Source organism: Watersipora subatra, chromosome 6 (genome assembly GCF_963576615.1).
Source record: "Watersipora subatra chromosome 6, tzWatSuba1.1, whole genome shotgun sequence".
Taxonomy (NCBI): Eukaryota; Metazoa; Bryozoa; class Gymnolaemata; order Cheilostomatida; family Watersiporidae; genus Watersipora; species Watersipora subatra.
Genome location: NC_088713.1, coordinates 64,296,489 through 64,584,846, shown reverse-complemented (window position 1 = coordinate 64,584,846; position 288,358 = coordinate 64,296,489).

Here is a 288,358-nt window from a genome sequence, read left to right as displayed (position 1 = left end):
CAGTTTGTCTAGTTATAGCTATTAAATTGTTGGGAAAAAAATCCATATTGCAAAAGATTGATCGCGAAACCTCCCTTTCACCAGGCAAAATACTAACCAATTCAGCTACGTGAGATGCATTAGATTCATTGGGAAATATAAATGGTTATCTAAGTCAAAATAGCATAGCGACTCTGCATTACATTACGGCGCAACATCACTAAAGCTTGTTTTTGTTAGTGAGTTTAGTAATTCAAAAACTAGCATGCTCAAGTTTGCCATTAACATAGTGCTTGTTTAATTGCAAGTGGTTGACAACTGCATTACTGCCCCTGCTTACAAGCTTTTTTTAATACCGCAGCTACACCGGTAACTCTGTTAGTAGTTTCATTTCGCATCATATCTTGTTTTATTTTATCATACCTCATCATATCACATTGTATCATACCATATTGTATCATATCATATTGTATCATATCATATTGTATCATATCATATTGTATCGTATAATATTGTATCATATCATATTGTATCATATCATGTTGTATCACGTCATATTGCATCATATCATATTGCATCATATCCTATTGTATCATATCATATTGTATCATATCATATTGTATCATATCATATTGTATCGTATCATATTGTATCATATCATATTATATCATATCATATTGTATCATATCATATTGTATCATATCGTATTGTTTCATATCATATTGTATCATATCATATCATATTGTATCATATCATATTGTATCGTATCATATTGTATCATATCATATTGTATCATATCATGTTGTATCACGTCATATTGCATCATATCATATTGCATCATATCCTATTGTATCATATCATATTGTATCGTATCATATTGTATCATATCATATTGTATCATATCATGTTGTATCACGTCATATTGCATCATATCATATTGCATCATAACATATTGTATCATATCATATTGTATCATATCATATTGTATCATATCATATTGTATCGTATCATATTGTATCATATCATATTATATCATATCATATTGTATCATATCATATTGTATCATATCATATTGTTTCATATCATATTGTATCATATCACATTGTATCATATCATATTGTATCATATCATATTGTATCATATCATGTTGCATCATATCATGTTGTATCACGTCATATTGCATCATATCATATTGCATCATATCCTATTGTATCATATTATATGGTATCATATCATATTATATCATATTGTATCATATCATATTGTATCATATCATATTGTATCATATCATTTTGTATCATATCAAAGTGTATCATATCAAAGTGTATCATATCATATTGTATCATATCATATTTTATCCTATCATATTGTATCATATTATATTGTATCATATTATATCGTATCATATTGTATCATACCATATTGTATCATACCATATTGTATCATATTATACTGTATTATATAATATTGTAACATATCATATTGTATCTTATCATATTGTATCATATCATATTGTAGCATATCATATTGAATCATATCATATTGTATCAAATCATATTGTATCATATCATATTGTATCATATCATTTTGTATCATATCATATTGTATCATATCATACTATATCATATCATATTGTATCATATCATATTGCATCATATCATATTGTATCATATCATATTGCATCATATCATATTGTATCATATCATATCGTATCATATCATATTGTATCATATCATATTGAAGCATATCATATTGTATCATATCATATTGTAGCTTATCATATTATAGCATATCATATTGTATCATATCACATACTCATGTTTAGTCATGTCCTACTGAATCATCTCGAATCACAGTCTAACAATAAAAAGGCATTTATACAAACTTCTAAGAAAAATCACTTCTTACATTAAAAAAACTAAACTAAGACTTTTTGCATAGATGTAAATCAAGGCATAAGGAACATCACACATAATAGCATAAACTGAAAATCTCAACAGGAGTATGTTATATAATATCTAGACATTGCATATTTGGTCATCTTGAAAAGGAAATGATAAAATTTATCATTTTGAGAAGTTGGTGACATCAATATAAAGTCAAAATAGATTTAGAAACAACTTTCCATTAAAAACAGCTCACATCTTACCATCTAAAAGTTTCATCAAGAAAGTGATACTGCTGGGTACATAAATTGAATTTGCTTTTAGCAAAGTCTTTCTCCTTTGACAATTCTTCTGACCTAAATCATTCACTGCAGCTTGTCAAAATCTTCAGATGCATTTTACATTTAAACTGAGGTCTAATTTAGAGTTTCTATAAAAAATTAATTAGTTATAACAGAGCAAAAGTTTGCTGAAGCAATAAAAACAACATTAAAAATTTGGTTTTGACCATTTATTAAAAATAATGCACCCGTGTTCCACATGTTCATAAAAAATAGGTTAAAAGCAAGTAGTATAGTAAGCCAGTTTTTGATAAGTTTACTAGGGAATTTGTACAGGTAATTTCGATATGTTTACCAGGATGCTGTACAGGCATTTTCGATATGTTTACCAGGATGCTGTACTTGCATTTTCGATATGTTTACCAAGATGTTGTACAGGCATTTTCGATAAGTTTACCAGGATGTTGTACAGGCATTTTTGATATGTTTACCAGGATGTTGTACAGGCATTTTCGATAAGTTTACCAGGATGTTGTACAGTCATTTTCGATAAGTTTACCAGGATGTTGTACAGGCATTTTCGATATGTTTACCAGGATGCTGTACTTGCATTTTCGATATGTTTACCAAGATGTTGTACAGGCATTTTCGATAAGTTTACCAGGATGTTGTACAGGCATTTTTGATATGTTTACCAGGATGTTGTACAGGCATTTTCGATAAGTTTACCAGGATGTTGTACAGTCATTTTCGATAAGTTTACCAGGATGTTGTACAGGCATTTTCAATAAGTTTACCACGATGTTGTAAAGGCAATTTTGATAAGTTTACCAGGATGCTGTACTGGCATTTTCGATAAGTTCGAGTTGTATTTGTAGAGGAATCCTCTTTAAGTTTAGTCGTATACCGGTAAACAATCTTTATACAATGGATTGTCAAAAATAAGCTTTCAATGCTGGACAACTTAACTCAATATTTTCCATCTGAATAATACCATGCGAACTTATCGAAAATGCCTGTACAACATCATAGTAAACATATCGAAAATGCCCGTACAACATCCTGGTAAACTTATCAAAAATGCCTGAACAGATTCATGGATAACATATCAAAAATGCCTGTACAAATTCCTTAGTAAACTTATCGAAAAGTTGCTTACTATACTACTAAAGCATCCGTATTGGTACGGATTTTGTTAAATTCAGTTCTGTTTCACTAATGGAATACTTCTAAATACACAAACTATATCTAACTATATCTATCTTGACGATATTTAAAACATTTTAAGTGTTCAACTTTCTTCAGCCATGGCTACCAAATGGTCATTTTCCTACGAGAACAAAGACTGCATCTTTTCCATTACTAACTAGTTACTGACAAACTTTCGATAATCCCTTAACCAAGGGTTACAACCTTCTGTTCTAGCTGACTCAATTAGTTAAGACAGTCTTTACTAGATCAAAACTAGTGATGGCTTTGCTACAAACTCTAAATCTGTCCTTGACCTAGCCTGCAATCTTTTGCAGTTTGTATTTTTTCACTAAACTCTCCTTAACTGCACACCTGCTTAGCCTATCCACAGTTTTAACCTATTTACAGTCTTAAGGCGTGGTCACACGAGCACCGAACCGACGTAGGATCAGTTCGGTTCTGGGGCTGGTTCGGTTTGTGGCACATGTCACACGGGATCCGAAGTCACTTCGCTTCCTAAATATCATACAAATAGAGACAGGACATGATTTCATTGGTAGTTTTTATGGATTTGAGTTAAATATTTCTATTGTAAACAAAGACCTTTAAGGAACAATTATAAATTATAATTACACAGCAGATTTATCAGAAGATCGTTCAGCTGCTCAAAATAAATCACTTGATACAAAGATTTTGCCAACCCTTTCTATTAACATAATTATATTTTGTTATTAACATATGAATGTTTTTTTATGCTGAGTACATAACAAACAAAAGCAGTCTTTATCATAGTGCTGTGGTTTTACATAAATAAATCAGTCAATGATATTTCATCAGGATGAATATGACACATTACTTATATTTTACACGAAAGAAAATCACAACCATTTTCTTACATTTATAAAAAACCTAGGTCCAACATCTTACATTTACGCAACACAATCACAAGTCCGGGTGAACATTGTCGTAAATTGCTTCATGTTGTCTATTTAACAAAATAAAAGTATCGTCCCATTTCTTTTTTAACTTTGCTCACACGCACGCAAGGAGAAATGTGACGCATGCTTGCTAGAATTTTAAAATTTTAACCAGCCAATAATAGCAAAGGTTTGGCCACAAAATTTCGAGCAGCACCGAAATGGTTCGTTTCGGCCAGAAATGTCTTTGGTCGAACTTTTTACAGCTGAAAGCGAAATCGTTTTGCGTCATTTACTTCGGTTCGGTGCTCGTGTGACCACGCCTTTAGCCTATTCACTCCAGCTCTTTTATTGCCGGACTTTGCAGGATATAAAATGAATCATTATTCTGGGTGAGCCAGGTATGTGGTGCACACATGAAGTGTTCCTGGGATGTGGCATAGCCATGATGTAACCATGCAGAGTAATTGGTCTATGAAAACTATTACTATGTAAAGCTATGGAGTCTAGACACTAAAGACAGCCAGGTGTGTGACCAGGTCACACTGTATTAATCATTTAGTTCACTTTTAGTAAAAAAATACTTGCCAATCTTTACATCGGTTTCTTGCTGGTCAAACACTGTGAATTTCTCATTTGTTGGCAAAGTTTCTTCAAAGCTGACTAAAATTTGACAGGTGTAGCAGGTTTTAATGGTGCTTGGAGATTAAAATTCTTGTGAATTAACTTTAAACTGCAACAGATTATGTTCCACTTACCTTTGAGATTCTTTTGGAAATCATACTTTATATTTACATATACAGTGAACAGAAATTATAACACTGCATGATACTTCCGCATTCATTACCATCTCGACCTCAACGACCAATAAAACATTTATTTTAATTTTAATCTATTGAACTTTAGCCATTTGTGTCAATGCGTGTCAGTTAACCTTGGCAAATTGTCCAACAATCCAAAGTTTTTAAACTTTTACTAAATATATCTAAATGTGCCCATAATACCATGATATTTGGTAAAAAAACTAATAAAAATGTCTGGCAACCAACAGCAAATGTCATTTAACAGGAAAAAAACAGTACTTAACCATTGTTCGGGCTAAAACTAAAAAGGTTTGAAAAGCTATATGAAAATCGAAATTTTTTTTTTTACGGTAGCATCATATTTATCAAGCGCATGGTAATTATCATTTCTTGACTCAAATCGTACAGCACTAAAAGTTAATGTTGATAAAATAAAATTCTTTATTTGCATAACAATCATTGGGCGACCTACCAACGAATGAGCCGTGTCAATTTTCTTCGCGATTTTGTCCCAATAAACTTTTCTTATTAAAACGAAGGAAGTAAATAGATATGTTTTAAAAGGGTAAAAATAGATCTAACAATTCCTGGTATTTAGTTTAATGCAAAAATTAAACAGATCGGCTTGCTATGTTACTTAGACACATCGATTGAAAAGAGAGTCGTGTCAATGTCGCTAATTCGACCACTAGTGTTTCTGACACACCCTATGTAATGCCGCAAAAGCCGCCGTTAGGTTTCAAACAGTTAAATTAATATTCATTATAGTTTACAGTTTATGATAGAATAATATACCAGAACTAAGAAAATAAAACTTTGCGTAAAATTACATGTTAATGAATATTTTCAGTCAAACTATAATCGGAGTTTCCAAAATCTAAAATTCTCATAATAAAAAACTTTATCCGAAGGCTTAGTATTGCAGTTTATACTTTTCCACTGTATAAACTACAATAATACGCTAGACTTGTCATATTAAGCATTGCGATGAAGGGAAAGTCTTCCAACGGTAAACAATAACAATCTTCTGCTCATCCAAGGTCTCCGATAAACCTCTAAAACTAATACCATACATCCCATGCATACATTAATAACATGAAAAATGTAATCTTTACTACAGTGCATCCTAAGGTAACGATGATGCTGTTACACAACTTTTTCATCACACAATGTACAACATGCCGATTTTCACTCTTCTCCTAAAAAATATTTTTCATCATACAAAATCAAAATTTTTTTTCCAAAATCAAATTTGGCAGTTGGTGTGCTAATTATGATTGTTTGCCAAAGTCCCTCATACAACTAATGAAAGAGATGCAATGCTTGATTTCTCTCAGCTCAGCATCATTCACTCTTAGTTAGTGTCAAAACAAAACCACAAATGGATTGCTGGTAAGGTTTTAGCAATAAAAAGTTGAAGGGTAGTGAAATAGTTCAAAGTACATACTAAAACTTAGTGTTAAGTATGTGTTTAGTAAGCTAAATTCTTTCAGGAAAATTCAATGGTTATGCTATATGCCTGTATCAAAAGTAAAAACTCCCTACGGTGTTTACTGCAGCTATTACATTGTATTGGTACACTTTATTGCAGAAAATGACAATTAAATTAACTCTTTCTATTGTGTGACAAGGGTTCACTGTGTTATCTTTGCAATAATAAACAATTTCTAGTGTGTGACAAGGGTTCACGGTATTATCTTTGCTACAATAAACTCTTTATATCGTATGACGAGGGTTCAGCGTATTATCTTTGCTATAATAAACTCTTTCTATTGTACGATCCATGTCGTACAATAGAAGACAGTGAACCCTTGTCTTTTCTATTGTAAGACAAGGGTTCACTGTATTATCTCTGCTATAATAAACTCTTTCTATTGTTTGACCACAGTTCACTGTATTATCTTTGCTATAATAAACTATTTCTATTGTATGACAAGGGTTCACTGTATTATTTTTGCTATAATAAACTTTTCTATCTGACTGACTGTTGAAAGTCACACTTGAAGGTTAGGAAAAAATTGAGATGCGAACTGCTGCAATTAATCAAGAGATTCCCTATATATATTTTTATATGCCACACAACGTGACTCAAGATCATTGTGTATTAGAAATGATGATACAATATACTGGATGAACTTGAGAAAAATAATACGTTTTAAAGTTGAGTATGAGAGAAATGAGCATAATAATACACTATCTTTATACAGTAGACACTCCTACAATGTAGATAATTCATTCCAGGAACATTTATGTTATATAGGGATGGTACTTTAGATGAATATTAAAACACATGTAAATTGCCTAATTCTATTCCAAAATCTTTCAAAATTCACCACTTTGGCTATAGAAAAATAAAACAATTAGACTTGACTTTTTAATTTTTGGCTGAATCGTAACTATAATATTATTAGTTTGCACCGACAACTTTCTTCTTTTTTTTGGATCATTATCAATAATTTTATAGACTATATTTGCGGTAAATGAGTTGATGAAGAATGCGCGAATTCAATGTTCATTTACAGCAATTTGTTTATGCTTTCTAGACAGCAAAGTTTACTCTGCAAAGTAAAACTAATTACTGATAACTTATAAATCTACAGTAAAACAAAACACAAATATATTTTGCTATAAGAAGTAGTGTTGACCTGTTTGTCATCTATCTGTATTCAGAGGTCTAGGTTAAGATAAAAGATAACTTTCAGCTATACTCCAAACTCGTGACATCCAGATTAGTAGACCGACGCTGTAACGCCTACACCAATCAATCGCTTTCAAGTGTTTCATAATATTTGCACAGATACTTATTTTCTGTTTTTTCGACACATCTGATGATCTAGTTGTATATGTAATAGGTAAATATAGTTATATTATGCAATATATGATGGTTGTAATATATGTAGCTGTACGTATAATAGACCAGCGGATTGCCTGTGTTTCACATGAATCAGAAAACAGACCATAAGCAGTGACAGTTAATGTAGATGCCTGCCACTTGCCATTAGTCTGGCATACTGCTAATGACTAATTTAAGTAAGATGGTATTTTGAGTATTTAACAAGAAGAGCTGCGAGAGCAAACACAAAATCACGCCGCCGCACAAAGCGATATGTGGATTTCACCCAAAGAGCAACATATATTACCTATTAAACACATCAATCTTGCGTAGCTTAATTAGTAGTTTGCTTGGCAAATGGGTTGTGCCGGAATTAACTCTTCTGGTAAACGGATTCGTCATCCAATTTTTTAACAGCTATAGCTGAGCCAACCAAAGAATGCACACAATATTTGAGATTTATATATATATATCTAGATATAAAGTTATATGCACTCATTTTATTCTTACAAGTTCTTCCCATATATTACCATTCAAATCAAATTTAAGAAGTTGCTCCCACTTGACCTTTTTCGTTACAGTGTACCCTCAGGATTTGATGTTGATCCGTTCCATGGTAAAAATTTGTATGTAGGGGTATAGAGACCAGTGTAATTATACAATGCAAACATGCCCTGATAAAATCTGTCAAAATTTTATAAAATTGTGTATGTATTGAAAATTATTAACAAAATAGTGGGTTAACATGACTAACTATAGTTACTTACAATCACTGTATTGTATTTAGTACATTTCAATGGTTATGATCTGCAATAAAATGCAACCTTATAATGTGTGTACCAAGTGCAGTATACACGATAAGGAGTTCTTACCTTAAGCGCGTACATATAATATAAACTTTGAATTCACTTCAAATATGTTTAGCTGACCAAGCATACTTAAAACTAAGTTTTAGTATGTATTTTTAACTATTTTACCGATTTTCAACTTTTTATCCCGCCTTTTTATTAGTTTCCGTCTCCACGTTTTCCATACCATTTAGCGTGTCTGGTTAAAATTTCACCTTTAATCTACAGGAAACGCCGAGCAATGCCATTTTCGTAAACGGCCTCTCGAACACTTGACCATTTATTGGCCATCGAAAAAACATGAATTTTTTTTATTATGCAAGAGTTACATACCTTTGGAGGAACATGCCTTGTGTTGGTACATCTAGCTAGTAGGGCAGAAAAGAAGCAAAGACGTATTAATGCTAATTATGTTAATGTAAACTTGAAAATAAGTTTCATACATAATGAAATGAAATTTCTTTAGCACGCTAACAGAAGTTGTCTAATCCTCTCCAATTTTTTGACTAATTTTGAACTTTTTTACCACATCTGGATCTAGAAAAGCAGAAATGGCGAAGGAGACACATCTTTTCTGCTTGTGCAAAGGGTGCTTTAAGAAAACGAGCAAATTTTGTTCAATGTAGAAGATAGTCTACTTGATCACTTATTGAGCATGATGCTTGCTGGTGCTCTGTAAATGCTGCTGCACTTCAAAAAATTGTTAGCTAGCTAACGCTTGGAAAATGATCCAGAGAAAGTTGTACAGTATTTTGTCTTGTATGAAATGTGCACAAATATCAATGTAACTATACATAAAGAAGTTTTTACGTATTTATACCCTAGAAGGCTTTAGCAAGTTCTAGAAAGTAATGTGGATGTGTGAACTATCTTGAGTAGATGGCTATATATGAGTTACTTACATACAATAATTCTTATTTACATAGTAGAAAACAGGCCCACCTGCAAAAACTTCGTTAAACAAGAAAATAAAACATAAAATCAAAATAAAATAACAAAAACATAAAATAAAAGGAATAAAGCTAGAAAAAAAATGCCACACAAAAAAGATGAATGTTGATATACATTGTACATGCATTGTAAAGTATTGTTTTTATGTACCGCTCAACATCAGTAAATTATACACTTGAAATCTTTTGCCGATGTAGGTTTTTCTAAATGGTTGATCCTCTTGAATGCTGATCCCGTGCATAGCACCCAGCTTTTTAAACTTGTTAGTCGTAAGCTCCTCCTTGTGCTTGCTTTAATGGATTTCTTGTTTTTAATAATAATTGCAATTGTTGATTGGTTGCGACCATATTCCTTGGCAATATTAACAATACGGGCGCCTTTTTCATAATTATTTACAACCTCCACTTTGTTGTCGTGAAATCATTTTTCTTTGTTTTGTAACGTTTGTGTAGGTCTCAGATTTCATAGCTAACAAATTAAATATAGGCATTCATAGTTGTACATGTATTTTGAACAAAGGTTTTCAATGATAGATAGTATAACTCTAAAATGAATATTTGCTCTCTCTTATGTACTTTTGACAAAATTTTAAAACATGGAATGCTGACCTGAGAGAAGTCGGTCATCATGTCTCTCCTAAACATTGTGAAAACGTTTTCGGCAAACTGCGTTTTTAAGTTTTGTTATTTTGATGTACATAATAAGCAGACTGACCGCCAACTTTGTACTCGGGTGAATATCTTCTTGAATTTGTGTGGTGGAGTAAAATTTGTATGATGAGGTACAAATCTCAGCGTGTTCAACTTCATAAGGTAAAAAAATTCTATACAAGGGTAATCTTATCCTGATGATGCACTGTATATGGAATTTTTACGTACATGTAAGTTGAAGCAAAATTGCATAATTTATTTTTGTGATCTGGAAATGAGGTTATAAGAAATACACATTATAGGAGCTTCTACTGTAGGCTTTATTACTTTTAGTCCAACAATTTATCTTTCAGATTACTATCTTTTACATCAGCATATATAAATACATAAAAATATATTATTTATAATTTGGGACAGCATTATGTTATATTTATTATTTGATTAGACAGATCTATATTTATTTTAAATAAATTTGCAGCAGTAGGCAAAGAGAAAATTTCTCTTCACATTTCACGATATAGTATAATTTACTCTGCACTTAGTGTATTGAGTGCTCATTTGTTATTATTCTGTATAAAGTTAATGCATTCTAGGGATAATAAATATTGTATTATTTATATACATAAAATATATAATATACATGCATTGATGTGTATGTAGGTCTGTGTATAGGTGTATGTACATGTTTAATGCAGACACATTCGTATGTATACAATTAGTGGGAGTGTTAAAGCTTGATAACCTGTACATATTAATTTACTACTACTAAATGCATTGCATGGGTATTAAAAATAGCTTACGAACAGTGACAGTTATTTTTGTTGCTAATTTGAAAAAGCTAGTAGATGTATTGACAAATTTACTAATAAGAATTGTGAGAGCAAGCTTTAGTGATGTTGGGAAACGCAGAGCTGCTATGCATATTTTAACACATAATGAAAATCTGGTTAGCAAATTCATTGCATGTCAGGTAGTTTACTTGGTTAGCTTGTCATCTTGTCAAGGAGGATCGGAGATCAAAATCTTCGTGATGCAAACTTTTCATTACTAGATTTTAAAACTGGACATAAAACTGATAAAACTGGACATAGGGTGTATAAAACTAGCGCTGAAGTTTACATATAGATTCTCAGAGTTTAAGGCTCATGATATTTTGTTACACTGATCTCTGGAGATAAAGCTCATAATGAGACTTCTAGGTGTCATAAATTAAAACTGCCTTTTAAATGGTTTATTACAATTTCTAAATGGTCATCACATTTTGACGCTATATTTAGCAACCTAAAATTCAATGAGTTCAGAGAAAATACCGAACTAAAGGGATGTAATTTTCAGATTTTCAGCCATGACCTCCGTGCATTCTAAATACATTTCATACCTGCATACATACATTCTAAATACATTTCATAAATGCATACATACATTCTAATCCTTAATTCTGTTAAGCTATCTGTGTTATTAGATATCTGATGTCTACAATACTCAGTTTGTATCTCTAGTATATTTGGCAATTCATCACATTTCTACTTACCAAGAAAATCTACTACATCTTACATTAAACACCGACACCTTGCCAATTTACATTATAAAACAACATTATGCAAAGAGAGTTTTTTCTTCCCAATACCTACCATTTTATTTTAGTAACTTAATTTTAAAAAATTTTTTATCATCCTCTATTTAGTTTAGACCAACACTGACTGGTAGCAGTACCGGTGATTGACCGGTTCATAAATACCTATATATACCATTAAAGTATTCATACTAATCCACACCAATACATATATCTATCTACAGCGGTTCTCCCCATAGATGTCGGTGGGATCTATGATAGAAGAACTTTAGGTACTCCTTTGTACATCTCAACCCATAAAGACTATCCACAAAAGTACAGTGACAACCTGAACTCAGCACTTACCTTGATTAACATTTCTCAAGACAGCCTCATCAGATTGAGATTCGCTGCTAGAAGTGGTATTGCCTTAGAGAAGAGCTGTCATGATTATTTGAACATCACTGGAGTGAGTGGATATAAAAGAAACACAGTAAAAATCTGCGGTACTGAGGCTTCCCAACCAACGCTCTACCTTCAGCCAATAAGAGAAAATCTAACATTCATACTCGCCACAGACTACAGTGAAGGTTATGCAGGGTTCGTCATGGAATATTCCGGTAAGTTTCTGAGTTCAACTAACTTAGCAATTATTTGTATCAAATCTGAAGTTCAAAATAATAATAAATATTGATATACTATGTACAGTGTATTAATAAAATAGATCTACTATATATTAATAATATTGATTTACTCTATATTAATATTATTGATTTACTATATATTAATAATATTTACTATATACTAATAATAACTACTACATATTAACAATTTTTATTTACCATGTATTAATAATGTTTTTTGTAGTAAATAAGTAATATTGATTTACTATGTATTGATAATATTCATCTACTATATATTAATATTATTGGTTTACTACAAATTAATAACATTGATTTACTAAATATTAATAGCCATGATTCAATATGTATTAACTTGAAACTATTGAATTCTTGCTCATAAGAAAGGTGCTTCAACATGTCATGTGGGTTATTTATGCCATTTTACATTTTCCTTGATTTCAGAAGTTGAAGGGATTCCAAGCGATGCGTACGATCCCACTGCTGAAATTGGTATGTGTTTTTCACCTTTTTAATATAGCCTTATGCCTTTGAATTATACATAAATAAGTTGAACTTTGTAAAGAATGAGGTCTCTACACTAAAGCGGAGAGAACCTAAACGCTGATGTTTAAAGGAATGCTACACTTTTTAGAGTCAGCATCTACTGTAGTTGGTAATTGTCAGAACAGCTAGTTACAAAGTTCGTTATGATGATAGTCCCTAAATTTCAACCTTGTCAGAAGGGATAATTATATTTAGCTATTGTTGTAATGTGGGATGGTACATCTTAATTTTTAGTATGGTGCCATCTTTTTAAATTTTGACAACTAACTACTAGTGCTTTATGTTATCAAAAAGAAAATGACATGTGATCATTGGCAGAAGTAACTTGCAGTTTAAAAGTTCACGTTTTCTTGTTACATTATGGCAAGTCATTTGCTAGTAACAATTCTGGTCACAGGATGACAGCAGGTGCAATAAAAGGGGAACAAAAATTTCTTTGATTTATTTAATATGCTTCGGAGAAACAAAAATTATCTGGCGACAATATTGATGACATTAATTTTGACAACATATATTTTAATTGTATGTGTTAACAATACATATGTTACCAAGATGCATGTAGTAGTCACACATGTTAACAATACATATGTTAACACTATGTATGCTAACAATATATATGTTAACTACATATATGTGAATAATATATGTGTTAACAATACGCATGTTAACTGTAACCCTGAAATGCAGTGTGAAAATAATAAATGAGTTTTGTTATGCAGAGGTGATTCCCATACAACGAGGTGCCAACTGCCAAAGTACAGCTCCATCGAGACACGTCATGCACATTGTTACCCACAAAGGCTACCCAACACTACCTTATAGCAGCAACATCAATTGTTCCCTCACACTGACTGGTGTATCAGGTTACCCTCTTTACAGAATTGACTTGACAGCAAGGTCAGGCATTGAGTTGGGCAGCAACTGCAGCGCCTATTTCGCCGTGCCATTTGTCATCAGTAATGGAAAGTTTGGAATCTGTGGAGTACCTTCGGAAGATTTGACATACTACATAACTCCAAGTACAGACAGTGTGTCTTTCCAGTTTATTACAAACCAAGAACGAACCTATAAAGGAGTTTTGCTTGTTTACTCAGGTATGAAATACTGTCACAGGCACCCATAATAATTACTAATGCACATGTATAGAGTTTTTAGAAAAGGTGTGTGACGCGAAAAAGAAAAAGTCCGCAGTGAAAGTAACACAAAGTGTGTTGTGCACTTCTATATTTATTATTATAAAAGTTTTATTGTTTAGAATATTTGTTTTCTTTTCAAAACATATATATTCTAAACATAATCTAACCAATGAACATTTCTATATTAATAAATCTGACTTTGCCATTGCATCTGTCTGTTAGCCTGTGCAAGTTTGAGTGTGTGCTTGAGTAGTGTGCGTGTACTGTAGTTCACGGATTTGACGTGGGTGTGTGTGTTTCGTGCATATATCATATGCGTGTCTATGTGTGATTTTCATGCACATTTGACGTGTCAAAGTGTGCCTGTGTATGTGTGGTGTCTGCACATGACAAATGTGTATGTGATACGCGCAGTTGATGTGTGTGTGCGCGCGTGTGTGTGTGCGTGCGTGTGTGTTGTGCATGCATATGATTACTGTGCGTGGTGCACAAATCTACTGTGTGTGCGCATGAGTGTGCATGCCTGTATGTGCATGTATGTGCCTGCTATGTGGCATAAATGCAAACCATTAACACATATTTAACCAAGATTCAAGCATATGTGCAGGTGTGTAAATGAATATAGGTGTGTATTCATGACAAATATTTTTCTATCCTAATCAAAAGTAAAAAAAACCTTGTTTAAGACTTTTTTTAACACTTTTTGGGCACAAAGTCAAAATATTTGTAAGACAAGTAAATTGTTTTTTAGTAGTTGTTTAGCTTTTATGACCAACTTTTAAACAATGCCTATTTAAAATTAGAAATGTAATAGTTGAGTTCTATTAGTGCCTAGCAGACAGAATATATAGCAAAAAGTCAAAATGAATTAAAAGAGTATCACAGTGTTAGAAAAGTTCTGTGAATGATAAGGCTTACAAGCATAATTGCATCCTAGGCCCTAAGTACACATATATAAGGTTTTAAAAATCTTTGGTTTTCATCTTTATCATTACATTTGTAATTATTTTATTGTCGAAGCCATCTGAAAATTTTTTTCATTAAAAACGCACCAGCTGTAAGATTACAAATTTAACGAATTAACTCAAATTTTCAGCAGCGTTTTTGAAAAGCAAGAGACTCTAAATTCTCAAAATAATCAAGGGTTCATACTAAAATGCCTGTAAAGGATTTGCTAAAGTGACTGCTCAATATAAACTTTATATCTAAAAAGGATTCAATTCAGATATGTTTATTGCTTGCATGACTTTTTCTTTTAAAGGTTGTTATCAACCTCTTCGGTTGGTTTTATAATAAACCTGAAGTTAATCCACATTCCTCTGACAAATTAAGGTTATTGATATTTTTTATTATTTTGTACATACTATATTAATTCATTACTGCTGAGGTGTTTGATGCCTTTCATGACTTCCGATAACAGTTGTTGAACCACAGACTTGCCGCTTGCTAACCACTGTTCTTTAATCTTAAAATGTTCTTACTTTTCCAGCGGTGCTCCCCATTTATTTGGATAGGGATTTGAACCGTAGAGTCTCATCACAAGGTCTCAGGTACATCGCCACTCACAAAAACTACCCATACCGGTACAATGATGGAATCAACTCCACTTTGATCGTGACAGATATACCACCAAAGTCTCAAATCAGACTAGATTTTACAGCTCAAGCTAACATAGCCTTAGAGCAAATGTGCCTTGACTATGTGAACATCACGGGAGTGAGTGGATATAATAGCAACACAATACAGATCTGTGGTACTGAGGCCCCTCGATCGACGCTCTACCTCAACCCGATATACCAGAGTCTGACCTTCACCTTTATTACCGATTACCATAACAACTACCATGGATTCGTCATGGAATATTCCGGTAAGAGAGATTGAGTGTATAAACATAAAGAGTAACAGAGTGCGTGTTTTTTACTAGTAGGTTTGATGCCTATAGTTAATATAAATCTCTACTTAGTGTTGAGTACTTCCTAAACTTATGACCTGGTTGGAGGTACTAAACTTAGCAAGTAATATATACAGTTAGACTTTGACATATAAGGTTAAGGTTTTCTAAGACTGAGCTTGTTTGTTAATGTTCTTATCTTTAGTATGTTGTAGTATTTAGTATGTTCTTGTTTTAGTACATAGTATCTAGAGTAGCAAATACCTATTTAGTGGTTATGATCTTCAACAAAATATAACATTACAAGGTACAATACTGCACAGAGCTCTTACGTTCGAAGCAGACGTAGTAGATAACGACGGTATGAGACGCTGCGTAACATAACAGTAATGTTTAAGTAAACTTGAATAAATTTAGGTAGACACACAATCGAGACTGTTTTAATTTTTTACCTAACATAATATTAATTCTGTTTTGATTGTAATTGTTATCATGTGTCTCTGGCTTAGGGTTGTTTCTCTTGTTTTCTCTTTAATTTTTAACTGGCCTTTACAAAACTATTTAAAAATAATTTGACACCAGACTGAGCGATGTTTTTTTAAATGAGTTTTCGCACACTCAGCTATTTATTGGCCAGTAAAAATTGGCATGGATGCTTTTAGCTTTAATTTTTCTTGTATGTCAAGACAGAAACTTGCTTTAAATATCACTCATAATCCTATTTTCTTGTTGCATGGATCGCAGCACTCATATATCAAATTCTGACTGCATACATGTATGTATATATGTAAAAATATCTCTCGCATGTATATATATATATATATATATCTATATATATATATATATATATATATAAATATATATTTATATATATATGTATATATATATACATATATATATATATTTATTTATACATATATATATATATATATATGTATCTATAGTAAGTATATATACAAGTATCCCCATAGTTGGATACTTGAATGCCTCAATATGTACAATGTTCACCCTGCTCTTGTGGCATTCATCAATATGTCAATGACCAAATGAAAGACGGAACTGGAGGCTAATGGTAAAAAGCTGGCGAGTGTACAAATTAAGCGAGGCATCTATCAAGGTGACTCCTTATCACCGCTGCTCTTCTGCATATGCCTAAACCCTCTAAGCAATATGCTGGAGGAGAATCAATATGGGTACCAGTTTAAGAGTGGCACCAAGATAAACCACCTCTTCTACATGGATGACATCAAGCTGTACGCTAACAAAGAAAGGGACATTGATTCGCTAATACACCTCACTCAGGTATACAGCAAGGACATTGGAATGACCTCCGGTATTGAGAAATGTGGAAAGCTAATTCTTAAGAAAGGCCATTCTATGCTCACAGATGGCCTAAGAATTCCAAATGGTACCATCAAAGATATATAAGAAGGGTACAAGTACTTGGGGATTATGCAAAGCAACGTCAACCACGAAGCCGAGGTACGTCACAAAGCCATTACCGAATACAAGAAATGCCTTCGGCAGATCTTACGGAGCCAGCTCAATGCCAAGAACCAAATCATGGCAATAAATATCTACGCACTGCCAGTAATAAGATATCTAGCAGGCATTATAAAGTGGACTGAGGAAGCCATCAAAGAAACAGATATAGCAACTCGTAAACTGCTGACCATGCATGGAGCACTCCATCCAAAATCTGATACTACTAGATTGTATCTTGATAGGAAAGATGGCGGTAGGGGACTCAAAAGTGTACAGCAGACAGTTGAAGAGGAGGAGCAAAGCATCAAAGCATATGCAGCCTCCATGGCCATCTCAGATAAGTTGCTAGCTGAATTTCAATCGGCTGCTCTTACAATGGACCTACGCCCTGATGATGAGGAAATTGACTGGCACACGAAACCACTTCATGGTGCTTACCACCAACATATATCTAAGGTTGGTGATCTTCACCAGACATATATGTGGCTGAACAAAGGAAACCTAACGGCCAATACAGAGTCGCTAATCATGGCAGCCCAGGAGCAAGTGCTCCAAACAAGGCAACTCCAAACGAAAATCTATCACACTAGAGACGATCCTAGATGCAGACTGTGCAAAGATGCACCTAAGACCATCCATCACATCATCAGTGGATGCAGGCAGCTAGCAGGGAACGCATACACTGAGCGGCATAATCATGTCGCAGGTATTGTGTATAGAAGTCTATGTGATGAGTATGGCCTTAATAAACCACAACACTGGTGGGAAGCTCCTGGTAAGGTCAATGAAAAGGACCGCGCTGAGATCCTCTGGGACTTCTACATCCAAACTGACAAGCATGTCTTAACAAACCAACCAGATATAGTTGTGGTAGACAAGGAGAACAAAAGGGCTACTATAATAGATATAGCAGTACCCAATGACTACAATATAGCCAGCAAAGAAAAAGAAAAGGTAGAGAAATATCTCCCTCTTGGAGAAGAAATTGAAAAATGCTGGAATGTAAGAACAACTGTAATTCCAGTAGTCATTGGGGCACTGGGCGCAATAACACCGGCGCATAAAATGTGGCTTGCCTAAATACCAACAACAATCGACTCAGGTGAGTTGCAGAAAAGTGCGCTATTGGAAACAGCTAAGATCTTGAGGCGAATGCTCAAACTCCCAGGTCTCTGGTAGGAGACCCGGATTAGAGCAGAGTTTACCACCCATACGGGTTAACCGGGGTGATGAAACAATTTATATATATATATATATATATATACATATATATATATATATATATAAATACATATAAATATATAATAATCTATATGTATCTGTTATATATAATATTTCATATATATACATGTATTTCTCTAAGTTAGACATATGCACGCATATTTGTCCAGCTATAGCTATTAAGATCTTGCAATAAAAACCTGTAAAGGAAAAGATTTAATTTCAGTAGCTCAGTACACTATGCTGTCAGTCCTGATGCAGAGTCACGGCGTAACATCAATAGAAGCAATTGCTCTTATCAGTAAGCCTACTCAACTTTTCTATTGGCACTGTGACAGGCTAATAGGATATAGCAGGCAACTCTCATTACGTCTCATTGTTTGTAAGCTAATTTTTAACACCCGGGCAAAGCCGGGTAGTTAAGCTCAGCTAGTATATAAGCCTACAAAAAGGTAACTAAGACAAAAGTTTAGGTTTAGTTTAAAACAATTTTATTACTAGTTTCATAATGCAAAGCAATAATTATCAGATAAAATTTCTATCACTAAAAGCGTCATGTCTATATAGTTTGAAATAAAAGCGTAGTTGTTGAAATACTTGAAAGCACTGCTGATAAATTGGATTAAAATTAGCAAGTCATGCGATGGTGTACAATGTAATGGGACAAACTTAGCAATTTAGGTGTTAAAAGTCAAGTTTTAAGACTACTCAAAAGTAATCTGCCAGCGTTTCTACATATTGATACAAGCTCAAACTTTCGGTTCAAAGTAGCGGTTTCAGGTCTACGCGATGTATAATTTCTTATATAGACATATTACCATTGAGCATTTTTATGCAAGAGATTGCAAATACTGCCTCTCTTATATATATAATAGTTATGAAAAATAGTTGCACCTAACTTGCAGCTAGTGGCAGTTGCTTGACTTCTTCTGTCGATCTTCAGCAGCCTGAAGTATTATTTGTGTATATATAATATACATATATACATATACGTATATATATGTATATACATATATATATATATATTAATATATATATATATACATCTATATATATACATATACATATATATATGTATATATATATATATATATATATATATACTCATGCTACAGACAGTACTGTTTCGGCTATTGAAGCCTCATCAGTGCAGCTCAGAGCTTAGGCAAGGAACACAAATCCCATTACCAATGAGAGTTGACTTCCTGCCACGAAACAACTAAGTTGCCTTGCAGACTTTAAAAAAGTCAATGAGCTGGCACCACAGTGCTCCAATCACAAAAGTGATGAGCTTTGCACAAATATATATATATATATATATATACATCTATATATATACATATATATACATATACATATACATATATATATATGTATATATATATATATATATATATATATATATATATATATATATATATATATATATATATATATATACTCATGCTACAGACAGTACTGTTTCGGCTATTGAAGCCTCATCAGTGCAGCTCAGAGCTTAGGCAAGGGACACAAATCCCATTACCAATGAGAGTTGACTTCCTGCCACGAAACAACTAAGTTGCCTTGCAGACTTTAAGAAAGTCAATGAGCTGGCACCAGAGTGCTCCAATCACAAAAGTGATGAGCTTTGCACAAATATATATATATATATATATATATATATATATATTTATATATATATATATATATATATTAGAGCTGAACAACGATTATAAAATTTAATCACGATTAATAACTGGTCTGAACCAATTAATTTTTGATTAATCTTGGAATTAATTTAGCAAAAACCTGCATATTCAAAGACAAGTAATACAGGAACATATCAATTAATTATATTTGAGACAATTGTTAGCAGGAGTACATGTTATGTACAACGTACATAGGTTACAATGTAATAATTATAATAAGTATGAAAACAGTCTATGAAAGTCTATAATTAAGTCAGCCAAGAGTTGAGGCAGCACAGTTTATTCTCATGATCCCAATAAAGAGATACCCTCTCCCTACGTACAATATTGCCAGTTTTAGAGAATAGCCACGCGTAGGGGACAGTAGTAGTAAATATTGTCTGCAACGGTTGGTGATGATATATGCGGTAGGATGAGAATTAGTTAAATTATCTTTTAATGATGATGTGATGTGGTGGTAGGCAAATTCTTTCTGGCATTTAGTGCACTTTGCTTTCTTGTTTACACTCCCGACAACGTATGAAAATGCGCTACCTAGGGTGGAAGACATTTTTTCTGCTTTCATGTTCCAATAAAGTGTCAATCTTATATTACTATTATTTTAAAGCTTAAGTATGATTGTCATTTTTTGAAAAATTAAAATACGTGTATAATTTACATTCTTCATGCAGCTATAGCTAAGTTTTAAATTGTTTCTATTAAATACCAAATAAAGTTTGGGATCTTTGGGAAATTCTTCACTAAAGAGCTCTAAAAAAAACTTTCCTATTAATATTGGTGGCAACATTTTTAGAGAGAGGGGGGTTATACCACCCTTTGGAATATTGAACAGATTATTGCAAATAACAACAAAGCACAGCTATCAAACAAAAAGCCAACAGCAACATGCATCTGTCGAGATAAAGGTACATGTTCACTGCCAAATGCATGTTTGTCTAGCTCTGTCATCTATTAGGCTACAGTTATGACCAATGAATCTAATGCTACCAAACAGACATATGTTGGCCTGACAGAGGGCTCATTAAAGAAAAGATATTACAACCATCATAGCAGCTTCAACAATCCATCAAAACAAACTTCAACAGAACTAAGTAATTATATATGGCAGCTTAAAGATCGATCCATCCAGTATGACATCAAGTGGAGAGTATTGAAAAAAGCGAGTAGCTACAATAAGACCAGTAAACGCTGTAATTTGTGTACTTCATTCAATACAAACCTGAGCTTGCAAGCTTAAACTCAAGAAACGAGCTTGTGTCAAAGTGCAGGCATTCAAATAAGCACTTAATTTGCAATGTTGTGACATGAACCAATTAAATAGTTGTACTATATGTAGCTGGCCTTTATCGTTAAGCTACTCGATGTGTTTTTGCGTACAGTCATATGACCTTCAGATCATTTTAATTTTACCTGATGAATGGTAACAACCATGAAACTTTAAGTAGTAAAATGTTTTAAAAGTTTTCAGTTCTTAATATATTCTATATATATATATATGTATATATATATATATATATATATATTTATATATATACATATATATATATTTATATATATACATATATACGTATTTATATATACATATATACGTATTTATATATACATATATACATATACAGTTGCTTTTTTATATATACTTATATAAATTTATATATATATATATACATGTATACATACATGGTATATATATATATTTATTTATATATATATATATTTATATACATATATATTTTTATATATGCATGTATATATATATATCTATTTATGTGTATATATATTTATATGTATATAAATATATATACAAATATATATGTTTATTTATATGTATATACACATGTATATATATATTTATATGTATATAAATATATATCCAAATATATACATATAAATATATATATTTATGTATATCTGTCTATATATATATATATACATATTTCTCAAAGTATGTCCGCATGTGTATTCTAGGTTTGATTCTCCGGCTATAGCAATTATTACAATAGTTGCAGCTGGACCACAATGCAGATGCAAAGTCTTGACATACCGCCAGTAGAAGCCTATTTCATTAAGCAGCTTTCTAGAACCTTCCGTTGGCGATGTGCCTGGCTAACAGCTTGAAAGTTATAGTTGTTTGACTAAGTTTTAAAACCTTTACAGTTGCTTTTATTTTTCTCCTAATTTATTTCAACTATCCAAAACGTTTCTCCCATGATATGTAGTTTGAAGGGTAGAATGGCAAATGTTGTTATATGTTAAATATAAATCAAGGTTTTGTCCAAAGACTTTTTATTACCTGGGCAACGCCGGTAGCGCAGTTAATAGTGTATATACAGAGAAATAGTATGAGCACAATAGAGTGTACAATAGTTCAGATGGAGATTAAAATAGCTCAGAGTGTACAATTATTATAGCTTAAATGGAATATACAATAGATTAGATAGACTGTAAGAAAGCTCAGTGAAAGTGTACAATAACTCTGATGAAGTGTACAATAGCTTAGATGGAAATTACTACAATGGTTCAAATATAGTGTACAATATTTAAGATGGAGTTTACAACAGTGCAGATGGAGCATGTGAGACCTCAGATGAAGTATACAATAGCTCAGATAGAGTGTATAATAGCTCTGATGGAGTATATTATAGCTTAGATGAAATATACAGTAGCTCAGATAGAGTGTACAATAGCTTAGTTGAAGTGTACAAAAGCTCAGATGGAATTAAAATAGTTCAGATGGAGTTTACAATACCTCTGATAGAGTATATAATAGCTCAGATAGAGGGTACCAAAGGTCAGATGGAGTGTACCAATGGTCAGATGAAGTGTAAAATAGTCTAGATAAAGTGTACCGTGGCCCAGAGAGAGTGTTAATTCAACTTACCATGTGTACTAATTTATATGATTTATAGCTAATAATATTTCATTAACTTCTAATAGATATGGTTTTATTGATCAAGCCAGTTTTTTTTGGTAGGCTATATAAATCTAAGCTATACATGTAAGCTATATACATCTCTGTTGTAGTGATTCCACAAGCAGACACTACAGAACCAATGAGCACAACAGTTGTAACTTCGGAGTCATCTCCCCTTGTCTCCATAGATCCAACAGCGTCAGAAACTTCTATAGAGACAACAACGGTTGCTTCAGTTGTAGTAACTTCTGAGTCATTTCATCTTGTCTCTATAGATCCAACAGCGTCAGAAACCTCTATAGAGACAACAACGGTTGCTCTCATTGCAGCTGTCTGCGCTCTTGTAATCGTCATCATTGTTCTGGTTGTCATTCTGGTGAAATACAAAAGAACATCTGCTCTGTAAGTACCTATAGCAACCTGACATACTATACATCAGTAAGTAGCAGTTACTTAGCAACATTATAATCTTTGATGTCTCTATTTAAAGGTCAGCCTCCCAGGCCATGGCTGTTGCGCTACCCGAGATTAACCCACCACCAAAGGTCGAGCCACAGGTCATAGAAAGTGAGCTATTAATTATTACTCTAGTTAACTTTTGACAAACATAGACATATGATATTATTTTTGTCAGCTCTTTGCCTCACTTGTAAGAGTCGCCATATCCTGAAACAAAGATGTTGGGACAAAGTATTATATAATTGTGCTGTGTTTTGGTTTGTTGAATTGGTTGTTTAGTTTCAATCCAGGTGTGAAAAGCTTCAATATATACTTCAATTAATTACATGCAACATGAAAACGAATAGATTGTATTATGACATTGGTAATATAATAAATTATATATTATTATAAATTATTCAAAAATACATCGATCTTTGGAAAATTAAGCTAAGTAATGTGTAGATTTGTAATGGTAGAGTGAGTGGTATAAAATTTAGCGCAACATGCTTTAACCTAATTTAACTTGGAGTAGATAAAGCTAAAATTAAGTATATATTGTTTATTTCTGAACTGGAATGCTTTTGAGAAATTTCAGGCATCATCTGCTGAAGATTACTTTTTATGTCCAAGCAAATACTTGCTCAAATTTTAAGAGGTGTGTTGAAAGACTTGTAAGTAGAAATTTGACTGTACTCATAAGTAGAGGTTTGACTGCACCTATATACAGAGGTTTGACTGTACTCATAAGTAGAGGTTTGACTGTGCTCAGAAGTAGAGGTTTGACTGTACTCATAGAGTAGAGGTTTGACTGTACTCATAGAATAGAGGTTTGACTGTACTCATAAGTAGAGGTTTGACTGTACTCATAAGTAAAGGTTAGATCGTATGACTGATTGCTAGTAATAAGTCATGCATATGGTATAAGACAGTAATAAATCATTTGAAAATAAGTTGACGCAGCCAAAAGGTCTTAATGAGAAGAACTGTCAGAGTGACATTCCAGTGATCAGAACCCACAAGCCTTGTTTGTTTCTTAAAACGCTTGAGACCTTGACCCTTCCATTGTATATTAACTAGAACAGAAACAGAGCAAGTTAGTTCAAGTGGAAAAAATAAACACCAAGGCACAATAAAAACACTTTAATCTATTTTCATGGTTGCCTTTTTACATGTATATGAAGTTTTAGATTAAACTTTTTTAAATTAAGTCTTTTTAGATTAAACTTTTTCAAAAATTCATTTTCTGGCTATAAAAATATTAAAGTACTGCTTAAAATTGTTCAGTTGCCGTAAAACCCAACTATATAGAAACTGCTGCTTATCGGCAGATTATAAATCATAATTTAGATTTTTATAAGTTATATTCTAACTTACAAACTTATTATTGTACTTATATAAAGTATAATATTCATGTAAATTTTATGATTCATAAAATTTTTATAATTAGCTACTGTTATATTTAAAAATTAAATTTGAATTTAAACAGGTTCAAGAAACTCCAGAAGTTGTAGATTACATCTACTCCAAATGATATGACAAATATTTACTCAAATGAATTTCAAAAAAATAGCTTGATAAAGTAAGTTCAAGTGAGCCTATATTTTGGTAAACTTTAAATTTTAGCTTTTTCATCAATAAGTAAGTTAACATACAATACATGTAGTTGCTAAAAACACTAAATGTAATAAAAGGTTTGTGGTAGATTTTGGAAATATTTCAATAAATTATTTTAAAACAACCTGTAACTATGGATTATTTACTGAATTTCAGGTGGTCAAAATTGTACTTTTTACCAAAGACACTGAGCAAACATCTGTATTAAAAAACTTTTATATTCAAACTTTAATCTAGAATAAACTGTAAAATCATTTCAAATTTGGTAGTGGTTGTCCTCTCTCTATTACAGCAGACATGGAACACTCGGAGTTACTCTCCGATACATACAGTGAAAGAGGAGGTGGGTATTTAAAGATAAGAACACTTACATGATATAATTACTGTTAGTTTCTAATAAAATGACAGGCATGAAAGAATGACTATATTATTTGTTTACTAATAATAGGTCATGACAAACTTCATCAGTAAATAGAGCACAATTACAAACAATATCGAGTTTTCAGCCAATTTTTACATGAACATAACTTTTGAGGAACAAAAATTTAGTAAAAATTACAGTTTGACCAAAGATGCTTCAATTTAGTTCAAGTTTCAGAAGAGGAGAAGAAAAGAAATGCGAACAAATATGTGAGACGTCAAGTGCCCAGCGTTGATCTGGAATACACCATTCCTTCTAATGTAGACAGGTATGCAAGTGTTTAACAGCAGACCTAAAAGCAAACTTTTTTTTCAAACCTAACAAAATTTAAAAAAATTTGGCGTTCATTGCTTAACATTTTTTCTGGACGCTTGGTTAATTTTTCTTTTGTTTCACTCTCACGAACAGCCTTTCGTTTTAAGAAGAGCCTTATTTAAGGTTGTTTGCCTTGTCGCCCTTTCAACATGTTGCAAAAAGAATGAACACAGGTGTCATCACGTAGGGCTAATGCGCAACCGCTAGCTAACTTTTTTGACTGTCTGTTCTTTATAGTCCTGATATACAGCACTGACCTTTTGACATAGTATCCTCTCAGTTACGCTGTCACTGGTCAATTGTTTGCCTTTTCCAAAGCATGAGCAGTCTCTCCATCTCGTAGTAAAGATCGTTACGCCGTTTAGAAACTATGGTCAGTCCTAGTGACTATTATGAATAAACTACAGATTAGTCCTTTTGCTGACATAATACCATTCATGTACAAATTCAGCGATTGGCCTACGACCAGCCATTTTCCCGAAAATTGTCAATATATTCATGATATGTATACAATATTTTTCAACTTTAAACTCTATCTCAAAGTTTTTTTATTATATATTGTTTTTTGCCAACATTTTAACTAACACTGCTATGCCAAAAATTCAATGAATCTATACTTTGCGCATTGCTAAAACTATGTGAAGCTACAATCGCTACGAAGCTAAAACGATCCTCTACAATGTTCCTCACTCTTACAAAACTGTTACTTCAACTATCAGAGTCAGTGCAGCTGCTTAATTATCTGTGTAATTACTTAAATCTGATTATGAATATCTGAATATGGCTATAATGTCATCAACATAAGTAATTATATATTTTTCTAACTCGGAAGGTACTTATGAAAGCCATAATAACACTAAATAGTTTGAACATCAGAAAAAGAAAATGCTCATTTTTATGTTTAGAATTCGCAAAAAAAACTATAAAGTATTTTGCTATTTTAGGCTAACTTTGTAGAGAAATTTTTGGAAAACGCTGTCAATACCATAAAAGTCCTAAAGATCGTTAATTATGTTGTCAACTGATAATAAAATTAAGCTACTACCCAATTGCTGGCAAATTCACCAAAATGCGTGATCGGAAGTAAAAGGGTTAACATGATCCTTCTGTTTCATAACTGTGCATATTGTGGATGCATTTCTGTCATATTTGGCAAGCCATCTCAATCAGGAGTACACTTTTCTCATTTTTTTCAAAAATGTAAAGTTTAATATCAATTGTTATCAATCACTTTTTCTTGGCATCATCTTGTATTGTTCTGGTTAGATTTTGGTCCATGCCCAGTACTTTTAATTCCCTTAATTCTGAACTAATAAACGAGCACAAGGAGCTATACTATAAAATACTATAAAATATTGCTTTTTAGGATCATTAACCAGGATGACTCAGATGCCTATGAAGACATCTCCGACTGAAGATTTTTGTCATCAAGCATTTTAGTATTCTAGAGATTCTGTAACAAGACTTTATCAGCCACCAATGATTACTTGAGACTAATTCTACCTTCCTGATCTATAATCTACTGTTTTGACTATTATCTCCTTTTCCAATAAAACTAGAAAGAGGTTGTATTATTTGTAGAGACATTTTTTCGTTGTTGTTTCTTATAATCAGCCAAGGAATGACGACTTGGCGTTTGAATATTTGAATAGAAGTTTTACTATTGTCAGATGGTTATCTGTTAGTTTCTTGCTTAGAAATAAATAGACTAATAAGCATTTAACTGCATCTGCTTGCCATAGGAATTATTGTCAATATATTTGTATGTCTATGCTTTGATTTAATAAAAGATGCTTAAAACTTTCACAGTTTTTGCCCATTTGCAATTAAATAAATTAGGTACATTTTTGGTATACTACAATCATTGACAAAGTCTGAAAAAATCATCAATTTTGGCAGATTTAATAGAGATATTCCTACACATGGTTGGTGGTTTGTTGTGTCGGCTAATCTGTTTTCCCTTAAGATTGTGGAGCATAAAATATTTTGAGTTCTTAATATTTGATTCGCTGGAATTGAGTCAAGCTATGCAAAAGAACCTACTATACAGCCCTGATTACACTTCATAAACCAATCTATCAGACATGTTTTTGGTACAGGTGGCAATGGGGCATGTCTTCAATATGATATGCAAATCTTGTTTTGTATTATCTTCAACATTATTATTTTATTACATATTCTTTACAAGCCAAAAACTTTCATCTCATCAAAAAAAATTCGTTAAAAACGTTCATCCAAGTCGTGACCACTAACATAGTTTCAGCTTGTATAAAAACAAAAAATTAGTGTTCTGCAGTAAGAGCCAGCTTTGTATGTACTGTATCTGATTGTTCCTCTTTATCGTTGGTCTTAGGATATGTGGCTTTCACAATGTTGTATGTGCAGGTTGGTAGTGATCACCACTCTGCTTTTGTAAGTCATTCTGAGTATGTATTAAATGCCAATGAATTGTAAATACACAACTTCCTCTGTTCTTACATACCGTCTAATACATCTCATGTTTCAGCAGCCCTTCAGATGGTTTCAGACACTCCACATCTAGATACTCAAGTGCTGACAAAATATTAAACTTTTATTATCTTTGGATAACTTATTGAATGTCATTTGGAAGTGATAAGTCATCTAATAAAACTAACAACAATAAGAATCCAGTTAGCTACAAAACGTACCATGGTAGTGTCAGTCGTTATACTAGGTCAGACTTAATGAACCTGGTTTAATAGAGTCTGTAATCTGCTGCATTTCTGAAACATGCTTGAAAAATCCAGTTAGCTACAAAAAGTACCATGGTAGTGTCAGTAGTTATACTAGGTCACACTTAATGAACCTAGTTTGATAAGGTCTGCGTTTCTGCAACACACTTGAGGCTAGTTGGATGAACGAAATGCCACATTTCATGGTTTGTGTAGCGCACATCTATGTCTCTCTTTTCCGTGCATGGCAGTTTTTACACTAGCACTACTGCTTTACTGGCGCAACACATAAACATCATGTAATCAATAAAACAAATGTAATAAATATGCGTATGTATTCATAGCTATGTTGTGCTAACATGTATCAACTGTAAGCTTTCAATTTAAAAATTAGATAGATTGAGAGTGTAAAACTACTGAATGAACAAACGTTTAACAAAAGCATGACAATGCCATGTCAATGATTCAAAGTTTTGTTTCTTTGATTTAAATATTAGCATTGAGCAATTCATTTTCCTCACTTTCTAAGAGTGAAAACTGAACACGAATTCTACTTATAAATTTAGGTTACTAGCTAAAATAGCTAAAACTGCCAAAAAACTTGAAACAAATATTATAGGGCTGTAAAACAATAAAAAAGTTATTAAATGATGATTGGTGATAGCAAAAAAGTTATAATTTGATTAATTAGTATATGTATTCATGACTAGCAAAGTTTTCAGTTTAGTAATTATTTAGTTTAGTAATTATTTAATTTAGTATATATATAGGAGACTCAATGTTAAAGATAGATTTATCTATTTTCTCCAACTTTTCTCTGCAATATAATGCCGCTGATGCCTGTCAGCTCTAACTATAAGGTATTTACTTCAATCTGTAACCACCTGATGCTCAAAAAAGTTGGAGATGCTTTCTAAAACGTGACTTTTTGTCAAAATTCTTTTGTTCGTCAATAAAATGTTTTGATTCAGCTTGCGCGGTCCAGTAAATCAGTAAACCAGTAATTCAGTAAAATTCTTAGTGACAATAGTTTTTGAATAACATTTATCGGGTTTGCTAGCAATAACTTTTACTATGACCTATTTAAAGTTTTGTGCTAAAACTGAGGTCATGTTTTTATTGCTAACGGACTCTTTTTATATACCCTGATTATAAGGATAAAATCCCCTACTTGAATCTGAGCATTCCAAAAATGATATCATTCAAGTGCTTATTGTCGAATAGGGCTAGTCTACAAAGACAACAATGACACAAAATTTTTGCTGATGTTTTAGCTTTATTTTGGTCTTAATTTCATTTAAATGACTTCAACGATATGATTAAATCTGTAAAGCAGTCAGTTTCCTTTATTTATATCATAAGAGCTTATAACTTTAGCGTTTAAATAATTGTATTAGTGGATTAAAGAAGTCAGCTGTCATTTTGTAAAATATTGTTTCAATTGATCATATTGAAAAGTACCAGATATAAATGTATTACCATACAGTTGCAATAACAGAAGCGAACAAGTCTTATATTGTTGATTTATTCAGTTTGAATTCAGTTTAACCATATGACTTCAACAAGTTGTTTGTATTTGTCTCTGTTTCCACAAAGTGTATCTACAAAAACAGAGACGGTGCTTGCTGGTCTTCAACAGAAATAATTAAAATTACTTAAAATTCAAACTCATGTCCACTTAGAGTTTAGCAAAAATGATCTCATTCAATTACTTATTTCTAGATAGGTCTGGTCTACAAAAATAAAAATAAAATCAAATTGCAGCAGGTATTTTTGCCTTATTTGGTCTTAATGTCATTTTAATATCTTCAATGGTGCAATGACATCTTTAGGAGAGTCAGTCTCCTTTATTTCCATCATCAAAGCTGATAATGTCAGTGTTTAGATAATCGTATTAGAGGAATAGAGAGTCTCCATTTTGTAAAATATTGTTTCTATTGATCATAAGGAAAACTATCAGAGATAAATGTGTCACCAGACCATTAAAATAGCAGAAGTGAAAAGGTTTGATATTGTTATGTTAGCTGGCTTAAATTCATCTCAACCATATGACTCCAACATGCAATTGATATCCATTTCTGTTTCTATTGATAGAAAGAGAAACGGACATCTTAACACCTAATCTTATTATAGGTTAGCTAACACAATGATTACAATATTGACTAATAACTGGATAGAGAGATAATATAGCAGATGTCTGGAGGCTTAAAAAGCATGCCTTGATTCATCACATCAACATAGTTTGTCTTGCTCAATCATGCTGACAACTGTTGGCAACCGGTATAATTATGCACAAAAATCTGCAACAGCTCATGGTGATTAACTTATACATTCTTCAAGATGTTTGATGCATAACACACTATGTGCCAGACTGTTAGAAACAGTTGTGTTTATAGCATGTGCTTCTATGTTACATGTATATACTAATTATTAAAGTCAAATGACACCATAGTTTGTAGCTTGTGTTCATATGCTATAAACTATTTATTCAAACTAGCTGACACCTGTCAAGCGTAATGCGCAAGGACCGATAGTCAAGTAGAGTTCAATATTTCCTTTCACTGCCATAAATTTATAAAATTTAGCTTTAGCCTACTGCCAGACGTTTCAATTAAAATTGCCGTTTTGGCTGCATTGTTCTCTTTACGTTTTTTTTCAATTTCAAACCTTATCTAGAACATTTGTTATGTAATTTAGTATGCCAGCCTATTAAAAAACAGAGCTATGCAAAAAACTCAATGTATCTATTATACTATGTGCATTGCTAAAGACCTGGGAAGCTACGATCGCTACGAAGCATAAACGATCCTTACAATATTCCTTACTTTTACAAAACTTTTACTTTTACCACTATCAGAGTCAATACTGTCTATTTCATTGTCTGACTATTAATTCTGAATCTGAATCAGCTATAATATCATCAACAAAATCTTTTCTGTTTCTAACACAGAAGGTGCTTGCGGAAGTTACATTACTGCTAAAAATTTCAATCGGCAGAAAAAAAGTAATGGTTTTTGACTTAGAGCTTCTAATCAAAAGTTATAATATGCTTTGTGTATATAAGTTAAATTTTTAAAGAATTATGCAGACAAAATTGGTAACGCCTTAGAAATACTAATGATCATTCTTTATGTAGTCATGAATCATTGATATTCTGTTACAACGTAACCACAGCACATCTTCCAAAAAAACAACATATCAGCGTAGCGATCATAGAATTTGCGGAAACTCCCGTTTGGCAATGAAAGGGTTGCAATTGTTTGTTTACCAATTTGTTATACTTAATAAATTTGTGTTATTCTTTACAGGTTTATCAATTTACAAGCAAACTTGCATTTGTCTCACGTCTGCAAAGCTTAACAAAATGGCTGCAACTCTGCGGTGGAGCTCAACAACTACATGTATTTTAATCAGTGTCTCTAGCTCTCTCTATAGCTTGAAGTAGTCTCTTGCAAACTGCAAGTCCGTCGTCTCTGTATATTCCAATACTGCAAGTCAAGTCTTTTGGTATTTGTGTCAGTACGTAAATCCCTACTAATTCACAAGTTTCTGCTCTGTCATAGCTCACATCAAATAATTTATTTGAGTCCTTCTTTGACCAAGACATGTCATTGTGAAATACAAGCAAATTTTTTGCATGTAGTATGATTGCCTTTTCGTCTTCTGTGATTTCTGTTATGTTGCTTGCAAAGTGTAATGCTTATTTTAATAGTGTTTGTTATTGAATGGTAAATTCACAAACATCAAAAATAGTAATTGCTTGCTTTTGTTTTTGCTCTATTTTTCTAAAGCAAATCAATATATATACATGTATATATATATACATATATAAATATAAATATAAAAATGTATATATATATATACGGGAAAGATAGTGCAGTTGGTAAGGTATTGGAACAGTGATCATTGGGTGCTAGGTTCAGACCTCAACCACTGCATCCTTCTGGCAAGTCCTTAGACAAGACCCTTGCCCGTATATTGTCTACAACCTCTATAAAGAGTGCAATAACAATGCAAGCAATGGCTTGGATGTTGCCTGACCAAACAAGGTCTGCACTGCCTGTAGCTGAACCAGGGCAAGGTAGTATGGGCTACTGGTTCAAATTGGTTGAGTGCTCAAACTCCCAGGTCTCTGGTAGGAGACCCGAGTTAGAGCAAAAATTACCACCCAAATGGATTAACCAGGGTGAGAAAACAATTTTATTTTTTTATATTTGTATATATTTACTAGGTGAACTGCCCGCCACTGCCCGAGTAATAAAAATAGTCTTTGGACTGAAAATTTATTTTTATTTAACATACCGTATATGAGATTTACCATTCTAACTTTTATACTTCATATCTGAGAACATATTTTCAAGCAGTTCAAATGAATTAAGAGGAAAAAGAAAACCACTGTAAAGATTTTCTAGCTTTTTCAAGAAACTACAATTTTTATATTTTGTATCATGAAATAATTTTGTTGTTGAAATAAATTGGTAAGAAAAAAAAAGCTCTAAATGTATTTAACTGAAAATGTAAAATCATTAGCAAGTAATGGCTAAATATAATCTGTTTAGCTAGGATTACAACAAAACATTATTTAATAAATAAGGTAATACAAGTCTGTTTTATTTTTATATAGTTATAATTTAGTAGAATTAAGTATAATCTTTTATTATTTAACATATAACAAAATTTGCCACTCTAACATTCAAACTAATAATGCTGAGAAGAGTGTTTTGTGTAATTGAAATGAATTAGGAGAGAAAATAAAAACAACTGTTAAGGTTTTTAAACTTGTTCAAAACACTGTAACTTTCAAACTTCATATCATGAGAAAAAGGTTTTGTTCAGAAAAAACTAAATGAAAATAAATAAACGACTGTAAAGATTTACAAACCACTGTAAATTAAAAATTTTATAACTTTCAGCAACGTGTAAAAAGGTTGTTCAAAAACCGAGTTGTTCTAAATCTGAAATAAATTTCCCATGAAAATAAACCTATTTAAATTATGTCATGCATTCCAAGACAATAAAACAACTTCGGTAAATACTTTTCAACATTTTACACCATAAGTTACCATACACCATGGCACGTTTACTTCACGTCTTTAAAGGAGAATACTCCTCCAAAACAATTTAGACTAACTCAACTGGAAGGGTTATTTCCTTAGCAAATTTTCTCTGTAGAGAAGACGTCGTCCCATATGGGACGACGTTGTCGTTCCTCTCTTTTTGTAAAGAATTTATGCATCGTAAAACGCTTGTTTTACGATGCATGATGTTTTACGATGTTTTACGCTTGTTTTACGATGCAACAAATGCAAGCAAACGTTTGCATGCATTTCCAAAGCCTTGATAATTGGATTATACATGCTCTGATTTGGTCGAGAGCCGAATTTAAATTTGAGCTCTGAGATGAACAAATCTCAAATACTTTGGTGAAAAACTTGAAGCAAAATTAGTTAGCACACGCATGGATTATGTGGTATATGATAACGCAACTGATCATTAAGTTGTGGTGGCTCAATGGTAGAGCGTACCCATATGAACCTTGTCATTGCATTTGAAGAGAGTTTAAATCTATTAGAAAACAGAATTTTCATATCCAGATTTTAAGATCTATAGCTGGAGGGATAGAATACTTTCACTTTTATATATATATATATATAGATTATCTGTACCACCCGACATGGTCCAGATAATAGAAAAGTCTTTGGACAGAAAATCGGTTTTGTATTTAGCATATAACAATACTTCCCGTTCTTACTTTTAAACTGCATATCATGAGAGAAGGGTTTTGTGTGGTTAAACAAAATTAATAGAAAAATTAAAGCTACTGTGAAGGTTTTGAAACTTTGTCAAACAGCAGTACCTTTCAAGTTATTAGCCTGGCATATTGCCAATGGAAAATGCCTTTAAGGTAGCTAATAAAACTAGACTTCTAATGACGGTACTTCATGACACTACGTCAGCATTGTCCAGCTTCGCTGTTCCAATAATAGTTATAACTGGAATGACAGACATACTTTGAGAAATATATATATATATACATATGTATATGTATGTGTATATATATACATATATTTTTCAAAGGCTTATATAACTTTTCGGCATACATGTATATATATATATATATATATAAATATATATATATATATATATTTATATATGTAACATATAGTTACATAATTAGATACTATGATTACACATACATGTATTATACAATGCTTAAATATTGATACAACATCATGGAGATTCACGCATACAGTTATTCTACTGATAAAACTATAGTGTTATTATCTGTGTATAAACCACTCAGCTGGAAATGATGCCAAGATGACACTGAAGCACAGACAACTAACTAGGAGTAAGTAAAGCATCTTTAGGGAGTTCTGTAGTGACCAGCCTTACATTCTCAACTATAGTTCCTCTAACATGACTTTTAACTTTTGTGTAGCTTAGCTGTTCTGTCATTAGCGGGATTAATTTGTTGACTCTGTAATGCCGTCCATCTTAATTATTTGAATAGACTAGCAATAAATAGTTCAAGGGATTGTGCTAAAAAACAACACACTTAAATATCATGCAATTAGGGTTATAATATAACCACTCAGGTTCTATTATAATCTATTTTACTTGCATATTTTTATTATAAATATAAGCAAATGCCAGGCATTGCATAATGGCAGGTAGTGGCCGACATTGTGCCACTTGCCCTCAGTCTGGCACATTGCCAATGGCTAATTTAAGTGAATTAGTATCCTAATTGTTGAATTTACTAAATGGAGAAGTGTGAAGCGGAATGCTATGCGTCTTTAACCTGGATAACCACTCACATTGCCTACTGAATCCATTGCATCTTGAGTAGCTCAATTGGCTAGCTTATTGCCTGGTGAAATGATGCTCTGAACTCAATTTTCTGCGATTTGGATTCTTCATTCCAAGATTTTAATAGCTATAGCTAGACAGACTGAATCACAGACTAAAATCACAGATAAACAGAAACTGAGATTGATGTATATACATGGAGATACAACATTAAATGATACAATAATGGTAGCATCCTCAGTTTTTGTAGCATTTCCAGCCCTCACAATTTAGGATAGGTTTGGCTTGTAGAAAAAAGTAAAATGTATATTCACAATGGAGTTTGATGAGCATTCATTACTATGTCGTGCTTCCATCAGATGAAATATGAAGGTTATACTGTCATCGCTTGTACCGTTATAGTTTAATTGGTTAGCTTTTTGCCAAGCGAACCAGAGGTTCCGACATCAAATTATCTGTGATACTATTTCTCATTGATAGATATTAATCACTATAGCTGAACAAACCGAACGACACACAAGGATGACAGATTATGACAAAAGACAAACTTTGAGATTTGTATACAGCAGGGGTCTCAAACTCATTTTCACCGAGGGCCACATCAGCGTAATGGCTGTCCTCAAAGGGCCAGATGTAACTTATAATTGTAACGAAATGTAATTGAATAAAGTAAAAAACTTCAACCAATCTTTGATCTTAAACAACTTTGACTTTATTACTTACAGTTGCACAGCAAACCATGCAAAACATTTATTTTTCAAAAAAAAAATTTTAAAAATTACACAATACCTATTAACATGGGCGTAATTTCAGTAAAATTAAAAATTATGAGCTGCTAAGAACATGAGATTATTTGTATAAACACATCAAACCTGCAAACACTAGATAATTGCAACAGCAGCAACACAAAATCAACATGTAAGCAGAAAAAAACCAAAAAATATTTGCTGAAACACAGTTAGACTTGCACCAACAAATTGCAAAATATACAGTGTTTGACTAAAATTACTTATTTATTACATACAATACAAAGTTATGAATATTATTTATACATATAAAGTTTGCCATGAACATGAAGATCACGGAACTATAATTTCGAATTTGTCCTTGTGATCATATCCTTCAAAGCATAGCAAATCTACATCCCAATATAACTCAAATAATCTGTCATAAACATGTTTCAAATAATAAAAATATGTTCAGTAACTCTGTTCTTGACTTTTCAGACTTCAGGGGCAGCTCTAAGAATCAGTATGATCCTATCGAGATTGAATGATAACTTTAGTCTGACTACTGCTGACAGCCTAAAAAGAGCATTTCTATTGGAGCATAACAATTCAAATTGTCAAAATTAAAAGTTATTAAAATCTTTGAAACATTAAAAATAATGTTTCTAACTGATTTATGCAGTCTTTCACTGTCTTACCCCTTCTGAATATGCATATTTACGTCTGGAGTTGAAAAAAATTGATCGTGAACAATAAATTTTGAAGTGCCCGCGATGATTTTCGGTTTAGCTAGATGTCAAAATGAGTGTAGTATTTTAGTAACAAATTTTGCCAGAGAAATTATTGAGGCATATTTGTACGTTTGTTTGATTAGCCAGAAAAGTTTATTTCTGACTAATCAACATTATTCTTATGTTATTTAAAAATAACGATACAAGGAATAGATAACTTTCAGAAGCAAGATAACTCAAATTGGGTGCCTAGCAACGCTATAAATACGGGAGTTAACTCAGTCGCATGCGAATGAGTAATTAAGCTTTCGCGGGCCACATAAAATGACGTGGCGAGCCACAGGTGGCCCGCGGGCCACGTGTTTGACACCCGTGGTATACAGCCTAGCAATTATTAATGCATATCATTGATAAAAAAACTATGAGTTATTTGACCCAATACAAATACCATTATCTGATTCATTATAACAAGGTAAGTATATTAATGTCATGGTTGACTATAGTAAAGTTTGTTATAGCCAGGGTTTACTATATGTTTACAAATACCGTAAAACCTTTATTTGAACTCCACGGCGCTTTATTTTCCCACCCTTCTTCTATAGCAGTTCTTTATTAGAGCTGAGCTATTTTTAATTACCTTGGCATAGTTTAGAGAAGATAAATTAACCCTTTTCATGAGTGAAGCAAAGGTTGCCTATGTTAGCACTCTCCTTTGTGCGGAACAATAGAGCCATTATGTACAATAGGCATGAATGCTTCATCGCAACTATCACCAAGCGCCATATGTATAATAGGCATGAATGGGTCATAGCACCTGTCACCAAGTACCATATGGGGTCCATGATACAGAAAAATTATATATTCATGTGTCAGTCTGAACTGTACAGATTATAATTGTACAAATTATCATTGTACACTTTTTAGTCATTGTACAGAAATATCATATATTAAAGCATCATGGGTTTAGTTTGTATACACCATATTTATTGTGACTGTGACAGAACATGAGTAGCTTGTGTTATTTATAACAGCAATTAGCAAACCAGTAGAAACTTATACTTCAAAGGCAAACATTACCGCTAAAGACAAAAATAAAAAGTTAATAATAAAATGGAAAGACTAACATTTTAACAAATGTACAGTACATATATAAACAAACATGAAAACACATAAATTATGTGTCTACGCAATTAACAGTTTTTGGAATTGAACTGGCACCGCAGCAATAGTTATAAGCTTATAGTAGCCTACCTATATCTTGTTTATCGACAAGAAACTGAGCAAGTCAGGTTTCACCATTTTTATATACACATGCATATAAGTACATTCATCTGACGAAGGTTTGTAGTATAGTGGCTTTATTGTTTACAGTTGACGCAATGAGTTATTGGTATGATATGGCTTATACTATTCAATATGACATAATAGCATGTAATTCTATGTTATAAAATAAATTATTTAGCGAGTTTATTTTGTTCCTTTTGTAGGCACAAAGCACCTTTTTGGGCGAGCCATGGAGAGAGGGTCATGCGTAGAGTTTTTTAGAGGCTGGACTGGACTATGGAGCATTGACAGAGGATGGTATTGAATGAGCTGGAAGAAGGCATAATTATTTGTAGCGAAAAATTGTAGTCATTAACCAGAAATATTTGACTTACTTTGATTTCAGCAAAGAAATATATTTGTAATTTGTTTTGCTGTAAAAACCCACAAGAAATTACAAGTTGCACCAACTGCTTCATGAATTTCGACAGCAATCTGAAGTTCAACCACTTGTTTACACACAACCACATTTAGTTGGTTGGAATTTTACTTGCGCACTTACTGTTACTTTATATATTTCACACATTTTCAACCAGGAAAAGCAAAGAGATGAGATAGCAGGTGCGCTCAAGTTACAAGATTACAACCTCCTCACTTTTAAAAAATTGTAACATGTTGGTATAATAATTCAATGATAGGTTGAGTGGGGAATGATCCATCAGCGTGTTTGACATGTCAGTACCTTTTGTCTTCTTTCTGATTTTGTTTTTCTCATCTACCTCGTCCTCTTCTATCAATTCCTCTACATTTTCAATTTCTTCGCTCACATTATTCTCTGACTCTTTTTCGTGAAAGGTTTCTGCCTCACAAATCACCATTGGCAACTCTATGGATGCTTCAGTTAGTACATCAATGTGGACACTTTCCAGAATGTTCCTGAAAAATAGCTCTTCATGGAGTAAAGCTCTATTTATACTAACAGGTCATGTAGCAAGTAAATTTGTTTTTAAGACTGGTTCGGTTTGCTTGCACTCATTTAAATACAAACGTATTCAATCTATTTGCCTGCTGTGTGAGTTCCCAAGCTTTCACATCCGTTTAATTTGCAGTCAAGGCCAGGATTTTGTTTATTTCATATAGTTTCATGTAATGACTCTACTATGTAAGTCAACAAGTAGTTGCATGTCAGATTTCAAGAATATTAGCTAAATTCAAATAGATAAATTTATTTAGATAAATAAACAATACTAGTATTTACATAAACATATTGTTATTAGGATATCAAAAAATCGATATATTACAGTAATGAGGATCAAGTTTTTGTTAGCATTTTAAAAATCAAGCCATGCTGTGCAAAAATCTTATATTTTGATTATTTAGATGCTTTATTCAGATAATACTTAATTCAGATAATACTTTATCCAGATAATACTTTATCCAGAATATACTTCAACCAGATAGTACTTTATCCAGGTAATACTTTATCCAAAAAATGAACTATCCAGATAATACTTCATTGGGACAGCGTTTTATCCTAATAGCTTTATTCAAAAAATTGCATGTAGGTGTAGTGCTTTGTACATATGTAAGTTGAACAGCTGCATGCTGTGTACATTTTCACATAATTGTCAATTTTGAAGCACATCTAAGGCAAGGTGAGAGGCATTTCAAAACAGATAATAATCAAATCAATAAAAATAGTTTATATCATGAGCATTGTGATAAGAACTTATTTCTATAAATGTCGAGGCTCAAAGATTTTCTCATGTCTGTCGCCTCCGGTGTGCTTTGTCAAATGTGTGCTGATGCAAAGCCTTTCACTTTCTTTTCAGTCTGCTTCAGCTTTTGCAACACAATTTCTTTTCATAATTTTATTTTTTTAATTGTTACAGAATAAAAAAATGATATATTAATTAGTCTTAGTCTTCTTTCTAAAAACAATTTTTATTTTTGTTCCATGGGCTGACGGCTATAATAAGTTGAGAGTCTCTATCCGTGGAGAGATATAAAATGATGAATTAATATTTAGTGAAAGAAGCTACTACTACCTTCAAAAGCAAATAGCTGGTTATATACCTGGATAAAAAAAACGCTATCAAAAAGCTCATTTGGTATTGCTTCACTAACCCATTAGAGACGGTCAAAAATATTGCCTTTTTCATGTCCGATACAGCCATATCCATGCAGCTATCCACAGAGCCATGCACAGCTTTGCTGAAGTTGTTTCTAAGCCCCGTCTCAGTGTTTTCACCCGCAGCATTGTTACTGTCAGCGATAGCGTTCTCCGTCCTTGTCCCATTCTCAAACAGGTCTGGTATATTTTTGTGAGGTTGGATTTTTTCACTTACAGCAGAGCATTAAGAAAATTCAAGTTTAATAAATAAATCATTTTTTCATGGTTGACCTTATTGGATGAGAACTCTATTTTTCAACCGAATGCTTTGCAGCACCTGCAACAATCTTTCACTCCACAGACAGTTGTTAAAGTGTTTTTAGACTTTAAAAGCACAGGTAGTATATATGAGTGTCTGTTGGCACTGGATGAGCACTTGCATGGCAATGCACTAGAAAGAGCCATGACCTAAGGTGTTCACAAATATTTTAATGCTTTGAGGCTGTGACAACTGAACACTTGCTTCATAACAAATGCATTTGATGTACTCTAAAGAGAATTAATAATTTTTTTCCCATGTTTTCAATTAAGTTATGACAGTTTTTGTTACATGTCGTTGAAAAAAGCTGTTGAAAGTTGAAAGTCTTTATCCAATGAGAATGCTGGCTAGCCTCCAACTCAGTTGTGTTGCTAGGTGATGGGAACTCTGTCAATTGTAGATATTACTTGTGTTAGATGTAGTGACCATCATACGTTTTGTAATAGGTTATAGTGAACAAACTAAACAAAGCCCATGTTCGGCTTGTTAATAACCCTCCCATTACATTGGAGGGGTAGGGGTTGGTCGAACATGGAAAAATACTAAACATTAACAAGCACAAGGTGATAATACCCAAGTTAATGAACACAAGGGATTGTGTGAAGGGTGTCTGACCCATAAAAATAGTAAACCCTAGATATGCAAATAATCAAAACAAGTGAGGCCTATAATTAGCATGACGCAACGTCATGGTGATGTGTAAAGTGAATCAGCTGATCTATGAACTCCTATTGACTTAACACGAAAATCTGCTCAATTTTTCAATAGTTTGTGCATGTGAGACTGCATATTTTATTAATAATATATAAAACTGACTTTGGATGAGAAGGGCAAGAATCTTAGACACTTGACAATGGATAATACCAATGATTTAGAAGCTGCTATATCATTGATAATACAAAGTGTGACCAAAGAGAAATTATACTAAAAACACACTAATGAATCAAATGAGATTTGGAAGCAGTTATCTGCAGGTGGCATTCTTCAAAATCTTGATGACTTCTGTCATGACCAAAACCATGATCGGATAGTGTATGAATTTGGCAATGTAAGTTGTGTCCGCAGGTATTCATAAGCCTTGGGCGAATAATGGAACAATGTTATGGCAAACTCTTTTACCTTTTTGCTGTAAGTCTTTTTAGTCTTTCTAGCATTGTTTGTGGTTTCATTTGACAGTAATTCTCCTAGACGTCCATCCATCAATGTAACCTCTATATTGTTAAGTTTATTGTTCTTTTTCAGTATTGTGATCAAATTATTTTGAATCCTATTCCTCTGCTCTAATCGATTCTTCTTTTTGATATTGAGATACGTGTGACAGCAGGCTGTTTAGGTCTACCACCATGTCGGCAGCTCATTGTCGAGGCTGTAGGTGTGTCCCGATTGTCAGAAACTGCAGGTTGCTCATCATCATGGATAGCAATATCACCAGGTGTAGTATTTTCAGGGTCAGGTATTTTGGTGCTGGCTGCTGTCTGAGATGTTTTTCTACATTTCAGAAGGCTTTCTGTTTTTATGATTGGTGTTTGTCTTTTCACAGTTTTTGGCTGAAGGTTGGTTGGATAAGCTGTAAATATTGTAGTTGTTGCATCAGATTTTAGTATTGGTTTTCTTCTAATACCTGGTGGAACCTTGTAGCAGTCTTTCTGAAAATATCCACTGCATAATACAGAGCTTGATGTTGGAGTCCAATCCTGTCTTCGCACTGCCTTAGGCAAGCATTTCAGGTTTCAGCTCGTTTTTTGTTTGGAAAGCGGTGAAACGCCAGAGCTTCGCATTTCTCCGAATTGCTCGAACATTCATAGGCACAGCACCAGCTGCGGCTTGATTTTTTCTTAGCCTAAACATTGACAATATATACATGTAGCAGAATGAATATCATTACATTACTTGTAATGAGACCAAAAAGCATTTGATCAATCATGCCAAGCTAGATTACAACCCTATCAGCTGAGAGACAAATATGCAATATATGTTGTTGTAATCAGTCTAGACACTCTTTTTTTGATAGTCCCAAGCATTCATTCACTTCACTTTCAATTCAGAATAATCATAGAAAGGTATGTTCGTTGTTATGAGACAATGATAAGACAAGTAAGTTCAATTGAGTTGATAGTTTGTTTGTTTCCAGTAGCAACTTACAATGTGAACCAATGATATAGTACATGTGCAACAGTGCAAAGGTTAAGTTTACCAAGTATTTGAAATTTTCATTTTGAGTTCACATATCTGAGGTGTTGTAGCCTCCTTGATGACATTTCACCAATAATTTGGTCTTATTGTAACGTTTATTACTTACAAACTAGTAGGACAAGCATGCTTTCACTAATAAACTCATTGCTCAGCTGAAGACTCTGTTGCCGTTATGCACATCACTGCGACGTAACGTCGTGAGAACAACAGCCAATTATAAGCCTCACTTTTGCTCTATTGCAATGATAGCTATTTGCCAATGTAGGGTTTACTATATTTATGGTCTGACCTGAACAAACTATTAAATTTAAAATGCAAATATGCTATATGATCAGTACGTGTCAGTGTGTGTGATCAGATATGGTATCAGTTAAGAGTAGATGCTATAACATGTCATTATTTTATGTGGTAATTACTGTTCTTTTATTGGAACTATCAGGGCTAATTTGTGTACGATGACAGATGTACCTGTGTGAGTTTTGTACTCCTTACCTGTGCTGAAGTTCTGATAAAGTAAGTCTACTTGCCGAGTGTTATCATTCTGGTCTGGCCAATTTTGGATAATCATGACTGACACTAAAATATTGCTCCAATGCTTCCAAACCCTGTCAAAATCAAACCTCATTTCTTTTTTTTATGATTTTATGTCCTCTTTTAGCTAACAGGGCTGCCTTTAGCTCTAACTGCCGACAACCTTCCAAAAAGTGCAATGCGTGACTTTGCAAACACCAACCTGAAGAAGTGTGTCACTTGACGAATTCCTTTTAACATATGCCGCAAACCCATAAGCTTGGTGACTAGCATCATTCAGCACTACTAGAATTGGCTTGCCAAGTGCACCTTTAAGAGTCAAGCAGATACCAAACTGGATTTTTGGAATGACCTCGAAGATCTCATCAGATTCTATTTTGCAATCACGTTGTTTGTTAGTTTTTGTTAGGGAAAAGTCAAGAGTTGGTCTGTACTGAATTTTATGTGATCTTGGATTCTTTGACAGACGGAGCCAATGAGAAGTTTTGTTTTCTTCAGAGTGATCATTGAAAGCCCATCCATTGATTCCGAACCCTCCTTTTGAAAGTACTCCTATAGTATCAGCTGCAAGAATTTTTGCCTCCATTTCAGTTTCTACTGACTCTACCACATTGTCTAGATACATTGACTTTTGTAAAAAGCTATCAATGCTAGGGTATTCTTCTTTATTCAGCTCTGTTGTTTTGAGAATAGCCTCAGCACTTATTGCGAGTGCGGGTTTGTCTCCAATATTGACCTTGGTAATAACATAGATATCAGGTCATTGTGTGAGGTCCGTATTTTGCCAAAGGAAACAATGGCAGTGTTGTTTTACCTCATACTTGTAGATGTGAATTGAATTGAAAGTTTTTTTGTACATCTCCAATGTGCACAGAAGGATTTTCTTGCCATCCAAATAAAATGCCTAAAAATCATGTCATATAACTGTCAGATCCTTTTGCCAATGAGTCATTGAGAGCCTTGCCATTGAACTTCTGACTGTTGTTGAATACAATTTTCACAGGTGTAGAAGATGAGTTTGGATTCTCAACCGCCATATGACTGATGTAGGAAGTTGAACTTTTCCAGTTCTGGATTTCTTCTGGTAAAAGCTTCCTAGCCACTTTTCTGGGTAACTTGTCATAAATTTGGTCATAATAAATTCTGGTTCAGTCACTTACCCTTTTTGTTAGAGTTTTCTCGGTGTTCTTCAAGTTCGTGATTATTGCCTTACTGTTGTTAGGAAGCAATTTAGGATCCCTCAACCAAGGGTTTGTCGTGGTCCAGATTTCTTTGTCTGGATCATACCTAAGATTGTTCTGAATCATTTCCAACTCTCACAGTTCTTTGAAACAGTATGTGTGTCCTCGTATTGGAAATTTTCTACACTTGCAGCCACAGCATCGTGGCCGAACCTTGATCACCACATCTTTTGATCAAAAAAGGTATCCATACACTGGACGTCAGCCTTTGTCGAACATGTTTCAGTGCGAATTTCACTTTTTTACAAAATGAATTGCTTTGATCATTCTCCTCAATGTATAATGTCCCAATCAGATTGCTTATTGTCCTCTGCTTGAAAGAGGGGTGGAATAATTGTAAGCATCTTTCTAAAGTTCCAGACATTAAGCTCAGGTGAGCTGCTGCTGTATCCACTTCAGTTCTTGGGTAATAATCGTAGTAGAGTCATTGCCGAGTGGGATGTCTACCTTGGCCTCAGTTCGTACTAGGTCTTCCAATCATCTCTTTTTGGGAAGAGTGATTGAAGTGTATCTAGGTTGAGACTTGGAACTTCACTAGTTATCTTTTCCATGCAATAGGCAATTACAGGCACTGTTTGTCCTCCAGTCGTTACCAGCCGAATTCTGTAAATAGTTGTTTGGTGCTCGGTGGCACTGTTCCCAACCCTAGTGATTCGTAACTGCGCCTTTCTTACCTTTTTACCATTCAGTTTCTGACAGAGTTTTTTGCAACATTGGTGGCATTGAATCCTCTATCATAGAACACTACTATTTTATTCGAAGATCCTGCCACGGGGACACTCTGAATTGGGAATACCAAATTGGATGTATCTTTTTTTTTATGGTTGATACTGGCATAACTCTCAGCAGTTGCCTTCAAGTCATCACTGCTTGTTTGCTGCCATTCTGGTCTCTGTCTACATAGCAGGGAATGGTGGTCATCCTTTTGACATGTGGTACATTTGTCTGCAACCTGAGAGCTTTTTCTACTGTGTGTACCAGCACAGCAAAAGCTAGCCTTATGCGTTATTAAAAAACTTACCCGATCATTCATTTTCATATTTTTGAACTGTCGGCACTCCATTATGTTGTGTGTAACTTTTGGATGAGTATGTATTAGGCAGGCAGATGATTTTCTACATGCTTTATTTCCAGCAAACGAGTTGTGTGTCTTAGCTGTGGCACATAATTTCCTATCCTTCTCAGTATCTTCCATTATTTTTGCTGCATCCTCTGCCAACTCTCTGATGCTGAGGTCAAGCTCACATTCTAAAAATCTCATAAAACTTGTAAAGGGTTGGATTTCGTCATTGGTAGAGAGTATTGATCAAACTCTCATCCATTCTCTCCTAATTATCAGGGGCATCTTTAATTTCAGTATATCAACTTGAGTTGGTGTGACAGCTGAAAGCTGTTTAAGTTCACCTAACTGACGGGAGTATAGTTCAACAGTGTTTACGTTACTTTCCAGACCTTTAATGTCACCTTCTGTAAGGTGTTTTTATCTTTCGAGCTCTAGAAATGTAGTTTTAACAGCTACACTGACATCTGAGTAAAATTCTTCAAGGCATTTCTACATTCTCTCATGTGCGTTGGGTTGATTGGTTAAAAGATCTCTCAAATGAGAGAGAACTTCCCTTTGACACTGTTTGAGTGCCCAAGCCCTTTTTTCTTTACAACCTAAGGAGCATATGACAGCCCAACCGCCCTAAATTCAGCCCTTTCGCGCCTATTCCCACTGAAAACAGGAAGTGATGCATTTTTGAAGAGACTGTTGTCTCTCGTCGCCAATGAGGAGTTGCAAGGAACACTTGTACCTATAAACTGGGCACTATCATCATACGCAGCAGTGATGCTCAGATTCAAAATTCTTACCTATGATTCAATATTGAGAAGTGTTATGGCTCGATAACTAAGATTAGTTGACCTGAACCCTGTTGAGCCTGAAAACTCTGGTATTTTGGCTAATCCACTACTCACCAATGGACTTTATGCCTCGATTCGATTTGATACCCCAATTTGCCCTGCATCAACACTGTTTCGTCTTATCTGGGTAATGAGTGGTGCGCCTGCACCAGACTGTATTGGCACACATGTGCCACCTAACACAACTGGCACACCTACATCAACCGCCGCAGTTGGCGGTTGGTGTAGAATGGTGGTTCATGGTGGTTCATGAATACCCTTTCCACACAGTAGAAAGGCCTATTAATGAGCAAAAAAGGCAATTAGTTTGTGGCAATTAAGGGATAAGGGGTGGTAGTTTTTTATTAATGTGAAAGTCAGTAAAAAGGGTGCATTTTATAACATCTCAGACTAGCCCTTGGAGATGAATAGAAAAGAGTGAAGCCTCTGGGACTAAGATTTGATTATTTCTAACCGTACAATGTTCTTACTTTGCTGTTTTCTTCACGCTTTATCATCATGGTGCATTGATAAGGGCTTCCAATTCAAATTTTTGAGTCACTGCACACGATGGAGTCCTTATCTAATGAGAATGCTCGGTAGCCTCCATCTCGATTATGTGGCTAAGTGATGAGAATTTTGTCAATGGTAGGTATTACTCGGGATAGATGTAGTGACGATTGTAGGCTTCAAAATCGGTTACGATGTCGTTTGCGGAATTCTCGCTAATGTGAAAAACAGCCGTTAGAAACCTAAGCATACCTAACAAAAAGTCAAAGACCATACTTGACCTAATTAATAAAACTATCCCAATACACCCATGCTCTGTGAAAGTCACAATAAATATTGTATATTCAAGCAGAGTCAATATAGCTTAAACATATAGCTATACACTGGCTAGAAAGTGGGCAATGGTAACCTGTACAGTTATAATGTGTGAAGTTCATGCTAACACATCAATATTTAAGGATTCTGTCACATGGACCCCACATGGCACTTGGTGACAAGTGATATGACCCATTCATGCCTATTATACATATGACACTTAGTGACAGGTGATATGACCCATTCATGCCTATTATACATATAGAACTTGGTGACAGATGATATGACCTAATCATGCTTATTATACATATGGTATTTGGTGACAGGTGATATGACCCATTGATGCCTATTATACATATAGCATTTGGTGACAGGTATTATATAGGCTTCATTCATGCCTATCTACACTTTTTACACTTGTATATACACGTATATAAATCTCAAAGTTTGTGTGTAATTCAGTTGGTCCAGTTATAGATATTAAAATCTTGGAATAAAATATCTGTATCACAGAAAATTTGATCTAAGAACTTCCCATTTGCCAGGCAAATATCTTACCAATTAAGCTACACAAGATTGATGGGTTCATTTGGCGATATATGTTGCTGTATGGGGGAACACACGCATACCCCTTTCCGTTATGGCGCAACATCAATTTATGGTTGATCTCAAGGCTATTATTAGTAGGTTTACTAGTTTGCTCAAATTAGCCACTATTGGCAATGTGCCAGGCATGTGGCAGGCTACTACATTACCTGCCAGTGTTTATAAGATGTTTGTTAATACTCGTTCTACGCTGGAGATTTTGCTAGTTATAGCTCTTTGTCCGCCTAAAGTGGGCTGGCCAGCTCAATAATGCACTTGTTGATGGCTTCTTAACACTGATTAAATTTTTAATGCAATGAACAAAGGAATGAGTACAGGAGACTAGGTGCTCACATTTCTTAAACGGTTTGCCTTAACCTTTAAATTAAATTGGAAGAATGGCTAATTACTGAGATAGTCCTTGACTAGTGTAGCTATGTTACCCTTCGTCACCTTTAACGGTGTGTTTTAGTGGCAGCCAAGGTACATGTGGGTATGCCATCTTTGATGAACTTCTAAACAAATTAGATATTGTCTGAGCCATTTTCTTGTCATCGCATAACTATAATAATATACAATTCTAGTAGTTAGATGCATCACTGCTGAATTAACCAGGTGTGAGGAAAGGTTCGTTTGTAAATGGTTGAGTGAATTAAGCAAGTCAAATCCTTGCTTTAGCTGCTTTGGTTTGACACCAAACCAGTGTCTGATAATGCCAAATACTTTGTTTAACCCTTGAGCGACCGCACGGTTACGGGTGGAAAAAGCATTAGCATTACGTGCTATAACTGGCGCAATTTGAGCCTTAGACATGACCAAATTGAAACTGCAGTAACTTACATCAAAATTGTGGCAGTTACATATATTAACATGCATAGGAAAGCTGAAAAATCTTTTTACAAGCTGATTGTTCTTTATGTAGATAACTTGCAAATACTTACTAACAAAAGTCTCAATTTGTTGAAACTATAAATTTTTTATTTTTGTATGTCATTTTCAATTGTATTTTGTTAATTGATAAAGGTATTTGACAATGTTGTATGAATAATACTCACACTCTAATGTCGATAACAAATACATTTTAGAAGCAATATATCTGCCAAAACGGGTTTTTGATAGGTATCTGCACGGTTTCATGTGTTTACAAGAGTTTGCAAAAAAATTGGTTGTCTAAGCACTTCAAAAGTTGAGTTAGGTGTTCCTGTGCATTGCGGGGGGGGGGGCAGACCTTCAAAATGCTCATGACGCAATGACGATAAGAAGTACAACTGCTACCTGGCATGGCTCCTCAAACACTGCTATAATTCTTGTGAAAATTGGCCTAAAATGCAAATGATTATGCATCTGAAAGCTGAGATATATTTCTACAGACTGAGATATTCTCCTCCAGACAGCTTGCCAAGACTTTGCAACCTGAAATTTATATATTCACAGTTATGTTTTGTCACTGTCAGATTTATATGTATTTCTTGAAACTATAGATTTATGTAACAATTCATCGTATAAACTCCTTGCACGGATTCATGTGTGCTGCAGCTAAGATCCATGTGTGCTGCAGCAATGATTAACTAGTTGTGCACAAAAAGAATTGAGTGGTGAGCCTGTATTCACACATTTGGTGAAGCAGCAAAAGACAGGAATAACATTTATTAAGTGCAGAAACAGCAAATGATAGAGAAATCACTCAGCTAGATTGCAAACCAATATGAGAACTCAACTCTTTTGATTAGATGGGTGCTCTATAAAGGCAGTGGGCAGCAAATACAACATATCAATACACAACAAACACAATAGATAATGACATTTCAGCGAACGTATGTACAAAAGTTAGCAATACAAAGCAAGGATGCATTTACGGAAACTAAATAAAATACAATTAGTAAATAAATTTAGTTTGCATGGTAAGGATCAAAACATGACTAGCACAAAGATATTCCACCAATGACTTCGTACCTTCAGCTTGCTCATCACTGATGTATACAGACAACTTGTACACATAGCCAGAGACAGCATTGGAAAGCAACTAACTTTATTCCAAATCTAGATCTGTTAGATGGAATATATTGCCTGAAGCTGAGCCGTCCTTTCCATGCCAGCAAGATTTTATCTATAGATGTAAGTTTACCAGGCAGCAAGACAGAATATAACTAGTCACATATAATGACAAAAACATTTTCCAACTTGAACAATTTATTGCCAGCAGGGTGTTCAAAATCGTCAGTAAAAAGTAAATTTGCTTCTATTTTTTCTTTCTATTTTTAATTTTATTAAAATCAACAGAGATAATAAAAGATTGTGGACCAGTAAGACAACAGAGTAAGCTTTTTGAGAATACCTACATGCAAAACTAAACCAATAACTCGCCAAATATATTTATTATCAGCAGGCTCCGAAGCATCGCTATGTTTTCGAAGGCAATATTTATTCGTTCCGTTAAATATTACAATTATAATGGCTGATATTATAAAAAACTTTAAATAATAAAATCACTTACCTGTTTAAGAATTCAGACATATACTCCTGTCAAACTGTCATCAAAATGCAATTCTTTTGGTTTTAAATCAGTTCCTCTTTGATATCCATCAGTATTCCCTGTTTCAACACCTGCCATTTCACTATCACTTTCACAATCCAATTAACTCTGTTGATCTTCTTTTTCACTTTCATCGTCTTCCCCAGATTCTTTTGATCTGAAATCTTCTTCTTCATTTCTAAACCAGTCGATGTCTTCCTCTAATTGATTTTTTTAGCAGAGCACAAATAATCGCGTCCGTCTATGTTGATCAGCTTTCTATAAATAAAGATCAAATCTTGACAACGTGTTATTTTTGCACATGTGCATAAGAGATTATTTATAACCTCAAAACAGTAGTACAAAACCTACAGAAATTGCTCAAATTATTAATTTTAAATCTTAGTGTTGCTTTTAAAACTAATAAAACGTTTTTAAAAAGGTCTAGTGATAACTGAACTTTGTCGGGATTTTTGGTTTTGGTACGCTGAGACATTGCTTGTAAACCAATAAAGTTTGGTTCTGGATCGGAAAGGGTTAAGCCGCCATGTGGCCAGCTAATAGTTAACTTTTTTTTAGCCTTCAAGTAGCATGTGATGGCTATCAAATCAAGGATAAACAGAAATATTATTGACGTTGGCCAGTTCAAACATTCTTAAACAAAGTTTAATTAACCAAGTTATCTTTGAGACAAGGTGGCACACGGCATGCCCTTGATAGAAAAACGATATTATGTATTTATGCTTGTAAACATAATACACATCTTGTTGCATGAAGATATATTTGATGTTAAATCGTCACCTCATAAATAGTTTGCTTGTAGGACGGTTTCAGATTTTCTACCCTGTAGGGGTACGAGTGACATTATGTCAAAAGTAATTATCACGAAACCCTCTCATTTATTTATGGACGTATTCAGGAACTATGTTTTACATGCTGCTTCCAGCAACATGTGACAGACACAGTCATAACTCTATTAAAAATCTGGGAACAAACTCATCAACTCATTTCTAGAGTACAACAAACACATTTGTTATTAGGCAAGTGTTCAGTTGTCACACCCTCAAAGCATTAAAATATTTGTGAAAACCTCAGGTCACGGCTCTTTCTGGCGCATCACCATGCAAGCACCTATCCAGTGCTGACACACACTCATATATACTACCTGTGCTTTTTGAACCTAAATATACTTTAACAACTGTCGGTCGAATGAGAAGCGTTGCAGGCGCAGCAGAGCATTAGCTTGACAAGTGGAGTTCTCATCCAATAGGTTCAACCGTGGGAAGAGGTTTAATTTTGTGAACTTGAATTTTCTCACTGCTTGGCCTAGGTAAAAAGCCAGGCTCATAAAAATATACCAGACATATCTGAGGGGTGATATGGACTGAAAAAAACATTGCTGATAGTAACAATGCTACAAATGAAAACAGTGAGACGCGTCTTGAAATCAACTTCCGCCAAGCTGCGCATTCAGATATGGCATTACCAGATCAGAAAAAGGCAACATTTCTGACCTTTTCTTATGGGTCTGTGAAGCAACCAAATGAACTCAGTAACAGTGAATGCTTTTATTCAGGTATAGAACCAGCTCTTTGTTTTTGAAGGTAGTAAAAGTTAGTGGTCAACCACCTAATCTTATTGTGCTACTCACGTCATCATTGTTTATCTTATTATCACGCAAGAGGATAATCCGTGACCTGTTTTTTGGTGATACAAAGCTCTCTAACTTTGATCATGAAGAGAATGTGTGGACAAGACATGCTCGATGTTCCCCCGATTGTAATTACATAAGATACCGCAAATGGCAGGACTTTATCAATCAAGTGCTTGAAACCCATGGGCCATATGTTGAATCCCGCACTGAGCCTAGAACAACTGTGAGTTTATTACAAATGCAACAAATTCAGTGTTACAAGTAATGCTTATTCCTAGTTCACACTAGGACAAAATTCCGATTAAACCTGGGAAGAGATGAAACATTAGTTTCGCATAAGCAATCCTAACTCACCAAATTTTTACTAGTTTATTTGACTGACAAATGCAGTTAATTATGACACAGACTATATTTTGCCTTTAGCATTGTTACTTTACATTGAGCAATTGAACAATAGTATAGATCTCATAACTACTCAATTATTTTGATTGTCTCACCTAATGATTTTATAAAACCTAACTTTGTTCGGTCACCACTAACCCTCAACAAATATATTGCTTTGGCCTAATTAAGGTTCTTTATTACAAGGTGTTACTCTATGTTCTGTCAAAGAATATATGAACTAACCGTAAGAGCTAAAGCAGGCCAAAGATATATTAAGCTGGTTTGCTCACAACTCAGCATGCATTGAAGCTGCCAGTAATGATATAGCATTGTATACATACATGTTTACAATGCTATTTTTTGGCCGCTGTTTTTTAAACAAATTGGTAATGATATGCATTATCTGAATAAATCATTATCCAGATAAAGCATTGATTCGATAAAGTATTATCTGGATAAAGTACTATCTGAATAAAGTTTTATCTAGTTCAGGTTTTATTTTGATAATGCGTTACACGGATGAAACGTCAACTGAATTATTAAAATGTAAGATTTTTGTTTCACATGTATTGATTTTTGAAATGTCAACTAAAGGTTGAGCATCAGCACAATACCATCTCATTTTAAATTGGTTTATCCGATATCCCAATAAGACAAATGTGTAAACCGTTTTTTGGTTAGCTTATCTAAATAAATAAATCTATTTGAATTTAACTTTTATTTTGTACAGTCATGTCCAGAAAAAATTTGTTTGTTTGCATACAGTGATAAAGTGAGACTGTATGGAATAAATAAACCTGACTAAAAATTATCAAGGTGTGAAGCCTGAAGACTCACAAAGCAGGCGAACAGATTATACACTTTTGGTACTTTATAGAGTAAAAAGCAAATCTGTCTAAAACTGCATTCCCAATAACCAATTTCATGCCAATTGTCTAGATTTTGGCCCACAGGCTGAGAATCCTGTCGTATGAAAAGAGCAAGCGAGTCCGATGTCGATTTTTGTCTCGCGAGAATTTTGGGCTGTGCCCGATCGGTGGACGAGTATACACCGTCCACCGATCTTCGATTAGAATAGCCAATGAAATCACTCTTCGCAGCAAATCACACATTGTCATCTACGGTTATCGCCATATTTGTTTTTACATTTGTGCTTGTTTTTTTCATGACTTGAAATGCCACCAACAGTTTCGTTGATAGCACCCTTGAAGGGCGCTATTAACGAAATTATTGCTTGTGTTATATCATTATAGCAACAGCCTAAAAATTGAAGCATCTCCTTCAATTATTAATTTGCAATAATTGTTGTTATAATCATTGAACCCAATGCTGCTAGCAAAGGATCATTCTACCTACAGCTATCTATTCTTAGCGATCAACTCGGGAGACTGAAATAATTGGTAAACTTACTAAAAATGTCTACGAGAAACTTCAAAGGAAATAGTCACAACCATGACTTACTCAAGTTATATGACCCTGCATATGAAAACTGACAAAATTGCCCACTTTTGGTCCAAACATGTTTTGGTATGAATGGGAAACAATTGATAACTCCCACAAAATCGCGGAAAGATTGGGCCCAAAAAACTTTGTTTGCAACTTTGCTGATGTGAACTCAGCTTTTGTTTTACAAATATGTTTACTGGCTACTTGACCTGCCAAGAGCGAATTAACAGTCTCTTGACTACATTATGTAATTAACCCTTTAGCACCTTTCAAGGCTTGTCACTGTAACAAGCCTTTTGTTACTATGATTATTCCATAGAATATCACTACGCCAATGCTTTGACTACGAATAGATTCAGCTGATGTAACTAAAGCTCTTAGTCTGGGGCTGGACAGAGAAAGTGTAAAGGCAGCTATCGCCAACAGAATACAGGTAAATACCCAGATGCAAGTGATTAACTAAGTGTTCCACTTAATACAATGTAGATGCATCATGGATTTCCCCAAAAAGTTGGAACACCCAGATAGCTTTTTTCCAATCTGCTGGCCAAAAGCAATAGCTTTAACATAACCCGCAGACAACTGGCTGGTGCCTGGCAAAATAATTTTTTCTAAGGTATTATGACAGTCCAGGGCATGCAGAGCCTGCAGACCAACTAAAGATTATTTGATACTGCTTTCTTACTTTCAATTTGTGCTCCCAACGCTGTTCTTTAGCAATATGGCAGAGCTTTTTTGCTGTGCAAAAAGCAGTTTGGTCATGGACTCTGGAAGGTTTTTCCTGATTAGCAGCTACTGCATTCCATATGGAAGGAAAACAGAATTGTTGTAATTGTATCAACAATATATTAGCATGCTATCACACATCACTGAAGGCTACAGTAGCATATTTTAACGCCAGCTATTACTACAAATTTGGTAAAAACAGTTTTTATAGCTTAAACTCACATTTCAGCATGTAGTATTCAGACTGGGTGATATTTGATGAAACTATAAACTTTGCTAAGTGTCGAGTCGTAATAACAGTCTACATATCTTCTATATCTTATTTATTTAGCTAGTTGGCCCTTTTATAGTAAATAATTTGATGAGCAGCTCATAAATGATGACATTACCAGCAAGTGTTGAAACTGTTGCATGCACTTGTAGTAAAGTGAGTGAGATAAAATGTGCTCTATTCTAAATATTCAGCCATACAGCTATGATTTAGGTGATAATTCCTTGTTTATGCATCAAACAAACTCAAAGTTTGTGTGTACTTTGGTTTGTCCAGCTATAGCTATTAAAATATTAGCATGAATAATCCGTCTTAGGTAAAATTTGATCTTAGAGCCTTTCATTTTCTAGCCAAATATCTTACCAAACAAGCTACAAAAGATTGATAAATTCATTGGGCAATATACACCGCTATGTAGGTGAAAATACGCTACCACTTTCCATTACAGTGCTACATTATTTTATGCTTACTATCACGGCTCTTATTAGTACAAGCCATAGACAATTAGCTTACTCAAATTAGCCATTGGCCGTGTGCCAGGCTAATGGCAAGTGGCAGGCAACTACATTACCTGTCACTGTTTATAAGCTGATTTTCAATACCCGTGCAATGCTGGCCTTTTCGCTAGTTGTACATATAGGCTTTGATTTGGTTTCTTACTCACTTATTTGTTAGGGTACACTGTACCCTTGTCAGGGTACAGTGTGCTAATTATTTTGTTGCTGTGGTAGCGTTCTAACATTGCTCTCTTACCAGAAAGGAGAGCAAGACTTCCGTTGGGCAGTGGAGATCTTTTGAGCAGTGACCATAGAAAAAGTTCGAACACAAGTACTAACTGAAATATTCATAGAACTGCCGAGGGTGATTTGTGAGGCAGAAAGTTCTCAGGAGGAAGTGACAGAAGGTACCGGAGTTTCTAAACCTCTACACTAAAAATTTGTCATTTGATCAAAAATACAAACCTCTGAAATTTTTTATAGAAGGGAGTTTTTGATTTTGTAATCTCAAAGTACTATCAATTTCACATTTTTCTCTAGCTTTGGCTAAAAACATATTTTGCAGATCAGAGACAAGTAAAATTTTACCAACTTATCAGCTGTTGTTTGTAATCAAGTGGTTGGACTAAAGATTGCTGTTGAAATTCATGAAATCGATCACTGCAACTTGTAATTTATTGTGGGTTTTTATAGCTAAATCAATTACTCGCTCATAACATCTCAACTCATATTGCCCAACCAAGTTTCGTACGTATGAAACTTGACTAACACTGTTGTCAGGAGGCGGAGCTCCAACTAAAGTTGGTTGAATTCCCATTAATTTAGGCGGAGTTCACTTAATACAAAACTAACTAAGTTCAAATTCTAAAATGTTGCAATAATTCGTACAAAGTTGGAACCTTCCCTTCAAATAATGACTTTGAGATATTTTGCTAATTGGACTCTAAAAGTCAGTTGCAGTGATAGATGGGGTCTGGTGAAACAAATTTCATAGATTTATCAAGTGCACGAGATTTGCAAAAAAATATCTAAAGGTGAATACTTCGTATGTAACAGTAATTACCTCCCAAAAACCTTTGATCTGTTTCCCTTTCTTTACAGTACATGTACTTTTTTAGCTCTCTGCTGTTTCTTCCCCCCCATCTATTATCAGTTCCCAACAAATTCTTTTTTCAACATATTCTCTTTTCTCTTTCTCTTCTCCCATTTCTTTCTTTTAGTTGTTGCTCTTCTCTCCAATATCCTCCTCCCTCACTTTTCCAGCAGTATTTCCTTGGTTCTCTCACATCTACTTTACTTTGCTATTCTCTTCCTACCTTCTCTCATACATCCAACACGTATGATCTATTGAGTTGAGTAACACTTAGAAGACAGACTCAAACAACTAGCTACTTGCTTATCTTGATGTTGGTACACTCTGTCCCTTTCTCGTGTCGTTACTCCTCTATGAATATTTGCCTTCTCTCTCACCATTTCTCTCTCTTATTTTTTCCTCTCTCTCTCTCACCATTTCTCTCTCTTACTCTCTTCATCCTTTGATCGGTGATCTCTCATTCCTTTTCCCGCTTTCCTTTTCTGTTTCTTTTTTTCTCTTTAACTTCTCTCTCAAACTTCCTGTTTTTCACACTAACTATTTTAAGTTTTTGTCCTATAGTTTTCATGCTTTTCTGTCCCTCTACTTGTATTTTATATTGCCTTGCTAAGATTCCTGTTGTTTTAGTTTACTATCACTCTAAATATAAAGTTGACTAATCAGATATATCGGTATATGCTTTTAGTTCGTTCATTTCTTGCTATTTTGTCTTTATGTCAAATTTCCTGGTATTACCTGCTCTAGACTGACACTATAACCCTAGTCAGATAGTCTGAAACTATTCAACAATAACTTGTATCCTTGTTTCCTGTTATCACCTGGCACTAGTCTGGTGATAACAAGAGGTGAGGAGGTTTAGATCTATTCAACGGTAATTGTTGCTTTCTCTTTTAGCAAAGTTTGCTCAGCTAGTAAAACACAAACTTACAAGCAAGATCGGTCTAAGTGATCTTGTCAGCATCATCTTCATTCTTTGTGGACATCTTGGTACGTTTTCACTAGCATTTTGATTATAGTCTGAACATATTGAGCCATATGCAGATCAAATTCGCATGACTTATCAAGGTGAACCATTAAACTATAAGTAACGTAAAAATTGGCTTCTACATTGTGACTTGCATTTTAAATACCTAATACCATTATCAGCTATGTCAGTCAGAATGGCTAAGCTTGTTTCAGCTTGGCAACTATCTTAACTTAATAGTTATTAAGCATTTTGACTATTTCTTGAGCGTTCTCCCGTGTTCCTAACAAATCTGACACAATTTACTGGTTTATCCACAATTTTTATTAAAATTAAAAATAGCAAAAATGCAACAAACTTGCAGAGGTTTGACTGTAGAGGTTTGACTGTAAAGGTTTGACTGTAGAGGCTTGACTGTGAATGCATGACTGTAGAGGTTTTACTGAAGAGCTCTGCACTGTAGATGTTTAACTGTCGAGGTCTGACTAAATACATTCAATCAAAGAGGTTTGACTAAAGAAGTTTGACTGTAGAGGTCCGACCGTAGAGGTTTGACTAAAGGGCTTTTACTGTGAAGATTTCACTGTATAGGTCTGGGTATGTTAGCTGCCTGTTGGAGCCATCTTAATTTACCCTTCCTCTATCTTTTTATCTATGAAGTGACAAAGCTTTGGGAAACTCCAATACCTTGTTATAAAAGCATTGGAAATGAAATAAAACTTAAGCAGCACAAGCTTCTGACCTATTTTTAAGCTGACATTATTGTGAATCAAGTGGTTCTGATCCATCGCTGTAATCTTTTGTTACAGATGATTCTTGCTCTCTCCTGCTCATAACATCAGCCTCTGTCTGTGCTACATAGGTGTGCCCTGCCTTACCTGCCCTGCATTCTCAAAAACTCTGCATCTCACTAACAACAGTATTAAGGCAAACGCTGACAAAAAAAATCAACTACTAACTGCTCCAAAACTTAACTGCAAATTATATACTAAAGTGTAAAACCCGGGGGCCATTTTTGAATGCATTATGCATTAGGCACCATTCCAGAAGTAGTTAATTGAATCTACAAATAGTTTGTAGATTTGTACATTCATCTAATGCACATATATGTATTGCATACATGTGTAAATAAGTTAGCTCATGCATTGCCCACTTGTTGATTTGTTAGAAGTTTTATTATATTCGTTTTTGTTTTGCTTTTTACTTTAACTTCTTTCTTCTGTGTACCATACTATTGTGAGGTATAATAGTTAATATTAATAATACAAACTATCCATATTGGGTGACAACCACAACAAATGTTGCATATACATGTACAATCAGAACCAATGATGTTTTTATATGTATATATATATAAATATATGTATATGTATATGTATATATATATAGTTATATATATATATATATGTATATATACACTGACTAAAAAGTGTAGACTGATAACCTGTACAATTATAATCTGAACAGTTCAGGCTAACAGATGAATGTTTAATGATTCGGTATCATGGATCCTATACAGTACTTGGTGACCGGAGCTATGACCCAATCATGCCTATTATACATATCACATTTGGTGACACTTGTTATGACCCATTCATGTCTACTATACATTATAGCTCTATTGTTCTGACTCAAGTTCACTAGTCAGCTGAATAATTTGCTTGTTGACAACTGATTTAACTTTTAAAGCAATTAGCAGAAGAATGATTATAGGAGATGACTTAATAGAACTAATAATGGCTTCAATAAACTATTGCCATTTGTATGAAGATTCATATTGTTAACTCTATTGTCAATTGTATGGAAAATACCCATAATTGGTGCAGGGCTTGGTTCCATAGGTCGAAACTTGTTATCAAACTGCGGCCACTATAATATCAACTTTATTATAAATAATATTCAAGTAGACTATGATCCAAAGTATGCGCTAGGAGCTCTGGCTAGGAGTTGGCACTCCCATCGACATCGCAAATGAGCTAGCACCTAGCTAGGTTGGTGTGCTTGGGTTGAACCAACGAAAAGCTAAAAATGAAGAGTGGGGAATAATAATAACAAATATTAATAATAATAACAATAATACCAAATAACAATCACAGTTGATTGCTGTTGGCAGCAGTAGTAGATTTATAAAGATAAAATTAATATAAAGTTATGTATTTCCAAAAGCCAATTACAATATAAACCAATACATCCCCTTCAGGATAGTGAAGTGTTACTTACGTACATGTACATGCTTGTGAATAAATGCATATCAAATAAATGCATCTTCCACAGTATCCAAATACAAATAAACAAATGGCTAGAGAAACGCTACTTGATGTCTCCATCCTCTCTGCGATTTTTAGTGCATTACGATCTTTGGCTTCTTAAAGGTTTCAAATTGCGTTAAATTGGACATAGATGCATTGCCCCGTAGCTACAGTATTTTAAGTTAAGTAATCAGATTTATCTCATACTTTCTATCAAATGTTGTCAGAAATTTTTCAAAATTCTGCCAACCGCAACCCTCCGGTGTTCCAGATTTACTACAAGCAGTGCCATTGTCTGTCATTATATTAACGACCTTAGCCTTTCAGGTTTGTTACAAGCATCGCTATAATGACTTAAGCTTATATAATGACTAGCTTTTACCACTGGCCACTAGTTGGTTTGCAAGGCCACCTTAAAGGACTTTTAAAGCGTGCCAGTTTTTCAACCTTTTATCGACACAAACCATAAGGAGCATCTGATTTTACAGATGCGATCTTCACTGGTTAATTGAACCACACCCCACAGCCAGACTTTATCATATCTCACCTACTTGTACTTTAATTGGGGTACAATACAGTCTTACTAGGGTTTGGAGGATAACTCCTAATAATTGTAAGTTTTGATACCACACTGTATGTTTGTTCAATGGATGCATCTGTGTGTTTTCTATTAAACACCCTGTATATTTTGTCAATAATTGTTTACATTTTTTGCTTATATATGGTTGTTCTGGTTTACTGTATACGAAGTTAAACAAATTAAACAAATCAACTGACTAAAACATCTATCTGTTTGTCACATCCGTGTATCCTACCCAGATACTAGCACAGAGAGCAACCTTTTCATTGAACGCTATCTACATGTATCATTTGAATGCCACCTTTTTTTACTGCTACAGCAATCGAAGAAGGGTTAAAAATAGAACACTACCTTTAATTGAATGCCACTTTTATTTGACGGTTGCGTTGACATGATTTGATCTTAACAAACCCATGCTAGAAACTGATCAGTAGAAAAGTGTCTACAAAATCATACCAATAATGACTCAATTACATCAATAGCAATTAATTCTTTCATCGTTTCTGTTTGTATCAGCGTCCGTTTTCCTGCTCCAAAGCCTTACAGTTTTTTTGTTAAAACTTGATTGCATCGCCCTAGAAATAATTCATAATTGTAAAAATCTAATAGTAGTTCCTTGTTTAATGCGATCTTGATACTTTGACGTGTGTGAAAGACGTTTCTGCTATTACAATGGAAATTGCACAACTATTTTCAGACTAAAACTCTTGCATAACGAGGATGCTGCTAAAATTTCCTCTATACTAGCACAACAAGCAATGTGTAAAGGTTTTGCTCTGCTAAAAAAGTGTTTGAATGCTAATATCGACTAGTTAAGCAGTGCAGAAAAAGACTTGAGGCCAGCAAACACTGTGAAAGGTATTGAACAGCTAGAAAATGAAATTGTTTCAAACAAAAGCAACAATCAGAATACAACTGGTTGAGTAAACGATACAAATAGTTGTTTCAAAAGTGTTTTTTTTGTTTCTGCATGTGTTATAAATATGTTTTATGTCTCTTGTTTTTGAATATATTTGCAGTATTTGATAGGTTGTTATTATATAATTTATAAATTTTCAGATTTTTGGCCCATTATTTAATAGCACCAATTTAGTTATCTAAACTCAGCTTTCAAAGGATCGACACTCATAACTTCTCTGCTATTGCACATAAAAGCCAATTCTATATGCAAACCATAGCAAACATCAATGAGTAAAAGCTCTGATGCAACTTTGTTAAATATAGTTATAAAACAAAAATATGCTTTGAAATTCAAAAAGTAATACAAATTGGAAAGCTCTAACAAATTGCAATGCAGGCTATAAGATCATTGTAGGTTATTTGCAAGCAATACATATCAGCTGGTAGATATATTTCTCAGCTTGTTTATGTATATAGGCGTCATTTGCTTCACCTGTGAAAGGGTTAATTTATCTTCCCGAAATTCTGCCAAGCTAATTGAAAAATAGTTAATCACTAATAAAGTGCCACTATAGAAAAAAGATAGAACAGTAGAGCACCATGGAGCTAAAACAAAAGTTTTACGGTATCTGTAAACATATAGTAAACCGTGGCTACAATAATATTTGCTATATTAAACCATGTATTTAATAAGCTTTGCTATAGTCAGCCATGAATATAATAAACTTTGCTATAATCAACCATGGCTGTAATAAACTTTGCTATAGTGAACCATGGTTATATTATTATTTGCTATGATCAGCCATGGCTATAATAACCTTTGCTATAATCAAAAATTGCTGTAATAAACTTTGCTATAGTGGGCCATGGCTATAATAAACTTTGCTATAGTGAACCATGGCAATAGTAAACTTTGCTGTAGTAAACCATGGCTATAATACTATTTGATAGGATTAGCCATTGTTATAATAATTTTTGCTATAATCAGCCATGGCTGTAATAAACTTTGCCATAGTGAGCCATGGCTATAATAACATTTGCTATAGTAAAGAATGGCTATAATAATCTTTGTTATAATCAGCCATGGCAATAATAACCTTTGATATAGTTAACAACGGCTATAAAAATATTTGCTAATATCAACCATTGCTGTAATAAAGTTTGCTTTAGTGAACTATGGCTATAATAATATTTGCTATGATCAGCCATGGCTATAATAAGTTATGCTATAATCAGCCATGGCTGTAATAAACTTTGCCATAGTGAGCCATGGCTATAATAACCTTTCCTATAGTGAACCATGGCTATAATAATATCTGCTATGATCAGCCATGACTATGAATACCTATGCTATAATCAACCATGGCTGTAATAGTTTTTGCCATGGTGAGCCGTGGCTATAATAACCTTTGCTATAATCAACCATGGCTATAATAATCTTTGCTATAACCAACCTTGGCTATAATATACCTTGTTATAATTAATCAGAGAGTTGTCATCGTATTGGATCAAATAACTCATATTTTTATTTGTATCAATGATAGCCATTAATAATCTATAGGCTTAATATGAATCTCAGTTGGTCATCTGTCATCATCTGTTGTCATCTTTCGCCATCTGTCATCGTCGTGTGTCACTCGGTTTGTTCAGCTATAGCGATTAATAACTAGCAATGTCAAAAATGTATCGCAAAACATTGGAAGCCGAAATCTCTGGTTCACTAGGTGATAACCGAACCAATTAAGCTAAAACAGTATAAGAGATGACATTATTACTCTCAGATTCGTATCTAATGGAAGCGTAACCTACCAAGAAGCACTCATCAAACTCCCTAGATAGTATATATTTATCCTTTTTTTTTTACAAATCCAAACTATTCAAAGTTTTGAAGATTAGAAATCCTACAAGAACTGAGGCTGCAACCTTATTGTATCATTTTATGTTGTTTATGTATATACATTAATCTCAGTGTCTGTCTGTGATTCAGCCTGTGATTCAGTCTGTCCAGCTATATGGTATTAAAATCATAGATTGAAGAATTCATGTCACAGTAGATTAATCCATATTGGTGGAACGAATAATCCATATTTCAATAGATTGATCTCAGAAATTTTTTCACTAGGCGAAAAGCTAAGCAATTGAGCTACATCTGTGAGATGCATTAGATTCATTGGGTGATATAAATAGTTATCCAAGCTAAAATACACAGAACACTCCACTTCAGGCTTCTTTTATTAGCAAGTTTAACAATAAGGATAACATAGTGCAAAACGAAGGGCGAGTGCCACTATGTCTGCCACTACCTGCCACCATGTTTACGCTGCTTTGTTATTACCCGTGCATTGTCTGTCAATTGTCTAGTATATTTATAATGATAATATGCAATTGAAATAGATTATAATAGAACCTGGGTGGTTGTATTATAACCCTAGCGGCGCGACATTTAGCTCTGTTGTTTTTAGCACAATTCAATGAACTATTTATTGCTGGTTCTATGCCATCATTAGGACGGGGGAGATTGCAAAGTCAACAAAATAATCTCACCAATCACATATCAGCTATGCTACACGCAAGTTAAAACTTATGTTAGAGGAACTATAGTTGGAAACACAAGGCTGGCCACTACAGAACTACCTAAAGATGATTAACTTACTCTTAGTTAGTTGTCTGTGCTTTAGTGTCATCTTGGCATCATTTTCAGGTGAGTGGTTCATACACGGAGAATAACACTGCTGCTTTATCAGTAGAGGAACTGTGCCTATATGTACATGATGTTGTATCAATAGTGAAGTGTTAAAACTTGTATGTAATTATAGTATATATATATATATATATATATAAATAGATATATATATATACATATATATATATATATATGTATATATATATATTTTTATTATCACAAACATGTTATAATGCTTAACTATTATATGTGTACGTATGTATGTATGTACATATGTATGTATGTACGTATGTATGTACATATGTATGTACATATGTATGTACATACATATATATGTATGTATGCGTGTATGCACATATGTATGCATGTATGTATATACGTATGTATGTACATATGTATGTACATATGTATGTACGGATGTATGTACGGATGTATGTATGTAGGTGCATGTATGTATGAATGTACATGTATGTATGTATGTGTGTACGTATGTGTGTGCATATGTATGTATGTATGTATGTACATATGTATGTACATACATATATATATATATGCACGTATGCGTGTATGTATGCACGTATGTATGTACGTATGTACGTACATATGTATGTACGTATATACGTACATATGTATGTACATATGTACATAATTATGTATGTACGTATGTACGTATGTACGTATGTACGTATGTACGTATGTACGTATGTACGTATGTACGTATATGTGCATGCATGCATGTATTCATGTATATATGTATGCATGTATACATGCAAGCATGCTTGTAGGTGTGTATACTTCTGTACACAACACCTGCAACATGATTATGCCATTCAGTGCATGCGTTTTCAGCTAACTGCTTGCATCCACTGATGATGTGTTCATCAGTGGATCCAGCGATAACATCGCAAGTTTGCTAGCGATAACATTTATTATGACCTATATAATAATTTTGCGCTGATTATCGGCTAATGAATATATCGTGTATTGATCGCTCGAGGCTTCTTCTCATATACTCTGACCATATACGTCACAATAATGTCACCCCCTTGAATCTGAGCGTTTCAAACTATGATCTCATTCAAGTGCATATATCTTTGGACATGGCTACTCTACAAACACAAAAATTACATAAAATTTTAGCTGATGTTTTACCATTACATTGGTCTTAATTTCATTTAAATGGTTTCAATTGTGCAATGACACCTTTAAAAAAGACAGTTCCCTTTATCTATTTCATCAGAGCTGATTATTTTGTTAAGCAAAAAATTTTATTATTGCCATTTTATAAAATATTGTTTTCATTTATTATAACAGAAGGTACTACAGACAGATGTGTCACCAGACAGTTACAATAGCAAGAGTAAACAGGATTGATATTGTTATGTTACTTAGTTTGAACTCAGCTAAACCGTATGACTTTAACAAGCAATGAATAACCATCTCTGCTACTATTGATAGAAACAGAGACGGTGCTTGCAGATTTTTAATGAAAAGAATTCAAAGCATTCGAAACAGATATCGCGGTGAGTTGGCGTTTTTCTTTTGGCGTTTATCATCGATTATGTAAGACGACAGCCAAGTGCATTGACAAAGCAACGCAGATACGTCGGGAAAGTTTGCAACAGTATTGCATTTGAAGTACTGTGGAATCAATGACGAGATAGGTGTGAACCAGCCTTTACTCCAGTGGATGTCTAATATTTCATAAATTTGATTATACAAATATGCTAAACTTGCTATATTTGTGTTATTGCTTATTGATTTATTGCTTTACAAACAGATTCCTTTGTCTCATGTGCAAAGCTTAACAAAGTCTCAGCATTTCTGCGGTAGATCTCAACCACTACATACATGTATATTTGCATCCGTGTCTTCAACTCATATTGGGTGCCCTGTCATACTGATTTAGCAATTTGCGCTTCAATTTTAAACTATTTTTATTTTCTCTGATGTTCAAATTACAAACTAGTAGAATATTTGTTGTAGTTTTTGCAATGACTAGAGTACTCAAAAATGGGTCGAAGAAGCGTAATAGGAAAAATATGTTTATCCATATATCATCTGGGACAATGGCTTAAAAATTTTATAAATAGCTAATGCTTCTAGAGTTAATTAACTATTTGTTGTAATATAGAAGTGCTCCGTAATTACCAAAAGTCTTTGATCAAGTGAGCAAATACATGTATACTAACATCGTTGAAATCGTGACTCCTAGTTTACATATGCTTAAATACATCAATGATTGCTCATTGCTTAGCACTGTTGTGTATTACTTTATTGGCAGTATTTAACAATATATTTTTTTGCACGTAGACCTCAATGGTAATAGTACATGTAGTACCCAACAACAATATGGCAAATGATGAGCTCTGAGCACAGAGAAAAGGATCATGGATTTTAATTGAAAAAAAGATAAATATATATACACATTTATATTAGTAATAAAGTTGTTTTAAACTTAACTTTAACTTTCATTTTTACCCAATTTTACATCGCTCTATTTTAATATTGAGCACTTTTATGCAAGAGACTGTTCATACTGCATCTACTGTATATATATACATATATATATATATATATATATATATATATATATATATATATATATATATATATATATATATATATATATATATATATATATATATATATATATATATATATATATATACATAGCCTCAAACAGCCACCAAGTGATATTGATATAAACAGCCACAGAATGTTACCGCTATAAATTGCTGCACAACAGAATAACTTTGATTTGATGTTCAAATCTTCATTTCAGATCCAATTCCAATAGATGAGGGCTATAACCATAATAGAATAATATCTCCAGACACTCCTTTGTACATCACAACCCACTCAGGCTACCCAACTCTTAAATACAGGAATAATATTAACTCTTCTTTAACGCTCACTGGTCTATCCCCAGACTCCCTTCTCAGACTAGATATGGTCATCAGGCGTGATATTGAGCTCGAACATTGTCGCTATGACTACCTGGAGATAATCGGAGTTAGAGGGTTTCAAAGTCACCCAAAGAAAATATGTGCTGATGTGAGCGATCGATCAATCCTGTATCTTCATCTAGTTAATGACGGTATAACTTTCAGATTCATATCTGATAGAAGCAAAACATACCAAGGAGCTCTCATTAAACTCCATAGTGAGTATACATAAAACTTTTTCTACAAACCAAAATTATCCTAAATTATGAGGGATGGAAATGTTACAAGAAATGAGGCTGCAACCTATTTGTATCATTTTATGTTGTATATACATGTATATACATAAATCTCAGTGTCTGTCCATCCGCTATTTGGCCTGTGATTCTGTCTGTCCAGCTATAGCTATTAAAATCTTGGAATAAAGAATCCATATCACAGAAGATTGATCTCGGCATCTCTCTTTCATCTGGCAATAAGCTAACCAATTGAACTATGCAAGATGCATTGGATCTATAGGATGATATGGATGGTTATCTAGGTTACAATAGCGTTGCGAACTTGCTTTACATCACGCTACAAGGCCATTATTAACTTTACTTTATAACTCGGTGATCCATTCAAAATTTTCATTATATATTGAAGCCTGGGGAAATGCTCCGTTAATTTATCTTGAAAAATTATTTATCAAGAACGAGTAGTTCACATTATTAACAGGGAACATTTTTATTTCTCGACTGGGGATCTATTAAAAAAATGCAACATTTTGAATGTCAGTCAGTTGTTTAAATTTCAGACTGCTTAGAGCTCATATATCTTTTTACTCATCATATTCTCATCTTTCACAGCAGTATTTCATGTGAAATTCTAAATTAAACTTACCTCTACCTAAATCATCGTCCGCTGCTGGTTACAGAAGAACAATTTATCAAGAAGCTGTTTTTGGAACACTCTGCCTATTTCTATTCGCAGTATACAAAACTCGTTAGGTTTTAAGAGGAGCTTGAGGGCGTGGCTATTGAGATAAACTTTTTAATTATGATGTTTAATTAATTTTTGTTTGTAATCTGTCACCTAGGTCCGCCCTAAATATTAGCTTTTGCTATCACACACATGGCCTCATCATCACCTTCTCTGGATGCTTGTTGTTTAGTTTTAATTAATTTTGTATATATTCATATATTATTGATGAAATAAAGCAAACAAACAAACTAAAGCTTGCTCCCACGGCTCTTAGTAGTAAGTTTAGCAATACAGATACTAGTTTGCTAAAATTACCAATTAGAAATGTGCCAAGCTAATGGCAAGTGGTTGGCAACTGCACTACCTGGTACTGTTTATGAGCTGGTTTTAATAACCAAGCGACGCCGGGAATTCTGCTAGTAGTCTCATATTGAATCATATATTTTCTATTGTATCTTACTTTATCATACTATATTGTATCGTATCATGTTCTGATTATGATTCATGTCCTACTGAACCATCTAAAATCACAGTCTAACAATAAAAATATGATTTACAAAAATCTTCAAAAAAGATCACTTCTAACTTTAAAAAAACTAAACGAAGACTTTTTACATAAATGTGAATCAGGGCGCGAGAAAGTAAAATATCATAAAGACTAGCATAAAACTGTGAATCTCAGCAGAGATATCCTATATAATAGCTAGACATTGCACATTTGGTCATCTTGAAAAGGAAATGAAAAACTTTATTATTTTGAGAAGTTAGCGATGTCATAGAAATTCAAACCAGATTTTTAAACAACTCTCTATTAAAAATTATTCTTATTTTATCCTCCAAAAGTTGCATTAGGACAAGCGATGCTGCTGTGTGTCTAACTGTAATTTACTTTTCTCCTTTGACAATGCTTTAGACATCAATCATTTATTGCAGTGTAAGTGTCAATATCTTCAGATGCATTCAAACCAAGGTCTATTTTAGAGGTGATATAAATATAATTACCTTTAACAGAGCAAAAGATTGCTGCAACAATAGAAACAACTATGAAAATTTGGTTTCAAGCATTTTATCAAAAACAATCTACCCAAGTTCTACATGTTTATAAAAAAGAGAAGTTTCAGAAGCGATTGTGGTGTCATTGGTCCAGTTAATTTAATTCTGTTTCAGTGAAAGAAGAACTTTAAATACATCAGCTATTTTTAGCGGTGTCCTTCTTAAACATATTTACACGCATTGTAAATGTGCAACTTTCTTTATGCAACTTTAACTTTCTTTGTTTGTGTAACTACCAATTTGTCATTATCTTTCAATGACAAGGACTACGACCATTCCACCTTTGATTTGAACCAAGGGTCACAACCTTTTTGTTCTGGCTACTTGAATTACGTAGTTGAGCCTGTTGTCAGTAGATTAAATCTAGCAATGGCTTTGCCAGAAACTCAACAACTGCCCTTGATCTAGCCTGCAATCTTTTGCAATTTGTCCTTTTGCACTGGATACTCTTTACATGCACACTTACCTAGGTCATCTCAAGTTTTAGTCTATTTATAGTCTTAGCCTATTCACTTCAGCTTTTTTATTTCCTGACTGTAGGATATAAAATTAATCATCATTTTTGGTGTGCCAGGTTTGTGGTGCACGCATGAAGTGTTTCTGGTGTGTGGCCCGGTCACACTGTATTTTGGTAAACAGAGTATTTGGTCCATGAGAACTATTAGTATGTCAAGCTGTATGGTCTACACATGAGAGACAGTCAGGTGTGTGACCAGGGCTCTCACTAGTAATAATTCGGTGCACTTTTAGTAAGAAATACCTGGCATTCTTTACAAAGGTTTCATGCTGGTCACATACTGGTCAAAGGTTTTTATTTGTTGGCAAAGTCACTTAAAAGCTGACAATAAATCACTCTTGTTCACGGTCTAAAAAAGACAATCCCTTCCAATATTTAATGGTACAGTATTTATGTCTGTAGAAAACAAACTAGAACGGTCAAAACGTGTGACATGACTGAAATAGGCAGGTGATATAATCAGATCACGCTAACAGGTGACATTAATAGGTGACACCATTAAATGACATTAACAAGAACCACAAGCAGGTAACATAGGCATCTTGTACTTACATTTGCCTTTTTTTTTAAAGTAGGAAACTCTGAATTCTCAAAATTATGAAGCGTTCATACTAAAATGACAGTAATTGACAATTCTTTAGACATCAATCATTCATTGCTGTGTAAGTGTCAATATCTTCAGATGCATTCAAACTAAGGTCTAATTCAGATGTGATATAAGTATAATTCGCTATACCAGAGCAAAAGATTGCTGCAACAATAGAAACAACTATAAATATTCTACAGCAACTATAATATTCTGGGTCTGCCAGGTAAGCGGTGCCCGCATGAAGCATTCTTGGGATGTGGCCTGGCAATGCTGTAGTCATGCAGAGAATCTGGTCTATGAAAACTGTTAGTATGTCAAGCTATGGAGTCTACACACTAGATACAGCCAGGTGTATAAACAGGGCACCCTGTAGTAATCATTTAGTGCACCTTTAGTAAGAAATATTTGCCAATCTATACAATGGTTTCTTGCTGGTCAAACACTGTGAATTTGTCATTTGTTGAAAAAGTAGCTGGGAAGCTGACCGAGATTTGACATGTGTTGCAGGTGTTAATAGCACTTGAAAATTAAATTTCTCAAGAATTATATTTAAACTGTAACAAAAGCTGTTCCATTTTACTTTGAGGACATTTTAGAAATCATACTTCATCTTTATACAGCGAACAGCAATTATAACACTGCATGATACTTCTGCATGCACCATCATTGTGACCTCAACAAAAAATAAAAAAAATTATTTTTTGACCAATAAGACGGCTAATTTTAATTTTATTTTTAATTAATAATCATTATATTTTACAGTTTATTATAGAATAATATTTGAAAATTGGGAAAATCAAACTTTGTGTATAGATACGCGTTAATGTATATTTTCAGTCAAATTTTAAAAAAATTCTTTGAAATCTAGTGATTCTCGTAATAAAAACTTACCCAAATGCAAAAGGTTTTTTACAATCTTTCCACTACATGAAGTCTAAGTACCTAGCTTGACCTGTCATATTAAGCATCAAAATGAAAGAAAAGTCTTCTAATGGTAAACAATAGCAAACATCTGCTCATCCAAGGCCATCGATAAACCTTTCAAACTACTTCCTTTCATTTCTTGCAAGTATTAATGACACAACAAGTGTAATATTTTTTACAGATAGCCTTCGAGTTACGATGTTCCTGTTACATGATTTTTTCACAATCCCATGTAGAACATGCCAATTTTTTACACTTTTCTTATAAAACTGTTTTGCCATACGAGACCAACAAAATCTTCTCTCAAAATTCAAATTTGGCAGTCTGTGTGCTTATTACGTCGGAATCACAATCAGGCCGGAATGCTATTCGCCAAAACTCATCTTACAACTAATGAAAGGAATATGAAGATATACATGTATATGCCACGCAACATGATTCAAGATCACCATGTATTAAAAATGATCATGCAATGCACTTGATGGATTAGGGAAATATAACTCCTTGTACAATTGAAACTTAGAGAAATGAGAACAATAATACATAATCTCTATACAGTCGACACTCCAACAACGTAAAAAATTAATTTCAGGAACGTTTATGTTGTAAGGATTTTATGTTATATGAACAGTAAAATACATGTAAAGTAGCCTAATCCATTGCAAGATCTTTCCAAACTCACCCCTTTTGCCATACAAAAATAAAAAACTAGATTTGAATTTTTAATTTGTTGGTTGTATCGTAACCGTAATATCATTAGTTTGCATCGACAACCGGCCTCCTTTTTCTGATCAATAACACTGATTTTATAGACTATGATTGCGGTAATCTTACAATATGTTGATAAGAAACACACATATTCAATGTCCATTTACAATAGTTTTTTTCTTTTTTTAGACATCAAGTTATACTCTGCAAAGTAAAACTAATAAAAAAATATTTGATACTTCTACAATAAAGCAAAACACAAATATATTTTACCATAAAAAATGTGTCTTCTTGATTGTCGTCTATCTGTATCCAGTGGTGAAGGTTAGAATAAAAGATAACTTTTAGTTACATTCCCAACTTGTGACATTCAGATTGGTAGACCATCGCTGTATTGCCTGCACCAATCATCAGCCTTCAAGTATTTTTTAACAATTGCACAGCTACTTATTCTCTGTTTTGTTGGCACATATGACGATTTATCACAATGACCTAAATGTCATCTAAGTTGTATATATCATAGCTTAACAGAATGACGGGAGTTGCAAAGGTATAAAAACAGCTTATAAACAGTGACATGTAGTGTAGTTGCCTGCCATTTGCCATTAGCCTGGCACAATGCCAATGGCTAATTTGAGTAAGCTGGTACTTTGAGTACTTACTAATAAGAGCCGTGAGAGCAAGCATAAAATTACATTGTGTCGCACAGAGCGGTATGTCTATTTTCACCCTCATTAAAACATATACCGCCAAATGAATCTATCGACAGTAACATAAAATTTTTCTTTAATTTTTATGTTATAGTATAATTCCCTGTAAACTTAAAGTATTGAGTGCTCATTTGTTATTATTTTGAATAAGACTCATATTGCTGACGATAATAAATATTATATTCTCTATACATAAAAATATAATATATATATATATATATATATATATGCAATGGTGTTCATGTAGATTTGTATATAGGTGTATGTATATGTATAACACAGATACATTCGTATGTATGCAATTAGTGAAATTGTTAAAGCTTAACAACCTCTAGATTTTATTACATTACAAGACGAGTGGCTGGCATAGCTTGTATATTAAAAGCAGCTTATAAAAACGGTGGCAGATATTGTTGTTGCCAGTAGCTAATTTGAATAAGCTAGTATACGTATTGATAAACTTACTAATAAGAACCGTGAGAACAAGCTTCAGTGACATTGCATGTAACGCAGAGTGCTATGCGTATTTAAACCCACAAGATGAATATCTGTCTAGCTAATTCATTGTATGTCATTTAGCTTACTAGCTTATTGACCGGTGGCTGTACCGGTGATTGACCAGTTCATAACCACCTATTTATGCTATTGAGGCATTTATACTACACAAGTCCATATCTCTTTCTCCAGCGGTTCTCTCCGTAGACGTCGGTGGGATCTATGATAGAAGAGTTTTAGCCACAACTCCTTTGTACATCTCGACCCATAAAAGCTACCCGCAAAAGTACCGCGACAATCTTAACTCAGCACTTACCTTGACTGGAATTTCTCAAGACACCCTCATCAGATTGAGATTCTCTGCTAGAAGTGGTATTGCCTTAGAGAACAACTGTCATGATTATTTGAACATCACTGGAGTGAGTGGATATGACAGAAACACAGTACATATCTGTGGTACCATGGCTTTCCAACCAACGCTCTACCTTCACCCAGTAAAAGAAAGTCTAACCTTCACATTCGTCACAGACTACAGTGAAGGTTATGCGGGGTTTGTCATGGAATATTCTGGTAAGTTTCTATCTTCAATTAACTTCGCAATTGTTTGTATCAAATCTGAAGTTCAAAAAATAATAGATATTGGTATGCCATATATTAATAATTTTGATTTACTACATATTAATACTATTTATCTACTATATATAAATAATACTGATGTAATATATATTAGTGATATTGATTTACTATATATTAACAAAATTGATTTGCTATATGGGTCGTGATCACAGAAACTATGGTTAAGTTGGGATTGTAAGATTTGGAGTTATCTACATTAGCAGAAGGATAAAATTCTCACAGTTAATTTGCAAAAAACTTTTGATTCTAGCTTAATTACAACAGATTTTATGGTCAATCAACTGAATGCGCGTTTACCATAGGTGCGAAAACATAGTTCTGAGAAAATTGGTGCTAAAGTTTGAGAAACGAAAACAAATGCACAATTTTGTTTACATTTCAAAACATCACAGCAACCAATATCAAGAAGTCATGATATTTATCTAGATTTCTGTGTTTATATCCAAAAGATTATCCTGAGTTTAAAACTTTAAACAGATTTTAGCTGGTTGTCATAGAAATAGCTGTATGTTTATGAGATAATGTATTACTTATATTTTGCAGGTATTAAAAGCGGCTTGACAGTAACGCGATATCGGGCACAGCCAAATCATCTACAAAATCTTTTAAAAAAATAACAACAGTAACATATTGCACACCATCGGTCACTATATTCTTCGAGCTTGGAAATTCAAATAATTATTCTTTTAATTAAATCTGATAACAGTCTTATAAAATCAAATAATTATTTTTATGATTAAATATTGTAATAATATTAATCTTTTAAAAATTGTTAGGAAAATATCATCGTAAGCAAAAAAGAAACGATTATATTTATCGAATGCCATTTTTCAGTACTTCCTGTTTAGCTTAGCAACGGTTTTAAGGAGGTTTTTTCAAGGGTTAAAGACATATATTGGCAAAACTGACTTCAGATTCAGAAAGATCACTCTTTGATTGGTCCAGATGCATGTGTTACAAAAATTGTTACCAATATTATAAATTCAGTTGGTGCAACTTCAAAGTCGTATAACTCAACTTTGTGATTTGCGACTTAACCATGGTTTCTGTGACGGTGACGCATATATTAATCATATTGATTTACTATGAACTAGTAATATTCATCTAGTACATATTAACAATATTCATCTACTCATACAATAACATTGCTTTAGATATATTAACTATATTATTATACTACATATTAATAATATTCATCCACCATATATTAATAATATGTCTGCACAATATATTGATATTATTGATCTACTATATGATAACAATAATTATAGATCTACTAAATATTAATAAAATTGATTTGCTGTATATTAATAATATTTAATTACCATATATAATAGCTTCCATTTACTATATATTGATATTGTTGATTTACTATTTATTAATAACATAGATTAATAGTATATTAACAATATTGTTCTACTATATATTAACAATATTGATCTACTATATATTACTGATACCGATTTACTATATAATACTAATAATGATTTAATATACATTAACAATATTATTCTATTATATGTTATGATATTGATTTAATATATATTAATAACATTGAGCTACTATATAATAATATTTATCTACTATATATTAATCACAATGATTTACTATTTATAACATTGATTAAATACATATTGATATAATTTATCTGCTATAATATATTAACAATACTGATTCACTATATATTAATAATGTTCATCTACTGTACATAATTAAAAAATAATTCACTCTATATGAATAATATCGATTTACTATATACTAATTATATTGATTTATTAAATATTACTAACTTTGCTTAAATATATATTAAGTATATTGATTTACTACACATTGCTAACATTGATTTACTACATAATAACATTAACAATTTACTATATAGTAATAATATTGATTTACTATATAGTAATAATATTGATTTACTATATGTATATTAATAATATTGATTTACTATATATCAATTTGGAACTATTGAATTACTGCTGATAAGGAAGTTCATTTGACATGTCATTTAGGTAATTTATGTCATTTTACACTTTCACTAATTTCAGAAGTCGAAGGAATACCAAGTGATGGGTACAATCCTGCTGCTAATGTCGGTATGTGCTTTTTTACCTACTGACTAGAGCCTTATGCCTATGAATTGTATATGAATAGATTGAACTTTGTAAAGGATGTGTAGAGTGCCTAAATGCTGCCGTTTAAAGGAATGCTCTACTGTTTAAAGTCAGCATCTACTGTAGTTGGTCATTGACAGATCAGCTAGTTACAAAGTTTTTTATGATGATAGTCCCAATTAAATTCTAACCTAGTCAGGAGAAAAAATATTCAGCTATTGTTGTAATGCGGGATGGTACATCTTAATTTGTCTTAGAGTGCCATCTTCTTAATTTTTGACAACCACTAACCGGTGCTTTATGTTATTAAAGGAAAATGACATGTGATCATCGGCAGAAGTAACTCGCATTGTAAAGTGCGGGTTTTCTTGCAAAAAGGGGGCAAGTCATTTTTATTGACCAATTCATGTGACAGGAAGACAGCAGTTGCAATAAAAGGGAAACAGAGATTTCTTTATTTTGTGTATTATGCTAGAGAGTAATAAAATTTGTGTGTCGACAATATTAACAATATTTATGCTAACAATATATATATATATATATATATATATATATATATATATATATATACATATCTGACCACTATATATGGTAACAATATATATATATTAACTGTATATATGTTAACAATATATATTTTAACAATATATATGTTAATAAGATATATGTTAAAAATATACATGTTAATAATACACATGTTAATTGTAACCATGATAAACAGTGTAAAAATAATAAATGAGTATTTTGTTACACAGAGGTGATTTCCATAGAACGAGGTGCCAACTGCCCCAGTACAGCTCCATCGAGGCGCCTCATGCACATTGTTACCCACAAAGGTTACCCAATCTCACCTTATGGCAACAACATCAATTGTTCTCTCACGCTGACTGGTGTGCCAGCTTACCCCCTCTACAGAATTGACTTGACAGCAAGGTCAGGCATTGAGTTGGACAGCAACTGCAGTGCCTATTTCGAGGTGTCAAGTACCACACTAAATGGAAAGCTAAAAATCTGTGGAGGTGATTTGGAAGATTCGACATACTACATAACTTCCAGTACAGACAGTATGTCTATCCGGTTTATTACAGACCAAGAACAAACCTATCAAGGAGTTTTGCTTGTTTACTCAGGTAAGAATTACTGTCACAGGGGACACAAAATAACTTCGAATGCACATGTAATACCTTTCTTAAAAATGAAGGTGGAACAAAAAAAGAAAAAGTCTGCAGTGAAAGAGGCACAAAATGAAAAGAGAAAATATATCCTAAAAATGCAAACATATCTATTAATAAAAATTACTTTGCCACTGTGTCTGTCTGTTAGTCTGTACATGTAAATTTGAGGGTGAGGCATGCATGTGATGTGTGTGCGCATGAGGTGCCCGCATATTATATGTGTGTTTGGTGTGCGCAAATAATGTGTGTGGTGCGCGCATGTGTAGTGCGCGCGTGTGTAGTGTGTGTGTGGTGTGTGCCTGTGTGTAATATGTGTGGTGTTAGTGAAACAGTGTGTACTCATGTGTGCATTTATGTGAGCTTGTTTGCGTGTATGCGTGTTTTTGTGTGCACAAGTACATGTGCGTGTGAGTGCCTGTTACTCAGCATAAATGCTAACTGTTACCATGTGTTTGCCTTAACTTCATGTGCATCTGCAGGTGTCTAGGCAAGTATAGTTGTGTTTTCATGAAAAATATTGTTTTAACCTAAACAAAAGCAGAGAAACTTTATTTAACTTTTCTTTAAAATCTTTTTAGACACAAAGTCAAAGAATATGTAATACATTTGAATTGTAATACAATTCTTTTGACTTGTAGTAGATCTGATGTTGCTGCATTTGGGCAAGTTGTATTTGTAAGTGTTTATATGGAAAGAAAGGAAATGCTCAGGATAGCTATGATTTAAATTTTGTGGCAAACTCTTAAAAAGTGTTTATTTGAAAATAGAAACATAATATTTTAGTTCTTTGAGTGCATAGCAGACAGAATATATAGCAAAGAGTAAAATGAATTAAAAGAATATCACAAAAGTGTTTAAAAAGTTCTGTGGAAGATGAGGCCCCAGTGCACAACAGCACCACAGGCCCATAGTTGGTATTTACAAGGCTTTAAAATATTTAGTTCTTAACTTAATTTTTAATTATTTTATTGCCAAGGCCATCTGTGAATGTCTTGCATTAAAAAACAAATTAACTGCAAAGTTTCTTTCAAAGTAGGAAACTCTAAATTCTCAAAATTATCAATTGTTCATACTAAAATTGCAGTAATTGAGTTGATAAAGATGTACAATTTTAATCCAACTACTGCTGAAAATGAACTCAAAATCTAAAAATGATTCAACTCAATTCTGTTTATTTTTTGCATGACTTCCTTTATTGAAAGCTTTTATTAGCCTCTTTGTCTGTTTTATAATAAATCAGAAGCTAATCTCCATTTCTCTGACAAATAAACTTTCTTGGTAATTTTTTATTTTGTATATATTGTATCATTACTACTGATTGGCATGTTGGATGCTTTTCTTGACTTCTGGTAACAGGTGTTGAACCACAGACCTGCCGCTTGTTAACCACTCTACCACAGGGCTGTTTTTCATTCTTCAGCTGTTGTTACTTTTCCAGCGGTGCTCTCCATACATGTCGATAACAACTTTAATCGCAGAGTCTCATCACAAGGTCTCAACTATATCGCGACTCACAAGAACTACCCAGGCCATTACAGTGATGACATCAACTCTGCTTTAACCGTAACTGATATCCCACCAAAGTCTCAAATCAGACTAAATTTTAGAGCTGAAGCCCTCATAGCCTTAGAGTATATCTGCCTTGACTATGTTAACATCACTGGAGTGAGTGGATACGATAATAACACAATACAGATCTGTGGTACTGAAACTCCGCAATCGGCGCTCTACTTGAACCCGATAGACAAGAGTGTGACCTTTACCTTTATTACCAATCACAACAACAACTACCATGGATTCGTTATGGAATATTCTGGTAAGAGAAACCGAGTGCAAAAAGAGAGAGAGGGGGAGGAGGGAGAGAGATAGGGGAGAGAGAGGGCGGGGAGAGAGGGCAGGGAGAGGGAGGAGGGAGAGAGAGGAGGAAGGAAAGGAGGAAGGAGAAGAGAAAGATGAAAGAGAGAGAGAGGGGGGAAGAGGAGAGAGGGAGAGAGATATTACTATATTTTAGTTTTAGCTTTTACTATATACTTTATACACCCTTTTCTCGATTGCATGCGCTAGATGATCTAATAATTGAAACTCTATGAAACACGATGTTTTCTCGGCTTTTCATGAAATTCTATTTCCAGTTGTTTGTAAAGTCCACTAGAAATATCAGTAAAGGCCAAAACTTTTCACACGGACAGTTATATCATTTTGAGTATTTCCTCTACATTCTCTCCATTTGGTCAGACAAAAACAGTACGATATGTTATTTTTATAATATTTGCCAGTAGCGGCAGGTATTGTTGAATTCAAAGTTGTGATGGATAGCTCTTGCTAGAACAGTAACCTTTTTTATACACACACACTTCTATGCACAAATTGTTATGATTAATTCTACCTATTCAGGAATTTTATTTGGTTTTCTCAGTTCATATTAAGTGTATCATTGCCAAATCATATTTTAATGTAATTTTAGCAAATCATAATTAACTTACATTGTAGCTATTACTTGCTAATTATTGCACATTTACATTTAAACACTTCTATAGTAGTTTTATTTTTTTTCTTAATTTATTTAAACTGCACCAAACAATTTTGTCATACATGTAATAGGAAGTTTGAAAGTTGGAAAGGTGACTGCTCTCATGTGTAAATATAAACAAGTTTTCTGTGAAAAAACTTTTATTGCTCTGGCTACGCCAGGCATTCAACTAGTATACATATGTAACTGATATATATATATATTTATATATATATTTATATATATATATATATAAATATATATATATGTATATGTATATACATATATATATATGTATATATATATATATATATATATACATGTATACATACATGTATATACATGTGTATATATATACACACACATATATACATATATATGTACATATATATATATATATGTATATACATATATATATATATATATATATATGTATATACATATATATATATATATATATATATATATATATATATATTTATATATATGTATATATATTTGTCTTATAAGTCTTTGCACAGAAAACTTATTTATATTTAACATATAAGAGCAGTTATCATTCCAACTTTCAAACTTCCTATTGCGAGAAAATTGTTTCGTGTAGTTTAAATAAATTAAGAGAAAAAATAAACAACTATAAAGGTTTTCAAACTTTGTCAAACAACTGTAACTTTTAAACAACATATCATGAGGGAAATCTTTGTGTAGGTTAAATGATTTAAGAAACGAAATAAAACAACTATCAAAGTGTTTAAATGTAAATGTGAAATCATTAGCCAGTAATAGTTAAGTCAAATCTGATTTGCTACAATTACAATAAAAGATGATTTAGCAATGATACAATTTCAACGAACTGAGAAAACAAGATAGAAATCCTAAATAAGTGGAATTAATAATTTTATTTATATAAAAAATGTTTTAGGAACTGTAAACTTTAAAAACTATTTTCCACCTAAAGATTCAAGGTTGTTACCATTCATCAGGTACAATTGAAATGATTTGGAGCTCATGTGACTGTATGTAACAACACCTCAAGTAGCCTAAAGATTGAAGCCAACAATACATAATACTATAAAAATTGGTCCATCCAGTACAACATCAAGTAGAAAATATTGAAAAAAGCAAGTAGTTACCATAAGACCAGTAAACGCTGTAATTTGTGCCTATGGAAGAATAACTTCATTTTATGGAAAACCTGAGCTTGCGAGTTTAAACTCACAAAATGAGCTTGTGTCAAAGTGCAGACATTCTAATAAGCATTTGATTTACAATTCTGTCACATAAACAGTTTATAGTATTATGCATTGTTGGCTTCAATCTTTAGGCTACTTGATGCGTTGTTGCATAGGGTCACATGAACTTTAGATCATTCCTGTTTTACCTGATGAATGGTAACCATCATGAAACTTCGAGTAGTAAATAGTTTTTGAAGTTTACAGTTTCTAATAGATTTTTAATGAATGATGTATTTTAAAATTGAGCATTCTGCTTCGAGTGAACTGCAACCTTTTTTCATCTGTATATATACTAGCTGTGCCACCCAACATTTCCTGGGTATTAAAAAACAGCTTATAAACATTGAGAGGTAATGAGGGTTGCCCACCACCTGCTATCAGCCTGGCACAATGCCAATTGATAATTTGAGTAAGCTTACTAATAAGAGCTACTGCTTCTCGTGACGCTGCATGGTAACGGAAAGAGGTGGTGTATTTGCTCCCATATACGAATATATATTGCCTAGTGAATCTATCAAGCTCGTGTGACATACATAGTAAGGCGTTAGACTGGTGAACAGAGGTTCCAACATTAAATATTCTGCTTTACAGAATCTTTATTCTAAATTTTTGATAGCTGTAGCTCGACATATACAATGACAAATAACTTTGATAAATACCTAAATATAGATATACAAGTATATGACCTTGTATCTCATTGCAATATTTCCTATATGAAATAATTAAATACTAGTTAATCCATTCTCATACTATGAAAAACTATCTAAAACAGAATATTATGAGGGACGAACATGTTTTTAATATTTCTAAGTCACTACTCACACTCAAAAACTAACAAATACTTTACCTATTTAGTGCTTATGATCTGCAATAAAATGTGACAATATTACGTATAGTACTGCATTGAGTTGGTACCTTGAAGACATACAGTAACGGCTAATGATGGTACGAGAAATACTTAACAGCAACATGTTCTGTACAATAGCTCAGAGGGACTGTACAGTAGCCTAAACAGTGTTGTTTCAGCTTGACATGTGTAACGATTCTATAGTAGCTAACAATCTTCATTAACTTCTGATAGATATGCTTTTATTGATCAAAATCTAGCTTATTTCGTAAGTTATATATCTAAGCTATACATGTAAGTTACATACATCACTGTTGTAGTGATTCCACAAGCAGACACTACAGAGCTAATGAGCACAACAGTTGTAACTTCTGAGTCATCTCCCCTTGTCTCTATAAATCCAACAACATCATCAATCTCGATAGAGACATCCACGGTTGCTCCTGGTGTAACTTCCGAGTCATCTCCGATTGTCTCTATAGACCCAAAAGCGTCAGTAGCTTCTCTAGAGACAACATCGGTTGCTCCAGTTGTAACTTCTGAGTCATCTCCCCTTGTCTCTATAGACCCAACAGCATCAGCAACTTCAATAGAGACAACAACAGTAGCTCTCATTTCGGGTGTCTGCTCTCTCGTAATCGTCATCATTGTTCTGGTTGTCATTCTGGTGAAATACAAAAGAAAATATACTCAGTAAGTACCTATAGCAAATTGACATACAATGCAACAGTGAATAGCAATTACATAGCAACGATATAACACATGCTCTCTTTACTTAAAGGTCAGCCTCCCAAGCCATGGCTGTTGCATTTCCAGAGGTTAACACGCCACCAAATTTTGAACGACCGGCCACAGAAAGTGAGTTCTTTCAAATTCCTGCAGAGTTTTGTCAAACACAGACGTATGAAGTTAATCTATTCAGATATTAGCTTCACTCGTTACCGTCGTCATATCTTAAAACAAAGATACTGTTAATAATGATAACAAAGACTTGACTAATTTTAACTTTAACAAAGATAATGTTATACTTCAATTTACACTATTTACGCTGAAATTAACTATACACTATTTTATTTGATTCAGGATTTTAGTGCTTTAACAATTATCTGGAGAAGTGTAATGCATTAAGAAAAGTCAGGCATCGTGTGTTGAAAATTATTTTTTGTCAAAGTAAGTACTTTCTCAAATGTTAATAGGTGTGTTGAAAGTCTTGTAAGTAGAGGCTGAACTGCACTTCTAAGTAGAGGTTTGACTATACTTGTTAGTAAAGGTTTGACTGTACTCTTAAGTAGAGGTTGGACTGTACTTGCAAGTAGAGGTTTGACTGTACTCTTAGGTAGAAATTTGACTGTACTTGTAAGTAGGGGTTTGACGCTACTCATATAGAAGTTCAGCTGTACTTATATGTAAAAGTTTCACTGTACTTATAAGTTGAGCCTGGACTGTACTCATAAGTAGAAGCTTGTTGTACTCGTCAGTAGACGTTTGGCTGTACTCGTAAGTAGAGGTTTGACTGTACTCATAAGTAGAGGTTTGACTGTACTCATAAGTAGAGGTTTGACTGTACTCATAAGTAGAGACTGAACTGTAATCTTAAACAGAGGTTTGGCTGTGCTTGCAAGTGAAGGTTTGACTGTACTCATATTTAAAAGTTTAACTGTACTTATATGTAAAGGTTTCACTTTACTTAAAGGCTGAGCCTAAACTGTACTCATAAGTAAAGGTTTGACTGTACTCATAAGTAGAGGTAGGATTGTATCCATTAGTAGAAGTTTGACTGTACCCGTGAGTAGAGGTTTGATTGTACTTATAAGGAGATGCTTGACTGTACTCATAACTAAAGATTTGACTGTACTCATAAGTACAGACTTGGCTGTACTCATAATTAGAGGTTTGACTGTACTCATAAGTAGAGGTTTGACTGTACTCATAAGTAGAGGTTTGACTGTACTCATAAGTACAGGTTTGACTGTACTCATAAGTAGAGGCTGAACTGTAATCTTAAACAGAGGTTTGGCTGTACTTCTAAGGAGATGTTTGACTGTACTCATAACTAAAGATTTTACTGTACTCATAAGTACAGGCTTGGCTGTATTCATGAGTAGAGGTTTGACTGTACTCATAAGTAAAGGTTTAAATGTACTCATAAATATAGACTTGATTGCACCCACAAGTAGAGGTTTGACTGTATTCGCAAGTAGAGGTAAAATTGTATGACTGTTTAGTTATAACTTATGCAATTGGTGTAATAAATCATTTGAAAATCAGTAGGAGCAACTAGAATATTGTAATGAGAAGAACTGTCAGAGTGACATTCCATTGTCAGAACGCACAAGCCTCGTTTGTTTCTTAAAATGCTAGAAACCTTGACCCTTGCATTGTATAATAACTAAAGGAGAAACAGAGCAAGTTAGTTCAAGTTAGTTGGAAATACTTTAATCTCTCTTTTTGATGTCTTTATATATGGAGTGATTAAACTCTTTTTACATTATTTTCACTGTAATAGTCACTGCTCATTCATCGATGATTAATCTTCATTGTAAATATTATAATTAGCTTTAAAATCAACTGGATGGAATATTTAGAGTCAACCTCATTTGTCATGGTTTGATTTCCTATTTGTTAAATTTGGCTTGGACAAGTGAAAAAGTTATTCTGGATTCAAATTGAAAACAAACAGCTTCAACATGGTATCAAGATTTTAATTGGATTTACAGAGCTTGTTTCCATGTACTTATTTGAACAGATAGCTGTGGTAGAAAAATTGAGTAAACAATCGCTAAGTGGTCTAGCTTTGGATCAGTCAAGTCAAAGTTTAGGTAATATCTGTTTATAAAATGATACCTTCCAAAAGTACTTGAGGTATAATATAATATATATAATAACATGTATGTTATATTAATATATATTAATTATTTATATAATAACAATTATTCCTTGGTCTTTAAGGTCTCGAAGGTACTTTGTGATCGGTTTATTAGTTTTTCTACTTTAACTGTTTAGCAATCGATATGTTTTACTTAATGTACAGTTGTACAATTATATATAATATACGGCTCTTTAGACAAACAAAGTATAAAAACTAAATGTTTCAATAGCAATATTTATTATAATAAAATTTGTGTTCACCTGCCTGTCTGTCCAAAGCCATGGGTAGAGGTTTAAAAGAGTTTGGAACAAACCTATATATATATATATATATATATATATATATATATATATATATATATATATATATATATATATATATATATATATATATATATATATATATACATATATATATATTTATATATAATTATATATATAATATATAAGTATACTGCCCTGTGCTGACATAACCCTATATCTCCGGAATGTGAAATTGTTCAGCAGAGATGATTTAAGAGTGCTTGTTGTCTAGCCTTACCATATGAATATATTAAAAAAAAATTTCTTTCACAATGTTTGTATGGTTATCTCAAATATAATTATCAATTGAAATTTTGATTCGAGTTAAACAATGAGATAAACAATGGGATAATTGGTTTAGTGAGCTAATATTGTCATTTGTTGACTAAAATTATGCAGACAAAACCCTTTACCTAGAGATATAGGGTTTTTTCTGCATTTTATCACCTGCAATAATCCACACATTAGCATGTACGTTTGAACAAATATATATTGAATTATTGATATATCGTTTAGAAGAGAGAAACATTGCGTAACACATATAGAGATCAGTCAAATATAATCATTTAACCACACCAATTATAAAACCTCTGGTAACGCTATATAATAATTGAAGGATCACTTGACCCATATAGTTATATGGGTCTACTCAAAGTCTGTGACCAAGTCTATAGCATTGCTGACTACCAAATTTTTCAAAAATCAGTGACGGCTCGGTGGCATATGTTTCTCAACCAGGTTTTGACCAGCCCATGCTTCTTCTGCTTGCTTACTCCCCGATGTGCTGACTGCATCAGTCCTTGGTCAGCTGAAGGTTTATACCGTGACTTTAGAAAGTCGAACTCCAGCCATGGAGTGTCATTTTCATGATTAAGTTTGTAAGAGAAGTTTCTGCTTCCTCTTACAAACTTTATCACACTAACTTCACTGAGCATTGGATGGCCAGCCGCTTGCAGCTTAGGTTGCGATTGGTGGCTCTTGTAGTTAACAAACTGAGTAACCTCAGGCACTGTAACCTTAACTGAGGCTGCTGCCACACACTTTGTGAAGTCATCAAAGTCGTAAACATTTACAGCCTTCTTCAATATCATATGCTACCTCTTTGCCTCATCTGTCCTCCTACACTTTGGTGTGGTGCCAATAACATTTTGGTTTCCTAAAACATAAACCATAAATTAATTATTGTCACTGGAATATACTAAAATATGACAAGATAAATATGCTATATCATATTAAATAAGGAACAAGTTTATCGCACAAAATTTACTTGTGGTGGATGGATCGCAATGATGGAATAGGCATACCTGCTGCTGCTGGAGCTCCGATATCAAGTGGTCCGGCTTCTCCATCCATTTGGATATGAGGAAATATAAATTAAAAGTAGTACTTAGTTGTACAGTTGAATATATCTGTGAGTTGTAAAGTTGAATATATCTGTGAACTCTTGCTGTTGGTTGACTAGCACTCACTGGTGAAATTAGTCTGCCAGCGAAACTTATATCACACAACTTCAGACATCGTGATAGGATTCCATGAACTCAGAATATATTACCATTCTGCAAATCCTATCCATGAAGCCTTACAGTCTAGTCATTAACAACAAGGTAAACTTTTAGCAACAAGAATTGCAAACAATTGATGGCATAATGTTGTTGATTGTCTTTGTCTGCAGGTTGGACATCAATTGAATAGCATAATATGCAGACAAAGCCCTGTATTAACTGATATAGGGTTATGTCCGCAGTTTATATTTTATTAGTGGGAGATATAGGGTTTATGAAGTTTAAAAAATGGCTTTCCCGTGGAAATTTTTGAGAAATATTTTTTTCCAGCTTACATTGAGCAAGGAAAATGAGTTTGAGACTAAAAAATCAATTTTGAAAAATTGAAGAGATATAGGGTTTTGTCAACATAGGGCAGTATATATATATATATAGGTTTAAGTATGTCTATAATTTGGTAAACTTTGAACTTCGCTAAGTAAGTTAAAGTAGCTGCTAAAAATAGCAAAATGTAACAATAAATTGTGATAGACTAAGGTAGAATTTTATTCAATTTCAGCAAATTATTTTAAAACATCTAATAAATACGGATGGTTTCATGGGTGTATACATTTTCATTCTCTTACAAAAGACACTGAGTAAACAAAAGAGTATTGAAAATTCCTTATATTTAAGTTTTCATCTAGAATAAACTCTAAAATCATGTCACAATTAATGGTAATCATCATCTTTTCATTACAGGAGACACGGAAAACCTGGAGTTATCTTCTAATACATACAGTCAGCAAGGAGGTTGGTATTTGAAGATAAAAGCACTTTCATGATATCGTTACTGTTAGCTACTAGTAAAATGACAGGCATGAAAAAATGGTTATATTAATTTTTTAATAGTAGGACTCATGACAAACTACATCTGTAATTAAAGGGCAACTCTAAAAAAATCTAGTTTTCAGCCAATTTTATTATGCACAGTAACTTTTGAGGTGCAGAAGTTTTGTAAAAAATTACTGTATGACCAAAAAATGGTTCAATTTAGTTCAAAGATCAGAAGTGGAGAAAAAAAGAAGAGCAAACACAGAGAAAGCAGACCATTTGAAGCATCCAGTGCAAGACATTGATCATGTATACGCCAATGTTTCGTATGGATACAGGTATGCAAAAATTTACATGTCTTCAAACCTGATAATGTGGAACAACTCTAGTTAATTTAGCCTCTATCTTTTGACCAAACTCAGTGAATAGAAGTCTCTGGTTTTAATTGGTAACAATAGTCTCTAAAATGGAATGAACATAGTACAAAGTCAATATGACATATGCTAAGCAAGTGTCCTAATGGATCAGCATAAGTTTTACATACATTTTCTGCCACAAAATAGGGCCACCTCCAATCAGCTGTATTGAGTAGCTGAGTATATGAACTGCAGGTAGATGCAGGTAGATGCAGGTAAAGGTAATATAAACCATTGTTTTTTAGGACCAATGATGAAGATGACTCACACACCTATGAAGATATGTCTCGCTGAAAATCTTTGTCATCAACTATTTCAATATTCTAGAAGTTCTGTAATGACACTTCATCAGCCACCAATCTTACTTAAGACTATTTGTACTTTATTGTTCCATATTTTACTGTTTTTTGTCTGTTTCATTTTTTTCAAATAATTTTATTTACTGACTCACTTTACTCACTAGAGTATCTGTATGCTCCGTGTGGAGCATAACCTTCCACGCGGAGAAATGATATGACCATAAGGTGGAACCAGTGTCTGAGAATGACAAAGTAAAGGTATAATGGCACTTCAACATTCAGACTGATAAGATAATATGTGTCTGTCTGTTTGTCTAGCTACACTAAGTGCGTTAGGAAAAAGGTTTCACTGCACAGAGATGGAACCGGGATGTTCAGGTTCCCTGACAAGCCTGCTACTGCAAGCGCCACTTCACCAAATTTCTACTTCTTACATGTAAAATGATTGTACACATACATATTACAAATGTTGATCTCCCACGGCATTAGACTGCCAGCATACTCAATAAAATCGTGAAGTGACAAAAACCTCTTTTGGTTTATTTCATTGAAGGCAGATGAATTGAATTCTAGCCCTGCTGATATAAGAGAAAGAGAGTGAATGGGCCCCACCCACTGTCTGTACACATCACTCTCCACATCACATTCACATCACTGATGAAGTACAGATTCCTGACTCTAGTGATGGTACTCCATCACATTGGGGGACAAGTTTTGTACAGCAGTCAGTAGTTAGGAAGACAAGCTCTGTACACTAGTCAGTAATTAGGAGTACAAGCTTGGTACACTGGTCAGTAGTTAGGAGTAAATACTCTGTACACTAGTCAGTTGTGAGGAGTATAAACTCTCTGCACTAGTCAGTATTTAAGAGTACAAGCTCTGTACACTAGCGAGTAGTTACGACTGCAAGCTTTATACACTAGTCAGTGGTTAGCAGTACAAGCTCTTACACTAATTCGCAGTTAAGAGTACAAGCTCGGTACACTAGCCAGTAGTTAGGAATACAAGCTCTTTACAATAGTCATTAGTTAGGAGTGCCAATTATGTACACTAATCAGTAGTTGGTAGTAAAAGCTCTGTACACTAGTCAGTAGTTGGGAGTACAATCTCTGTACACTATTCAATGGTACAAGCTCTGTATACTAGTCAGTAGTTAATGGTACAAGCTCTGTACACTAGTCAGTAGCTAGGAGTACAAGCTCTGTACACTAGTCAATAGTTGGGAGTAAAAGCTCTGTACACTAGTCAGTAGTCAGTAGCACAAGCTCTGTACACTAGTCAGTAGTTAGGAGTACAAGCTCTGTACAATAGGCAGTAGTTAGGAATACAAGCCCTCTACACCAGTCAGTAGTTAGGAGTAAATGCTCTGTACACTAGTCAGTAATTTGGTGGATGAGCTCTGTACAGTAGTCAGTAGATAGGAGTACAAGTTTGGTACACCAGTCAGCAGTTAGGAGTATGAGCTCTGCACACTAGTCAGTAGTTAGGAATACAAGCTCTGTACACTAGTCGGTAATTAGGAGGACAAGCTCTCTACATTCGTCAGCAGTTAGGAGTTCAAACGTTGTACACTAATCAACAAAACATACTAAAAACTACTAACTTTAGATTTTCCAGCAAAGAGCAATGGCAAATATGGAAGCAAGCAACTCGCATTGACAAACTTATCAATCTACCCTGAAGAAGTTATTGAATCTGCAACATTGACATCAACACCATTGACAGACATTTCAAGACGTATCCCTATTTACAATCCAGATGATTAAAAAACCTGAAGGGAAAGGTTACAGACTTATAAAAACTACAGAGGGAAAATAACAGCTACACTTTGTGCCAATGCAGGATGTGTGAACCCTTTTGCTAGCGAATTGATGTGCTCCTGGTGTCAGCTGAGGATAGACATCGAGACTTCTCACTCGATTGCTCATGATACTGACTCTATTACCATGAAAAATGTTGATATTCTGGCTTTTCATCGATCAAAAAGTTTGAACTGTGCATTTTTGAAAAATATTTTAGCTCTGACAACTGGATCCAAGCCTGTCCTATCACCAGGTTAGTTAAATTCGAGTTCTTAAGAGCTTCTTGCAAGTGTTTTGAGCCACTAGAATGGGCTCGTCACAATCGTTGTTGCAAAATCAATTTATTGTTGTCACTTATCAGACATAGAGTTTTTTTCTTTTGTTGAGAATAATTTATTCTTACCGGTTGTCATGAGACAATATGATCTCTTTTGTCATCTTATCATTATGTTAAGAATATGAATATGTAGAAGTCTCATAGCTTTTCGATATTTCAGTAAACACATCAAATGCTCATCGCTAGACTTGATGGCAAACAATAGATGTTGCATTTTTGGTCTTCAAGTGCAATAATGCTAATTGAAAAGCAAAAACTCTAAAAATTCACTTAATAAAGTATTTGAATTAAAAACCAACTATTTATATGAATTTTTTTTTCATTGAGTCAAATGAACATATTTTTATCATAAATGCAGAAATTCTTCAGAAAATTGGACAAGACCACCATACTTTTTTATACATGCAGCCGATGCACTTGATTAAGTAGGTAGTAATGCTGATGTAACCTGCAGATTCTGATTGCAACATAAAATCTCGTTAAAAATATGTAAAACATGAAAATGTTATAATATGTACCTCATTTACTTGCAGCTTTCATGTTAAGCTAAAACAAAAGTGGTGACTATCGGTTTGGCAATAGTTTACCAAAATTGGACTTATGCATTAAATGCATTACTTTTCTATTAAATGCAAAGTTGGTTTCTTTTTGACTTTGCTCATTTGTGGCATTTGAGTTTAACTTTTATTCATAGAGTTAATTGTAATTGTAGATGGCTACCTCTAAATATGAATAATTTATAAACTGTTGCTATGTTAACAGAAAAGGGTTGCCTTTTATACTAATCCAAATAGAAAACTACTGCCTTGTGTTATGCTGTCTGTGTAGTTTATTAGATGGAGGAAGAGGTAAAAGTTTAGAAGCCAGTCAATCACTGAGTACAACATCAGTCCTAACTAATGTCGCCACACACGGTGCCAATACTTCGAAGCAGCTTGACCTCTATAACAGATTAAAAAATGAGTGTAAGTTGTATGGTTCAATGTTGCCCATCTGTGATTTCTACTAGCAGGTTATATTTATTCAAGCAATACCAATAGCAATAACAAGCAACACCAGGTAATAGCCAGTCTTGACAGGTGCCAACAGGTCTTAGCTAATTGCGAAAGGCACCAACAGGCCAGTCATATGGCAATATTTTCTTTTAACAGTTCAAAACTAGCCATTCAGGAAGTATAGAGTCTCATGGTGAATCATCTCCCACACAGCAGAACCACCTGTGGCAATACCAAAAAACCGACAAAAAACCTTTGAAAAATTAATAGCCAAGTCAAACTCTCCTCATTGGAGCGTTTTTGCAGCAGATGGGTTCTACTTGAAGTTCTGTAAGTTTACACTGCTGATTGGTATGTTAACTAACACAAAAGTCAACTCTGCTAATTGTAGCCGAGCTGATTATGAAAGACTGAGCATATTTGTGAATGGTAATAGGTAATTCTTTAAAAAGCCGCCATAAATTTTTTCAACTTCTCATTTTGACTTACCTTGAATGTAATCATAGCTAACAAGAATACTGCCATGATCATATGATCTATAAAAAATGATTAAAACTGTGGCGACTTTTCGAAAAAAATTTCATCTTATTAGTCAAGCCTGTATCCAATAAGACTATTTTTAGCATTCATTCAGGGTGCACACCCCCAGGCAGCAAATTTAATCCTCATAAACAAAAGGCCAACTAGCAGACAACCTGACCTCTGACATCTGTATTAGTGCTGACTCTAATGGTGATCGGTAATAATTATTGTTATAGATAATGGAGGACTATTCTTTATCTTAAACTTGGAGAACTGGTGTTTACTGAGATGGCAATTGACTAGTGTAACGTAGAAATGTTACGCATTGTCACCTTAAAAGGTGTGTTTTAGTGGCAGCCAAAGTACATGTGTGTATGCCAACTTCTAAACCAAATAGATATTGTTTCAGCCATTCCTTGTTTTAATGTTAAGAGATTTTAGTTGTTCGATACATCACTGCTGATATAACCATGTGTGAGGAAAGGTTAGGTTGTGGTTGGCTGAGCAAATTTTGGCAAGTCATATCCTTGCTTTAGCTGCTTTGACGCCTAACCAGAGTCTGGAAATGTCAAATACTTCGCTTAAGCTTCTATGTGGCCAACTGATAGTTAACCTATTTTTGACCTTCAAGTAGCATGTAATGGCTGTGAATTCACGGATAAACAGAAATATCATTGGCAATAGCCAGTTCAAACATTCTTTAACAAAGTTTAAAGTAAGGAGGTTATTAGTGAGATAAGATGGAAAACTGCTTGCCCTTGATGGAAAGGCAATATTATGAATTTACGCTTGTAGAGATAATTGATATTTAATCATCACTTTATGAATAGTTGGTTCTTAAGGGGTTTTCAGATTTTCTACCCTGGAGGGTTACCAGTGACATTGTGTCAGAAAGTATTTATCATGAGAAACACTCATTTAGTTCTTGATGTATTCAGGACTACATTTTACATGCTGCTTTCAGTGACATGTGACAGACACAGTCATAACTCTATTGAAGATCTGTGAACAAATTCATCAACTCATTTCTAGAGTACAACAAACACATTCGCTATAAAGCAAGTGTTCACTTGTCATAGCATTAAAATATTTGTTAAAACCTTAGGTCACAGCTCTTTCTGGCGCATTGCCAGCAGACTTTCATATATACTACCTGTGCTTGAGGAATTTATTATCTTCACTTCCTGCTATCACCTGACACTAGTGAGGTGATAACAGCAAGTGAGGAGGTCTAGATTTATTCAACAGTAATTGTAGCTTTCTCTTTTAGTAAAGCTTGCTCAGCTAATAAAATGTCAACTCATATGCAAGGTCTGTCTAAGTAGTATCATCGGCATCATCTTCATTCCTTGCAGACATCTTGGTATGTTTTACCAAGCATTTTGATTGTTAGAACATATTGAGTCTTGTGCAAATCAAATCCAGATGTCTTATCAAGATGCATCATTGAACTATGAGTAATGTAAAATCTGGTTTTTATGTTTTGACTTGCTATTTAAATACCTACTAGTGCCTACTACTAAATGCCCAATACCCTTATCAGCTGTGTTTCTGCTGTGGCATCTCTCTAATCAAAACAACTTTATTGTAGTCTGCTGTACGATGTGCAGTGCGGCAATGAACCTGTGCCCAATATGTCTGTCATGCAAGTGCCAAGTATTATTGGTACTTTGCCAACGAACATTATGCTTATTAGCTAAAGCTTTATACAAGCTAATATATTATAGTACTGTCTCATTATAGCTATTAATAATGCTTGTAGCTTTTTACAAAGCTTTTCTATGACCAAACATATAAATACTTGGGGTTTCTGTTATCAAATCAGTTGTCTCTGGAGAGTGCAATAAACCACATTCCTCTAATTTAATACTCTATTTGATTGCTTCTGTGCAGAAACATAACAGAAGCTAATTGGCGACAAGGATTTCTCTTTTGAACAGTTACAAAGAGTTTTGTTCAGATTTTATCATTGATAAAATCGATACAAAGAGTTCTAGTTTATTACAAGAGTAACTGTTCAAAATTGCACCACTACAATGGCAGAAGTAGCAGACCTGATCAAACTAATGCAGAAGCAGCAGGAGGACCAGAGACAGCAGCAAGAGGAATACAGACGTCAGCAAGAAGAGCATAGACAACAGCAGCATGAGGAGTTCAAGCAGCAACAAGAGGAATACAGACGTCAGCAAGATGAAAGAATGGAGGAGAATAAGAAACTGATGGAGCTACTACTACAAAACCTACAACGGAAACAAGAAACAGCTGCAACCGCTGTTCCAGCCTTCCCAGGTTTTGACCCAACAGCAGAGCTACTAACAGATTACATAGACAGATTCAACACCTTCATTGCAGCAAATTCTATTCATCAAGACAAGATTGCTGGCACTTTTCTCACCAACCAACAGCCTACACTCTACAAGCAGCTTAGTAATATGGCAGCTCAGCTTTCAACACCCAAGCAGATCAACGACCTCAACATGGATGAAATACTGGAATTTCTCAAAGACCAGTATGACCCTAAGCGCTTCATTGTTAGAGAGCGTTACAAGTATTGGAGTGACATGCAGAGGAAACCTGGAGAAACTATTCAAGAGTTAGCTGCCAGAATTCGTCAGGATGCAACTACATGTGCCTTCATAGACATTACAGATCCATTAGATGAGGCTCTCAGAATAAGATTTATCTGCTCTGTAAACAATGAAGCAGTTCTCAAATCTCTCTTCAAGGTCAAGGACAATGATCTCAATTTCAACAAAGCTATACAGGTAGCACAGGAAACAGAAGAAGCAGCTAAAGTTGCCAAAGAGACAGTTTATGGAAACTCGTCTAAAGTCAACAAGGTTGCTCAACAGAAATCAAGATACAAACCACTCCAGAAAAACAACTCTACACCTGACAAGCAGAAGGAAGGAAAGCTATGCTACAGATGTGACCGAACTAACCATACAGCGGATGACTGCAGATTCAAAGCAGCCACCTGCAACTTTTGTTCTAAACAAGGTCACATAGAAAGAGCATGCAAGAAAAAGAAATCATCTGCAGCAGGAAAACCAGTAAAGATGATAGAATGCACATCAACCAAGATGGTGAAACTTGCTGAAAACATCAAACTGAACGGAGACAACTTCACACTTGAACTGGACACTGGAGCTTGTGACATCTTCATCTGTAAATCAATATGGGAGAAGCTAGGAAAGCCAAACCTAAAACCTACTACAGTTAACTACAAATCAGCCTCAGGACATCTCATAGAGACGCTTGGCAGATGTGAGCTAACTGCCCAATTGGATGCACAGAAAGAAGTCAGACTACCATTTGTGATTAGTGCTGTACAAGATCTCAACCTACTAGGTAGAACTGCTATACAGCAACTAGGCATCTCTATTGATGACAAGCTACAACAGAACCTTGTATCAACAATCACAGAGAACCAGCCAGATGGGAGGTTACAAATCCAGTGTAAGGAGATGCGCAAAGAATTTCCAGAAATATTCAAAGACGAGCTAGGATGTCTCAAGAACTTTGAACTAGAGATAAACTTCAAACCTTCAACAAAGCCAGTCTTCTGCCGACCCAGACCAGTTCCTATTGCCTTGACAGAAGAGCTCAACCAAGCATACGAAGCAGGTGTAGCTAAAGGCATATGGGAACCAACTCAATTCAACCAGTATGGAACACCAGTTGTACCTGTACGCAAATCTACAACAGGTCAAGCTGCAGGGAAGATCAGAGTATGTGGAGACTACTCCAAGACTATCAATAATCAGCTAGAAACACATAGGAAGCCTATCCCACTACCAGAAGATCTAATCAGAAAACTAGGTGGAGGCTATTGCTACACAAAGATTGATTTAGCAGATGCCTACAATCAAATATTGTTGGCACCAGAAAGTCAACGACGACTAGCACTATCAACACACCGAGGAGTACTACTACAGAAGAGGTTGCCCTTTGGCATAAGCTCAGCACCAGGGTATTTTCAAGAAATCATGGAGCAACTGACACAAGACCTCCCAGGAGTAGCAGTATACCTAGATGATATACTAGTGAGTGGAGCCAATGCAGAGAGCCATCTACAAAACTTACGTCGACTTCTCCAAAGATTAGAAGAAAGAGGGCTCAGATGTAGAGAAGACAAGTGCTGTTTTGCTCAACCGACAGTAGAGTATCTGGGACACAAACTCACTTCAAAGGGAATCACTAAAGGAAAGAAGGCAGATGCAGTACAACAGATGCCAGTCCCAACAGACTTAACTCAGCTAAGATCTTTCTTAGGAGCTACACAATTCTACAGCAAGTTCATACCCAATCTGTCACAACTCACAGTACCATTGCATAAACTGACACACAAAGGAGAGACCTGGAAGTGGGGCACTGAACAAGAAAAGAGCTTCAACGAACTGAAAGATATACTATCAACTGATAGTGTCTTAGCACACTTCAACGCAGATCTTGACATTGGAATCTCATGGGATGATGGAAGACAGATGAGATGCAAGATTGACATCCTATCGCCATCACCCGCACACATAGCACAGTTTCATCAATCTAGAGAAGTCAACCGATCTGCAGAAAAGACAGTTAGCAAGATACACAGCTACAATCTTGGAGCACCATGCTATGCCTTGTATCATGGACCTAGACGCAACAGACAACCTAGATGTGTTCCAGCCATTGTTACTAAGATATATGGAACTCGTAGTCTCAATGTCAAAGTGGTACCAAAGGGACCTACTTGGAGAAGACATGTTGAACAACTCAGACCAAGATACTCAACAGAAGAAGATCAAGACCCTGGAGATAAACCTGATATAACAGAGGAGACAAAACTGCAACTACCAGCCCCTACAACTGTAACAGAGCAACCTCCGTCTAGAAGAAGACCACGCAACCCTCGTCTACCTGATGAAGATGAGTATAGCAGAGACAAACCCCGAAGGTCTAAGAGAACCAGAAAGAACCTTTAGCTTAGTGAGGAGGTGTCATGCAAGTGCCAAGTATTATTGGTACTTTGCCAACAAACATTATGCTTATTAGCTAAAGCTTTATACAAGCTAATATATTATAGTACTGTCTCATTATAGCTATTAATAATGCTTGTAGCTTTTTACAAAGCTTTTCTATGACCAAACATATAAATACTTGGGTTTTCTGTTATCAAATCAGTTGTCTCTGGAGAGTGCAATAAACCACATTCCTCTAATTTAATACTCTATTTGATTGCTTCTGTGCAGAAACATAACAATGAACCTGTGCCCAATATGTCAACACTCCATATATAGAACAATCAAAGCCAACTTTTAAAGGGGTATACAAAGGACTCCCTTATTGGTGAGCACCACTTCTGTAATTTTTCTGTTTAAGAGGAAATGATAGAGAATAGCTAAGCATGTTTCAACTTGGCAGTTTTTAACTTAGCAGCTTTGACAGAGTTTGACTATTTCTCAAGCACACTCCAGTGTTCCTAACAAACCGGACATAATTTCCTAGTTTATCCACAATTTTTATTACAATGAAAATTAGTACATATGCGAAAAACTCGCAGAGGTTTAACTGTAGACATTTGACTGTAAAGGCTTGACTGTAGAGGCTTGACTGCAGAGGCTTGACTGTAGAGGCTTGACTGTACAGGCATGACTGTAGAGGCTTGACTGTACAGGCTTGACTGTAGAAGTTTGACTGTAGAGGTTTGACTGTAGAGGCTTAACTGTAGAGGCTTGACTATAGAGGCTTGACTGTAGAGGCTTAACTGTAGAGGCTTGACTGTAGAGGATTGACTGTAGAAGCTTGACTGTAGAGGCTTGATTGTAGAGGTTTGACTGTAGAGGCTTGACTGTAGAGGCTTGACTGCATAAGTGTGAGCGTACTAACTGCTTGCTGGTGCAATCTTGATTTACGCTTTTTCTATCTTGTTTATCTATGGAGTGACAAAGCTTTGGGAAACTCCAATACCTTAGTATAAAAGCATTTGAAATGAAATAAAACTTTTGCAGTACAAGTTTTTGACTTTGACCCACAGATTATTTCCTACTTTCAAGCTGAAATTAGAGCAAATCAAGTGGTTTTGATCCATCGCTGTAATCTTTTGTTACAGACGATTCTGCCTCTCTTCCGCTCATATCATCAGCCTCTGCCTGTGCTACAAAGATGTGCCCTGCCCTGCTTGCCCTGCCTTCTCAAAGACTCCGCGCCTCATTAACAACAGTATTAAGGCAAACGCTTCTAACATAATCAAAAGCTAACTGCTCAAAAACCTAATTTTAAACTATATAATCAATGTGTAAACACAGGGATCATTTTGAATGTATTATATATTATTTATATTATTGTGTATATCATATTGTATCATATCATATTTATCACTCGGACTTGTGCTTGTTTGTTCAGTTGTCCGAGGTTACTCACCAGTTGCCAAGCCTTCTCCGATGGCGGGGACGCTCGCTCCAGGGACCAGGGGTCAGTCCCTACAGCTCTGGCCACAACACAATCATGTATGCTATATAAGCAATACAGATTGCTGTACACATCTTACTTTTATAAAGTGATAAAGCATATGAGTTGTTAAAATGTAAGATTTTTGCTTAGCATGCCTTGATTTTCGAGATGTTAACAAACACTTAAGCATCATCATTCAAATATCTCAATACTCTGATACCCTAATAACAATATGTTTATGTAAATAGTATCTTGGTTGGTGTATCTGAATAAATAAGTCTATTTAAGTTTATCTAATATTTGTGAAATCCGACTCGCCAAAACTTGTTCACTTACATATTACAGTCTTGAAGTGAAATTGTTTGAAATAAACTAACGTTGACCTTGACTGCAAATTAAACAGGTGTTAAAGCTTGCGCATCAGGCAAATAGGTTGTACAGACGGTTCCCAACCTACGAACGAGTTACGTTCCGAACGATTGTTCGTAAGGTGAATTTGTTCGTAAGTTGCTTCAGTGCTATATTAGTAGGGCAACCAATAAAGTAAAGGCCGGCAAATTCCTTTACAATACGTACAATAAAAATAAAAAAGTTCTTTGCGCACTGGAGATACGTTCACGCACTTATGCGCTGCAACGAACTGGGCAGAGAAAGGTGGATGCTGGATTGGGCTTCTGAGTAGTGCCTATTTCCGCCGCTAATACGTCGGTAATACCGTCGGTATTAGCGGCGGACATACGCGCAGACCTGTTCGTATGTACGGGTTGTTCGTAACTCGAATGTTCGTAAGTAGGGAACCGTCTGTATAGGTTTTTACTTGCTACATGACACATGCTAAATATAGCTCCTACCCCCTAGAGAGCTATTCTTCAGGAAAATTCTGGAAGATTCCACATTAGACTAAGTTCCATTCTTCAGTGGAAAACACAAAGGCACAAACACAAAATTGTGGAGTGATCAGGCACAAAAAACTTTGTTGGCAAATCTGTTCTTGTGAACTCAGCATTTGTCTTGCAAATATGTTTACTTGCTACTTGATCTGCCAAGAATGAATTAACGGATTCTTGACAACATTGTGCCATTGACAGCACCTGTTAAGGCGGGTTACTGTAACAAGTTTTTCGTCACTATGATTATTCTATAGAATATCACTACGCGAATGCTTCGACCACGAATAGATTCGCCAGCTGTAGCTGAAGCTCTTAGTATGGGGCTGGACAGAGAAGATGTAAAGGCAGCTATTGGCAACAGAATAAAGGTTAATACCATGATGCAAGTGACAGAATAAATGTTCCACTCAAGAGATGCATCATGGATTCCCCTAGTGAGTGGAAAAACCCAGATGGCTTTTTTCCAAATCCTCTGGCCAAAATCAATAGCTTTAACATGACCGGCAGACAGGCATGACATATCAGGCTGGTGCCTGACAAAACTATTTTATCTAAGGCATTATCAGGCCTCTATTTCCTGGTTGCAAGTTGGGGCGGCTGCAAATGTTAGCACCTGTTAGCAAATGCGACCCTTAAAATATGCATAAATTCCATAGATTGTAGACATCAAAATTTACATAAATGTATTGTTTACGGTTTATGGTAGGCAAAACCTTTCTTTATTCAACGAATGATAAGAATATTATAATATAAAACTCATGACACTACATATTTTTGTAAGGGACCTTTACAGAACAACGATTATTACTTTTTTATTGCAATAGCTCTTGTTCTGTCAATGTGTCAATGACAGAAATCTTTCGTGACTGATTCTGAATCTATTTCAACATATTTATATATGTGTAATATTAGAAGATTATTTAAACAAGCATTCCCCATAGTGCTCCTCATCGATGTTTTGATTCGGTTGTATTGTAATAACAAAAATGCAAGTTTGGGGGTCTTCTTCGCACCCTCACTATAAGCAATAAAGTTCAGTTTCTAAGTCATGACAAAGTCTTACAAGATCACTCATTTGACGAGATAACAGCGGAGACAATATAAAAAGCTAGTTGCTAGTAAACTAGTTGTTGGAAATTCCAAATGAATGAGCTTAGACTGCTATTCTTAGTACTTAGCTGTCAAAACTAAATAAAAAGTTGAGGCGGCTCAGCTGGCTAGCTACCCCAGGGAATACGGGCCTGGGTATTACGACAGTCCAGGGCAAGCAGATTCTGCAAACCAACTAAATATCATTTGATACTTGTTTTCTCATGTTCAATTTGTGCACTCAACGCTGTTCCTTGTTAATATGGTAGAGCTTTTTCTTACTGGACAAGAAACAGTTTGGCCAGTGAATCTGGAAAGTGTTTCCTGATTAGCAGCTGCTGCATTCTGTACAAAAGGAAAACTAAATTGCTGTAATTATATCAGCATAATATCACACATTACCGAATGCTGCAATAACATACATGTATTTCAAGCCCAGTTCTTAATAGAAAATCGGTAAAAGCAGTTTTTATAGCTTGAACTCACATTTCAGCATGTTGTATTCAGATTGGGTAGTATTTGAAGAGTCTATAAACTTTGCTAGGTGCCGAATCGTAATCACAGTCAATCTTCTATATTTTACTTTAGCTAGTTGGCCCTTTTACAGTGAACAATTTGATGAGCAACACCTGAATGATGACATTAACAGCTGGTTTTGAAACTGTAACAGGTGCTTGTAGTAGAGTAACCTAGATAAATTGTGCCTTATTCTAAATGTTAAGCCCTACAACTATGATGTAGGTGGTTATTGCTTGTATATACATTGTACAAATATGTTGTGACTTCATCTCTTACCTCATTGTCAGGCTACAGAGTCCTAACTGTTTTATTGCTGTGCTAACATTCTAACACTGCTTGTTTACCAGGAAGGAGAGCAGGACATACATGTATGCTGGGCAGCAGAGATCTTTTGAGCAGTGAACATAGAGAAAGTCTTGACACAGGTCCTAAATAAAGCATCTATAGATCTGCCAACGGTGATTCAAGAAGCAGAACCTACTCAAGAAAAAGTAGCAGAGGAAGAGGTCGGCAAACAATAGAAATTGTAGAGGAATTGATAGAAAAGGACGAGGTGGATGGGTTAACAAAATCAGGAAGGAAGGAGACAGAAGGTACTGGCATGTCAAACACGCTGCTGGAACCTTCCCCAGTCAACTTATCAATTAATTATTATACAGACACGCTACAATTTTTAGAGAAGGGGAGGTTTAATCTGGTAACTTAAAGTACCTGCTATTTCATCTCCTTGCTGTTTTCTGACCAAAAATATAGTATGTAGCAGTAAATAAACAAGAGAGTAAACTCCAACTAACTAAACAGTGGTTGTGTGTAATCAAGTGGTTGAACTGAAGATTGCTGTTAAAATTCAAGAAGTAGTCGGTGCAACTTGTTATTTTTTGCGGGTTTTTATAGCAAAACCAATTACTACTCATATTCTTTAACAAAGTTTCGTATGAAATATGACCATTACTGTCATCAGTAGGCGGAGTTCCAACAAAAGTAGGTGGAGTTACCATTAGTTTAGGCGAAGTTCACTTTGTACTACACAAATTAATGTAAAAGTGGCTTCAAATTGATGTGGTCATGCGTACAGAATTTGAACCTCTCCTTCAAATATTAACTTCGATGATTTCTACCTTTTTTGATATTCTTATGTACACTTCTGTAAAAGTCATTACGGTAATTAGACCCTAAAGGTCAGTTGTATTAATAGATGGAATCTGTATACTAACTTTATGTTATACTTAGATAATTGAGTTTGTAAAGTGTTATGTCTTTATTGGTACTGAGACAGATTAATATTATAGAACTCTGCTTTTGCTGCTTGTTATCTTGGCTCAAGGGATATCATGATAAGTTGCTTGTTTGAAATAAACGTGTAAATAAGTGTACTAATAAGTGTAATTATATCCTGGACCTTCAGTAATAACAATAAAAATAATCGCAGTTGATTGCTGTTTGCAGCAGTAGTAGATTTATAAAAATATAATAAATATAAAATTACGTATTTCTAAAAGACAATAACACTATAAACCAATACATCCCCTCAGGATAGTGAAGTGTTACTTACGTACAAACTGGTGAGTATAGATGCATATCAAATAAATGCATATTCCACAGTTTCCCAGGTTGATGGAACGTAGATAAATATAAATAAACAAATTTCCAGATGTTGTCATGGCAATATCAGCAGTAAAAACCATGACCGTCTGTTGGTGCAAAGCCACTCTAAAAGTTTTCGGAAAAAATAATTGCTCCATGCAAGAACAGAATTCATGGATTCTTTGCAGCCAAGCTCACTACCAACTGCACCACCAAACAACAAATACATGTAATTGTGCACACGACTCCACTTGATTATCTCTCCTGCGGATGGAACTGGCTTAGTACATCTATCTGGCTCACAGGACTGGCTTGGTATATATCTCTGACTCACCAGACTGGTTTGGTACATCTCTTTGGCTAACCAGACTGGCTCGGTGCATCTCTCTGACTCACCAGACTGGCTTGGTACTAGTGACTGTTTTGTGCTCTATAGTAGTACTTATTTGGGAATTATGACCATTAGAAGATGGCGACATGCGAATCTTGCCTATTTGAGTTTCAGTGAGCCAAGGATACGCTTCTAAGCTTCAGCAACCAAAAACTGACAGTGGAAAGATTCAGTGTGGTTAGAAGCTTGTTATAGCTGGAATGTTGTGACTTCGCCAGGTTTTAGTTCTCCAACACTTCACCATATTTTCTGACCCAAGCTTAATCATATTAAGAGTGCTGGAAACTGTTTGATGGCAGCTCGCCAGCATAGGCAGATTCACTAGATAGGGATTTTAAAACCCACCTTTCCATTGTAATCAAAAGTTTGTTACGCTGAGGTCATAAGGTTAACTACTCAGCCTCAAATATAAGCTTTGCTTGTTATTTTGCACAGGGGTGCTTTTTAGAGACACCCACTCTGTCAGGTACTCTATCTTGTTTACTTAAGATAACTTATGACTGAGCTTATCACAAGAGCACATTGAATTGCCATATAACGAGTGTACGCCATATGACTACAGCTAGTAATCATACAGATAAGAAAAACATACAATGATAAGCCTACTTAAATTACTCACTGGATAGGGAATGGATATTCCAAGGAACATGTCACTACTCTCGAGCTATCCATCAAAATTATAGATGCTCAACTGCTTTGGACTTTAAACTATTTAAACTGTAAGTTATCAGCTCCTGACTATATACTCTGACTGTATTAATAAACTGATATAAGTATAAATTGTCTATCATGACACTTACTGAGTGATAAACTTACCTAAAAGGTAAGAAGAACAATAGAACTAGGTAGTAAGAGTAAAACATTGAAGTTGTGTTCTCTTAATTGGAATGCAAACTGATGCATCACTGACTGCTACACTAGTCATATAATGGTGAGCCAGAGTTACCTAGGTCTATGCGCTTTAGGGTGCAAATAAAATTAATCTCTTAAGTAAATCACATTATTTTTAGTCATTGCAGGAGTCAAATTGTTTACTGCAAGCACACGCCTCAGCCAACAGGTTGACACGTGTTATCAAACCAGTCTACTAGGTAATTCTGTACAGACTGAACAGATAGTTTAGAGTATTAAGTATAGAGACACCAACAGAATATTGTAGGAAAACAGACAATCTCATGCAGACAGTTAGGCCTGCTTGCTACCTTTTAAGGATTCAACTTCAGCATTGACATACAAGTACCATAAAACCTCTATTTGAGTGCCACCTCTATTTGAACACCACCTCTATTTGAAAACGACTTTGACAATCTTCGATATTTATGAACCCAGAATATCAAATGATTAGTAGAAAAGTGTCTACAAAACCACGTTAACAATGAGTCGTTTACACCAATAACAATCAATTTTCTCATTGTCCAACTCCAAAGCTTATCACTTTTTTGTTGAAACCTTGAAAGCAAAACCATAAAAAAGCAATTAATAACTATCTCAGGCTAATAATAGTTTCTTGTTTTATGCGGACTTGATAATTTAAAGTACATGTATATAAAACACAGTTCACATTCAAGATGGTAGCTGACTAGTTTTAGGCCGAGGTTTACGTTTAGCAAGCAAAGATTTACTAGTTGCTTTTATGCCAAATTTGGATGCTGATATCAACTAGTTCAGCAATGCAGAAAGAGAGTTGAGGTCAGAAGATATTGTGGAAAGTATTGGACAACCAGAAGAAGTTAGTTCAATTAAAGGCAACAATCAGAACTCAGCTATACGAGAAAACCATGCAAATATATTTGTTATAAAAATGTTAATTTTGGTTTCTGCATGTAGTATAAGTATGGTTTGTTCATGTCACTTGCTCATGAATATACATCTTTGTAACACTTGCTAAATTATCATAATATAACCTATATAAGCTATGCAATGATAATCTACAGTGAGAGTAATTTCAGTGCAGTAATCTGATCTTACAAGGGATCGACGCTAATAACTCATCTTCTATTGTCCATACAAAGCCAGTTTTGTTGAGAACTGTAGCAAACAATATCAATGAGTGAAATGAGCTTTGATGCGATATTTGTAAATATAGAAACAAAGTAAAAATATGTCTTCAAATTTCGAAATAGATAAAAATGGAAAGCTCTAACAATTTGCAAAACAGGAGGCAGGCTATAATATCATCAAAGGTTAATTGCAAGCAATAGATGTCAACTGGTAGATATATTTTTCAGTTTGTCTATCCATATTCGTATCCATATTCATATTCATATTCATAGGTCTTTGACCAGTTGGCAGATTTATCGCATCCAAACGGTATAATATTGCGCTACCGAAAAAAGAGATCAAAATATAAGCGACATTCGTTTCGTTCGTAAAATGGGTAAATTTATTTTCCAGAAATTCTGAAGGGCCATTTAAAAAATACAATGCCAGATTCTATTTGAACGCTACTTCTAATTGACCACTACTATAGAGAAAATGTTGAAAAATAGAGTGCATCAACGTTCAATTAGAGGTTTTACGGCATTTATACATTTATGTAGTAGTGAGGTGTATCCTCTTTATGCCATAGACATACAAGTATATTGATGTAGTAGTGAGTTGTATCCTATTTATAACATAGACATACAAGTACATGTATATTGATGTAGTAGTGAGGTGTATCCTATTTAAAACATAGCCATACAAGTACATGTATATTGATGTAGTAGTGAGGTGTATCCTCATTATAATCACAGACAACCAAAAACTTGCTGCTTCGCATTATTTTCAATGAACAGTTTTTATTCAGCAATAATTAGCATGCTAAAAGGATGAAAGGCACTTTCTTAACTTCATTGGGATTTGTCTTCCTGTTGTGGCAGACCAGTGGCAGGTGATTTTCAAATAGTTTTTACAGCCAGGAAATATGATTAAATGCATATTAATCTATTCATTTTTATGCAACAAACCAACAAATAATCACCTGACAATGGTAAAACTTCAGTGCAAATATTCAAACGCTAAGTTGTCTTTTCTTGGATGATACTGAGAAACAACAGCACTGAGTTATTTCTATGAAGGTGCTGATCTCTGTCTAGTTTTTTCTATATCAAAAATATAATAAACGAAAATCAGTAGAATATAGATAAAAAAAGTTGAATTGATGAGTCTCAAGTAATGATTGGTGGCTGATAAAGTCTCGTTACAGAATCTCTAGAATATTGAAATATTCGATCACAAAAATCTTTAGTCAGAGACGTCTGCGTAGATGTGTGAATCACACTCATTGTTGACCCTAAAAATCAATATTTCATATTACATTTACCTGCATCTACCTGCAGTTCTTATACTCAGCAAGTCAATACAGCTGATTGGTGGTAGCTCTACTTAATTTCAGAAACTGTATGTAGAACTTATGCTAACACATTAAGACACTTCCTTAGCATGTCATATCGACTTTCTATTTGGTTTATTTCATTCTAGAGACTATTGTTACTGATTGAAGCCAAAGCCTTCTATTTACTGAGTTTGGTCAAAGTTAAAGAGATTAAATGAACTAGAGTGGTTCCATATTAACAGGCTTGAAAACATGTAAACACTTGCATACCTGTCTCCATACGAAGTGTTGGTGTATACATGATCAATGTCGTGCACTGGTCGTTTCACATACTTGTTTGCTCTCCTTCCCTTTTCCTCTTCTGATCTTTGAACTAAATTGAAGTATCTTTGATCAAATATTAATTCTTTTACAAAACTTCTGTACCTCAGAAATTACTGTTCATGATAAAATTGGGTGAAAACTAAATATTGTTTGTAGTTGTCCTCTATTTACTGATGAAGTTTGTTAATGATCCTACTATTAAACTATTGAATCATAACTGCCATGAACAGCTTTCATTTTTTCGATAGGTAAATAAGACACGCTTATTTCGATTTAGTACTCAAAATAAAGATTCTTTCACTAAAATTCAAATTCACTTTTGTTTTTAAAGGCTTTTTTACAGCGATTCAATATCGGTGTCCCAAAGACACAATTGATACAAAAAGCCCCACCAATTAGTACTATCTGACGTAGCCTAGTTTTTAATGAACGGAAGTTGGAGATGTTAAGTCCGACCTAGAATTATAGAAATCAGTGTCTTAAAGCGCATTATTCTCTACATTCAGTCTTCAAAATAATCTCGGTTTTTTCTGAAAGATAGATAAGCTATTTAAAATTGCTTGTAGCTAGTTACATGATGCTTTTTTGATGGCTGAATTTAGAGAATAATGGGATTTAAGACACCCATCTCTATACTTCTAGATCGGATTACACCTCCTCATTTCCCGTCTCTTAAAAGCTAGGCTATGTCACATATTTATGAGCGGGACTTGTTGTGTCGATTGTGTCATTTGCGACATCGATATTGAATTGCTGTAAAAAGCCTAAAGAAGACTTTGAAAGCTAATAGACCAATTTTTATTTTGAGTACCTTTTCAGTTTTTAGTATAACCACTTGTTCATGCCTGTCATTTTACTAAGAGCTAACAGTAACGATACCATGCAGGGGGTCTTATCTTCAAATACCTACCTCCTTGTTGACTGTGTGTATTAGAGGATAACTCCAAATTTTCTGTGTTTCCTGTAATAAAGAGATAACGATTTCCAGCAATTATAAAATGATTTTAGAGTTTATTCTAGATGAAAACTTAAAAATAACCAGTTTTTAATACAATTGCTTACTGAGTGTCTTTGATAAAGAAAGGAAAATTTCGACCACACATGAAATTGTCCATAATTATCAGAAGAATTAAAATAATTTATTGTAAAAAATTAAAATTGTACCACAATCTTCTTTTACATTTAGCTATTTTTAATCGCTATTTTGACTTACTTTTTGATAAAAACAGATAAATTTAAAGTTACCAAAATATAGACTCACTTGAACTTACTTCATCATGCTAATTCTTTGAAATACATTTGAGTAAATATTTGTCATAACATTTGAAGTAGATGTAATCGACAACATCTGGAGTTTATTAAAACTGTTTTATAATTTAAAATAATTTATAGTTATACATGTAGTATTATATCATTTAAATACAATTCTTAAAATTTTATAAATTATAAAAAATAAATTAATAAAATTTACAAAATAATAATAACTTTATAAATTAGTACATACAGTAACTTATATAAATGTAAATTATAATTATGATTTATAATCTGCCCATATGTACGCAGTTCTTTACATGGTGAGTTTTTAAGGAATTTCAACAATATTAGGCATCATTTTATTCTTTCCTTTAGTAAATTCAAAATGATAGATACTAGAAAAACCACAGGAAATAGTAATAATACCAAAAAAAAGAAAAAGTAGACTTTCTAGGAAAATACCACAAAAAATTGTTATAAACTTAAACAAACCGGTTGACTTGCAACAAAACTCACATTACAGTTAGTTGGTATCAAAAGATTTACCATATGTTACTCTGTTGTGTTGTAGGTGCCAAATATGTGGAAATGTGATTACAAGCTTTTAAAAGCTCAAAAACGAAAAGCCAACGTAGATTGGAATCTGTTTATTTCTCTGATGTAGTCATTACATTTGGTTATTGTCTTGTCATGTGATGTTCTCTCATGAATTAAAAGGCCAATAAAAAGCTCAATATAAACTTATCGTAGCACTAGTCTATGACAAATACTTCGGGTTTTACAAAAGACCCTGTATCAAATACAGATGCTCGCTAATTTACAGTTTTGTTTCGGCTTGGTCTAATCGTCAAGTCGTAATCTGATCATGTGACCAAATACTTCGCAAATAATTTTTGCAGCACTTTTCGATTAACACAGGTGACCAACAAGCTTGTCATGATTATCAGACAATGATATGTACTCATTCGAGCTAAGATTAAAAAGTTTAACAACTTTTTACGGTAAGTTATAAGATATCAGTGCTAAAAGTGACAGCATTACAAGGACGATAAAATAGACGCGTAGGAACAATAGACCTGGTTTTATTGAATCCGTAAAGTATATTTGTGAAATTATTTCGACGAATGAGGTTGCATGAAAGTGTAAACAGAAACCATCCTGTAACAACTACATCCTATCCAAACTACGGCGGTCTCGTGTGGCTGCGATTAACTGTTCGTTTTTAAGCTTTTAATAGCTTTTACTCACATTCCTATATATTTTGCACCTCCAACACAACAGAGTAAGACATGGTGAATCTGTTGATATCAAATAACTGTAATGTGAATTTTGTTGCAAGTCAACTTTTAACCAAGTGCTTTGCAAAAATCTCCAAAACTTTCTAATAGCTATTGCAAGTAATAAAGTGAAAATAAAAAGATGCCAAGAGAGACTGAAATGGTTAAAAATGGATAAACTGTGATAATAGCGAAAAATGTGAAAGTATCCTATATGCATATGGAAATGTATAAAAAGTTTGCGATAAGCTAAAATTTACTTAGCATAAGTTATACTCGTTCTACATGTATATATTGTATCCCTACCCTTTCTGATGCACCCTTGGCATCCTCTATTCCCAAGACTAATATACTTCAACTTTACTGTTTTTACATAAAAAGCTCTTTGTTATTAACTATTCTTATAATTAGTACCCTGGTAGTTCGGTTCATTGTAAGAGATCATCTGGTGTAATAGCTATGTGCACAAATGTTCCCATTCCATTAGGGCAGCTCAGCAGCCAAGCTTAGCACTCTGCTGCTTGGGTGAATGTCATAAGTTTGAATCCACAAGGGTGTCATCTTTTTCAACTTCAACCCATGGCTTTGGATGGACAGAAATATGGACAGAAGTTTTATTATAATAAATATTGCTATTATATGATTTAGTTTTTATACTTGTTTGTTTAAAGAGCTGAACATTATCTAATTATCTATCTTTTATCTGTTGATATAAGTACATGGGAACTTACTCCGTAAATCTATTTAAAAAATCTATATTTGGTTCAAGCTGTTTGTTTTCAAAGTTAATCTTAAATACCGTAATATCTCTAATTGAACGCCACCTGTATTTGAACACCAATTTTATTTGATCCCCAATACAAGAGAAGGGTGAAAAATAGACCTCTACCCTCTATTTGATCGCCATCTCCATTTGACCGCCACTTTGACTATCTTTGATCTTTATGAACCCATAATATCAAGTGATCAGTAGAAAAGTGTCCACAAAATCGTATTAATAATGAATTGTTTACATTAATATTAATAAATTCTTTCATTTTCCAACTCCACAGCTTTTCACTTTTTCCCATTAAACCTTTGAAAGCAACACCATAGAAATCATCAAGAACTGCCGCAAGCTAATAGTAGTTCCATGTTACACGCTTATAAAAATGGTTTGCAAGTTTTGGGCCAAAGATTAGGTTTAGCAAGCAAAATTTTAAGCTTTGAATTTGTGCTAAATGAAGCTCGTGAAAGTTTCTTTGCACTATTGGTCTGCCAAAAAACTATTTTGGCGCTAATATCGACTAGTTCAGCCGTGCAGAAAAAGAGTTGAGATTAGAAGATATTGTGGAAGGTATTGGACCATGCACTAGAGGATGTTTGTTCGATCGAAAGCGACACTCAGAACGCAGCTATTCGAGCAAACCATAGAGATATTTTTGTTTTAAAACGTTTTTTTTTGTTTTTGCATGTTATATAAGTATGGTTCATTTATGTCACTTGTTCATGAATATATATTTGTATCATTTGATAAATTATCATTATATAACTTATAAATATGCAAATTTATAGGATGTTATTTAATAGCATCCTTGCGGCTAGCTCAAAACAGCTTACAATTGATCGATGCTCATAATTCCACTTCTATTGCACATAAAAAGTTAGTTTTGGCTGCAAGCTGTAGCAAACTTATCAATAGGTGCAATGAGCTTTTATGCAACATCTACTATATAAATGGCAATCGTTGTGTGTGTGTGTGATTGTGTGTCCGCTTTATAGAGTACCGTACTTTTCGGATTATTAGCCGCTACTAGCTATCTAGGTCGCATTAACGGGAATCTCCCATTAGTACTTGCCTCTATTATACATAACTTATTCATCGTTTGCCATTTTCACACAAAAAATGACGTAATAATTACAACTTTATGGCTTTCTTTTAGCTTCATGACGCGCGATGCTTTTTTTGTCCTCGACGTATTAGGGCTAATTTGTTTTTGGCAAAACGATATCGACAATAGACTCTCTCGATACTAGAATTTGGCGATTAAATTTTATTAACTCTATGAAACACGATGCCGCTTTTGTGAACCTCTATTTCTGGCTTTTCTCAATGTTCAATTGCTAAATTGCTGGTAAGGTCACTACCTTTCACGTGGACAATCGTATTATCTCGAGTAGGAATAGCATTTAGATTCTCTCACCTTCGATCAGACAAAGACACTACAAAATTTTATTTTTATATGACATATCGTTGTACCAGTATCGTCATATTCAGAGTTTTGATAGATAGCTGTTGGTGGAACTGTAACATTTTAATACACACACTTCTATGCAAGAATTTTTATTACTGATTCAACATATTCACAAATTTTATTTTGTTTTCTCAGTTTGTATTAATTGTATCATTACCGTATCATCTTTTATTGTAATTGTTGCAAAACCGACTTAATTTAAGCTATTACTTGCTAATTATTTGAAATTTTCATCTAATCCCTTTTACAATTGTTTTATTTTTTTTAATTTATTGGACTGGCAGAAAATCTTTTTCTCATGATATGAAGTTTGAAAGTTACAGTTGTTTGACAAAGTTCGATAAACTTTACAGTTGTTTTTATTTTCTCTCAAATTATTTCAACTACACAAAACACTTTTCTCATGATAGGTTACCTATCATGTTTTTTCATGTTACCTGATTAGTTTGAATGTTAGAATGGCAAATGTTGTTATATATGTTAAATACAAATAGATTTTCTGTGCAAAGAATTTTTTATTGCCCGGGTACAAGTACAGCTTATGGTGTAAAATGTTGAAAAAATACTTTACCGAAGTTGTTTTCTCGCCTTGAAGCGGATTAAAATTTACATTATTTTGTTTTAATGGGAAAAATTGTTTCGGATCTTGAACTTCTGGAACTGATTATGTTTGAGAACTGAGGTTCCACTATATGTTATCAAAAGATATAGGTCGCTGAAAGTTATGAAATTTTAAATTCACATTGGTTTGAAAACCTTTACAGTTGTTTTATTTATTTTTAAATCAGTTGTCCTGCACAAAACATTTTCCTCATGATATGAAGTTTGAAAGTTGTGGTTGTTTGAAAAAAGTTTGAAAACCTTTACAGTTGTTTTATTTTCTCTCTTAATTTATTTCAACTACACAAAACACTTCTTTCATGATATGTAGTTTGAAAGTTAGAATGGCAAATGTTGTTATTTGTTAAATACAAATCAATTTTGTGTGCAAAGACCGTTTTTACTACTCGGGCAACGCCGGGTAGCATAGCTAGGCTTGGGGCCGTGGCGTCAGTCGGGGATACGCGGCAGACCTTTTTCGCCCTGAGTACAGCGAGAGTTTCCAGGCGCGGCTTTCCGGATGAATGAGTTGGGGAGTGCGAGGCGATTGATTGCAAAGCGATTGAGTGCTAGGCGACTGATTGCGAGTGTGAGGTGATTGGTTGCGAGACGATTGGTTGCGAGTGCAAGGTGATTGATTGCGAAGCAAATGGGAGGTGATGGCAAGGCGAGTGCGAGGGGATTGATTGCGAGGCGCGCAGGCCGATTGATTGCGAGGCGAGTGCAAGAGCGCGATTGTCAACTGCGAGGAGGGTAAAGACTGGTCAGCCGAGGCGGGGGCTCAGCGGCAGAAGTGTGCGATCGTCAACTGCAAATATAGACGGGTATGAACGGATGCATGAATCTAGACACATTAATCTAGAATATTTATTATATTTTACACGAATCTAGCTGTAAGACACATTGCAGATTTCTATTGTTCTCCTCAACATTGACCTATATATGTGTATATGTACATACATACTCTGATCAGGACAACAATTTCAGTAGACTGCATATTTGGAGTTGTTTTACAGTATGAAAGACAACTCTCAATAAACCTTATGCTGCACGGGAATTTGCTTCCGTAGGCGGGTAATGCAGCTAGTTTTAGATATAAATATACTAGCTGCATTACCCGCCTACAGGAACAGATTCGTCTGCAGCATAAAGTTTATTGAGGGTTGTCTGTCATACAGTAAAACAACTCCAAATATGCAGTCTACTGAAATTTTTGCCCTAATTTATTATTATGTAAACTGTCTACTGAAACTGTTGCCCTGAATATACACATATACATGTCAATAATGTTGGGGAGCACAATGAAAATCTGCCATGTGTTTTACAGCTTGATGCCTGTAAAATCTAGTAAATATTCTAGATTTATGTGTTTAGATTCATGCATTCGTTCATACCAGTCTATATTTGCAGTTGACGATCGCGCACTTTTGCCGCCGAGCCCGCACTTTGGCTTACCAGTCTTTACCTGCCTCACACTTGACCATCGCACTCTTGCACTCGCCTCGGAATCAATCGCTTCTCACTCGCAATCAATGAGCTCGCACCCGCCTCGCAATCAATCGCCTTACACTCACCTCGCAATCAATCACCTCGCACACAATCACCTTGCATTCGCCTCGCAATCAATCTTCTCGCACTCGCAACCAATCGCCTCGCAACCAATCGCTTCGCAATCAATCACCTCACAATCAATTGCCTAGAACTCAATCGCTTCGCAATCAATTGCCTCGCACTTGCAATCAATCGCCTAGCACTCAATCGCTTTGCAATCAATCGCCTTGCACTGGCCAACTCATTCATCCGGAAAGCCGCGCCTGAAAACTCTCGCTGCACTCGGGGCGAAAAAGATCTCTGGTCCATCTCCGAGTAACGCCACGGCCCCATGCCTAACTGTGCTACCCGACGTTGCCCGGGTAGTAAAAGTCTTTTGACAGAAAATTGATTAGTATTTAATATATAACAACATTTGCCTTTCTAACTCTCAGACTACATATCATGAAATAAGTGTTTTGTGTAGTTGAAATAATTTAAGAGAGAAAATAAAACAACTGTAAAGGTTTTCAAACTTTTTCAAACAACTACAACTTTCAAACTTCATATTATGAGGAAAATGTTTTGTGCAGGACAACTGATTTAAAAATAAATAAAACAACTGTAAAGGTTTTCAAACCAATGTAAATTTAAAATTTCGTAACTTTCAGCGACCTATATCTTTTGATAACATATAGTGGAACCTCAGTTCTCGAAAATTGTCAGTTCCAGAAGGTAGTTTGAAAACCGAGTTGTTCGAGATCCAAAACAATTTTTCCCATTAAAACAAAATAATGTAAATTTTAATCTGCACCAAGGCAAGAAAACAACTTCGGTAAAGTTTTTTTCAACATTTTACACCATAAGCTGTACTTGCTAAGCTTGTACTTGTAGTTGCTATTTTACACGATAAGCTTCACTTGTACCCGGGCATTGCTAGGGCAATAAAAAAGTCTTTGCACAGAAAATCTATTTGTATTTAACATATATAACAACATTTGCCATTCTAACCTTCAAACTACATAGCATGAGAAAAGTGTTTTGTGTAGTTTAATTAATTGGAGAGAAAATAAAAACAACTGTAAAGTTTATCGAACTTTGTCAAACAGCTGTAACTTTCAAACTTGATATTATGAGAAAAATATTTTCTGCCAGTCTAATAAAATTAAAAAAAAACCAATTGTAAAATGGATTAGATGTAAATTTAAAATAGTTAGCAAGTAATAGCTAAATTAAGTCGGTTTTGCAACAATTTCAATAAAAGATGATACGGTAATGATACAATTAATACAAACCGAGAAAACAAAATAAAATTTATGAATATGTTGAATTAATAGTAGAAATTATTGTATAAAAGTGTGTGGGTATAAAAAGGTTACTGTTCCACCAGAAGCTATCCATCAACTCTTTGAATACGACGATACTAAAAAATATGACAAAATATCGTAGTATTTTGCAGTTGAAATTTTATTAGAACAATATCTGCCAAAAATGGTTGAATAAAATAATAATGTTAATAATAAAGATTGGAAACTAATCAAGTAATAATAACAGAGATAGGAAAATGAACAATGTTTAAACTTCAAACACGATACTCAAATTATGTTTAAAACAATTCAAGTTGAAGCAAACTTTAAAAAACTTATATTATAAACTTCAAAAGTTATAAGAAGTTTATAAATTTAATAAGAGAATTTTAATTTATATGTATATATATATTTCTCAAAGTATGTAAATGTATGTAAATATAAGAGAGTGGGGAATAACTGATATTTGCAATCTTACACAATCAATCTTACAGTAATCTTAAAAATGTTTGTTGTAAAATGTGAAATCAATTACGAAAAACTAATTGGTTAGGTTTGAGAGGAAAGATGTGTAAGCTAATACATCTAGCTGTACAACCCAGCGTTGCCTGGGTAGTAAAAGGTCTGAACAGAAAATTGATTTGTATTTAACATATAACAACATTTGCCATTCAACCTAAAACAACTGTAAAGATTTTGAACTTACTTTGTCAAGCAACTTTTAAACTTCATATCAGGAGAAAAATGTTTCATGCAGGTCAAATAAATTATAAAAATAAAACGACTATGAAAGGTTTTAGTTGTAACAGTAAAATAATAGCTACAATAATAGCTACATTGAGTCTATTTTGCTACGATTACAATATGAGAAGATTCGGTAATGGCATAATTAATACGAACTGAGAAAACAAAATAAAATTTGTGAATATGTTGAATTAATAACAATAATTCTTGCATAGAAGTGTGTGTATAAAAAAGTTACTGTTCCACCAACAGCTATCCATCAAAACTCTGAATACAACGATACTGGTACGACGATAGGTAATGTAAATATAAAATAGTGTAGTGTCTTTGTCTGATTGAAGGTGAGAGAATCTAGACGATATCCCTACTCGAGATAAAACAATTGTCCGTGTGAAAAGTAGTGATCTTAACGTTGATTTAGCAATTGAACCTTAAAAAAGCCGGAAATAGAGGTTCACAAAAACGGCATCGTGTTTCATAGAGTTAATAGAGTTTAATCACCGAATTATAATATCGAGAGAGTCTATTGTAAATATCGTTTTGCCGAAAAAAAATTAGCCATAATACGTCAAAAACAAAAAAGCGTCCCGTGTCATGAAGCTAAAAGAAAGTCATAGAGTTGAAATTATCATGTCATTTTTGTGTGAAAACGGCAAACGATGAATAGGTTATCTATAGAGACGCACTAACCGAAGATTCCCGTGAATGCACCCTATCGGTAAAAGTAAAACCCCAGAATGGTACGGTACTCTATAAGGTGGATACACAGACAGACAACGATTGCCGTTTATGTAGTAGAAAATAGAAATATTTCCTCAAATTTAGAATGAATTAAAAATTGAAAATGCTAACAAACTGCAAAGATGGACAACTATAATATCGTTGCAAGTCAATTGCAAATAATAGATATCAACTGTAAGATTTTTACAGCAAGGTATTCTTTAGAGGATGTATGCAGATTTAAACGAGCAAATGAATTGAGCTGTAATGTTTATTAAGCCGCGTTACAAAAAACGGACGCGAACCCGTTGTGTCATGATGAGCCCTTCTGTCACTAGGCCGAAGGGTATTCTGTTGTAACAATAACTGGTGCTACTATAAATAAGCAGATCATCCATATGGCAGGCAACGTCGTCTAGTCTCTCCAAGATGTCTCTCATGCGGCGTTGGAATATATCTCCTGAGCTCACTAGGCCAAAGGGTACTCTGTTGTAACAACAACGACCGAATGGAGTGATAGATGTTGTTAACAGTTTAGATTCCTCTGAGAGCTGTATTTGATAATATCCAAAGTTAGCGTCAAATTTAGTCATACATTTAGCTCCTGCAATCATTGTAACATTACGATAATGCCACATCAACTGGTTGAGATATTTCTCTGTTTTTTTATGTACATTTGTTAAAAAATATTTTACAAGTTGGAGGTAAGTTAGTAGATTTATTGCATCCAAAAGGTTTAATATTGCTATGCCACAAAAAGAGAGCAAAATATAGGCGACATTTTCTCCGCCTGTATTAGAGCTAAAATTCTTTGAAAAGTCCTGACAAGCCATTTGAAAAAATAGACTGCCAGTCTCTATTGGAATGTCGCCTTCAATTGACAGAGTGTCACATCTTCGGACGCACTGGGCTGAGTATTTCTTCTGACAGCACGATTTGGGTTTTTCAAGTCAGCATATATGTGAATTTGGTTTGGATCCTCTTTTGAAACTTGTACCATCCTTGAGCACCAATCAGTCGCTATAGTTACTTTGGATATGACACCTTTCGATTTCATGTTGTCTAGCTGAAGTTTTACTATTTTGAGACGTGGCTGAAATACTGTTGTGGAATGTGATCCACTGAGAGCTGAGCTTAGGGCTGAGCTACGCCAAGCCGGGCTGTTCTCAGTCAGGCAGAATAACGAGGTCAGAGTTTAGTCAAAACCAAGCCGAGCCATGCTGGGTCCAGCCAAGTGGAACGGAATTGGAGCTTACTAGCTATATAAGCTCAAATATTTGTGTAGAAGAGCAGAGCTGGACGACAGAAATGCGTGCTAGAAGCACGCGTGACCCCGCAGGGCCACGCCAAATGGTGCGCCATCTTTCCTCCAGCCATGCGGAAGATCACGGTGTGGCAAACACTCCCTGGCTCACTCTGGGGTGGGAAGAACGATAAGCTGCCTCCGGCTGACTTGGTACTGGCCCAGACTGACGGCCACAGTCAAACGACTTATCAAGAGTTGTGAGGTGTGCCAGGCCGCAAAGCATGGAGGGTAAATGGCGACCGGAGAGAAAAGAAGGCTCTACGTCGGACGACCCTGGCAGAAAGTGGCCGTGGACGTTATGGGGCCATTTCCGGTCATGCCTAGAAGAAACAAGTGGGTGCTGGTTCTCACCGACCACTTCACTCGATGGCAGGATGCACTGGCACTACCTGACGCCATGGCCCTGGTGGTCGCAAACGCACTGGATGAGCGGGTCTTCTGCTACCTTGGGTTACCCGAGCAGATTCACACAGACCAGGGGGCGCAGTTTGAGTGCCAACTGATGGCCGAACTGTGCCAACTCTGGAACGTGGAGAAAACCCATACGACTCATTATCACCCACAAGCCAATGGAATCGTTGAACGGAACAATCAGGGACTCAGGTAGTGCCTTCCTTGAGGGCACTACTTTTGACCCGGGGACAGGATGAGTGAGACCTGCTGCTTCCTCAGCTGATGAGGGCATACCGAGGCACCCCCACTCCGCAACTGGAGAGACAGCCAACATGTTGGTGTTGGGATGGGAGCTGAGGTTGCCGGACCAGCTGGAAAGCCACCCACCACTGACCGAATTCTTTCCTGCTCGCGAGTATACCCTTAAGGTGCAGTGGAGGCTGCAGACGGTGCGCGAGGTGCTACGACAAAGTCAGATGAAAGTGAGACAGGAGGACTAGGAGGAGCCACCGCTGTACGCCCCAGGCGACTGAGTATGGTTCACGAATAAACGCCGGAGACGGGGAGAAAGTCCCAAGCTGCAGGCAAAGTTCATGGGACCATACCAGGTCCTGAAGGCCTGGAGAACCACACATATCTGGTGGAATGACAGGGCCAGTCTTCTAGTCAGAGCGATGGAAGGCTGAAACATTATCATGCCTGCCCAGAAAGGTTGGGGCAAGCTCTGGCCACCTGGGAGCCAAATAGGGGTCTTAACATGAAAGGAGCTCAACCCAGCAGGTTGGAGAAGAGGCAGGAAAAAGTCAGAATAGACCCTGTACCTATAATGCCACTCCCCAAATAAAAAAAGTTGCTACTAGAAGCTGCAGAAAAATGAGGGCTGGAGATAACGCCGGGAGAAAATCCGGCCAGACCGAAGGAAGGAGAAAGCCAAAGACGCCCTCCGAGCTCCGAGGAAATCAATCTGGTCACACGAAAAAAAGTTCTAGAAGAACCTGTAGCAAACCCGGTGGAGACCGAAGAGACCACAACACCAGATCCCATCAACCCCGCAATCCAATCAAATTCGGTCCGGCACAATTCGGGGCCAGCCCGGACAATTAGGAAGCCGGAATGGTACGGAGATGGGGTATGCTACTCCATGGAATTGTCGGAAAATGGTCCAGAGGTTGAACAAGACGGCAGCAAAATGGTCCTCATGGACGCCACCAAAGCTTTTCTTTTAACACACTCGTTTTCTCTGGACAAAGTTAGAGCACTCAAGAAGATGGACAGAGAAGGTAACACCTCGCTACAGGGTTTATTGACTTCGGTCACAACTAGCTTGAAAGAAGCAGAAGAAGCACTGGGTGCATCGGAGCCGGTAGGTGTGGCAGCACCCAAGGGAGATCAGGAGTGAGAGGAGGCAACTGCCAAGGCCAGCACAAGCTGTCCCAGAGAAGATGTCTCCGAAGCAGATGATGAGGACCTGGACAAAACCCTGACAGGGGAGGAGGAGGCCTGCCGAGTGGCTACCATAAGCTCTCTCCCAAGGTCTAGATTGGAGATCGTGGTCACCAATGGAGGGGAGAGTGTTGTGGAATGTGATCCACTGAAAACTGAGCCTAGGGCTGAGCTAAGCTGAGCCGGGCTGTGCTCAGTCAGGCAGAACAACGAGGTCAGAGTTTAGTCAAGACCGAGCCGAGCCATGCCGGGTCCAACCAAGTGGAACGGAGGCAAAGCTTACTAGCTATATAAGCTCGAATATTTGTGTAGAAGAGCAGAGCTGTTTTGCGCCTGTTCATTGCCTGTTACTTGATCATTCTTGTACAACTTATGAACTAAGCAGAAATATATGTATGAACTCATGCACCGAGTCTTTTACTAGTAGCGGAAAAGTGAAGGTCGCACAAAACCTTTACAATACTTCGTAGGAGATGTGTAAAACAACCATGTACGCCTCGTCATTTAAATTTATGGTGTAAGATTCGGATGGTCTACCGAGCTTTTAAAAACACTAAAATATTCAAGTTTGAATTTACAGTTCTGTATGCTACAAACAGAATTATCAGAATCAGAAACACAGACAGAAAAATTATCCATGATTTTGGTATTACATGTGATTAGACCTAAAGCCATACAAGCTCGTTTACTAAGTAATTTGCAATCTTGGTTATGAACAATGTAAATTTGCTCAAAATACTGATAGTATCAACACTTAGTTTAGCATATGCAAATCGTATTAGTAGTAATGAAGTTCCTGCTGGTCCTATGAGGGTTTTGTCACACTTTGACAGTTTATCAAACACATTGTTATTGTTACCACATACAGTGACATCAGCGCCGGTGTCTAGTTCAAACCTGCATGGCTGTTCATTATTACGACCATAAGTTACGTTGATTAGGGCAGTCTACAATTTGGTTTGTTGTTTGGCCCTTGTTACTTCGGTGTGAAGTGCATGCTCGTCAGATTTTTCATCCACTTGTAAAACTTCTGATATGGTGGGGGCAGATCTACATACAGTTTTCCAGTGGCCAATCATGGAACAGTGATCGCATTTGGATTTTAGTGCTGGACAGTCCTGCTTTTTGTGTCTGTCATGACCGCATCAATGACACTGTGAAGATATGTCGTTATTCAGCTTGAAGTCAGTTCTGGTTTGTGTCTGGTTTCTATCACTTCTGGAAATATGTTGATTATTCCTGCGTTTAACCATATTTACCGTACTAGCAGTCATCGCTCTCACAATGTTCGGTGCTTGTTGTGCGGCTTCGGCACGTCTTCATATGCCTATTGCTTCTTTTAATGTGAGGTATGCTTCAGATTGTAATTTTTCAGATAGCCGGTCATCAGTTACTCCTACAACCACCCTGTCTCAAATTAGCTCTTCTCGCAATGCTCTGTAGACGCATTATTCAGCCTGGAGGTATAATCGGTTGATAACTAAACCTAAACCGTCCATCCCTTAGAACAGTTTGTTAAACTTGACTCTTTATACCATAGTGTTGGTGTGTATTTTAAAGTATTCATCAAAGGCTTGTAAGACATTGTCAGGCGTGTCCTCTGTAATCTCTCTGAAGAGGATAATGTCCTCAGCCTGCTCTTCCAATGTCTAGATGTATTTAATTGTTCTCTCTCAGACCGATTTCCTAACCTATTAGCCTCCCTGTACCTTGCCTATCTTGATTTCCTTCTAGACCACTGACCAGAATAAGATAAATCAAACTGATCTGGAGAATTCAGTCTGAGTGCAGATAATTGCTGTATTAACTGTTGGGGAGCAGCTGCTGCTTTTTCCTCCTCAGCCCCATTACTATGGGTTCTTAAAATCGCTGAACAAATCAAAGCAAAGAGCAAATTACTAAGGATATTTTGTTTTGCTGCCACCATGTAGGAGTACTATGGCGAGGTATTCTTCAAATTGTGAAGGCAGAAATAAATGAGTGGATTAAGTGAACTGTAATGTTTATTAAGCCATGTTACAAAAATGGATGTGAACCTGTTGTGTCATGAACCACAGTACATACCAACGAGCAAATAGTGGACTACGGTATTCGAACATTGTAGCATTACGATAACACTACATCAACTGGTTGAGATATTTCTCTGTTTTTATGTACATTTATTAAAAATCTTTTAAAAGTTGGAGGTAAGTTAGTAGATTTATTGCATCCAAAAGGTTCAATATTGCTATGCCAAAAAAAGAGAGCAAAATATAAGCAACATTTTCTCCGCCCGTATTAAGGCTAAAATTCTTTGAAAAGTTCTGACGAGCCATTTGAAAAAAATAGACTGCCAGTCTCTATTGGAATGTCACCTTCAATTGACAGACACTACAGAAGAAGGGTTGAAAGATAGAGCACAACAGCGTTCAATTAGATTGTTATACGGTTTATAACAAGTTCAAGCGCACTTGAACGTACTTTATCACGCTAATTTTTTGACATACATGTACATGTACATTTGAGGAAATACTTGTGACAACATTTGAAGTAGGTGTAATCTACAAAGTTTTTAGTTTCTTGAAAATTAATAATTTTAATCTAATACAATTTTTAATTATAACATTTTATAGTTTTAAATAAAATTGTTGTAGTTTTATAAATTTTGATAATTATCCCACGATCAAACACAAGTGAAGCAATTGTTTGGGAGATTTATGATAAATGCATATGCGCACACAACTCCTGAAAATTATCTGTTAATTACTGTTACCAAACCCTTGTACCGAAATCTCATCAACAAATTTAACCATTTTTGTGTAGAGTCATTTAAGTATAATATTGATACAAAACACATACAAACATATTTAAATATGTTACCAAGTCTTTGAAAAGTTTCTGCAATATCCTAAAACTAACCCATCTGATCGGATTATATATAAATAGACCGATTGATTTGGCCTAAAATCGGAATAAAAACTTGAAAAGCATAAAAAGCAAAAGCCGATAAGGCCGTGTGACAAAGAGTAGAACTATTAAGTCGTCCGCATTTCACGAGAAAAACGTTCAAATTTCACCAATTTATAATATTGTCCAATTGTCGAAGGTTTCTGTAATTAACTTAGAAGTACTGAAAAGTAATCGTTTTTTTGCCAATTTTATTATTCGATTTAATTATTTTATTTTATAAAAATAATTATTATAATATTTAATTATAAGAAAAATCGTTAGAATTTACAGCATTGAAGTACTGTATATAATGATGACATTGTTCAATTGCCAAAGGTTTCTTTAATTAACGTAGACCGATTTACAGGTACGAAAATGTGGTACACAGTTTATCAGCCTATGTTTTTTGTCCATTTATCGAAGGTTTCATTAAATTATCTAGAACATTAGCCAGATTCCTTTACATCTTATCCACAAGCTAGGGCCTAACTACAATGCCCCTTTGTGACAAGAATATTTCTTTATTTTACTCAAGTTTGCAGAAAACTTCCAGTTATTGCTAATGCTTGCTTTCTGTTACATATCGCTGTCAAAACTATTCTACATTCAACACAACCAACTTTCAATTTTCCAACACAACTTTTAAACTGTGTATATTACACGGCAGCTTGCCATTTTACTTTTAATATTGCATTTCAGAGACATAAGAAACATATTTCATTATTGCTGTTGTTAGTTAAATTACGTACAGTAGTTTAGGCCTACAGATTGAATTAATATTTATTTTATTGTTGTAAAACATTGTTTTGAGATAGTAGTAGATTAGGTCTGATTTTTATACAACTTTTTGTTTTGCATGATTGACCTTTTGAATTTCATTTTAAAACAACTTGACAACTACCATGGACATACAACCTCCCAGAACACCAAGTCGTTGCAGTGGCCGTCCACGTGTTTCCCAATTATTACGGAGGAGGAGAAATAGAAGGTCCTCACAGCAAATATCAACATCAAATGCTAATGTTCAACAACACGCTACTCAAAATAATAACAACAAATCATCTGATTCAGAGAATTCTTTAGTAGATGTTGTAGGGCCTACAACATCTACTAAAGAATTCTCTGAATCAGATGATTTGTAGAATTTGTAGAATTCTTTAGTTAGATGTTGTAAGCTTCGCCTACAACATCTAAAAATTAGACTAGTGTCATACTTTTTATCCCTCTCCACTCTGATGCACCCTTAGCGTCCTTTATCTCCAAAGCCATACCTCAACTTTCCTGATTTTACTTAAAGACCTTTGTTATTAACTATTCTTATAAGTAGTACCCTGGTAGTCCGGATCATTGCAAAAATCATTAGGTGTAATAACTATGTACACAAACACATTTTTAAAATAATTTATTGGAATAGATTAACATTGTACCACAACCTTCTGTTAAATTTTATGTGTAAAAATGTATAAAAAGTTGTGATAATCTAAAGTTTACTCAGCATAAATTAGACTAACTCCAAATATATTATTTCTACCCTCATTAGTCGCACCCATAGCGTCTTTTGTCTCCGAGGCTATAGCTGACATAAAGAGCTCTTTTTATCAACTATTCTTATAACTAGTACTCTGGTAGTCTGGCTCATTGTAAGATATTGTCAGGAGAAATAACTGTGTGTACAAATATTCCCATTCCGATAGGGCAGCTTAGCAGCGCAGCTTAGCGCTCAGCTGCTAGGGTAAATGTCATGACTTTGAATCCACCATGATACAATTTTTTTAAGTTCAACCTATGGCTTTGGACTGACAGACAGATGGACATAACATTTATTATACTAACAATTGATTGATAACAATGATTTTATTTCTATACTTTGTTTAAAGAGCTTTCTGTTGTATATAGTTATAATGTATATAATATATAATATACAAATGGTTAAACAATTAAAGTATGAAAAACTTATAAAATGGTCCCAAAGGACTTTTGAGACCTTAAGAACCATGGATCAACTGTTATTATATAAATATTTAATATATAACAATATGAAATATACATTATTATATGTATTATAATATTCCCAAACACCTTTGGGAAGTATTGTTTTATAAACAGATAATACCTAAACTTCGATTTGACTGGACCAAGGCTAAACCAGTAAGCTAACCTTCACTCCCATCTTCTAACACAAGTATCTGCTAATACAAGTACTTGAGAACATACTCCACAGATCTATTTGAAAAAAATTCTATACCAAATTTGAGTTTTTTGTTTTCAAATCTAATCCCGAATAACTTTTGCATTTCCCCAAACCAAATCATACAAAAATGAAATCAAACCATGACAAATGAGATTGAGACCAAATATTCAATAGACCGATGATTTTAGTTCTAGTTATAATATTTGCAAGGAAAATTCACCATTGATAGAGTAGCGGTGACTATCACTGTAAAAGGAATATTAAACAAGTTTAACGATTTTATATAAAAAGACAACCTTTAAAAAGAAAGATTAAAGTGTTTCAATTCAGTCTCACTGTTTATTATTTTCGACTTGAACTAGCTTGGTCTGTTTCTCTTCTAGCTGGTATACAATTCAAGGGTCAAGGTCTCAAACGTTTTATGAAACAAACAACGCTAATGGGTTCTGAACATTGGAATTCCACTCTGACAGTTCTTCTCATTAAAACTTTCTGGCTGAGTCAACTTGTTTTCAAATGATTTATTACATTCTTATAACATATGCATGAGTTATCACTAAACAGTCATACAATTTAATCTCTACTTGCAAGTACAGTCAAACCTCTACTTATGAGTACAGTCAAACCTCTACTTATGAGTACAGTCAAACCTTTTCTTACGAGTACAGTCAAACATCTGCTAACGAGTATAGTCAAACCTCTACTTATAAGTACAGTCAAACCTCTACTTATGAGTACCGTATAACCACTACTTATGAGTACAGTAAAACTTTTACTTATGAATACAGTCAAACCTCTATTTACAAGTCTATCAACACACCTGTTAAAATTTAAGCAAGTATTTGCTTCGACGTGAAAAGTAATTTTCAATATGTGATGCCTGAACTTTCTCAAATCATTACAGTTCTGCAAGTAGAAGTTAAAACACTAAAATTATACAAAATAGCATATAGTTAACATCAGCTATACTTAATGTAAACTAAGGTATAGCATTATCTTTGTTAAAGTTATCATTAGTTAAATTTTTTGTTGTCACTGTTAAACATTATCTTTGTTTCAAGATATGACAACTCTGACGAATGAAGCAATTTTCTGACCAGATTAACTTCATGTTTATGTTTAACAAAACATAGCTGGAATTGGAAAAAAACTCACTTTCTATAGCCTGTGGCTTGACCTTTGGTGATGGTTTAACTTCTGGTAACTCAACCGCCGTGGCCTGGGAGGCTGACCTTCAAGTAGAGACAGCAGGATTTTTAATGTTGTTATGTATCTGCTACTCACTGCTCTGTTGTATATCAGCTTGCTATAGGTACTTACAGAGCAGATTTTCTTTTGTATTTCACCAGAAAGACAACCAGAACAATGATGACGATTGCGAGAGAGCAGACACCTGCAATGAGAGCTACTGTTGTTGTGTCTATAAAGGTTGGTGATGTTGGTAAATCTGTGGAAGCAAGGGGAGATGACTCAGAAGTTACAACTGGAGCAACCGTTGTTGTCTCTATAGAGATTGCTGACGCTGTTGGATCTATAGAAAAAAGGGGCGATGACTCAGAAGTTACAACTGTTGTGCTCATTAGCTCTGTACTTTCTGCTTGTGGAATCACTACAACAGAGATGTATATACAGTGAAACATGGATAACTCAAACTTCACGGGACCGAGCGAAAGTGTTTGAGTTATCAGAGCGTTCAAGTTATCAGAGCACAGTCACAAGTGAATGTATTTATCAGTAGGGACATATACAAACTACACGTATATATAAAACTAAAGTATAGGTTGTTTGTTGTAAGTTAAAGGGCATCTGATGTAGAGTTTTAAAGTATTTATCAGAAAGTATAGATATTTGTATACACTTGAGATTTGTGTGTTGTTTTAGGTGATGTGACTGCCAGAACATTTTCAAGTTAAAATTGGCAAAACCTAATCGCGGTTAAAACGCTCAGAAGACATTTTTTCTTCTGAGTGTTTTACTTGAGATCAATTTTGCCAATTTTAATCTTAAAACGTCTTGTCAGTCACATCACCTAAAACTGCAAACAAATCTCAGCCCAATAAAAAAATATCTATTCTTTCTGATAATTTTTAAAACTGGACATAAGTAAACATTTATGACTAATGCAAAAAAGCATGCTTTACATCTGATCAGTTGTTTCATTTAAAAAACTTATCGAATATAGTCTGTGACAAGGTATTTTTTGACAAAGATCAACATTGTGACTTATTGTAGAAATAGATTTTAAACAGTTATTATAGTCCTTAAAAACTTGTTAGCCTTTTCTAACAAAATTGGCCCATTGATAGGTACGCCTTCACTACGCACTTGTCTAAACCAGGTCAATAATACACCATCCAAATCATCGTGCGACATTGAACGATCTCTTAGCCTTGAGGAATTTTGGTCACATAACGATCTTATTCTTTCTTTTTGTTTAATCCATGTTGACAATGCACTTTTTCGAAGATTTTCTTTTTTTGATAATGCTGATAGCTTTTGTTCTGTTTCGATTTCCTCGAGTACTTTAAGTTTGTCATGTAAAGCGGATGTCTGTTGTAGCGGACGCCAAGCCACGAGCCTATTTGTGACATTTTCTTTTTATGTACCCGCATATAATCACTGTTACAATATGTATTTTGCATGCTGTGTCTAGCTTTATTAAATTTTTATCGCTAATACCTTCTAACATTTATAGCTTGGCCGTAACTAAGCGAACGCCTTAGGGACCCTATTAATCATTTTTATACGATATATTTTTCGGTTCCATTATACGGTACGGGGAAAATTATATGTACACTATACGCGTATAAAAAGCGCTTTCGTTAGGAAAGCAGAGTAGTCTCAGCTCCGCGACTAGTGGAAACTCCTTCGAAATAAATTGAACGAAAACCACGTCTGTGAATTCGGCAAAAAACTGTTCGAGTTAACGGTGCCAAGGTCGAGTTATAAAAAGGCATTTATCATTGCGTGGGAATGGACCAAGCAAATCCATTCGAGTTAACCATGTGTTCGCTATATCCGAAGGCGAGTTATCCATGTTTCACTGTAACTTACATGTATAGCTTAGATATATATAACTTACAAAATAAGCTAGACTGTGATCAATAAAACCGCATCGATTAAAAGTTAATGAAGATTGTTAGCTACTATAGAATCTTAACTTAAAATTAACTTAGCTAACACTAAGTTAACTTAAGCGTTAATCTTCTGTTAGGCAGCATCTCATACCGCCGCAAGCCACTACCTCTGTTTTGAAGGTAAGAGCTCTGTGCAGTATTGTACATTGTAGTGTTATATTTTATTGCTAATCATAGCCATTAAATAGGTATTTGCTACTCTAGATCATAGGCACTAAATACTCTTAAAAATCGTTATCGTAGCGTAATATCCTGTTTCAGGTGGTTTATCCATAGTATGGGAACAGATTAACTTGTATGTAGGGAAATTATGCATTGAGATACAAGAAAATTAGCATGCAAGCTCATTCCTAGAACACATTAAGCTCATACATGTATGTGAACTATAACTGTATATGCTACTTGCTAAGTTTAGTACTTCCAACAAGGTCATAAGGTCAAGAAGCACATACAATTTTTTAAAACCTTTTATAATACCTAAAGGCATCACACCTACTAGTAAGGAACACACACACTGTTACTCTCTCTTTTTACACTCAGTTTCTCTTACTGGAATATTCCATGACGAATCCACGGTAGCTGTTGTTGTAATCGGTAATAAAGATGAATGTCAGACTCTCCTTTATTGGGTTGAGGTGAAGCGTTGATTGAGGGGCCTCAGTACCACAGATCTGTACTCTGTTATGCTCATATCCGCTCACTCCAGTGATGTTCACATAGTCAAGGCACCTGTACTGCAAGGCTATGTTAGCCTGAGCTGTAAAATCTAGTCTGATTTGAGACTTTGGTGGGATATCAGTTATGGTCAAAGCCGAGTTGATAGAATTACTGTACTGGCCTGGGTAAATTTTGTGAGTCGCGATATAGCGGAGACCTTGTGATGAGACTCTACGGTTTAAGTTCCTATCCAAATATATGGGGAACACCGCTAAAAAAAGTAAAAACAGCTGAAGATTGAAGAGGAAAGGTTACCTAGCGGTAGGTCTGCAGTTCAACACCTGTTACCAGAAGTCATTAAAGGCGTCCAACAGTTGTAATGATTCAATATAATATAAACAAAATAAAAAAATACAAGGAACATTTTTTTTATTAGAGAAGTGTGAATTAGCTTTTTTTTATGATAAAACAAACAGAAGAGGCTAATAAAAAGCTTCAAAATAGGAACCACGCCAGCAATAAACAAATCTGAGTTGAATAGATTTTAAATGTAAAGTTTATTTGGAGCTACATGTATATTAAAAATAAATATTTTTAGCAAATCAATTACTGCCATTTTATTGTTGATAACATGGGTAATTTTGAGAATATAGAGTTTCCAATTTTGAACAAACGTTGCAGAAAATTTGAGATAACCCAGTGAGTTCTTTGTAGTCTTACAGCTGATGTTCATTTAATGGAAGACAGAAACGAAATGTAGATTAAAAATGTATATCTTTAGTCAATCAATTACTGACATTTTAGTATGAACACCTGATAATTTTGAAATTTTAGAGTTTGCCACTTTTGAACATAAAAACAATTGTTTTGCCATATTAACAATTATGCGTAAATCATCATGTGTAATTGCATGATGTGCATCAGATCTGCTGCAAGTCGAAAAAAATTTTAATACAACTCAATTGTATTACAATTCTTTTGAGTTTGTTCGCAAAAACGTTTTTAAGGAAGTCTTAAATAGGGTTTGATTTTAAAATAGAAAAATGTTTGTCATAGAAACACACCTTTAGTCATTTGCACACCTGTATCTGCGCACACACACCCACACACATGCACGCACCCGCATGCACGCACACACATGCACACACACACACACACGCACGCACACTACACCAACGACACCACGCCCCACCATACCCTACCACACCACACCACGCCATGCCACGCCACACCACACAGCCACCCACCCACACCCACACACACCCACTCACACACACCCACACTTACACACACACGCACTCACATCATATGTGTCTTCAAACTTGCACACACAGACTAACAGACAGACACAATGGCAAAGTAGGAGTTATTAATTTAAATGCTCGTATTTTTAGAAAATATTTTTTCTTTCCTTTTTGTGCAGTTTTTCTGCAGACTTTTGCCTTTTTGTTTCAACTTCATTTTTGAAAACGGTTATATATGTTGATAAGAAATTATTTTGAGTGCCTTGTCACAGTAATTCTTACCTGAGTAAACAAGAAGAACTCCCTGGTAAGTTTGTCTTTGGCTTGTGATAAACCGGAAAGACATACTGTCTTTACTGGGAGTTATGTAGTATGTCGATTCTTCAAAATCATCTCCACAGATTTTTAACTTTTTATTACAGGTGGTATCTGGCGCATCGAGATAGGCACTACAGGTGCGATCCAACTCAATGCCTGACCTTGCTGTCAAGTCAATTCTGTAGAGAAGAGAAGCTGACACACTAGTCAGCAAGAGGGAACAATTGATGTTGTTGCTATAAGGTGAGATTGGGTAGCCGTTGTGGGTAACAATGTGCAAGAGGTGCCTCGATGGAGCTGTACTGTTGGAGTTGCCACCTCGTTCTATGGGAATCATCTCTGTGCAACATAAAACTCATTTATTATTTTCAGGGTTACAGCTAGCGTGTGTATTGTTAACATGTATATTATTAACATACCGTAAATATTTTAATTGAACCGTTCTGTTTTTCAACCTTTCCTCTATAGTGGTGGTCAATTGGAGGCGGCATTCAATTAGGGGCTGGCAGTCTATTTTTCAACTGGCTCATCAGAATCTTAGAAAGATAAATTTAGCCCTATTACGAGCAAAGTGAATTTTACCTATGTTTTTTCCCTCTTTTGTTGGTGGACCGATATTAAACATTTTGAATGCAGCAAATTTGCTAACATACCTCTAACTTGTCAAAAATTTCTTAATAAATGTGCATAAGGAAACCGAGAAATATCTCTATCAGCTGATATCTACGGCTGGCAATTGACCTGCAATGATATTATAGCCTGTGTTCTTCTTTGCAATTTGTTGGCATTTTCAATTTCTAGTTCATTCTAAATTTGAAAACATATTTTCTATTTTATATCTATAATTAACATTGTTTAATAAAGCTCAATGCACTCACTGATATTTTTGCTACACTTTGCAAACAAAACTTGCTTTTATGTGAAATAGAAATGGAGTTATGAGCATCGGTTTATAGTAAACCATGTTATAATAGCCTCAATGATGCTATTAAATAACCTGCTATAAATCTGCATATTTATAAGTTACACAATAATAATCTATCAAATGATACAAATATATATTTATGAACAAATGACATAAACAAATCATACTTATATATCATGCAGAAACAAAAATTAAGGTTTTCAAAGCAAAAAATATTTCTATCTTTGCTGCGTTCTGATTGTTGCTTTTGATGGAACAAACATATTCTAGTTGCCCATTACCTTCCACAATATCTTCTGACCTCAACTCTACTTTTGCACTGGTGAACTAGTTGATATTAGCATCCAAACATTTTTTTAGCAGAGCAAAACTCTCACATGCTGCATTAAGCACTAATGCAACGCGTAAAAGTTTGGTTAGAAAACGTAACCTTTGGTCTTAAACTTGCGAACCAGTTTTTATACGCATGTCATTTAAAGTATTAGGACCGTGTTACACAATAAACTACTATTTGCCTGAGACAGTTACTAGTTATTTCTATGGCGTTGCTTTGAAAGTTCTATCTACCATTGTAAATTTAAACCGCTTTTTATATACATGTAGGTACATGCACTTTGAAGTAGCAGGACTTTGTTAAACAAGGAATGACAATTAACCTAAGACAATAATTATTTTTATAGCTTTGCTCTGAAACTTCATTTACCATCGTAAACTTAGGCCTTTTTATACATGTATAGGCTACTTCAAAATAGAAAGACCGCATTAGACAGAGAGCTACCACTAGCCTGAAACCATTATTGATTATTACTATAGTGTTGCTTTCAGAAATTTAATGAAAAAAAAACATAAACTTCGGAATTGGACAACGAGAGAATTAACTGTTATTGATATAAATGATTCACTATTAATACTATTTAGTGCATACTTTTCTACTGATCAGTTGATACATATTATGAGTATGTAAAGATCAAATAATGTCAGTGGCGGTCAAGTGGAGGTGGCGTTCAATAGGAGAGTGGTGATTTATTTTTCAACCCTTCTCTCAGGGTGGCGGTCAAATGGAGTTGGCGTTCAAATAGGGGTGTCAGTCAATTAGTGCTTTTCAGGTATATCTTATTAACCTATTTATTGTTAAAACATATTTTGTTAACATATTAATACAATAATATTATTTTCCCACTGCTTTTCAGGGTTACAGTTAACATGTGTATTGTTAACACGTACATTATTTACATATATTTAGGTAACATAATTCATATCTTTTAACATATATAGTAGCAACATATGTATTGTTAATATTTGTGAATCCTATATGTATTTTGGTAACATATGTATTGTTAACATATACAATTAACGTATATATTGTCAACATGAATATTGTCAATATTGTCGACACATAGTTTTTGTTGCTCGGCAGCATATTAAATAAAATAACAAAATTTATGTTTCCCTTTCATTGCACCTGCTGTCATAATGTTACCAGAATTGTTACTAGCAAATGATTTGCCATAATGTAACAAGAAAACCTGCACTTTAAACTGCTAGTTACTTCTGCCAATGATCGCATGTCATTTTATTCTTGATTACATAAAGCAACAGTTGGTTCTTGTCAAAGTTTAAGAAGATGGCACTATAAGAAAAGTTAAATCGTAACATCTCACATGACAACAATAGCTCAATATCACTCTTCTGACTAGGTACAAGTTTAATCGGGACTATGACCATTAAAAACTTTGTAACTAGCTGTTTTGGCAATGACCAACTACAGTAGATGCTGACTTTAAACAGAGTATTCCTTTAAACATCAGTGTTTAGGTTCTCTACACTCTAGTTTGGGGACTTTATTCTTTACAAAGTTCAATCTATTCATGTATAATTCATAAGCATAAGGCGTTAACCAGAAAGTAAGAAAGCACACACCGACTTCAGCAGCAGCATTGTACCCATCACTTGGTATCCCTTCAACTTCTAAAATCAGTGAAAGTGTAAAATAGTATAAATAACCCACATGAGTCATTGAAGCAACTTTCTTATGAGTAGTAATTTAATAGTTCCAAGTTATTATATAGTAAATCAATATTATTAATATATAGTAAACCAATGGTATTAATATATAGTAAATCAGTATTATTAATATATAGTAAACCAATGGTATTAATATATAGTAAGTCAAAATTATAAATATATAGTGAATCAAAGTTATCTATATGTATATAGTTCACAAAATTTGTCCTATCTGTATTCGTCATTTTGATTGTTTAGCTATAGCTATTATTTCACACCTTACGATGCCCCGGTTAGGAAATATCGATCCAAGGCGCTATCATATTTGATATACATGCCCCATAACCACACACTAATTATTTTAGCATTATATACCTACGCGTTACGATGTCCCTGTTAAGAAATTTTTTTCCCAAGGTTCAATTACTATATATGAGGTCAAAACCAATTTTTCTCATGCAAACATTTATGGGAAAAGCTTCAACATTCTCCTCCGTTTGGTCAGACAAAGACGGTACGATATCTCATATTTACATTTGTACTAGTATCGATTGTGTAGTTGTTTTTGTAATGTTTTGCGCAGTTGAAAAAATTTAGGAAAAAAAATGAAAGCATTTGTGAAGGTTTTCAAACTTGGTCAACTGTAACTTTCAAACTTCATATAACGAGGGAAATGTTTTGTGCAGGTCAAATAAATTAAAAGAATAAAACAACTATAAAAGTGTTCAGATGTAAACATGAAATAATTAGCAAGTAATTAGGCTAAATTAAGTCTGTTTTGCTAATATTACAATAAAATATGATTCAATAATGATACAATTAATACAAACTGAGAAAACAAAATAAAATTCCTGAATATTTTGAATTAATAATAACAATTCTTGCATAGAAGGGTGTGTATAAAAAAGTGTTACTGTTCCATCAGAAGCAATCCATCAAAACTTTTCTCATGATATGAAGTTTGAAAGTTAGTATGACAAATTTTATTATATGCTAAATACCAATCAATTTTCTGACCAAAAACTTTTTTATTACCCCAGTAATCCTGGGTGGCACAGCTAGTTGATATATAATAGAACAATATTATTAATATATAGTAGATCAATATTACTAATGTATGGCATATTAATGTTTATTCTTATCTTGACTTTCAGATTTGATGCACATAATTGCAAAGATAATTGAAGACAGAAACTTACCGGAGTATTCCATGACAAACCCTGCATAACCTTCACTGAAGTCTGTGACGAATATAAATGTTAGATTCTCTTTTATCGGCTGAAGGTAGAGCGTCGGTTGGGATGCCTCAGTACCACAGATCTGTACAGTGTTTCTGTCATATCCACTCACTCCAGTGATGTTCAAATAATCACGACAGTGGGTCTCTAAGGCGATACCACTTCTAGCGGCGAATCTCAATCTGATGAGGCGGTCTTGTGAAATGCCCGTCAAGGTAAGCGTTGAGTTAATATTGTCGCTGTACTTTTGTGGATAGTTTTCATGGGTCGAGATGTACAAAGGAGCTATTGGTAAAGCTCCTCTATCATAGATTCCACCGAAGTCTATGGGGAGAACTGCTACAGAAAAAGGTATGGATTGGTGTAGAGTGTGTCAATAGTATAAATAGGTAGTTATGAACCAGTCAATCACCGGTACAATTCTTTGTCAATGCTGTTTTAAGCAATATTAAGGAAGAAAAAAAAAGAAACCAATAAAATAGTGAAATAAAATGATAGGTATTAGAAGAAAAATGCTCTTTTAGCTTAATGCTGTTCTATAGTCTGAATTGACGAGGTGTCTAGGTAAAATGTAGTGAACTATCTAGGGAAGTAGGAATAAAATGAATGGTCAGCTAAACAAGTAAGCTACACCATATACAATGAATTTGCTAGGCTGACATTCATTGTCCGGGTTAAAATATACATAGCAAGTCTGCTAACGCAACGGCACTAAAGCTTGCTCTCGCGGCTTTTACTAATAAGTATATCAATATGTATACTAGCTTGTTCAAATTAGCTATTGGCGACAACAATATCTGCTACTGTTCATAAGCTGTTTGTTAATACTCGTGCAATGCAGGGCCCTCGGCTAGTAATGTGTTAAGTTCTACAGGTTGTCAAGCTTCAACACTCTAACTAATTGCATACATATGGATGTATCTGCATTATATATACATACACCTATACACAGACCTACATGTACATCAATGCATACATATATTATACTTTTATGTATATGTAATATAGTATTTGCTATTGTTAGGAGTATTAGATTCATACAAAATAATAACAAATGAGCACTCAATACTTTAGGTGTAGAATTATTTACTTAGAACATATAATGTAAAGGGAACTTAACTGTTAGTCAAATGCTGCAAATTTGTTTAAAATAAATAAAGATCTGTCACATCAGATGATAACTAGAAGATAATAATATCATTAATTATAAATAATTTTTTTTATGTATTCATATAAGCTAATGTAGAAAATAGTTATCTAAAAGATACTTGACAAACACTGACAAAGAGTACAGTAGACGCTCCCATAATGTATGCCTCCTATAGCACAAACACCAGATAAGAAGAAAAAATTAGGCAATTTTGCTTCGAACAACGTAGAAAATGTCATGAAACGTGAAATGTCAAGTAGGGGCAACTTCTTAAATTCAATTTGAATGGTTACATGTGAGAAGAACTTGTGAGAAAACCAATATACATACAGCATTATATTTATCTAATATCTATACAATATATATATATATATATATATATACATATATATAAACATATATAACTCTCATTGGTAATATAATTTGTGTCTCTTGCCTAAGCTCGGAGCTGCACTGATGAGGCTTCAATAGCCGAAACAGTATTGTCTGTAGCATGAGTATATAGAATATGTATATACATATATACATGTATATATATATATATATTTATATATATATACATATATATATATATATATATATATATATATATATATATATATATATATACTGGCACTGGAGTCGATCTCAACTAAATCGATCAGTGAGACTAATGCTTTAATCTACAGTACGGCAACCGTCGTCCTGGAGGAGTTGGGTATTAAGCCACTGTCAACAAGGCTCCAAACCATTCCATCTTGGAAGCTGAGGCTACAAAATAAGATCAAGGACTTGCGCAAGAAAGTTAGTATGCTCAGTGAAAGATCTAACCACAGTTTGGAGCATCCAAAATGGGAAGCCACAATAGAAGTTCTAGAATCTGCCAAACAGCAGCTAGTAGCACTCTCGGCACGACTGAAGCGGTACACCAAAGAGCGGGATAACAAGAGAATGAACCAACTGGTCATCAATAATCCATCTAAAGTGTATTCTCAGTTCAAAGGTGAACTGCGGAGACCAATGTCAGATCCTCCCCGATCCAGCACCTCGAAGTTCTGGAAGGACATTTGGGAGAAAGAGATTACTCATAACACCACTGCAAATTGGCTCAAGAGGCTTAAAGAGAGCCACCAACACACTGTGGCTCAGCAATGACTCACTATCAGCGAAGTGGACATCAAGTGCAGAGTGCAGCATATGAAGAACTGGGCAGCACCTGGCCATGACATGATTCAAGCCTTCTGGTTGAAGAAATTGACATCACTTCACACTAGAATGGTTGAGCAGATGAAATGCCTAATAGAAGAAGGCGACCATCCAGAATGGCTGACCAAAGGACGAGCTCTACTTCTGATAAAAGATCCAAAGCAGGGGCTGATTCCCAAGAACTATCGACCAATAACGTCCTTGCCCACCACCTGGAAACTGCTCTCAGGAGTAGTTGCAGACTAGCTGGAAGAGCACATGAGTCTCTATTTGACCAGTGCTCAGAAAAGAATTGGGCGCAACACCCGAGGAGCCAAACATCAGTTACTGGTGGATCTGACGGTCTGTCAGGACAGCAGGAGAAGGCAAACCAATCTTGCCATGGCTTGGATCGACTACAAAAAGGCCTATGACTCAATTCCCCATAGTTGGATACTTGAGTGTCTCAGTATGTACAATGTTCACCCTGCTCTTGTGGCATTCATCAAGATGTCAATGACCAAATGGAAGGTGGAACTGGAGGCTAATGGCAAAAAGCTGGCGAGTGTAAAACTTAAGCGAGGCATCTATCAAGGTGACTCCTTATCACCGCTGCTCTTCTGCATATGCCTAAACCCTCTAAGCAATATGCTGGAGAAGACTCACTATGGGTACCAGTTTAAGAGTGGCACCAAGATAAACCACCTCTTCTACATGGATGACATCAAGCTGTACGCTAACAAAGAAAGGGACATTGATTCCCATATACACCTCACTCAGGTATACAGCAAGGACATCGGAATGACCTTCGGTATTGAAAAATGTGGAAGGCTAATTCTTAAGAAAAAACCATCCTATGCTTACAGATGGCCTAAAAATTCCAAATGGTACCGTCAAAGATATAGAAGAAGGGTACAAGTACTTGGGGATTATGCAAAGCAATATCAACCACGAAGCCGAGGTACGTCACAAAGCCATTACTGAATACAAGAAACACCTTCGGCAGGTCCTACAGAGCCAGCTCAATGCCAAGAACCAAGTCATGGCAATAAATACTTACGCACTGCCAGTAATAAGATATCCAGCAGGCATAATAAAGTGGACTGAGGAAGCCATCAAGGAAACAGATATCTGGAAACATATATTAGGAAGTTAGGAAACATATATCTGCACTCTCGGTAGCCTGACACACTGGTTTGTTATTCTCATTTTCTAGCACCTGCTATTTTACTGCATAGCATAAATGTTATCTGTTTATTTTTACTTAATTGCTTCCTGCCTAGGAAGTTTTGCAGCGCCAAATTGTCTGAGATCTATGGATATGGCGATCGGCTGACATATGTCATAATGACTAGGCAAACATATATAAGCATGCATAGATCAGAAACCATCGGAATTCTATATTTTACTCACGCTCTAGGTATCACTCTGCTCTTGTATTACTTTTTACATTTTTAGACTTGCGCAATTAGCAGCAACGCTTGACTTGATTATCCTTTATCTAGTTTTGATTTTCTGCTATTGAAAGTTTGTATTGTCAATAAATATCATCTGTTTTAAACTTTACTAGCTAAAACAAACCGGTCTAATTCTTGACATCAAGTCTACACCTAAAATACAGTCCTCTACATTCGCAAATCATGAACCATCTACTTGAACCAACAATCCAACACTTATAGTTAGTAGTCCTAAATCAGAGGACCATAAAAAATCAATGCAAATAGATGTCAAATATGTGCATTCCCTATCAACATATTGTAAATTTCCCATCAACTTCAACTTTTTCACTGCTAAAACTTTATTACCTATCTGTCTCTGGTTTATTTTTCACAATAACTAATAACGAATAACGCCGAACCAAGGGAGATCAAGCATCTTATCTCCTCCATTTATTTTATCACCTATTCATTTCCGGTTTTGTTTTCACATCAGCATCGTATCTCTTTTATTAGTTGTAAGATAGATTTTGGAGAAAGTGTATTTGCATATCTGTTATTTTCACCTAATCAGCACACAGACTGCCAAATTTGAATTTCGAGAAAACATTTTGTTGATTTTTATGGCGAAAAATATTACGTAAAGAGAGAGTAAAAAATTCAAATGTTGTTCATCGCAGGGAAAAACATTTTTGTAGCAGAATAATTGTAATCCAAGGGCGCAGCGTAGTAAATATTACACCTGTCATGTTATAAATGTATGCATGAGATAAAAGGAAGTAGTTTGAGGAGTCTATTGACGACCTCGGATGAGCAGAAGATTGCTATCGATTCTGTTGGAAAATTTTTCCTTCACCTCCATGCTTAATATGACAGGTCTAACTAGGTACTGGTAGCTCATATAGTGGAAAGATTGCAAAGACCTTTTACATTTGGGTGAGATTTTTATGATAAGAACCGCTAGATTTCTGAAACTCCTATTAAAATTTGGCTGAAAATATACATTAACATGTAATTTTGCACAAGGTCTTGTTTTCCTGGATTCCACATATTATTCTATCATAAACTGTAAAAGATAATGAATATTAATTTTAAATGAAATTAAGACAAGTGCCTTAATGGTCGTTGGAGGTCACGATGGTAATGCATGCGGAAGTATCATTCAGTGCTATCATTGCTGTTCGCTGTATAAAGATGAAGTATGATTTCTAAAACAATCTCAAAGTAAAGTGGAGCAGCTTTTGATACAGTTTAAGTATAATTCACAAGCATTTAAATCTCCACGCACCGTTAGCACTTGCAACACTTGTCAAATCTCAGTCGGCTTCTCAGCAACTTTTCCAACAAGTGAGCAATTCACAGTGTTTGACTAGCAAGAATCCTTTGTAAAGACTGCCAGGTATTTCTTACTAAAGTTGCACTAAATGTTTACTACAGTTTGCACTGGTCATACACCTGGCTGTCTCTAGTGTGTAGACTCCACAGCTTGACACGCTAACAGTTTTCATAGACCAAATACTCTGCATGGATACAGCATGGATGAGCCATACACCTGACACACCCAGAATGTCTAGCTGTCTAGAGACAGCTAGGTGTAGACCAGTGCAAGCTAGTAGTGTGTAGACTCCACAGCTTGACATATTTACAGTTTTCATAGACTAAATAATCTGCATGGCTACAGCGTGAATGAGCCACACATCAGGAACACTTCATGCATACACCACATACCTGACACACTCAGAATGAGGATTCATTTTATATCCTACAAAGTGAGGTGATGAAAGAGCTGGAGTGGATAGGCTAAGACGATGGATAGGCTAAAATTGTTGATGAGCTAGGAAGGTGTGCATGTAAGAAATATTCACTGCAAAAAGACCAAATGCAAAAAATTGCAGGCTAGATCAAGGACAGCTTTAATGTTTCTGTCAAAGCCATTACTAACTTTAACCTAGTAAAGACATTCTTAACTACTTGCAGCAGACAGAAAAAAGGTTGTGACCCTTGGTTAAGGGTTAGTAAAAAGTTAGTTAGCGAGAAGTTAGTAATGGAAAGGTCAGGAAGGTTGTAGTCCTTGTTTTTGAAAAAGAATGACAAGTTGGTAGCCTTGGCTGGAGGAAGTTGAGCACTTAAAATGTATGTGAATATGGTCAAGAAAAATATAGTTAGAGATAGTTGATTTGTTTAAAGTTATTCTATTAGTGAAACAGAATTAAACTAACTGGATCAATGACACCATAATTGTTTTTGAAATCTATTTTTCATAAGCGTGTGAAACATGGTTGCATTATTTTTAACAAAGTGGTTAAAACCTGATTTTTCAAAATGTTTTTATTGCTGCAGGAAAGTTTTGCGCTGTTATAGCTAATTATATATATATATATATATATATATATATATATATCACTTTTAAAGTAGACCTCAGTTTGAATGTATCTGTAGATATTGACACTTACACATCAATGAATGATTGATGTTTAAAGAATTGTCAAAGGAGAAAGCCTTTGCTAAAAGCAAATACCATTTAGGCACACAGCAGTGTCCCTTGTCCGAATACAACTTTTAGATTGTAAAGAGTGAACTATTTTCAATAGAGAGTGGTTTATAAATCTGGTTTGAATTTATTTTGATGTCACTGACTCCTCAAAGTAAGGAAGTCTTTAGTTTCCTTTTTAAGACAGCGAATTATACAACGTCTAGCTATCATATAGGACGTCTCTGCTGAGTTTTGCAGTTTTATGCCATCATTTATGATATTTTACTTCCTCATGTCTTGATTTACATCTATGTAGAAAGTATTAGTTTTGACTTTTTAAAGTTCGAAGTGATCTTTCCTAAAGGTTTGTGTAAATGCTCTTTTCATTGTTAGACAGTGATTCGAGATGATTCAGTAGGATATGAATCACTATGAGAACGTAGTATGATACAATATGATATGATATTATACGATAGGATATGATAAACCATGATATGATACAAAACAAAATGATGCAATATAAAACTACCAGCAGAATTTATGGCATTGCCAGAGTATTAAAAACAGCTTATAAACAGTGGCAGGTACAGCTGTAGTTGCCTACTACTTGCCATCAGCCTAGCAAATTGCCAAGGACTAAGTTGAGTAAGCTACTATCCATATTGCCAAACTTACTAATAAGAGCCATGAGAGCAAGCTTTAGTGACGTCGCGCCGTAATGTAATGCAGAGTCGCCATGCTATTTTAACTTTAAAAATCGTTCATATTACCCAATGAATTCAATTTCGCATAGCTCAACTGGTTAGCTTATTGCCTGGTAAAAAACAGGTTCCAAAATCAATTTTCTGTGATATGGATTCTTCATTCCAAGACTCTTAAAGCTAAACAGACTGAATCACAGACTAAAATCGCAGACAGACCAAAGCAGAGATTTATGTATATAAAGACATCATGAAATGATACAATAACAGTTGCAGCCACTGCATATGTAGCATTTTCATTCCTCATAACTTAGGATAGTTTGGGCTTGTAGAAAAATAGTAAAGTGTATACTCACAAAAGAGTTTGATGAGCGCTCCTTGGTATGTTATGCTTCCATCAGATATGAATCTGAAGGTTATACTGTCATTAACTGGATGAAGATACAGGGTTGATCGATCACTCACATTGGCGCAAATTTTCTTTGTGTGACTTTGAAACCCTCTGACCCCGATTATCTCCAGATAGTCATAGGAACATTGTTCGAGCTCAATCTTAAGCCTGATGACTGTATCTAGTCTGACAAGGGAGCCTGGGGATAAACCAGTGAGCGTTAGAGAAGAGTTAGTATAGTTTCTGTATCTATGAGTTGGATAGCCTGAGTGGGTTGTGATGTGCGAAACATTTTCTGAAGGTATCACTCTATTATTGTTATAGCCCTCATCTATTGGGATTGGACCTGCAATAAAGATATGAACATTAAACCAAAGATATTCTATTGGATGTAATGTATAGCGGTGTCATTGAGTTTTATATATATACACACACACACACGCACGCACGCGCACACACAAACACACACACACACACGTATATATATATATACACTGTACTATATATATAATATATACTATATATATTCATAGATATATTATTAACTAGAGTGTTAGAATAGATTATAATGCTAGTTATCTTTCTTCCAGATTGGTGTTTCTTTCTGGAGTCATGACAGGTCTGTTTTGTGCTTCTGCACTTGTCAGGTGACTTACGCTAAATCACCAGGTGATTTAACATAAGTCACCTGTATATAAAAAATTGATTCCTCACCCCGGTTAACCCGTATGGGTGGTAGTATCTGCTCTAACTCGGGTCTCCTACCAGAGACCTGGGAGTTTGAGCACTCGCCTCAAGATCTTAGCTGTTCCCAATAGTGCACTTTTCTGCAACTCACCTGAGTTGATTGTTATTGGTATTTGGGCAAGCCACATTTTATGCGCCGGTGTTATTGCACCCAGTGCCCCAATGACTACTGGGATTACAGTTGTTCTTACATCCCAGCATTTTTCAATCTCTTCTCCAAGAGGGAGATATTTCTCTACCTTTTCTTTTTTTTTGCTGTCTATATTGGAGTCATTGGGTACTGCTATATCTTTTAAAGTAGCTCTCTTGTTCTCCTTGTCTACCACCACTATATATGGTTGGTTTGCTAGGACATGCTTGTTAATCCGGATGTAGAAGTCCCAGAGGATCTTAGCGCGATCATTTTCATTGACCTTACCAGGAGTTTCCCACCAGTGTTGTGGTTTATTAAGACCATACTCGTCACATAAACTTCTATACACAACACCTGCGACATGATTATGCTGCTCAGTGTATGCATTTCCTGCTAGCTGCTAGCATCCACTGATGATGGGTTGGACAATCGCAGGTGCATCTTTGCACAGTCTGCATCTAGAATCGTCTCTAGTGTGATAGATTTTTGTTTGGAGTTGCCTTGTTGGGAGCACTTGCTCCTGGGTTGCCATGATTAGCGACTCTGTATTTCTGTATTGGCCGTTAGGTATATATATCAGTATATATATATGTATATATATATATATATATACACATATATATATACATATATATATATGTATAGATATATATATATATATATATATATATATACTGATATAAACTATATTAAGAACTGAAAACTTTTAAAACATTTTACAACTTCTTCATCAGTATATACTGATATATATATACAGTGAAACTCGGATAACTCAAACTTCAAGGGACTCAGCAAAAGTGTTCGAATTATCAGAGTGTTCAAGTTATCAGAGCACTGTCACAAGTCCATGTATTTACTTATTTATTAGTAGATACATGAACATATACAAACTATAATATAAATCAAAAGCACAAATGGCTTGTTCAAATTAAATGCTTCTAATGTAAAGTTTAAAACGTTTTTATCAAAAAGTATAGAGATTTTTCTATCACTTGAGATTGGTTTGTTGTTTGAGGTGATGTTATTGCCAGGACGTTTTTTAGATTGACATTGGCAAAACTTGATCATTGCTGAAATGCTCAAAAGAAAAGACATCTTTTTCTTTTGAGCGTTTTTCCCACGATCAATTTTGCCGATTTTTCTTGAAGTTTATGCAAAGATTAACTTACTTTACCTGGCATTCGTTAAGAGCAACACTCCGAGGCAGTTCAATTAAAAGTTTTACGAGGTTTTACGGTACATTGTATATCACTAACGTTTTTTGAATGGATACTTATTGAATGTACACACGTATTCTGTGTTTAGGTCAAACGATGAATAGTTTTTTTTAGCTAAGACAACGTATACGTTTAATTACCACAATTTTTGAAACGTTTTAAACATTCAACATTCCGACGTTGATTCAACACGGAATCCACGTCGGAAAACTATTCATCACGGGCTAGCCGGGTCACGCACTCAAGGATTTTTGCCACGCAAATACAAAACAAAAACAACATGCTGTTTTTGTTTTGTATGTGCGTGGCGAAAATCCTTGCGCCCGTGACCCGGCTAGCCTGTGCTATTCATCGTACAACAGTATAAATCAAATTTCACCAAACCTTTAGAACAGTCGTTGACAAAAATATTTTGCCGATGGAGGTAGTAACGACGCTTATGAATTACGAAAAGTTGAGGTTTACCTCTATGGCTTGGAATAAAGTGATTTTCTAAAGCGATAGCAACCGTTTCGGTAGCCGTTGGGCAAAAAACAGTTCGAATTAACAGTGTTGAGTTCGAGCTATATAGAGCCATTTATCATTGCGTGGGAACGGACCAAGCAAATCCAGTCGAGTTAACCATGTGTTCGCTATATCCGAGGGCGAGTTATCCATGTTTCACTGTATATATATACTGATGAAGAAGAAGGTTGCAGTTCCCAAGAAGAGAGTGCTCAATATTAAAATCGAGCATCTATGTAAAATTTGTTATGAGCTGAAAACTGTAAAAACTGTTTACTACTTAACTTAAAGTTTCATGGTTGTTACCATTCATCAGGTAAAACTAAAATGATCTGAAGTTCATGTGACTGTATGCTAAAACACATCAAGTAACCTAAAGATTAATGTCAGCTATTTATAATATAACACATCAACTTGTTCATGTCAGAGCATTGCAAATCAAGTGATTATTAGAATGCCTGCACTTTGACACAAGCTCGTTTCGTGAGTTTAAACTTGCAAGCTCAGGTTTGTATAGAATAATGTACTTCTCCCAAACGCACAAATTACAGTGTTTACTGGTCTTATTGTAACTAGTCGCTTTCTTCAATATCCTCCACTTGATGTTGTACTGGATAGACTGATCTTTAAGCTGCCATATAAAACTACTTAGCTCTGTTGATGTTCGTTTTGATAAATTGTTAAAGCTGCAACGATGGTTGTAGTATCTTTTCTTGAATGACCCCTCTGAGACACAGTTTGACTAAAACTTTAGTCAAATTGTGCTTGAGGAGCGCATCACACAAACCAAATTTGTAACGCACTTTCTAAAAATTCACTCTTTTCTGAATATTTTTATAATTATATATATACACACATACACATGCATGCACATGCGCGCACACGCACACACACATGTGCGCGCACACACATGGCAGTTTCTACAGACATAATAGCTAGTGATCAAGAAAAAAATGTCTACAAAGCCATGTTAACAATGACTCAATTACATCGATAGCAACTAATTCATTCGTTGTATCTTTTTGCATCACAGTCCACTTTTCAACTTGAAGTTTTTAGATGTTTTTGTTAGAAACTTTGATTGCAAACCATAGAAATAATTACTTACTGTATAAGGCTAATGGTATTTTAGTTAATAATGTTGCTACGAACCTTGAGGCTAACATCTTAAGTAGAGGTGCCCCGATTCTAATTTCAGCAGCCGATTCAGATACCGATTTGATATACCGATTCTCATTAAAAAATAATCCGATTCAGATAATGATTCAGATATTTAGTGCTGCATAGATAATTGTTAGCTTTATTATGCAAACATAAATACAAAGCAAAGAAATTATAAATATTGATATAATTATTTATTTGTTTGTATTTATGGAAAAAAAATATATATATATACATGCATATATATATGTACATATAATCACATACTGACATGCCGTGCATCTAGTAACAAAACAGTCTATGTTTCTTGTAATTTGTTATTAATAATGGTAATTACTGTTAGTGGTACAGCGTTCTTTGTGATAATGAAATCTCTCTTCTATTTCTGAACGTACTGCTGCGCCTGTACAAGTTTAGAGAAAATCAATGTTTCTTTTAATTACCATTAGTGATTCTATTCTCTTAGTAAGACGTCTCTATCTTTTATCACTATCGATGTAGCCAGACGTACTAAAGAAGCACTCACTTGCCACAGACGATGGAAGACAGGCTAAATACCGATAAGCCACTGAGGTTATTTTATGCCCTACAAACGACACAGTATATTGTCAGGATCGAGAGAGAGAGAGAGATAGATAACTTTATGCATTGATTGCTCAAATTACTTTCGTAGTGTTAGTAAATAGAAATATTACACAACATTCTTGTTTCTCATCATTGTTCTCTTGTTCGTTATCGGCTGCAATAAATCATATCGCTGTAATTGGGAAATACCGCAATTTGTGATTACGTCCTGACTAAAGATTCCTCAGCTGTGTAGAAGTTTATCAGACCATAGCCATGAAATAGATTGTGTAACAGGCCTAGAATTCATTAGGTAAAAATAAGGAACTTGCAGCTGGTGATTTTTTTATTAGTGTAGCAGGCTGAAATATGGTTTTCTGCTAAATAATTGATCTGTATAAAGTATCTGAAATTTCTGATTTTTTAAGAAAATATCAGCCGACACCAATTCAGATACTTAGCACCCATATCAGCGCCAATACTGAATCCAATATTAAAATCGGGGCAACTCTAATTTTAATGCTATTCTGTTTACACAGAGTTTCTCTTTATTTGCGCTAGGAGTCTCTATTCAAAGTGACATCGCGTAAAAAGATTTGCTCTTCTAATAATTGTTTGAACACTAATATTGACTAGCTCAACTGGGCAGAAAACGGGTTGAGGTAAAAAGACATTGTCGAAGGAATTGAACAGCCAGAAGAATATGAAGTGGTTCTAAGCAGAAGCAACAATCAGAAAGCAAATGACCAAGCAAATTAGAAAATGGTAATATTTGTTTTAAAATGTTACTTTTTGTTGCTGCATATATTATAATTATGGTTTGCTTATGTCACTTGTTCTTCAATATATACTTGTAACATTTGATAGATTTTTATTGTAATAAAACCTATAAATTTGTGTGGTTATAATATATTATTTGATAGCATGATTGCGGCAACCTGAACTCAGCTTAAAAAGGATCGGCTCTCGTAACTCCTGTTCTATTGCACATAAAAAGCCAGTTTTGACTGCAAATGGTAACAAACATATCATTGTGTGCAATGAGATTTTGTGCAATATTGTTAAATGTAAAATAAAATAAAATTAAGAACCGGTTACCTTTGACAATATAAATATATTTCATTCATACACATCACCAATGGCACTCATCCCGAATAGATTATGAAAACATCCGTAAGCAGTTAACTTCTTCATACTCATTCTGTCTGAGCCACAAAAGTCATCCACACTAGGATGTGTCAAAATGTTTTAATCAAAGTCAGCAATGATAGCATTTTCTTTTCCCGCCATGCCAGTTAACGATCGAAGGATAACCACCCACAGAAATTTTACCTAGGCAGTAGCTGTACAGTAGCACAATCAACAAGATGTAAAATTATAGTCTAACCTGAGCAAAGCTATACAAGCCTTAATATACTCTTAATCAGGATTGTGAAAACAGAGGCAAGGTCGGTTTATCAAAGTAATACTGAATTATTATAAAATTGCAATATTTGCTTCACTGTTATTGTTTTTGTTAAGATTTGCTATGTTTTAATCACTATCTGTAACTAGTAATGTGAACACACGCTCATGGATTTATAATCTTTTAGATTTCACGGTGTGGTGACGTATAACGAGAATCAACTTGTCAATAAACTTCTAAACGGCTCACTACATCAGTGCATCTTAATCTAACTCTCACAATCCGGTGTTTTTAGAGTTTTCTCAAAACTCTACATTAAATATACTTATAAAATGAAAATTGACCTGCAAATTTAACATGAAATAAAAACCTGAGAGTTCCAACAAATTACACTGCAGGCTAAAGGGTCATCATTGGTTAATTTCGAGCTATAGTTATCAACTGGTAGAGACATGTATCAGCTTCCCCATGCATATTTATTTAGAAACGTACAAGTTGGAGGTAAATTAGCAAATTTCTTGCCTCCAAAAGAGCTAATGTCACACCGCCCAAAGAAGAGTGCAAAATATAGGCTACATTCAATTCGCCGGAAAAAAAGGGTAAAATTTATCTTTTCAACATTCTAACAAGGTGTTTGAAAAATACGATGTCACCCTTTATTTGAACATTACTTCTAATAAAGCATGACTTTAAGGAAAGGGTTGAAATATAAAGCACTATATCTAGATATAAAATCCATGATTCGCTTCTCTCTGCTAATTCTCTTTGTCAACGGTCATTTTTGCTGCATCATTCTATGGCACTTTCAGATCTACTGCCACCATTGAAGTCTACGTGGAACAACAGCTATCGTTAAATATTGCCGCCGAAGAAATATACAACTAGCGGCAAGCATTGAGAAATCATTGAGATCTAACAGCATCTGCAAATTAGGAGTTGTCCTTTCAACTATGTAAATGTATGTGTATTTGCTCACTTGAATAAACACTTTTGGTTAGGCCTATATTACAACAATTGATCAGTTATTGTACTTTGAAAGCATTAGCTATTTATAAACTTTTCAGACCTTAACTCATGCAAATGGGACGCTGGATGTTGGATGAGGTTTGCTAGCTAATCCATTTATCAGAGAGCTTTTCAAGCCGCAAAGTATCTCAAACCTCTTGAGAAAATTAAGATGAGAAAATAGCAAACTCATCTTACTATATTGTTTAATAAATAATCAAATTATTATCAATCAAGGGGTAGATGTATTCCTCTATTGAAACAATCTGCATTCTTCTGCATTCTCTCCAATTAATCATTTATTTTTAAATAGGATGTAGCTCATTGTTAAACTATCATTTGTTGGTGTCACCTGTATCAATTAATGATAACTGTGGATACTAAATTACAATAAGTGATTGTCAAACACCTTACTCCCCATCTTACATCTAGGTAGCTACAGCAAGCTACTGTTTCTTTTTCAATAAATATCATTACCATATGGTCTATATTTTTGCAACAATCGACGCCTGCAGTTGCATCTGACGGGCCTTCGCTTGCAGGTTCAACCCCCAACCAGTTGATGTGAAAGCTGATGCTGTTGCTAAACTACTTCGTTAGTTTGCACAAGTCTATGTGTCTGTGGAGACTGCAGCAATGAACCGGCTGATGAGATTGAGGATAATAATCATATAAAAAGTAATGATCAACTTAAGGATTATATGTAATAGTTTTATTAAATACTTCGCAATATGTTTTCTAGAGTCAATTGAAGGTTTTCGATGTATCAACGTAGCTACGAGTAATTGGGAGTTGTGCGACCACGCTTGCCTATCATGTAAATACATCATCCTCATTACTACGATCAAAACCACGACTTCGAAGCTCAATAATTTGTAGCGTGTAACACTAGTGATAGTGCGCTATGCATCAAACAACTTGAAGGAAGTTGGAATTTCTAAGGTCGTATAAACAACATAATTGACGCAGGTTTGTGTGAATAATTATTTTAGTTACCAGGAGCTGTCAGAATGATTGAGCCAGGCTCAAGCTATGTTGATGTTATGAATCAGTGCATTCTTATTTTTAGCCTCTAAACATGTGCTATATTATCTCTCTCTCTAGTTATTAGTTAAAATTGTAATCATTGCATTTGCTAAGCTATAAGAAAACAAGGTCTTAAATTAAGAATGCCTTGAATTAATTTTTTCAGAAAAACAGAGACGGCTATCAATTGCTTGTTAGAGTCATATGTTTAAATTGAATTCAAGCCAGCTAACATAACAATATAACAAACCGGATTAGTTTTGCTGTTGTATCTTTTTGGTGACCCATTTATCTGTAGTACTTTTCATTATATTCAACTGAAACAATATTTTACAAAATGGAGACTCTCTATTTCTCTGATACGACTATCTAAACATTAAAGGTTTATTACAGCCCTGATGATATATGTTGATTAATAAAACTAACTTTTTTAATAGTCAAATGAGATATATAGGAAAGAGAAAATACCAAATACATAGGAAAGATTACAATTAAAACTACTCCAATATTTTTGGTAAAATAATCACTATCATATCAATCAACCGAATATAGTAGATATTAACTTTGTAAGTGTGTCTTTGTAAGGAAATATGACTTTATATTCAACTATAAATAGAGAAATGTGCGAAAAGACATCATACAAATATGCCTTTATATATATATATCATATGATTTGGAGGATATACAGAGGGGAAGGCTATACATACATTTGTTTTAACTAAGATGTTTTAACCTACTCTACATGCGGCTATGACATGAGAGAACCTCTGTATCTCAGAGTGCCAGTAAATTTATTATATTTGCACCGACAGCAATCGACTCAAAACGAGTTACAATGCTTTCCTATTGGTACAACATCATGTACATCTACAGACTGTTCGTCTATTGATTAGGCAACAGTGTTATTCTTTCTATATGAACCACTCACCTGGAAATAATGCCAAGGTGACACTGAAGCACAGGCAACTAACTAGGAGTAAGCGAGGCATCTTTAGGGAGTCCTGTAGTGGCCAGGCTTGCTTTCCCAACTATAATTCTTCTAACATGAGTTTTAACGTTTGTGTAGCTTAACTGTCCTGTGATTGGTGGGACTTGATTGTTGGCTCTGTAGCCCCGCCCATTACAATGATGTGAAAGGACCAGCAATAAATGACTAAGCAACAGTGTTATTCTATGTGTATGAACCACTCACCTGGAAATGATGCCAAGATGACTCTGAAGCACAGACAACTAACTAGGAGTAAGCGAGGCATTATTAGGGAGTTCTGTAGTGGCCAGGCTTGCATTCCCAACTATAATTCTTCCAACACGAGTTTTAACTTTTGTGTAGCCTAACTGTTCTGTGATTGGTGGGAATTGACTGTTGGCTCTGTAATCCCACCCACTTTAAAACTTGACTTGCAACAAAATTTAGATTAGAGTTATTTAGTATCAAAAGGCTCAACATGTTTTACTCTGCTGTGTTGCTGGCCCAAAATATGTTGAAATGTGATCACAAGCTCTTGAAAGGTCAAAAAAAGTTCCTAGCTGAAGTTATATGGTGGAAAGTATCAGCTATAATAATATAGATAAAGGTAACTGACTCCCTTAATAGCTATAGGTGATATAAATGGAGGAAAAAGTAACAAATAAATAGATAAATCACATTTAAAACTACTTCTTTATTTCTAGTAAAATATTCACCTTATTATATCAAACATATGAATATAGTAAATAATAACTCTGTAAGTCTCTCTACCTAAAGAAATATGACTTTATATTCAAACAGAAGTATAGAAATGTGTGAATCCAAGAGAGTCATATCATACACTCTAGTAATATTGTATACTATCTACTAGTGTGTGTTTGTGTTACATCTTCATCAATGAACTTAGTATGCAAACATATATCCAAAATGTTTAATCGCAAATGAGATAAAACTGAAAAATTTAAGCATTTTATATTCAACCATAACATAGACATACACATACGTTGATGTAGTTAGTTGTGAGGTGTATTATATTTATAGTATAGGCATACAAGTACATTGATGCAGTAGTGAGATGTATCCTTTTTATAATATAGACATACAAGTACATTGATGTAGTGAGATGTATCCTCATTATAACATAGACATACAAGGACATTGATGTAATAGTGAGGTTATCCTCTTTATAACATAGACATACGAATACATTGATGTAGTAGTAAGGTGTATCCTCTTTATAACATAGACGTGCAAGGATATTGATGTAGTAGTGAGTTGTATGCTTTTCATAACATGGACATACAAGTATATTGATGTAGTAGTGAGGTGCATCCACATTATAAATTAGACATACAAGTATATTGATGTAGTAGTGAGATGCATCCTCTTTTTAACATAGACATACAAGTATATTGATGTAAATGCGAGATGTATTCTCATTATAAGCATAGACATACAAGCAAATTGACGTAGTAGTGAGGTGTATCCTCTTTATAACATAGACATACAAGTATATTGTGACCAGGGCCGTAGCGACTGACCTCTTGGTCACCATCGTCACCAGGCCGAGCCTTCCAGCTACTGAAGAATGCTCGGCAACCGTTGAAAACACTCGAACAACCGCGTAGAAAATCGAGCAGAAAATAAAGAGCAAAGTGGATAGAGCTTACAAAGATGAAAGCTTATATAAAAGGCAAGCTACAATAGCTTTGGCAAACCTGTACGAGTACGCTTTCTGCATGTTTGAATGTGATCAATTGTCTTTCACATTTGAATGCTTGTGTTTATTTATTTATCCCACGACCAAACACGAGCAAAGCGATTGTTTGGGAGATTTATAATAAATGCACACAACTCACGAAAATTATTCATCAACGGCCATCGCAAACCCTTGTACCGAAATCTCATCAACAAATTTAACCCTTTTTCAATGGAGCCGTTTAAGTATAATAACGATACAAAACACATATAAACCTATTTAAATATGTTACCAAGTCTTTAATATTTGTAGAAAATTTCCTAAACCTTACCCATCTGATCGGATTATATATAAATATACAGAATAATTCAACCTGAAATCGTTATTAAAACTTGACAAGCGTTATTTTTATCAAAATTAAGACTGACCAACAAAACTCCAAGCGACAGGGAATAGAACCATTAGGTCGTGCCCATTTCACGAAAAAAAGTGCACATTTAACCAATCTATGGTATTGTTCAATTGCCGAAAGTTTCTGTAATTAACATAGAAGTACTGAAAAGTCATTGTTTCTTTTTAGCCGATTTGAAAGTAACTGACATTTTGGACACTTATGAGTACTTTGGTATTCCAACTGATGTCTAAAGCAGTGAAAGTGAAGGAAATGACGATGATATTTTTTCTAACAATTGTTGTGAGATTATTACAATATTTAATTATAAGAATAATTATTGGATTTTATAAGATTTAATTATAAAAATAAGCATTCGAATTTACAAGATCGAAGTATATAGTGACCGATGTTGGGCAATATGTTACTGTTATTATTTTTTAAAGATAGTGTTGTTAAATAGATTTTCTAAAAATCTATATAAATATCCCAACTTCTTGGTATTGTTAGCTATGACGTTTTGAAATGTAAACAAAACTGTGCATTGGTGTTCTAAAGCTACTGTATTAATATATTAATAATATTGGTTATTCTAATAATATCAGTGCATTTTACTTCTAATGTTGCATTTCTCCTATTGCACGGGATATATATAAACATATAATCTTTTATTTTCATTTATGCTGTTTGTTTTACATAATAACACCCAGTACATTACAGCTACTATTGCAGTTATCCTAACGCACTGCAGTGCCATTTGACTGCTAATATTGCATTTCTCAACCATCAGTACCCTTTCTTTTTTCCAATGTCAGTTTGGTTGTGGGCTGTATGACAGGGCAACTTCTAGTTCAATATACATATTTATATCATTGGTGGTTAACACTTGGTGTTGTTGCGTGCTGTTTATTGGCATTTTATTTCAAGTGATAACATCACATGTCAAAACAATAACCACCTCAAGTTGAATACGCAGTAAAGAAAGGGATTTCAACCTACAGCCGTTTTTTTAATAATGTAATCACATGTCTACATATTTTGAACTGACAACACAGCAGAGTAAGGTATGGTGAACCTTTTGATACCAAATAACTGTAATATATGTAAGTTTTTTTGCAAGTCAACCTTCAAATAGGCCTATCACTGTATGTTTACGGTAGTGACATGTTCTTCCTTGAAATATCCATTTCCTATCTAATGAGTAATTTAATTAGGCTTATCACCGTATGCTTAGCCTTTATCTGTAAGATTACTAAATGATGTAATATGGTGCACACTCCTTATATGGCTATTCTATGCGCTTTGTGATAAGTTATATCATAAGTTATCTTAAGTAAACAAGATAGATCAAGTACCTGACAGAGTGGGTGTCCCTGAAAAATGCCTCTGTACAAAATAACAAGCAAAGCTTATATTTTGAGGACAAGTAGTTAACCTTATGACCCCGTAACAAACTTTTGTTACAAGTAAAAAAGCAGTTTCTAAAATTTTCTGCTAATACATCTGCCTACGCTGCCGAGCTGCCATTGGACAGTTTCAACCACTTTTGATATGATTAAACTTAGGCTAGAAAACATGGCAAAGTGTTGGAGGAGAGCTGAAACTCGATAAAGTCACAACACTTCAGCTATAACATGCTCCTCACCTCACTGACTCTTCACGCTGTCAGTTTTTAGTTGATGAACCTTAGAGGCATAACTTTGGCTCACTAAAACTCAAATGGTCGGTATTTGAATGTCAACATTTCCCAAGGGTCGTAATACCCAAATAAGGACAACTATGGAGCACAAATTATACACTAGTACCAAACCAGACTGGTGAGCCAGATAGTTGTACCAAGCCAGTCTGATGAGCCAATGATATGTACCAAACCAGTCTGGTGAGCCAGAGATGTACCAAGCCAGTCTGGTGAACCAGAGAGGTGTACCAAGCCAGTCTGGTGAGTCAGATAGATGTACCAAGCCAGTCTGGTGAGCCAGAGAGGTGTACCAAACCAGTCTGGTGATTCAGAGATGTACTAAGCCAGTCCGGTCCGCCAGAGAGATCATCACGTGGAATAATTAAGTGCACATTTATTGGTTGACACCGTGGTGCAGTTTGGTGGTGATGATAATAGTGTGCTTAGCTCAAAGCTTTGGCAAAAGGTACATGAGTTTTATTCCTGTGTAGAACAATGCTTTTTTATAGTGCTCTTAGAGTGGCTTTGAACGGACAGACACAATTATTAATGTAGAAAAGATTGAGCTGCATGATATCCTCATGATGCAAAAATTGCAGAAAGGAGGGAGATATTAAGTGACCTTTCTCTAGACATTTATTTATTTGTATTTATTGATGTTCCATCAACCTGGGATAATGTGAAAGATGATTTCTTTGACATGCATCTATACTCACCAATTTGTATGTAAGTAACACTTCACTATCATGAGAGAACGTGTTGGTTTATATTATTGTTGGCTTTTGAACATACACAATTTTATATTCATTACTATTATTATTGCTTTATAAATTTGGTAAATTACTGTGCTATATCTTATTTTTTATTGTTGTTACTGCTGAAGGCTCAGGATATAATTACACTTAATAAATTTAATATCTACTCACAAAAAAACCACAAACAATTGCAGTTGTCTGTATTTCCTCTTTGTTTTTAGTAGCCTTCCCTCTCTTCATTTTTAGCTCATTATCGGTACAATCTTAATACACTAACATAGCTAGGTGCAAACTCATTTTAATGTTGGTGTGGATGGGAGCATTATGTCAATGCTCCACCCAAAGCTCCTAGTGCATATCTACATGTATCATCATAGTTTATTGAATATTATTAATCATTAAGTAGATATCACAGTGGCAGCGGTTTGACAATTACTTTTGACCCACGTAGCCACACCTTCTCACACCAAGTATGTGTTTTTTCTATACAAGGGACATAGAGCTAACAATAAAATACTTCATTAAATTATGAACACTCTATTAAAGTCATTATTAGCTCTATTGAATAATCTCCTTTACCCATTTCCATTCTTCCTTACTTTAGAAATTAAATCAAAGTTTCAGCAAGCCATCAACATGTGCATTGTTAAGCTGACCAGCCAACTTGAGACTGGAAAATAGAGCTATTATGTATAATAGGCCTGAAAGGGTCATGGCAACTGTCACTAAGTACCATATGTGTAGTAGGCAAGAATGGGTCATATCACCTGTCACCAAGTGCCATATGTATAATAGGAATGAATGAGTCATGGCACCTGTCACTAAGTACCATATGTATAATAGGCATGAATGGGTCATAACATCTGTTACCAAGTAGGCTACCATATAAGGTCTGTGATGCATAATTATTAAATATTCATCTGTTAGCCTGAGCTGTACAGATTATAAATGTACAGGTTATCCAATTTACACTTTTTAGTCATAGTTCAGATATATAGCAAAGCATCATTGGTACTGTTTGCATACAAAATATTTATTGTGACTGACTGAGAACATGGGTAGCATGTATTATTTATGACAGTAACAACAATTATACTGTACAATAGCACGGTACAAAGGAGAAGAACATTTATGCCACAAAAGAGAAAAATAATAAAATTTCTAACAAATAAACAAGTGCGCAATACATGAGCTAAATCGTACACACATATGTACGTAATGCATACATGTACAATACATACATGTACAAATCTATAAAGTGCTTGTGGCTCCAATTTACTACTTCTGGTATCACAATGCTGCCATGGAAAAAGCCAAACGTGTAATGTAATGTCGCAATTTGTAATGCTTATATAGTATACATGATAATGTTGTGGCAGAGCCCTGTAGCAAGAGCCATACAAGGACTGACCTCCTGGTCACCGTGGTCACCGAGCTTCTCTGCCATCGGAAAAAGCTCAGCAACTGGTGAGTAACCTCGGACAACTGAGCAAACGAGCACAAGTTTGAGCGATAAAAATGATACGATACAATAATTATGATATATACAATAATAATATAATGCTTTCAAAAATGTAGCACTGCGTTTCACACATCGATCATATAATTTAATGTAAAATTTTTGAGCAATTAGCTTTCGATTTTTTCGGAAGAATATGTGCTAATATTGTTGTTAGTAGGGGCAGGACAGACATTTGTAGCACAGGCAGAGGCTGATGTTATAAGCTGAAGAGAGGCAGAATCATATGTAACAAATTTTCACAGCGATGGATCAGAACCACTTGATTTAATATAATGTGGGCTTGAAAATAGGATCTGTAAGTCTGTGGGTCAAGGTCAGAAGCTTGAGTTGCTTAGGTTTTATTTCATTTCAAACAATTTTATTAAAAAGCATTGAAGTTCCCCTATGCTTCGTCGCTTCATAAATAAAAAAAGTAAGATGAAAGATAAATTAAGGTGGCAACAGCAAACCACTAGTACACTTAGACCTATACAGTCAAACCTCCACAGTCACACCTCTACAGTCAAACCTCTACAGTCAAACCTCTATGGCAAACGTCTTCAGTCGTAGACAAAATTGTATACAAGTATCCGCGTATATATGTATGTGGAACTACTGCAGGCTGTGCAGAGTTTCTCACAATTATCAAGTTTGAAACGCAGTAGAGGCAAGATAAAAGGCATTGCAAAACACATTACAGGCATCTGGTTTGCATGGATCAACTTATACCATAGTTTTATATGAAATTAATTCTTGTAATTGTTTTCTGTTACAGGATCATTATTTTAAACTGTTTTGGTCAGAGCTTTGTTACTGTATATTCATTCAGAGCGATTTTGTTTTCATTCCAAACTGCTTTTCATGTATTTTTTTCCGTTATAATTTGGGGTTAAACATTTCTTTTGGGACAATCAGCCAGCTAATCATGAAACAGCAGCAGACAGGATCATCAAGCCCACAAACACGCTAGCGTTCACTAATATCATTAATGGCAGATTGATACTGCTGACTTGTGAGCAGATAAGTTTAATATATCGCTGGCCAACTTTAGCTCTTATGCCTAGTTCACCCATTTTCTGACTGAACATAGAATGAAACCTATATTAACCTTAGTCAGGCCCAAAATAATATATCTGTGGTGACCAGGCAATGTTAGGTTTTATAAAATCATTATATGATGCAATCAATATGATTTGGTAGACTCCTTCGCTATTCAGCTTCATTCACTTCTGTATTAAATCAAATCTAGGCTATTGGTCAATTGATCACTAAAGTGCTAGGCTATTGATCAATTGATCACTAAAGTGCTAGGCTATTGGTCAATTGATCACTAAAATAATGATGTCAAGGCAATTATGTCAAAATAATGACTGTTGTTATCATTGGTTGCATTTGTCAGCCAAATAAATCAGTGAAAACTTTGTCAGGTTGGACTGCTTATACGAAACTAATGTTTTATTTATTTCAAGGTTTTATTCGAGTTTGTCCTCATGTAAACTAGGGATAGGCATTTTTTGTAACAATAGATATGTTGCATTTGCAATCATCTCACAGTTATTCTAAGCTCATTGCGGGGGTTCAACGTATGGTCCATGCGTTTCAAGTACTTGATTGATACTGTCTTGCCCTTTGTAGTACCTTATGAAAGAGCGTATTTGGAGAGCATCGAACATGCCTTGTTCACACATCCTCCCAATGATAAAAGTTAGAGAGCTTTGTATCACATGAGAAACATGTCACAGATTCTCCTCCTGTGTGAAAATATGATGAGCGAAGATGACATGAGTGATACAGTAAGATTAGGTAGGTAACCTTTTACTGCCTTCAACTTCAAAGAGCTGGTTCTATACCTGAATAAAAACATCCCCTGTCACAAAACTCATTTGGTTGCTTCACTGACCCCTGAGGAAAGGTCAGAAATGTTGCCTTCATCCTATCAAACCTTCATTCCTTCATGCTTTCAACCCTTTATCCGGATCCTCAGCTTAGCTAACGTTGATGCCAAAACGTGTCTCACTGTTTTCACCCACAGCATTGCTACCGTCAGCGATGCCTTCCTCAGTCCATGTCGCATCTTCAAATATGTCTGGTATGTTTCTATGGGACTGGCTTCTTTTTACCTATAGCAAGGCAGTGAGAAAATTCAAGTTCACAAAATAAACCTTTTTTTCAATGGTTAAACTTTTCGGGATGATAACTCCATCTGCCAAGCTAAAGCTATGCTACACTGGCAACACCCCTTAGTCCATGGGCAGTTGGTAAAGTGTATTTAGATTTCAAAAGCACAGATAGTATATATGAGTGTCTGTTGGGCCAGGATGAGCACTTGTGTGGCGAGGCGCCAGAAAGAGCTGTGAGCTAAGGTTTTCACATATATGGTAATGCTCGGAGGTTGTGACAACTGAACATTTGCCTTATAACAAATGCGTTTGTTGTACTCTAAAAATAAGTCTATGAATTTGTTCTTAGATCTGCAATAGAGTTATGACCCTGTCTGTCACATGTCACTAAAACCAGCATGTAAAAGATAGTTCCTGAATACATCAAGAACTAAATGAGTGTTTCTCATGGTAAGTACTTTCTGACATGATGCCACTCGTAACCCTATACAGAGTGGACAATCTGAAAACGCCCTACGAGCAGACTGTTTATAAGATGATGATTAAACTTTGAATATCATTTTATGCGACATAATATGGATTATGTCTACAATCATAAATAAATAATATTGCTTTTCCTCCAAGAGCTAGTGGTTTGTCACTTTAGCTCAAATATTTCCTGGTTACTTTAAACTTTGTTTGACAATGTTTGAACTGGCTAACGTCAGTGATATTTCTGTTCATCAATAATTTGCTAGCCAGCACGTTCTACTTGAAGATAAAAGATAAGTTAACTATGGGCTGGCCACATGGCAGCTTAAGCAAAATAATCGAGATTATCAGACGCTGGTTTGGTGTCAAACCAAAGCAACTTAAAGGTTTACTTTCCACAAAATTCACATTACAGTTATTTGATGTCAAAAGATTCACCATGTCTTACTCTGTTGTGTTGTAGGTGCAAAATATGTGAGAATGTGATTACAAGCTCTTAAAAGCTCAAAAACGAACAGTTAATTGCAGCCACACGAGACTGCCGTAGTTTGGATTCTCTTTCCAAAACGGCTCAAATGTGATGTAGCTTTGGTAGATGGTTTCTGTTTACACTTTCATGCAACCTTATTCGCCGATATATTTTTACAAATACACTTCACACATTCAATAAAACCATGTCTATTGTTCTTACACGTCTGTTTTATCGTCATTGTAATGCTGTCACTTTTAGCAGTGATATCTTATAACTTACCGTAAAAATTCATTTAATTCTTTGACCTTACCCCGAAGGAGTACATATCATTGTCTGATAATATTGATGAGCCTGTTGGTCACCTGTGATAATCGAATAGTGCTGCAAAAATTATTTGCGAAGTATTTGGTCACATGATCAGATTACGACTTGACAATTAGATCAAGCCGAAACAAAACTGTAAAGTAGCGAGCATCTATATTCGATATGAGGTCTTCAGTAAAACTCGAAGTTTTTTTCATAAACCAATGCTATGATAAGTTTTATATTGAGCTTTTTCTTGGCCTTCCAATTCACTGGAGAACATCACATGACAAGACAATAACCAAACTGTAATGAATACGCCAGATAAATAAAGAGATTCCAATCTATGGCGGCTTTTCGTTCTTGAGCTTTTAAGTGCTTGTAATCGCGTTTCCACATATTTGGCACCTACAACACAACAAAGTAAAACACGGTGAGTCGTTTGATACCAAATAACTGTAATGGGAATTTTGTTGCAAGTCTTCCTATAAACAAGAATATGACTTGCCTAATTTTGCTCAACCAATCATGAACAAACTATTCCTCACACCTGGTTAATTCAGTAGTGATGTATCAAACAACTACAACCACATAACATTGCAAAAAGAAATGGCTCAAACAATATCTATTTGGTTTAGAAGTCAACCGGAGATGGGATATAAACTCTATGTATGTTTTTCGGCTACCACTAAAACACACCGTTAAAGGTGACAACGCGTAACATAGGTACACCAGTGAAATAATATTTCAGTAAATAGCCACTCTCTAAGTTTTATATAAAGAATAGTGTAAACTGATTAACTATATACTCTAGACAGCTAGAATAAACCTGCAACCATGTTGTTCATCGTTTTTGTTGACGTTTGATTTAACTTCAGCATCACCAGCTTCTTCAATAGTAAATTTGCTGTCAAACTGGCAGAAGATACACTCCATAATTAGTAGTCCACCTTTATTTATAATAATAATTATCACTGATCAGTGTTACAGTCAGCACTAATACAGAGGTCAGAGGTCAGGTTGTTTGCAAGTTGGCTGTTCGCTCATATGGATTTATGTTGTCATAATCATTTCATCTAGATAACACTTTACCCAGATAAAACTTTACCCAGATAGCGATTTATTCGAATCAAACTTTATCAAGATAATGATTTATCCAGATATTTATTTATCCAGATAATGCATATCATTAATAGTTTATTTAAAAAACAGCGATCAATACATAGCGCTGTATACATGTACATGTATATATGTATGTTAAACCACTGCAGGCAGTGTGCAGTTTCCCACAATTATCAAGTTAGAAGCAAATTAGAAGCAAGATAAGATGCATTGCGAAACACCGTACAGGAATCTGCCTTGCGTGGGATAAATTTGTATCAGGATGTTATGTAAAGTTAATACTTGTAATTATATTGTGTTACAGAATTGTTTTTTTACCAGTTTTGGTCAAAACTTTGTTACCGTATATTCGTTCAGAGCGATTTTGTTTTCATTCTAAATTGAATTACTTTTTTCGGTGAGTTTCGGGATTTAATCATTTTTTATTGGGACAATCAGCCAGCTAATCATTAAACAGCAGCAGACAGAATTATCAAGCCCACAAACACGCTAGCGTTCACTAATATCGTTAATGGCAGCTTCAATGCATGCTGAACTGTGAGCAGATGAGTTTAATATATCGCTGGCCAACTTTAGCTCTTATGCCTTGTTCACACATTCTCTGACATAACATAGAATGAAACCTATATTACCTTTTTTGAGCCCAAAACAATTTATCTGTTGTGACCAGGCAATGTTAGGTTTTATAAAATCATTAGGTGAGGCAATCAATATGATTGGGTAGATATAACTTCTTTTACTTCCCTATTAGATAAAATTTATGCTATTGGTCAATATATCACTGAAAAGTAACGAACGATGCCAAAGCGCAAAATATAGCTTGTGTCATCATTGGCTGCATTTGACAGTTAAATAAACCAGTCAAAATTTGCTGAGGTATGACGGCTTATACGAAACCAATTTTTTATTTCCCCCAAGGTTGTGTTAGAGTTTTCTCTTCTAGTGGACTAGAGTTATACATTTCTTTTAACAATAGATCAGTTGCATTTCCAATCAACTCACAGATATTCTAGGCTCAGTGCAGGGTGCAACATACGCTCCATGCCTTTTAAGCACTTCGTTGATAAAGTCTTGCCTTTTGTAGTACCTTATAAAAGTACATTTGGGGAAGCATCGAACATGTCTTGTCCACACATCCTCCCCATGATCAAAGTTAGAGAGCTTTGTATCACATGAGAAACATGTCACTGATTCTCTTCCTGTGTGAAAATATGATGAGCGAAGATGACATGAGTGATACAGTAAGATTAGATAGGTAGCCTTTTACTGCCTTCAACTTCAAAGAGCTGGTTCTATACCTGAATAAAAAACATGCCCTGTCACAAAACTCATTTAGTTGCTTCACTGACCAGTGAGGAAAGGTCAGAAATGTTGCCTTCATCTTATCATGCCTTTATTCTTTCATGCCTTCATCCCTTTATCCGGATGCACAGCTTAGCTAAAGTTGATTCCAAAAGGCGTCACACTGTTTTCACCCACAATATTGCTATTGTCAGCGATGCCTTCCTCAGTCCATGTTGCATCTTCAAATATGTCTCATATATTTCTATGAGGCTTGCTTCTTTTTACCTATAGCAGGGCAGTGAGAAAATTCAAGTTCACAAAATAAACCTTCAAATGGTTAAACTTTTTGGGATGAGAACTCCATTTGTCAAGCTAAAGCTCGGCTACACCTGCAACACCCCTCAGTCCATAGACAGTTGGTAAAGTGTATTTAGATTCTAAAAGCGCAGATAGTATATATGAGTGTCTGTTGGCCCAGGATGAGCACTTGCGTGGCAATGCGCCAGAAAGAGCTGTGAGCTAAGATTTTCACATATATGGTAATGCTCGGAGGTTGTGACAACTGAACATTTGCCTTATAACAAATGCGTTTGTTGTACTCTAAAAATAAGTCTATGAATTTATTCAGAGATCTTCAATGGAGTTATGACCGTGTCTGTCACATGTCACTGAAAGCAACATGTAAAAGGTAGTTCCTGAATATGTCATGAACTAAATGAGTGTTTCTCATGATGAATACTTTCTGACATTATGCCACTCGTAACCCTGCAGGGTGGAAAATCTGAAAGCGAATTAGGAGCAAACCGTTTATAAGATGATGATTAAACTTTGAATATCATTTTACGTGACAAAATATGGATTATGGCCACAAGCTAAATACATAATATTGCTTTACCATCAAAGGGCAAGCGGTTTGCCACCTTATCTTAAGAAATTTCCTGGTTACTTCAAACTTTGCTTAATAATGTTTGAACTGGATAACGTCAGTGATATTTCTGTTTATCAGTTATTTGCTAGCCAACACATGCTACCTAAAGATGAAAGATAAGTTAGCTATCAGCTGGTCCCATGGCAACTTAAGCGAAATATTTGACAATGCCCAACACTGGTTTAGCGTCAAAACAAAGCAGATTAAACACGAACATGACTTGCTTAACTTTGCTCAAGCATTCACAAACAAACCTTTCCTCACACCTGGTTAATTTAGCAGTGATATATCGAATAACTAAAATCGCATAACATTAAAACAAAAAATGACTCAAACAATATCCATTTGTTTTAGAAGTTGATCAAAGTCGGCATACACATATGTACCTCAGTTGGAATTGAAACACACCGTGGAAGGTGACAATGCGTAACATAGCTACACTAGTCAATTACTATCTCAGTAAACAGCCATTCTCAAAGCTTAATGTAAAGAATAGGGTAAACTGATTAATTAGGTATACACCTAGAATAAACCTGCAACCACCTTGTTCATGGTTTGTTTTGACCTTTGATTTGAATTCAGTGTCACGAGCTTCCACAAGAGTGAATTTGCAGTCCAACTGGCAGGAGATGCACCCCATTTTCAGTAGTGCACAATTATATATAACAATAATTATCACTGATCAGCATTATAGTCAGCAATGATACAGAGGTCAGATATCAGGTTGTCTGCAAGTTGGCTGTTTGCTCCAATAGAATTATGTTGACAGAATCATTTCATCTAGATAACACTTTATCCAGATAATCTTTAATCCAGATAGCGATTTATCCGAATAAGACTTTATCAAGATAATGATTTATTCAGAAATTAATTTATCCAGATAATGTGTATCATTAAGTTTATTCAAAAAACAGCTGTCAATACTTAGCATTGTATACAAGTATATATGTATGTTGAACTACTGCAGGCTGTGCAGAATTTCTCAAAATTATCAAGTCTGAAACACAAAGATAGTCATCCACTTCTAGGCATGCTACTTCAAGGTAAAAAATAATTGGCATTGCAAAACACTCTACAATCGTCTGCCTTGCGCGGGTCAATTTATACCACAGTATTATGTAAAGTTAATACTTGTAATTATATTATGTTACAGGATTATTGTTTTAAACAGTTCTGGTCACACCTTTGTTATCAGATATTCATTCAGAGCAGTTTTGTTTTCATCCTAAATTGAATTATTTTTTCTAGTGCTTTTCAGATTTATTTTAAACATTTTTCATTAGTGACAATCAGCCAGCTAATCAAAAAAAGCAGCTGACAAGACCATAAAACCCATAAATAAAGTGATTAAACCCACAAACAACCCACAAACAAGTGAACTAGCGTTCACTAATATCATTAACGAGAACATCAATGCATGCGGACTTGTGAGCAAACCAGCTTTATAATAAACCTGCTTTAGCTCTTATAGTTAGTTCATATATTCTCTGACAGAACATAGAGTGAAACCTTGTAATGAATGACTTTATTTGGACCAAAACAAAATATCTGTGAAGACATAGTGGTGACCAAACAACACAGGGTTTATAAAATCGTTAGGTGAATCACTGAAATTCATGCTATTGGTCAAATGCTCAATATAAAGTAATAATACCAAGGCGCAAAATATAGCTTGTCTCATCCTTGGCTGCATTTGTTAGTCAAAAAAACAGTCAACATTTGGTGAGGTAGGACTGCTTATACAAACTAATGTTTTATTTCTTCCAAGGCTGTGTTAGAGTTTTGTCCTTTTGTGAACTAGGGATAAGCATTTCATTTAACAGTAGATTTGCTGCAATTGTAATCAACTCACAGTTATTCTAGGCTCAGTGCAGGGTTCAACATATGCTCCATGCCTTTCAAGAACTTGGTTGATAAAGTCCTGCCCATTGTAGTACCTTATGAAAGAGCAATTTTGGAAGCATCAAACATGTCTTGTCCACACATCCTCTCCATGCTCAAAGTTAGAGAGTTTTGTATCACAAGAGAAACAGGTCACTGATTCTCCTCTTGCGTGAGAATAAAATAAGCGATGATAACATGAGGAGTACAGTAAAATTAGGTTGGTGACCTCTTACAACCTTCAACTTCAAAGAGCTGGTTCTATACCTGTATAAAACATCCACTGTCGCTGAGCTTATTTGGTTGCTTCACTGACCCATTAGGAAAGGTCAGAAATTTTGCCTTCCTCCTATCCAGTACAGCCATATCCGGATGCGCATCTTGGCTGAAGTAGATTCCAAAACGCATCTCAGTGTTTTTACCAGTAGCATTGTTACTGTCAGCTATGCCTTCCTCAGTCCATGTTGCATCCTCAAATACTTCTGGTATATTTCTCTGAAGCTGTTTTTTACTTATCGCAGAGAAAAAAAACTCTTCCCAAGTTGAACTTATTGAATGAGAGCTCCACTTGTCAAGCTAAGGTTCTGCTGCACCTGCAACATCTCTCACTCCACAGACAGTTGTTAAAGTGTATTTATATTCCAAAAGCACAGGCAGTATAAATGAATGTGTGTTGGCACTGGATGAGAACTTGTGGGGCAATGCACCAGAAAGAGCTGTGACCCAAGTTCTTCACATATATGGTAATGCTTTGAGGATGTGACAGCTGAACATTGCTTTATAACAAATGTGTTTGTTGTACTCTAAAAATAAGTCAATGATTATTTGTATAGATGTTCAATAGAATTATGACCGTGTCTGTCAAAAGTGGCTGAAAGTATCATGTAAAAGATAATGCTTGAATACGTCTAGAACTAAATGAGTGTTTCTTGTGATAAATGCTTTCTGACATGATGTCAATCGTAACCCTAAAGGGAAGAAAATGTAAAAACGCTTTAAGATCAGACTATTCATAAGGTGATAATTAAATATCAAATATCTTTTCATGCAACAAAATACGTATTATGCTCTCAAACATAAATACATAATAATGCATTTCCTTCAAGAGCAAGCAGTTTGCCTCCTTATCTCAAATATTTCCTGGTAACCTTAAACTTTGTTTGAACTGGCTAACGTCAGCGATATTTCTGTTTATCAGCGATTTGCTAGCCACCTACGTGAAGGCATGCTACTTTAAGGTCAATGATAAGTTGCCTAGCTATGGTCATAGATAAGTTAATTATTAACTGGCCATGGGACAGCTTAAGCAAATAGTTTGGCATCAAACCACAGCAGCTAAATCAAGGATATGAATTGCCTAATTTTGCTCAACCAATCACAACCAAACTTTTCTTCACACCTGGGATGACTCAGCTGTGGTTTATCAAACAAAATTACATAACATTGAAACAAGAAATGGTTCGAACAATATCTATTTGGTTTAGAAGTTGGCATACACATATGTACCTCAGCTGGAAGTAAAACACACCTTTAAGGTGACACTGCCTATCGTAGCTACAACAGTCATTGACTATCTCAGTAAACAGCCACTCTCCAAGTTGAATATAAAGAATAAGGTAAACTAAGTAATTGGATACTCACCTAGAATAAACCATCAACAACGCTGTTCATGGTTTGTGCTGACTTTTAATTTGATTTCATTGTCACCAGCTTCCTCAACAGTGAATTTGCAGTCCGAATGGCAGAAGATACATTCCACAATTATTAGTCCGCGTTATCTACGTATTACAACAATTATCACTGGTCAGCATTAGCCAGTGCTACTGCAGAGGTCAAAGGTCAGGTTGTCTGAAGGTTGATTGTTCACTCATATGGATTTAATTTACTGACTGGGAGAAGCACACTGAGTGAAGGCTAAATATGGTTTTATTGGATTCGTCTACCAGTTCAACCAAAGAGATAAAGAACATTAGGAAACGTCACAGCATTTTAATCATTTTTCACGGGTCATATGATAATGTTAGTATTTGTGTTAGCTATGATTACATTCAAGGTAAGTCAAAATAAAATGTGGGAAAAAATTATGGAATTATGGCGGCTTTTTGAAGAATTATCCATTACCATTCACAAGTATGCTCAGTCTTTCATAATCAACTTGACTACAATTAGCAGAGTTGATTTTTGTGCTTGTTACTATAGACCTATCAGCAGTGTAAACTCATCGAGCTTCAAGTAGAACCCGTCAGCTGCAAAAGCTTTCTACTGAGGAGATTTTGATTTGGCTATTAATTTTTCAAAGGTTTTTGTCGGTCTTTTTGGTAATGCCACCGAGGGTAACGCTGCATGGGAGATGATTTGCCATGAGACTCTACTTCCTGACTGGTTAGTTTTGAAATACTAAAAAAAAAGTTTTAGGAGTGGCCTGTTGGCGCCTGTCAGCACTAGCGGTGACCTGTTGTTGCTTGTTATTCAATAAATATAACCTTCCACTAGAAGTCACTGATTGGCAACACTAAACAATACAACTTACAACTTCCTTTTCAATCTGTTGTAGAGGTTAAGCTGCGGCGAACCATCAGCCGTACTGTCATTGGGTGTGGCAAAATCAGTTTGGACTGTCACAACTGATGTTTCGCTCGCTGATTGGCTGGCTTCTAAAATATTATATCTTCCTCCATCTAATAAACCACACAAACAGCATAGCACAAAGCAGTAGTTTTCTATTTAGATTAGTATAAAAGGCAACCATTTTCTGTCAACATAGCAGTATATTATAAATTATTCATATGAAGAAGTAGCCAATTACAATTAGCCTCTATGAATAAAAGTTAAATTGAAAAGCCACAAATGAGCAAAGAAAAAAATTAACCAATTTTGCATTTAATGGAAAAATAATGCATTTAATGCTTAAGTAAAGTTTTGGTTAACTTTTGCCAAAACAAATTCAAAGCTTTTTTACTTAACATCAGAGCTGCAAAAAAATGAGGTACAGTGCACCCTCAGGGTGCAATTTTGAATCGTTTCTGGGTTGGCGTGGTACGGTGAAAAACTCGTAAGTAAGAGTATAGAAATCATAGTAATTATTTAATGCAAACAGCCAATGGTAAAAGTTGTCATAATTTTTTGTATAAGTGATGTACATATTAAAACCAGTAAGAAAATGTGACCCAGGCAGTCAGAATGTACAATCATGCTCAAACCACATTTTTGAGTTGTTTGAAGATTTAAAATCAGCAAATTCTGAGGATTTTAATGCAATTTTAATTTTTCAAATCGGGTTATTTATGCCCAGGTTATGCAAGATTTAGTAGAGAAGGTCTTGTGATGAACCAAAACTGTTGCTTTGAGTTTAAGCAGGATAAAGTTGGTGATTCAAGAACTGTAAATCATGGTATTTGTTTACGAATCAAAATGCCATAGCAACCGACCACTTTAGGTTAACATACTATTTAATAGTATGTTACCCTAAATAACTATAGTTACCTGGAGTAACTTCAGTGCATTTAGGGAGTATGATCTGCAATAAAATCTAATCTTATAAAGTACCGTCGGAAGTTCTCACTTTCAAGACAGAAGTATATAAATGTATGTATTATGTATATTTATATTATATGCCAAATATAAACCTTGAACTCACCTCATATAAATTTAGCTTATTAAACACACCCTTAAAGCTTAGCTCTAATATGTATTTTCAATTATTTTACTGAATTTCCACTTTTTATCACTAAAATTTAATCACTTATCAGTTTCGTCTTCACTTTTGCTATAACTTTTAGCAGGCCTGTTTCAAACTTTCTGCAGCTTAATTCAGCAAAAAATCTTGAACAATGCTGTTTTCGTAGAGAAATGCATTTTTGTTAGTATTCCGAGAGAAGTTCTCTGAACTTCTGTTTGAAGAGATTGCAACTCCAAATTTGCTACTGGATTTCAAGGGAAAGTATTACTATTTTACACATCAAATTGCTGAACTGAGAGAAAGCGGTCATCGTGTCTCTTTCAGGCTTGGGGAAACATTTTTAGCAAGCAGCATTTTGGGTTTTTGTTATTTTGACATACGTAATAAGCACGCCACATCTGCTAAATTCGAACCAACAGCAAAAAATTTGTTGAATTCGTATGGGGAAAAATATTTGTCTGGTGAGGTTAAAAATTCATCATGTTTCATTCTATAAGGTGAAAAAATAGTATTTCAGGGTATTGCATTCTGAGGGTTCACTGTATATAATATGAGTCTCTTGGATTAACACATTTCTCTACTTCTGTTTGAATATAAAGTCATATTTCCATAGGAAGAGACTCTTAGAGAGTTAATATTTACTATTTTCGGATGTTTGATATGGATTGAGTGATTGTTTTACTAAAAAAATGGAGCAATTTTAAATGTAATCCTTATATGTATTTGGAATTGTCTCCTCCGAATATATCACACATCTATTAAAGATGTAAGTTTTCTTTATCTACATCAGTGGTTCCCAACTGGTGGTCGGTTTTTGGCCTTTCAGGAGGTTTGAGGGGGTCCACAGGCTGGTGCCAGTATTGGTTTTTTCTAGCTAGATATTTACATCTATTGCTGTCATAGTTGTTGGATCAATGATATAAAACCCTAAAAGGATAGATTACGGCTATCATATGGGCGGGGTTTAATAATCAAAGTCTGTTGGGATTGTGTTAGCCTGGGCTTCGAGGCTAATGCAATTTCCGTGGGGTGGTCGCATTGTCTTGTTAGGTTTTTGGGTCTAGACTGTTATCACCTATGTGGGTCAATCGCTGGATGGTACCTGATTTCCAGTTAATAGTACAAAACAACACAACCTGTAACTAGCAAACACGTAATTTTCTCTCTCGATCTTCAATTGTAGCGATATACTAAGATCCATAGAAAATAAATCATTTCGACTAACTTATTTTTACCAATTTTCAGATTGGTAGGGGTCTTATTATATGCTTAAATTTAAATATAATTTACCCGAAATCACCATCTATATCATCATCGAATTTCCCATCTATAATATAAAATGGCAAAGTATTGAGTTATTGTCACATTGTATGACTGGCCAATAAGATGGGACAGCAGGCAAAGTTGTGCAGTGTAGTTTTCATACTCAAAATCTAAATGTAAAACCAAATTTGGGTCATTTCACAATGGCGCTATTTAATATCATGAATGCTTGCTAATGGCAGCTGACTGATCATAATTGTGACAATATTTGGCAACTGTATTTATTCAACAACAAAATGAAACCAGCAGATCGGTGAAATAACCAAAAATGTTTATTAAGATAAAACCATTGAAGAGTTTTGACCTTCCGTGATTCCTCCATATCTACAGACAGCCAAACACGCCCTTCGAACTCTGCTTCCATTTGTGTCTACATACTTATGTGAGTCCGCTTTCTCCTCCATGGTTGTTCTCAAAGCGAAACAACGAAACCGACTGGATTTGAAGACGACATGCGATGCGCTTTGTCAACCATTTCCCCAAATATTGAGAATTTGGTAAAAAATAAGATTACAATCCATCCCACTAACAAACTGACTACTGAAAATTAACAGTCAAAGCAATTTAGTATTGCATTGCTTTATGTAAGCAAATAAATAGAAACATGTCAAATCTATTGACTCTTATATTATTCTATATTATTAATTTATAATGTACGCCAATTTACAATGCATTGTTCTAAACACCCTATATTATGATGTTCATAACGGGGTCTATGAATTTTAGATAAATAGCTCAGGGGTCCATGGCTCCAAGGTAGTTGGGAACCACTGATCTACATCATCAGAGCTGATAATCTTGGTGTTTAGATCGTCATATTAGTAAAATAGAGACTTTATTGTTGGCGTTGTTGACAGTCTTTATTGAGTAGTAATGTCCTTGAGTCATGGCAGTTGATTTCCTACATGCAGAGAGTACATAACTTCAAGTTTGAAAACACATGTAAAACTATACATACCGTAAAACCTGTATTTGAATGCCACCTTTTTTTGGACCCAACTTCTTTTGGACGGCTACTATACAAGAAAGGTTGAAAACAGAGCACCACCTTAAGATTATTTGATCTTAACGAACCCACATTGAAAAGCGAACAGTAGAAAAAAACCTAAAATCATACTAATAATAACTTTTTGATTACTTCAATAACAATTAATTCTTTCATTGTTTCTGTTCAGATCAAAGTTCGTTTTCTAACTCCGAAGATTAACAGTTTTCCGTTAAAACTTTAAACGCAACGCAATAAAAATAATTAATCACTGCATCAGGCTAATAGTAGTTCCTCGATTAACGCTGTCAGATACATGTACTTTGACGCAGGTGATAAAAGGTTTTAGCATAAAAACTCTTGCATAGCTAGAATGAGGCTAAAAGGTTTCTTATTTTTGGCACAAAAAGCAATGTGTAACAGTTTTGCTCTGCAAAAACATTGTTTGGACACTAATATCAACTATTTCAGCAGTGCAAAAAAAGAATTGAGGCCAGAAGACATAGTGGTAGGTATTGAACAATTAAATAATATAATGGTTCCAAACAAAAGCAACAACCAGGACTCAACTGGCCGAGCAAACAATGCAAATATGGTATTTTGCATCGTAATATGTAATGTATTATGTAACACCCTCTTTTTCATGTAGCTAGAACTAATCCTTCAAGCCAGCATTGGTGAAAATGCATGCATAGTGTCAAGGTATAAATTTGTGATTACTCTAATAAACCACAAGCTATTTAGGCTCTAAACTACAGTAGAAATTTCAGTGAAGGAATCCAAGCTCACCAAAACATACGAGGATGGCAAAGCGGTGACTTCAGTATCTGGTTGGACAGGCTAGAGTTAGTGGCCAAGCTTCAAAAAGTGGACGATCTTACAGCATTCTTACCATTATTTTTGTCAGGAGCAGCATTTGCCGTTTATAAACATTTAGAAGATCATATCAAGGAAGACTACCCTAAACTAAGGGCAGCTGTGTTGACAGCTTTTTGTGTAGACAGGTTCAGTGCTTATATTCAGCTGCAAAACTGAGCTTTAAGAGATGGTAAAGCTGTAGATGTATATCTAGCAGATCTCAAACGTTTAGCAACTTTGATGGGACAATCAGAACTTGACCCAATGCTTGAATGTGCATTCATTGCAGGGTTACCTACAGAAGTGGCTACACAACTAAAATCTATTGCTTCTGTAGAAGATATGGCTCTCTTGGAATTATTGAACAGGGCCCGCATGATGATAACTGCAGGAAATGGTGAAACTACCTCATGTGCTGCAGGGAAAAGGAGGCAGCATTGGCAGCGCCGTGAGGTCAGGCGTTACTGGTGTGATAAACTTGGTCACAGCCGAAAAAAACTGTTTCCAGATGCAGGGAAATGCCATTGGCATTGGGGAAGTGTATGCACCGGCTCTTCCCCCAATGTGAAAAACTCGGTGTTACCATTTGTTTATGTATGGATAAAAGGCACAAAGATAAAAGCATTGGTGGATAGTGGATGTGAGCAATCAATTATACAACAATGGTGGGCACAGCAGTTAGGATTGCTGCCGAAAGGTCCTCAGCGACAAATAAGGATGGTAAATGGACATATCACTACATGCAAGAGTGAGGCAACTCTTGACATAGAACTGGATCACTCTTGTAAAATTATAGTTCAGTGTATGATTGCTCCGAAGCTAGTAAGTGGTTGCCAGATGATACTAGAATGGATGGCATTGCAAAGCTAGGCAGGGTATCTATAGATAAAGATAGAGGTGTACTTTTTGGACTAAGACAGTTAAGAACAGTTGTCGCAATGCTACGTAACAAAGCTACTCCTGTCAGTCATAATGATGACCAGCAGCCGCCGATAGTTATAGATGGTACAGAATTTAAAGCACAATTTGATGGTCTCTATTAGACAGTTGCTTAGAAATGGTTAATTAGAGAGCCTACATTGTCAAATACATGTGGAGAATACGCTATAAATGATATCGTCAAAGAAGAATATTGAAAACAGGTTATGCAATGGATAGACAATGGATGGCTGCAGCCACACCGACAAGCGCTTCAGGGACCTGTTAACTGTTAACTGGCATTTTTCCATTGTTGGTAGCTACACAACCTAACAAAAAGACAAAGGTACGACCTGTAATGGATTATAGCAGAGAACTGAATGGGTATGTCAGCAGTCATCCTGGTTTGGACACCACAGTATGCCAAGACAAACTCCGCAAGTGGCGTAAGTTAGGCAGTGATGCTTGCATGGTAGACTTAAAGAAAGCATAAATACAACTGAATGTTGATGCTAGTTTGCAAAGACTTCAAGTTGTTATGTTCAATGAAACATTGTATGTCACGACTAGACTAGGTTTCAGTCTCAATGTAGCCCCAAAGATTATGTAAAAAATATTGTCAACAGCGTTGTCACTTGATCCTCGGGTTGCTGCTGGTACTGATCACTATATTGATGTTATTTTGGCAAATAAGTCAGTAGTGCTAGTCAAAGATGTGCGCAGCCATTTGTTAAAGTTTGGTCTAGTCACAAAAAAGCCTCTCAATTTACGTGAAGCGCGAGTTCTTGGGCTTTGCATGACAATCAGTAAAAAAGAATATGTACATGGCAACGCGACTCGGCTGTGCCAACAGTAGAAAGCATTCGTACAAAAAGAGACTCGTTTTTGTGTGTGGTAAATTGATTGGTCACTACCCAGTAGCTGGCTGGTTACGAGTTGCATTCAGCTACATGAAGCGGTGTGCTGCTGATAGCAAGTGGGATGATCCGATAGCAAAATAAGTGCTGCAGATGATAGATGAAACACTAAATAGGGTAACGAGACATGACCCAGTGCAGAGCAAATGATATGTGAATAGAGATGAGTGTTGCAAGGTCTGGTGTGATGTGAGCTTTATAGCGATGGGTGTGAGCATAGAAATGGAAGGTGGCATTGTAGAAGATGCATTATGACTAAGGCAAATTGATGACAGTATGCATATAAATGTAGCCGAACTTGAAGCAGTACTTAAAGGATTAAATCTTGCAATAAAGTGGGGAGTGAAACAAGCTACAATTGTTACAGACTCATTATCAGTTTATAACTGGGTTAATTCCAATATCACAGAAAGCCATCGCCCAAAGTCAGTGGATTTTCAGAAATGATAGTCAAAAGGTGGCTTGGGGTTATTGCACAATTAGTAGAAGAATATGCCATCACTCTACGAATTTCCTTGATCAAATCAGCAGATAACCGTGCTGATGTTTTAACTAGGGTAAACCAAAGATGGCTGAAACCACTAGTATCATGCGTGGGTGTAGCAGCGGAGGAAGTTTCAAGTATTGATAAATAAATATATAACATGCATCAAGTTTACCATTTAGGCGTTGACAAGATGAGTTACTTAGCTAATCAGAGGTTTGGTGACAGGGCCTCAAAAGATATGATTGAAAAGGTTGTGCAAGAGTGTCAAATCTGCAAACAAATTGATGCTTCACCTGTGAGATAGGGAAGAGGAAATTTGGAGGTCGAAAAGATGTGGCATAGACTTGCTGTTGACATCACACATGTGGGCCGAATACCTTATTAGACCATATTGGATTGCAGCCTTAGCAGATTTGCAAATGATGAAGTTTCAAATGATAAAGTAACCCACCAGCGTGATATTGAGGTCTATCGTCTTTACCATGATCCAATGAACTATTTATTACTGATCCTTTCAAATCTTTAAGATGGGCGGGATTACAGAGCAACAAATTAATCCTACCAATCACAGGACAGTTAAGCTACACAAAAGTTAAAACTCAGTTAGATTGAGGAATTCTAGTTGGGAATGCAAGCCTGGCTACTACAGAACTCCCTAAATATGGCTAACTTACTCCTAGTTATTTGTCTGTGCTTCAGTGTCATTTTGGCATCATTTCCAGGTAAGTGATTCATACACAGAGAATAACACTGTAGTTTCATCGGTAGACACACAGCCTTAATTACACTTCATAAACCCATCTATCAGACAAGATTTTGGTACTGGTGGCAACAGAGCTACGACGTATTCAATGTGTTCTGCAATTCTTGTTTTGTATTATCTTCACCATTATTATTTTAAAAAAAAAATTTCACAAGCCAAAGAATTTTCATCTCAGCAAAGTTTTTTCATTAAAAACATTCATCCAAGTCGTGACCACTCCAGTAGTTTCAGCTCATATAATTGGAAAATTACTCTACTGCAGTAAACTCAAGCTCTGTACCAATTATATTTAGATGTCCCTCCTCATCTTTGGTCTTAAAATATGTGGCCCTCACTATGTTGTACACACAGTTTGGTAGTGATTGCCACTCTGCTCTTGTAAATCCTTCTAGGTTTGTCCAAAATATCAATGATTTGTAGATGCACGAATTCCTCTGTATTTACATAACATGTTGTGCATGTCATGTTCCAGCAACTTTTCAGATGGTTTCAGGCACTCCATATCTAGATACTTGGACACTAACAAAATACTAAACTTTCAATATCTTTGAATAAGTTATTGGATGTTGATTGTAAGTGATATGACATCTACTAAAATTAGCAGCAACAAAAATCCAATTAATTACTAAATGTACTATGTTGGTATTGATAGCTATAAAAGGCTACTTCCAAAATACCTGGTGTTATACAGTCGGTAATCTCCCGCATTATCTGCAACACACTTGAGACTAGTTAGAAAAAGGAAATTCCACATATTACGGTTTGTGCAGAACGCATTCATTTCTCTTTTTTCTGTGTATAGCAGTATCTATACTGACACCACTGCTCTACCGGTGACGCCACGTAAACATTTTGTAATTATTAAACCAAATGTAATCAATATATGTCATTCATAAATATGTCTAACGTCTAAATGTCTATGTCTAACGTGTATCTTTGGTAAGCTTTGAATCTGGGAGTCAGATAGATTGAGAGTGTAAATTTACTAAATGACCAAACTGTTAACGTAAGCAGAAGTATGACAAGCCAATGATTCAAAGCTTTGTTTTTTGGGATTTAAATTTGAGCATTGATCAATCCATTTTGCTCATTTTCTACTAGTGAGAAGTGAACATGAATCTTAATGATAAATTTAATTTGTTAACTAAAACTGCCAAAGAAAATTTAAAACATTTATTATAGCTAAGTGAAATGATGAAAACATTATGAAACAATGAATAGTGATAGCAAAAATGTTATAAATTTATTAATTAGTGTATGTATATATGACTAGTAAAACTATTACCATTAGTTAAGCATTTATATAAGAGACTCAAAGTTAAAGATAGATTTACCTCATGTCTCCTATCTTCCTCTGCAGCATAGTGCTGATGACACAAGTCAGCTCTAACTATAGGCTTCCTGCCCCAATCTTAAACTACCTGGTGCTCAGAAAACTCTGAGTCACCTTGGCTGGAACTTGAAGTATTGTTAAAATTCTGTTGTTTGTCAATAAAATGTGTCGATTCAGGCTGCGTGATCCAGTAAATCAGTTTTCTAACGACGAGACTGTTCGGGATCACAGCCAACGGGTTTGCTAGCGATAACAATTATTATGACCTATATAAAAAATTGTGTGCTGATCATTGGCTATTGAAACGATCATGTATTCAGCGCTCATTGACTCTTTTTATGTGCGATGACTATATATGCCATGGATAAAACCACTTGCTTGAATCTGAGTGTTTGAAAAAAAAGATTTCATTCAAACCCTTATATCTCTGGACATGGCTAGTCTACAAAGGCAAAAAGGACATCAAATTTTAGCTGATGTTATAGCCCTATATTGGTCTTAATGTCATTTAAATGGATTCAATGGTGCAATCGCATCTTTGGAAGTCAGTTTCCTCTATCTATATTATATGAGCTTTTAGTTGTTTTTAGTTTTTAGATAATTTTAGTTTTTAGATCTTCGTATTAGTGGAATTGATAGTTGCAACTTTGTGAAGTTTTGTTTCAATTGATCACAACTAAAAGTACCACAAATAAATTTGTCACCAGAGAGTTTCAATAGCAAAACTAAATGCTGATACTTTGTGATATTGTTACGGTAGCTGGCTTGAATTCAGCTTAGCTATATGACTCCAACAAGCAATTGATATCCATTTCTGTTTCTATTGATTGAACCAGAGACAGTGCAGGCAGATCTTTAACAAAAAGAGTTCAAAGCATTTGAAACTCTAGACCTTGTCTTCTTGTAGCTTAGCAAACACAATGATTACAACTTCCACTAAGAATAGAATGGAGAAAAAACATAGCAAATTTTTGGAGGCTTAAAAGATGCACTGATTGAAAACATCAACATAGATCGAGTCTTGCTCAGTTTTTCTGACAACTGTTGGCAACCAATATAATCATGCAGACAAAGGTGCATGAGTTTTGTTGGTTATCAAACCTCAGAAAGTCCTACTTCCTTAGATTGTCTGACACATAGCTCACTATGTGCCAGACTGTTAGAAACAAATGTGTTTATAGCCTGTGGTCCCATGTTATATACTAATACATGCAATTCATTTTAATGGAAACCATAGCATGGCATATGTCACTGACACCTGACAACTAACACCTGTCAAGCATAATGTTACACTGACCGTTAGTTAAATGGATGCCCAATATTTCTTTAGCATTTTCACTGCCATCATGTACAAATTTAGCTTTCGGCCTATTGCTAGCCATTATACTGAAAATAGTTGATTTGGCTTCATTGTTGTGCATACAATTTTTTCAATTTCAAACCTTATCTAAAATATTTTGGTTACGTGTTTTATTATGCAAACATATTAACAAACAGAGCTATGCAAATAATTTAATGAATCCATACTATGTGCAATGCTAGAGATCAGATTGTCTAAAGCATAAACAATCTTGTTCAACATTCCTAATTCTTACGAAACTATTACTTTCACCACCTTCAGAGTCAGTGCTGTCACTTTCCTTATTTGAGTATTTAATGAGTCCTGAATCTGAATGAGCTAAAATGTCATCAACAAAAGTTTTTCTATTTTTAACATGGGATGTGCTTTCAGAAGCTATATTACAACTAAAATGGTTGATCATCAGAAAAAATGTCCCTTTTTTGAATTGGAATTCCCGCATCAAAAAATATTACTGGCTACACGAATGTTGGCTTTTTTAGAGAATTATTTAGGCAATAATTATTATCACTTTAGAAATACTAGTGATTGTTGTTTATCTAGTCATGAGCCAGTAATATTTAGTTAATATGCAACCACAGTAAATTTCACAAAAATGCTTCTACTGCAGTTGATCATAGCATTCGTGTGAACTCACCTATAGCAGTGAAAGGGTTAAAGTTGGTTGTTTACAGATTGGCTATACTTGTGTTATTTCTTATTGATTTATTGCTTAACAAGCAAAATTTTTTTTCTTTTACATCTCCAAGCTTAACAAAATGTCAGCGACTCTGCTGGAGAGCTTAACAACTGCATCTGTGTCACCAGCTCAAGGTGCCCTGTCATACTGATCTAGCAGTTTGCAATTTGAGTATATATTCTCTTTTGTTTCCTTTGATGTTCAGATTACAAAGGTGTGATAGCAACAGGGCATTTTTGTGTCATTTTTGCTAAAGGAGCACGATAACAGGCTATAAAAGGTTTTAGTTTAATAGATAAAATAGAGCACCCCATATCTTATTTACCATACCTACCGGATATATTGTTGTCAAGTAGCGATTATTGTATAAATGCTTAAACTTTAATTAACTATACGAAGAGAAAGCCACTCCTGACTTGCACTTGCTTTCACAAAATTCCATCTGATGCATCATTACTATGTCACAGACTTCTCATTTAACCTCTCGCCACTTCTCACTACCTGTAACTTCTTCTCACTACCTGTAACTTCTTCTCACTACCTGTAACTGTCGTGGCCTCAAACATTAGCTTAGCCTGAGGCCCACTAACCTGATTATACGAGTGATTATTACGGCATGTATGCTTATCTATACGTGAATAAAATCAGAGGTCTGAAAAGTTTATAAATAGCTAATGCTCACAGAGTTCGATAACAGTTACTGATAAATTGCTGTAACATAGAGTGCACAGCATGAGGGCTTGCAGAATACAATAACTGATCCTTTATTTGAACGTCTTAGCTGTCTGTTTTTCACCCCTTTTTAAGTAAAGGGTGGCATTGTATTTTTGAAACACTTTTTCACAATGTTAAGAAGGTAAATTTAACACCTGATGAGTATTCCCTATATTTTGCCTAAAGGCAAAATATAGGCAATACATGACAGCTATTGTAGGTCAGTAGTTTAATACTACTAACTAAAGAATTTCAGGGAGAGCATCTAAACATGAATTGCTCTGGCAACCTGAGATACATATGTTCTCTCATGCCGTAGTGGCATGTAGAATAGGTTAGAACGTCTTGGTTATAACAAATGTACATATATAGCCTCTTCTTCTGTATATCCTCCAAATCATATAATACATGTATAAAAAGGCGTGTTTGTATAATATATTTAGATTCCCACATTTCTCTACTTTTGTTTGAATATGGTCATATTTCGTCCAAATCATATAATATATACCAATACATGTTTTTGTATTTCTAGTTGAATATACAGTCATTATTCTTTAGAAAAAAAGACACTAACAGAGTTATTAGTTACTATTTTCAGATGTTTGATATGAAAGAATGATTCTTGTACTGAAAATAATAGAGTAACTTTAAAATCAATCCTTTCTATGTATTTGGTATAGTATCCTCTCTATATATCCCATATAGGTAGCTAAAATGATATAGTTGCACCAAATTGTTGATTCTATCAGTGTATGGGTTTTATTCCATAATTTGCGATAGTTTTTAATGTTTAAGATGGCTTGACCGCTAAGATGTTTCAAGATTAGGATCAACAAAAGTTTATCACTGGTAAAACACTCAGAAAAAAACATGTGCCAAAACTAGCCCAAAATGATGTATATATCCGCAAAGCTGCCTGTCTCTCACTTTTATTATGTTGACTATTGCTATCAGAGTCAAGTACTAGGTGGTTCTATTAGCGTATGTTTTAATTTGTATTTGCTCATGATTCGCCGTATAAAATTTTAAATCTAGATAAATATATATTGCTATGGGTGTTTCAGACGGTAATCAGGTTGTCGAGTAAACTTAGTTCATTGAGACCTTTGTATCAGCAAAGTTCTCAGTTGCTACCCACACGGGAAACTAGTTACTAAATAAAAATAAGCAAGCTACATTTTTGAAAAGAATATGTTTGAATATATGGTGACACCAACTTGATCCCTAAAAAGTCATATATAGACAACGTTATCTAGTCCTTATTAGTATCAATTTGAAAGAAGTAGTTGGAAGAAGGAAATGCCACATATTACGGTTTGTGCAGAACGCATTCATGTCTCTTTTTTATGTGTATAGCAGTATCTATACTGACACCACTGCTCTACCGGTGACGCCGCGTAAACATTTTGTAATTTTTAAACCAAATGTAATCAATATATGTCATTCATAAATATGTCATTCTAACGTGTATCTTCGGTAAGCTTTGAATCTGGGAGTTAGATAGTTTGAGAGTGTAAATTTACTAAATGACCAAACTGTTAACGTAAGCAGAAGTATGACAAGCCAATGATTCAAAGCTTTGTTTTTTGGGATTTAAATTTGAGCATTGATCAATCCATTTTGCTCATTTTCTACTAGTGAGAAGTGAACATGAATCTTAATGATAAATTTAATTTGTTAACTAAAACTGCCAAAGAAAATTTAAAACATTTATTATAGCTAAGTGAAATGATGAAAACATTATGAAACAATGAATAGTGATAGCAAAAATGTTATAAATTTATTAATTAGTGTATGTGTTTGTGACTAGTAACATTATTACCTTTAGTTAGGCATTTGTATAAGAGACTCAAAGTTAAAGATAGATTAACCTCATTTCTCCTATCTTCCTCTGCAGCATAGTGCTGATGACACAAGTCAGCTCTAACCATAGGCTTCCTGCCCCAATCTTAAACTACCTGATGCTCAGAAAACTCTGAGTCATCTTGGCTGGAACTTGAAGTATTGTTCAATTTCTGTTGTTTGTCACTAAAATGTGTCGATTCAGGCTGCGTGATCCAGTAAATCAGTTTTCTAACGATGAGACTGTTCAAGATCACAGCCAACGGGTTTGCTAGCGATAACAATTGTTATGACCTATATAACAAAATTTGTGCTGATCATTGGCTAACGAAACGATCATGTATTCAGCGCTTGTTGACTTTTTTATGTGCGCTGACTATATATGCCATGGATAAAACCACTTGCTTTAGTCTGAGTGTTTAAAAAAATAATTATTTCATTCAAACGCTTATATATATGAACATGGCTAGTCTACAAAGGCAAAAATGACATCAAATTTTAGCTGATGTTATAGCCCTATATTGGGCTTAATGTTATTTGTATGACTTCAACAGTGCAATCGCATCTTTGGAAGTCAGTTTCCTCTATCAATATCATAGGAGCTGATAATTTTAGTTTTTAGATCACCGTATTAGTGGAATTAATAGTTTCAACTTTGTGAACTTTTGTTTCAATTAATCATAACTAAAAGTAGCCTACCAAAGATGCATGTGTCACCAGAGAGTTGCAATAGCAAAACTAAATGTTGATACTGTGTGATATTGTTACGTTAGCTGGCTTGAATTCAGCTTAGCTATATGACTCCAACAAGCAATTGATATCCGTCTCTGTTATTATTGATAGAAACAGAAACAGTGCTGGCAGATCTTTAACAGAAGGAGTTCAAAACATTCGAAACTCTAGACTTCGTCTTCTAATATCTTAGCAAACACAATCATTACAGTTTCCACTAAGAATAGAGTGAATAAACAACATAGCAAAGTTTTGGAGGCTTAGAAAAGGATGCACTGATTGATAACATCAACATATTGTGCCTTGCTCAGCCTTTCTGACAGCTGTTGGCAACATATATAAGCATGCACACAAAAGTGCAGAAGTTCTGTTGGTTATACAACACCAGAAATTCCTACTTCATTAGGTTGTCTGACACATAGCGCACTATGTGCCAGACTCTTAGAAACAAATGTGTTTATAGCCTGTGGTCCAATGTTATTTACTAATTATTCAATTTAATGGAAACTATAGTCTGACATCTGTAACTGACACTGGTCAAGCATAATGTTACATGGACCGTTAGTTAAATGGATGCCCAATATTTCTTTATCATTTTCATTGTCATTCAGGTACAAATCTAGCTGTTGGCCTACTGCCAGCCATTTTACTGAAAATAGTCGATTTGGCTGCATTGTTGTGCATACAATTTTTTTCAATTTTAAACCTTGTCTAGAACTTTTTGGTTGCATGTTTTATTATGCCAACATAGTACCAAATAGAGCTATGCAAAAAATTCAATGGATCTATATTATGTGCATTCTAGAGATCAGATTGTCTAAAGCATAAATGATCTTCTTTAATATTTCTAATTCTTACAAAACTATTACTTTCACCACCTTCAGAGTCAGTGCTGTCACTTTCCTTGTTTGAGTATTTAATTAGTTCTGAATCTGAATGAGCTATAATGTCATCAACAAAGGTTTTTCAGTTTTTAACACAGGATGTGCTTGCGAAAGCTATATTACAACTAAAATGGTTGATCGTCAGAAAAAATGTCCCCTTTTTGAATTGGAATTCCCTGATCAAAATCTATTATTGACTACGCGAATGTTGGCTCTTTTAGAGAATTATTTAGGCAGTAATTATTATCACTTCAGAAATATTAGTGATTGTTGTTTATCTAGTCATGAGCCAGTAATATTTAGTTAATATGCAACCACTGTAAATTTCACAAAAATGCTTCTACTGCAGTTGATCATAGCATTCGTGTGAACTTGCCTGTAGCAGTGAGAGGGTTAAAGTTGGTTGTTTACAAATTTACTATATTTGTGTTATTGCTTATTGTTTTATTGCTCAACAAGCAAACTTTTCTTTCTCTTACATCTCCAAGCTTAACAAAATGTCAGCAACTCTGCTGGAGAACTTAACAACTGCATCCGTGTCTCCAGCTCAAGTTGCCCTGTCATACTGATCTAGCGGTTTGCAATTTTGAGCATAAAGTGATGCAGCAAAGAGAGAGCTCAATATGAGCAAAAAGAGAGATTATGGATTTCATACCTAAATTTATATAATATACTATAAAACCTTTATTTGAACATCGTAGTGGTCTGTTTTTTACCCCTTTCCAAGTAGAGGGTGAGGGTATTTTTCAAACAATTGGTCACAATGTTAAGAAGGTAAATTAAGCACTTGACGAGTATTGCCTATATTTTGACTAAAGGCCAAATATAGGCAATACATGACAGCTATTGTAGGTCAGTAGTTTAATACTAGTAACTAAAGGATTTCAGGGAGAGCATCTGGACATAAATTGCTCTGGCACCCTGAGATACAAATGTTCTCTCATGCCGTAGTGGCATGTTGAATTCGTTAGCACATCTTGGTTATAACAAATGTACTTATATAGCTTCTTCTTCTGTATATCCTCCAAATCATATAATACATGTATACAAAGGCGTTTTCGTATAATATATTCAGATTCCCACATTTCTCTTCTTTTGCTTAAATATGGTCGTATTTCCTTAGAAAAAGACACTTACAGAGCTAATATCCACTATATTTAGATGTTTGATATGAGAGAATTATTCTTTTACTGAAAATAATGGAGTAGCTTTAAAATCAATCCCTTCTATGTATTTGGTATTGTCTCCTCTCTATATATCTCATGTAGGCAGCTAAAAATGATTTAGTTGCACCAAATTGTTGATTCTATCAGTGTATGGGTTTTATTCCATAATTTGCGATAGTTTTTAATGTTTAAGATGGCTTGGCCGCTAAGATGTTTCAAGATAAAAATCGACAAAAGTTTATCGCTGTTAAAACGCTCCGAAAAAAACATGTGCCAAGACTAGCCCAAAGTGATGTATATATCCGCAAGCTGCCTGTCTCTCACCTGTATTATGTTGACTATTGTTATCGGAGTCAAGTACTAGGTGGTTCCAAACAATTATGGTTCCATTGTTTTAATGTGTATTTGCCTATGATTCTCGGTATAAAATTTTAAATCCAGCTAAATACATACTGCTATGGGTGTTTCAGACGGTAATCAGGTTGTCGAGTAAACTTAGCTCATTGAGACCTTTGTATCAGCAAAGTTCTCAGTTGCTACCCACACAGGACACTAGTTCCTAAATAAAAATAAGCAAGCCACAATTTTTGAAAAGAATATGTTTGAATATATGGTGACACCAACTTGATCCCTAAAAAGTCATGTATAGACAACGTTATCTAGTCCTTATTAGTATCAATTTGCAAAATAAATTTTGCTAGTTGCATTTGATTAATTGATTTAAGTACAAAACAAATGGTCGTTTGAGTTGACAAAAATAGTGAACGTAAAACAACATATTTCTTTTAAATCGCTTCATTCACCAGTTCTGGCAAATAATTAATAAAGCCATTCCTACATATAGCTGTTGGTTTGTGGTGTCGACTCATCTGTTTTCACTTAGTAGTGTGGAGCATAGAATATTTTGAGTTCTTAATATTTGGCTGGTTGAACTTGAGTTGAACTCTGCAAAAGAACCTACTATACTGCTTATAATATGTTTTGCAAATATTGTTTGGTATTATCTTCAAAATTATTATTTTTTTATATAATTTTCACAAACCAAAAAATTTATATCTGAGCAAAATGTTTTTATTAAAAACACTCATCAAAGTCGTGGCCACTCCCATAGTTTCAACTCATATAATGGAAAAATACTTTGCTGCAGTAAACTCAAACTCTGTATAAATCATATTTGGACGCTCATCCTCATCTTTGGTTCTATGATATGTGGCCCTCACTATGTTGTACACGCAGTTTGGTAGTGATCACTATATTCTGCTCTTGTAAGTCTATCTGCGTATGTGCAAAATACCAATGATCTGTAGATACGCGACTTCCTCTGTACTTACATAACATGTTGTGCATGTCATGTTCCAGCGGCCTTTCAGATGGTTCCAGGCACTCCGTATTTAGATACTCGGATACTGACAAATTATTAAATTTTCACTCTCTTTGAATAGGTTATTGAACGTTGATTGAAAGTGATATGACATCTATTAAAATTAGCAGCAACAAAAATTCAATTAGTTAGTAAATGTACCATGGTGGTATTGATAGTTATAAAAGTCTACTCTCAAAATACCTGGTTTTATAGGGTCAGTAGTCTCCTGCATTATTTGCAACACACTTGAGACTAGTAGGAAGAAAGAAATGCCACATATTACGGTTTATGCAGAACGCATTCATGTCTCTTTTTTCTGTGTGTAGCAGTATCTATACTGACACCACTGCAGCTCTACCAGTGACGCCACGTAAACATCTTGTAATTAATAAACCAAATGTAATCAATATATGTCATTCAAAGATATGTCATTCTAACGTGTATCTTCGGTAAGTTTTCAATCTGGCAGGTAGATAGATTGAGAGTGAAAAACGACTAAATGCACAAATGGTTAACATAAGCTTAAGTATGACAAGGCAACAATTCAAAGCTTTGTTTTTGGGATTTAAATATGAGCATTGATCAATTCATTTTGCTCAACTTCTACAAGTGAGAATAGAACATGAATCTTAATGATTAATTCAATTTGCTAGCTAAAACTTCCAAAGAAAATTTAAAACATTTATTATAGCTAAGTGAAATGATAAAAGCCTTATGAAACAATGAATAGTGATAGCAAAAATGTTATAAGTTTATTAATTATTGTTTGTATTTGTGACGAGTAAAATTATTACCTTTAGTTAAGCATTTATATATAAGACTCAAAGTTAAAAATAGATTTACCTCCTTTCTGCTATCTTCCTCTGCAGCATAATGCTGCTGACACCTGTCAGCTATAAACGTAGGCTTCTTGCTGCGAACTTTAACTACATGTATATGATGCTCAAAAAACTAGGAGTCACTTTGGCTGGAACTTGAAGTATTGTTAAATATTTGTTGTTTGTCAATAAAATGTGTCGATTCAGGCTGCATGATCCAGTAAATCAGTGTTCTAATGACATAATCTTTGACATCACAACCAACGGGTTTGCTAGCGATGACATTTATTATGATCTATATAAAATATTTTGTGTAGATGATTGGCTAATGAAGAGATCATGTATTTAGTGCTCATTGACTCTTTTTATGTACACTGACTATATATGCCATGGATAAACTGTTTACTTGAATATGAGTGTTTCAAAAAATGATTTCATTCAAACGCTTATATCTCTGGACATGGGTAGTCTACAAAGACAAAAATGACAACAAATTTAGCTGGTGTTATAGCCCATATATTGGTCTTAATGTCATTTAAATGACTTCAATGGTGCAATAACATCTTTGGAAATCAGTTTCCTCTATCAATATCATAAGAGCTGACAATTTTAGTTTTTAGATCACCGTATTAGTGAAATTTATAGTTGCCACTTTGTGAAGTTTTGTTTCAATTGATCATAACTAAAATTAGCCTACCACAGATTAATGTGTCACCAGAGATTTGCAATAGCAAAACTAAACATTGATATTGTGCGCTATTGTTACGTTAGCTGGTTTGAATTCAACTTAGCTATGTGACTCCAACAAGCAATTGATATCCGTCTCTGTTTCTATTGATAGAAACAGAGACGGTGCAGGCAGATCTTAAACAAAAAGAGTTCAAAGCATTTGAAACTCTAGACTTTGTCTTCTTATAGCTTAGTAGAAGCAATGATTACAATTTCCACTAAGAATAGAGTGGAGAAATAACATAGCAAATCTTTGGAGGCTTGAAAAAGAATGCACTGATTGATAACATCAACATAGCTTGAGTCTTGCTCAGTTTCTCTGACATATATTGGCAACCTTTATAATCATGCACACAAACCTGCAAGAGTTATGTTGGTTCTGTTGGGTACACAGAAGTGCATGAGCTCTGTTGGTTATACAACCTCAGAAGTTCCTACTTCATTCGATTGTCTGACACATAGCGCACCATGTGCCAGACTGTAAGAAACAAATGCGTTTATAGCCTGTGGTCCCATGTTATATACTAATTATTCAGTTTAATGGAAACTATTGTCTGGCATCTGTCACTGACACCTGACAAGTGACACCTGTCAAGCATAATGTTACACTGACCGTTAGTTAAATGGATGTCCAAAATATTTCTTTAGCATTTTCACTGCAACTCATGTACAAATTTAGCTTTCGGCCTACTGCCAGCCATTGTACTAAAAATATTCGATTTGGCTGCATTGTTGTGCATACAATTGTTTTCAATTGTAACACTTATCTAAAACATTTTCGTTATGTGTTTTATTATGCCACCTTAAAAACAAACAGAGCCATGCAAAAGATTAAAGATCCATGCTACATGTATGTGCATTGCTAAAGATCAGATTGTCAAAAAGCATAAATGATCTTCTTCAATATTCCTAATTCTTACGAAACTATTACTTTCACCACCTTCAGAGTAAGTGCTGTCATTTTCCTTGTTTGAGTATTTAATTAGTTGTGAATCTGAATGAGCTATAACTTCATCAACAAAAGTTTTTCTGTTTTTAACACAGGATGTGCTTGCGGAAGCTATATTACAACTAAAATGGTTGATTGTCAGAACAAATGTCCATTTTTGGATTGGAATTCCCTGATCAAAAACCATTATTGGCTACACGAATGTTGACTTCTTTAGAAAATTATTTAGGCAATAATTATTATCGGCTTTAGAAATACTAAAGATTGTTGTTTATCTAGTCATGAGCCAGTAATATTTAGTTAATACGCAACGACCGTAAATTTCACAAAAATGCTTGTACTGCAGTTGATCATAACATTCGTATGAACTCGCCTGTAGCAGTGAAAGGGTTAAAGTTGGTTGTTTACAAATTGGCTATACTTGTGTTATTGCCTATTGATATATTGCTTAACAAGCAAACTTTTATTTGTCTTACATCTCCAAGCTTAACAGAATGTCAGCCACTCTGCTGGAGAGCTTAACAACTGCATCCGTGTCACCAGCTCAAGGTGCCCTGTCATACTGATCTAGCAGTTTACAATTTACGTATATATTCTCTTTTGTCTTCTTTGATATTCAGATTACAAAGGTCTGATAGCCACAGAGTACTGTTTGTCATTTCTGCTAAGGAGACACGAAACTAAGGTATAAGGGGTGTTAGTTTACTAGATAGAATAGACCATCCCATACCTCATTTACCATACATACCGGATATATTGTTGTCAAGTAGCGATTATTGTAGAAATGCATCAACTTAAATAAGCTATACAAAGAGAGAACCCACTTGACTTGCACTTGCTTTCATCAAACTCCAACTGCTGCATCATTACTACGTCACCGACTACCATAATGCTGATGACACCTGTCAGCTCTAACCATAAGCTTTCTACTCCAATCTTTATAACTACCTGATGCTCAGAAAACTCTGAGTCACCTTGAATGGAACTTGAAGTATTGTTAAAACTCTGTTGTTTGTCAATAAAATGTGTCGATTCAGGCTGCGTGATCCAGTAAATCAATTTTTTAACTACGAGACTATTCGAGATCACAGCCAACGGGTTTGCTAGCGATAACAATAATTATGACCTATATAAAAAATTTTGTGCTTATGATTGGCAAATGAAAAGATCATGTATTCAGCGCTCGTTGACTATTTTTATGTGCGCTGACTATATATGCCAGAGATAAAACCACATGCTTGAATCTAATGGTTTCAAAAAAAAGATTTCATTCAAACGCTTATATATATGGACATGGCTAGTCTACAAAGGCAAAAATGACATCAAACTTTAGCTGATGTTATAGCCCTATATTGCTCTTATTGGCATTTAATGAATTCAACGGTGCAATCACATCTTTGGAAGTCAGTTTCCTCTATCTATATCATAGGAGCTGATAATTTTGGTTTTTAGATCACCGTATTAGTGGAATTGATAGTTGCCATTTTGTGAAATTTTGTTTCAATTGATCCTAATTAAAAGTACCACAGATAAATGGGTCACCAAAGAGTTGCAATAGTAAAACTAAACATTGATATTGTGTGATATTGTTACGTTCGCTGGCTTGAATTCAGCTTAGCCATATGACTCCAACAAGCAATTGATATCCGTCTCAGTTTCTATTGATAGAAACAGAGACGGTGCATGCGGATCTTTAACAGAAATAGTTCAAAGCATTTGAAACAATAAACCTTGTCTTCTTATAGCTTAGCAAACACAATGATTACAGTTTCCACTAAGAATAGAGTGGAGAAATAGCATAGCAAATCTTTGGAGGCTTAAAAAAAATGCACTGATTGATAACATCCACATATTTTGCCTTGCACAGTTTTTCTGACAGCTAGCTGTTGGCAACCAATATAATCATGCACACAAAGGTGCGTGAGTTCTGTTTGTAATACAACACCAGAAATTCCTACTTCATTAGATTGTCTGACACATAGCACACCATGTGCCAGACTGGTAGAAACAAATGTGTTTATAGCCTGTGGTCCCATGTTATATACTAATTATTCAGTTTAATGAAAACCATAGTCTGGCATATGTCACTGACAATGGTCAAGCATAATGTTATGCAAACCGTTAGTTGAATGGATGCCCAATATTTCTTTAGCATTTTCACTGCCATTCATGTTCAAATTTAGCTTTCGGCCTACTGCCAGTCATTTTACTGAAAATTGTCAATTTGGCTGCATTGTTGTGCATACAATTTCTTTCAATTTGAAACCTTATCTACATTGCTTTGGTTATGTGTTTTATTATGCCAACATAATAACAAACAGAGCCATGCAAAAAACTTAATGAATCCATACTTTGTGCATTGCTAGAGATCAAAATGTCTAAAGTATAAATGATCTTCATCAATATTCTTAATTCTTTCGAAACTATTACTTTCACCACCTTCAGAGTCAGTGCTGTCACTTTCCTTGTTGAAGTATTTAATTAGTTCAGAATCTGAATGAGCTATAATGTCATCAACGAAAGTTTTTCTGTTTTTAACCCAGGATGTGCTTGCGGAAGCTATATTAGAACTAAAATGGTTGATCGTCAGAAAAAATGTCCCTTATTTGAATTGGGATTCCCTGATCAAAAACTATTATTGGCTACACAAATGTTGGCTTCTTTAAAAAATTATTTAGGCAATAATTATTATCGCTTTAGAAATACTAGGGATTGTTGTTTATCTAGTCATGAGCCAGTAATATTTAGGTAATACGCAACCACAGTAAATTTCGCAAAAATGCTTCTAATGCAGTTGATCATAGGATTTGTGTGAACTCGCCTGTAGCAGTGAAAGGGTTAAAGTTGGTTGTTTACAAATTAGCTATACTTGTTTTATTGCCTATTGATATATTGCTTAACAAGCAAACTTTCCTTTGTCTCACGTCTCCAAAGCTTAACGGAATGTCTGCGACTTTGCTGGAGAGCTTAACAACTGCATTCGTGTCTCCAGCTCAAGGTGACCTGTTATACAAATCTAGCAGTTTTCAATTTGAGTATATATTCTCTTTTGTCTTCTTTGATATTCAGATTACAAAGGTCTGATGGCCACAGGGCTATCTTGTGTCATTTCTGCTAAGGAGGCAGGACAATGGGGTATATAACTGGTCTTAGTTTACTAGATAAAATAGAGCATCCCATACCTTATTTACCATACCTGCAGGATATATTGTTGTCAAGTAGTGATTATTGTATAAATGCTTAAACTTAAATAAGCTATACAAAAAGAGAGCCACTCCTGACTTGCATTTGTTTTCATAAAATTCCATCTGATGCGTCCTTACTATGTCACTGACATCTCATTTAACCTCTCATCACTTCTCACTACCTGTAACATTTTTTCACTACTGGTAACTGTCGTGACCTCAAATATTAGCTTAGCCTTAGGCCCACTAACTTGATTATACGAGTGATTATTACGACATGTATGCCTATCTATACATGAATAAAATCAGAGGTCTGAAAAGTTTATAAATAGCTAAAGCTTACAGAGTACAATAACTGATCAGTTGCTGTAACATAGAGTGCTCCGTATGAATGCTTGCAGAGTACAATAACTGATCAGTTGCTGTAACATAGAGTGGTCCGCATGATTGCTTACAGAGTACAATAACTGATCAATTGCTGTAATATAGAGTGGTCTGCATGATTGCTTACAGAGTACAATAACTGACCAATTGCTGTAACATAGAGTGGTCCGCATGAGTGCTTGCAGAGTACAATAACTGATAAGTTGCTGTCACATAGAGTGGTCCGCATGATTGCTTACAGAGTACAATAACTGATCAATTGCTGTAATATAGAGTGGTCTGCATTATTGCTTACAGAGTACAATAATTGACCAATTGCTGTAACATAGAGTGGTCCGCATGAGTGCTTGCAGAGTACAATAACTGATCAGTTGCTGTAACATAGAGTGGTCCACATGAGTGCTTGCAGAGTACAATAACTGATAAGTTGCTGTCACATAGAGTGCTCCGCATGATTGCTTGCAGAGTACAATAACTGATCAGTTGCTGTAACATAGAGTGGTCGACATGAGTGCTTACAGAGTACAATAACTGATCAATTGCTGTAATATTGAGTGGTCGACATGAGTGCTTGCAGAGCACAATAACTGATAAGTTGCTGTAACATAGAGCGCACCGCATGAATGCTTACAGAGTACAATAACTGATCAGTTGCTGTAACATAGAGTGATCCGCATGAATGTTTGCAGAGTACAATAACTGATCAATTGCTGTAATATAGAGTGGTCTGCATGATTGCTTGCAGAGTACAATAACTGATCAGTTGCTGTAACATAGAGTGCTCCGCATGATTGCTTGCAGAGTACAATAACTGATCAGTTGCTGTAACATAGAGTGGTCGACATGAGTGCTTACAGAGTACAATAACTGATCAATTGCTGTAATATTGAGTGGTCGACATGAGTGCTTGCAGAGTACAATAACTGATCAATTGCTGTAACATAGAGTGGTTTGCATGAGTGCTTGCAGAGTACAATAACTGATCAGTTGCTGTAACATAGAGTGCTCCGCATGATTGCTTACAGAGTACAATAACTGATCAGTTGCTGTAACATAGACGTGTTCCATAAATAATAAAATTATTTTATCAGGTGAGCAAAAGCATGTACACTTACGCAGTTGAAAGGACAACTTCTTGTTTACAGATGCTCGTACATGTAAATCTCCATGATTGCTCAATGCTTACCGTTAGTTGTAGATTACTCTATTGGCAATACATAACAATAGTTGTCTTTGCCTTTTATATCTAAACATATATATAAATATATATATATATATATATATATATATATATATATATATATATATATATATATATATATATATATATATATATATATATATATAATTGTTTCCTCACCCCGGATACCCCGTATGGGTGGTAAATTCTGCTCTAACTCGGGTCTCCTACCAGAGACCTGGGAGTTTGAGCACTCGCCTCAAGATCTTAGCTGTTCCCAATAGCGCACTTTTCTGCAACTCACCTGAGTTGATTGCTGTTGGTATTTGGGCAAGCCACATTTTATGCGCTGGTGTTATTGCGCCCAGTGAACCAATTTACAGATGCTCGTACATGTAAATCTCCATGATTGCTTACCGCTAGTTGTTTATTACTCCGTTAGCAATAATTAAGAATAGTTGTCTTTGCACAAAGACGTCAATGGTGGCAGTATATCTGAAAGTAGCATAAAGTGATGCAGCAAAGAAAGAGCTCAAAATGAGCAAAAAGAAAGATTACAGATTTTATATCTAAATATATATACATTTAAATATATATATATATATATATATATATAAATATATGTATAATCTAATCTAATATAATATATATATATGCAATATAATATAATATATATATATATATAAATATGATATATATGTTATATCTAAACATATATATATGTATATATCTTATACCATAAAACCTTTATTTGAACGTGTTAGCGGTCTGTTTTTCATCCTTTTCTAAGTAATTGGTGACATTGTATTTTTTAAACACTTTGTCACAATTTTAAGAAGATAAGTTTAACACTTGATGAGTATTGCCTATATTTTGCCTAAAGGCAAAATATAGGCAATACATGACAGCTATTGTAGGTCAGTAGTTTAATACTAGTAACTAAAGAAATTCAGGGAGAGCATCTGAACATAATTTGCTCTGGCAACCTGAGATACATATTTTCTCTCATGCCGTAGTGGCATGTAGAATAGGTTAGAACGTTTTGTTTATAACAAATGTACATATATAGTCTCTTCTTCTGTATATCCTCCAAATCATATAATACATGTACACAAAGGCGTGTTTGTATAATATATTTAGATGCACAAATTTCTCTACTTTTGTTTGAATATAGTCATATTTCCTTAGAAAAAGACACTTACAGAGGTAATAGTTACTATATTCAGATGTTTGATATGAGAGAATGATATTTTTACTGAAAATATTTGAGTAGCTTTAAAATCAATCCCTTCTATGTATTTGTTATTGTCTCCTCTCTATATATCCCATATAGGTAGCTAAAAATGATGTAGTTGCACCAAATTGTTGATTCTCTCAGTGTCTAGGTTTTAGTCCATAATTTGCAATAGTTTTTAATGTTTAAGGCGGCTTGACCACTCACATGTTTCAAGATTAAAATCGACAAAAGTTTATCGCTGTTAAAACGCTAAAAAAAACATGTGCCAAGACTAGCCCAAAATGATGTATATATCCGCAAAGCAGCCTGTCTCTCACTTGGATTACGTTGACTATTGCTATCACAGTCAATAACTAGGTGGTTCTATTAGCGTATGTTTTAATTTGTATTTGCTCATGATTCGCCGTATAAAATTTTAAATCCAGCTAAATGTATATTGCTATGGGTGTTTCAGACGGTAATCAGGTAGTCGAGTAAACTTAGTTCATTGAGACCTTTGTATCAGCAAAGTTCTCAGTTGCTACCCACACAGGACACTAGTTACTAAATAAAAATAAGCGAGCGACATTTTTTGAAAAGAATATGTTTGAATATATGGTGACACCAACTTGACCCCTGAAAAGTCATGTATAGACAACGTTATCTAGTCCTTATTAGTATCAATTTGCAAAAAGAATTTTACTAGTTGCATTTGATTAGTTGATTTAAGTACAAAACAAAGGGTTTTTTGAGTTGACAAAAATAGTGAACGTAAAACAACATCAATTACTTTTAAATCGATTCATCCACCAGTTCTGGCAAATAATTAATAAAGCCATTCTTACACATAGCTGTTGGTTTGTGGCGTCGACTCATCTGTTTTCACTTAGTATTGTGGAGTATAGAATATTTTGAGTTCTTAATATTTGGTTTGTTGAACTTGAGTTGAACTCTGCAAAAGAACCTACCGTACAGCTCTGGCTACACTTCATAAACCCATCTATCAGACAAGATTTTGGCACAATTGGTTCAATATGTTCTGCAAATCTTGTTTTGTGTTATCTTCGACATTATTTTTTTTTAATCTAATTTTCACAAACCAACAAATTTTCATCCGAGCAAAATGTTTTTTATTAAAAACATCCATTCAAGTCGTGGCCACTCCCATAGTTTCAGCTCATATAATGGAAAAATTGCTGCAGTAAACTCAAACTCTGTATAAATCATATTTAGATGCGCGTCCTCATCTTTTTTTCTACATGTATGATATGTGGCCATCACTATGTTGTACACACAGTGTGATAGTGATCACCACTCTGCTCTTGTAAGTCCATCTGGGTTTGTGCAAAATACCAATGATCTGTAGATGCGCGACTTCCTCTGTATTTACATAACATATTGTGCATGTTATGTTCCAGCAGCCTTTCAGATGGTTTCAGGCACTCCGTATCTAGATACTCAGACACTGACAAATTATTAAATTTCACTACCTTTGAATAGGTTATTGAATGTTGATTGAAAGTGATATGACATCTATTAAAGTTAGCAGCAACAAAAACTCAATTAGTTAGTAAATCTACCATGGTGGTATTGATAGTTATAAAAGGCTACTCCCAAAAGACCTGGTTTTATAGGGTTAGTAATCTCCTGCATTATCTGCAACACACTTGAGACTAGTAGGAGAAAGGAAATGCCACATATTACGGTTTGTGCAGGACACAGGCATGTTTCTCTTTTCGGTGTAGAGCAATTTCTATACTGACACCACTGCTCTACTGGTGACGCCACGTAAACATTTTGTAATTATTAAACCGAATGTAATCAATATATGTCATTCATAGATATGTCGTTCTAACATGTATCTTCTGTAAGCTTTGAATCTGGGAGCTAGATAGAATGAGAGTGTAAAACTACTAAATGCACAAATTGTTAACATACGTAAGCATAAGTATGACTAGTCAACAATTCAAAGCTTTGTTTTTGGGATTTAAATATAAGCATTTATCAATTCATTTTGCTCAAATTCTACAAGTGAGAAGTGAACATGAATTTTGTTGATGAATTTAATTTTCTTGCTAAAACGGCCAAAGAGAATTTAAAGCAATTATTATAGTTAGGTGCAATGATAAAAGCCTTATTAAACAATGAATAACGATAGCAAAATAGTTATAAGTTAATTAATTAGTGTATGTATTTGTGACTAGTAAAATTATTACCTTTAGTTAAGCATTTATATAAGAGACTTAAAGTTAAAGATAGATTTACCTCCTTTCTCCTATCTACCTCTGCAGCATAATGCTGCTGATACCTGTCAGCTCTTAAAGTAGGATTTCTGCTTCGATCGTTAACTACCTGATGCTCAGAAAACTAGGAGTCACTTTGGCTGGAACTTGAAGTATTGTTAAATATTTGTTGTTTGTCAATAAAATGTGTCGATTCAGGCTGCATGATCCAGTAAATCAGTGTTTTAATGACGGGAATCTTTGAGATCACAGCCAACGGGTTTGCTAGCGATAACATTTATTACGATCTATATAAAATATTTTGTGTTGATGATTGGCTAACGAATAGATCGTGTACATGTATTTAGTGCTCATTGACTCTTTTTATGTATGCTGACTATATATGCCATGGATAAAACCGTCCACTTGAATGTGATTGTTTCAAAAAAATGATTTCATTCAAATGCTTATATCTCTGGACATGGGTAGTCTACAAAGACAAAAATGACAACAAATTTAGCTGATGTTATAGCCCATATTTTGGTCTTAATGTCATTTAAATGACTTCAATGGTGCAATCACATCTTTGGAAGTCAGTTTACTCTATCAATATCATAGGAGCTGACAATTTTAGTTTTTAGATCACCATATTAGTGAAATTGATAGTTGCAACTTTGTAAAGTTTTGTTTCAATTGATCATAACTAGAAGTAGCCTACCACAGATAAATGTGTCACCAGAGAGTTGCAATAGCAAAACTAAACATTGATATTGTGCGATATTGTTACGTTAGCTGGTTTGAATTCAACTTAGCTATGTGACTCCAACAAGCAATTGATATCCGTCTCTGTTTCTATTGATAGAAACAGAGACGGTGCAGACAGATCTTTAGCAGAAAGAGTTCAAAGCATTTGAAATTCTAGAATTTGTTTTCTTATAGCTTGGTAGACACAATGACTACAATTTCCACTAAGAATAAAGTGGAGAAATAACATAGCAAATCTTTGGAGGCTTAAAAAAGAATGCACTGATTGATAACATCAACATAGCTTGAGTCTTGCTCAGTTTTTCTGACATATTTTGGCAACCTTTATAATCATGCACACAAACCTGCAAGAGTTCTGTTGGTTCTGTTAGGCACACAAAAGTGCATGAGCTTTGTTGGTTATACAACCTCAGAAGTTCCTACTTCATTCGATTGTCTGACACATAACCACTATGTGCCAGACAATAGCCTATATAGCCTGTGGTCCCATGTTATATACTAGTTATTCAATTTAATGGAAACCATTGTCTGGCATCTGTCACTGACACCTGACAACTGACACCTGTCAAGCATAATGTTATGCAGACCGTTAGTTAAATGGATGCACAAAATTCTTTTAGCATTTTCACTGCCATTCATGTACAAATTTAGCATTCGGCCTACTGCCAGTCATTTTACTGAAAATAGTCAATTTGGCCGCATTGCTGTGCATACAATTTTTTTCAATTGTAACACTTATCTAGAACATTTTCGTTATGTGTTTTATTACGCCACCATAATAACAAACAGAGCCATGCAAAGAATTCAATGGATCCATGCTGTGTGCATTGCTAAAGATCAGATTGTTTAAAGCATAAATGATCTTCTTCAATATTCCTAATTCTTACGAAAGTATTACTTTCACCACCTTCAGAATCAGTGCTGTCACTTTCCTTGTTTGATTATTTAATTAGTTCTGAATCTAAATGACCTACAAAGTCATCAATAAAAGTTTTTCTATTTTTAACATGGGATGTGCTTGCGGAAGCTATATTACAACTAAAATGGTTGATCGTCAAAAAAATGTCCTTTTTTTTAATTTGAATTCCCTGATCGAAAAGTATTATTGGCTACACAAATGTTGGCATTTTTAGAGAATTATTTAGGCAATAATTATTCTCGCTTTAGAAATACTAGTGATTGTTGTTTATCTAGTCTTGAGCCAGTAATATTTAGTTAATACGCAACCACAGTAAATTTCGCAAAAATGCTTCTACTGCAGTTGATCATAGGATTTGTGTGAACTCGCCTATGGTGGTGAAAAGGTTGAAGTTGGTTGTTAACAAATTTACTATATTTGTGTTATTGCTCATTGTTTTATTGCTTTACAAGCAAAATTTTCTTCATCTCACATCTCCAAGCTTAACAAAATGTCAGCAACTCTGCTGGAGAGCTTAACAACTGCATCCATGTCACCAGCTCAAGTTACCCTGTCATACTGATCTAGCGGTTTTCAATTTGGGTATAGAATCTCTTTTGTTTTCTTTGATGTTCAGATTACAAAGGTCTGATGGCCGCGGAGCATTTTTGTGTCATTTTTGCTAAGCGAACATGAAAATGGGGTATAAGGGGTCTTTGTTTACTAGATAGAATAGAGCATCCCATAGCTTGCTTACCATACCTACCGGATATATTGTTTTCAAGTAGTGATTTTTGTATAAGTGCTCAAACTTAAATAAGCTATACAATGAGAGAACCACTCCTGACTTGCATTTGTTTTCATAAAATTCCATCTGATGCGTCATTACTACGTCATCGACTTCTCATTTAACCTCTCATCATTTCTCAATACCTGTAACGTCTTTTCACTACCTGCAACTGTCGTGACCTCAAACATTAGCTTAGCCTGAGGCCCATTAACCTAATTATACGAGTGATTATTACGACATGTATGCTCATCTAAACATGAATAAAATCAGAGGTCTTAGAAGTTTATAAATAGCTAATGCTTACAGAGTACAATAACTGTTACTGATCAGTCCGCATGAATGCTTGCAGAGTAGAATAACTGATCAGTTGCTGTAACATAGAGTGGTCCGCATGAATGCTTACAGAGTACAATAACTGATCAGTTGCTGTAACATAGAGTGGTCCGCATGATTGCTTGCAGAGTACAATAACTGATCAGTCGCTGTAACATAGAGTGGTCCGCATGATTGCTTGCAGAGTACAATAACTGACCAGGTGCTGTAACATAGAGTGGTCTGCATGAATGCTTACAGAGTACAATAACTGATCACTTGCTGTAACATAGAGTGGTCCGTATGAATGCTTACAGAGTACAATAACTGATCAGTTGCTGTAACATAGAGTGGTCCGCATGAATGCTTGCAGAGTACAATAACTGATCAATTGCTGTAACATAGAGTGGTCGACATTAATGCTTACAGAGTACAATAACTGATCAGTTGCTGTCACATAGAGTGGTCCGTATGAATGTTTGCAGAGTACAATAACTGATCAATTGCTGTAACACAGAGTGGTCCGCATGAATGCTTACAGAGTACAATAACTGATCAATTGCTGTAACATAGAGTGGTCCGCATGATTGCTTGCAGAGTACAATAACTGATCAGTTGCTGTAACATAGAGTGGTCCGTATGAATGCTTACAGAGTACAATAACTGATCAGTTGCTGTAACATAGAGTGGTCCGCATGAATGCTTGCAGAGTACAATAACTGATCAATTGCTGTAACATAGAGTGGTCCGCATGAATGCTTACAGAGTACAATAACTGATCAATTGCTGTAACATAGAGTGGTCCGCATGATTGCTTGCAGAGTACAATAACTGATCAGTTGCTGTAACATAGAGTGGTCCGCATGAATGCTTGCAGAGTACAATAACTGATCAGTCGCTGTAACATAGAGTGGTCCGCATGAATGTTTGCAGAGTACAATAGCTGATCAATTGCTGTAACATAGAGTGGTCCGCATGATTGCTTGCAGAGTACAATAACTGACCAGGTGCTGTAACATAGAGTGCTCCGCATGATTACTTGCAGAGTACAATAACTGATCAGTTGCTGTAACATAGAGTGGTCCGTATGAATGCTTACAGAGTACAATAACTGACCAGTTGCTGTAACATAGAGTGGTCCGCATGAATGCTTGCAGAATACAATAACTGATCAATTGCTGTAACATAGAGTGGTCGACATGAGTGCTTGCAGAGTACAATAACTGATCAGTTGCTGTAACATAGAGTGGTCCGCATGATTGCCTGCAGAGTACAATAACTGATCAGTTGCTGTAACATAGAGTGGTCCGCATGATTGCTTGCAGAGTACAATAACTGATCAGTTGCTGTAACATAGAGTGGTCCGCATGAATGCTTGCAGAGTACAATAACTGATCAGTCGCTGTAACATAGAGTGGTCCGCATGAATGTTTGCAGAGTACAATAACTGATCAATTGCTGTAACATAGAGTGGTCCGCATGATTGCTTGCAGAGTACAATAACTGACCAGGTGCTGTAACATAGAGTGCTCCGCATGATTACTTGCAGAGTACAATAACTGATCAGTTGCTGTAACATAGAGTAGTCCGTATGAATGCTTACAGAGTACAATAACTGACCAGTTGCTGTAACATAGAGTGGTCCGCATGAATGCTTGCAGAATACAATAACTGATCAATTGCTGTAACATAGAGTGGTCGACATGAGTGCTTGCAGAGTACAATAACTGATCAGTTGCTGTAACATAGAGTGGTCCGCATGATTGCCTGCAGAGTACAATAACTGATCAGTTGCTGTAACATAGAGTGGTCCGCATGAATGCTTGCAGAGTACAATAACTGATCAATTGCTGTAACATAGAGTGGTCCGCATGAATGCTTACAGAGTACAATAACTGATCAATTGCTGTAACATAGAGTGGTCCACATGAATGTTTGCTAAGTACAATAACTGATCAATTGCTGTAATATTGAGTGGTCGACATGAATGCTTGCAGAGTGCAATAACTGATCAATTGCTGTAACATAGAGTGGTCGACATGAGTGCTTGCAGAGTACAATAACTGATCAGTTGCTGTAACATAGAATGGTCGACATGAGTGCTTACAGAGTACAATAACTGATCAATTGCTGTAACATAGAGTGGTCCGCATGATTGCTTGCAGAGTACAATAACTGATCAATTGCTGTAATATTGAGTGGTCAACATGAATGCTTGCAGAGTGCAATAACTGATCAATTGCTGTAACATAGAGTGGTCGACATGAGTGCTTGCAGAGTACAATAACTGATCAGTTGCTGTAACATAGAGTGGTCGACATGAGTGCTTACAGAGTACAATAACTGATCAATTGCTGTAACATAGAGTGGTCCGCATGATTGCTTGCAGAATACAATAACTGATCAATTGCTGTAACATAGAGTGGTTCGCATGAGTGCTTGCAGAGTACAATAACTGATCAATTGCTGTAACATAGAGTGGTCCGCATGATTGCTTACAGAGTACAATAACTGATCAATTGCTGTAATATTGAGTGGTCGACATGAGTGCTTGCAGAGTACAATAACTGATCAATTGCTGTAACATAGAGTGGTTTGCATGAGTGCTTACAGAGTACAATAACTGATCAGTTGCTGTAATATAGAGTGCTCCGCATGATTGCTTACAGAGTACAATAACTGATCAGTTGCTGTAACATAGAGTGGTCCGCATGATTGCTTGCAGAGTACAATAACTGATCAATTGCTGTAATATTGAGTGGTCGACATGAATGCTTGCAGAGTGCAATAACTGATCAATTGCTGTAACATAGAGTGGTCGACATGAGTGCTTGCAGAGTACAATAACTGATCAGTTGCTGTAACATAGAGTGGTCGACATGAGTGCTTACAGAGTACAATAACTGATCAATTGCTGTAACATAGAGTGGTCCGCATGATTGCTTGCAGAGTACAATAACTGATCAATTGCTGTAACATAGAGTGGTTCGCATGAGTGCTTGCAGAGTACAATAACTGATCAATTGCTGTAACATAGAGTGGTCCGCATGATTGCTTACAGAGTACAATAACTGATCAATTGCTGTAATATTGAGTTGTCGACGTGAGTGCTTGCAGAGTACAATAACTGATCAATTGCTGTAACATAGAGTGGTTTGCATGAGTGCTTACAGAGTACAATAACTGATCAGTTGCTGTAATATAGCGGGCTCCGCATGATTGCTTACAGAGTACAATAACTGATCAGTTGCTGTAACATAGAGTGGTCCGCATGAGTGCTTGCAGAGTACAATAACTGATCAATTGCTGTAATATTGAGTGGTCGACATGAATGCTTGCAGAGTGCAATAACTGATCAATTGCTGTAACATAGAGTGGTCGACATGAGTGCTTGCAGAGTACAATAACTGATCAGTTGCTGTAACATAGAGTGGTCGACATGAGTGCTTACAGAGTACAATAACTGATCAATTGCTGTAACATAGAGTGGTCCGCATGATTGCTTGCAGAGTACAATAACTGATCAATTGCTGTAACATAGAGTGGTTCGCATGAGTGCTTGCAGAGTACAATAACTGATCAATTGCTGTAACATAGAGTGGTCCGCATGATTGCTTACAGAGTACAATACCTGATCAATTGCTGTAATATTGAGTGGTCGACATGAGTGCTTGCAGAGTACAATAACTGATCAATTGCTGTAACATAGAGTGGTTTGCATGAGTGCTTACCGAGTACAATAACTGATCAGTTGCGGTAATATAGAGTGCTCCGCCTGATTGCTTACAGAATACAATAACTGATCAGTTGCTGTAATATAGAGTGGTCCGCATGAATGCTTACAGAGTACAATAACTGATCAATTGCTGTAACATAGAGTGGTCCACATGAATGCTTGCAGAGTACAATAACTGATCAATTGCTGTAATATTTAGTGGTCGACATGAATGCTTGCAGAGTGCAATAACTGATCAATTGCTGTAACATAGAGTGGTCCGCATGATTGCTTACAGAGTACAATAACTGATCAGTTGCTGTAATATAGAGTGGTCCGCATGAATGCTTACAGAGTACAATAACTGATCAATTGCTGTAACATAGAGTGGTCCGCATGAATGCTTGCAGAGTACAATAACTGATCAATTGCTGTAATATTTAGTGGTCGACATGAATGCTTGCAGAGTGCAATAACTGATCAATTGCTGTAACATAGAGTGGTCGACATGAGTGCTTGCAGAGTACAATAACTGATCAGTTGCTGTAACATAGAGTGGTCGACATGAGTGCTTACAGAGTACAATAACTGATCAATTGCTGTAACATAGAGTGGTCCGCATGAATGCTTACAGAGTACAATAACTGATCAATTGCTGTAATATTGAGTGGTCGACATGAATGCTTGCAGAGTGCAATAACTGATCAATTGCTGTAACATAGAGTGGTCGACATGAATGCTTGCAGAGTACAATAACTGATCAGTTGCTGTAACATAGAGTGGTCGACATGAGTGCTTACAGAGTACTATAACTGATCAATTGCTGTAACATAGAGTGGTCCGCATGATTGCTTGCAGAGTACAATAACTGATCAATTCCTGTAACATAGAGTGGTGCGCATGAGTGCTTGCAGAGTACAATAACTGATCAATTGCCTTAACATAGAGTGGTCCGCATGATTGCTTACAGAGTACAATAGCTGATCAATTGCTGTAATATTGAGTGGTCGACATGAGTGCTTGCAGTGTACAATAACTGATCAATTGCTGTAACATAGAGTGGTTTGCATGAGTGCTTACAGAGTACAATAACTGATCAGTTGCTGTAATATAGAGTGCTCCGCATGATTGCTTACAGAGTACAATAACTGATCAGTTGCTGTAACATAGAGTGGTCCGCATGAGTGCTTACAGAGTACAATAACTGATCAGTTGCTGTAACATAGAGTGGTCCGCATGATTGCTTACAGAGTACAATAACTGATCAGTTGCTGTAACATAGAGTGGTCCGCATGAATGCTTGCAGAGTACAATAACTGACCAGGTGCTGTAACATAGAGTGGTCCGCATGAATGCTTGCAGAGTACAATAACTGATCAGTTGCTGTAATATAGAGTGGTCCGCATGAATGCTTACAGAGTACAATAACTGATCAGTTGCTGTAACATAGAGTGGTCCGCATGAATGCTTGCAGAGTACAATAACTGATCAGTTGCTGTAACATAGAGTGGTCCGCATGATTGCTTACAGAGTACAATAACTGATCAGTTGCTGTAACATAGAGTGGTCCGCATGAATGCTTGCAGAGTACAATAACTGATCAGTTGCTGTAACATAGAGTGGGCCGCATGATTGCTTACAGAGTACAATAACTGATCAGTTGCTGTAACATAGAGTGGTCCACATGATTGCTTACAGAGTACAATAACTGATCAGTTGCTGTAACATAGAGTGCTCCGCATGAATGCTTACAGAGTACAATAACTGATCAGTTGCTGTAACATAGAGTGGTCCGCATGATTGCTTGCAGAGTACAATAACTGATCAGTTGCTGTAACATAGAGTGGTCCGCATGAATGCTTGCAGAGTACAATAACTGATCAACTGCTGTAACATAGAGTGGTTTGCATGAGTGCATACAGATTACAATAACTGATCAGTTATTGTAACATAGAGTGGTCCGCATGATTGCTTACAGAGTACAATAACTGATCAGTTGCTGTAACATAGACGTGTTCCATAAATAATAAAATTATTTTATCAGGTGAGCAAATGCATGTACACTTACTCAGTTAAAAGGACAACTTCTAGTTTACAGATGCTCGTACATGTAAATCTCCCTGATTGCTCAATGCTTACCGTTAGTTGTAGATTACTCTAATGGCAATACATAACAATAGTTGTCTTTGCATGTAGACGTCAATGGTGGCAGTATATCTGATAGTATCATAAAGTGATGCAGCAAAGACAGAGCTCAAAATGAGCAAAAAGAGAGATCACGGATTTTATATCTAAATATATATAATATACTATAAAACCTTTATTTGAACATCTTAGTGATCTGTTTTTTACCCCTTTCCAAGTAGAGGGTGAGGTTGTATTTTTCAAACACTTCGTCACAATGTTAAGACGATAAATTTAACCCTTTTGCGGAAGAATATTGCCTATATTTTGCCTATATTGCCTATATAATATATTTTATATATATATATATATATTGTATACATATACAATATATATGCATTATATATTGCAGATATATTGTATATGCAAAATATATTGCATATACAATATATATGCAATATATATATAAATATATATGTTTATATATATGTATATTTATGTATATGTATTTATATATATGTATATTTATGTATATGTATTTATATATATATATATATATATATATATGTATATATATATATGTATATATATATATATGTATATATATATATATATATATATATATATATATATTCCAGTGTAGTGTGTTAAAGCTGCCAAATATAGTGCTCAATGAGTGATCAGAGCTCAAATATAAAATTTATTCATGTAAAACTTTAGATAAAAAAACAACTTCATTACTATTAGTTTCACGTCTGTTACGCAGACAATCTGATGATTGTCTGCGTAACAGACATGAAACTAATAGTAATGATGTTGTTTTTTATCTAAGGTTTTACATGAATAAATTATATATATATATATATATATATATACGCTTAAACTTAAATAAGCTATACAAAGAGCTTATACTCCTCTTGACTTGCACTTGCTTTCATCAAACTCCAACTGCTGCATCATTATTACGTGACCGACTACCATAATGCTGATGACACCTGTCAGCTCTAACCATAGGCTTTCTACCCCAATCTTTAACTACCTGATGCTTGGAGAACTCTGAGTCTCCTTGGCTGAAACTCGAAGTATTGTTAATACTCTGTTGTTTGTCAATAAAATGTGTCGATTCAGGCTGCGTGATCCAGTAAATCAAATTTTTAACTACGAGACTATTCGAGATCACAGCCAATGGGTTTGCTAGCGATAGCAATTATTATGACCTATATAAAAAAAATTGTGCTGATGATTAACAAATGAAAAGATCATGTATTCAGCGCTCGTTGACTATTTTTATGTGCGCTGACTATATATGCCAGGGATAAAACCACTTGCTTGAATCTAATGGTTTCAAAAAAAAGATTTCATTCAAACGCTTATATATATGGACATGGCTAGTCTACAAAGGCAAAAAGGACATCAAATTTTAGCTGATTTTATAGCCCTACATTGGTCTTAATGTCAATTAAATGAATTCAATGGTGCAATCGCATCTTTGGAAGTCAGTTTCCTCTATCTATAACATAGGAGCTGATAATTTTGGTTTTTAGATCACCGTATTAGTGGAATTGATAGTTGCCACTTTGTGAAACTTTGTTTCAACTGATCCTAACTAAAAGTAGCACAGATAAATGTGTCACCAGGCAATTGCACTAGTAAAACTAAACATTGATACTGTGTGATATTGTTACGTTCGCTGGCTTGAATTCAGCTTAGCCATATGACTCCAACAAGCAGTTGATATCCGTCTCTGTCTCTATTGATAAAAACAGAGATGCATGCAGATCTTTAACAAAAGGAGTTCAACGCAATTGAAACTCTAGACCTTGTCTTCTTATAGCTTAGCAGACACAATGGTTACAGTTTCCACTCAGAATAGAGTGGATAAACAACATAGCAAATTTTTGGAGGTTTAAAAAATAATGCACTGATTGACAACATCAACATATTGTGCTTTGCTCAGTTTTTCTGAGAACCTTTGACAACCAATATAATCAATCATGCACACAAGCCTGTATCAGTTCTGTTGGTTATCCAACATCGGAAATTTCTACTTGTTTAGATTGTCTGACACATAGCACATTATGTGCCAGATTTTCATAAACAAATGTGTTTATAGCCTGTGGTCCCATGTTACATAGTAATACATGTAATTCAAATCAATGAACACCGTAGTCTGGCATCTGGCACTGACACCTGACAACTGACACCTATCAATCATAATGTTAAAATAACGGTTAGTTAAGTGGATGCCCAATATTTATTTAACCTTTTCACTGCCGTTCATGTACAAATTTAGCTTTCGGCCTATTGCCATCCATTTTACTGAAAATAGTCGATTTGGCTGCATTGTTGTGCATACAATTTTTTTCAATTTCAACACTTATTTAAAACGTTTTGGTTATGTGTTTTATTATGCCAACATAATAACAAACAGCACTAGGCAAAAAATTTAATGGATCCATACTATGTGCATCGCTAGAGATCAGATTGTCTAAAGCATAAATGATCTTCTACAATATTCCTAATTCTCACAAAACTATTACTTACACCACCATCACAGTCAGTGCTGTCACTTTTCCTACCTGATTATTTGATTACATGTAGTTCTGAATCTGAATCAGCTATAATGTCATCAACAAAACATTTTCGGTTTTTAACACGGGATGTGCTTGCTGGAGCTATATTACAACTAAAATGTTTAATCGTCAAAAAAAACGTTCGTTTTTGAATTGGAAATTATTGATCAAAACCTATAATTAGCTACGTGAATGTTGGCTTTTTCAGAAAATTATTATGCCTTAGATATAATAATGTTTGTTGTATATTAGTCACGAGTCATTAAGATCCAGTTACCACACAACTACAGTGAATTTTGCAAAAATACTTCTACTGCAGTTGATCATAGCATTCGTGTGAACACGCCTATGGCACTGAAATATTTAAAGTTGGTTGTTTACAAATTTGCTACACTTGCTAGATTTGTGTTATTGCTTAGTGATTTATTGCTTAAAAAGCAAACTTTTTTTTCTTACATCTCCAAGCTTAACAAAATGTCAGCAACTCTTCTGGAGAGCTTAACAACTACAGCCGTGTCACGAGCTCAAGGTGCCCTGTCATACCGGTCTAGCAGTTTGCAATTTGAGTATATATTCTCTTTTGTTTTCTTTGATGTTCAGATTACAAAGGTCTGATGACCACAGAGCATTTTTGTGTCATTTTTGCTAAGGAGACACGACAACGGGGTATAACGAGTCTCAGTTTACTAGATAGATTAGAGCACCCCATACCTTATTTACTATACCTACCGAATATATTGTTGTCAGGCAGTGATTATTGTATAAATGCTCATACTTAAATAAGCTATACAAAGAGAGAGCTACTCCTGACTTGCACTTAGTTTTATAACATTCCATCTGCTGCTTCAGTACTACATCACTGACTTCTCAATTTACACTCTTGTCACTTTTCACTACCTGTAACTATCGTGACCTCAAACATTAGCTTATTCTGTGGCCCACTAACCTGATTATACTAGTGATTATTACAAGAATTATGCTAATTCATATCTATACCTGATCTAAATCAGAGGTCTGAAAAGTTTATAAATAGCTAATGCTTACAGAGTACAAATAACTGATCACTGTAATAATCGCTGTAACATAGTCGTGTTCAATAAATACCAAAAGTGTTTAATCAAATGAGCAAATACATGTAAACTTACTCAGTTGAAAGAACAACTTCTAGTTTACAGATGCTCGTACATGTAAATCTGCAAGATTGCTCAATGCTTACCGCTAATTGTATATTACTCAATTGACAATAATTAACAATAGTTGTCTTTGCACGTAGACGCCAATGGTGGCAGTATATCTGAAAGTATCATGAAGTGATGCAGCAAAGAAAGAGCTCAAAATGAGCAAAAGGAGAGACCATGGATTTTATATCTAAATAAAAATATATATAATTTTGGTACCAGCGTGAGCTGTAGAGTGCTCGAAGCATATGCTGAGCTATCTGTAAAATTGAATGATTTTATAAAACAGATTGTTTTAAGCATGAAACTTTAAGTTATAAAATCATTTTACCAATTGATAAGATCTCTTCAATTTTATATATATATGTATATATATAAATATATATATGATATAATATACCAAAAAACCTTTATTTGAATGCCTTAGCAGCTGTTTTTCACCCCATTCTAAGTAAAGAGTGACGTTGTATTTTTCAAACACTTCGTCACAATGTTAAGAAGATAAATTTAACACTTGACAAATATTGCCTATTATTTGCCTAAAGGCAAAATATAGGCAATATATATATATATATATATATATATATATATATATACACGCATATATATATATGAATATATATGAACATATATATATATATATGTACCCACACACAGCAGTTTCCACGGACATAAATTTATATATATACTAGCTGCATTACCCGCCTACAGGAACAGATTCACGTGCAGCATAAGGATTACTGAGAGTTGTCTTTCATACTGTAAAACAACTTCAAAGATGCAGTCTACTGAAATTGTAGTCCTGATCAGAGTACGCATGCACATATACATTGTACATGTCAATGTTGGGGAGAACAATAGAAATCTGCAATGCGTTTTACAGCTAGATGCGTGTAAAGTCTAGTAAATATTCTAGATCCATGTGTCTAGATTCATGCATCCGTTCATACCCGTCTATATTTGCAGTTGACGATCGCGTACTTCTGCCGCTGAGCACCCGCCTCGACTGACTTTTCTTTACACGCCTCGCAGTTGACAATCGCGCTCTTGCACTAGCCTCGCAGTTTATCGCTTCGCACTTGCAATCAATCGCCTTGCAATTAATCGGCCTGCACCCGCCTCGCAATCAATCAGCCTGCACTCTCCTCGCAATCAATCGCCTCACACTCGCCTCGCAATCACCTCCACTGACCTCGCAATCAATCGCTGCGCAATCAATCGCCGTGCAATCAATCACCTTGCACTTGCCTCACAATCAATTGCCTCGTACTCGCCTTGCAATCAATCACCTAGCACTTGCCTTGCAATCAATCACCTTGCACTCGCAACCAATCGTCTCACAACCAATCGCCTCGCAATCAATCGCCTAGCACTCAGTCGCTTTGCAATCAATCGCCTCGCACTCGCTAACTCATTCATCTGATAAGCCGCGCCTGGAGACTCTCGCTGTACTTAAGACAAAAAAGCTCTTCACGCATCCCCTAGTGACGCCACGGCCCCAAGCTTAGCTGTGCTACCCGGCGTTGCCCGGGTAGTAAAAAAGTCTATGCACAGAAAATTTATTTGTATTTAACATATAACAACATTTGCCATTCTAACTTTCAAACTGCATATCATGAAAGAAGTCTTTTGTGTAGTTGAAATAAATTAGAAGAAAAAATAAAACCACTGTAAAGGTTTTCAAACTTTTTCAAACAATTACAACTTTTAAACTTCATATCATGAAAAAAATGTTTCGTGCAGGTCAAATAACTTTTTTAAAATGAAACGTCTATAAAAGGGTTTAGATGTAACAGTGAAATAATTAGCAAGTAATAGCTAAATTGAGTCTGTTTTGCTACGATTACAATATGAGATGATTCAGTAATGATACAATTAATACGAACTGAGGAAACAAAATAAAATTCGTGAATATGTTGAATTAATAATAACAATTCTTGCACAGAAGTATGTGTATAAAAAAGTTACTGTTCCACCAACAGCTATCAATCAACACTCTGAATACGACGATACTGGTACGACGATAGCTTATGTAAAAATAAAATATTGTAGTGTCTTTGTCTGATCGAAGGTGAGAGAATCTAGATGCTATTCCCACTCGAGATAATACAATTGTCTGCGCGAAAAGTAGTGACCTTAACAGCGATTTAGCAATTGAACCTTAAGAATAGCCAGAAATAGTGGTTCACAAAAACGGCATCGTGTTTCATAGAGTTAATAAAATTTAATCGCCAAATTCTAATATCGAGAGAGTCTATTGTCGATATCGTTTTGCCAAAAACAAATTAGCCCTAATACGTCGAGGACAAAAAAACATCGCGTGTCATGAAACTAAAAGAAAGCCATAGAGTTGTAATTACTACGTCATTTTGTGTGAAAACGGCAAGCGATGAATAGGTTATGTATAAAGGCGCACTAACCGGAGATTCCCGTTAATGCGCTCTAGATACCTAGTAGCGGCTAATAGTCCGAAACGTATAGTACTCTAATAGGCGGACACATAGACAGATAGATAGACAACGATTTCCGTTTATATAGTAGATAATATATTAAGAACTGAAAACTTTTAAAACTGTTTACTACTTGAAGCTTCATGGTTGTTACCATTCATCAGGTAAAACTAAAACTATCTGAAGCTCATGTGACCGTATGTATAAGTTGGAACATATTTATATATATATATATATATACATATTAATAAATATATATATATATATATATGTTCAATATATAGCTATCTATATACAGTCAAACATGGATAACTCGGCCACGGATAGCTCAAAAACATGGTTAATTCGAACAGTTTCTTTGGTCCGTTCCCACGTAATGATAAATTGCTATAGATAACTCGAACTCAACACTGTTAATTCGAACTGTTATTTTGCCCAACGGCTACCGAAACGGTTGTTATCGCTTTAGAAAATCACTTTATTCAAAGCCATAGAGGTAAACCTCATCTTTTCGTAATTCATAAGCGTTGTTATTACCACCATCGGCAAAATAATTTTGTCAACGACTTTTCTAAAGGTTTGGTCAAATTTGATTGATACTGCTATACGATTAATAGCACGGGCTTGCCGGGTCACGCGCGCAAGGATATTCGCCACGCACATACAAAACAAAAACAGCATGTTGTTTTGTATGTGCGTGGCGAAAATCCTTGAGTGCGTGACCCGGCTAGCCCGTGACAAATAGTTTTCCGACGTTGATTCCGTGTTGAATCAACGTCGGAATGTTGAATGTTTAAAACGTCTTAAAATTGTGTTTATTAAACGTATACGTTGTCTTAGCTAAAAAACTATTCATCGTTTGACCTAAACACAGAATACGTGTGTACATTCAATAAGTATTCATTCAAAAAGCGTGAGTGATATACAATGTACCGTTAAACCTCGTAAAACTTTTAATTGAACTGCCTCGGAGTGTTGCTCTTAACAAATCCCAGGTAAAGTAAGGGATTTTTCTTTGGTAACTTTTTCTTGAAGTTGCATAAACTTCAAGAAAAGTCGGCAAAATTGATCGTGGGTAAAACGCTCAAAAGAAAAAGATGTCTTTTCTTTTGAGCATTTCAACAACGATCAAGTTTTGCCAATGTCAATCTAAAAAAACGTCCTGGCAATAACATCACCTCAAACAACAAACCAATCTCAAGTGATAGAAAAATCTCTATACTTTTTGATAAAAACGTTTTAAACTTTACATTAGAAGCATTTAATTTGAAACAAGCCATTTGTGCTTTTGATTTATATTATAGTTTGCATATGTACATGTATCTACTAATAAATAAGTAAATACATGGACTTGTGACAGTGCTCTGATAACTTGAACGCTCTGATAATTCGAACACTTTATATATATATATATATATATATATATATATATATATATATATATATATAACATATATATATATGTTCTATATATATATATATATATATGTTCTATATATATATAGGTTCTATATATATCTATATATATATATATAGAACATATATATATATATCTATATATATTTTCCAACAGCCACAGAATGATACCGCTATAAATTACTGCACAATAGAATAGCTTTAGTTTGATGTTCATATGTTTATTGCAGATCTAATCCCGATAGATGAGGGCTATAACAATAATAGAGTGATAGCTTCAGATACCCCTTTGTACATCACAACCCACTCAGGCTACCCAACTCTTAAATACAGGAATGACATTAACTCTTCTATAACACTCACTGGTGTATCCCAAGACTCCCTTCTCAGACTAAATATGGTCGTCAGGCGTGAGATTGAGCTCGAATATAATTGCTTTGACTACCTGGAAATAATCGAAGTCATAGGGTTTCAAAGTCACACAAAGATAATTTGTGCCAGTCTGAGCGAACAGTCAATCCTGTATCACCATCTAGTTGCCGACAATATAACCTTCAGATTTATATCTGATGGAGTCAAGTCATACCAAGGAGCTCTCATCAAACTTCATAGTGAGTATATATTTAACTTTTTTCTACAAGCCCAAACTATCCTAAGTTATGAGGGATAGAAATACTACAAGAACTGAGTCTGCAACCTTATTGTATCAAGTCATGTTGTATCTATATACATAAATCTCAGAGTTTGTTTGTCTGTGATTCAGCCTGTGATTCAGTCTGTCCAGCTATAGCTATTAACATCTTGAAATGAAGAATCCTTATTCCAGAAGATTGATCTCGGAACCTTCCTTTCATCAGGCAAAAAGCTAACCGTTTGAGCTACGCTGAATGCATTGGATTCATTGAGTGACATGAATGGTTATCTAGGTTAACTTAGCGTATTGACTCTGCATTACATTACCGCACAACGTCGCTAAAGCTTGCTCTCACCGCTCTTCATAGTAAATTTAGCAATACAAAAACTAGCTTACTCAAATTAGCCCTTGACATTGCGCCAGGCAAATGACAAGTGGTAGCAACTGTAACTGCAGGCAACTGCATTACCCGTCACCGTTTATATGATGTTTTTGATATCCGAGCAACATAGGAAATTTTGCTTGTAGTTTCATATTGCATCATATCATTTTGTATCATATCATACTTTATCATATCATACTATATTGTATTGTATCACACTTTCATGTAGATTCATGTCCTACTAAATTATCTCAAATCACAGTCTAACAATAAAAAGAACATTTACACAAAGCTTTAGGAAAGATCCCTTAAAACTTAAAAAAATCAAAACTTACACTCCTTACTTAAATGTAAATCAGGGCATGATAAAGTAAAATATACTTAAGACAAGTTCTAATATGAAAACAGTTTCTATATAAAACAAAATAATATAAAGCTACAAATCTCAGCGCAAATACTTTATATAATAACTTGATATTGCATATTTGGCCATCTTGAAAAGGAAATGAAAAATTGTATTACTTTGAGGAGTTAGTGACATCAATATAAATTCAAACCAGATTTCTAAACAAGTCTCTATTAAAAAGAGTTCACATTTTACCCTCCAAAAGTTGCATTAGGACAAGCAATAATGCCGTGTGTCTAATTGGAATTTGCTTCTATCAGAGACTTTCTCTGACGATGCTTTAGATATCAATCATTCATTGCTGTGTAAGAGTCAATATCTTCAGATGCATTCGAACAGAGGTCTATTTTAGAGGTGATATAAATTTAATTAGCTAAAACAGGGCAAAAGTTTGCTGCAGCAACAAAAACTACTTTAGAAAATCCGGTTTTAAGCACTTTTCAAAAACAATCTATCCGTGTTCCGCATGTTTATATAAAAAGACATTTTAGAAGCATCGTTGTGTCATTGATCCAGCTAAGTTTAATTCTGTTTCACTAATAGATTAATTCCAAATACATTAACTATCTCTAACTATATCTCTCTTGACCATGTTCATATACATTTATGTGTTCAATTTTCTTTAGTTAAGGCTACCAACTTGTCATTCTCTTTCTAAAACAAAGACCATGACCTTTCCAATACTAACTACTTACTAACTTTTGACTAACCCTTAGCCAAAGGTTATGAGCTTTTGTTCTGGCTGCTTCAAGCAGTTAAGACTGTCGTAACTAGATTAAATCTAGAAATGGCTTTGCCAGAAACTCTAAAGCTGTCCTTGATCTAGCCTGCAATCTTTTGCACTTTCTCTTTTTGCACTGCATACTCTTTACATGCACATCTTCCTAGCTCATCTAGAGTTTCAGCCTATCTATAGTGTTAGCTTATATACTCCAGCCATGTAGTCGAGTAAATATCTTTTAAATCTTATTTACTCAAGCATAAATAAACATATCAAGATTATATTATGTATAATTTATGATATTATTATCTTTTATCTATCATCTGATGAGACAGATCTATATCTATTTAAAGCAAATTTGAGGCAATTGACTAACAGAACATTTCTCTTTATATTATATGTTATAGTATAATTTGCTCTATACTTGAGTATTGAGTGCTCATTTAAATCAATAATAAATATTATATTATAGATACGTAAAATAATCATAATATACATGCATTGGTGTACATGTAGGTATGTGTATATGTATATGTATATGTATATGTATAAGGCAGATACATTTGTATGTGTGCAATTAGTCAGAGTGTTAAAGTGTGTTCCACTCATTGCATGCTTATTGAAACAGCTTATGAACAGTGACAGATGTTGTTGCTAATAGCTAATTTGAATAAGCTCGTATACGCATTGATAAACTTAATAATAAGAAATATGAAAGCAAACTTCAGTAACATTGCGTAACGCCGAGTTATTATGTGTAATTTAATCCAATAAAGGAATATTTGCCATTGTATGTCGTGTAGCGGATTAGCTTGTCATCTTGTGAATAGGGGATCAGAAATCAAAACTTCTGTGATGCAGATTTTCCTTTGCCAGATTTTAATTTGTTCAAATGGACATAGAGTGTACAAAAACAAGCAATGAAGTTTATATATAGATATATATAGATTCTCAGAATCTAAAGCTTATGATATTTTGCTACACTGATCTCAGGATATGAGGCTAATATTGAGACTTTTAGGTTTGATAGTTTTAAACTGCGTCTTAAATGGATTATTATGACTTCTTAATGGCCATCACACTTTGATGATATATTTAGCTTTTTAAAGTTCAATGACTTCATAGAAAAGACTGGACTATGAAAAAGAGAGATTTCATATTTTAAGCTGATGATCTCCATGCATGTTAAATACACATCATACCTACATGCATACCTACATTACAAATTCCCTCAATGCTGATGAGCTATCCGTGGTGTGAGATATGTGCTGCGTAAATACTCAGTTTGTATCTCTAATCTATCTGATCATCCATTACATTCCTCGTTCCCCAGAAAATCCCATGCATCTTACATTAAACACCAACACCTTGTCAATTCACACTATAAAATCGATTTATGCAAAAAGAGCTTTTCTTCCAAGACCTATCATTTTATTTGACCATTTTATTATTATTACGAATTACTATCTTTTTTTGCAGAAGTTCTCCCCATAGACATCGGTGGGATCTATGATGGAAGAGCTTTACCCATGACTCCTTTGTGCATCTCAACCCATAAAAACTATCCGCAAAAGTACAGCGACAATCTTAACTCAGCGCTTATCTTGACTAACATTTCTCAAGACACCCTCATCAGACTGAGATTTACTGCTAGTAGTGGTATTGGCTTAGAGAACAACTGTCATGATTACTTGAACATCACTGGAGTGAGTGGATATGACAGAAACACAGTACAGATCTGTGGTACCGTAGCTTCCCAACGAACGCTCTACCTTCAGCCAGTAAGGGAAAGTCTAACCTTTACATTTGTCACAGACTACAGTCAAAGTTATGCGGGGTTTGTCATGGAATATTCCGGTAAGTTCTTGTCTTCAATTTACTTCGCAAAAATTTGTATCAAATCTGAAATTCAAGATAATAATAAATGTTGATATGCCATATATTAGTAATTTTAACCTATTAGTAATATTGACCTACTATATATTAATAATATTAATTTACTATATTATATTGGTATTATTGATTTACTATATATTAATAATATTCATCATCTAAACTTTGATAATATTAATTTACTATATATCAATGTTATACATCTACTATATAGTAATAATATTGAAATAATATATATATATATATATATTAATAATATGAATTTGCTATATATTAATAATATTGTTTTAATAAATATAAATAATATTGATTTAATATATGTTAATATTTTGATCTACTATATAGTAATATTCAATCACTATTTATTAATAATTTTAATATATTATATATTTGTAACATTTATCTACTTTATATTAATAATACTAATTTATTATATATTAATTTTATTAATATAATATAACATTACTTCTCATAAGAAAGTTGCTTCAACATGTCATTTGGGTTATTTATGCCATTTTACACTTTCCTTGATTTCAGAAATTGAAGGGATTCCAAGCGATGCGTACGATCCCGCCGCTGAGATCGGTATGTGCTTTTTTACCTTCTAATTACAGCCTTATGCCTATGAATTATGCGTGAATAGTTTAAACTTTGTAAAGAAAGGATTCTGTTCACTAGAGTGTAGATAATCCTTTCTTTACAAAGTTTAGAAAGCTTGCAAAAATACAAGCATTTAGAAAACCTACACACTTATGTTTAAAGAGATGCTCTATTGTTTATAGTAAGCATCTACTGTAGTTGGTCATTGTCAGAACAGGTAGTTACACAGTTTTTAATGTCTATTGCAGTAATGTTGTATGTGGATGGTACACTTTAGTTTGTCTTATAGTGCCAACATCTTAAATTTTGACAACCACTAACCAGTGTTTTATGTTATCAAAAGGAAACCGACATGTGAGCACCGGAAGAAATAACTTGCAGCTTAAAATGCAAGTTTTCTTGTTAAAACGAGCCAAGTCATTTGCTATTGACCATTTCTGGTGACAAGAAGACAGCCAGTACAATAAAAGGGAAACCTAAATCTGTTTATTTTATATGTTCGGGAGTAACAAAATTGATCTTTTGACGATATTAACAATATGTATGTTAGCAATATATATCTTACCAATATATACAGGTATTCTACCCAAATATATGTTAATTATATATGTTAACAATACATAGCTTAACTATATATATGTTAATAATACCTATGTTACCAATATATATTTCAACTTCATATATGTTAATAATATACATGTTAACTATATACATGTACATGCTAACTGTAACCTTGAAAAATAGTGTGAAAATAAGAACCAAGTTTTTTATTACGCAGAGGTGGTTCCCATAGAACGAGGTCGCAACACTCACAGTACAGCTCCATCGAGACACCTCCTTCACATTGTTACCCACAAAGGCTACCCAATCTTACCTTATGACAGTGACATCAATGGTAATCTCACGCTGACTGGTGTGTCAGCTTACCCTCTCTACAGATTTGACTTGAACGCGAGGTCAGGTATTGAGTTGGCCAGCAACTGCAGTGCCTCTCTCGAGGTGTCAGGTAACATCAGAATCTGCGGAGGGGATTTCGAAGATTTGACATTCTATGTCACTCCCAGTACAGACAGTATGTCTTTCCGATTTATTACAAGCCAAGAACAAACTTATCAAGGAGTTCTACTTGTTTACTCAGGTAAGAATGACTGTCACAGGGCACACAAAATGATTTCTAATGGACATGTATAACCGTTTTTTTAAATGAGGTTGATACAAAAAAGCAAAAGTCTGCAGAAAAAAATGCACAAAATGGAAGGAAAGTTTTTTTTCTAAAAGTACGAACCTTTAAATTAATAAATCCTACTCTGCCATTTTGTCCGTCTGTTAGTCTGTGTGTGTGTGTGTTTGATGTGTGTGTGTGCGTGTGCGTGCGTGTGCATGTGTGTGGTGTGCATGTGTGTAGTGTTAAGGGAAAATGTGTGTGCATGTGTACACATGTTTGCAAGTGTGTGCATGTGTGTGGTGTGCATGTGTGTAGTGTTAAGGGGAAATGTGTGTGCATGTGTACACATGTTTGCAAGTGTGCGAGTGTGTTTGTGCAAGTGCATGTGCAAGTATGCGCCTTTTACTCAGCATAAATGCCAACAGTTACCATAATTTAACCCAATCTTCATGTGAATGTGCTGGTGTGTAAATGAGTATAGGTGTGTTTTCATGACAAATACTAAATCTATCTTAAACGAAAGTAAAAAAACCCTGTTTAAGACTTCTTTTAAAACTTTTTGAGCACAACGTAAAAAGAATGGTAATACAATTGAATTGTATTAAAATTATTTTTGATTTGGAGCAGATCTGATATTGCTGCATTTGTACAAGTTTTATGCGTAATTGTTTAAATGGCAAGAAAGGAATTGCTCAAAGTAGCTGTTGCTTAACTTTTGTGACAAACTTTTAAGCGGTGTCTATCTAAAATTATAAATGTAATAATTAAGTTCTATGAGTGCATGGCTGACAGAATATATAGCAAAAAACAAAATGCAAAGATTACTTTTTTGATTAGAAGAATATCACAAAAAGTGTTTGAAAAGTTCTATGAATGACGAGACCCAAGTGCACAGCAAATCCATCTGCTCTAAGTCAGCAGAAATAAACATTAAACAACGTTTGAATTTTATTTCTATTGTTGCATGTTTAATCATTTTATTGCCAAGGCCATCTGCAAATATCTTCCATTAAAACACATCAGCTGTAAAATTACAAATATTATGGATTAATTCAAAATGTTGCAAACTATTTTCAAAAGAAACATACTCTAAATTCTCAAAATTATCAAGTGTTATCAGTTTTTATCAACCTCTCATTTATTTTATAATAAACCTGAAAGTAAAATAATATAATATTAGCTATTATATTGTAGGTTTTAAATGAAATCTGAATAATAAAGGTTCTTGGTATTTTATAAGCTTTAATATACTGTATCATTACTACTGATTGACATGTTTGGATACCTTTCCTGACATTTGGTAACAGGTGTTGAACCACAGACCTGCCGCTTGCTAACCGCCATTCTTCAATCTTCAGCTGTTCTTACTTTTTTAGCGGTGCTCCCCATATATTGGAAAAAAACGTCAACCATAGAGTCTCATCAAAAGGTATCAATTTCATCGCGACTCACCAAGGCTACCCAAGCCAGTACAGTGATGACATCGAGTCCATTTTGATTATAACTGATATTCCACCACAGTCCCAAATCAGACTAGATTTTACAGCTCGAGCTAACATAGCCTTAGAGTACAGGTGCATTGACTATGTGAACATCACTAGAGTGAGCGGGTATGAGAATAACACCGTACAGATATGTGGTACTGAGGCTCCTCAATCGACCCTCTACCTCAACCCGATAGACCAGAGTTTGACCTTTACCTTTATTACCGATTACAAAGATAACTACTATGGATTCGTCATGGAATTTTCCGGTAAGAGAAACTGAGTGTAAAAGATGACAGAGTTACAGAGTGTGTGTTTCTTACTAGTAGGTGTGACGCCTTTAGGTAATATTAAAGGTAATATAAAAGGAGTGTTGAGTACTTCTTGACCTTATGACCTTGTTGGATGTACTAAAATTAGCAAGTAGCATATACAGTTATACTTTGACATATGAGCCTAATGTGTTCTGGAACTGAACTTGTATGTTAATGTTTTTGTATCGCAAGGCATTTTTTACTATATAAAATAATTAAATACAAGTTAATCGGTTCAGATAACATGCCATATTTTTGATGGTTGTAATTCAGTACCTACGCATTAACGTATCAAATACCTGCTTAGTGATTATGATATGCAATAAATTATAATATTACAATGTACACTAGGCTACTGCACAGAGCTCTTACCATGAAACAGGCGTAGTGGTTAACGAGGGTATGAGACGCTGCGCAGCATAATGATAACATTAAAGTTAACATCAACAAACTCTGTTAGAGCCACCCTTAAAGCTAAGTTTTAATATTTTTGAAAACCTAACAAGAGTCTTGTCTTCATCGCAATTTTTATCATCTCTTTCAGGTTTGGCATATATATATAAATATATATATATATATATATTTATACAGTAGATAAACGTATTATTGTATCTCAATGCAATATTTCTTGTATAAAATAACTAAATACCATTTAATACGTTCTCATACTGTAAAAACCATCTAAAACAGGATATTATGATGGAAAAATGTGTTTTTAATTGTTCTAATTCACCAAATGCACTCAAAACTTAACATATACATACCTAGTACTAATGGTCCGCAATAAAATGTGACATTTTATGTACAGTACTGTAAAAAGTTCTTACCTTTGGGACAGACAGTAGCTGCTTACGATGGTATGAGAAAGACTGCATAAACATGTGCCAGAAGAAGTGTCCAATAACTCAGTGAGCGTGTGCAATAGCTTATATGGAGTGTACAATGGTTCAAAGGAAGTGTACAATAACTCAGACAGAGTGTACAATAGTACAGATGGGGTGTACAATAGCTCAGAGAAAGTGTACATGAGCTCAGAGGAAATGTCTAATAGTTCAAAAGAAGTGTACAATAGCTCAAATGGAGCGTACAATAGCTCAGAGACAAAGTAAATTGGTTAAAGCAAGTGTACAATAGACCACAGGGATTGTACAGTAACCTAAAGAGAGTGCTAATTCGACTTAGCATGTGTACCAATTCTATAGTAGCTGATAATCTTCATTAATTCCTAATAGATATGGTTTTATTGATCACAGTCTAACCTTTTTGTAAGCTATAGATGCAAAATGTATACATCTCTGTTTTAGTGATTCCACAAGCACACGCTACTGAGCTAATGAACACAACAGTTGTAACTTCTGAGTCGTCTCCCCTTGCTTCTATAGATCCAAAAGCATCAGTAACAGCTATATATACAACAACGATTGCTCTCATAGCAGCTGTCTGCGCTCTCATAATTGTCATCATTGTTCTGGTTGCCATTCTGTTGAAATACAAAAGAACATCTACTCGGTAAGTACCTATAGCAACCTGACACATGATAGAGCGGTGAGTAGCAGATACATAGCAACATTATGACTCCTGCTGTTTTTGCTTGAAGGTCAGCCTCCCAGGCCATGGCTGTTGCATTACCTGAGGTTAACCCACCGCCAAAGGTCGAGCCACGGACAATGGAAAGTGAGTTAATTCAAAGTCCAGCTTAATTTTGTCAAACAGACATATGAAGTTAATCTGTTCAGATATTAGCTTCACAAATTAGAGTCGTCATATCTTGGAACAAAGTTACTGAAACAAAAAATGATAATAATGCGCTGTCGTTTTTAAATTCATTGTAGTTCTGAAAAACTTGAATAAATATTCTAAGTAATTATACATACAGCATTAAAACAAATACATTAAATAAAATTATGAAAAGGTAGTTTGGAAGTGAAAGCTAAGTATTGTGTAGGTGTATTGGTAGAACAATGTAAATGTATTATAGTACAACTTGTTCTAACTTACCTTGATTTACCCTAAGTAAAACTAAAATTAACTACACGCTTTTTATTTATAATTTTGACATTTTGACCTCTACTTGCAAAACTGTAATGCTTTGAGAAAGCTCAGGCATCATATGTTAGAAAATAGTTTTTATGTCGAAGCAACTACTTGCTCAAATTTTATAAGTAGAGGGTTGATTGTAGAGGTTTTACTGTACTCATAAATAGAGGTTTTACTGTACTCATAAATAGAGGTTTTACTGTACTCATAAATAGAGATTTGACTGCACTCATAAGTAGAGGTTTGACTGTACTCATAAATAGAGGTTTGACTGCACTCATCAGTAGAGGTTTGACTGTACTCATAAGTAGAGGTTTGACTGTACTCATAAATAGAGGTTTGACTGCACTTACAAGTAAAGGTTCGACTGTACTCATAAATAAAGGCTTGACTGTACTCTTAAGTAGAGGTTTTGCTGTACTCATAAATAGAGGTTTGACTGTACTCATAAGTAGAGGTTTGACTGTACTCATAAATAGAAGTTTGACTGTACCTACAAGTAGAGGTTTGACTGTACTCATAAATAGAGGCATGACTGTACTTATAAGTAGAGGTTTGACTGTACTCATAAATAGAAGTTTGACTGTACTTACAAGTAGAGGTTTGACTGTACTCATAAATAGAGGTTTGACTGTACTCTTAAGTAGAGGTTCGACTGTACTCATAAGTAGAGGTTTGACTGTACTAACAAATAGATTTTAAATTGTATGACTGTTTAATGATAACTTATGCAATCGATATAAGAATGTAATAAATCATTTAAAAATAAGTTGACCCAGTCAGAAGGTTTTAATGAGCATAACAGTCAGAGTGACATTCCAATGATCAGAACCCACAAGCGTTGTTTGTTTTTTTAGAACGTGTGAGACCTTGACCCTTGCATTGTATAATAACTAGTGGAAAAACAGAACAAGCTAGTTCAAGTAGAAAAATATAAACAGTGAGGCTGAATGGAAACACCTTCATGTCTTTTTTAAGGTTGTTTTATATATGAAGTGATTATACTTTTTTAACACTCTTTTATAGCGATAGTCAATCTTCATCCACCTATGGAAAATGTATTTTTATTATAAATGTTGTAACAAGAGCTAAAATCACTAGTGATTAGAATATTTGAGCAAATTTTATTTGTTATGTTTTGATTTACTTTTTATTGGATTTGGTTTAGACAAATGCAAAAGTTATTTAAATTAAATTAGAAAACAAAGAACTTAAATTAGATATAGAACTTTTTAAGCGAATTTACGTAGTTATGTTCTCATGTACATGTATTCCCAGATACCTGCGTTAGAAGATGGGCGTAATTGTTAGCTCAGTGGTCTAGCCTTGGTTCAATGAATCAAAGTTTTAAGAATTTATGTTTAAAAAATGTTGTTTCTTTAAGGTACTTTGGGAAGAATATAATATATTGTGTCATATATTTAATATTATTGTATATTATTATGTTAAACTATTTATATTATAGTCATTGGTTGTTAACATCCCAAAAATACTTTGGGACTGCTTTATTACTTTTTATACTTAGTTCGTTTAAAGATCTGTACATTATATTACATAATATATTATACAATACTATGTTATGTTATACATGTATATATATTTGAAAATTTAAAAAATTTATTATTATAATTTTATAATAATAAACTATTATAAATGTTATTATAAATTATTAATACAATTTTATAAATTATAATAATATAATTGTTTTAATTTATCAAGTTATAATGATTACATTTATATTATATTATAACTATAAATTATATTAGATTATAACACTGTTTTAAAAAATTCCAGATGTTGTAGATTACATGTAGTTCAAATGTTATTAAAATAGCTGCTAAAATAAAGAAATATAATGAAAGGTTTTGGTAGAATTTTAATCTAGTACTGAAAATAATTTTAGAACATTTGCTAACTAAAAGCTAAAAGTTCATGGGTGATCCGAATTTTCATTTTTTTACCAAAGACACTGAGTAAGAAGTTATCTGTATTAAAATTTTCAATCATAAAAAAAAAATTAATTTGTACCATACTTGCTAGTATTGTCTTCCCTCCATTACAGGTGACAGGGAATACTTGGAGTTATCCTCTAATATATACAGTAAAGGAGGAGGTAGGAATTTGAAGATAAGAACACTTGCATGATACGGTATCGTTACTGTTAGTTCCTAGTAAAATGACAGGCATGAACAAGTGGTTATATTAATTGTTTAATAGTAGGATTCATGACAAGCTTAATCAGTAAATAGAAGACAATTACAAACAATATCTAGTTTTCTGCTAATTTTGTCATAAAAAGTAATCTTTGAAGTTCAGAAGTTTTGTAAAAAATACTGTTTGACCAAAGGTCGTTCAATTTAGTTCAGAGATCCGAAGAGGAAAAGAAAACAAGAGCCAACGAGTTTGTGAGACCTCCAGTGCACGACGTTGATCAGGAATACACCTATGCTTCGAATGCAGACAGGTACGCAAGTGTTTAGATGTCTTCAAACTTGTTAATATAAAACCACTCATGTTCGTTTAACCTCTTTAACTTTGACCAAACTCAGTAAATAGAAGGCTCTGGCTCCAATCAGTAAAAATAGTCTCTCGAATAGAATAAACAAAATACAACGTCTATATGACATGCTAAGTGAGTATCTTAACTTATCACCAAGCTTAACATGTGACAAACATACAGTTTCAACCATCAAATTGGGCCACTGCCAATCAGCTGTATTAATTTGCTGAGTATATGAACTGCAGGTAGATTCAGGTGAATGTAATATGAAATATTGCTTTTTAGGGTCAATAAGCAGGATGACTCAGACACCTATGAAGATATCTCCGAATGAAGTTGTTTGTTATTGAATATTTTAATACTTTAATACTCTAGAGATTCTATAACGCGGCTTTGTTAGCCACTAATCCTTAGGCCTACTTGAGATTAATTCTACTTTCTTGTTCCATGTTTTATTGTTTTTTTCGTCTTTTATTTTGTTCTGCAATTATTTTATTTACTGATTCACTTTACTCACTGGAGTATCTGTAAGAAGCATAACTTTCCAGACACAGAGAGATAGTATGACCAAAGGGTGGAACCAGTGTCTAACAACGAAAAGGCAAAGCAATTATGGTACTTCAACATTCATTCTGATAAGATTATAGAAGCCAAATCACCAGGTTTAGTACTAAATCACGGAAAAACAGCAGAGCCTCAGATTATTTATATAGCAACTTCAAAAAAAATACTACGATAGAGAGGAAGAAAGGAAACAACGAGAGGTATAAAAGCTGAGATCTGAGCTTCGAAGGCTGTGGAACATCCAACCAAAAACAATACCTTTAGCGGTTCAAGCACTTGGGACAATATCCAGCCAGCTTATCTCATATATCGCTGATGTTGACGCTGAACTGTCGTTCAAAACAATTCAAAAAACAGTGCCACTAGGGACTGCCCATATTCTAAGGAAGACGCTTTAATAGAAGGAATCTTCAAAGAGACAACGTTGTGACTTTAAGCTAAGGTCTAGACTCACTTACTACCAACCACTTGGTTGTAAAGACAACTTTTATAATACTAATAATAATGTTAATAATAATAATACTAACAATCATGGGTTTGTGTTATTGGCAGGGTGGATCTGTCAGTAAAATAAACTCATCAATATAATCAGTTGAAAACTAACAGACAATTCTCCATTAGTTCTCCCCTTAATAAATACTCATAAATATTACTGCAAATAAATTTACTTTATGCAGAAATAACATGCGTATACTTCATATAAACTTTACAGGCCTAGAGCAAACACAGTAGATACTGTCTCATCACGTTTAACATGTGACACTAAGCAGGTTAGTCAGAGGCATTATAAAACGAACCAGGAAGTTCCTGCTACTACACTGTAAATCATTATGTGGCAAACCAATGTGATAAATGCTAATTTAGGTGCCAGATTGAGTTTATGTTTCAATATAACACCTCAAAACTGATATGGCACCTATGTTTGTCGCCTCTAGGTGGTAAACCAAATATTTGAATGTGATATAAACCATTTAAAGCCTAGTTCCCATATACAAAGATGATGCAGAATATGATGAAGATGAAGATAAGCAAAGAGATAGCACCGCAGGCTATTAGCAGCGAAATGGGAACCTATGCGCCGGGTACCACCAAGGACCACTGGCGGCAACGCAATAGTGTAGCGCTGTTCAATTTTTGCAAAAGGCCGTAGGCAAAACTTTCCCAAAATGCACTGTGCAGGTGAAGGTCACCATTATATGTAGAAAGGGCATGGCGAGCAAACATTTTATTTGAGTTTAGCGATGCAGCTTATATGTGAACATATGCCGCCGAGCCTAATATCGCAAACGTTTTGCTGCGCAAGTACCACCAGAGTCTCGCATTCGATTTCGGAACCAGGCTTTAGGTGAGAAATGAAAATATGAACAGCAACACACCCGGTGTAATATGTAATACCAGAGGCCCCATATGTAGTAAGCTGAATAAAAGCTGCTTTTACTATTCAATAAAGATTGCCAAATATAGGTTTTTTAGTATCAAAAGGAAGGAATTCTATTAAATTTTTTTAGCTGTGATGGATAGAATTATGTACATTGTGATTTTTTACAAAAAGTTATTTGGGGTTTCTGTTATTTTACAAAGCTAGACACAGTATTACATAATGAGTTTATTTTAATCTTTAGGCCTCTTTTGTGCATTGCATAGGTGTGTTAATTAGTGACAGGTGTGAAACTTAATCTTGTTGAAAGTCCAAAGTATTAACAGGGACATTTCACAAGTGAGCAGCTAACTGAACAGTTGTACTGTAAGAACTACTACTTTCAACCCAAGGCTCCGACTTTGCGCCATTCCTATCGCTTTTCCTTACTGCATATACTGATATATTAACACTTCACCTCTTAGTGGATAAAGATCATTACAGAGGAAATTAACAACACTGAATTATACTGTGGATTTATAACACTGGGTTCAACACCGTGTGAGGGCAATAGAGCAATTACCAGGTGAGTACCTGTTTAGTATAACTACAGTCAAACATGGATAACTCGAACTTCACGGGACCGAGCAAAAGTGTTCGAATTATCAGAGCGTTCAAGTTATCAGAGCACTGGCACAAGTCTATGTATTTACTTATTTATTAGTAGATACATGTACATATACAAACTATAATATAAATCAAAAGCACAAATGGCTTGTTTCAAATTAAATGCTTCTAATGTAAAGTTTAAAACATTTTTATCAAAAAGTATAGAGATTTTTTTATCACTTGAGATTGGTTTGTTGTTTGAGGTGATGTTATTGCCAGGATGCTTTTTAGATTGACATTGGCAAAACTTGATCGTTGTTGAAATGCTCAAAAGAAAAGACATATTTTTTTTTGAGCATTTTACCCATGCTCAATTTTGCCGATTTTTCTAGAAGTTTATGCAAAGATTACCTCACTTTACCTTGCTTCCGAAGGGCGATCGCTAAGCGAATGTTTGGTATAAATCAAATTTTACCAAGCCTTTAGAAAAGTCGTTGACAAAAATATTTTGCCGATAGTGGTAATAGCGACGCTTATGAATTACGAAAAGTTGAGGTTTACCTCTATGGCTTGGAATAAAGTTATTTTCTAAAGCGATAACAACCGTCTCGGTAGCCATTGAGGAAAAAACAGTTCGAGTTAACAGTGTTGAGTTTGAGTTATTTATAGCAATTTATCATTACGTGGGAACGGATCAAAGAAACCGTTCGAATTAACCATGTGTTCGAGCTATCCGTGGGCGAGTTATCCATGCTTCACTGTACTTATCTAAGAATGTGGGTTCACCCTATTTCTGCTTTTAGGAAAATTGATTTATGTTATCTGCTCTGTTTTTTCTTTTAACTGACATTATTTATTGTACAATAGATTGAGTCACAAGATGTTAGATGTAAAGTTGTTGATACTGGTTGTGAAACAATGGCTATGCTGAGAAGTTCTAGAAATGAGAGGATGAGTGGGATAGGGTCTGAAGATTTTTATCACTGGCCGTCCCTCAAAGACCAGCATTATGTAAGTGGATAGTGTACATGCATGTATATTTGAATTAAACGGGAATCCTCATTTTCACTAACTGACAGCCGGTCCAGTGTTGCATCAGGATTGATACCATTCATCGGCAACAGTGGGAAAAGAGTAATAGTATACTATTTTACTAAATAATATTAACATGCACGTGTGTTACACAGCCTGTTGGAGCTGTGCCCCATGTTCTGGTGTTTTGGCTGCCCTGCTTACTGCGATGTGCTGTTGCAATTTCGATGGTTACATTAAAAATTCCTATCAATTTTAATTGGCTGCCTCAATCTCATATAGCCCTTGTGATTTATCATATCTTTTGGCATAAAGTATATGTATGATTATGGATTATTTCAGCTCACTAAAGAGTGGAAAGAAGTGATTAAAGCATTTTATGCATCCCTGATTGTTCCTATCCTGAACATTGGTTTAAAATTGAGAAAAGGGCGGTCTGCTCTGTCTATCCAATTGGAAGAGAGCTACTTCCCCAGGCAAAAGTCATCAAAAGCTTCATTTGAAACTTACCGCTTAGTCATGGTATGTGGTTGTGTTTTGCTATGTATTGCATCAAGTTATGGCGACCAAAGCATTTCTGATTGAACCACTGTTGGTGTCAAAACAACATCTTAGAGGTTTCATCGGTATGATTTTAGTTTTTCACAGCAAAACCAAAAACCTCTTGTCCCACACAATACCCAAACCCTGATATACCCTCACAATTTTGGTTTCTTAGAGTTTTCTGGTATTCACAGCATCAATTGTTTGGCTATGGAATAGGCCATACTAAATTCAATCAAAATATCAGTGATCATAGTCCATATGAATACCATAATCTAAAAGCTCTAACACCGACACAAATTTTCACTTGCCTTATGTGATAAACTATACTCTTTTTAGAAGAAGAAGTATTGATGGATTTTCTATACCTACCTCTGGCTCTGAGAATAAAATCTCACAGACTCTACACCCTTACTAACAAGCAGGTAAGTTGATTCAAATTTAGTATATAATGATGAACAATTCTGAAAACATCATAGTTTATTAGAATTGACTTGGTTTGATCTCTTGGACTGTCCACCTTTACACTGCTTCTAAAAAGCTCTGCACTGTACTGGTACGCTGATTGTGCCATTTGGCATGTTTTGCAAGGTATACCAATAAAAACTTCTGATTAGCAATGATTTTACTGTCATTGGTAGTAATTTGAATACTATACATGTAGGATAGCCAGGTTATCTTACCTAGTGATTAATTAGCTTGGACAGGCCCCCACTTGTCCTAAGATAAGTTTGAGCTTGTCCAAGCTCGTGGCTTTGAATCAACTGCACTCATGCGTATGAAATACATAGCCAACTCTTCTTTTTTAGAAACTCGGACCATCTCTCACTATTTTTGTGGATAAATGTGCTATATATGTGAACAAGCAGCAACTTGGTATCTACCCCTCATACAGTGAACTCATAATGCCCAGTTGATGTTACACCATGTACTACACTTGGAATATGTAAATACTTCAGAATTCTGCTTCTATCTTCTCGAATTCTTCTTTGGTACGCTTGATACCATACTTAACAACCAAAAGGCTCGCAAATTCTTAGATATCTAGAATGTTTAGCTAACAGTAAGCTAAACATGCTTCTTAGGCAGTATAGGTTTTTGAGTCAGTCAGTCAGTACTGTCCTAACAATTGGAAGCTTTCACTTATTATCAAATCACATAGCAACAACGTGATTTAGGTCTGTACAGCACTAAGTAAAACCAGCATGTAAATTGAAGAGAAGAGTTAATAATTTTAGTCAAATCATATTATTATAAACACCATGTTTTGTTCTTTTCTGTCTCGGTTCATAAGTATATCTTCAGCCTGATCAAGTCAACTAGTCATTATTGATCATTATTTTTTGTTCTGACATGAAATTATCAGCTGGATAATCTTTGGTGGCTATTTAATCAATTAGGTAAAAGTTTATTTGGTGACTGGGTTAGAAAGCTCAAATCTTGTTGTTATTTTATCAAAGTTTAATGGGATGTCATAATTTTACCACTGCTTTGATTCCTTTTAGAAAAAATCTATCATTATTATATTTTGTGTATATCAAAAGAATAAACCATGGAGTATATTCAAATTACTATATTTGCTTCAGCTTGGTTCTCCATGGCAACCATTTCTATCCAGTAGCCTGCAGTTAGTTTTAGTTCAGTTGGCCTCACTTGAAATTGTTTGGGGTGTTCATAAACCCATTCCTGTAAAGCATGTATTTAATCCGTGGTCTCAGTCTATCCGATAATATATGGCTTACCGTTTGCGGCGTTTATTTGAGCATCTTACATAATGGCATCAGTGTGTGGTTACACAGGCTAGCAAATTGGCTATGAAAAATGTTATTACATAATCACTGAACTCCCCTATTGCAACTTTGTTATTCCACATCTGGTATTAATCATTGTTTTCATTGGACAATGATATGCCACATTGGACAATGATATGCCACATGGGGAACATATATATCACCATTGAGGCCAATGTGAGACATTTAGTGACGGCATGACATATCACCTTAGTTGTTACAAATTATGATTTACACAGTAGCCTGTGATAACATGTTGACATCTTGTAGCCTGTTTTCTATTGTTATTGCTTCTATCTGCTGATGCAAATCTGGACTTTCAATTGTTATTATATATCTTTATATAAATTATATATATAATCACAACTAGGGTTCTACTATATTATAAATTAATACAGTAAATTAATACTAAAATCAAAGGGCTATACAAGGAATTGAAGCAAATAATACTAGTTATAGAAAATAGTTGTTCTTATCTTTGCAGCTACTGCCAGTTTCATGACCTCTCCTACCAATCATCAGGCTGCTACTAAAACTCAAAATGGTGGCTGATATTTCTTCTCTTTTTTTCGATTGGCTGGTGTTCTGTTTGATTGGCTGATATTACTGCTTCTTGCTGAGTGGTTAGTTATAAAATGACTGAGAAGATGATTGTTAGAGTTTGGGCATACCTCTGGTCGTTTTTTCTTGTTTGTCAATAATATGAAACTTTTCTGCTAAGAAAAGTTGCATTTTTTTTATCTGTCGTTGCATGAACTTGCAGGCTTTAGTATGTTCAAATCTATTTTTAAAGTTTATGCTGTTATCCTACAAGTTCCAACTTGCTGACTAAGTTCAGTTGCAAGTTTTTGTAATTGCTTTTTTTTAAAACTTGTTTTGTGGCTATGTCTGTTCTTGAAGTGAGTCTCACATAACCCAACAGAGGTCTCAGTGGTTGTTTGTTGAGTTTAGTTATTGTTGCCTGGTACCCTACGCTGCTTTGTAGGTAGTCTTGTTGCAAAGAGCATTCTACTTTGTTTCTAAAGTTGCACTTCTAACTTATGTTGGTCGTGTTGTCGTTAAGGAATTTTCTATTGTTTTTATTCATCTTGCTTTTTGTATTAGGCATCGAGTAGCTGACTTTCAAGGTTTTATGATTTAATATTTTTTCTTTTTTTGTCTTTTTGAGTCCTTTTATCTACCATTGACAAGCACCTTTTGCTACAGTTGTTTGTAAACTTGCATTGAATGACAGGTTGTACCAGCTAGTTTTACGGGTCATTTTTCTATTGGTGTTAACATTGTTGCTTGGTTGCCTAGGGCCTATATTTCAGCTTGTACCTGTAGCTGCTACTTGTGACTGCTGTTTCGTAAGGCTCTTCTGCATTGTTTTATCTCGATTACTAAAGAAAACTCCAGATATTACTTATCACAAGAGCACATAAAATCACTATATAAGGAGTGTACACCATATGACTACAACTAGTAATGGTACAGATAAGATTAAGCATACAGTGATAAGCCTAATTAAATTACTCAATGGATAGGAAATGGATATTACTTAGATAATTGATATTTACTTTAGATAACTTACGGTATAGCTTATCATAAGAGCACATAATAATAGCCATATAAGGAGTGTACACCACATGACTACAGCTAGTAATGGTACAGATAAAGACTAAATCTGTAGTGATATGCCTATTTAGAGAATGGGTGGTCGTAATAAATTACTCACTGGATAGAGATGGATATTCCAAGGAAGAACATGTCACTGCTCTAAAACTATCCATTAAATTATAGAGGCGCAACTGGTTTGGACTTTAAACTATTTAAACTGTAAGTTATCAGCTCTTGGCTATGTACTCTGACTGTATTAATACACTGGTGTAAGTATAAATTGTCTATAATGACACTTACTGAGTGATAAACTTATCTAAAAGGTAAGTAGAACAATAGAACTAGGTAGTAAGAGTAGATCATTGAAGTTGTGTTCTCCCAGTTGGAATGCAAACTGATGTATCACTGACTGTTAAACTAGTCATATAATGACTGGCTGCATATCCATAAATCTCATAAGCCAAACCAGTTGATGACTTCATTAGTGTTATGCCAAAAAGTAGCATTCGTCTTTTACAAAATATGCGATTAACTTGCTTTAGGATTTGCTTGTTTACTTTTTCTACTTCTGGTTTAGTGGAATATATTATATAAATATAAGTATATATATAGATATAATCATTGCTTACACAATCATTTCTTACGCAATGATTGTATAAGCAATGATTGTGTAAGCAAAGATTGTGTAAGCAATGATAGCTTTTGCGGTTCCGCAATGATTGCATAAGCAAGAAACTGACAGTGGCTGACAAAGCGGTGCGACAATCGGAGCGGTGCTTTTGATTTCGCTGTATGCCATACGAAACAATATTGTAGTACAATTAATTTAGAGTCGCTCTTTAACTTGTTCCAATTTATGAATATATGTATTATTTATTTTTTATGTATTATCTCTATATATCAATATCTATTATCTATATATACCTATTATCTGTATATATCTAAATATACATATAAATCTATATAATATATTTTATCTATATTATATATATATGTATATATATGTATATGTATATATATATATATGTATATATATATACATATGTATATAATATATGATGATATATACATATGTATATAAGGATATGAGCTTCAGATCATTTTAGTTTTATCTGATGAATGGTAACAACCATGAAACTTTAAGTAGTAAACAGTTTTAAAAGTTTTCAGTTCCTAATATATTTTATATATACAGTGAAACTCGGTTAACTCGCCCTCGGATATCTCGAACACATGGTTAACTTGAATGGATTTGTTTTGTCCGTTCCCACGCAATGATAAATTGTTTTAAATAACTCCACCTCAACTTCATTAACTCGAACAGTTTTTTGCCCAACGGCTACCGAGACGGTTGTTATTGCTTTAGAATATTGCTTTATTCCGAGCCATAGAGACAAACAACGACTTTTAGTAGTTTTTAGGCATCATTATTACCACTATTGCCAACATATTTTTGTTAACAACATTTCTAAAGGTTTGCAAAAAATTGAATTTTACCAAACATCCGCTTGGGGATAGCCCTCCGCAAGCACAGAGAACCCAAGTAACCTTCAGATAAACTTTAATAAAAATCGGCAATACGGTTTTTTGTTAAAATGCTAAAAAAAATGAAATTTTTTCTGAGGGTATCAACCGCAATCAGGTTTGGCCTATTTTAATCTGAAAACGTCCTGGCAGTCACATCACCTAAAACGAACAAACGAATCTCAAGTGATAAAAGGAAAATATTTATACATTCTGATAAAAATTGTTAAAAAATTACATGACAGGTCCCTTGACTTGTAACAAGCAATCGATGCTTTTGATTTATATATAGTGGTATATGTACTGATAAATACAATAATACATGCGCTTGTGACAGTGTTCTCATAACTTGAACGCTCTGATAACTTGAACACTTTTTCTCGGTCCCGGGAAGGACGAGTTAGCCGAGTTTGACTGTATATATATAAAATATATATAAGTCAATAAAACAAACCTCAATATATAAATAATATATATATATATATATATATAAGTTGCAAAGTTTGTGTGTTCTTCCATACTTCAGTTTGTCCAGCTACAAAGATTTTGCCATTAGAAGCACGTGTTTCGCTGGATTTGAACCGACGAAGAATTCAACTTCATGTTTGTAAATCCATTGTCTAACTACAAGTCTACACGGCTCTTACGATTACGTAGCTATTACTATATAGTATATACCGTAGTCTCCTTTCTTGATTTTACACGCTAAATGACAAAATGACATATTAATTGCTACATTGTGTCTACGAGTTACAATACCGTCTAAGAAGTTGATGCATTTCATGTTTGTTTCTATATTGTGAGTTTAAAATTGATTTCTTTAAAAATGTTGCAGCTTTGTTTTATGTGTTTTCTATGTTGCGGGGTGTGTCTTAGCATTTGGCTAAGACTCCATAAAGCCCCGTGATGTTTCTGATGTTGTTAGGTAGCAAGGATGGCAAAAAGGTACCCAATAATTTATCAATAAGGTGTCACTTTTCTTTTCATTACAAGACCCAAACATTAGCTAGACTAATCAAATAATGTCTGAAACAACCTTAATGCCAATCACGTGCAACCAATAAAAATTTTTGGCTTAATTCCATTTTTAATTATTTTTCAAAACTGCAAACCAGATCGTTACTTTCATAGATATAAGAAACCCACCCCGTTTGTTCAACGCAAAAAAACGTTGCGAGTGTGAGATTTACTAAACAATTTAATACATATCTTGTAGAGAATTTCATTCTAAATAAGATGCATTTTACAGTAAAACGATATAAAGTATGTTTTTATTTTCGAGATATTATTGTATATAACATGTTGGTTCACCGCTTTTAACTAGTCCGCATTAATTATTAGTTCACGTAAAGCTGTGATTAAAGTCAGACTATTATCTAAGACTTATTGTTTAAATCATCGGTTGCTGATTCTTTGATGTCAAAAGCGGTTATTTCTGGAAATAACTGCTCTTGAAAAAAAATGGAGAAATATGTTGGCTGTTGACAAAATTGTTGAACAAAAAGAAAGTAGAAGCTTGCTTTGTCATTCGTCTTGAGAATTAGCTAAAAACTATGCCAATTATATTAAACAATTTGGAGTATACAAAATTTTCTTGTTTGTGAAAAATGCTAAAATCGGAAATAACTGGCTTTGTAAATGAACTCCTCATTTTAAAGTAGATCTAGTGTGATAGCAAGACATTAAAGAAAATAAAGAATTTTTTTGTGTTTTCTTTTTTAGCTACAAACCAGTTGATGACTTTCTTAGTGTTGCACCAAAAAGTAACATTTTCTTCATTACAAATTATGCGATTTCTTTCTCAATTGAGAACATCGAAATTTTTTGCTCTGGTGAATTTGAATCCACAAAGAATGCATTTGCATGTTTCTTATCCAGACGCCCTACTACTGAGCTACAATGGCATATTGATCAGAGACGTTATCATATACCATAAACCGTATGGACGTGGCAATTCTTTTAGCATTGTGTCCATGGGTTACGTTGCCCCTGTTAAGAAATATTTTTTGTAAGGTTCATTTACTATATCTGGGATAAAGGCCAACTCTTTTTACGCAGGCAACTGTATTATCTTCGTAGCAAGCACCTCGAAATTCTCTCTCGGATTGGTCAGTCAAAGATGGTATGATATCTCATTTTTTAAATTTTTATTAGTAACTACAGGTACCAGTATGGTTGTGTTCCTTGTTTTGACAGGAAACTTCGTTTGGAACAGTAACCTTTTTCATACACACACACTTCTATGCAAGAATTGTTACTATTAATTCAACATAATCATAATTTTTATTATGATTTTTCAATTTGTATTAATTCTATCATTACCAAATCAAATTTTGTTGTAATAGTAGCAAAACAGATTTAATTTAACTATTACTTGCTAATTATATACAAACATGTATTAAAAAAGTTAATGTATACATATATATATATACATGTACATATATATATATATATATATATATATATATATATATATATATATATATATATATATATTCCAAAGTAGTGTGTTAAAGCTGCCAAATAGTGCTCAATGAGTGATCAGAGCTTAAATATAAAATTTATTCATGTAAAACCTTAGATAAAAAACAACTTCATTACTATTAGTTTCATGTCTGTTACGCAGACAGTCATCAGATAAAATTGTTTTGGTCCAACTGAGTTATATATAAGAAAGGTGTAATTACTATAACGACTGATAGCTATGTAATTGCATTTTGTAGTGTGTATTTAGCAGAATGTCGGCATGTGGAAGCTAGCTCATTACGCTTGTTGAGTGAGCTCATTTCTGGCTTTGTGAGGATGATATATTTTTCTGATATGCACAGGTTACAACGCTTGGTGGCTGGGTCGTATGGCCTTGCGTGTTGAATGATTTTCCATTTAATCGTATATGGTGTGTTCAGGCCGCTAAAAGGCCTGAACACACCATATACGATTAAATGGAAAATCATTCAACACGCAAGGCCATACGACCCAGCCACCAAGCGTTGTAACCTGTGCATATCAGAAAAATATATCATCCTCACAAAGCCAGAAATGAGCTCACTCAACAAGCGTAATGAGCTAGCTTCCACATGCCGACATTCTGCTAAATACACACTACAAAATGCAATTACATAGCTATCAGTCGTTATAGTAATTACACCTTTCTTATATATAACTCAGTTGGACCAAAACAATTTTATCTGATGATTGTCTGCGTAACAGACATGAAACTAATAGTAATGAAGTTGTTTTTTATCTAAGGTTTTACATGAATAAATTTTATATATATATATATATATATACATATATATTCCCACGGCCAAACAAGAGCAAAGCGATTGATTGGGAGATTATGATAAATGCACATGTGCACACAACTCCCAAAAAATTATTCGTTAGCGGCCGTCACCAAACCCTTGCAACGAAATCCTATCAACAAATTTAACTATTTTTGAGTAAAGTTGTTTGAGTATAAAAATGATACAAAACGCATATAAACCTATTTAAATATGTTACCAAGCCTTTGAAAGGTTACCGTAAATTCCTGTAAACTAACCCAACTGATCAGATGATACGTAAATATACAGATAAAATTCTGCCAAAAATCGCCACAAAACGCTTGAACAGCTTCGTTTAATAAAAGTTAAGACCGGAAATTAAGACACCGAGCGACAGAGAATAGACCGATAAAGTCGTGCGCATTTCACGAAAAAATAATGTGCACATTTCACCAGTCTATAGCATTGTCGAAGGTTTCTGTAACTAACGTAGGAGTACTGAAATTGTTTCATTTTGGCCGATTTCAAAGTAACTGACATTTTAGACTCTTGAGTACTTAGGTATTCTAACTGATGTACAATGCAGTGTAAGTAAAGGAAATGACGATGATATTTTTTTCTAACTATTCTTATGAGATTTTAAAATTATGATATTATATTTATGAGATTATAAAAACTATTGCGTTTTTAAATGTAAAAAAAATTGTTTATTGGTTGTATATAATTACTATATTAATAATATTGGTTATTCTAATAAAATCAGTGCATTTTACTTTTAATATTGGCCCATATTGCATTTCTCCTTTTGCAGGGGTAGAGATATAAACATATAATATTTTCCATTCATTATTGCTATTTGTTGTATATAATAACACCCAGTACATTACAGCTACCATTGCAGTTATCCTATTGCACTGCTATTATTGCATTTCTCAACCATCAGTACCCTTTCTTTTTTTTCAATATCTCTTTGGTCGTGGGCTGTATGACAGTGGAATTTCTAGTTATATATATATATATATATATATATATATATATATATATATAAGTAGTAGGATATGACTAGAAACGAGTTTTTATTACTAATAGTTTAATGTACCGAGTACAATCATCAGACAATAACTCATGCTAAAATAATTACCATATTGCCAACGTTAGGGCTCACACTCAAAAATGCATCATTAAAAGATTAAAATTAGGGTACAAGCCTGTAGATTTGGTATGAGATAGAGAGCTTTTAAAAGTTACTATCCAAAAACAAAGTTTTACAGAAAGTCTTTGTGTAATAGGCCTACTGTCAGCTAAAAGAAATTTCCTATCATGTCTGCAGGTTGATATTATTTCCTGTCATTTATTCATACTACTCTTTTTAGGGGGCATCACCATGTAATACTTTTTTAGCAGGCACAAGTTGCACAGATCAGATGTGTTTTTGTATGCGGCAGATTGCTTGACCATGCTCCATTTACTGTCATACGCAATGTTATAATCTTTTAGCTCCCATATATGTTTGCTAAGGCTGGTTTTATTTCTCTTGTTGGTGTCATCAAGTTTCTTGGTAGTTAGAGTGGCGAGCATTAAACATTGTTCCGCAAAGTCCAATGTATGACTGATTTTGTTGGTTAGCATCTGTGACAGTCGCTTGATAGATGATGCTCCTAGATAGGCAATGTTCTTCCAGCGGGCATTCCTCTGCTCTTCTGCAGTTGCAGGTTGTTTTTGTGATTGTATCTTGACTTGCTGCGGTCTTAATTAGTCGTTTATTATGACTGTCTATAATGTTTCTAATATTTCTCATACAGCTGAAGCTGAGTTTCAAGGTATTTTCATTGAATATCTTCCAGAGTGTGTGGCTTTTATGAAACACTCTGCGGACCATAGTTATAAAACACGACCTACAGTTGTACTTGTCACAGCATTAAACGGTGGGTTGTACCATGTGATATTTCTTTTTCTGTTAGTTTTACGGTTGCTGTGTTGAATTGGAGTGTATACCAGTCTATGGTTATATCTGCTTTTGTTTAAGGCCTCTTGATATGTGCCAACTGTTTCTCTGAATACAGTCTCACTTGATGACATAGTGGAAAGGTCCTTCTTGATGGAGTCTGGTATGTTCTCTAATATCTGCGGCGGGTGGCTTGATTGGGTACGTATATAACGAGGGGCGTGGTTCAGTTTATTGTAAGGCTTGTACGTGTTCTGGTTGATGTCGAATGGATGTCCAAAAAATTCAAATATTTTATATATGTCTCTATAGTTATTTTTAAAGCATACTTGCTAAATATTGCACATAGTTCTTTCCTTATCTTTTCAGCATGCTTGGGGGTGCACCTAACCATTCCTAAGCCGTCATATCGGTATAAACCAAAGTTGTTATCATACTTGCTGCTGATCTTATGCAACAAATAGTTTAGTTTCACCTTTGGTTTATACCAAATATTTAGCAAGTATGCCTCAAAAATAACTATAGAGGCAAATAGAAAAGCTGTGAACTTTTTGGACAGCACACTCGACATCAACCAGAACACAAACAAGCCTTACATTAAACCGAACGATGCCCCTCGTTATATACATACCCAATCAAGACACCCGCCCCAAATATTAGAGAACATACCAGACTCCATAAAGAAGGGCCTGTCCGCTATGTCATCAAGTGAGACTGTATTCAAAGAAACAGTTGGCACATATCAAGAGGCCATGAACAAAAACAGATATCACCATAGACTGGTATACACTCCAATTCAACACAGCGACCGTAAAACTGACAGAAAAAGATATATCATATGGTACAACCCACCATTTAATGCTGCGACAAGTACAAATGTAGGTCGTGTTTTATAACTATGGTCCGCAGAGTGTTTCATAAAGGCCACACACTCAGGAAGATGATCAATAAAAATACCTTGAAACTCCAGCTACAGCTGTATGAGAAATATTAGAAACATTATAGACAGTCATAATAAACGACCAATTAAGACCGCAAAAAATCAAGATATCACTACGGGAACAACCTGCAACTTCAAAAGAGCGAAGAAATGCCCGCTGGAAGGACATTGCCTATCTAGGAGCATTATCTATCAAGCAGCTGTTGCAGATGCTAACCAACAAAAACAGTCATACATTGGACTTTGCGAAACAACGTTTAAGGCCTGCCACTTTAACCACAAAACAACTTTTAATGACACCAACAAGAGAAATAAAACCAGCCTTAGCAAACATGTATGGGAGCTAAAAGATCATAACCTTACGTATGACATTAAATAGAGCATCGTCAAGCAACCTGCGGCATACAACAACACATCTAATCTGTGCAACTTGTGCCTGCTAGAAAAATATTACATTGCTATGCACCCTGAAAAGAGTAGTCTGAATAAATGACAGGAAGTAATATCAATCTGCAGACATGATAGGAAATTTATTTTAGCTTACAGTATTACATAAACACTTTCCGTATAATTTTGTTTTTAGATAGCAACTTATGAAAGCTTTATATCTCATACGTAAGCTACAGTCTTGTATGACCCGGATTTTAATTGTAATCTTTTATGATGCAGTTTTGAGTGTGAGCCCTAACATTGGCAACAGGGTAGTGACTTTAGCATGAGTTATTGTCTGATGATTGTACTATGTACATGAAACTATTAGTAATAAAAACTCATTTTTAGTCATATTATACTTCTTTTTTAGTTTAGCTCTTACTTTCAGTAATAGAGCACTATTCTAGAGAAGCGTGACATTGTTCTATATATACATATACATTGATATATATATATATATATATATACTTGTAATACATGTATTTACATATATATATGTATATACATGTATGCACATGCACGTATATGTATATACATGTGTGTACATGTATATATATTTACTCATGTTTACATTTACGCCACAGACAGTACTGTTTATTTTTTATCAAGCTTACTGTTGTTGAATAGGAATAGTGGATTGGGAATGATGTGCTGCAGCAAGTTTTTAATAATGCGGGTGGTTTTGTAGGTTTTAGGTTATGTATGTCTATGTTACAAAAAGGATACATCTCTCTACTACATCAATATACTTGTATGTCTAAGTTACAAAGAGGATACACCTCACTACTACATCAATATACTTGTATGTCTATGTTACAAAAAGGATACATCTCTCTACTACATCAATACACTTGTATATCTTTGCTAAAAAGATGATAAATCTTACTACTACATAAATATACTTGTATGTCTACAGTGTGTTACAAAGAGGATACACCTCACTACTACATCAATATACTTGTATGTCTATGTTATAAAGAACATACACATCACTACTACATCAATATACTTGTATGTCTATGTTATAAAGAGGATACATCTCACTACTGCATCAATATACTTGTATGTCTATGTTATATAAAGGATACATCTCTCTACTACATCAATATACTTGTATATCTATGTTATCAAAATATTACATATCTCTACTACATCAATATACTTGTATATCTATGTTATAAATAGGATATATCTCACTACTGCATCAATGTACTTGCATGTCCATGTTATAAAGAGGATACACTTCACTACTACATCAATATACTTGTATGTCTATGTTATAAAGAACATACACATCACTACTACATCAATATACTTGTATGTCTATGTTATAGAGAGGATACATCTCACTACTGCATCAATATACTTGTATGTCTATGTCATGAAGAGGATACACCTCACTACTACATCCACATACTTGTATATCTATGTTATAATGAGGATAAATCTCACTACTATGTCAATATACTTGTATGTCCATGTTATAAAAAGGATACACTTCACTACTACATCAATATACTTGTATGTCTATGTTATAAAGAGGATACATCTCACTACTGCATCAATATATTTGTATGTCTATGTTATATAAAGGATACATCTCTCTACTACATCAATATACTTGTATATCTATGTTATCAAAATAATACATCTCTCTACTATATCAATATACTTGTACATCTATGTTATAAATAGGATACATCTCACTACTGCACCAATATACTTGTATGTCTATGTTATAAAGAGGATACACCTCACTACTACATCAATATACTTGTATGTCTATGTTATAAAGAATATACACATCACTACTACATCAATATACTTGTATGTCCATGTTATAAAAAGGATACACTTTACTACTACATCAATATACTTGTATGTCTATATTATAAAGAACATACACATCACTACTACATCAATATACTTGTATGTCTATGTTATAAAGAGGATACATCTCACTACTGCATCAATATACTTGTATGTCTATGTTATATAAAGTATACATCTATCTACTGCATCCATATACTTGTATGTCTATGTCATGAAGAAGATACACCTCCCTACTACATCAATATACTTGTATATCTATGTTATAATGAGGATACATCTCACTACTATGTCAATATACTTGTATGTCCATGTTATAAAGAGGATACACTTCACTACTAACTCAATATATTTGTATGTCTATGTTATAAAGAACATACACATCACTACTACATCAATATACTTGTATGTCTATGTTATAGAGAGGATACATCTCACTACTGCATCAATATACTTGTATGTCTATGTCATGAAGAGGATACACCTCACTACTACATCCACATACTTGTATATCTATGTTATAATGAGGATAAATCTCACTACTATGTCAATATACTTGTATGTCCATGTTATAAAAAGGATACACTTCACTACGACATCAATATACTTGTATGTCTATGTTATAAAGAACATACACATCACTCCTACATCAATATACTTGTATGTCTATGTTATAAAGAGGATACATCTCACTACTGCATCAATATATTTGTATGTCTATGTTATATAAAGGATACATCTCTCTACTACATCAATATACTTGTATATCTATGTTATCAAAATAATACATCTCTCTACTATATCAATATACTTGTACATCTATTTTATAAATATGATACATCTCACTACTGCATCAATATACTTGTATGTCTATGTTATAAAGAGGATACACCTCACTACTACATCAATATACTTGTATGTCTATGTTATAAAGAACATACACATCACTACTACATCAATATACTTGTATGTCCATGTTATAAAAAGGATACACTTTACTACTACATCAATATACTTGTATGTCTATATTATAAAGAACATACACATCACTACTACATCAATATACTTGTATGTCTATGTTATAAAGAGGATACATCTCACTACTGCATCAATATACTTGTATGTCTATGTTATATAAAGTATACATCTATCTACTGCATCCATATACTTGTATGTCTATGTCATGAAGAAGATACACCTCCCTACTACATCAATATACTTGTATATCTATGTTATAATGAGGATACATCTCACTACTATGTCAATATACTTGTATGTCCATGATATAAAGAGGATACCCTTCACTACTAACTCAATATATTTGTATGTCTATGTTATAAAGAACATACACATCACTACTACATCAATATACTTGTATGTCTATGTTAAAAAGAGGATACATCTCACTACTGCATCAATATACTTGTATGTCTATGTTATATAAAGGATACATCTCTCTACTACATCAATATACTTGCATATCTATGTTATAAATAGGATATATCTCACTACTGCATCAATGTACTTGCATGTCTATGCTTTGGTTGAATAGAAACTGCTTAAAACTCTCACAGATTTTTCTCAGTTACAATTAACTAATTTGAATATCCGTTTGTACACTATGTTCATTGATGTAGATGCCACACAAATACCCGCTAGTAGATAATATACATTATTACTACAATACATGATAAGACTCTTTTAGATTCACACATTTCTCTACTTTTGTTTAAATATAAAACCACATTTCCTTAGAAAGAGACACTTACAGAGTTTTTATCGATTATATACAAATGCGTGATGTGATAAAGTGATTATTTTATTGAAAATTATGAGAGTAGTTTTGAATGTAATTCATTCTATGCATTTGGTAGTGTCTCTTCCCTATATACCACATAAAGTAGGTGCTCCTACGTTGTAAATAATCCGTGCAGTGAACAGTTACGCTCTAAGGAATTTACGTTATAATAACAGTGAATTACACGTAAATGGCCTAATCCATTCCAAGATATTTTGGAACTCTCCCCTTTGGTCATGCAAAAGGAATTATTTGACTCAACTCTTTTAACTTTGTGAGCTCTAACGTAACTGCAGTATTAATGGTTTGCATCAACAACTTTTCTCCTTTTTCTGGTCAATCTTGTAGGTTTTATAGATCATGGTTGCAATAATTTTTACAATAAATTGATGGAGAGCGTGCATCTTTGACATTCATTTACAATTATTTGATTATTTTTTATAAACCACCAATTATATTCTAAGTAAAATTAATAGGAAATATTTCATACATCTACAATAAAAAAAAGACAAAAAAACATTTTTGTTATAAAACCGTGCTACCCAATTCCTGTCTATTTATACCAGCGGGTAAAGGTTGAGATAAAGGATAAATTATGACGATATTCCAAATCATCGCATTCAGTAGGCTGGTGCTGTAGCCGCACCAATCGATAACATTTGTATTTATGAACAATTGTGCAGAAACTGTTCTGTCATTTTTTGAAACATCTGAGAATAAATCATGATAAATTAAAATGTTGCAAAACTTATAAATATAAAATATATGGCTTTTTACGCAAGTTGTTTTTTACACATGCAGCAAGATCGAGTTTTATCCAAATCAACTTGGAGAACTCGCCCAACCTGACACTTTAAAATATATATAATTTTTTATGTAGTAAGAAGCAAAAACTTCACATAAATTTTTCATGTTATCTGGAATTTATGTTATAGAAGGTATATGTTATAGTAGTGTTTACTGTATTGCTATTAAGGGAGTCAGTTTCCTCTATCTCTATTATCAGATATGACAGTTTTAGTGTTAAACAATCATTTTAGTACTATAAAAAATTTATTGTTGTCGATGCTGGCAGTCTCTATTGGATAGTCATTTTTTTGTTTCATGTCAATAGGCGCATTCGGATTTCCTACCTTTTGAGAGTACGTAACTTCAAGTTTGAGATTACATGGAAGACTATTCATACCGTAAAATCTGTATTTCAACACCTCTTGTGTTCTGTAATTCAACCTGTATTAGAACACCTCCTTTATTTGAGCACCGCCTACTTTTTGACGGCTACCATAGGAGAAGGGTTAAAAAATAAATTACAAACTTTTAATTGAAAGAAATTTGAGATCATCAAACACTGTAGACGGTATTGAAAAGCCAGAAGATGAAATTGTTCCAAACAAAAACAACAATCACAACGCAACTGAACTAGTACATGATGCAAATATTTTTGTTTCTGCAAGTATTATAAATATGTTTGTCATGTCACTCACTCGCTTTTCAATTATTACTATATATTTAAAGCATTTGATAGATCATACTAATTATTATTAATCATCATGTAATTACAGGCAAACTCGGATAGCTCCAACTTCACATGACCAAACGAAAGTGTTCGAATTATCAGAGCAATCAAGTTATTAGAGCACTGTTACAAGTGCATGCATTTATTAGTACATGTAGATACATGTACATATACAAGCTTTATAAAAATCAAAAACAAAGATGGCTTGTTGCAACTTGAAAGGCTCATCCTGTGAAGTTTAAAAACTTTTAATTGGAAAGGATAGATATTTTTTTATCAATTGAGATTTGTTTGTTGTTTCAGATGATGTGACTGCAGGAACGTTTTCAGATTAAAATTGGCAAAACTTGATTGCTGTGGAAGCGTTTAGAAGAAAAGACATATTTTCTTTGTTGTTTTACCCAAAATCAATTCTTCCAATTTTTCGTTAAGTTCATCTGAAGGTTTCCTCATTTTCTTTCGCTTTCAAAGGGCTATTCCAAAGCGGATGTTTGGTAAAATTTGATTTTTTTGCAAACCTTTAAAAAAGTCATATATATATACATGTATATATATATATATATATATATATATATATACATACTATATATACTATATATACATACTATATATATATATATATATATATATATATATATATAAATATATATATATAAATAAATATATATATATATATATCTATATATATATATATATATATATATATATATGATTTATATATATATAAATCATATATATATATATATATATTACTATAACATATATACATGTATATATATCATATATACATATACACATATATATAATAAAATATTTTGCCGATGGTGGTAATAATGACGTCTAAAACTACTAATAGTTGAATTTTATCTTGATGGGTGGAAACAAAGTTATATTTTAGAGCGATAATCGTCTCGGTAGCTGTTGCGAGTCATCTAAAACAATTTATCATTACGTGGGAACGGACTAAACAAATCCATTCTAGTTAACCATGTGTTCAAGCTATCCGAGGGCGAGTAATCTGAGTTTCACTGTATATAATTTAATCATCATTAATATTAATGATCATGTAATTTTATACCTAACAACTTCGCGCAATTAATCATGTTATTTGATAGCATCATTCCTGTTATCTAAACTCGGCTTTCAAATTATTGACACCCATAAATGCTCCACTATTGCATATAAAAACTTCTTCAGGATGCAAACTTTAGCAAACACCAATGAGTAAACTGAGCTTTTAAGCAATTGTTTAATATAATATAGTTATATAGTTGAAATATGCTTGGAAATTTAGAAAAAAACAACTAATAGAATGCTCCAACTAATTGCAAGGTATGCTATAAGATAGTTGTAGGTAAAAGTAAGCAATATATATCAACCAGTTGCGATATTTCTCAGCTTTTTATTGCAAATTTATCTAAAAATCTACAAGTTAGAGCTGAGCTACAAAGTATTTTTTTTAATCTGTGAAGGTTAATGTTGTTCCTGCCAAAGAAGAGTACTAAATAGAGGCGACACTCACTTCACCCGTAAAAAGGTTAAATTTATCTTCTAAAAATTTGGACAAGCTAGTGGAAAATTACAGCGCCACCCTTTATGTGAACATAACCTCAAATAAAGCGCAACTTTGGGAGAAGGGTAGAAATTTAGAGCGCCGAGGCGTTCAAATAATAGTTTTACGATGTCTGCAAACATATTGTCAACTATGGCTATTATAAAATTTGCTATGATAACCATTGTTATAGTCAACCGTGGTAATACCATGCTTTGTTTTCATGAATCATATAACTTTCTTTGTATTAAATCAAATACCTCATTGTTTTATTTTGACAATAAAACGTAATAATAATAGTAGGTTTCAGAGTTTTATAAGATGAAGTAACCCACAAGCATGACATTTTGATATTTTGTCTTTAGCGCATTATAATGAACTGTTTATTACTAGTCTTTTAAATCCATAATATGGGCGGGATTACAGAGCCAACAAATTAATCCCACTAATGACAGAAAAATTAAGCTTCACCCAAGTTAAAATTCATGTTAAAAAGATTATAGTTGGTAAGGCCAGCCTGGCCACTACAGAACTCTCTAATGATGCATCACTTACTACTAGCTAGTTGTCTGTGCTTCAGTGTCACCTTGGCATCATTTCCAGGTGAGTGGTTTATACACAGAGAATAACACTGCTGCTTTATCGGTAGACTAACTGTGTGTGGATGTAGATGATGTTGTATCATCAGTAAAGCATTATAACTTGTTTGTAAATATAGTATGTATATATATATATATATATATATATATACATATATATATATATATATATATATATATATATATAAAGAACAAGAACAGTTGTTTGGCAGTGTTACCCACTGCACAGCAGCTGTAGGTCAGTAGTTTGATACTAACTACTGGATTTCAGGAAGAGCATCTGGTCATAAATTGTTCTAACACCCTGAGATACAGATATTCTCTCATGTCATAGCGGTATGTAGATTAGGTTAAAATATCCTGGTTAAAACAAATGTGCATATAGCCTCTTTCTCTGCATACCCTCCACCTAATATAGTATATACAAGAATTTCCTCTGTCATACAGCCCACGACCAAAGTGATGCTGGGAAAAAAGGGTACTGCTGGTTGAAAAGTACAAGATTAGCAGTCAGATGCACTGCAGTGCAATATGAAAACTGCATAGGTAGCTGCAATGGTAGCTGTAATATACTGGGTGTTATTATGTACAACAAACAGCAATAATGAAAGGAAAAGATTATATGTTTCTATCTCTCCCTGCAAAAGGAGATATGCAGACATATATATATATAAATATGAATATATATATACATGTATAAATATATATATATATATATATAAATATATACAATTATATAAATATATATATACATATATTTATATATATACATACATTTATATATATATACATATATTCATATATATACATTTATTTATATATATATATATATATATTGCGGGGGGCTGTATATCATTGGTCATAGCAACCAATATCAAGAAGTTGTGATATATATCTAGATTTCTGTATTTGTATCGAAATAATTATGCTGAATTTAAAAATCTACACAGGTTTTAGTTGGTTGTCATAGAAATAGATGTATATCTATAAGAAAATGTAGGCCTATTACTCAATTTTGCAAATATTAAAAACGACTTGGCAGTACCGCAATATTGAGCACAGCCGTTGTACCATCAAAAAGATCTTATACTTATTATATTACTTATTATATACTTTGATCTTGTAAGTTTGCATGATTGTTCTTATACCTAAATCTTATAAAATCGAATAATTATTCTTAAAATTAAATATTGGAATAATTTTATAAGTAATATTGTAAGAATTGTTAGAAAAATATTATTGTCATTTCCTTTACTTTCGCTGTTTTGGACATCAGTTGGAATACCAAAGTACTTGTATAAGCGTCAAAAATGGCGGATTTCCGTAGTATCGGCAAAAAAGAAACAATAACTTTTCAGTATTTTTACGTTAATTACAGAAACTGTCGGCAATTGGACAACACTATAGACTGGTGAAATGCGCATGTTTTTCTCAAAAAATGCACACGACTCAATAGTTCTACTATTTGTTGCACAGCCTTATTAGCGTTTTGTTGGCCGGTATTAATTTTGATTAGAAAAAGCTTGTCAAGTTTTTATCGCGGTTTTAGGCCAAATTAATCTGCTTATTTATGTATATTCTGATCAGACGGGTTAGTTTTAGGATATTGCGGTAATCTTTCAAAGACTCGGTAACATATTTAAATAAGTTTATATTTGTTTTGTATTGTTATTATACTTAAACGACTGCATTGGAAAATGGTTAAATTTGTTGATTATATTTTGGTAAAAGGGTTTGTGATGGCCGTCAATGAATAATTTTCGTGATTTGTGTGCACATATGCATCTATCATAATTCTCCCAACCGATCGCTTCTCTCGGTTTTTTTTTGTGTGGGGCAAATGCATATTTCTATGATAGATGTATGTTTGGATTCACACATTTCTCTATTTCCAGATAAATATAAAGTCATATTACTTTAGATAGAGAGACTCACAGAGTTAATATCTACTATACTCAAATGTTTGATACGGTGAAGTGGTTTTTGTACAGAAAACAATGAAGTAGTTTTAAATGTAATCCTTTTTATTTCTTTCCTTTGGTAATCTCCCTTTCTTATATACCACATTTAGTTATTGAGGGAGTCAGTTTCATTTATCTATACCATTGATGCTGATAATTTAGTGCTTACATAATCGTATTAGTGGAATAGCTGGGTTAGCTGCCATTTTGTAAAATACTGTTTCAAATGATCATACTGAAAAGTACCACAGATAAATGTGTTACCAGACAGGTACAACAGCCAAAGTAAACAGGTTTGATACAGTTATGTTATCCAGTTTGAATTAAGCTATACCATGACTCCAACAAGCTGTTGATATTTGCCTCTGTTTCTGTAGATAGAAACAGAGGCTTTTCTTGCAGATTTTAAACGGAAAAAATTGATGACATCCGGAACTCAAGACCCTGTATTTTTACAGCTTAGCAAACACAATGATTACAGTTTTGACTAAGAACAGGATAGAAAAATAATATGGCACATATCTGGAGGCTTAAAAAAGAATGCACTGATTAATAACCTCACCATATTTTGTTTTGGTCAGTATTTCTGACAACTGTTGGCAACCAATATAATCATACACGCAAACCTGTATAAGTGCTGGTGGTTATACAACGGTAGAAATTCCTACTCTCCTCTAGTTGTTTGATCCATTGTGCATTATGTGCCTGACTGTTAAAAACAACTTTGTTTATAGCCTGTGCTCTCATGTCATATACTAATTATTCAAATCAACCTAACACTATAGTTTCCACATGCTATAAACTAATTAATCAAACTAAATGACATCTGTCAAGCATATTATCACAAGGACCATTAAGGAACAAAAGGTAGGAAAAAGTGTAGAAGTGTAGGGAAATTGAGATATAGTGTGAACCAGCCTTTAGTCAAGTAGATGTGCGATACTTTCTTAATCTTAGTTTACAAGTTGGCTTTTTTGCTACATTTGCTTTATTGCTTTTTATTTCATCGTTTTACAAGCAAACCTGCATTGTCTTACATCTCCAAGCTTTACAAAATGTCAGCAAATCTGCTGTAGAGTTCAACAACTGCATATATTTGCATCCGTGCATCTAGCTCAATGTGCTTTGTCTTACTGATTTGGCGGTTCGAAATTTGCGTCTCTTTCATTTTTTGATGTTCACATTTGGTGTTTGCATTGCAAGCAAGTAGAAAAATTATGATAGTTTTTTCGATGAATATGGTAAACAACAGTACTTAAAAATAGGTCAAAGGAGCTTAATAAAAGAATGAGGCCTACCCATATATCATCAAAAACAGAGACCTGAAAATTTTACAAATAGCTAATGCTTGCAGAGTTCCATAACTGAGCAATTGCTGTAACCTACGTAGACACGCTCCGTAAATACCAAATGTGTTTGATCTAGTGAGCAAGTAAATGTACATTCCAGTATTGAAAGGATAACTTATAGTTTACAGATGCTTAAAGACTTCAGTGATTGGTCATTGTTTATTTTTACTGTGTATTATTTTATTGGGAGTACTTAAATATAGAGTTTTTGCTCATAGACAGTAATAGTAATAATAGTTATAGTAATAAGTCTTAGATTACCACAAAATGATACAGCAAAGAATAAGCTCTGAGCATAGAGAGGTGAATCATGGGTTTGATATATAACCATATATACATATATTTAAATGTATATACATATAGAGGCAGTATTTGCAGTTGTATTACATATGAGGCAGTAAATTAGAAAATTAAGTAGTTCATTTATTTTTTTTCTCAGCTACTAACAGTTTTCTGCTACTGCGTTCTTCAGGCTGTAGACTTCAACTGTAGACTTTAAGCTGTAGTTGAAGTCTACAGCCTGAAGAATGCACTAGCAGGAAATTGTCAGTAGCTGAGAAAAAGATAAGTGAACTATTTAGTTACCTGATTTACACCGCTCCATTTTTTGAACACTCTGATTTTAGTTTTAAGTATGGTAAATTTCAATATACATAGGCCTATGTGTATATATTGAGATATATATATATATATATATATATATATATATATATATAAATAAATATAATGTAAATATCTTAAAGTTTGGTGTCTGTGGGTCTGCCTGTCTGTCTTCCAGCATATATAATTATAGCTATAAAAATCCTAGAATAAAAGCTTTGCATTTTGCTGGACTTCAACTCATGAAGATTGTGATCGCACGTTTAGAATCCAATTCTCAAACCACGAGACTTTGAAAGCTTTTAAATTGATCACTTTTAATACATTATGTGTACACCCTTTTCGGTTTTCACACTCAACATGACGTAATAATTAAAACTCTATGAACTTCTTTAGCTCTACGAAACGCGATGATTTTTTTGTCTTTTTGTGAAATTCTATTCCCGTTTTTGTATAAATCAATTGCTAAATTGGGGTTATGGGCAATTATTTTTATGCAACCAATTGCATTATCTCAAGTAGGAATAGGCTCTACATTCTCTCTTTTCAGTACATACCGTAAAACCTCTAATTGAATGCCATGACGCTTTATTTTTCAAACCCTCCTATACTGACAGTCAATTGGAGGCAGCGTTTAAATAGAGAACAGCGGTCTATTTTTCAAATGCCTTGTCAGAAATTTCGGAAGATGAATTTAGCCCTATTTTGGGCAAAGCGAAAATCGCCTATATTTTGCTACTTGTTTTCGGTGGAGCGATATTAAACCTTTTGGATGCAATAATTCTGCTAACTTACCTCTTACTTACCAAAGATCTCTTAATAAATGTGCTTCAAGAAATTGAGAAGTATCTCTACCAGCTGATATCTATTGCTTGCAATTGACCTGCGATGATATGTCTGTGTTCTTCTTCGGAATTTGCTGTTGTTTTAAATTTTTATTTTATTCTAAATTTGAAGACATACATGTAGTTTTATTTTATATCTAAAATTAAAAAGGTTGAATAAAAACTCATTGCATTATTCTATGTGTTTGCTACGGTTTGCAGGTAAAACTAGCTTTCTATGTGCCTTAAAAGTGGAGTTATGAGCATCGATCTGTCGTAAGCCATGTTGATATTGCCGCAAAGAAGCTATTAAATAACATGCGATAAATTTGCATATTTATGAAGTATAAAAGAACAATCTATCAGATGATGCAAATATATATTTATGAACAAATGACATAAACAGATCATACTTACATTACATGCAGCAACAAAAATTAACGATTTTAAAACAAATACTTTCATTGTTTGCTCGGATAGTTGCGTTTCGATTGTTGCTGTTAATGGAACGAACATCTTGTAGTTGTTCAATGCCTTCCACAATATCTTCTGACCTCAACTCTTCTTCTGCACTGCTAAATTAGTCGATATTAACATCCAAACAATTTTTAGCAGAGCCAAACTTTCACTCGCTGCATTCAGTATGTATGCAACGCGTAAAAGTTTGCTTAGTAAACGTAACCTTTGGTACAAAACTTGCAACCCGTTTGTTATATGCATGACCTTTGAAGAATTATCATGGCGTTAAACAAGAAACTGCTATTAGCCGGAGACCATTAGTAGTTATATCTATGCCGCTGCTTTGAAAGTTCCATATTCCATCGTAAATTCAAACTGTTTTTTTATATACATGTACAATGTATGTACATGTACTCCAAAGTTTCCGGACCGCGTTAAACAAAAAAGACTGTTAACCTGAAAGAGTAATTATTTCTACAGCTTTGCTTTGAAAGTTCATTTACCATCATACAATTGAGTCGTTGTATGATGTATATGTAGGCTACATGTTCTTTGAAGTAGAAAGACCGCATTAAACAGAGAACTACTTTTAGCCTGAGAGCGTTATTGATTATTTCTATAGTGTTGTGGTCAAAGTTTTAACAAAAACAAACGAAGAGCTTTGAAATTGGACGAAAGAATTAATTGTTATTGATATCAAGATGCGTTATTAATAAGATTTTTTGAACATTTTCCTAATCATCAGCTAATATTATTGGCTCGTAAAGATCAAATAGTATCAAGTTGGTAGACAAATGGAGGTGGCGTTCAATTGGAGAGAGACGGTCAATTTTTCAACCTTTACTCAAGGTGGCGGTCAATTTGAGGTGGCGTTCAAATAGAAGTGGCGTTCAATTATATGTGTTATAATATCTCTAATTTTTAAATTTGTTCCAGTAGAACAAAGGTAAAAATGAGATATATGTATGCATATATATATATATACATATATCTCAAACATTTGTAAACATGTACATATACATATATACATGTATACACATGTATATATAAACTCAGACAGCCACAGAAGTTTATTGCTATAAACTACTGCACAATAAAATAGCTCTGGTTTGATATTCTTATCGTTATTGCAGATTCAATCCCAATAGATGAGGGCCATAACAATAATAGAGTGATACCTTCAGCTACCCTTTTGTACATCACGACCCACTCAGGCTACCCAACTCTTAAATACAGGAATGACATTAACTCTTCTATAACGCTCACCGGTCTATCCCCATACTCCCTTCTCAGACTAAATATGGTCATCAGGCCTATGATTGAGCTCGAAAAAAGTTGCTATGACTACCTAGAAATAATTGGAGTCAGAGGGTTTGAAAATCAGAAAAAAAAATTTTGTGCCGTCATCGATGAGCAATCAACCCTGTATCTTCAACCAGTTGCTGACAGTGTATCTTTACGATTCATATCTACTGGAGACAGAACATACCAAGGAGCGCTGATCAAACTCCAAAGTGAGTAGGCACTTAACAGTATACATTCCACCTTTGCTTTACTAGCACAAGCTATTCCAAGTTATGAATGATGAAAAATGCTACAAGAACTGAGGCGGCAACCTTTATTGAATCATACAATGTGGTTTTGTATCCTAATGTACTATATCATATTTTATTATATTATATGGTAGCATATTGTTTCATACTACATTGTATTGTATCATGTTGTATCGTATCATATGGTATCATATTGTTGCATACCATATGGTATTATATTTTATCATATCATATTTCATGATATCATATTGTATCATGTCATATTGCGCCGTATCATATTGAACTGTATAAAGTTGTATTATATCATATTGTATGATATCATACTGTACCGTATCATATTGCATCATATTGTATTGTACCATATAGCAATGTATCATAACGCATCATATTGTATGGTATTGTATGGTATCATACCATATTGTATCATATCATATTGCATCATATCCATTTGTATTATATCGTATTGTATGATATCATATCATATTATATTGTATCATATCATATCGTATCATATCATACTGTATCATATCATATTGTATCATATCGTATTGTATCACATCCTATTGTATCATATCATTTTGTATCATACCATATTATATCATATCATATTGTATAATACTATATTGTATCGTATCATATTGTATAATATCATATATATCATATTATCATGTTCCTGGTCCAAAAGGGACAGGCCCCTCCAGTTTTTAATGGTCCAGTGGCGATGTCGGTAGAAAACAAACTAGAATTGTCAAAAAGGATGACATCACTAAAATAAGCAAGTGTCTTAATCAGGCACCACTAGCAGGTGAAATCCACAGGCAACACTAGCACGTGCCACTAGCAGGCGTGGTTGCAGCAATAAATTGCAAACATTCTTTCTGTCAGTTAACAAGGAAATAATTACTCTAACCCCCTTGATGAATCAGTGATGTTGACTGCACCGTTTACCATTTTAATATCTTTGAGTGGTTTTCTACAAGCAGTTATTTTAATCCTATCATAACAAGTTGCCATTTTTTGGCTTTCTCCCTCCCCCCTGCAAAAAAGTTGTCAAGTGAAGCCAGTAGAGTAATCAAAACAAAACGAACAGGTTATTCTAATGCAAAGTAGACTGAGTTATAAAAATATACGAGGGAAAATGCAGCTAATATCCCTTGAAGGCTATTGAGATTACCCTCTCTGAAATTGGCAAGGAGAAAGTGTCTGATCTTGGTACAAATGGGTTCCAAATATGTTAATGTCATAGTTATGTCATAATATAGCATCTTATCTATCTAAAACTTCAATAAAAATCTAAAATCAGTCCGAGATGTTTTGACAGTTTCGCAATGTCTCGTCGGGATGGAAATACATATGACAAAACAACAGCTTGATAGTTATAAGGCACTAATGGACTCAGTAACACATCATTACATCTCATGTTTACTGACTTGCAAGAACATAGTACAGTATTTTCGTGTTTTACATACTTCATCCTTCATTTCTTTGCTTGTCTCTTCTTGTAAGTCACATTGTATCAAATTAAAATAGCTTTAATTTACATTAAGCTCCATCGATAAGAAGAGAAGCTTTAGTCAATAAATCCGTCTATATTTATTAAAATATTTTTAAAATTTATAACTTATTGATTACATGCATGTCAACCAAAAAGTTACTAACTGTTTTTGTGACTGGCTAAAGTCTTAGTAATTAACGATTATTATAATAATTTATAAAATATGAACAATAAATATTTACTAACAGCGATAGTAATCTGAGTCTAAGCATCTGTTATTTTAGTGTGGTACTATTTATATTAATCAACAACAAGGTAATTATTTTTAATATTATTATACCATATATATAAATAGTATAATAATTATTATTTAGATAAGAAATGTTAATAGTAATGAGATTTGTCACGTCTTCAGTAAATTACTCAAATTAGTAAACAAATAGCAAATCAGTAAATAGGTTATATTTGAGTTGTAGATGTGGTGTATCTTGAAAAACCTCTGACCAACTGCCACCATTATTGCACTAACAAAAAGCAAGTTTATAAGGTATATCTAGTCCTAGAGTTTGATGATGGTGAACACGGATAATGTCCTCATTAAATAAGTAAAAATATTGGATACTTCCTAGTGTCTTAGTGTTGAACAAGCTATCTTTAGCATTTGCGCTTTTCCACATTTAATTCAAACTGTATTGATAATTATTATAAAACTTACCATTTAAAGGTAATACCAGTTACAAGGTTACAATATAGTTACAGGTGCACCTGTAACTATACAATGGCAACTGTAGTGCCACTGTACGGTGCCACTGGGAGTGCACTACAGTTACAGTTGCTACTATAACTACATTGTTACTACTACTGTAACTTGCATTAATGAAAAACGAGTTCATGAATTATATCTAATCCTAAAACAATTGTATGACGGTGAACACAGACAATGACCTCAATACATAAGTAGAAGTACTGGATATTTCCTAGCATCTTAGTGTTGAACAAACTATTTTTAGCATTTGCACTTTTCCACATTTAATTCAAATTTTATTGATGATTATTATAAAAAGTACTAATTAAAGGTAATACCTAATATAATTTTTATATAGTTTTCACAATAAGCTTTCATACAAGATTTTTTCAATCTTTCCACTTTATGAATTTCAAGCACCTGCCTAGACCTATCATATTAAGCATCGCGATAAAAGAAGAGTCTTCCAACGGTAAACAGTAGCAATATTTTGCTCATCCAAAGTCACTGATAAGCCTCTCAAACTATTTCCTTTCATCTCAAGCATAAATTAATAACATGATAATTGTAATCTTTACTACTGCGCTCCTCATGGTTACGATGATCCTGTTATGCGACCTTTTTGGCCCGCAATGTAGAAAATGCTAATTTTTACCCCTCCTCCTCCTCTGAGATAATTTTTGCTATCAAAAATTAACAAAAAGGATTGTCGAAATTGAACTTTGACAGTTGGTGTGCTGATTACGTCGGCGTAAATATTCTGAGTTTGTATTTGCCAAAGTCCATCTTACAACTAATGAAAGAGATGTGATGCTTGGTCTTGCTCAGTTTGGTGTTATTATATAGTTGTTGTAAGAAGGAAACTGAAAAAAGATAGCTGATCAAATTTTAGCGATGGAAAAGTAGAAGTTCAGTAAAATATTTAAAAATGAAATACTGAAACTTAGCTTTAAGTGTGTGTTTAGTGAGCTAAATTAATTTTAGTTATATTCAACATTTATGTTAAAAGTCTGCCTCGAGAAAATAAACTCCTTACGATGCGTACTGCACATATTACATGATAATGTTAATCATATTAGATCATAACCGTTAAAACCACTAAAATAACTGTAGATAACTATAGTTAATAAGGTCCACATATTATTTTGTTACTTCTTACGTATATAAAGTTTTTATGATTTTTACCAGAGAGTGTTTGCATTAGATATTTTTATATTGGGTTTTTATATCCATTTATATGAAATTTTTGCCCTACGATGCCAACACTGGAATGAACTAAAATTTTATGACGAGTGTTCACTTCATATACTACTATAATTAACTCTGTCGAACTTACTGTCTGTCTAAAGTCACACTTATAGGTTTGGAGTTCACAATTCAGCGGTGCCAGCTGAATGAATTGAGGAATACCGGTGCTATGTTATTCTCAATACTTTATCTTTATTATCTAGTTTTTGTTTGGCTCACCTGACAATCTCTCACAGTACACGAGACTGACTGACAGAGTCCTATGTAATATGCGTAATATATGTAGTATGCAAGTAATATGCACATGTCATAACTATTAAATAAACTAAAGTTACTGCATTTAACTACAGTTACTAAGGTTGACATATTATTTTGTTCCTAATTTTAATATGTACAATAAGTATATAAAATTTTTATATTTTTTTCCATAAGTTGCTTGCATTAATACGGGTTTCTATAACTCTCTATACAAAATAAGATTTGAATTTGCAACTTCCAGCTTGGTAGATCGATTCTTTATCAGCTGTGCGAGCTGGATGAATTGAAGAATTATACTGGTGCTATGTTATTCTCAGTGCTCTATCTTTATTCTGTAGTCTTTGTTTAGCTCACCTGACCATCTCTCACAGTACACAAAACTGACTGTCAGGTTCCTGTGTAATACATGTTTATATTGTCGGCATATGTAATATGCATGGAATATGCACACTCACATATGTATATTCGTGCTCATACATATATACATAGGTATATATGAATATATATTTTATATAAGCATATAAATATGCAAATATATGTATACCCATACATATGCATATGTTTTACATACTTATAGTAAATATATGTTTTTATACAAACACACATATATTCTATATGTGTGTTTTCTAAAATATATTCTATATTCCTAAGTATTAAAGCTTAACAACCTCTAGATTGTAATACATTTTTCTTAGATTCTAAGCCTTTTTGTATTTTACCACACTAACTTCAGGATATGAGGCTAATGACGAGACTTTTTACTTTCCTATTTTAAAACTACATGACAATATATTAAATTTAATATCAACCTAAGATTTAATGAGTTATAGAAAAGACCAAATTAGGTAAAAAAGCTTTCAGATTCTAAGCAGACGATCTCCGTGCATTCTAAATACCCTTCATATGTGCATACATACATTTTAAATAACCTTTATAAGGATGAGATATCCATGTTATTACATATTTGCTGTCTACATTACTCAGTTCGTATCTCCATTCTATCTGACCATCCATTACATTCCTACTTTCCCAGAAAACCATAACCAACTTATATTGAACACCAATATATTTACAACTTGCCGATCTAGATTAACAACAGCTTTATGCAAAAACATTTTTCTTCTCCCTATCATTTTATTTTACTGTTTTATTCTTTTTGTCATTCTCTATTTGACTTAGAGCGACCTTGACTTGTGACAGTACCAGAAATTGACCCATTCATAACTAACTATTTATACTATTGAGACACTCTACCCAAATCTGTATCTCGTTCTGCAGCGGTTCTCCCCGTAGATGTCGGTGGGATCTATGATAGAAGAGCTTTAGCCATAACACCTTTGTACATCTCGACCCATAAAAACTATCCGCAAAATTACAGTGACAACCTTAACTCAGCACTTACCCTGACTAACATTTCTCAAGACAGCCTCATCAGATTGAGATTCTCTGCTAGAATTGGTATTGCCTTAGAGAACAACTGTCGTGATCATTTGAACATCACTGGAGTAAGTGGATATGACAGAAACACAGTACAGATCTGTGGTACTGAGGCTTCCCAGCCAACGCTCTACCTTCAGCCGATAAAAGCAAGTCTAACATTCACATTCTTTACAGACTACAGTGAAGGTTATGCAGGGTTTGTCATAGAATGTTCCGGTAAGTTTCTGTCTTCAATTACCTTTGCAATTTTTTGTATTTCGTTGCAATTATTTGTCTCAAATCTGAAGTTCAAGATAAGAATAAATATTGATTGGCTACATACTAAATATACTAATGTGCTAGATATTAACAATAATGATCTACTATATATTAATACTGTTGATCTATTATGTACTGTATTAATAGTATTGATCTACTTTTGTCTATATATAATAATAATCATCTACTAGATATTAATAATATTGATTGACTATATATTAATAATACTAATCTGCTATGTATTAATAGCCTTGATAACATTGATTTACTGTATATTAGTAATATTGATTAAAATTATACAAATAAAATTTAATTAATATATAATAATATTTACTAATATATAATAATATCGATTTACTAAATATCAACAAGATTGATCTACTACAGTATATACTATTAATATTTATTTACTATATATTAAAGAGGTGGTTGAGTCAAATTTGAGTTGATTTAAAAAAAGTAAATTTCTTTGTCTATCAGTTGATGTTTTTTGTTGTGTTAGGCAATCTCATTGTCAAGATATTTGAAGAGTAAAATCGAAAAAAACTGATCGCAGTAAAAACGCTCAGGCCAAAAGAACATGCCAAGACTTGCCCAAAATGATGTAACTTGTGATATAACCTGTCTCTATATCTCGTATTCCCATCGGCTATTGTGGTAAAAGTCTAGTCCTACGTGGCTCTATTGGCATATATTTTATCTTGTATTTGCTCATGATGGCTAAAATAAAATTTTAAAACCAGCTACAGATACATTATTACCAATATCTCGAACGCCTCAAACAAGGGAAATTAAAAGCTTGTCATATTAGCTTCTTCTAAATGCTGTGTAAACATCTTAGAACCGACTACCATTCTACTGGTCTATGGTAATTATGTGAAGCAAAATATGTAGAATAAGGTATTTGTATCGGCACAGTACCATCGCTACCCACACTAATGCTAGTTTCTTACTAAGTAAAATAAACAAGCTGCCTCTTTGAAAAGAATGTGTGGCGAAACCACCTACATCCCTAAAACTCATGTACATTAAGTACTTAGTTGATCGTCATTATTGTTAGCAAATTGTAGAAAAAAATTTACCGGTCACATTTGATTAGTTGATTCAAGTACTAAAAAAATGGTCGAGCTATGCAAAAGTACGTGTCTATGCAGCTCTGATTACACTTCATAAATCTATCTATTAGACAAGATTTCAGCACAAGTGTCAACAGGGATGTGATGCATTCAGTATTCTGCAAATCATGTTTTGTATTATCTTCAACTATATTATTTTATTATATAACTTTTACAAGCACAAAATTTTCATCTTGGCATAAAGCTTTTATTAAAAATATCCATCCAAGTTATGGCCACTCGTATAGTTTCAGCTCATACACAAGGACAAATTCATCTACTGCAGCAAACTCAAACAAAACATCATGGTTTCTGCAGCACACATTCAAGTCTCTCTTTACATTTATTGCAGCTTCCACACTGACAAAGCTGCTTTGGCTGGTGGGACGACATCAACATCCTGTAATCAATAAAGAAACTATAATAAATATATGTCACTCATAGATATGTCATTCTAGCGCGTATCTACTAAAAACTTTCAACTTGGGAGTTAGATTGTGAGTGTAATTTTAAAAATGAATAAATGTTTAACAAAAGCATAAGTACGCCAAGCCAACGGTTCAAAGCTTTGACTCTGGAAGTTCAAGATGTGCATTGCCTATTGTATTACCGATGTTAATTAATTTAGTAAATATCAATGGCAATAATAGAGTAAAATTTCTAAATTTGAGATCACATATAACGCGTTTTCCGAGTGATAACATTTATTACCACCTATATAAAAAATTTTGTGCTGAAGATTGGCTAATGAAGCGATTTTATATTTATTGCTGGTGGACTCGTTTCAAGTGTACCACTGGTTACATCACGAATGAAGCACCAGCTAGAATAGGAGGTTTTTAAAAATCGGCCTCATTCAAACGCATATATCTCTGGACAGGGTTGGTTTAAAAATACAAAAGTGACATCAAATTGTAGCTGATGTTTTAGCCCTTTCTTGGTCCTCATTTTATTAAATCAACCTTTTTGATGCAACCACATATTTAATCACGCTGATTTATTATATATCAATAAGCTTGATTTACCATATATTCGTAATATTGATTATAATAGATTAACTTGAAACTTTTGAATTACTACTCATAAGAAAGTAATTTCGACGTGTTATTTGGGTTATTTATGCTATTTTACACTATTTCTAATTTCAGAAGTTGAAGGGATACCTAGTGATAGATACAATGCTGCTGCTGAGATTGGTATGTGTTTTCTTTCTATCTGATTAAAGTCTTATGCCTATGAATTATATATTAGTAGATTAAACTTCGTAAATAATGAGTTGTCTACATTAGAGTGTAGAGAAGCCTGCGGTTTAAAGTCAGCATTTACTGTATTTGGTCGCCGTCAGAACCGCTAGTAACAATGTTTCCGTATGGTGATATTACCGAATAAATTTAAACTTAGCCAGGAGGGTGATGTTGAGCTATTGTTTTAATGTTTGTTGGAACACCTCATTTTGTCTTATAGCGCCATCTTCTTAAGCCTTAAAAACAACTAACTGGTGCTTTATGTAACCAAGATAAAAATGTCATATGATCAATGGCAGAAGGAACTTGCAGTTTAAAGTGCAGGTTTTCTTGTTACATTGCGGCAAGTCATTTGCTATTGACCAATTCTGGTGACAGGAAGACAGCAGGTGCATTAAAACGGTAACGGAAAACTTTTTATTTGAATTACTATGCTCAGGAGTAACAAAATCTTTATGCCGACAATATGACCAGTTTTTATGTTACCAATTTATATATGTATTTTACTAAAATATATGTTAATAAAATTTATGTTTATTACATATGTTACCAAAACGTATGTTGAAATATGTTATTGAGAAATATGTTAACTGTATATATATTAACAATATACATTGTTTACAATATATGCTAACAAGATATGTGTTAACTAAATATATGTTAATAATGTAGATGTTAACAACACACATGTTTGCTGTAACCCTGAAAAGCAGTGTGAAATTAATAAATGAATCGTTTATTACACAGAGGTGATTCCCATAGACCAAGGTCGCAACTCCCACAGTACAGCTCCATCAAAGCACCTCATGCACATTGCTACCCACAAAGGCTACCCAGCTTCACCTTATGGCAAAAACATCAATTGTTCTCTAATTCTAACTGGTGCGCCAGTTCTCTACAGAATTGACTTGACAGCCAGGTCAGGCATTGAGTTCGACAGCACCTGTAGTGCCTATCTCCGTGTTTCAGATTATACTCGTAGCTTAAGGTTGAAAATGTGTGGAGTTGATTCAGAAGATTTGACATACTACGTAAATCCCCGTACAGACAGTATATTTTTCCAGTTTATTACAAGCCAAGAACAAACCTATCAAGGAGTTCTACTTGTTTACTCAGGTAAGAACTATTGTTACAGGGCACCCATAATAACTTACAGTGCACATGAGTATCCTTTTTTGAAAATGAGCACGATAGAAAAATTATAAAGTCTGCAGTGAAAGAGGCACAAAATGTAAAGAAAAAATATGTTCTACAAAATACAAATATGTATATTAATAAAATGTATTAATATTTTATAATATACATGTGCGTGCGCACACACGCGCACACGCGTGTGTGCGCGTGCATGCACGTGTGTGTGCGCGTGTGTGCGCGTGTGTGCGTGTGTATGTGCATGTGTGCGCGCATGTGTGCGTGTGTGTGTGTGTCTGCATGTGTGTGTATGTATGCATGGTGTGTGCCTGGTGTATTTGTGTTTGTGTGTGTGTGCATGCATGTGTGCATGCGTGTGTTTGTGTGTGCATGCACGCTTGCATGCATTGTATGTGTAGTACAAATGTGTGGTGCTCATATTATGCGTGTCTGTGTGGTGCACATATGATGTGGATAGTGTGTGTGGTGCGCGCAGGTGTGTAGTGTGCGTTTGGTGTTAGTGAGGAAATGTGTACGCATGTGTGCATGTGTGTGAGTGTGTGTGAGTGTGCGTGTGTGTTTGTGCTGCACATGTGTGTAGTGTAAAAAAAGAATGTGTGTGCATGTGTGCACATGTTTGCGAGTGTGCGAGTGTGTCTGTGCAAGTGTGCGTGCTAGTATGTGCCTGTCACTTGGCATAAGTGCTAACTGCTACTACATTTTTACCCCATCTTCATGTGCATATGCAGGTGTGTGTAGATTTTTATAAGTGGGTTTTTATGACAAATATTGTTCTAATATAAACAAAAGTAGAGAAACCTGATATAAAACTTCTGTAAAAACGTTTTTGGGCACATAGTCGCAAGAATCATAATACTATTGAATTGTATTACATTTAGTTTTGAGTTGCAGGAGATCTGATATTGCTGCAATTGGGCAAGATTTTTGTGCAATTGTTTGTATGACAAGAAAGGAAATTCTTGATGTAGTTATTGCTTAACCTTCGTGGCAAACTCTTAAACGGCGTCTACTTGAAATTATAAATTTAATAAATAAGTTTTATGAGTGCATAGCTGACAGAATATACCGCAAAAAAGCAAAATGAATTAAAAGAATACCACATGAAGCGTTTAAAAATTTCTGTGGATGATGAGGCACAAGTAAGGCCCAAGCTTACATTGTTAATTACTTCATTGCCAAGGCCATTTGGAAATGTTTTCCATTAGAAACACATCAGCTCTAAGATTACGAATTCAGCGGATTAACTTAAACTTGCTGCAAATTTTTTTCAAATTTAGAAACTTTAAGTTTTCAAAATTATCAAGTGTTCATACTAAAATGGCAGTAATTAATTTGCTAAAGATATACAATTTTAATCTAGCTACTCCTTCAAATAAACTTCACATTTATGAATGATTCTACTCAGATCTGTTTATTGTTAGCATGACTTTCTCTTTTGAAGGTTTTTATCAACCTTTTTCTGTTTGTTTTATAATAAACCAGAAGCTAATCTACATTTCAATGACAAATAAAGGTTCTTGGTGTTTTTTATTTTGAGTATATTATATTGTATCATTACTACTGATAGAAATTGTGGATGCCTTTCCCGTGTTGTAGTAACAGGTGTTAAACCATAGACCCTTCCGCTTGCTAACCTCTCCTCTTCATCATTCAACTGTTTTCACTTTTCCAGCGGTGCTCCCTATATATTTGGAAAACAACTTCGACCGTAGAGTCTCATCACAAGATCTCAGATACATCGCGACTCATAAAACCTACCCAGACATTTACCCTAATAACATCAACTGCGCTTTGACCATAACCGAAATCCTACCAAAGTCTCAAATCAGACTAGAATTTACTGCTCAGGCTAATATCGCCTTAGAGTACTTGTGCCTTGACTATGTTAACATCACTGGAGTGAGCGGATATGAGCATAACACAGTGCAGATCTGTGGCACTGAAGCTCCTCAATCGACGCTCTACCTCAAACCAATAAACCAGAGTCTGACCTTCACCTTTATTACCAATTACAAAGACAGATACCATGGGTTCGTCATGGAGTATTCCGGTAAGAGAAACTGAGTGTAAACGAGAGAGAGAGGGAGAGAGAGGGAGAGAGGGAGAGAGAGGGAGAGAGGGAGAGAGAGGTAGAGAGGGAGAGAGGGAGAGAGGGAGAGAGGGAGAGAGGGAGAGAGGGAGAGAGGGAGAGAGGGAGAGAGAGAGAGGGAAAGAGAGAGAGAGAGAGAGAGGGAGAGAGAGAGAGAGAGGTAGAGAGGGAGAGAGAGGGAGAGAGAGGGAGAGAGAGAGAGAGAGGGAGAGAGGGAGAGGAGAGAGAGAGAGAGGGAGAGAGAGAAAGAGGGGGAGAGAGAGAGGGAGAGAGAGAGGGAGAGAGTAACAGAGGGTGTGTCCTTTACTAGGTGTGATGCCTTTAGGTAATATAAAAGGTTGTAAAGATTCCTGAGTACTTCTTAACCTTATGACCTTGTTGCAGGTACTTAACTTAACAAGAAGCATATACAGTTATATACGGCATATACTTCACCGTACATATGAGTTTAATGTGTTTTAGGGACTGAGATTTTATGTTAATGTTCTTGTATCTCAATGCATCTAAATACAAGTTAATTCTTTTCCATACTGTACAAGAATCATCTTAAGCAGAATAATACGGTATTACAATTGTTGCAGTCGGTGAAGTTGGATTGTAGATTTATAAATTTATTCTTGATAACTGTGAAACTACAGTTTAAACAATTTACATTACAACAACACCATTTCCATCAACATTCAAATGTATCAACAATTATTTGTCATTAGCAACCCATACAATCATTTATCTAAACAGCATGGTAAAAGTTCACACTTTACAAAATTGTATAAAATGTTGCCACATATACCTGTTTTCAGGTTTTGCTGAATAATGAATACATTGGTAGACTCTCCAGGTAGTATGACTGTATGTTGTCCAGTGTGAATATCAATTGGTTGAGCTAGTTAGCTAGTATTTCTTACTGTGCTCTATTAAGGTATTTAGCATGTAACATGTGTTACCATTTAGCTCTATCTACTATTGACTGAATTCTATTAAATTTGTCATTAATTTAATGCTATTCAAGATTTTGAACAAAAGGAACAGCTGTTTGCTTAATAGAAGTACAATAGATAGATGCAGGTAAATGTTTTGGTCATTTAAAGGAACATAGCATTCTAACAATAGACCCAAAGCAAACGGATTATACGAGTGTACCAGCAATCAATAGCAGGTACTAGCAATTCTAAACTGTCGCTGCTACAAAGTTAAGATAACGTTTGTTTTTTAATTTTGTAATTCAGTACAAAGTTTTATGCTGACAAAGTTACAAATACATATGTAATGGTTATGATCTGTAGTTAATGCTACTGTGCATCAATGTACAATACTCTACAGAGTTCTTACCTTCAAAGCAGACATAGTCGCTAGCAACGGGATGAGATGCTGCATGAGATGGCAGCAGCGTTGATGAGACGCTGCATAACATAACATTAATCCTTAAGTTAACTTGAACAAATTTAGTTAGCATTTTGTGCGATTTACTCATCAGACGCGGTTGGACTAAAATCTAAATATTTAGTTCAACTGCGTCTGTTGAGTGCATCGCACAAAACAAATCTGTAGTGTTATTACTAAAAGTTTACTTTCTTCGTAATATTTTTTTCTATTGTTCCATACTCTATATATATATATATATATATATATCTAAATATATATAAATATATATCTATAAATATATTTATATATATGTTTATATATATATATATTTATATATATATATTCTCTTAGCTAAATTCAATCTTTCCTATATAAAAATTAAATAAATTTTAATATGGATGAAAGGCTGCCTGAACAGGATATTACAATTAAAAGACATGTTTTTAATTTTTCTAATTTACCACCTACACTCAAAAAATAACAAATACTTATCTAGTGCTTATGATCTGTAATAAAATGTGACATTATTATGTACAGCACTGTATGGAGTTCTTACCTTTGAGACAGACAGTAGCGGCAAACGATGCTGTGAGATAAAATCCACAGCAGCATGTTCCGGAAAGAGTGTACAATATCCCATATGGAATGTACAATAGCCCAAATGCAGTGTACAATAGCTCAGATGCAGTGTACAATGGTGGAGAGAGTACATTAGTTTAGAGGGAGTGTGCCACAGCCTAAATATAGTGTTGATTCAACTCACAGTTTAACTTAGCATGCTTACCAATTCTAGATTAGGTAATAATCTTCATTAACTTCTAATAAATATGGTTTTATTGATCACAGTCTAGCTTACTTTATAAGCTATATACATATCTGTTGTAGTGATTTCTCGAGCACACAATACAGAGTTAGTGAGCACATCAGTAGTCACTTCTGAGTCATCTCCTCATGTCTCTATAGAACCAACAATGCCAGCAACCTCTATAGAGACAACAACGGTAGCTTCAGCTGTAACCTCTGAGTCGTCTCTCCTTGCCTCTATAGAATCACCAACGTCAACAACCTCAATAGAGACAACGACCATTGCTCTCATTGCAATTTTCTGCGCTTTCATAATCATCATCATTTTTCTGGTTGTCATTCTGGTGGAATACAAAAGAAAATCTGCTCTGTAAGTACATGTACCTATAGCAATTAAACTGACATACACTACAGCAGTGAATAGCAATTACATAGCAACATTATAACTCTTGCTGTCTCTACTTGAAGGTCAGCCTCCCAAGCCATGGCTGTTGGATTACCCGAGGTTAACCCATCATCAAAGGTTGAGCCACAGGTCATAGAAAGTGAGTAGTTCAAAACTCAAGCTGAGTTTAGTCAAACAGACATATGAAGTTAATTTGTTCAAATATTGGCTTCACCAATTTGAGTCAACCCCTCATGAAACAAAGACATTGGAACAAAATATTATAAGAATGCACTATTATCGTTTTAACTGATTGCAGACCTAAAAAACTTCAACAAATTACAAATAGCATTAAAGCAGATAATTTTATTGTGAAGTATTTTGCCTCAGGCACGGTCAAGCTTGTTATAGGTTTTGCACAAATTTAAGAGAATGATTGTGGTTTTTAAACTCGTTTTATTACCGAAGCAAATTCGATTAGTAGAGGAGCTTGTGACTACTGCATAGCTCTCTCATTAAGAGTGCTCCCTATGTATACATGTGAATTACCCGTTCAGGATGATGGAATCGAGTAGAAAGTCGTGTGAAAGTGAGAATAACAGAATAGCTAACGCGCTGGCATGGATATAATAAACAAACAAATTATTAAAAGTTAATATTAATAAATATTTAGCGCAACTTGCTCTGACCTACTTTATTTTACCCTAAGCAGAGCTAAAATTAACTACATGTTTTTTATTTTATTCATAAGTTTGATATTTTAACCTCTACTTGCAAAAACTGTAATGCTTTGAGAACATTCAGGCATCACATGATAAAAATTACTTTTTATGTCAAAGCAAATATTTGCTCGAATTTTACCAGGAAGGTTGAAAGACTTGCAAGTAGAGGTTTGAATGTACTCATAAGTAGAGGTTTGCCTATACTCATTAGTAGAGGTCTGGCTGTATTTATAAATAGAGGTGTTAAAGTACTAAGTAGAGATTTGTCTCTACTCAAAATTAAAGGTTTGATTGTACTGACAAGTCGAAGTTTGCCTGTACTCATAAGTATAGGTTTTGCTGAACTTATACATAGAGACTTGACTGTACTCAAAAGCAGAGAGTTGAATATTCTCATAAGTAGAGCCTGAAATGTATCCTTAAGTAGAGTCTAGAATGTTAGTACTCGTAATTAGATGTTTGACTGTACTAGTGTATAGAGGGCTGACCGTACTCGTAAGTAGTGGTTCAACTGTCCTCATAAGTAAATGTTTGAATGTACTCATAAGTAAAGGTTTGACTGCACTAAAAATTAAAGGTTTTATTGTACTCAAATGTAAATGTTTGACTATACTCGTATATAGAGGGCTGACCATACTCGTAAGTAGTGGTTCAACTGTCCTCATAAGCAAACTTTTGACTGTACTCATAAGTAGAAGTTTACTGTACTCATAAGTAGATGTTTTACTGTATTCATAAGTAGAGGTTCGACTGTACTCCTAAGTAGAGGTTAAATTGTGTGACTGTTTAGTAATAGCTTCTTCAATTGGTATAAGATTGTGATAAATCATTTGCATACCAGTTGACTCAGCCAGAAAGTTTTAATGAGAAGAATTGTCAGAGTGAAATTCAAATGATCAGAACCCACAAGCCTTATTGGTTTCCTAAAATGCTTAAGACCATAACTCTTGAATTGTATAATAACTAGTGGAGAAGTAGAGCAAGTAATTTTAAGTAGAGAAAATAGACAGCAAGACACAATAGAAACACTTTTATTTCTTTTTATGTCTCTTTATGTCTTTTTATATGAAGTTTTAGATTAAACTTTCTCTAAATTGGGTTTTTTAAATCAAACTTTTCAACATTCTTTAACAGTGATAGTGACCTTCGTTCATCTATTATTAGTTATCCTTATAAATATCATAACTACATCTAAAATTACTGGTGATTGGAATATTTGGAGTCAATCTCCTTTGTCATGGTTTGATTTACTTTTTGTTAAAGTTGGTTTGGAAAAATGCAAGAGTTATTTAGTATTGGATTTTAAAACAAAATACTTGAATTTCGTATAGATATTTTTAAATGGATTTACAAAGTATGTTTCTTTGTACTCGTATTAACATAAAACTGTGTTAGAAGATGGATGTAAAAAATAGCTCAGTGGTTTAGCCTTGGTCCAGCCAAATCGTAATTTAGGTAACAATTATCTGTTTATAATATGATACTTCCTAATCGTACTTGAGAAGTATCATTTTATCACCTTTTCTACTCAGTATGTTTAAAGATCTACAATATAAACAACAATCGTTGTCTGTCTGCCTGCGTGCGTGTGTGATTGAGTGTTCGCCTTATAGAGTACTGTACTTTTTGGACTATTTGCCGCTACTAGGTATCTAGGGCACATTAACGGGAATCTCCGGTTAGTATTTGCCTCTAATAATACATAACCTATTTATCCTTTTTACACAAAAATAACGTGATCTCAGATTAGCGCATAGTAATTTACTTGCAATTAATATTTACTGCCAACGTGGACCGAGAAGGTTGCGTAAACGTTTGTTTGTTGCGGTCACTGGAAAAACGCAGTTCTCACCTACTAATATTCCACATCAAAAAGGTAAGTACTTTTTATTCAATGTTGTATTGTCTATGAATTGCCACACTTCCACTACTTAAAATGTTGTATTTGCAACTGTTCGTGATAGTAAGCATGTTCATTTCATTTAGTAGCTGACTTGCTTTTACTTTTTTCTAGCTACGAGCACTACAGCTACTATAGAACTTGCATGGGCACTCTGAGCATTGTGATAGGCGACGGTGAAAAGAAAGCGAGCAGCGTATATTACAAAAAAGGCACACCATCTCATTCACTTTTAGAGATGCTTGAAGCAGTACAATGCCTCCCAAAAAGCCTACTGCCCAAACGCAAGAACAGATTGATTCCCGTAGAGAAAGAGACCAAATTCGCAAAGCAGCAGCTAGACAAGCAGAAACTGCAGAGCAAACACAGCTACGTCTACAACAAAACAGAATAGCTACTGCATCTGCTAGAAGTGCAGAAACGGCAAAGCAAACACAGCTACGCCTACAACAAAACAGAATAGCAGCTGCTAAAAGAGCAGAAATCGCTGAACAGACACAGATACATCGAGAGCAGGCCAAAATAGATGCTGCGGCTGCTAGAAGTGCAGAAACTGCTGAGCCCACCCAGCAGCGCCTTAAACGACTCAGAGCAGCCGCTACAGCGGCCAGACGTGCAGAAACCTCTGAGCAGATGCAGCGACGACAAGACTATGATGCACTAGCTACAACAGCTGCTCGGCGAGCTAAATTTTCTGAGCAGATGAAACGGTGACAACAGCTAGATGCACTAACTACAGCAGTTGCTACCAGGTGCCGTGTATAAGCAGAAAACTTCACACTTGACTACAGTCCTGCAACGCAGTATAGTGCCAAAATTTTCTATGGAACGAATGTTCAAAAATGCCCCAGATGTAATGCTTTAAATTGGAAAGGCAAAAGGCCATATATGTAGTTTATATAGTAGATTTTATTGATAATAAATTTTATCAACACAACCACATTACTGCTGCACGGTTTGTATATACCATGTCAAAACACAGGCTATAGACAAAGAACTGGTGAGTCATGATTAGTGTTTTAAACATGTAGAAGTCTCAATTCAATAAATGCTTGCGATGGGTTAGCAGTGCAAAAGCAAAATATTTTCTAGAATTTCTTAAAATATGTAAAACTTTTCAATACTGCCAGTTTGAAAAATTTCAGTTTGCCTAGCAGTGTCAATTTCATTATCAGTTCTGTGTACAAAATTAGGAGAATTCCGATTTGAGTGGTTGTTGACTGATGCATTGTAGACTAGCTGTAGAAGACATTGCAGATTTCCATTGGTCTCTCCAAAATTATTGACATATACATTTGCATATGTGTATGAAGTCTGATCATCACAAAAATTTCAGAAGATTGCATATTTGGAGTTGTTTTACAGTATGAAAGACAACTCTCAATAAAACTTGCTTTATGTAAATATGTTCCCAAACACGGGTAATGCAGTTAGTTACATATAAAATACCATACAATTGTTTTAGAAATATAGTAATATATGATACTGTGGTGGATTTTACTGTGCCACTTTTACGGTTTCCCACAAGCTGAGTAATCACGAAGACAGAGTTGTTATCTGAGCATACAATGTATATTTACATAATAAATATACATGTAGTTGTATTAATATAACAACGCCATGCATACATAAACATTACACAGTATAATGATAGTGTCTCTTGTATGCAGGGAGCTGCGCTGCGCTGCCTGCCTCTTCATCGCGTCTGTTCTTTTATCTGATTCGTTTTTGTTGGCACCGCCCACTTACGGTTTCGCTTCCCGCCGTATGTTTGGTGGCTACATGACCCGCATTACTCTTGCCTTATTGCCGGCCTAGCCTCCGGGCAAGAGAGAGAGGCCTGGCCCGGCCTGTCACTTGGCCGTCACGCTGGCACCAGCTCTGCTCGCAATGCGTATCCCTCACAATACATAATTATATACAGTATAAAAATCTTTAAACAAACTAAGTATAAAAAGTAATTCACATAGAAGCAATATCTATTATAGTAAAAGTTGTGCTCATCTGTATGTCCGTCTGTACGATCAAGCCCATAGGTTGAGGTTAAAAAAGATGGCACAGTGACGGGTTCAAACTCATGACATTCACTCAGAAGGCCGTGCTTTATGCTTAGCTGCTGAACTGCTTTGATAAAATGGGAATATTTGTGCACATAGTTATTACACCTGATGATCTCTTTACAATGAACCAGACTTCCAGGGTAATACTATTATGAATAATTAATAACAAAGAAGTATTTATGTAAAAACAGGGAAGTTGAGGTATAGCCTTGAGGATAAATGACACTACGGGTGCATCAGAGAGGGTAGGGATAAAAATATGAAGCTATTCTAACTTACAGTAAGTAAACTTTAGAAAATCACAACTTTTCTTATAAATTTCCGTTTGAATATTTGACACTCTCACATTGTATCTGCTATTATTATCACAGCTTCTCCATTTTTATGTTTCAGTCTCTTTTTGGATCTCTTTATTTTTACTTTTTTTCTTGTAATAACTCATACACAGTTTTGGAAATATTGCAAAGCAATTGGTTAATGGTGTTTGCTCAATTCTATAGTAATTTCTGTGGTATTTGAAAACAAGGTATTGTTTTTTTGACATTTTTACTATTTGCTGTGGTGATTTAAGTGTCTATCATTTTAAAACTATTGAAATGAAAAATAAAAAATTGCCTAATATTGTTCAAGTTTTGTAGAGCCCAACTACACGTATGTGAAAAACTGTGTACATATGGACAGAATATAAATCATCGTATTATAATTTATAATTGTATAAGTTATATTACGATTTATAAACTTATTAGTATAACTTGATAAATTATAATAATACAAACATTATAATTTATAAAGTTAGAATGATTACATATATGGTTGTATAATAATATAATTATAAATTATTTAAATTATAAAAATATTTTAAAAAACTCCAGATGTTGTAGATTACATTTACTTTAAAGCCTTATGACAAATATTTACTTAAATGCATGTCAAAGAATTAGCATGATAAAGTAAGTTCAAGTGAGACTATAGTTTGGTAAACTTTAAATTTAGCTTTTTTTATCAGAAAATAAGTTCAAGTAACTGCTAAAAATAATGAAATGTAACAGAAGGTTGTGGTGAAATTTTATTCTATTTCTGTAAATTGTTTTGAAACATCTAATAATTATGGATGATTTCAAGGGTGTATAAATGCTTCCTCTTTTACCAGGTACACAGAGTAAGAACTTCTTATTAAAATTTTCTATATTTAAATTTTGATCTAGAATAAAATTTAAAGTTTCTTCATACTTGCTAGTACTGTCCTCTTTCTATTACAGGAGACGGGGAATACTTGGAGTTATCCTCTGATACATACAGTCAACGAAGAGGTAGGTATTTGAAAATACCCTAGGACACTTATGTATTCGCCTCATCTAACTTTCGCGTTTTCGCGGAGTCATCCTTTCGCGAAAATTTCATGAGCGAAACTAAACTATCATAACGAACGTGCGAAAACGCGGAATTAAATAGCTTTGTTCATTGATACTGTAGAATGGAATTTTATAACGGCATTTATTTTAACATTTTTAACGACCACTATAGCATTGTTAAAATATAAACCCACAAAATAATTTGACTGACAAAATTTATTACGTTATTATTTTGCACCTAATTATGATTATTTTCCCATTAATAATGACTTATAAAGATAGGAATTTGATGTCAATGCACACGCATTAGTAGCGTTATTGTTTGTTTGCGACATCAATCAATGCAGTGAGCATCGCGTGTTGAAAGAAAATAAGACACACTGACACTCACAGTACTACACAAGCAGCATGGCTCTGGAAAGGTTTGGATTCACCACTGACACCTCTTCAATAACCTGTAATGATTCAGAAGATGAGGCAATAGAGAAAGAGTTAGCTCTGATAAATACCACTAATAAAAAAGGAAGAGAAGAAGTTATAATAACTACACACTGTGCTAGTAGCTGTAGTATTACTAGCAGCTGTATCATGCATGTATTTGTATACAACTTGTAATTACTGTAATAAAGATGTTCAGCAATTATTAGCAGCATTTGAGTGTTTGGGAAAACGTTAAAATTAATACCTATACACAACACCGTTGGTCGTTAAAATTAAAATACGTTGATATAAAAACAAGCTAAATTGTGACAAAAACTTACAAATTTTCAGCGTAATTAAATTCCATTTTACAGTAATCCAAGAAACAAATGGCAGCAAGCGATCAAATTGCATTATCGATCTTGGCCATACAATTCTACCTGCGGTTCACAATTACAAACTAGTCCCACAATGAATTTTTTTTCTTACCGGCGAACCTAACTTGAGGAATATAATTATGTTTGTTCCACTGCATTTATTTCCACATAATTATATTTTCGCACTCATCAGAGTTGCGAAACTAAGTTGCAGCGAGATTTTACTCTGTATGCTACTCACGAAATTAAATACTAGCGAAATATAAGTGTCTTAGCGTAAGAACATTTTCATGATATTGTTACTGTTAGTTCCTAGTAAAATGACAGGCATTACTGTGGTTCTTTTAGTATATATTATTTTGAAACTACAAAAGGAAAAAACTGTGCTTAATGTTGTTCAATTTTCGTGAGACCCAACTTTGTGAAGAACTGGTTGCATACGGAAAGATTATAAATCATATTTGCAATTTATATTTCTATACGTTGTATTATTATTTATAAAATTATTACCATTTTATAAATTATAATAACATAAATATTATAATTTATAACGTAATAAAATTGCTATTCAAAATTATATAATACTTCATTTACTATATTAAATTATAAAACTGTTTTGAGAAACTCCAAATGTTGTAGATTACATTTACTTTAAAGTCTTATGACAAATATTTACCCAAATGTATGTCAAAGAATTAGCATAATAAAGTTATTTAAAGTGTTCCTACAATTTGGTAAACTTTAAATTTAGCTTTTTCTATCAGAAAATAGGTTAAATAGCTGCTAAAATAACGAAGTGTAACAGTAAGTTGTAGTAAAATTTTATTTTATTTCAGTAAATTGTTTTGAAACATCTAAGAATTATAGATGATTTTAAGAGTGTATGAACTTTTCTTCTTGTACCAAAAACACTGAGTAACAACTTCCTATTAAAACTAGCTATATTTAAATTTTAATCTTGAAAACAAATAAAATTATTTTATTCTTGTTGGTATTGTACTCTCTTTATCACAGGAGACGAGGAATACTTGGAGTTATCCTCTGATACATATAGTCAACGAAGAGGTAAGTATTTGAAAATAAAAACACTAGCATGATATTGTTACTGTTAGTTCCTAGTAAAATGACAGGCATGAACAATTGGTTATAGTAATGGTTTAATAGAAGGAGTCGTGACAAACTTCATCAGTAAATAGAACACAACTACAAACAATATCTAGTTTTCAGTCACTTTTGTCATGATAAGTAATCTTTGAGGTTCCGAAGTTTTGTAAAAACTACTGTTGACTACAGATGCTTTTTTTTAGTTCAAAGATCAGAAGAGGAGAAGAAAAGAGGAGCGAACAGGGTTGTGAGACGTCCATTGCCTATTATTGATCAGGAATACACTAATGCTTCGTATGTAGACAGGTATGCAAATGTTTCATGTTTTCAAGCCTGATAATATGGAACCACTCTAGTTTACCTAACCTCTTCAACTTCGACCAAACTCAGTGAATACAAAGCTCTGGTTTCAATTGGTAATAATAGTTTCTAGAATGGAATAAACTAAATACAAAGTCTTAATGACATGCTGAGCAATTATATTAGTAGATCAACATCAGTTTTTCATAGTTTCTGCCAAAAAATAGGGTGACTACTAATCAGCCATATTGACTTGCTGAGTATATGAGCCACAGGTAGATGCAAGTGAAGGTGATACAAACTATTGTTATTTATGGTCAATAACCAGGGAAACTCAGACACCTACGAAGATATCTCTGACTGAAAATTTTTGTCATCAAATATTTCAATATTCCAAAGATTCTGTAACAAGACTTTGGCAGCCACCAGTAATTACTTGAGATTAAATTTACTTTCTTGTTGCACATTTCACTGTTTTTGGTCTATTTCACTCCTTTTCAATAAAACTAAAGATATTGGCAGATTTGTAGAGAAATATTCCAATGTCGATCTTCAAAATCAGTCCAAAAAACTACTTGGCGTTTGGATGTTTGCCTTGAAGCTTTACCTTTGTCAGAGAGTCGTTTGTTAGTTTTTTGCATTTAAATAGATTGACTGATTTAAAGTGCCTGCTGATAAAATAAGAAAGTACTTAATGCAGCATTATTAATTTACTTCCAGATGGCTGTGACATTTTGTTGTTTTAAAATCAGTTAGAATGATATTAATAAATCATTTTAGTTACTCGCTTTACACACTGGAGTAGCTGTAAGAAGCATAACCTTCCACATACAGAAAAATGATATGACCACAGGGTGGAACCAGTTTCTGCAAACGACAAAGCAAAGAGGTTATGGCACTTCAACATTTAGACTGATAAGATAATAGAGGCCTGGACACAAGGTTTAGTATTAATCAACGACAAAACAGCAGAGCGTCAGATTATTTATATAACAATCTCAAAAGAGACACCAGGGTAGAGAAGAAAGGAGATGAAAAGAAAGGGAAGTATAAAAAGCTGAGATTTGAGCTTTGAAGGCTGTGAAATATCCAACCTACATGTAAATAAATACCTACAGTGATTGGAGCATTTGGGACAATATCCAGCCAGCTTATCTCATATATCGCTCTATCATATCTGCTTATATCATATATTAGGTATCACATTAATAAATAATAATATTCACACCTTGATAAATAATAATGACTATTACTGGAAATGTATTTACTTTAGTTGGAGATAATATATGTTTACTTCATACAAACCAAACAGGCACATAGCAGACACAGTAGGTATCACCTCATCAGGTATAACATGCGGAACTAAGCAGGTTATTCAGGGACGTTAGAAGAACATCTAGGAAATTCCTGTTTCTATCTGCTGATGCAAATCTGGACGATCAATTGTGAACACATATCTATATATATTATATATACATGTATATATAATTATAACTAGGATCTACTAAAAGATTATAAAGTAATACAATAAAGTAATACTATAATAAAAGAGCTATACAAGGAATTGAAGCAAATAATACTAGTTATGGAAAATAGTTGTTCTTATCTTTGAAGCTACTGACAGTTTCATTACCTCTTCTATCAATCATCAGGCTGCTACTAAAAATAGAATGGTGGCTGATTTTTTCTTCCTTTTTTAATTGGCAGGGGTTCAGCTTGGCTGCCTGATGATACTGCTTCTTGCTGATTGGTTGGTGCAAATTTGAGAGAGGAAATGATTTTTAGAAAGTAAGCAGCTCGATGTGATTTCGGATCGTTTGTTCCGGTTTGTCAATGATATGAAACCTTTCTGCTGAACAAAGGTTGTATTTCTTTGATCTGTTGTTGAATGAACTTGCAAGATTTAGTATGTTCAATCAATTTTGAAGTTTATGCTGTTATCTTTTAAGTTCCAAACATGCTTACTAAAATCAGTGGTGTTTTTTTAATTGCTTTTTTTGAAGCCCGCTCAGTGGTTGCGATGTCTGGTTTCGGAGTCAGTTTGCATAGCCATACATAGGTATCAGTGGTTTGTTTGTCAAGTGTAGTTATTGTTGTCTGATACACTACAATTTTTTGTAGGCAGTCTTGTTGTAAAAAACATACTTTGGTTCTGCAGTTGCACTTATTACCTATACTTGTTGTGTTATTGTTGAGTAATTTGCTGTTGTTTTTATCTATTTTGCTTTTCATACTAGGCATCGTTGAGTAGCTGACTTTTAAAGTTTGACAGTTAAATACTTTGCTTCGGGCTGTCTTTTTGAAGGTTTTTATTTACAATTGACAGGAACTGTTTGCTACAATTGTTTGCACATTTGCATTGAATGGTAGGTTGTACCACATTGTTTTGAGCGTCCTTTTCGTATAGGTGGTTACATTGTCGGTTGGTGGCATATATTTCAGCTCATAGTTGTAGCCTCTACTTGTGACTGCTGTTTAGCAAGGCTCATTTGCATTGTTAAACTTGGCAGCAGATGATAACAGGCTGCTAATTAATCTGTTTATGTTTACAGGTACAATTTTGTTGTTGTGTAGGATGGTTTGCAGTTTGTGAACATACTGTATGTTGTTATGAGGTTTTGGGTAAAGTCTGTGTGAGTTAGTGTTTAAGTTTAGAGTTACATCTGTGAGAGGAGATGCATTTCATGTTGGCTTTTTTTCCGATTTGTAATTGTTTTCATTGAAGTTGTTGCATATCTATTTTTGTGTTTTCTATGTTGCGGGGTTTGCCATTGCATGAGTCTAGATCGTCGTATAGCCTAGCGGTGTTTCTGATGTTGTTAGGTAGTAAGGATAGTAAAGAGGAACCGGATAAATCACACGTCTCTGCTTCATCAAAAAATTACCAATGTAACATCGATCATGATCATTGAGTTTATTTTTGTCCAAAGCATTGTTTTCATTTGTTAGCTAAGCATCTTTTGTATAGATGATGATGTTTAGTTGTTCTTCTGTCAAATCGGTGTGTCTGACAGCAAATTGAAGTACATTTTTAGGTAGATTTGGTAAAATAGAAAAGTAGAGGTCGCAGACGTCAAAGGAAATAATGGATTTTATGCTTTTTTCCTTTGTAGCTACAAACCACTTGATGGCTTCAGTAGTGTTACATCAAAGAGTAACATTCGTCTCATTACAAAATATGCGATTTGCTTTCTTTAGGACTTGCTTGCTTACTTTTCCTGACTCTGGTTTAATGGGATATAGTGTATGTATATACATTTATATATATAAATATTTATATACATATATATAGATGTATATAAATGTATACATATAAATCTATATATAAACATATAATAAATAATAAATAAAATTATGTATTTATAAATATATTTATGTATATGTATGTATATATATGTACATATGCTTATATATATGTATGTGTATATATCTATACATATAGATGTATGTATATATCTATACATGTATATATATATATATATATATATACATATATATATATATATATATATATATATATATATATATATATATATATATATATATATATATATATATATATATATATATATATATATATATATATATATATATATATATATATATATATATATATATATATGAGTACATGATATATGAGTATGTGTATGTGAGTAAAATTGATATATATATAAATATATATATAATAATTACAGCTAGGGTTCTACTATATCACAAATGATACAGTAAAGGAGTACGAAAATACTATATACATATATACTATAATTAGCAACATTTTATCGTGCTTTCCTATTGATACAACATCATGTACAACCACACACACCGTTAGTCTACTAATGAAGTAACAGTGTTATTCTCTGTGTATGAACAACTTACCTGGAAATGATTTCAAGATGGCACTAAAGCACAGACAACTAACTAAGAGTAATTGAAGCATCTTTAGGGACTTTTAGTGGCCAGGCTTGCCTTCCCAACTATAGTTCCTCTAACATGAATTTTAACTTTTGTGTAGCCTAACTGTTTTGTGATTGGTAGGAATAATTTGTTGGCATGGTAATCCCGTCCACCTTAAGGGTTGACTTGCAATGAAGTTTACATTACAGTTGTTTGGTATCAAAAAGCTCATCATGTGTTACTCTGCTGCATAGAAGGTTCAAATTATGTGGAAATGTAATTACAATCTCTTAAAAACTCAAAAACGAGCTGTTACTAGATGGAGTCATATGATCTATTTTATCAGCTACGATATTATAGATAACGTTAACTGATTCTCTTAATTGCTCTATGTGATATATAAAGATGAGGCAGCACCCAATGTATAAAGAGTTAAAATTCATAACTACTCCATTATTTTCAGTAAAGAAATCCCTTTATCATATCAAACAATAGTAGATAATAACTCAGTAAGTCTCTCTATTTAAAGAAATATGACTTTATATTCAAACAGAAGTATAGAAATGTGTGAATCCAAGAGAGTCATATCATACATTTTAGTAATATTGTATGCTATATACTGGCATCTGTTTGTGTTACGTCTTCATCAATAAGCTTAGTATACAAACAGATATCAAACATGTTTAATCATAAACAAGCATAAACCGTGAAAACTTTAAGCATTTTTTATTCAACAAAAGCATAGACATCCACATACATTGATGCAGTAGTGAGCTGAATCTTTTTTATAAGATAGATAAACATATACAAGTACATTGATGCAGAAGTGAAGTGTATCTTCTTTATAGCATAGACATACAAGTATATTGATGTAGTAGTGAGATGTATTTTTTTTATAACATGGACATACAAGTATATTGATGTAGCAGTAAGATGTATTCTCATCATAACATAGACATACAAGTATATTGATGTGGTCACGAGATGTATCCTCATTGTAAACTAGACATATAAGTATATTGATGTGGTCGTGAGATGTATCCTCATTATAAGCATTGACGTAATCAAAATCTTGATGTTTCGCAGTACTCTCAATGCGCATTTTTTATTCACCAATAATAAGCCTTGCAAAAGGAAGAAAAGCGTTCTCTTAATTTTATTGGGACTTGTCTTTCTGTTATGCCAAAGCGCCATGACCAGGACATTAGAGACTGACCACCTGGTCACCATTGTCTTTGGGCTGAGCCTTCCAGTTGCTGAAGAAATCTTGGCAACAGTTGAGTACGCTCAAAGAACCACATAGAAGACCAAGCAGAAAATAAAGAGACAACTGGGTTGAGCATAAACAAGATGAAAGCGTACATATAAAGCAAGATTCTATAGTTTTGGCAAAACTGAACGCCCAGTTTCTGCATGTTTGAATGTGATTAATTGTCTGTCACATTTGAATGCTTATGTTTATTTATTTATTAAATATGGATATATACATGTATATATATATATATATATATATATATATATATATATTATTGGTAGTTAACACTTGGTGTCGTTATGTGTTGTTTATTGGCCTTTCAATTCAGATGATAACATCAAGTTTCAAAACAATAGCTACCTTGAGCTGAATACCTCATCAAAATAAAGAGATTCTAACCTATGGCCGTTTTTATTTGAGCGTGTTTTAGCTTCTAAGAGTTTGTAATCACATTTCTACATATTTTGAACTTACAACACAGTGGAGTAAAATATAGTGAGCCTTTTGATACCAAATAATTGTAATGTAAGTTTTGTTGCAAGTCAACTTTCAAGTACGCTTATCACTGTATGTTTACGGTAGTGACACATTCCTCCTTGTAATATCCATTTCCTATTCAGTAATTTAATTATGCTTATCACCATATGCTTAGCCTTTATTTGTAGGATTACTAAATGAAGTCGTATGGTGCACACTTCTTATATGGCTATTAATTTCTATGTGCTCTTGTGATTAGTTCTATCATAAGTTATCTAAAGTAAACAATATATAACAAGTACCTGACAGATTGGGTGTCCCTGAAAAGCACCTCTGTACAAAATAACGAGTAAAGCCTATATTTGAGGCTGAATAGTTAACCTTATGACCCCAGTGTAACAAACTTTTGATTACAAGTTAAAGGCGGTTTTTAAAATCCCTTGCTAGACATCTGCCCATGCTGCTGAGCTGCCGATCGAACAGTTTTCAGCACTCCTAATATGACTAAGCTTGGGTCAGACAATATGGTGAAGTGTTTTGAGGAGAGATGAAACTAGGTGAAGTCACAACGCGTCAGCTATAACATGCTCCTCAACTCACTGACTCTTCATACTGTCAGTTTTCGGTTGCTTAACCTTAGAGGTATAACCTTGGCTCACTAAAACTCAAATAGGCTATAATTGCATATTGACACCTCTCACAATCATAATCCCCACACACTACTATGGAGCATGAAATAGACACTAGTACCAAGCCAGTCTAATGAGCCAGATAGAGCTACCAAGCAAGTCTGGTGATTCAGAGAGATGTACCAAGCCAGTCTGATGAGCTAGAGAGGTGTACCAGGCCGGTCTGGTGAGCCAGAGAGATGTACCAAGCCGGTCTGATGAGCCAGAAAGATGTACCAAGCTGGTCTATTCAGCTAGAGAGATATACTAAGCCAATCTGAGGAGCGGGTTAGATGTACCAAACCAGTCTGTTGAGCTGGAGAGATGTACCAAGCCAAACTGGTGAGCCAGAGAAACATACCGAGCCAGTCTGATGAGCCAGAGAGATGTACCAGGCCGGTCTGGTGAGCCAGAGAGATGTACCAAACCAGTCTATTGAGCTAGAGAGATATACCTAGCCCGTCTGAGGAGCAGGATAGTTGTACCAAGAATGTCTGGTGGGCCAGAGAGATATACCAAGCCAGTCTAGTGAGTCAGATAGTTGCAACAGGTCAGTCTGGTGAGCCAGAGAGATATACCAAGCCGTTCTAGTGAGCCAGAGAGATGTACCAAGCCAGGCTGGTGAGTCAGAAATATATACTAAACCAGTCTTGTTAGACGGATAAATGTACTAAGCCAGTCCCATCCGCAGGAAAGATAAACATGTAGAGTCGTGTGCACATTCACATGTATTGTTGTTCGATGGTGCAGTTGATAGTGTGCTTGGCTACAAAAAATACATGAGTTCTATTCTTGCGTGGAGCCATTATTTTTTCTAAAAACTTTTAGAGTGGCTTTGCACATACAGAGCAACACGGCTCTTACTACTGTAATGATATCGCCTTGACAACATCTGGAGATTTGTTTATTTGTATTTATCTATACTTCATCAACCTGGGGTACTGTGGAATATGCATTTATTTGATATGCATCTACTCACCGGTTTGTACGTAAGTAACACCACTATCCTGAGGGTGTTGTATTACTTTATATTGTTATTGTTTTTTGGATATACATAATTTTCTATTTATTACATCTTTGTAAATCGACTACTGCTGCAAACATCAATCAGCTGTGATTTCTTTTTATTGTTATCGCTGAGTACTCAAGATATAACTACACTTATTCAAATTAGTGCTGAAACGAGACCAAGAAATGCAGGGTCAGGCAAGACTCAGGGTCAGTAATGAGGGCCAAGATCAAATCGGGCCAGGTCAGCACACGCATTTTTTTTTACTCATTTAAGGTTAAGAGATAGTTTTATTACAGCATAATGTTGTGACATCAATAACCTAAAATAAAATAACCCATTATCGCACCAACCATTATATTTTGTGGCTTGGTTTATAGATGCAATCTACAATTTATGTCTAGACACTGGTGGATCAATGCTTTTCAATGGGTGATAGATTTATGACATGACTTTGGCTAGAGTGTTTTTATTACAGATTTTAAAAGTATGGGCAGTCTGGAAGTGTACTCTGGAGACAATTCCAACTGCACCATTGTGAACAAAACTATCATAGAGCCCATAGATGACAAAACTGAAACAACTTTCATTTGCAAACCGGAAACAAGCAAACAAATAAACAAGTTGATAGACATGCTAAACCAAGACTTCAAACATTTTGCTACTACCAAAGATGAACTGTCCATAGAAGATAAAACCTTCCTTGAACTAATGAGCAACGGAACTGTGGTATTAGAAAACCATGTCACAATGCCGTTGCTACTCAAACAAAGGCCAGCTTCAAATCGTAGCTTCAAAACAGCAGAGGCTCGTTTCAAAAATCTCAAAAAAGGCTTGAGAAAGACCCAAATCTTTCTGAGCAATACCATGCATTCATGAATGACCTAATCACTAAATGTGAAGCAGAACATGTGCCAACAGAGGAGCGTAGCAAAAAAGACTCTTGGTATATACCTCATTTTGAGGTTTGGCATCCAAAGAAACCAAACAAAATCCGAGTAGTTTTAGATGGAAGTGCCAAACAGATGGTAGATGCATCGATGACTTGTGCTCAATGACTCAATGACTAACAACAATTCTGACAGGCACATTAAAAAATACAACCCCGCCTTTTATTTGAACGGCAATTCTCTGAAGCACCCCTGTGAAAGCAGAGTGAAAAGGATATAGTGCCATAGAGTTCAAATAAAAGTTCTACATTATCTGCAAACATTTATTAAACTGTGGCTATTATAAACTTTGTTATTGTCAACCGTGTCTATAAAATCTATGCTATACTCAACTGAGGTGATAACATATCTTGTTATAATGAATCATATAATTGTATTTGCAATGAGTAAAATAACACATTTTTTTTATTTCTATCAATACTATCATTAATAATTTATTTATAATAATAAGTTGAATAATATGCAAGTAAAATACCTTATAAAAGAACCTGTGTGATTATATTATTAACTAGTGAAGGTATTTTTCACACTGTAATACCAAAGCTACTATATGGTATCATGCTACAATCTAGAAGGATGAAGTTTGACACTTATATATGATGAAGTAACCCACCAGTGTGACATTGAGGACTGTTGTTTTTAGCACGCGCCAATGAACTATTTATTGCTGGTCCTTTAAAATCACCAAGATGGGTGGAATTACGTAGCAAACAAATTAATCCTACCAATCACAGGACATTTAAGCTACACAAAAGTTAAAGTTGATGTTAGAAGAACTATAGTTGGGAAGTGTGCTGTTGTCTGTGCTTTAGTGTCATCTTGGCATCATTTCCAGGAGAGTGGTTCATAGACAGAGAATAACACTGTAGCTTCATCAGTAGACTAACAGTGTGTTTGGTTGGATGTACATGATGTTTTATCAATAGTTAAACATTATCACTTTTTTTTAGTTATAGTATATATATATATCTATATATATATAAATAAATATATATATATATATATATATATATATATGTATATCTCAGAGTTTGTTCATCTGTTTAGATATCTGTCGGTCTGTCTGGCTATAGCTATTAAAATCTTGGACAAGTAACCCATCAGTGTTACTTTGAGGTCTGTTGTCATTAGCATGATCCAATGAACTATTTATGGTCGGTTCCTTCAATTCATCAAGATGGGTGGGATTACAGAGCCAGACAATTGATCTCACCAATCACAGAACAGTTAAGCTACACAAAAGTTACAATTCATGTTAGAGGAACTATAGTTGGGAAAGCAAGCTTTACCACTACAGAACTCCCTAAAGATGCTTCACTTACTCCTAGTTAGTTGTCTGTGCTTTAGTGTCATCTTGGCATCATTTCCAGGTGAGTGTTTCATACACAGAGAATAACACTGTAGCTTCATCAGTAGACAAACTGTGTGTAGATGTACGGGATGTTGTATCAATAGTAAAGAATTATAGCATGTTTGTTATTATAGTATATATATACATTTTTCTAAATTTGTGTGTATGTGTGTATGTATATGTGCATGTGTCTGCGTATGTCCAGCTATAGCTATTAAAATCTTGGAATTCAAAGTTCCGCTTTAAAATAAAACTGAACACCCAGAGATTGAAACTGCAAGTTCTAAATCCACACGCTCTACCACTCCGCAATACAAGGCGTACTGATTGAAGGAACCGTTTAGCGCGTATGCACGCGCTAAACGGCGAATTATTTGAGCTTTGCCCCATGCATTAGGATGCCAAAATATATAAAATATAATTTCGTTATAAAATATTTTTTGCCTAACTCTAAAAAACATGTTTTTTTATTATTTTTTCGTTAAGGCAACATTTTTCTGCGTGTACATGTTTAGTAAACTAAATCTATTTAAGTTAGATTTAGTGTTTATGTTGCGCATCTGTCTTGAAGGTAAGAAGTCTTTACGTAATACATTGTAATGTTACATTATTTTGCAGATCATAGCTACAAAATGCGCTAAAGTCATTGTAGGGACCTATAGCTACTACGTTTACCATATTATTTTGTAACTATTTTTAATGACGATGATTTTTACCAAAAGGTGATTGCATTAGATGATTACTATGGGCTTCTATACCACTCTATGTACATCTATAGCTTACGATACTTTGGCATGCAAACACTAGCATACGAAAAGTGGCATGAAGATTTTCGCATGCTAGCACTGAAATGAACTAAAATAATACAATTTTAAACAGATAGCTTTTTATTGTAATCATAGCAAAACAGACTTACTTTACTTTTGCCAATACTTGCTAATGATTTCACATTTGAATTTAAGAAAAATTTTCATTTTTCTTCATAATTTATTTCAACAAAACATTTATTTCAAGTTTTGAACTTTGAAAGTTACAAATGTTTGAAAAAGTTTGAAAACCTTTACAGTTGATTTTATTTTCCCTCAGATATTATTTCAACTACACACATACAAGTACATTTCTTCACAGCTACACTTTTTTCATGATTTGTAGTTTGAAAGTTAGAATGACAAATCATGTTTCAAGTTAAATACAAATAAATTTTCTGTCCAAAGACATTTTTATTACCTGAGCCATGCCGGGTATTACAGCTTATATATATATATATGTGTGTGTGTGTGTGTGTGTGTGTGCGTGCGTGCGTGCGTGCGTGCGTGTGTGCGTGTGGGTGACAGTGCGTATCATTTTCAATACAAACGCGGCATTTCATATAGCGCACAATAGGCTCTCAAAGTAAAACTTGTCCATGCGGCTTAGACTTTTGTAATTTGAGGTCATGACTTTTCTAGCGCAAATCATATGTCAGGAATTAATTTCTGAGGTGTTTGATAAGCTAGGATGCTTTATTAGACTGTTTTGTAGACTTTGAAGTGGTTGCTAAGGTCTATAATAATGGCGATATTTTATTTCCGGTTATTCAGTCTACGTATTGCATTTTAAAATGTCTCACTGCGATACCGATGAGGGTGATTTTTGAAAAGAATTTGAGTAGGTCATTGTGGATTATTTAGACTTACAGTGTAGAGAAGCAAGTAATAGTAATTATCGAAGCAGTAAGATCGATTTAGATCTTGAAAATGATGGATTAGATGGAAATTTTCAGTCAAGTTTTGCTGATAACAGTCTTAGTTTAGAGATCCTGTCGTCCCGACAATATCTAACAGAAGGTTCAAAGCTTGGTACGAACACTCCTCTGACAAGACCTCCTGTTGCTCACTACAGATTTGATTATGCACAGCAGGTAGGTCAAAAACATTTTCTAAAACATTTCTTGTTGCTTGTTACAAAGTGCCAATCTTATTTTATATTTTCGTCAAAAACGCACATGCAGCCCAAAATATAACAATAATTACTCGACTATTACAAGGTATAAGGCTATGAATGTAGTGTTTGAAGTTGAAACACTGCTGAGTTTTAAAAATTGGCAATTTAACAATTTAACAATTTTAACAATAATTATTTTGACAATAATTTTTAATTAGCATTCCAAATGCTAATTGAGAATTATAGAAACAACCAAATTTTTATATAAAAATAAGCATTTAAAAATTAATATATAAATAGTAAATGTACAATGTACTTGCATGTCTATAGAAAAACAGCAAATGTTCACTTTTGTTTAATTTTTAGGTCCACTACCCTGCCAACCCACAGCAACCTGGGCTACTCTATTTCAAAACCCCTCGGAAGTGTGCGCTATTTGGAGTGGCCTGTGACACCTTCCCTCCACAAGGGAATTATCTGATTGAAGAGACTGCTTGTTCAACAAAAGGAGCCAACAGCATCACATCCTATATTCATTACTATCTAGAGTCCTTTGGCTTTGGTGAAGAGAAAGCTTTGTTCCACGCCGACAACTGTTGGTATGCATGCAACAACCAATGTTTTGAGTTTCATGTTTGTATTGAAAATGTATTGATAAAATTATGTATATCAAACTCTTTTTAGTGGCGAGAATAAAAAAATCGCAGTGATACAGGACTTGACTTGGCACGTTGCAAACGGGCTGCACAAGGAGATTGAACTGAACTTTCTCGTCGCTGGTCACACAAAGTACAGCTGCGATTACTGCTTTGGCTTGCTAAAAAGGTAGCGCAGAATCACCAGAGTTCTTCTCTTTCTGATATAGCTGAGGTATGTTTCTCATTTTGTCAATTAGTGAGATAAGAATTTTCAAATTTTGCGTGCGTGCGCTATTTATACACAAACTATCTAAAGTTTCTTGGTTACATAATCTGAGTTTTATTTAATTAGGTAGTAAATGGCTTGGCTCACATATTATTGTACAATCATGGCAATGTGCTTGTTCCAATAAAGGAATAAAGTGGATTTTTTCTTGCAAAAAGCAAAATGATCAGCCAAATTAAGAGCTCCACCAGTTTTTCTTATCAGCAGAAAGATTAGGTCTACTTTGTTTTGTATTTTTTGCCATCCTGAATTTGGTCTTTGAAAGTACAACATAGAGAAATTCAATATTGTTGTACAATAAATTTAATACTAATAGACAGTGTGTGCAGTAATCGTTGTTTTGCTGCAGGCAGCGTCTAAGTAAAAAAGCATGCCAATAGCGTTGAGAGTGAAGATATACAGCTTATGTCTGCAGAGTCGGCTAGGTCAGGGTGGCCTGAAATCATTCCGCCACTTTGTCTGAGTTTTACACACCAGCAATATCTTGTCAAAGATATCAGAGAGTGATGCGATAAGAGCAAAAGAAATCTTGTTTGCCCAGGACCGATTCAACAGCCATCACAGCTCAATACGTCTGCTGCAATGACTACAAAATCCTAAAAGACTACTAAAGAGTCTACCAAGGATAGCTCTATCGCCCCGATACGGAAACCTAAACGCCGATCATAGACAGTAGCAGCAGTGCTATTAGTTTATTTTTTATTTATATTATTATATTATATTCATGTTATTTTGATAATATTTTAATTAAATTTAACTCGCTTTAACTTGAGCCTAATTTACCTCTAAACAGGTAACATTGATCTCATATTGTCTCCTCGGACTCAGAAGCCCTCGATCGTCTACTCTAAGGGCGCTAACTCATTCATCTCAGAAAAGGTTATGTGAGTGCATTGACGTCATTATTCTAACACTGATTCATTTGCATCAATTTTATGCTCAAAATAATCAATTCAATATACGACACAGTTTGGTCATAACTCCTTTACTGTGTATTAATGTGTGCGTTTCCAACGACACAACTTGTGACCTTGACGTCACTGCTTTATGTATTCTAGTTGAAGCGACATCATCGGGACCCATTTCATATCGTTCGCCATGTTCTTTTCCCTATATGTTTAGATCTATATATAGATCTAAACATTCATGAAAGTATATTGCCTGCGGCGTGCGGTTGCAATGGCATTCCAAAATGTCAACAAATAATGCTGTTTAAAATTCAATCCATGAACTTTAAAGAAAAATCTTTCAGTTTGTGGCGTCGACCATATTGACCAACACCTTCTTCAATAAAAACCTGTATCTCAGGTTAAATTGCTTCGATTTCATTTCCAAAAACAGTTTTTAAAAGCTGGGAAATTTCTCCATTACATTTGGCTAAAAAAC